Source organism: Lipophrys pholis, assembly GCF_963383615.2.
Source record: "Lipophrys pholis genome assembly, chromosome: 10".
Taxonomy (NCBI): Eukaryota; Metazoa; Chordata; class Actinopteri; order Blenniiformes; family Blenniidae; genus Lipophrys; species Lipophrys pholis.
Window position 1 is genome coordinate 13068854 of NC_137640.1, and position 281032 is coordinate 13349885.

General features: G+C 41.1%; 13 protein-coding genes across 21 annotated transcripts; 8 read left to right on the forward strand and 5 right to left on the reverse strand.

The window, feature by feature from the left end:
* Positions 1-21529: 21529 nt before the first annotated feature.
* On the forward strand, positions 21530-78157 carry sac3d1 (SAC3 domain containing 1). 4 transcript variants are annotated; one of them, XM_080472664.1, is made up of 4 exons: positions 21530-21631; positions 75854-76268; positions 76705-76987; positions 77241-78157. In XM_080472664.1, the coding sequence occupies exons 2-4, from the start codon at positions 75903-75905 to the stop codon at positions 77705-77707; spliced, it is 1116 nt and encodes a 371-aa protein (XP_080328790.1). In that variant the 5' UTR covers positions 21530-21631; positions 75854-75902; the 3' UTR covers positions 77708-78157. The 4 variants fall into 4 exon arrangements, with proteins under 4 accessions (XP_080328790.1, XP_080328788.1, XP_080328789.1 ...); XM_080472662.1 differs by lacking the exon at positions 21530-21631 and adding an exon at positions 74720-74789 and having other exon boundaries at positions 75854-76211; XM_080472663.1 differs by lacking the exon at positions 21530-21631 and adding an exon at positions 74732-74818.
* Positions 55632-57130, reverse strand: foxd2 (forkhead box D2; the record flags this gene model as incomplete). Its single annotated transcript, XM_080472783.1, has 1 exon — positions 55632-57130. The coding sequence occupies exon 1, from the start codon at positions 56733-56735 to the stop codon at positions 55632-55634; it is 1104 nt and encodes a 367-aa protein (XP_080328909.1). The 5' UTR covers positions 56736-57130.
* On the reverse strand, positions 62015-63265 carry foxe3 (forkhead box E3; the record flags this gene model as incomplete). The annotated part of the gene is made up of 1 exon (XM_080472625.1): positions 62015-63265. The coding sequence occupies one exon, from the start codon at positions 63263-63265 to the stop codon at positions 62015-62017; it is 1251 nt and encodes a 416-aa protein (XP_080328751.1).
* Positions 69871-73535, forward strand: haus8 (HAUS augmin like complex subunit 8). 2 transcript variants are annotated; one of them, XM_080473197.1, is made up of 10 exons: positions 69871-70035; positions 70342-70403; positions 70884-70939; positions 71132-71179; positions 71341-71410; positions 71835-71893; positions 72081-72239; positions 72584-72725; positions 72973-73114; positions 73290-73535. In XM_080473197.1, exons 1-10 carry the CDS (start codon positions 69971-69973, stop codon positions 73414-73416), a joined length of 930 nt encoding a protein of 309 aa, XP_080329323.1. In that variant the 5' UTR covers positions 69871-69970; the 3' UTR covers positions 73417-73535. The 2 variants fall into 2 exon arrangements, with proteins under 2 accessions (XP_080329323.1, XP_080329324.1); XM_080473198.1 differs by having other exon boundaries at positions 69912-70035; positions 71138-71179.
* Positions 78158-82017: 3860 nt separating the features above from the next.
* On the forward strand, positions 82018-122525 carry cpamd8 (C3 and PZP like alpha-2-macroglobulin domain containing 8). 2 transcript variants are annotated; one of them, XM_080473923.1, is made up of 44 exons: positions 82018-82224; positions 84073-84224; positions 84729-84751; positions 85406-85571; positions 85942-85994; positions 86681-86698; positions 87254-87308; positions 87583-87696; positions 87980-88064; positions 88473-88581; positions 88704-88931; positions 89096-89266; positions 89354-89482; positions 89616-89814; positions 90094-90269; positions 91464-91613; positions 91803-91964; positions 92048-92190; positions 93654-93716; positions 95314-95545; positions 97202-97355; positions 98532-98662; positions 98769-98820; positions 98980-99278; positions 100033-100101; positions 100187-100343; positions 100498-100674; positions 101826-101907; positions 105745-105901; positions 106407-106481; positions 108132-108297; positions 108810-108896; positions 109068-109204; positions 109611-109766; positions 110597-110659; positions 113272-113537; positions 113627-113714; positions 116803-116877; positions 117065-117170; positions 117369-117479; positions 117565-117777; positions 118513-118584; positions 121102-121303; positions 121427-122525. In XM_080473923.1, coding segments are annotated over exons 1-44 (5607 nt in total). In that variant the 5' UTR covers positions 82018-82141; the 3' UTR covers positions 121428-122525. The 2 variants fall into 2 exon arrangements, with proteins under 2 accessions (XP_080330049.1, XP_080330050.1); XM_080473924.1 differs by having other exon boundaries at positions 121189-121303; positions 121427-122008.
* Positions 122526-124586: 2061 nt separating this feature from the next.
* Positions 124587-127328, forward strand: cimap1d (CIMAP1 family member D; the record flags this gene model as incomplete). The annotated part of the gene is made up of 4 exons (XM_080472836.1): positions 124587-124626; positions 125068-125178; positions 125577-125690; positions 126841-127328. The coding sequence occupies 4 exons, from the start codon at positions 124587-124589 to the stop codon at positions 127326-127328; spliced, it is 753 nt and encodes a 250-aa protein (XP_080328962.1).
* Positions 127329-127665: 337 nt separating this feature from the next.
* On the reverse strand, positions 127666-131169 carry cks2 (CDC28 protein kinase regulatory subunit 2). Its single transcript, XM_080474224.1, has 3 exons — positions 130932-131169; positions 130016-130143; positions 127666-128233 (listed from the first exon to the last, which is right to left on the reverse strand). The coding sequence occupies exons 1-3, from the start codon at positions 130988-130990 to the stop codon at positions 128190-128192; spliced, it is 231 nt and encodes a 76-aa protein (XP_080330350.1). The 5' UTR covers positions 130991-131169; the 3' UTR covers positions 127666-128189.
* A 5038-nt stretch (positions 131170-136207) lies between these two features.
* On the forward strand, positions 136208-151597 carry shc2 (SHC (Src homology 2 domain containing) transforming protein 2). Its single transcript, XM_080472817.1, has 13 exons — positions 136208-137195; positions 141346-141416; positions 143559-143619; positions 143783-143902; positions 144244-144297; positions 144473-144524; positions 144634-144760; positions 145954-146134; positions 147369-147462; positions 148426-148605; positions 148733-149067; positions 149207-149358; positions 149627-151597. Exons 1-12 carry the CDS (start codon positions 136443-136445, stop codon positions 149333-149335), a joined length of 2157 nt encoding a protein of 718 aa, XP_080328943.1. The 5' UTR covers positions 136208-136442; the 3' UTR covers positions 149336-149358; positions 149627-151597.
* Positions 151598-151699: 102 nt separating this feature from the next.
* ankrd24 (ankyrin repeat domain 24) lies at positions 151700-164975 on the reverse strand (the record flags this gene model as incomplete). Its single annotated transcript, XM_080473810.1, has 22 exons — positions 151700-152128; positions 152852-152917; positions 153075-153233; positions 153309-153485; positions 154252-154485; positions 154632-154948; positions 155033-155805; positions 156118-156281; positions 157493-157671; positions 157833-157962; positions 158083-158202; positions 158324-158407; positions 158980-159072; positions 159330-159352; positions 159893-160065; positions 160637-160743; positions 160925-160995; positions 161245-161302; positions 161464-161528; positions 161626-161714; positions 162964-163094; positions 164940-164975. 22 exons carry the CDS (start codon positions 164973-164975, stop codon positions 152060-152062), a joined length of 3318 nt encoding a protein of 1105 aa, XP_080329936.1. The 3' UTR covers positions 151700-152059.
* A 4595-nt stretch (positions 164976-169570) lies between these two features.
* On the forward strand, positions 169571-191857 carry shdb (Src homology 2 domain containing transforming protein D, b). Of its 3 annotated transcripts, none has more exons than XM_080472679.1 (8): positions 169571-169838; positions 170554-170932; positions 172718-172868; positions 175588-175809; positions 183842-183919; positions 184811-184985; positions 188131-188250; positions 190817-191856. In XM_080472679.1, the coding sequence occupies exons 2-8, from the start codon at positions 170603-170605 to the stop codon at positions 191001-191003; spliced, it is 1263 nt and encodes a 420-aa protein (XP_080328805.1). In that variant the 5' UTR covers positions 169571-169838; positions 170554-170602; the 3' UTR covers positions 191004-191856. The 3 variants fall into 3 exon arrangements, 2 of the variants coding, with proteins under 2 accessions (XP_080328805.1, XP_080328806.1); XR_013935674.1 differs by having other exon boundaries at positions 169612-169838; positions 188131-188709; positions 190817-191849; XM_080472680.1 differs by lacking the exon at positions 183842-183919 and having other exon boundaries at positions 169614-169838; positions 190817-191857.
* Positions 191858-200026: 8169 nt separating this feature from the next.
* Positions 200027-203675, reverse strand: s1pr3a (sphingosine-1-phosphate receptor 3a). The gene is made up of 2 exons (XM_080472612.1): positions 203384-203675; positions 200027-202654 (listed from the first exon to the last, which is right to left on the reverse strand). Exon 2 carries the CDS (start codon positions 202546-202548, stop codon positions 201340-201342), a length of 1209 nt encoding a protein of 402 aa, XP_080328738.1. The 5' UTR covers positions 202549-202654; positions 203384-203675; the 3' UTR covers positions 200027-201339.
* A 21073-nt stretch (positions 203676-224748) lies between these two features.
* Positions 224749-241569, forward strand: mier2 (mesoderm induction early response 1, family member 2; the record flags this gene model as incomplete). The annotated part of the gene is made up of 12 exons (XM_080474188.1): positions 224749-224786; positions 226858-227025; positions 232903-233016; positions 233230-233350; positions 233892-233971; positions 235274-235343; positions 235453-235598; positions 236993-237074; positions 237646-237740; positions 237845-237975; positions 239470-239612; positions 241127-241569. The coding sequence occupies exons 2-12, from the start codon at positions 226999-227001 to the stop codon at positions 241567-241569; spliced, it is 1452 nt and encodes a 483-aa protein (XP_080330314.1). The 5' UTR covers positions 224749-224786; positions 226858-226998.
* Positions 241570-247520: 5951 nt separating this feature from the next.
* On the forward strand, positions 247521-264201 carry plpp2b (phospholipid phosphatase 2b). 2 transcript variants are annotated; one of them, XM_080473193.1, is made up of 7 exons: positions 247521-247801; positions 247906-247984; positions 260002-260153; positions 260444-260706; positions 260923-260980; positions 261738-261914; positions 262915-264201. In XM_080473193.1, exons 2-7 carry the CDS (start codon positions 247909-247911, stop codon positions 263071-263073), a joined length of 885 nt encoding a protein of 294 aa, XP_080329319.1. In that variant the 5' UTR covers positions 247521-247801; positions 247906-247908; the 3' UTR covers positions 263074-264201. The 2 variants fall into 2 exon arrangements, with proteins under 2 accessions (XP_080329319.1, XP_080329318.1); XM_080473192.1 differs by having other exon boundaries at positions 247789-247984; positions 262915-263210.
* Positions 264202-281032: the final 16831 nt, after the last annotated feature.

The window sequence follows — 281032 nt, forward strand, 5'->3', positions numbered from 1 at the left end:
ATACATACATACATACATACATACAAACAACACTCTTTATATTTATCCCAGCTACTTTCCACCTCATTTCAATATTTTAGAAAAAAAATAAATTGTTTCTTCATTTGTCAATTGTACATTTTATGTAGTCATACTGAGTAAGTCATTGCTCCCTTTTTGAAATGTGGCAATCTGATCTGATTTATCATAGTATACAAATTCTAGTCCAATGCACCTCTATTTAAAAAAAAAAAAAAAAAAAATTATTAAGCACAGTAATTATTAACCAACATCACTTGGTTGAAGAGTTTGAAACAAGGTTGCTGGTCTATGCTAAGCCACAATATACTGTCTACTTCCAAAGTAACCAATACCTCTCCAATTATCTTTTCAGCTTAAGAAGTCTGACTCTGGACAAACTAAATATCTCCTCCTTTATCTCCATCTATGGAAAAGAAATATCTGAATTCTGAAACAAGACACAAGACAACTTGACTGAAAATACTACCAGTCTTTGTAATCAGTTTACTTTGAGCTGATCTTGGCCATAGAAATAATATTGAGCTATATTGGTTCTTTCTTATCACAAACGTACTTGACCAATAAGATTCTGAATTCTATCACAAACCTTGAACAAACAGTTAAAATTTGGATTCAAATTTGGAAAAAGTTACTTCTTTTATTATCTTGTGAAAATACCTGAATCACTTGTCAATTGTGAAAAAAAAAAAGAAACAAAAATGGAGCCTAACATTTCTTATATTTGTCGTATGCAGGTAAAGTATGTGATATTATTACTACTATAAAATTATATTCCAGAGTCTATCACACAATTTACTAGTTACTTATTTAAATATTTAATTCAAGGATTTTATTTTTGGTCATCATTTTGCTCATGGTAAAAAAACTAACTTAATGCAAGATCCAAGAGCCAGACACAACCAGTAAAAGGACATCAGTGGCATATTAAGATTTTCCTCAGTATCATTTATTAAGTTTCCTAATATTGATATATTGTTTCTTATTATAATTCAATAAAGTATTTTAATTAAACCAATTTTACAAGTAATTAATTTTCATAAATAAATTGGACCGCAATTGACACTAAAACATACAACTAAAACAAAATAGTCATCCTCATGAGGGATGTTTCTATGTCAGTGCAAAAATGTTGCACTAAAACAAATATGCTCCCCATACACAATAAAACTTACCCTTCACAATAAGACTCAGTAAGTTGTAAACAAGAAATACATTTAAATGAAATTTTCTAAACAGTAATTTTATTTTATTTAATTTAAAATACATTTTTTGAAAAGAAATAAAAGTACAAGACGTTTGTGTTTTACTTTCAAGTGTTGTGGTTGAAATGCAACAACTGTCAGCATCAATAAAACATCGAAAGAACAAAGGCTTGAAGAACAGCATAAAAGATATGCAGTTTATCAGAATGCGTTTGATCACTTTGTCATTTCTTTATGGATATTCAATGTTATTGCAATCATTCTATCACTCACTATCAATTTTATTTATGATGTATGTAATATATTGCATAAAACAGTGTGCATTGACCATGCTGGTGTAAAAAAGTGAATCAGAGTGGACATATTGTTATTCATCTCAAGGTGTCAAATGTAAACGGGCCTCTACAGAAGGCATTATCCTGGAGTGAGTATAACTAAACAATCCAACACACTTCAGTCCAATTTCCATGGGTTTTAGGTTAGAATGCCACTGAAGTACACGTTGAACAGGGGGGCACAGTGCCTGCTCCACTCTGCCCTGTCTGTTTGGAGCTGAGTGTTGGATTGGTTTAATTGATTTAATGGGAGAGCATGGAGTCATAGTGGGAGATGTGAAACATGGGATGCTTTAGAAAAGTCAAGTGTGTTGCACTACCTCAACTCGATCTTAGACTACCTGTGTCATCTGGCAGAAACAGTTGATGGAGATGATACATGGCAGTAAACAGAACACACAAATAGAAAGAGCCACACACATACCTTTTTTTTTCCTCCCACATATAAACACACAGAAATTCATACACACTTGTGCCCAGACTGGAACACCATGCTCCCTGCTAATGGTTTGAATAACACCCAGAGTGGTCTGATAATGCCTTAGTGAGACGTGTTTGTGTGTGTGCGAATGCTGTGTGGTTGTATTCACAAAGAGTGCAAAGGAACACCGTGGCAGCAGTCCGTGCTAATGCCACCCTGAATGGTGTGTCTAATTACTTGGCCAACAGATAGCTTTTAGCTAAATCACTCCTCCTCCTGAAGAGCCTGTATCAACAGTGACAAGGGCCTGGACAATTACATTAGCCCTCTCCCCATCCGCCAGGTCCAGCACTAACAATCAGTGTGATTTGCAGCCGCTTCATTGTTGTCATCTTTCTCTTTATGACAATGATGTTTTGGCTGCTGGAGAGACAGAGAGAGAAGTATAGGGAGTCCGAGAGGATCCAAGAGATTGTAAAAAGGGAAAAGGCAAAAATAGATGGCCAAAAACAGGGCAATATGAAAAAAAGAAGAAGAGAGAAATGGAGAGGAGAGTTGTCAATAGAGGGCTTACTCATGTTAATGTTTTTGATGCTGGCGGCAGCAGGCAGCCAGGTAAGCCTGGATGACAGCCGTAAGTGGAGTTAGCTGGTGAGCGTAATTGATTCTGGCTGGATTGCTCTGCAGCACACCGTGCCAAATACCATAGCTCCACACACACACACACACACACACACACACACACACACACACACACACACACACACACACACACACACACACACACACACACACACACACACACACACACACACACACATAGGATGTACCTACAGCCAAAACAGAAATTTCATTCAGCTCTACTCATATTTGACAAGTAAACTGAAACTGAAGTCAGATGCAAAAATGTTTCTAAGGTGGCTTTTTGTGAATTATTATTATTTCAGACTGCTGTACATTCTGCCCCTTTTGCTCTGCTATTCTCATGTAGCATATAAATCTATTGACAAACAGAAATATAGAGAGGTGCAGCAGCCAATGTATCTGAACAAAAGTCTCACAGGACGAAGATGTTGAATAGGTCACAAGACAATCTTTGAATTTCGAGCTTTGTCAAAAGTACAGTATTTAAAGCCATGAGGAGTGCGATATAGTTATTACCACAATTCATCTGAAAGATCCTAAAAGGCAGCAGTAACTGTGATAAGAAGAAAGAAAAAAACAAAACAAAAAAAATAAATAAAACTTTAGGCTTTGGTGCAGCTATAACTGGTGCAATATATTTTTCTTTTGATGACTTTAGACTGCCTGTCTGAAATAAAATAATAAAGAAAATTATAATAATGAATTAAAATCAGCATAGATAAACAGAAAATGTCATGCGTGTTGAACTATGAACTGAGCAGAGGTAAAATAGCCTGCATGGTAAGATTATCAATTAACACACAAGTAGTTACAAATGTGGCTCAGTGTGAGGTAACAATATGCTTTAGGGCCACTATCAATTAAGTGACATGTATATTTCGTTTCTATTGTATAGTTTGAATTGACCTTCTCAAGAGAACTATGATGTTAAACAGTATTTTAACCAGTTGTGGTTGTTTTGGTTGTTGAATTGGCACTTGTGAAAAGTAGAGATTCACTCGCATTTTTCAATACATAGTGTTTCCTGAGTTTTTCATATTAAAACTACAAGCTGGACATCCATTGTGTTGAATGTTAATAGATCAGTGACAAATTAGTAATATACATCAACAGGAAAGTTGATTTAAGGCAGTGGGACAACGAGCTCACCGAGCAGTATAGCTATTATCACTTGAAGGAGATTTGGGTAACAATTTGAAGATCTGTAATAGCTTTCATTTCCATGTTTGTTCATTAAAAAAAACAAAAAACAATGAAACACAATAACAACTACTCTAAATATACAGTAAATATGTGTTTATTTTATTGCTGTAAAACAATAGTTCCATTTGAAAATGACAGCAATACAGCTTTAGACGTTGACCCAACTGAGAGCATGGACTGATGGGAGCTTGCTGAAAAACAAAGACGCTTCAAAAAGGTAATGAGAGGTGGTCTAATGATCCCTTCCTAATTAAACTTCTTGCATGAAATTGAAGGTGAAATAAGAAGCAGCGTCAGCAGGGCTACAAAAACCCTGAACCGAAAGATACGGACATTATGGGGAGCAGAGTGGTGCCAAGTGGGGTTGGATCACTCAACAGCAGCCTGTCTCACCTTATTAGCCTCCGAGCCTCCCCCCAACCCCATCACTATGCCGCCATGCTCTGTGAGGTCACACCACCAGTCGCACTACAATGACACCATCATTGGCTCTTGCTGGGTGAATGAAGAGAGAGGCAGAGACAGAGAGGGAGAGGGGGAAAGGGTGCTCTTGACGTGGAGGGCCTCGCAATCATTGCACATATTTTATGGGTGCAAAGTGTCATTTTAACAAACTTGTGTGGGTGTCTGCCACTAATAGGATTATGGTTTGATGCAAACGTTGAGGCAACATATCCTATATAATATGTATTGTCCTGCATGTCTTACATTGTATCTCCACTATCTATAAATGCATTGAATCAATGTTTATCGAAAGACATAAAAACTAAACATACATATCTCAAAAAATTATCCGCATATATTTCATAGTCACACATTTTTTGAATGTGAGCCACAATGCAGGATCCCCCCCCCCAAAAAAAAGAAGTAATAATTGTTTGGATGACAACCTATATAAACGCTGTTGCAATTTGGGGAGACTGAGCCTAAGATAAAGCACCAGTTTATAATATAAATCAGATGATGTGAAGATTTGATTGAAAAATGTCCTAAAAGAAAGAGAATTCAGAAAGAAACAACAATTTTGTATTGATATTGCATACCGACAATATGGATGCAATATAAACATGCAGCATTTTTGAGTGTCATTGGTAAAAATGTCATTGTCTATTTTAAAATACAGTAGATGCCACAGGGTTGTTGGTCATAATCAGAAACGAAATCCATTTTTGGCACACACTTTCACATTCTGAATATCCCCAACCATTCTGTCACTAATGGCCTTGGGAGATAGAATTGCAAACCCAACAATATGAAATGAAAAATTAAGATTTCAACAAAGAAGTAGGGAAAATCCAAATAATGTTGGCAATAACAGACAAATGAGACTATATCACCAAATACCTCCTAAGAAGTAATAAAAAAAGAATAAAAGTAGTTGATACAGTTCGAGAGGGGTCCCAACCTGTGAGTGGGGATGGGTGGACAGAGATGATGGATGGACTTAAGAGGAGTTAAAAGTAGAGCGCTACTGGAAGCACCCGGGATCTCCTGATGTTAAGGAGATGCTCCCAGAGGTCCAACACAATAGTTCCAGTCAACAACAGGAGCTACAGGAGCTAGCCCCTCTCTCTCTCTCTCTCTCTCTCTCTCTCTCTCTCTCTCTCTCTCTCTCTCTCTCTCTCTCTCTCTGCGAGACACAAAAGCCTGTTGGGGGGATAGTCGGGTAGCTGGGTCGAGAGAGCGGCATGGTATTTTAATGGTGGTGGAGAGAGTGAGAGAGGAGTGGAGGTGGTGGGGTTGGATGAGGGTAAAAACAGGGGACCCCCCCGTCCACACACACACACACACACACACACACACACACACACACACACACACACACACACACACACACAGAGCGATGCTGCATCATAGGGGGCTTTTTATCTGAATGATTGCCCTCAATTAGATCCCTGCTCAGAGTAGGTGAGAACAGACAGCTATCTGAAGAGGGCAGGGCTGGGGGTTCAAATCATTGGAAGACAAGAAGAGAGAGAGAGAGAGAGAGAGAGAGAGATAGAGATGGGAAATCAAACAGTGAGGAGAGCTGTGTATGCTCATGGTGAGTATGGGGGGGGGGGGGGGGGGGCTGCACTCTTTCTGGCAGTTTGACTGTAGAGTAACACAGTTTGACCAAGAGATATACAAAACCTTTCTGATATACAAAGAGCCTAGAATAACCACAAGCTGTCAGTACCACGATGGAGAGTAAAACAAATTCGTCTTTCCGTAATACAGGATTTGAAACTGAATATAAACGTGAATGCAAGTAAGGTAATATATTTATCAACCACACACTAATTAATAAATGTAGATATGTTATGCTGCAACCCAGTAAGTGTGACAAGGGAACGTAGAATATATGAAAGCTTAACATAGTTAAGACTTTCAAAGTAATTATCACTGATAAGCATCCGTCAAAAAAATAAATGCCATTTAATGCATTTGGATCCAGTTTTAATGTTAAGATAATTAAAGTTCAGCATGGAATTCATTTTTCTTTCTTTCAGTTTGCTTGTCAACTAGAGTTAATCAGTAAGTGTAGATGACACATTTTATACCCCCACTCATGATTATAATATGAATCAGACTATGGAGGGATGTAAGCGAGAATCCCCTTTTGAAAAATCACACTCTTGTAATTATTGAGGGGACAGAAAATCAAAAAAACCTACATTCCCACCTAAGCAATTCAGGGCCACCATTTAACCTGACATGCATGTTTTTGGTCTGTGGGAGTACCCTGAAGGAAACACGAGCAGACACGGAGAGGACACGCAAACTCCACTCAGAAAGGCTCGGCCAGTATTTGAACCCATGACTTTCTCGCTGTGAGACGAGAGCACTAACCACTGCTGCTGCCTGGATTGCAAACAAAACTATATATTCAGATATGACACTTTGATAGGTTTTTTAATCCTGAAAAAGATACAAAAAAAAAATATTATCCATCCAATTATAAAAAGAGATTACTGCAATTTGAATAACTTGTCTAGAAAAAAAATTAGAATAATGTACCACTTGTAGCAGGTCTTAAGCAGACTGTACTGAGTTGGACTGTCTTTACATGAGCAAATAAATTCAGAATACACAACACAAAGGGCAAATTAGATGCATTGATTGCCGGTGTCAATGCTGTTTTCACTGCAGGCCGACAGCAGCAGCACACCATCACAAACACAGGATACAGAACATCCAGCCATTCCCACTGCTGCCCACTAAAGCCCAGTGTTTACTCTGTTTTGTTTTTAATCACAGCAAGCCTAAACTCCAGATGTAATTTTCCACTCTGCATACACCTAAACACAAACACAGACACATAGAAAGATACACATACACATTCACACACACATACACACCAACGCATACAGTACGGTAAACTCAGCTCCACAATTACCCTTCAATTAGAGATAATAACATGACCACTTCCTGACCAATCACCTGCAGCCTTGCTATGACTCACACAGCGCTAAACTCTCCAGCTCTCCCTCCCTTAGACACACACACACACACACACACACACACACACACACACACACACACACACACACACACACACACACACACACACACACACACACACTCATCAGATAAAGTTGTTGGTGGCTGTAGAAACCATGGGTTAGTCTGTCTGACCGCTGTACTTGTGATTTTCCCTGTGTCAGGCAGGTGGGGCAAAACCTTTCCATCATTTCACGGAGATAAATGTTAGCTTTCTGTGGTTTCCTGTGTATGCTGACTGCTGTCGTGACACACAGAGACACAGGCACAGACACACACTGCAGCCCCACATTTCCTGGCAAAACTGAGATATGGTTTCAGTGTTTCAATGTCTCTCATGGATGAGTGGCGAGACACAGTCTTTTCCTGCTCTACAGCAGCGGCAGCAGGTCTCACATGCACTTCAGTCCTTTCCCTGCTTTCTTTTCAGATTTTCCAGTCTTGGTAAACTACGATGAATTTGGATAGTAAGCATTCAGTTTATTTTCCCAATAGTACAACAGTGGTGTGCAGTCAGTGGCATAAAAGTTTGTGACTGTATAGGAGCACACAGCAGTGGAAATGTTCTGTGTGTGCCGGTTGCACAGCTTTCACTTGTACAGTAAAAAGTCACTTGGACCCATTCTTGAATTAAATTTATCCCTATGGATCAGCCATTTACAACAATATCTTTTATTGTAAAAATGAAAAACGTTTGGCATTCAACCAAAGCTTCCCGTTTAGATTGAGGTAACGTGTGTGAAGCGTGAGTTAAGATTATTACACTATGCTACTTGCATCATAAACTGTACATCATCTGTGTACACCTCTTGTGCCTTCAGAAAATAAGAGAATGACACGAACCAAGTATCAAAAACATATTTAGTTGCACTTATGTACAGAGAACCAGCTTAGTATAAACGTATGATGAAGAACGTGGATATGGTCCAGCATTTTACCTCCTTGGGAATCTGCAAACTATTGTTTTGGTGTTTTGCTGGTGCTGCTTTGATCATTGTGCCGTTTTCTGCTGCACTGCGAGTGTTAGAAGCCACAGCTCATAAAAGCAATCACACTGTGTGTTGTGGAAAGAAATTTCTGACACCGTCAGAAAATATGATCTTAGTTTCGCTGCGTTCACATGACATCCATTAACCCCTTTCAGTGGAGGACGTGAAACCTCCGGTGGTTTTAAACTAAAATATTGCCATGATATTAATGATCTTGCCACTATTATCTGTCTTCCTTCAAAAATGCAGTGTGTGGGGACAACGTTACTCGTCTGAGTCATTTCATATGTTTGTCTTGGTCGTTTGTAAAGAGGCTTCGATCACTATGAGGGCAAAAAAGATTTTATTATTTAGCAACAAAAATCATTCAGAAAGTGACTTTGTTGCACACTAAAAAGCACGTCTGTAAACAGCAGTTAAACATGGATTATCTTTTTATTTTTTTGTAATTTGTAGTAAAGTATTGAAGTTGCTCGATGAATATTTTGTTTGTCTTGTAATTTAAATGACTACGAGTCCAAAACCAAAGTTAACCCAGTGAGCTTTGCCTGCCATGCAATTGTTACTAGGCCTTTCACATGTTCACAGCCTGTTTTCTAAAAGGCTGTCATATTAATGTGTGATTACTACATCATAGGCTGCTAATCTGCTCATCTATTGCAATGGTTAGCGAGATAAACAATCTGTTTGATGACGTCTGGACCTTTAACAACTTTAGAAGATGCAGTTTAGAAAATGTAAAATCCATATAACATAAAAGTCATTTTAAAGAAATAGACATGCACACGTTATATACAAGGAATATTGTATGGGTATAGTTTGAGTAAGTATGCTGCTAGTAAACTGGAGTGCAGACACACACACACACACACACACACACACACACACACACACACACACACACACACACACACACACACACAATACTGCAGAAAGCAAACAGATATAAATGCCTGCATGTGACATGTTATTGAGACAAATCCTCAAAGAGCTCTCCCCCTCGTGCTCATAGTATCACACGGATGACGATACAAAACATTAGCGGATTGACACTATCACACCGGCTATCCGGCAGAGCCCCTTTCACACATAATTACAGGCTCTCATTTCCCCTGCTGTGGGAACAGGTGCAGGGGGAGAGGGTAGAATAGCTCAGGCCCACTGTCTCCTTGGGCTTAAGGCCTTTTTCCTGGCTCTGAGAGGCCAGTATTGACAGAGACAGAGGGGGGACGCCAGCACCAATAAATCACTGCAAACGTGTAAATGCCACTGCACCACATTCCACGAAAGAACGGGAGGCCAAATGGCTACAAGTTCCTTTCTCTTTCTGTTTCTGTTTCTGTTGTTTTAAGACGCCCCCACCTCACCTCATCCCCTTCACCCACACCCAGATATATCTATGGCTGCTTCTCTCTCTCTCTTTCTCTCTCTCTCTCTCTCTCTCTCTCTCTCTCTCTCTCTCTCTCTCTCTCTCTGTCTCTCTACTCCCCAAAGCAACTAATAGCATCATTTGAGGAAGAATGTTCCTGGAGTTTCCTGTGAATTCTGCCATTAGTCATCCCAATGACCTCTCTGTTCCTCCCCTTTCCCTTCCGTGTCACACACAGAGCACTGCTTTGGAGCAATGGCTGCCTGGGGAGGAGTGAAGCAAATAGGAACCAGAGGTAAACTATGCGTGCGTGCGTGCGTGTGTGCATGCATAATTGCACTGTTTTTGGTCTTGGTGTCACTGTGTATATTTTGGCATGTCATCATCTGTTGCTCCATGAGGGAGCTTGTTTGTATGTGTATGAAAATCAGCGTATGATTGCATTTATCTATGTTGTGGACACTCCCACACTCGGCGGGGTGCAGTCCTTACCCCCTGACCCTCTGGCAGTGTACTGAGAAAAGCAGACGAGTTGGGCAGGTTTGGGGTGGGTGGAAAATTTGTATGTATGCATCTATCTCGGTGGGTGGAGGAAGAGATGCACAGTGGGAGGGAAGGCAACCAAGAAGGTTTGTGTCACCAACACCACCATTACTACTACCACCATGATCGCTGAAATGATTTGTTTATGCTGCTTTCAGCTCTAATAACCAGGGCAATTACTTGCTTTCACAGCACAGTTACTACTTTCGCTCTGTGTCTATATAAGATTTATTTGGACTGATTAGACGACATGACAGAGAGAGAAAGAGGCTGTTATGCTGTGCAGTTACGTAAATTACACACACATAAACATCATTGTCTGGGATAAGTTGGCCTTTGCTGTGGGGAGTCTGCAATTAGCCTTGGGGGAGTGAAAGCAAGGGTAGTATTCAAAAAGCAAACAGACGCTGACAAATTTAACTCCAGATGATGCAACGTTTGGTGGATCTGGAAATAGATTTGGGAATCTGAAACCAATTATTTACAAGAAGGAGATTTGGAGCGATTGAGCGTTAGCTTTACAACAGATGTTTTTGTAACTTATGATTGACTCTGGAAAGGATTATTATTATTAGCGGCTCTGCTCAGGTTTTTCCAACATAATCCTCAATGGAACAGGTAATTGGCAAAGCTTGTTCCATTTGTTTTAAAATCATCGGATCACTGGCTTAATTACGGACCAGAATCTATAAAACATGTTGGTGTCAACACAGCACAGTGAGTGGAAATATATAAGTGTCCTTAACACAATGCATATCAGTTAAAAATCTCAACATATCAGTACTGTTCAGCTCACAACTCCTCAGTGGTACAACATCAGGTCTTTACCTATCTATACACGCCTCCTGTCCTCCATCCTCACACTCTGAGCCTCTGCTGCACCTCCATGCTCCATCACCACCCCTCGACCAACCCCACCCCCCCACATCAAAGGCCATCAATCTCCCACAGTACAGGGGGAAAGGCAAATATTTAGAGAAGGACTGAGCCCCCATAAATCTGTAGTAGGAGAGAGAGCAAGAACATGATACCCACCCTGCTCCTCCGAACCTAAACCCCCACCACCATCACCCAAGTCCCTCAGCAGTCCTACGTCTTAATGGCTAGAGGAAGCCCTGGGAGGTCACAGGAACCAGAGAGGAAGACAGAAGGAGGTCTGTGGCAACACCAGCAAGGAAGACGACAGAGATTAAAAAATAAGAAAGAAAGAAAAAAACGGAAATCCAAAACACCCTCCCACGCTTAGTGAGGACATGCACACTCTGAGATAGTTGAAGAAAAACACATAGTAGTTCTGAAAAATGGAGCGCAGACACATATACTTTAAAACATACACAGTGCATACATGGACACTGTGGTGGGACTCCTTTTCTTGGTTTTGATTTACTACAACTCTTGGTTTCACTCGACTGAGAGTCTACAATATTAGCGAGTATTTATGTCCTTTTTCATTGGAAAACAATATGGCTTTCAGCAATAAAGAAAGGAACGCTGCAATGATAGGTTAGGGTTGGGAGGTCACTGGGAGAGAAAATTGGGGGCAGATGAGATCCTGAACACAGTGAGGAAAGCTCCTACAAAAACTGCCTGTGTGGAGAATGGAGGCTGCCACTATCTGAAGGGAGTGTACAGACAAACAAAGCCATTGGTCTACTGCCTGAGAGCTGGGGATTTCATGGAGGAATTGGGATGGCCCTACTGGACAATCAAATAACAAAAAACAAGGTCAAGTAGTTGAAGCACTTATCTATTTTCCACTTGCCTTTGGTTGTCTAAAATAATGCTTTCCTAACCAGTTTCGATTGGGAAAGTGGGCAAAAGGACAAACTCATCCCCAAAAATGTGCACGCAAGCACGCACCCACCCACACACACACGCACGCACGCACGCACGCACGCACGCACGCACGCACACACACACACACACACACACAACCTATAACACGTATTCAAAAGAAAACTAGACATTTTTGTTAACAAAAGGCCAAATCAATATCTTCACCCTTATACAGGCAGACAAAAACTTACATTTAAGAAACATCCCCAGCAGGCACCTGTCAGAGCAGAACTGGGGATTTAAGGAGCTTTGCAATGCCCCTACTGACTAAGCAAGCATCCCAAGGGTGAAAGGGATTGATCTTTGGGCAGAATATGCATCCTGCTCCCCTGACAGACATGTTGATTGACATTTCAGCCCCACTGGGAAGTGAAAACAGCACCTAAATGTCTTAATGATTTGATATAATCACACATGCACTGGTACATAAATGAGGTCATACCTTTTTTGTGAGCTGAAAGATATTTTCACATTAGCAAGCAACACACAATTGCATAAAGTATATGCATGCAACTCACACACATCCACACCTTTAATGCTGTCACCACCCTAGCTGCCATATTCATGAGTGGGATCTGCACTGAGCTGCATTATCATGGCCCTGCTACTGCCTTTGTTCTGGCCTTTGTTGGCTTTCCTGCCTCAGTCAAATGTCACGTCTCTGCAGACTCTGTTTTGAGCATCAGTGTCAATAATCAGACCTACAACGTAACTCCTTGACACCAGGTACATTGATGCACCTTTTTTTTTATGTGGTTTGGTGCTTTGCTTCAAACTGCCTTCATTTATATTTGACAAGATCTTTTCTATTTAAAAAACATGTCTACATTCATTGAGCTGCTTCTTTAGCTGAAATCTTCTTTATCTCCTTTTGTTTCTTGACATCTTGAGTCATTTTATTTACTTGCTTATGTTCATAGTTTATATAGCCAGATATGCAATCATCAGTGAGTAATGAAAGGTGTTTCCAACATAATGACCACCAGACTTACTTAAAAGAGACAGGCGTATTATAAGAAACATCTCTCACTATAATGCTGTGTAACGTAATAGGCAGTTTGTCGCAAAGCTTATTGCATTGAATCACATCAGATTGTGCAAATAACCAAATGAAATTGGTTAGTGTAGGGTGAGAGTTAGACACACAAGTGGTTCTAAAGGCCCCTGCCTTTTCTCAAAAGAAATGAAACCATTGTATTACAGTAGAGCAATGTGCTGTCTATTGTCACAATGCTGAAACACGTCCACTGATCTCAAACTGGTTTCAAACTAGTAGTTACTCATGGCTCCTGGCTGCACTCTAGCAGTGGCTTTCCTACTTCCTTACTCTTCATTCTTCAAACACATACACATATGCAAACACACACACACACTAGATTTGCCTGGGGGAGGACAAAAGTTTGGGATGTGCTGGCAATGGGCACCTAATTGCTTCTTACTGATCCAAATAGTACATCAGAGGCAACAGCACTTCAGTGAACCTCCAATGAGATCTGCTATGTTGGGCCTGTTCATTACCCTGCTGACCCCCCAGCTCGACCCCTCATATGCACGCATATTACACACACACCTCCATCCCTTCGCCTACCCCAGCTCATTGTCTCTGGGGTTTAATTGGGGCGATGTTTTCCATTGTGAGCAGGCTCAATGGCTGTGGAGGGCTCTATTGTGGGGCTGAATGAGGGCAGGAGTGTTCATTAGGTGAGTCTCTGAATACAGCCTGCTGGAGGTAGGGTAGTGAGAGCAGGGGGCTACCAGGGACCTTCAGGGTGGGTGAAACTGCATACTCTTCCCCTCTCTTCACCTCTCCTCTCTTCTTTCTTCTTATCCCATCTCTTTTCCTCTCTATCCTCACTGCTACCCTGCTCCTCTCCTGTTGTCTCCTTTCCTCAATACTCTGACGCTTGGCCCTGAAAGGCAGCGGCTGCGTTTGTTGGAAGGACAGTCTTTGTCTGCGCCAGGAGAATGAATCGCAAGAGAAGAAGAGAGACGGGGATCAAAGACAGACTACAGAAAAAGCAAGGACCCCCTCCTCAGAAGGAGGAAGAAAGAGAACCAATGAGGCTTGGCCAGTGAGGAGTTTCATCATTCCTCACCCCGCATTTGGACCTCACTCCTCACTGGTGGTCCTTAACCAAATACTTATGAAACACTACTGTAAAAGTGATACTTCATTGATGCCCCTGGGGAATATACTTTACACTTGCACACAGCCAGGGAGGTCAGAGTACCGGTTCAGCGTAAGAGCAACGCTTTGTGGGATGATGTGTTCTCTACAACGCATTAAGTTCCAACCGCTAGGCCACCTGACAAATAATGCTAATGTTATACAAGTGGACGACTGCTGCAGAGGCTGAGGTCCTGGAAAAGAATTGTGGCAGCACAGACAAATGATTGAATGTCTGCCCTTAAATAGAGGTCACATTTCCAAGAATTGATAGCCATGCAAAACGAGCACTCATCACAGTAGCATATAATATGAATGAATATAAAACTGGAGACAAGGAAACAGGTGGGCATTTCTGAACACTGCCTCACTGCTGGAATTGGCAGCATTCACACTGAGCTGGCACACAGCCAGATGCAGGCAGCCGATTCACAGACAAAAATGCAGAGTAGATTGCTGGAATTCACGACTTACTGTTTATCTTTTGTTTCTATTTCTGAATGGGGTTATTTAAAATTAAACTGAAATGTACTTAAAAGAGAACATTCCAATTCACTTTCTAATTGACCATGAAATGCTCAATTTGCCATAGAAAAGTATACACCATTTACTTTCAATATGGCCATGAGATTGAGATGGAAACCTTTTAATGTAGAAATTCAATGCCAACATTTGCTGTGACTGTTACTCCTTTGAGTCCAGCCCGAAGTACTGAAATATTAAAGCTGCCAGGGAGCTGACAGCTTTTGGCAGACCACCGTCAGCCAGCCCTCAAGCCTCTGCCAGTTGCTGAGTGCTGTGTTGTGAGCGTGGCTTGCAGTCCAACGATGTCTGCGCGACAGACCTGACTTTCACACTGACCAGAACCCCTTCATCCGCTCCCTGCCCAGCCGCTGATGTCATCATCCTGCCACCGCACACATATGCATACACACAAACCCAGGCATGGAACGTCTCTGCTCTTCCACTCTCCCTTAGCCACTACCTTCCGCTGTTTACATTTCTCTTACTACCCAAAAAACAATACCAGACATTTTGTTCACCGCGCTGAATCCACACACACACACACACACACACACACACACACACACACACACACACACACACACACACACACACACACACACACACACACACACACACACACACACACACACACACACACACACACACACTTTGCACATATGTAAACACAGGCCCGAGCTCATGCTTAATGCTAATCTGACATCATCACAGAAGTGTGTACACTGGCTTATGTGTACACACCGAGCCAAGTCTTGGGGCTGTGTTATTGCTGCCACACACAAACACATAATACTGCTCTTTAACAAGGGTGCGTTCAGGTTTCTGAAACACGATGATTCATCTGTCTCTCTGTTCCACTCTTCATCCCTCTGACTTCAAACATATTCGCTTTCCTCTTCTCTCCTTCACTGACAGTATTTATTTTTCTGTCTGAATAGCTCACATACGGTTATGCATGGAAATTGTATTGTTTGCTTTCTACCGGGACTGCCGAAGATTTTATGAGCAACCATCAATTCCCAAAAATGAACACCGATTTAATATTGCAGGTGCAAAACACATAATTAACTCACAGCAGGGTATGGGTGGACACAATTACCACCTACCGCACTCTGGCTTGCATGTGGTCCCTAACAGATGTTTGTGTTTCAGTCATGTTTGTGATATTCCTTCAAATGACCAATGACAAAGCTGATACACTTTGAAAAAGGCACATGGAATAGGTATGCTTTTCAGTCCCAAGTGACGGTCTCCTGTCCCTTCCTGTTTAGCCTGGGCGTCTGCCACACATAAACAATCTGGGGCCTGGTCTACTCCAGGATGTATGGACATGAATGTGAGCTGCAGCAGTCATGGTTCCAATCCTACTGGAAAGCCACCTCAGAGAGAGTCAGTGTCCAGACAGACTGGATTGGGGACAGGTTGGGCAATTGTGGGGCTATGATCTCCAATCTAAACTCACTACAACAACTAAACATGCCTTTTCCTGCTTGAAAATACCCAATGAAACTTTCTTATAATTAAAACAGACTAGGTTTATAATCAGCATTTGGCACACAAATATATTATGTGTGACCATAAAATGCAAATAACTGAACTAATAAGTCTATATTTTTTTCATCGTAGAATCTAATAAAATCTACACTAATTTGCTTTTGTTTTGTTTTTGTTTTTGTTTTTTGCTTGTCATTTTAGACTTCACTGGCATCCTACCATGAACTACAAATAATGTGCTCAAAGACACAGTATATAAGCTAAAGAGTACTGAGAGAACCCCAAATACTGTTTTCTGAGGACAGGTCAAATTTCCTTAAAACCTCATTATAAGTGGTATCTTAATATCCTTTGGTTTTTGCAAAGAACAAAGCTTTGAAATGATTCTGAAAATATTCTTCCTAACCAATTATTTAATTAAAAAATAAATAAATAAATAAATTAAATAAACTTTATCACAGAGAAAATCATTGGTGTTGAATTTAACAACAGTTGTGATCTGCAGCTCAATTTATGATTTACTTCATTTGTTTCCTGAAGGCAACAAAGATGGCAAATGGAATAATGTTATTATCCTGTTATTCCCAAGTTTAGGAAATCTGCTTCACAAGTTCTAACAATAAAAACTCTCCAGTCTGTTGAGACATTAATTTACACTTAAGCGGTATTGGCACAAACTTGCCACTTCATCTACATCTATAGTTGTTCAGCTGCAAAAATGTTTAAAAGAGTCAAAACAGCTAAATAAAATAGCAATTAATAATGTAAGACATCTTAGGCCCCATTTACATCATAATGTTTTCAAGTGAAAACACAAAACGTTCATTGTGTTTTAGGTATCTGTTTATTTGAAAAGCGTGCTCGGAGCCACTGAAAATGCAATGTTTTGTTTATGTACTAGCCATTGATGATGTTTATAATGTATTGTTCTATGTGTGTGTGGTTTCATTACAACAACAACCAACAGCACCCACATGTGGCCCTACATTCTAACTACATCGTTTTCAGCATTTCTGCTGTTTTCATGTAAATGGGCATCGGTTTTGAAACGTGCATTTTCACTTGAAATACCACTGTGTAAATAGAGCCTAAAATTGTTGAACTAACTGAAACAGCTTAAAAAACTACAACAGGGGAGGGTTGCGTGCGAAAAATAGCAACAAATGCTAAAACAGTTGTATGAAACTTAAATAGTGCAATCTGAGGCACAGTTTTTGGTATGTAATTATATACTATAACTTCATGAGATGTGTTTTCCTCATTTTAAAGGCTAAACATGTTTTGTGGCTCCACACATATTTTTTGGGTGACAGAAATGCCTCCTTTGCTCATAACAGTTGCAGAACCATGTACAAGAGCATATTTTCTTTATACAGACAGCAATTCGATGACCTCTGTTGTCAGGAATTATTTCTGATAGAGAAGGTTAAAAACAAAAGGCACTTCCTGCATAGACAGGGTCTGTTAATATGTGTACATTCATAAGGGCACCACAGTTGGAGCATTACAAGATGAACAGGAAGAGCCGCTTCCCTGTCTTCTTCCACTACCATTCTGACTGCTGTGATCACAGGGACGGATTTGGTCAGCGATAATGAATTCAAGAGCACAAACGCTGTGTTGCCGCACCCAACTCCCTCACATCTCTGACATGGAGGAGAACCACTGTGACACCATGTGTGGGGGGCCAGAGAGGGACCACACAGCAGGAGCTCAGTCATTCATCAGTGTGAACATCTAGTTATGGTGTGGGAATGATAAGATGTTATAGTAAATGCACACTACGAGCTGTCTGTTCCCACTGCGATTACGGTAATAGTCCCGATCTTGCTGCACGTACTCCTGCTAAAAGGAAATGCATTAAAAGTGTATTGTTGGCCATCTCATCAAAGTTTGATTAAAACCTCAAAATCATTACATCTCTCAATACAGTGTTTTCTGTCTAGCGCCTTCCTATTATTTACTGAAAGAGAAACAGATGGAAATCTGTGTTTTTTAGTACAAGGCAAAGTCATGGATGAAAAGAAATTACTTTATTCAAATTTTGTCATGAGCAAGTGACACATGTAGAAATATACTTTATATCTGTGTTGTCTATGTGCAAACTCCTGCATATGCATTTGCTTTCATTTCGGCACACTTCTATGTCTACTTAGTTGAATCACAGCTGAGGGGATTCTTGTCCCCTGTATAGCTGTGAGAACGTTTTGCAGGCTGTTGCATAAAATTCTCCAGTTTGTTTGTTTGCTCTGCTTTGGTGCCATAAAATCTCAGGGACGGGCAATTGGCACCGCCCTGTTTACTGTACATACCGAGGCAGCAATTTCAAATAGATGAAGCAGAGGTCTGGAGAACAAATGTTTCCCCACACTGACTCACCACAGAGGGGCACTGATTAGGGCAGCCATGGGGAGTCTGACGTGTAAACGACGGCACTAACAGTTCGACTTGAGAGGGGTAACAATGGGATTGTAGAAATTAGTCATGGTCAGCTGTATGATGAGACAAGTTCATCCTCCATTGTTACTCCCCCTCTGCACATCTAAGCTTCAGTTACTTCACCAAGCTCACCATGCAGGAAGTCAATTGCCCTGAATTGCTATGATAAGACAAATAGAAGGGAGAAAAGGATTCAGATGAAATGGACAAGAGAGGAAAAAAACAACAAAGGAAAAGGCAGAGTCAAAGATTAACACATTCCGTGGCAGTGGATATCCTGCCTAAAGGAGTGCCATCTGTGGCGGAATATCGAAGGATAGGGACAAGAGAAGAGAGTCAGGGTCCGCAGGAGAGAGAAGGTGGGAGTCCAGCTGGGTCCCATTAGGCTTGGACCACATGTGTTCATGGGGTTGGGGGGCGAACCATGGGGGCAGGAGGGAGCAGAGAGGGCAGCGGGGAGGAAGTGCTGAGAGCGATGGGCCTAGACCCTGTGAAGCTTTATTAGGCTTGTCGTCTGCTCTTCTCAACTGGGCCGCTTACACCCCCTTGCAACACCCAGCACCTTACCTCACCCCCCTCTATACCCGACGTCCCCCTGCCCTCGGGCAACGCCAGGACAGAACAGTATAAAACTATTAGACGGAGGGAGACGGGACGAGACCACCCAGAGACACACACACACGCACGCACACACACACACACACACACACACACACACACACACACACAAACACTGCCATAATGGCTACCAGGAGTCCCCAGCATGAAAGCTGTAGTTGGAAGAGGAGAGGGACAGTCACAAACACACATATGCGCACAAGTACGAGAATGACAAAGCTACACACACTGAAGTGGGGTGCGTGTGCAGGCAAAGTGTTACAGGGTGGTTCAGTCTTTCATTCAAATGTCAGACACATATGTGTCAGTTTATTTCCTTAATTTCACATGTTCTTTTTCAAGGTGCTCTTTTCTGAATTCAGAAGGACACCACTATGACATTAGCATTTATGTTAATGTTTGTAAGAAAATGTGTGTCTGTCATGACCACCTGTGGCTGTCTGTGGCGTAGGTGTAAGGCAAAATATTCACAGCTGAGTGTGTGGGGACGGACAGAAAGAAACATTTGACTGTCTCTAACATGGATGTTAGAAACAGTCAGAGATTATATGCTAACATGTTAATGTTTATTTTTATTTATTTTTTTATTACCTGGATAACCTTTGAGACGTAACATCTCATTTGTGAGGGGAGTCCTACAGTCCAGTTAATGTATCAGTGAGAGTTTTTTGGAGGACTGATACTGTAGTTGCACATTAAATGTGAATATTGTGTCGGATAATATTTTCTATGGTCCAAAAAGTGGTACTAAACATGCCTAAATGTGGCAGTTGCTAAAACAATAGTAGATGATACACATAAGGGCATTAGTCTGCGACTGTTATGACTAAGAGAGTCCTTTTTGGACAGTTTCCATCAAATAAAATTCATTTGAGAGTACAAACATAAAAGATATCACACTTTATAAACTAAAACATATTGTTTTGATCTTTTTACCAAAATGCAGCATATCTGGAATTTATGAAACATAAGAACTGATGTTTTATTGTATATTGTATATTTTTAACCGTTTATTCATCCAAGCAGTTTTTGCCATTTTAAATGTTTGTTGTTGTTTTTTTTTTTTTGCAATTTTTGTTAATTTTGCCCTAGTTAGCCACTTTTCAATTTTCCGTAAGCTTTTTACGCATTCCTGCTCTTCCAGCCATTTCATCTATTTTACAATTCTTTTCATGTTTTACTAAATTTTTAAACCCATTTTGTTAATGCTGAGCATTTTCATCATAGTATTTTAGTGTTCCACCTATCAAACATACAGGTAAACCTGCCTGCTTGGTTGGCCATACAAGCAAATGAGTTTCACTATCTAGTTGATCTAATCAATTTGTCATCTCAAGTTATGAAATAGTAGTCAATTTAAAAGATTGTGTATATATATACACACACACACACAATCTTTTAAATATTTATTTATTTATTAAACATTAAGAACAAATTCCTTCCATTTAATCACATGACTGACATTTTATTTCATCTTTATCAAATCTGAAACTAGGAATCATGAGAAACTCTTGATTGTGGAGCCAACTGTTCAATTTTATTGTGCTGACATCCCTATCAGAGCATATCTGACATGCCACTGAGCTGACCTTCCTGCTGCCTTATTATCATTATATCTGGCTGTCCCTTCACCCCTCTGCCGTCCTTTCAGCGGGGTTTGGTCAGGATTGTGAGAAAAGCATGTTTGGAATCTGAGTCCTTGCTGAAATCCTGAGCAGGCAGCACAATAAATGGTGTCACTTTGTTCAAGCAATAGTGGCAAGAATTATTCAGAGAAAGAAGTATACATTGAGTGTTATGTCGGGGAGTTGTCATGTCATTATCCAGAACATGACCTGCTCCGGAGCAAGTTAGCAGTTCAGCACAAGTTTCCATGGTGCTCTACCCCAGTAAGAAGTGAACCAGCATCACAGTCCAGAAAACCCAGGCTTAATCCCTGAAGTTACCTTGATAAGAGAAAATTCTGCTTTGTAATACAGGCCTTCAATCTCAAACCTGGGACGTACTTGATATCAGGAAAATGCAAATAGCGAGAGCACCCCAATAATATTATCCCAGATAAAGGTTCTACTAAAGAGTTTGTCACGGATTGTAGTGAATCTAAACGCAGACTCCGACTCAGATCAGCCAGTTCACAGAGTTTATTAAACATCAGGGCGTACAAAACCAGAAGCGCAATCCAGAGGCGAGTAGTCATCAACCAGGCAGAAGTCCAAACACGAGAAAATCAATGGAGCTCACAAGGAAAGAGCTGGAGTCACGAGACAAGCTTCAAATGACGACCGAGCAACGAATCGAGAGGAAAAGGAGCTTAAATACACAAGGGGAAGGGAAGATACAGGTGAGACGCATCAACACCAATCAGACACATAGAAGGAGGGTGAACAGGAAAGACAAGTGTGTGAAGACACAGACAAGACAGGTGACTTCAACATAAAACAGGAAAAGACAAACATGTAAGAGACGCAGACTTTACAAAGACACAAAAGGAACGCTTACAGAGTTAAAAACAAAAAGGCTTTTACCGTTTGGTCAGTTTGTGGATGTTGGAGAATGTTGGTCAGAAGTACTCATTATACTTCAATTTAATGATTAGGTCATCTAATCATATGACTAAGATGCAATGATTATTCTGTCATAACTGAGCTCTCACTCCAACAATAGCCTCTGTGTGTGTGTGTGTGTGTGTGTGTGTGTGTGTGTGTGTGTGTGTGTGTGTGTGTGTGTGTGTGTGTGTGTGTGTGTGTGTGTGTGTGTGTGTGTGTGTGTGTGTCTGTGTTTGTGTCAACCCAGGTCAGACAGTAGAACAGCTCAGGTTTAATACTTCAGCCATTCAATCATTAAGGTGTTTTATGCAGTCTGTCCCAAGACCTCTCTCGCTCATAAAAAAAATAATATTTGTCTTTCCAACTGCACTGTGGACCACAAAGTCCTCGTGTTTTACAACTGCCAACCTACTTCCACCGCAAACTGTTGTTCTTGTTCTGTAACTCTACAAGTGTGTGCATGAGCGAATGTCCATGTGTGTGTGGCCACAAGGGAAAGCATTGAAACCCAAGGTAGAGGTCAAGGTGGATTTTAAAGATATTGAGAATCTGAAGATTTTTTTGAAAGATGTTTGTTTTCAATTTCCCAAAAATGTCCGAAGCAGAACCACTGAGATCATGCACCTCACATTTAAATGCAAGACAGCTATAATTTACCAATTGTCTTTATCCTTTTTTCCACCAAAACATATATTTAACGATCTAATCAGTGGGATGGGAAACTTGGACGGCATCATCGGAGATTGTGGCCATGTTGCTAGTGAGGGAATTTACAGGGGAAAAAAATGTGTAGAAGGTATGAAAATTTTTTTTCTGAAAACTCATGAAGTGTGGCTTATGGCAAAGATTTTAACAGTTTTGTAGAGACCAACATAAGTTATACCCACAAACTTCTCCAAGTACATTAATGTGGCCAGTGTGCTGAGTAAATGGTAAATGGATTTCACTTATAGAGCACTTTTCCAACCACTTGAGCAGTCCCCCAAACGTTTTACACTTTTAATCACATTTACCCATTCACACACATTCACACACCCACTAACACACCAATGGCGGCCGCCGCCATGCAAGGCGCTCAGTCCGTCCATTTGGGATCAATTTGGGGTTCAGAGTCTTGCTCAAGGACACTTCAGCATGTGGACAGGCGAAGATGGGGAATCAAACCTGTAACCTTCCCATTGAGAGATTACCACTCTACGAACCGAGCCAAAGTAACCATGTTTAGCAAATTCGTATAGTGTTTTTCCACAATTCTTATACATTTTCTATCCACATTACTCGAGTTAATCTGCTTGAATGAAAGTATGAACGATGACTGTGACTGTAGTAACTTTGTCATATTTATGTTATACATATTCTTTTTTGTGAGATAAGATATTTGTAAGATTTCTGATGTTAAGGTAAGAAGCAAGTTAATCCGGTCGATTGGACTTGGTCTTATGTCTTGGAAGATGTTTTTTTCCTTATCCAAGAGGCTTCATCAGTTTAAGTAAATTTTCCAAGACATATGACCAAGTCCAGTTGATCTGATTTGGATGCAATGAAATTGATCTCTTTTATACGGTATAATGTCCCAAAAGTTCCCTTTAAATGTCATCATTCTGCTTATCATCCTTCAGTTATTGTAGTTTTTTTCCCCATTAAGATATTATTATTATTGCTAAGGCTGAAGAAAGAATCATATGAACTGTAGTTTCTGAATTGAATCCAGTTTAAGAGGTACATAGAAAGATTGCACTTTTCTGTGAACTCAGTGCACATCCATACGTAACATAAGGGTCATTGAAGGAGCAGTGAAGTATAATAGTGTAGAGCAGGAAGCTTGACTTGCTCTCCAATGATCTCAAAGCTGAGACTGACACTGCGATAGCCAGAAAGGGAACTTCTATCAGTGAGTTAAATGGCCTCTTCATTGTAAGCCTTGCAATTTCTTTTATCACGCATACAAAACCCTGTGACGACTGTGTATAAGGCAGCTTAATATGACAATTTGCTTTTCTGGGAAGTACAATAACAGGTTATTCACAGATGTGATGGCCAATTATGTCACAAATATGGATTGTCTTGGGAAATTCCATTGAACATTTCATTTTGCTATCCCCAAGTGACTTTTTTTAATCATTTAAACATAAATTCTATGTGCTGAATGGCTTGTCCTCACCCTGCCTCTGAGTGTTTATACATGACATGAATCATTAGCCACAAGAGCATGTACAACGGCACCTTATTAGCTAATCGAACGAGAGCCTCAGACGTGTGAGGAAAAGATGTCTCATTAAGCACAAGAGGAGGCGATGAGATGAGAGAAGGGCCATCTTGGGGATTATCTTAAGATAGTGAGCAGTTATGGCTTCCTCTCCATGTCACAACACAAACTCAGGCTTGATAAGTGATCAGGATCCTCATTTAGAAAAGTCCCTCGTGTGTGGATTTGCGCAAGGTCAAAGTTCTGATTTCTAAGTGATTTACTGAAGCACTAATGTATAAACCAGTGGTTTGGATTTTCATTTCTACACTTACCACACGGAAAGCTGTTGACCTTGTTTCAAATATATTTTTGCTACAGGGCAAGCAAACGGAAAACTCTTGGCGATAATACCATGTATTTGTATGGGCATTTATATATTCTGATCAAATGAGTAACAAAATGTATGGAAACAGCTCATCTTTACATAAATCTGTGAATCTGTAAAAATGCAAAGTGTGGGTGGTTAATGAAAGGACGCTGTGAGCGAGCTTTGTGCAGGATATGCATTTGAGAGGGTTAGTGCACGTAATGCCTCATGTTTTAGCCACTTGTGTGCTAATGCAAAACGGTACATTCGGAGAATGTAAGACCTCGAGTATTTGTGTAGAATGTTTGATATTACATGTGTACAACAGGTTTGTTGTTTTGTTTTTGTTTTTGTTTTTGCTGAGAGAGCTAAAGCAGCTGAGCAACAGAATAAAAGAGGCACTCTAGAGATACAACCCAAAGTATTGATTGTTTAGAGTCTAATAAACCAAGACAGACGGAGTTACTAGTGCTTGTGATAAAAGTAGATGTTAGGCAGGATGTTTTTTCTGCATAACGCAGTTTTATTGTCAGCAGACTTTGCAATGATGGGGCAATATATATAAAAGTGTACTTTGAGTATTTTGATTAAACATTAACTCATGCCATAGCCCTATGCTTTCACAGCACTGCTTGAAAAGCAGTGAAGTTCTTGGAAGTGCTTGTCTCTCGTCAGTGATTTCCTCATATCCACCCTCGTACTGCTGCATACTGCCCCACTTGCTTGATATCACTTAAACTCCAAACTGTTCATCTATCTGTCCTTTTTTTCCAGTCATCCATGTGTTGGCTCACAAAGCTGGTGCTCATATAGAGAGAAACACACACACACACACACACACACACACACACACACACACACACACACACACACACACACACACACACACACACACACACACACACACACACACACACACACACACACACACACACACGCGCACACACACACGCGCACAAACAAACATAGTTGTGACATGAGGTGTTGTATTTCACACCTTATCAGTTTTCGATACCAATAGAACAGCAATTCGCAGCTACTGCAGAATAAAATGCCAAGCCAGGCTGCCCTTATCAACTGTTTACAGTACCAGTAAACATAAATCCTTGCCACCAGTTGTACCTGGACAACCACCATCACTGTCAGGCATCAGAAACCATGATTTCGTCCACAGTTATGCAGGTGATGCCTGGAATCGGGCAGAGACAGGACCTTGCCCACTGCAGCTGGTTGGGATGTCCAGTCCTCCTCAGTGCCCCCCACATTGACGGTTTTGTTTCGACTCTCTTCCCTGCACTCTACAGTCACCCAAGAGTGTATTTACAACGAAATGCATAGTGTCAGTCACCTCACTGACGATATGCATCTCTTTTCCCTGTCAGTTAGCACAATTTTGTATGGGATAGATATCATGAAATGATGACTCCCAGGTCATCATTGTCTTTCCGTTTACATTGGAATATGTCTTTCACCAGTCCGTCTCATTATTTTTGTATTAAACAATGACTTAGTCCAATTAGTGAGGCCATTGGGAACAGAAATTACGCTGGGTGGCTTGACTAACTCACAGAAACTTAGCCAACATTCAAAGTGCTTTTTTTCCAAGTGAAAATATTATTTCACTTTTACGATTTGATGATGCACAGTTATACAGCTTTTGTGTAGCTTTACGATGGAACAGTGACGCACGGTATGAACTTACAGCAACTAGGAAGAGACAAATGTCCATGGAAGGTAATAAAACACCCGAAGAAATAATTTCATGTGAATCATGTCTAAATCCAAGAAATATTTAGAGGACAAAGGAATGCAGTTCAAGACAAAGATCGACAGGTAGAAAAAGACAAACATTTACAAGAGGGAGGAGGAGGTTATGTTTGTGAAGGGGAACATGAAGTGGCAGACTGAGTATTCAGTGTCAGATCTAGGTTAGGTTTCCAGCTTCAGCGTTGTCAACACCCTCACTCCTAACCCTGGCTATGTGGCCCACCATGTGCTGGGCAGGACGGGGTTCACTCTCAGAACAGGAGCCGGCGTCACCACCCGTGCCAAAACCACTCTGACTTTACAACACATGGAACCTGTGAACATGACACCGGCGCTCAGTAGAAAACAGCATGCAGGACCAATTCTGTCACAGGCCGGGCCATCTGAAATGAATGTTCTCACCCCACATCGCTTGATCTTGTTGATCCATCCCCTCACTCCTGCCAGGTTCAGATTTCTCTTCTTCCAAACACAGTTTGTCACACATGAACCCTCTGGATCAAAGCCTAATAAATTTGCATTGCCTCACTTCTGATGTTTAACTTATGTACACTGCTTATCATGTGTGCATTCAACTGAAAGGGGCGCTTCAGAGGCAACATGTGAAACAAAAGAATCAGGAGATCAAAGGAGGGTGTGGATGACTTGAGAGACAAAAGCCGAGTGAGATGATATGAAAAAATCTTTCTGACAGTAATACCAAAAGGAGCAAAAACATGTGTGCTTGTTTAATGCTGGTGTGGGAAGCCGATAGGTCTGTAGAAACAGAGTAAGAGGAAAGACGGCTTGTGGTTGCTAGTGTTTAGGTTTAGTAGTGTTTGATGACAGCTAGCTGTTCTTCAATGAGGCTTTAAGTTCTGCACACTGTTGCAATAGCCGTGGAAAACATCAAGGACAAGAGACTTCAGGAAAAACTGTATTTTGCAACATGTCAGACAACAGACAGGCCACATCGAGGGAAGAGAAATTATCTTGTTTGATGGGGCGCTCAAGTAACTTGTGCCCAGACGTTCCTGATTTTTTTTGCAGAGTCCCAGATTTGGGAGACCTGTCGACCGTTAAAGCCGTTCCTAAGAATTTGCCCGATCTAAATATCAAAAAGAGGAAAACAAATGTCTTGCTCAAACTCCGATTCTTACAGTAGCTATTTAAAGTAACTTGCTGACGTTGTCATCAGAAAGCAGTTGATGTCGCAGTGTATGCGCAGCACCCAGCAACCTGGCACACTTGTACTACTTGGTACATTACATGAACATCGTGATACGAAGGCCAAATTCATGAAAGACCAGGTGATGAAAAGGTGATGAATCATTTTGATAGTTACAGAGTAACTACAGCTCAGCAATTTTTGGGTACCGGATGAATAAAGTTGCAATTAAATTGACATAAAAGGTAATAAACAATTACGTTTCAAGTATATTTAAAAACATTTAAACTCATTCATTCATTCATTCATTCATTCATTCATTAACGCTGACAGTAAAAAATGCAAATCTGCTTGTTTATGAAAATGTCACATTAAAGGTGTTCTTTGAAGGATTTATTGAGCCCAGAAATATTTACTGGTCATTCTTGCAAGTTAAATGTTTTAAACGTTTATATACTGGCTACTGCGTTAATAAGGGATGCTGTTCTAAACATTGTTAGTACTTAAATATAATTATCGCATTACATATAATATGATCACATTGAATTATTAGATACATTTCACTGCTCTGGATCCATTTCTATGTGTTATTGGAGTAGATTTGTTTCAAGTTTTTTAGTTTGATCCCTCTCAAAAACTGTTCTTGAGAAATGTTTTTATTTATTGTCCCTCCTACAATTTAAACAGATTTCTGCCCTTATTATGTGGCTCTTATTCTACCCAGGCTGTAGAATTATACGTAACCACAGGGATGTTCACCACTTCTTTAATGACTGAAAGTATTGAAACATAAACTTTGGTTCTTTTCAATGGCCTTGTGTTGTTGTTGTTGCTGTTGTTGTTGCTGTTGCTGTTGCTGTTGCTGTTGATGTTGATTTCCATTCTATAATTCTAGTCACCAAATTTTTAGGTCAAATTCACATGACAACATAGAAAACAACCCAGAAGAGACATTCAACTTTTTCCAATAGAAGGGAACATTGCTTATGCGATAAATATTATATGCATGTCTGCTGATGCCAGCCAGTAGTGAAACTGCATTGGGGAATTGACTGTTTTTATTCAGAGAATGATTGTATTCGTGATGATGCAGCAAGCACATTAATGGGTTAAAAATCAGGAAAGCCAGCATGGTTATTTAAAAATTAATCAACACAAAAAGAAATATAGCTGAATTCCTCTTCATTTAAGCCTTTAATGGCTTTCAATGATTTTAAATTGGATTATCTATACATATTTTATTTTAAGTTAATAACTGCAAAGCCCTTTCTGCTGGTATCAGGTATGCTTTTATCCTTTTAACAATTAAAAAAACCCACATTGCTGCCATGTGGACTCACTTCATTGGCTCTACTTCATTATTGGCTTAATTTAAAGATTACTGATGTCTACCTATAAATAATTAACTATCCTTGTCCAATTCGTCCCCATCATCTTCTGCGACCTCCCATCTCATCATCTTGTCTTTGTTTCTAAACTTAAACAAGGTGGTTTCTTGTGCTTCTGTAAGAGTAAGCCTTAAACTTGGGGACAAATGGCTTGTCATCCCTCATCCCTGACCTAAATGTCATCCAAAGATGCATTTCTGTTGATGGAACTTGAAAGTATTAGTGTTCTTTAGTTTCTTAACTGTAATACTTCACTGTATTTATTTCTATTGTTGAAGTTTTGACACTGCAACACATTAGTCAATTCTTGAATGTGTTGTATAAAATGTGGATTGGTTGTCTGAAGTCACAATGAGAGTTTTTTGGTTATTTTTTAGATATCAAGTAAATCAACGATATCAATTTTGCATTAACTAATTATTATGTCAATTTTATTAACAAAGTATTATTTCCTATTTCTAACACATTTAACCACAATGTAGTAAAACTATGGATTCTATGATATTATATATATATCTGTAAAAGTAGATATTGTAATAAAGGTTGTGTATCTGAAATCTTAATATAGCAAAACTATTGTCCCTTTCCCTGATTTATTTTGATGTGAAATTGATGTAATTTTCTAAACGCAGCAGAATGTTCCATTTTTTGTGATAATGTAAATAAAAGATTTAGCTCAGTCATGCATGAATGATTATGCAAAATCTTTGCAAAAACACCAACTGTCATCCTAGAATACTGATGAACATACAGGTCTTTGATTGGAAATAGGACTTTTTTTTAATCTGGAGTGTATCAGCTTGTTCTTTGGAAGCCTACATATACAATTGAAGGACCTAAATCAGATTGTTGTGCACAGACATACTTGTTTTGACTTGTGGTTACAAAAGTCTATTGGATGGAAATCCTACCACAATACAAGTGAGTTAATCCAATGAGCTATATTTATTTGCAACCCTCCTCAGTTCTACATTATTTCCCTTTTTTAGTTTCAAGGAAAGTCTTAATGGAAGGATCCCATTTGAATACAAAATGTAATCATGTCAAGTTTGGTTAAAAAAATATTAAAGTTATGCAGCTATTGAATCTGACTATACTTGTTTTTAAAATGACATTCTATGAGCAACTCTTAGTGAGCATTTAGAGTAGCGGTTAAGCACTGCCAGCCTGCTTCTTTTTTTCAGTCCTTAAGCTGTTGGCTCTAATTTCAAACCACGCAAACATGACGGTGATATTGTTCAGGTCATTTGAGTGTCAGCAAGAGACTACAGTTGTGTATTTCCCACTTGAAAACCTCCTAAAGTGAAAATAGCTCTTGTTTTCAGTGTTTTTCTTCAAAATAGTCTATATGAAGTGACAGGCTTTGGCTTCACTTCATATAGTGAACTTCAACACTTTTGTTTGATTCCTTTTTCATTTTTTTTTTTTTTTATTAAGTCTGGATATTTTCCATGGTCCAGAGGTATGACTTATTTTGGCTTAACACAGTCTGTTGTTTTAGGACTCGTGTGGCCACTCGATTAGTGCAGTCGTTTTGGTCTACACCTCATTCTGCAGGCCATAAAGAGTAAAACCTCAGAAAATGTGCATGTCTAAGCTTTGTATGGAATAAGAATGACACAAGAATAGTAGCAGTACGCCGAGAGAATGAAAACTGATTGAAAGACATGAAAAGAGAAAAGGATAAAACAACCTTGAGTGTAATATGAGATGATTTTTCATTATTCCCACGGCTGAATACTTAGCATACGGAACTCCTTTCACAGTCTGACTTTCTTATATGCACACACAGCCATTAACACACACATAAACACACACGCGGGTCGGCAATCTTGCTGACCACCCAGCCAGTGCCCCCTGGGCCCCACCTCTCACCCTGCTCAGAGGCAGTATAGCTGAGAAAAACTACACCATTCACTTCCTTTCCCTCCTTACCTAGTTCCCCACTCCTGCCCTCCCTCCCTCTCTCAGTGCTCCTATTCATGTTGCAACAACTCGTAAAGGAAAGAGACTTTGACCTCCACAGTAAAAAGCTCCTGATTGCATACGTTCATCTGCAGGAGCGGGCTGTGCGAGCTCACACGACTCTGATGGCTGTCATTTGGATCACAGTCCCCTAGTAAATATGCAAGCTACTAAAAGGATTTTCTTAAATAAACTGCGGACTTGTATTCTAAGCCTTCACACTCGCTGCGGACTTGATATGAATTTCATGACAGAGCCTTTTGAAGCAAAAAACAAAAACACAACCACATGTACTGTAAGGTTGAAAAAACAAGAGGACTATAAAGAAAACCACAATTTTTACAAACCAAAATCATCACATGGTAATCATTACTGCAAAATTAACATCTGGAAAGCAATACCACAGCAGAACTGCTGTGACACAACTTTATGATATACTCATGTACACGTGGTGTTCATAATTGGTTACATTAGGTTTCTGAATAACAATATTAAACTTGAAAGCATTCATTCATGTAATTATTCTAACCTAACCTGAAAGATACACTCATAAAACCATTTCAACCTTTCAGATCGGCATATACCACATTAAGCCTGCGTAACTTTGCCATGAGACAGAAAGAAACTAATGAATACTAGAATTTGCTTAAGTTCAAACATAATGGAGAACGCATTGTCCTGTACAGTGTAGACACCATACAGTCCGATTCAACAATTTTTCTATATGGTTTCTACTGGTTGAGGCAATCTGGATCTTAAACCTTATTGTTTTTTGTGCTGTGCTTAAAATATATGATTTCTCTGCTTAGCTAACAGTGAAACCAGAGTACATGAAGTCGCTGCACTGAATCGTGCATGAAGATCTCATAGTGCAGAAACAAATTCAGATTTAGGCCAGGTTTATTCATAGACAGGCATTACAAAAACAGACATTTCATTCTTTACATTTTCAAAAATACAATTGTTCCTTGGCAAAATAAGAGCATTTGTGATCGCGAATACTGTACAAACAAGCCAAAAGTGTTTGCACAAACACAAACACAAAAACAAGCACTTTTAGCAGCATCCATTCTCATCACACCAGCTAAACTGTAAACACTGGTCACACACATATGAGGCTGATGACGCTTCTGTCACATACTGTCACGCTAAACGCTCATTCTTGTCGTTGTTTTTGCTTCGTGTAACCCGGTCCTTAACTTGCCTTTAAATTCTTCCTTACAAGGTCTGTAATGTTCAGCAGGACTCACACTTTCTATATTCAAGTGCACAAATGAATATAAAGCAGTTCTCAACTTATCTAAGGTACACTTGCACAAATATGTGCATTGCTGTAATTGCAAAATGTTAACTCATTCTTTGATTGAGATGTGTCACCTAAAAAGTCCTGCAGATGGACTTGCAAAAAGGGAAACAGTCTTACCTAGCCTAGAGTGTCTGTTACATCTCTTGTCTCACCATCACAAGCAGAGATGTCTCATACTGAAATAGACAACCTTCCAATCATAGCTCGACTATGAACAGTTGATTTGGGTCCTCAATATCTTTGCATGTCTGCACAGAAAAAACAGCATTTTCTTTTAATCGCGTCCTCTTAAGCATCAACTTGTGTAGTATTTTATAGATATTTCTGTTGGTTGTTTGATTTTTTGATTTACCACATCGTTTTCCTTCACTCTGTTACTCTTAAAATTGTGTTACTGACAATTTTCTGTGGAATTAAAAAAAAACATATAAAAGTTGATAATTCAGTATGATATTTAATCTTCAATTAAAAAAGAAACAACAACAACAAACTTACAATTTTAAGGAAATTTACATATTTTTTTGCAATTATAAATGGAACCGCTTGGCAGCAATTTCCCCCAGAATATCTGTACAGTCCCATAGTCATAGTCAGCCTATCAGCATACTGTTGATCTTGCATTTCTAATGGATACAAACAAAAATTGTTACTTTTTTCAGTTGCTTTAGTTATTGCTTCTCTTTCAGCTGTGCCTCTGCACATTCTGATTTATAGACTTCTACTCAATTTTGTCTGTCTGTCTGTCCATCTGTCCGTCTGTCTGTTTGTTTGTTTGTTTTACCCTAACTTTACAAATACACAGCAGCCAGACACACTGGATGTTGTGTTGCCATCCGCAGGCTTTGGTCAGATAAATAAAATCAAGAGTGGTGCAGAAGCAGAAATGTTGCTGTTTAGTGGTCAACTCTATCATGTTTTTAAATCACATCTTAAAACACGCATGTTCTCTTTGGCTTTTAACCAGTGTTGAAGTTGACTTTTACTGCTCAAAGTGTATTCTGTGCTGCCACTGTATTGTTGTATTTATAATTGTATTTTTATATTGTTGTACAGCACTTTGGTCAACTGAGTTGTTTTTAATAGTGCTTTATAAATACATTGGATTGGATTGGATTGGATAATGGAACACATTTGTACCCAGACAATGAGCAACTGCATTTCTGTTTGCAATTCAAAAAGCATTCAATTGAAGTTGCTTTTCTTACAACCCAGCAGGTAGGCTTGCCATAGACTGGTGTAAATCTTGCATATTTGTGACACTACACTCCATGACGGTGTTGTGTGGAAATTCCTTCGAGAACAATTGTATTTGTTAACCCAATGTCTTTTAGTTCAGGAGTAACACAGTGTTAGTGCTATGGCCAAGGACAGGGTTCTGCTTTTTTGTGCCTGCATGCTTTTATCAGGTACTGAAACTTCTTTGCAGAATCCAAAAATCTGCTGCTTCTTGGATAAATTAGTGGGTCTAAATGTGTGATGTAGCCTGATCATGTAGTACTACAGTGTGTATTATGTACAGACTGCGGGACAGAGAAAAACAGACGTGCGAACAGAGTCCGGCAGACTCGGCAAGTCAAGCAATCGTTTAGTAAAGGCAGTCAGACACATATGTTGGAGCAGTAGCAAGGATAACTAAACAGAGGTCAGGGGTCAGGTGGGATTTGGATTTCCTGCTTCTCCACCCCAGAGGAGCTCAAACACGTCTCTTCCACCTCAGAAACCCATCATCCTCCCTGCCTGATCTGCTCTGCATCCTCCCTCTAAGATGCCTGTGTCCTCTGTTTTACTTAAATGTGGACCAGTGCTTCTACTTCATAGTAAAATTCTTTAAAGAGGGAATGTCTGGATAGAGGTTAATTATGATAATGCTGATCCACTGAGGTTGTGATAGTTTCCATAGTTTTGACTTTTTTTTTTTTTTATCTATTTTCTCATGCTTGATGAACATTAAACATGTATAAAAAAAAAAGTGACATTTTACACAGCTTGCAAAATAAAGTTGCATTGTACAGACAGTCACAAAGATGAGCATCTCACATATGTTCAAACATATGTGTATTTTCCATACATGCTATTGTTCGCATCGAGCATGTCTGGATGCACACATGTGTTCACGCATGTGTTTATGGGCCACTGCTGCCCTCTTTATAAACACATCAGTTGGGCTGACAGTCCACAGCAGGAGGCGGAGAGTGCCTTGAGACAGCCTGGGACAGAGGCCTCATAAAAAATCACTTCTAATTTATTTCCCTCCAAATTGGAAAGTGCACGCTCACACCTGACTAAATCATCACGCGTCAACTGGAGACGGCCCCCCACTGCATGCTGACGAAACTTGATCCCAGTTTTGCTGCGCAGGCCCAAGCCAGGCCTGGCAAAAGAAACACAGTGTCACGCCGCATACATACACACTCCATAATGGCTTTTGCAGATGTTTTGCTCCCGATAGCCCCTCTAAAGCCATACCCCTACTGCTCCCTACCTCTCACCAGCACACTTGATCTGGCCCACACCAACCATCGGGGCTTATCAAATCTTACATTTCACTCTGGTTTTTTTTTGTGGTTGCATGGCCTTTAGATGCCCTGTTGTTCCTTCCCACCCAGTCATTCGCTTCAGAATACTGCTACACTTAAAGTGTTTTAATTATTTCACTTGCACTTCTTCACCTTTTCCTCTGCACTTCACGGCCATTTATTTTTATATACCTCCCCATCTTTCCGCTGTTCCCCAACGTGGAACCCCCATGTTCTAATGTGAAAGACATATGTTATTACAGAACATTAGACCTGGCAACCATAAACTTGACAAACACTATACAAACAGCAGGGGTGCCCAGTAGGACTAGTAGAGGTCAACAAAAGGCATGTGTGTGTGTGTCTGTGAGACATAAAAAGTGTTTCTACATAAAGCTAGTATCTACTGTTTCTACTCGCACACAGCACTGAATGACGGCAGGTCTACAGAGTGAAGTAACCCCAACCCTTGATTCCATAAAATATGAGATATGCAGTAACATTCTTCACCCTCGCTGCAGCAAACCAACACACACACACACACACACACACACACACACACACACACACACACACACACACACACACACACACACACACACACACACACACACACACACTCACGCGCACACACACACACGTGCATGCATACACACACATCTGTTCTTTAATCCAACAACAACAACGTGCTCATGAAATTAGAGAAGCCATTTTTTTGTGTTCACAAAAATGAAAGAAGACAAAACAGTTACCAACAAAACCTAGATATTACGTTATGTGTGGATTAATCATTCGAAAAGGATGTAACATTAACATGGAAAGACACAAACATTGCAACCAAACAGTCCTCTGAAATGCCAAGAGTTTGGACCGAAAACATTTAGGGCTATCACTATTAAATATTAAATTGTTCAATCAGTTTTACAAATTAAATTACTCAATGTTATATTGTTATTATTGAGTGTTGGAGCGTTGGTGTCTGCAGGGATGTCGGAGTGTAAGTGTGTTTTGAGGTTCCAAAAAGAAAACTTTAAAGGATCAATTAAGATCTATTCTGTTCTAAATATCAAACGATATCCTAAATAGAATTTGGGTAGTTTATATTTTAATGACTTATATTCTAAAATTACAATAAATACAACAAAGTGTCGTAAAATATCTTAATTTTCTTTTGTAATTAGCAAATAATTATGGATGTTCCAGTGTTTGAATAAGATGCTATATTATGTTCTAGATTTTGAGATGCACGTGGTTTTCACTAAATGTATATACTGTGTAAAACTGCTAACAGATATAGCGCCTCAGATTTTAATTAGAAAACAGCGTTTCATTCACATGATTACTCAATAAAAAAAATTTTAATTAAGAAATTATTCTTCTCTCATTGTTTTATGTGTAGATGACATATCTCCATTTCATATATTTGTAAATATATTTAGAAACGTCAAACTAATCATGATGAAAACACAAATCAACAAATAGCCTCCATACGATTAGCGAAAAAGAAGAAACTGTTAAATGATAAAATGGGGGCGGTTGGTAGAGCGGTTGTCTCCCAATCAGAAGATCAAGTCCCATCTCTGCCTGTCCGCATATCGACGTGTCCTTGAGCAAGACACTGAACCCCAAATTGGTCCCAATTGATGGATTAGGCACCTTGCATGGCGAATGCCTCCACTGATTGTGTGAATGGGTGTGAATGGGTGAATGTGACTGACGATGTGCTTTGGGACTGCTCAAACATTTGAAAAATACTATAAAAGTGAAATCCATTTACCATTTAAAATTACAGGTGTACACAGGAAGTGGACTTAGCCACAAAAAAGGATACAATCTTCTTCAAATGCAGTACTTGTTAAGTTTGATTTTGTCAAGTCTCTATACTGTTTTCTTCATTAAGCAGACCCAATTTTCTCTGTGGTTGTCATATTACAACTGACACATGGGATAATGTATCACCTCGCGCCTGCCAACTGTACCTCGGCACATAAACAGTTCTGTGGTTCGAGTTAAATGCTAAAGTACCGCTAGTTCTGATTTCTGACTTGTAGGGTGCAAATACAATACACAAATCTATTGAGATGAGTTATAATGTTTACATCAGCACATTCATCCAGCAGCCAGCAACTACTTCTGTACTCAGTTCATTGTTTTGTTTTCTATTTGGCCTCCTCCTTCAGTGGCATGGGATTTATAGAAGGCTGGAGTTAGTATTTTCTATGCATATCTGTTTAGTTGATCAGCGTGATATTTAGATTTCGTGGTTCCATTTCTTTTGCTCATGCTGAAACCAGGCACCTTCGGGTCTATAGCACCGTCTATCACTTTATCTATCTAATTATTCCACGACCTGCGGGTGATCCCAGCTGCCTATAGATGACTGTGGGTCATCCTGGAAAGGCCACCGGCCCGTCACTGGTCAAACATAGAGACACATAGACAGCAAGAGACACAGAGACACATTTACTGGCATTTTTACAGTCACCAATTGATAGATAACACATGTTTGTAAGATATATGGGGAAGCTGGAGAAAACTCTGTACATATTTTAGGGAGATTTTCATGGTGAAGTGAGAGTGCTAACCATCACACCACCAACAGTCATCCAATAACACCTAAAGGTTTTTCCATTTGACTCTCATTCACAAGGCATCAAGCTTTCTCTCAAAATGCTGTGTTACTGTGGAAATTATGTGTGAAAGGCCTCGCTCTATTGATTGGCTCAGATATAATATAAGATGTGATTACAAAAATCAACTTCTTCGTGCGCCTATTTACATGGAGGCTTTTAATCTGATGTAATTACATAGCTTATTGTTTGTACTGAAATAATATTTTTTTAGATTCGCCGAACTATTTAGCACAATTAGTTTTGGTTTTTGTTTTGTTTTAAAGAAAGGGCCAGGAACAATGCAGGGTATCTTTGACTGACAATGTCATCATTGCTTCTTTTATCTTTAATGATAAGCAAGTATTCTGTAAACACTACTGACTGGATACCCTTTCTATAAATAACAGCAAATTAGGATTTTTAACTGTGCTGTGTTTTCACTGAAGAAATGTTGTTTTTATTTTGAAGCCGGCTCGAGCTGCTGAACATTTTGTCATTTTCAGGTCAAATCAGGTAATAATCTTTTCTATATGATGTTTCCGGCATAACTTTCACTGATAGTGGTAGGGTGAGACACTTTCATTGACAGCAAATTTCTGTCACAGCATTGGAGTTTGTCACTGATTTGAGCTCAATGCAACAATGCACATGACACAGATAGTCACTATGAAAAATGCCTATTATAGCACTACATCTTTACATGGACAGTGAGTAACACATAGTAATTAATGCAGCACCTGCCAATGTATTCTTTATTTAAGTGTTGGATCAGTGACTGAAGATTAGAGTTAACAATGAGGTCGTTCTTGCTTTTCCACCTCAAATACCGTTCTTTCACTATACAATACAATGAAGGCTGTGACCATGGAGTCACAAACCAAACAAAATAACAAACCCCAGCATGCCATGTAAAAACGCAAAAAAAGTAGATTGAGAGGCTGACTGAATGACGTAGAAAACAAACATTGAACGTGTCATATACAGCAGCTCATGCAGAGCAAGTACTTGCTTGTGTACCCTCAAAGACAAATAGGCCTACCGAGGAAGAACTAACAGATCTCCACACAACATAAACTCAACATAAAAAAAAAAAGAGGAAGGAGGAAGAGAGGAAGGCAATTGAACAGTTTGATAGCATATTCTGTGTTTGGAAGAGAGTTTTCTCTGTGCAAACCACCAGGCCTATTTGATGGTTGGCTGGACTCCTCTGTGGCAGAGTTTTGCTGCAGATATTAGTCGAAGCAGTCAGATGTTGAGGTCAATGGAAAACAGTTTACAAACTCACCCATGGGACTTGGAAGTCGGGACCAAAGGGCATCAAGGTGCCAGGAGGAACGGAGAGAAACATACTCTTGTTATTTTTACAACTTCCTCATGTTATCCTTGTACCTTGTTTTCATATCTATTATTTTTCTTTCTCTTTTTCACCTGTTTAATTTGCTGTAAGATTTTCCTAGAACAGTAGCATGACCGACAGTTGTTTTTGTAGATTGTGTCCTTATCAGCTATAGGTCATGTCATTTTGACATTTGAAGCAAAAAAAAAAAAAAGGTTTTCTTTGTTGTTGTTTGATCTCAACATCATCATCATGAGCATGTCATGTGTCATTCAAATCAAACAGTTGCGACCCAATGTCATAACCATTACAAAATATTGTAATAAAAAAAACAGGAACTTGCACCATTGACCAAGTCTTTAAAGAGTTTAAAATGAGCCAGTTAGACCCACATAAACCTATCACTGAAGTCATCTTTCTCACAATATGGCACAGCTGACATATTTCCTCTTTGCTCAGAGAAATATTTGGCTGCTTGACCTGCGGGATGTTCGAATGCTGAGTCTCAGTGGGACTGACAATACTAGAAGCCTTTCGACTATTTGACGTCCTTTTTGGCCCATGAATAATTTTTCTGCTTCGTAAGCTCTGTCTCTCTGTGTCTAGCTCTCTCCTAACACTCCTCTCCTCTCTTGCTGTCAAAGATGAGTAACTCTATCTATGCTGGGTATGTGACCAGATGTTCAACTCTGCATAACCCATGGATAGATAATCCAGGCAGATCATAGCTTGAGTCCCACCTCAACTCTTACTGACAACACTGATGTTATCACCATCACTTTAACATTACTTGGAAATTGGGTTGTTCACTTGTCAGAACCTCCTGATGCATCACCGAGTTGTATACTATATTAGCACTTTATTTAATAGTACATTAGTGGAAGTGTTTTCACATCAACCAATAGCTGTGTGCTTGTAGATATAATGAAAGGCAGCGGTGGATTATCCTCAGATACCTGCACAGTTCTAGGCAGAGTAAACTTTTAGCTTTGAGCTGGTAAAGAGAAATATCATTCACACTATTTTTGGGAAAATATCCATGCAAGGCCAAAATTATTGTTTTTTTGTCACGTCATTAACAATATTGGTAAAACACATCATTAAGAGCAGAGACTTCCAATCTGGGGTATCAGACACAATTGGTGGCGTGAAAAAGAGCCGGTCTCATGGATTCTGATGCTTTAACTGCTATGAGATTGTTAAATGTTGATTTACACATGTAAAAGAAAAAAACTCATGCAACAGTTTCTAGATTATTGAGCAGACCTCCACCTCCTGACGTGACATCTTTGGGGAATCTTCGGGGCTGCAAGAAAAAAAAGTTGTCATGCAATAATTGGAAGTATACAGCAGACCACAGAAAAGACTTTAATGATAATTATCAGGAGAATGAGCTGGTGGTGCATATAAGATTTAAATGTACATTCCTGTATTGTGCACATGAGCAAACCCCTCCTTATATTCACCCCAAAGTGAGGTAAATTTCTTGAATAGTGACCGAACAACCTACAAAACCAATTCCCTGTCCTCTCATATTCTTTTGTGTGCACAGAGGCCACTGCCCCAGCCAGGGCAGTCAAACCTCTGAACTCCATTACATAATGACAGAGGAAGTCATTCATCAGCGCAGTGAAGTGGGATGGAACCCAACTCTGTCCCCTTTTTTCTTTCTCACTATCTGAGGAAGCTGTAGCTTCCAGTGTTGTGGGGTGACAGCACAAGGAGTCTGAATTGTTTTTGTAAGCCTAAATCAGTTTGTGAAAGACTCGGGAGGCCATCCAGAGGGCTCTAAACTGCATATGTGTGTGTCTCTATCTAATGATTTATTGCGACAAATGATCAGCCGTAGGCAAACAACAACCAAGCCACCCGCCTGTCCACAAAAACTAACAAACAAACAAATAGAGGGCAGAGATAAACAGGCTGTCACGCAGAGTGATAGCTCAGTTTAAGGTAATCAATCACAGTTCGACAGGCCGAGATCAGTGTGAGTCCAGTTAGTTGTGATCAACGACTCAGACTGCATCCCAGAGTGTGTCGATATTCCGGCAAGTATCAGCACTTTCATGCATGCCTGCACACCAACCCGCATTCATGGGAGTGTGAACACATGTTTTTGGCATGAGTTTATAGTGTTGTTGCCAGTCTGCCTGTCATGATTGTGTGTTCCACAGAGAGCAAGTGTGTGGGATGTAACCCAAGCTGGAGCAGCACAACACAGCAGCCTGTTCAAAGGCCTGTTTGTATTATTACAGCTTGTCCAGCTGCTCAGGACAGACAAACAAGACTTAGAGCTCTGAGCTACAAAACACAGACCTCCCACCCCATTGTAGAAACCCCTGTGGTCCAGCCCAGCCCAACACTGTGGACTGGAAATGGACAAACAGACGCCCACAAATAGACAAACTGCCACCCATGAGGGGAAGTTTTATCCAAAAAGAATGAAGAACACATGCAAATTCAACTTAACAACATAGGGAAAGGGCTCAGTTGTCCTTTGTACTTTTAGTAAAAAAAAGAAATAGAGAAAAAATTGGACCATCAGTATAATTTCTGCTGAATTTCAACAAAATTTGGCTTCTTGTTTCACAATGAGCCTCCCTTATTCGTAACACTTCATTATTCTTGTTAGATAGGCTTTTCCATAATGTTGTTTTGTTTCCAAATTGTTCATGTTTATTTGCAAAGAGGAGATATGGTGTACGTAGGTCAACATTTGTACAGCAAGAGCCCATTGAACCTCACAGCTCCATTCTTTCTCTGTGACTCGTATGGAAAGAGCTTATACATTTCTACCGTACAGTGTGATGTGTAATGTAACCTCCTGTCAAAATATTGGATCTCCATTCCACATTTGCTTCTCAAATCTCGCATACTACTTTGAGCAATCACCCTAAAAACAAAATATTGCTTTATATACACAGCGATTGACTTAGAAAGCCGAGGGAAAATTAATGCTTGTGTTTTTAGTGCAGGCTTTTTGCTGGCAATATTTCTTCTCGGTGTGTACACAGTGTGCACTCTGTTGCCCTCCAAACAGCTCTCTCCTCTGGAGAGCTCCCCAAATGGATCTGATTGTGGTGATTAAGATCAAAGTAAGATAACACCGTCACACCCTCACACCTTTTGCTCTTTCGCCTTCTCTACTCCAGCGTTCTTGTGCCCGTCTTATGCCCGGCATCATCCTCTGAAACCTTTTTATCTCTTGTCTTCCATCCTCTTCATTGCTCCATTCCTCATCCATTCCGCTCTCCTCCCCTCTCCTCGTGCTCCTGATCGTTTTCTGACTCAGAGTCCCTGTGTGCCTGTATGTAACATCAGTAAAGCTGTCAGGCAGCCAGGCCAAGGTAAACAGCCCAGTGCCGGGTTCAGGGGTGACGGGGGCTGAGATGTTTTTCCTCAGGAACCCAGGGACCCCTGAAGGCTTCTGGCTGGGTCCTGGGAGGGGCTGGGGGTTGAGGAAAGATGATCAGTTGCCCCCCAAAAGAATACACAAAGACTAGTCTCTCGTTTTTCTCTCTTGATCTCTACATACTCATCTTTTTTTTTTCTCCCCATCACTCTCTTTTTGTGGATTTTCCTCTCTGCGTATGCCGTGTATATGGCTCCTCAACGCAATTTCCTTCACACATAAACAATAATTTATCAGTACTGTCACATACTTCTACATTCAAAGTTTTGTACCTAAATTAGTCCTGTGTTGCTACTAAAGAAACACATACATCTTTGCCTTTATATAAATAGATATATATTCAATATACTCACTTTGCGGTATGTATAAGACTTTGAAATCAGAATACTTTTTTTTATTTCTGTGAGGATATACGATAGCATTTTTAAACTTAGATGTCGGGTTTTGGCTCCATGTGCTTCGAAAGGTCTTCAGCAAATACATAATTTTACTTGAAAAGGTAGAAAAAGTGTAAGAGGAGGACCAAGTGGAGCAGTTTTCTTAACTGGAGGAAAGGAGAAGTAGAGAAATATATATGGAAAACAAGGAGTTAAAGGGTGAATAACAAAAGGATACATGGAGAAAGATGTGAGGTGATATTCCTCACCCTGGCGTGACCTGTCTCAGCCCCAGTGAGCTGCTCCCTCTGAGGGAGGCAGACGGCACAAAGGGTGAGAGCAAGATGGGGAACATCCAGAGGTTGCAAATCAGAAGCAGCATTGAAAGTATTACATTTGGGACCAAGGGAGACAGTAAGCTGGGAATGAAAAGAGATAGAACATCTTCCAAGGTAGGAAAACCTGGGAGAAGAGGTGACACTGTTGGTGTACAAAACAAGAGGAAATAGGTGTTTAGAGCAATTGAGGAAGTAAGAGAAGAAATGCAACAAGTAGAGAGAAAAATTGTTGAATGAAGAGGGATGATGGCGAAGCCAAGAAAAGCATGTTGAATTGAATTAGAAGAGGGAGAGCCAGCAAGCAAACCAAGAGGAGAGGAAAGCAAGGGCGCAAGAGGAAGAGGGGGACCATTACCCTTCCTACATCAGCCATTACATCCCTCGGTGGCCATTAGGGGGTTGGGGTGCGGGGGGGCATCACAGAGTGGACGGGAAGATAAGAGTAATCAGTGAGTATATTGATTAAAATATTTAAAAATATATAGATGCATCCACTGATTCTATTCTAATCTTTTCCCGAATGTATGTCAGAAAATATTTTCATCGCCAATCTTATATTTTGAAACAGTAGCAATAAATAAAGCAGGCAAATGTTTCACTTAGATGCAATTATTTAGTTGATTTAAAATAAAATAAAATTCTTTCACAATATAGAAAAGTAACCATTCACATTCTTTAGCGTATATAATGTTTACAATGTCCTGTAGATGCAAATGTCTGAAGGTTAATACGAACATAAATCTCAGCTCTTTCAGTTTTGTCATTCACCCACCGTCTCAATCTGACTTCTGTTTGGTGTCGTTCTCTACAAGAACTCGTGCCTCTACCTGCAGCATTGAGTTCTCTTCCCCCTCACCTTCCGCTTCTCATATATTCTTCCTGCTGCTGTTTCCCAGCAGCCCCCTGTCTTCCTGTTGCTGCTCCTCATCAATCCCACGCCGCCACAATGGCCTGTGACAGCACACTGACAGGCCTGCCAGCCCGACAGCTTGACTCAACCTGCCAGTCTACAATATAGAAGAGGACAAACAGACATGAACATGTACCACTCCCCTTCCCTCCTCCCCAAACCTTGTTGGCGCCTGGCCGTGTCCTGTCTCTCGCAATCAGAGCCGGCTGGCCCATTCGGCAAAAGAGGCAAATGCTAAAGGCGCCGTGGCCTCCAGGGGACGCTTCAAAATCTGTATAATTATATTAAAACAAATTATTACTAGTAACTTGTAAAATCGAAAAGTTGACATTGATTCATATGTATAGCAATGGCCAATTAAAATGACTACAAATGATATAACCAATAAGTTGTTTTGTATATTTTATTTAGCGTTCCTATATAGCTATTGCATAGTGCAAATGTAGATTATTTAGGAGTTATTATCTAAATTGCTTTTGACTATAATGTATTATTATTTGTTCACTTATTTACAGGATTTTTATTTTTTGATCTTTATATTGTATTTCAGAGGAGGGGCTTTCTATCTATTTGTAATTTGTTAAGCATGTAGATTAGGTGCATGCCATCATTTAGATTAAAAACAATGGTTAAAAACAATACTGCTCCATTTATTTTTTTAGAGCAGATGTAAATTGCAGATGGAAGAGGGCGCTGTATAAAATCTGGCCTAGTGCACCGCGTTGGTTAGGGCCAGCTCTGCTTGCGATCCACACTTGTTTCTCTGAGGCGAGGCCACTATACCGCCTCACTTGCCTAATGGATCCAACCCAGTTTATTTTGCTCTGCAAATGTTATGGTGCTGCTTGATATATGAAACGATTGGTCTGGAGGACTGTTCAACACATTTGCCAAGACTGAACAGTTAAATTGACTGCTATTACAATTTATTTAGATGTTTATGACCCCAAAGCGCTTCAATGTATTACTCTGTTCAGCTGAAACCTTTTGTTGTGCTTTTATGAAGACATATTTTTTTGACATTTAAACATCATTCAGAAAAATCAAATGTTACTTCTTAAATTCATAAAGAACACACTAAACATTGTAAATGTTACATCTGTGCAGGCTGTCGTGTCCAAACTGTCTGTATGTACAGGGCAGAATATCAGTGTAGTGGTAAACACTCTTTCCTCACAGTTTAATATCAAGTTCAGAGTCTTTCTTTGTTGGGTTTTCATGTTCATCCTTTGTTTTCTCTATAGGCACTCAGCTTTCTCCCAAAATCCAGAGTTATGTGTCTTCAGTTAATATATTCACAGTTGTCTATAATTATTGGGTTTTTTTTGTGTTGGCCCTAAAAAGGACTGGTGATCCGTTCTTCCTTCAAACCCATTGGAATAAATTCAGTACAGAAGTTGGATGGACGATGTTTAGAAGTGTAGAGATACACAGTCTAAGCTTAACTGTCTTACAATAGTATGATATTTATTTTTATATTGTAATGGTCTCATGCAACAGCATGTTTTCATTATACACTGCCACTTTCATGATGTTGCATTGTTTCAATATGCTGTACAAGCTGAGTAGTAAATGACTGAGGCTGTTTTATCTTTTTTTTGTGGTGTTGAGTAATGTCTAATGTCGTCTCCATCTCAAACAACTTAGTTTCACAAACGATGCCAAGCAATTTTCTTGTAGTTTCTGTGTTTTGTTTTTTTTTTTAAAGTGATGTTTCTTATTTTCAAGCCAAGCCACAAACCGTCCATAAAGTTGTTATTCTAAATACTATGTGGATCTTGAATTTAAGTTTATGGTTTGTCACTGATAATTAGTTTTTTCCATCGGAAAACAACTTTTTTAAGCATTAAAATACGGAATTAAAACAAAATCCAACTTAGAAATGTTTCAGGCAAATTAGGCTGCGTTCATCAAATCATCGAAGTTATAGTCAGTTTACTGACTTGGGATCACCCCAATGATCCAAACATTGATGTGAGCGGGAACTCCTAAATTATTTTCCACTTGGTGTTTGCCACTTTGTTGATCAAGTTCAATGAGATAAACAGAATTAATTTAAAGATTACATGGTTTGAGAACATCAGCCATGTTTGGATTGTTCCGTGAACATGCAGGGAGAACATGCAAACGCTACACAATCAGAGGCTTCTCATTGTAAGTCAAAAGTGCTCGCTCCTGCACTGCATTGCCACTAGTAAACAATATAATGCAAAATTATTTCAAGGAAAACACTAGATTTAGGATAAACGCTCAGTGCCTAGCCCTACAAACATGGTGTCGACACACATGAAGCTCTAGTTCGCCCTGAAAACTGTCTTCATGTTCGTTGGTGTCAGGTTGATTGAAGTGGTCATAAAGAATAGCACCTCCATGGATTTTGGAATACGCACCCTTAAAGTGTTGTCAAGTTGTCATAGGTAACTAAATTTGCGAAATATTGGACTGTGGAGTTAAGCATATCTTGACTACGACTTGTTTAGATTCAGACAGCTGTCACAAATGTAAGCATGTGTAGGTGGCACTCTCTGAAACATAGCTTCACCAATCTGTCTAACTCTGCTTTTGCTCCCTCTCTCTCTCTGTCTCTCTCACATACACTCTCACATACCCACTCTTGATCTACTTAGATCTGCAACATCTAACTGCCACTTAACCTCACTTTCTCTACTTACCCATCTGCTCGCCCCTTCAGCTTCCAATCCATCATCCAGCCGCGCCTCTAGCCCTGTGAAATGACTCTACTAGTCATGAACAACATTAACCTTCCCCCATTCAAATGCACACACACACACACACACACACACACACACACACACACACACACACACACACACACACACACACACACACACACACACACACACAGAGCATGTGATCAGATGCCCCTTTACCTCTACTTAGAGTGCAATCTCAAGCTACTTCACCCCTACATCAGCCTCTCACTGTGGAGGCTGTTGTTTCTCTTCTCTACTTTCCCTTCTTTATGTGTGATGTTTCTGCTCTGTAAGGGGCCTCAGAGTGGCCTTATCATCTTTGGTTTTTTCATTTGGCTCGCCTTTGAACCTGGGTTTTCTGTTAACTTGTTTGCAAACACGCACAGACACACTCTTTCACGCACGGTTATACACTCGCAGATGTAAAAATACACTCCATTTATGGTGCATCAGTGCTAATTGAATTTTGGCATTCAAGCCCTGGTGCAGAGAACAAAACACACACACACACACACACACACACACACACACACACACACACACACACATGCATTTATTTAGAATCAAACACAACGTGTCACATCTGTTCTATTTAAATGACTCATCGTTAATGCAAAAGGATAAAACAGCATATATTGGAATTTTTCCCATGCCTGTTTACTTTTCAGAGTCAGTTTGATACATACGATGCTTTTCAACACATGTTTATGTTCTGAAGAGCAGTTTTAGTAAAGGAACATATACTGGAATGTTTTCTAGCTGATAATGAATGCTTACATTTAACTACAAATAAGTGAGGAAATTGAGCAGTCGGTCAAAACTGTAAATCTGATTTACAGACTTTAAGACTGTCTCAACATACTCGAGGGGAGAACGTGTTTACACAATATTGTCTTGTGTTTTTGAGCGTTATTTCAGTGTTTTCATCTCACTGAAATTTAACACCATGACCTTCACCACTGGCTTTCTTTTCAGTCAAATACAATGAATGTCCTTTAAAGCCGAACCATCATTTAAAAGGAGGGGAAAAAAAAAAAAAAAGAATATCAAAAGGTAATTTTTGAATGGAAGTCTTTCTTTTCTCTGTTCCTCTTAATCCATATCTCTCAGTCTCTTGATGTTTTCTTTCCTCCGTCAAGGGGCTGCTCAGAGGCTGTGTTGCTCCTGACTGTAACTGATGTTGTGGCTTCTCAGGGCTCTTATGTCCTGAACATTCATATAGGCCTATATTGTGTGCACTTCCAAAGGCAACTGTTGTGTCAGTCGCGCACAAAACAAGGCATTCTCAGTTTCTTTCTTTTCAGTCACTCTCCGCTGTAAATAACAACAATGACAAGAAAAAGAAAAAAAGATAATGACAAGTAAAGCTCTAATTGTTTTGCTTTTATGCAGTTTCTTGTGGTTTTGTGTCGGACATCAAAACCACAGTTAAACTGGTGTGAATTGAAAAATGCTCTGCAAACGTTTTAAGGAACTTCACAGCAGATGGTAAAACATCCGCACCTGGCAGCTCAACATTACTGGATTGCTTGAAGTCACAGATCAAATGGAGACAGGACAGTATTGACCTGTGGCACATATTATTGTTTGTGATAATAGTCAAATAACTATTTGATTTCAACATATTGAATTTACCTGTAATGTTCAAAACGTTTTGCAGGTGCATTGTTGCAGGTGCATTCTATATGAAATCCGAACCACACCGCGCTTGTAATTTCTAATAATTGTTAAAAAAACAAACAAACAAACAAACTTTTCGAGTAGCTTATATTTAAAGTCATCTAAACTACGTCATTTGTAAACCAAAACTTTGTTGTAACAAAAGAAAACGATGTGTTTTATGCGCACTGAAACGATAGAGCTGCCCGAGAGGCTGACACTGTCACCTGACAGATGGTCCCGTGTCCACATGCGGTTTCCTCTGTGTATGCACGCGCTGTACTGCGGGTGTGCTCACAGTGCTCATGTTCACGGTCTGCAGAGCTCCCTGCACAGCGATCCTGCCCAGTGCGAGTATCAGATCGACGTTGGTGGCTTGAGTGAGAAGCTGCGCTCAGGAGGCGAGAGTTTGGAAGTTGAGGGACTCCGCTCGGGGAGGAGGAGGAGGAGGAGGAGGAGGAGGGAGACCGGGCCGGGTGGGGTGGTGGTGTGGAAGGGGGTCAGCGAGGAGAGATGGTAAAGATAGAAATGGACAGCTTGGACACAATGTCTGATGGCAGTTCCAGCTGAGAAAACAAAAAATACCCAAGGAACACTAAAACCTGAGTGGGGGAAATATGTCGGTCTGGCGTGAGGTCAGGTTCCCCACCATATCTAATTCAATTTTACAAACTGTAAGAAAACACGCTGCTGCTGCTGCTCTCCCAACACTGCTGCAAATATATCAATTTTTACACTTCGTAACCAAATTATTTTCCTTTTGCAATCATTCAAGCCGGTGGATGAGATAATACGTCATTATTATTATTATTATTATTATTATTATTATTATTATTATTATTATTATTATTATTATTATTATTATTATTATTATTATTATTGTTAAGGCTTTTGTCCTTTTTCTGAAATAAGTGAGCTTGTATTCTATATAATTAAAAATAAATGCATGGCCTATATTCTGTCGATAATTAGGATTAAAATAAAATTAATAAATAAAGCAGCTTGGAGCTTTCAAGTTATATCAACAAACTATTCGAACAAGGTTCAATTCACATTTTCAGGAAAGTGTGATATGCAGGGGTTGATTTTGTTCTTTTCACTCTCTGATATTAAGCCTGGAGTTGAGCCGATGGGACTTATTCTTGCACTGTATCTTGCACTGAATGCAGTCCTTTATGAAAAGGCCACAAGAGGCTGCATGCCGTACAGAGCTGCATGCACTCGTGCTGGTGGTCTGGTCAGGCCTGGTAAAGACATTAGTGCAGCATTCTGGGAGAACGGGGAGTCCCATAGACAGCGCTCACTTCTCTAAATAAACATTAGTCTTAAAAAGTTTGGCCCCGCGACCTCAGCGTGATCACATTTCACTCTGGATAGTAAACTTCAATTTTATCACGAGGCACCCCCACACACACTTTTTGAAAACACACTTTCACGCTGAAAAAGATTATATGTCAGCTTAAACAAAGTTTCATTTTCACCCTTCTTAAAGGACACAGGAGGCTGCGGTGTCCTTGGTAAAAAAAAAAAAAAAAAGAGAGAAAGAAAGAAAAGAAAAGAAAAAAACCTTCACACCAGACCTGATTTTTGTTTAACTTTACCAATTTCGATCTACGTTTGAAGTATAATCATTATGCTCTTATAAACCATTAGGCTTAAATCAATGAGGATATCAAATGAAACACTTAAATCGTCTCGGTGAGAGCATGTGTGCAATATTTGAGTGGGTTTTAATCGTTAAGTCAATTAAGTTCAATATTCTTAATGTGGAAAAAAATAACCCAATGACTTTAATTTATTGTTTATGCAAGCATGTTTCTCTTGTTATTGTATTTTCTTTTATTGACTTTTAACAAGCATTGATGTCCAGTGAATAAAAACGAAAGTTCAAAACTTCACTGGGGATTTTCGCCTCAAACAATTAAACATCGCCACTGAGCCTATGACTTATTTATTTCACCAACAGCTAACCTTTTCTGTTCCTTTTTTGAAGAAGGAAATGCAGTACGGTTGCTCTCTTCGGAGCATAGGCGCCTGACGCACGCAAACACATTCAAGTCCCACAAATCAACAATTATAAGGTTTAATAAACAGGCCAGAAGAGCTGCCGTTAATCGCAGTGAATCATCTGTGTGAGTCTAACATGCTGGCATCAAAGGTCAAATGGAAGACGCCAGTAAAAGCGCCCACATGACACTGCTGACAGTGTGTGAGAGCCACCAGCAGCAGCTGCGCTTCTCTATCAAAGCGGGAAAGAAAGGTGCTGCAGGCTCTTCTTTTATCCAAAATGACAGAAGAGACTTGAATGTGACCAGGTCGGGCTACCAGTGAAATCTCACAGGCACGATTTCTGTTCCAAAATAGCGTAAATGTGTTGTTACATGATTTTGTTTACTTTTATTTCACCTCACATAATGTTAAATATTGATAAACCTCAAATCCAACACAAATATTGCGAGTTAGAATAGTGGGACCACATAGATCAGTTTGATCTCAACAAATACAATGAGGAATAAAAAGAAGAAAGACGTTTCGTCATTTGCCAGGTTACATAGGAACCAATCCATATAAAAGAAAGGGAAAATAACCTATTTTTCTCATGTGAAGTGTATTTTCTGTATGATGTGTGACTGAAGGGATGTTTATTGTTTGTGATGTCATTGATGTGCGCAACATCATATGTGATATTATAATGAGGCGCTTTGTAGCATGCTGTGCACAGTGTTTCATTTGTGTGTTCCTGTGTAATTTTGTGTCAGATCAGATGACGTTCAACTTGTGTGAACAATCACAAGGAGGCGTGCATGCGATTGGACGCTTCCATTCACATGCAAAGCAGATCCAGCTGTAACGCACGATTATAGCAGGTTCAAATCTGACGCAAAAAACAAAATTGACTTATTAGCATATGTCACTGAGGTAAGGTTAAATCTTCTAGAAGTGTGCACCAGTGTGTTGATCAAAGAAACCATAGATCCCCCCCACCCCGACCCACCCACCCACGCACACACACACACACACACAGATTTTTATTTAATTATTTTTTTTGCGAAATTCATCTTAAAGGCAAGCTGACATAGTTAGAACAATATTTTTATAACGCAACACCAGTTGACTTACAATTAACACACATTATGAGCGCAGAGTTCTGATGTTCTATTTTTTTTTGGGGGGGGGGGGGGTTAAAATAGGCAGTCAGTAAAACCCTGATAAGTGCGTGCGCGTGTGTGCGAGTCTACGCACGCGCGACTCTCCATCCCTCCTCTTTCTTTTCTGCAGCAGGTGCTAGTTTAGCGTGTCAGAGACAGAGGGGGAAAGTTCTTCCAAAGTTAATATTGTGTTTCCAGAGATGATGGGGAGTTCACTGTCCTCGCTTTATTTACCCATTCTAAATTAATTAAGCGGAGGATTCCTCTGTCTGTTGCAAAAACACAGAGGCTGCAGGGAGACCGGGAGCAGCGAGGGGAGGCTGTGATTTATAGCGGCGGTGCAGATATTGGGCCGCGGCTCGCCTCTCCTCCAGGCTGGGGAGCCCCGGACCCAGCCAACATTCCTTTGCTGGGCCGGGGAGGAAGGGTTGTCTGCCGCGTGCACGCGCGTGCACGTACACCTGGGGAGGTTACAGGGGTGTTTGGGTGGTGATAAAGATGTTAAAAATTGGAGACTGATAGGGATTGAAGGTTTTTTTTATATATATATATATATATATATATATATATATATATATATATATATATATATATATATATATATATATATATATATATATATATATATATATATATATATATATATAAAACTTACCGAGGTGTGTGTGTGTGTGTGTGTGTGTGTGTGTGTGTGTGTGTGTGTGTGTGTGTGTGTGTGTGTCCTCCACAAGAGTAAAATGAGAATGGTTTGTTTTCATTATACTCCAGAGTTTATCCAAAATGTGCGGTAGCAGTTTTTATAATTGTGTAGTAAGACCTCAAGGTCTCTGAGGCTTTTCGTTTCAGCCCCGTTATCCTCGAGGTAACGACTAAGAGGTTGTATTTTAATGCTGTATTGAATGTAATGAATGTAATGAAACTACTAAAATATGTTAAGAAGAAAAAGTTAATTGTCTCTTTAAAAAACGGAAAGAAATGAAATTCTGAGTATATTTTAAATATGCTATCAGCTTAGAAACTATTCAGCTTTTTCTGAAAGTTATATATTTACGTTATATTTCATTCAATCTATAGCCTTAACCATTTTATTGTGCAAACTTATATTATATTATATTATATTATATTATATTATATTATATTATATTATATTATATTATATTATATTATATTATATTATATTATATTATTTTTATTTTACTGTGTTGATGTGACTGATTAAACAGTTTGAACTGACCATCGTGACCTTGAAGACGTGGTCGCCTGACATCTTCATTCCCTCCCACACACTCTCGATTTCCTCGTGCTGTCAGCACCCCATCTGTCCTCGTGTCCTTCAAGGTGCAGCAGTGAAAGGTGCATCGATCAGAGACGCACCCTTATTGGCAAGTCAGTGAAAGATTTAAGCAAAAGGATTTGAATTAATCTTCTGCTGTCGTGATTTGTTTACGGTAAAAACATCATCATCATCATTATCATCATCATCATCAACAACGACAATAATATTATTAATTAATCAATCAATAACAACAACAACAACAACAATAATAATAATAATAATAATAATAATAATAATAGAAAACCAAACAAGTGCGAAATAAAAATCATGACAGATAAATGTATACCCATTTTGACACGTGAAGCCTGTGAGTAAACTCAAGAGGAACATACTGTATTAAGGGTTTAAGGCTGCTTACGCCCAAACAAGGCATATGGAAGTGGTTTAGAAGAGACGTTGATTGTCTTGAAATTTATGAATCTTTTTTATGGTAACTGTTGAGTCATTTGGCTGTCACTTCACATATCGCTCATTTCTTTCTTCGTTTCATAAAACGTCACGAAAGATGACAAACGCAGTTCTGGTGCATATGAAAAGGCGCACTTTGAAACTGTGGGTGGTCTTCAAATGAAACTAACTTAAACTTAAATCTTTATTTAAAAAAAAAAAATGATATTCAGTTTTAAAATGCTTAGTAGCTATGTTGTCCCATTTTGTGTGTTTGTATTTAGAAAAGAAGGCGAGTGTTCTTAAAGATGACACGTTGAATAAACCCGGATATCCGATCTGATGTGTGCGCTCTGTGTGTTGCTTCGAGGAAGAGAAGCAGAGTCCAGGTCTATTCTGGTTACAGGCCTGTAATCTTGCAGCAGGGACGGTCGGTGTTCGGTGCGCATGTGAGCTGAAAATCCATACAAATGAGTTTGGTCTCAAATCTTCCGTTTTCAAAGCCTGTTGCCTCGATCTGAACCTCCCCGGGGCGGATGTGCCGCATGAGTATGCGTTATGCCATGTGTCTGGTGATTTTTATTGGCTCCGTTTTCGTTCCTGTCGTTATTTAAATGTTTTTTTAATCACCTCAGCTAACGCTTGATGTGGATTTTAATGGTCTGATGCGGTACATAATGACTCCCTGACAGGGTGGCTGTGCGGAGCAAACTTCAATAGTTTGCAAATGTTTTTTTCCGCCTCATTTACTTTGTAAAATATATATAGAGGATATCAATTAAGGGGTTGGATTTAGGACGAGATGCGCTGATCAAATTAAATCGCCAAAGTCTTACTCGAATGTTATCGGCTGTCCAATTTCCACTGTCAAAGAAGAGGGTGAAAATAATGGAAATAAAGGCTGGACCGGGATAAAGAAAGTAGTCATGTGTTGGTTTTCGTTTCAAAGATTTTCAGTGAGCTGTGCAGAGGGGAAAACAGAGGAGTCAGCCCTCCCACCCTTCATCCTTAATAATCATCTGTCAAAACACCCACAAACCAATTTAACCATTTGCACACAGATCTGGTACATAAAGGAAGCTTTACACCCCCTTCTGTCTGGAAACATGTGCTCCAACAACTCTAAAAAAGACCAATAGCCTGTTTTCTGTAGCCGGACTAGTCCCACTGCTTCTTTTATATGCACCCCGAGACAACACAGATGACATGAAAGCAGAGCAAACCGAGGGCCTTTTGAGAAGATTGCTTTTCAGGGGCTAAATGTGTGTGGCTGGTCTCACAGGGGACCGCTTGCTGCGCGCACATTCACTCCCCAGGGCCAGGGGTCCACACTGACAACATCAACAAACGGCCAAAAAGCCGCATTATGGTGGATTAGGAACCCGATGAAAAATGCTGCTACAAATTAGCAACGAAAGCCCAAAAGACCGTGGGTATATCCTTGTTCACTTTCAATTACAGACCGCCGAGGCCTGCTAACGTCCCCCCCATTCATTTAGGGCCTTTGTAACTTGTCAGAAAACGGTCTTTTACGAGCGAGCGAGAGCCACACAAGAGGAATGCTTGCTCACTGTTGCGTGATATTCATGAATGTTATTGGCCATATACATCTGGTTGTGTTTGAAACATTTAAAACATTTCGGTGCGTTTCTAACACCCCAGAATAACCCGAATTTACAACGTGCTAAAAACTCTTCCATTGCCAAGGTCCACACATGAATTAGGGTATTTACTTTTAGAGGATCTGCGAGTGGAGCAAACAAGGTTAATATGTTGGGTGGTTACGGTGGATAGAACTTAGTCCTTGAGGTGCAAAGAGATGACAAACATTTTTCTGTGCAACATTTAAAACGAAAACCGGCTACATTTTGCAAGATGACCTTTCCAAGATGTATTAAAATTGGAAGAAAACGCAACATTTGACGTGATTTAATTTATTTCATCTCCTGCTGTTCAACTTATTTATCAGTCTCTATATTCCACTTTTAAAAAAACAAAACAAAACGTAAAACATATATAAATTTTGATTCCACAAACATTTATTATTCTTGTTTTTACAACAGAAAATGACCTATGAACATTTAAGTGTTTATCTATTGGCAACACATGACACACTGTAGGTTTCACATATTAAACTGTGAATAGGACGAACAATTAAAAGGTTGAGAGAGGTATTGCGCTCTTTGATACCAAAAATCACACATAACTTACTTGTCCACCGACAACATAAAATGATATTGTCACAAGTTTACCATGGAGAGAAAATTCAGGTATATATATATATATATATATATATATATATATATATATATATATATATATATATATATATATACATACATACACCTGTTTCTCAGTGTGCTTTCTAATTAAAAACCTGAGTATGCCGTTTTATGTCAGCCTATGTCAACAGTGCCACTTTCTCACGACGCTCAAAATAAAAACCAATATGAATCATAATAAAATTCTCAATTTATACCTATTTAAAACATCGAAAATAATCCCCACAGCAATTGGTGACAGCTTTAATTTATGTTAAAATAGCAGAATTCTTCTTTTGTCGTCCTTCGCTGACATATGAAGGCCTCACGTCAGATTTCAAGCTATCGTTGTTTAAAAAGATTATTCTCTTGTGTGTGTCTCTCATTTGTACACATATTTACAACCCATAAATAAACACGTCTCTCCTCTTGAATTGTCAGGAAACCAGGAGAGCTTCAAAACACTCTTACTTCACCAGAAATACCTTTACCCTCGCATCACATAGATGCCACAAATGGCGTTTTATATAAGATTTACAGATGGCACTCTTGCTGAATTTTTCATATCGCTTTCCTTTTTTCTGTTTTGTTGCTTTTTTTTTAAATAGTTTTTTTTTTTTTTTTTTTTTTTTTTGGTTCGTTTGTTTTGCTTTTTTTTTTTTAGAAAGGACACGTGTTTATATTCTGAGTTTTGCTGGGAAAGGTCTGATTTTGTGGCCCTGGTTGTAATATGCTCTCCTGTGATAAGTTCAAATGACTGGACGCTGAGGCCAGTGCTGGGGTCAACATGGCCAGGATCTGAGCCTGGCTGCTAGGCTGGGCGCTGTATGAAGAAGATGTGGAGTTGGCTGCACCTATGATGTTGTCGATGGAAAACGAAGGCCGACTCTGGGTCCCGGAGTCCGTCTTGATAGGCTGCAGAGAGGGGCTTAATTGAGGGTAAAAAGGCTTTCTTAAATCGGCCCCTAAAAGAGCGGGCAGGTGATGCGGCGCGGGGAATATGGAGGCTGATGAGGGCAAGGTGCAGGGGGCGTTCGGGAAGGGGAATGAACCACCTGTGTGGTGTGGGTGATAAGGGCTGTGAGCTGCATGGAAGTTCTGCAGCTGCAGTCCATAGTTGTATCCATACGGGCCGTATCCAAATCCTGGAAGAAAGCCCCCGGACTCCCTGAGGATTTCATTGCTTTGGTGTCTCTTGAAGCGCTTCCTCCTGCGTAAGAAGCTCCCATTGTCAAACATGTCTGCGGAATCCGGGTCGAGGGTCCAGTAGTTGCCCTTTCCGGGGTTGCCGGGCTCCCGTGGGATTTTCACGAAGCAGTCATTCAGGGAGAGATTGTGGCGTATCGAGTTTTGCCACGCCGGGAATTTTTCTCGATAGTAGGGAAACCTATTACTGATAAACTCACAGATCTCACTGAGAGTTAGGCGTTTCTTGGGGCTCTGCAGGATGGCCATGGTGATTAGGGCGATGTAAGAGTACGGCGGTTTCACAAGTGCACTCTTTCTTGGTTTGTCCCCAATCATGGTCCCGTTGTCTGCTGCGGACCCCAGCTGGTCTGAAGGACACTCGGAGCTGCTGAGTCCGGGAGACGAGCTCCTTTCAGCTGCGCTCTGGGTGTAATTATCGTCCGAGTCATTCTCCAGGTTGAAGTCGTGGTGAATGTATTTTCCGTCTTTTCCAACGGATATGTCACCTCCGACAACGTCAATGTCCACGTCTTCGGACAATGCAGAGCTGTCGGACATATCCGTACCTAAAGTCATCTTTGGAGACGCCGCTTGTCTTCTCCCTCTCCCCCAGATTCCCTCCCTCTCTCTGGTCCAACCAGGCTGCTGAGCGAGAGCGCAGGCACACTCTTCCGGACGATATCACACGCCTTTTAGTGCAGCTTTATCTCCAACTCAATGCGCGCATCGTAATAGAAAGAGATGGACAACTTTTTGACCTGTGATTCTGGCGAGTCCTTGGCATCCGACGCTGGTCAAGCACAGCCGCGCGGGGTTCCGCTGGAAAACTTGTGATTTGCAGGCGTAAAAACACAGTTAATGATCAGCGATCTTGCCCCGATGTGAACTTGCGATTTCTTCAAATGCGCTGTTTACCGCCCGAAACTTCCCTATACTGTTGGTCATTTAAAACGCTACTTTTGGATATCCAAATGTCGTTCCAAAATAGCTTTTACGCACGGGATTGGGTAGGTATCCAGCCAGACTGTCACACTATCTTCCTTCGCTCTCAAAAGGTATTTATAGGACCTCACAGGTCACGTGGTCTTTGAGTCACTGTTACCAGGAACAGGGCTAAATTATCCCATGGTGGGTGATAGTTGGGTTTATCTTTTGAAGACTTAATATACTTAAAATCAAGTCAGATCTTTGATTTGGGTTACGTTCTTATTTATAGTTAATTTTAACTGCCTTTTTTTTATAGAAAACTAAAAAATGAATAAGTAAAATGCGAAAAACGTGCATTCAAATAACGCTTTGCCAGAATTCACTCATCACATTCTCAATAAAGGGTGCTCAATTTGTGATCAGGAATATTTGACTATTGCAGATTTTTCTTGGGTTTGAGAGGTGACCAAGGTGCAAGATGTATAGCTCTGAAGGTGACTGACCATGAAACAGCCTGTAAAATACAAGAATAGAAAGGAAAACGCATTTATATTTGAAGAAAAGCGACTGCACAGACTCAAGCCTATCATATAATTATTGAAAGAGCAACGTAAATACATTTAGTACCGATATTCGGCGTTGAAGGTATAATAACAATAATAATAATAATAATAATAATAATAATAATTACCAATATTAACAATTAAAAAATCCAGTGCATATGATAATAATTTTTTTTCTATTTAAAACTTAATTTTGGTTTAGATTTCAGAACTTCTAATCGAATAATTTTCTTTTTCTATGAGAGCCAAAGTACTTAGTGAATTACAAACGGGGCTTTTTTCTGTTTCGACTCTGTATGAACGGATTGTATTGAACCTAATGGATCGTTTCTTCTCCAACCATTTGTCCTCCATAACTTCTCGTGGGGTTTGATTTCTTTGTGAACAAGTCCTAACATTGTACGTCTGCATTTTCTGCATTCACGAGGGTATAGGCGGCTGCAACCTGCTCCAATTCGTCTTCGTCAGGAGTGAAAGGCCAGTAGATGAATATGTGTCTGTCATGTGTGCGGGCTTATTTAGAGCGGGCGGGCATCCCAGTTCAATAAGCTGCACAAACACCGAGTTGTTTTAATGAGTTCACAGCAGCAATCCATTAATCATGCAGGTCAAATAACACCCAGACATTCAGATGATGAGAGTTTTTGATTCACTTTCTTTTTAAAACATTGTTGTCGTTTCAGCAGTAATTGCTAGGTTTTAATTTGCTCCTGTTTTTGCTTGTTCAAATTGTGATGCAGTTTGTTTTTTAAAATTCATAGATAAAATCCATAAATAAATAAAAAACCAAGTTCAACTCTTAACATGCAACACCTCGAAAAACGTCTCGACTGATCCTCGTACCCTGCTCCCTGACCTGCCTGTCACGAGCCTTTTAAAACCTCTGAAATAGACACACGGGCACTTGTGTGACAGCTGCTCCAGATAGCCGACGCAGTACTTTCTCCATGCAGGACTCATACCTTATTGGTTATTTAGTTAAAGTAATTGTTGTAATGTATCCTGCGCCAATGCCACACATGTAATGCACAACTTTGTTGAATTTGATTAATTGTGCTATATGTGAGAACCACGACGAAAACTACACGGAACACAATTATAGTTCTCCTAATAAATTACAATATAAAATACCATGTTTTAACAAAGGAATAATCACCAGTCTTTTAAATTAGCTGTTTTCATTTACAAGTTTTTTTTTTAAATCTTTCGAAGTGGTCGCCAGGCATCCAAAAAAGGTAATGGCAATACCTGTGCCTTAAATATTTGACTTTTTAATAACTTCCTCACATAAGACATCAGAGATTCCTCCACTGTCAGTAATTAATAATAGAAATAATTTTTCTAAATGGACATGGAGTTCCGTGGCGGCAGTTTATGGTGTTAAGGCGCCCCCTATTGGTACCACTGGAGCATTAAATCGAAGCGCTTAAAACCCAACCCTTACAAATCTTTCACAGTCACCAACACTGACACTGAAGTGGATAACAGAGCACTTTCTGCTGAGCCACTTTCTGCTGAGCCACAAACTGAGGAAGTCGACTTGAAATGGAGGGATCTGTTCTCCAGCTGTCTGATGGAGGCAGTTTTCACTGTTAATTTACTGCAGAAATACACATCTGTGTGATCCCAGCGTTTCCTACAAGACACAACTTGATCTCCAAGTAGTTTTCACTTCTGATGCAAGTGAGTACCAGGATGTTTTCACTGGGTGTTTTCTCAAAACGTTGATAAAGGTAAATTACATTGAACTTTTCATACAGATTAAGTATGGGCATAACAAACATGTGTGGTGGCATTTTAATTTCGTTAAGCCGCCAAAAAACGGTGATTTTTGTTATTGTCCCAGTGGCAAACAAAAATGAAAATGCAGGAAAGTCCATTTCACAATGTCTTCTCGCTCTCTCTCTCTCTCGCTCTCGCTCTCGCTCTCCCTCTTTCTCTCCCTCTCTCTCTCTCTCCCACACACACACACACACACACACACACACACACACACACACACACACACACACACACACACACACACACAATTACAGAATAAACGTATAGCAAAACAAATAGCAATAAAAACCTTGCCACCAAGATAACGCTAATATAATGGCCTCCTGTTGGCTGAACAGCGTGCCTTACTGCTGCCATCTAGTGGCAGAGCGCGTAAGGATCAATTAATGCAACTCCGGCAATGAAGGACTAGTTATTAGTCCCTTAAGCCATTCGTTCATGCTGAACAAGCTGATTTTATGTTTCACTGGATTAAATTTTGTTAAGGGCACAGCGTGCATGACGACCAGCTGCATCACTAAATATGTCAAACCAAATAGCCTAATTACTTTTCCTTTGTCAACTGCATGAGCTGCTGAGACCCTTTGCATGATTGCTTTGACCCTCTCTGGTGACCACAGGCCTATGATCATAAAATGATAGGCCTTTGCTTGTGTATTTTTAATTTTGCAACCATGTCTATTATCTGCATGTTGTCTGATTTGTATAATTTCTTTATGTCTAACTGTGTTTTATTTTAAATAATTATAAATGTGTTTGCTTGATTGATTGCCATGCTTTTTTATGCTTAATAACATTTTGTTAATTGTCAAGATAATTAGGTAGTTCATGTAATTAAAAAAATTACTTGTCTCGTTACCTGCAAAGTGAATTGTTTTAAACAAGAATGCATCCTATTGAACGTTAATTGAAACGAAGAGCTTTAGTTTCCCAAGTTTTGAAGGGAAGAGCTTTATTGCTGTTCTTTAACCGTTTGTGACATGGCCTCTTGAGCCCCTTTAGATTTGTTATGATTTAAGTCAATAGGTTTGATAAAAGCAATCTTATTTTCAATGCTTAAAATCTTTCTAACTCTTTATTGATATTCAGTTGATAAAACAGTCTTCAAACTTTGTCATTAAAATTAAATCAGTGCTCTAATGTTCCACTATAATGTAGGTTTTGAGGATAGAAAAACTCTTGTTAAATTGTAATTCTCATCGACCTGATTGTTGAAATTGTCTCAAAACAAATTTCCCTGTACAAACACCAAACAAAATATACTTTTTGTAGGAAAATAACATCATCCACAAGTAGCACTGCTAGTGTAAAGATGACGACAAATTTACTAAAAGGAGTGAAAGCGAAATATGTGCGGAAAAGAGTGGAAAAAGTACTGATTCTGAAACGCACTTCAATTTAAAAAAAAAAAAACGTAGAATGTTTTATCGTGATGATGTGCGCCGTGGTGGATCTGAATCAATGCATGCAAAAATGCACGTTATAAAACTATGTTTGCCACTTTGTCGTCTTCAGTTCTGAGTAAAGATATTTTATTTTAGAACCGAGAGTTCCCAATAATGCATAGTGTGATAAATGCAATTAAGAGGTCAAAACTTTAAAATATAATTCAACGTGAAACCGTAGAGTGCAACAGGTAAAGTAATCTCAATAGGGAAATTGGATCCACTTTAAATAAATATATTTTATTATTTTGAAGGAGGAAGTTCAATCATCATTGTAGAGGTTGAAACAGGCAACGAACTGGTTTTGAGGACGTAACGAGTAGAAAGTAAAGATACAGGCCTATTTGTGTTCTTGTAAAAATAAAAAGTCGGTAAAATGTAATTACTCAACTAATGCCTGGATACACATAAAATAATCTATTTAAATAGGCTGTGCGTGAAGTAACAAAGTAACGTCGTTCCTTAAAACCCCTGCAATCTAGGAACACTGTTGATGTCTAAATTACCATGTTTCATAAAGAAATTAGAGTATATGTGAGATGGTGACGTCATTAATCGTCTACTAATCAGTGCATTCAATTTCAGATCTGGAGGAATATAATAAGCTCAGCTGATGCACCGGCCGCTTTCATAAAAACTCGATTCAGACTGCTTTCGTTACACTGTAGAAATTATTTTATTATAATCGACAATTCTATTTACATTTATAAACTTTTTTATATTCACATAAACAAATAAAAGTTGAAAGATATAAAAACATGTAAGCACATTCTAAAAAAAAAACAAACACATAGGTTATATGAACCACTGTGGAACAGTATAAAACACATTTAGTAACTCCATGTGTCAAACCTATCAAAATGGCTCTGTACCTGATAAGTAGGAATGCTTTATAAAGAGGCTCGGTCATATTGTAACACGTCTTTTCTGAACTTGACAACTAATAAATTGCTAAAATGACTGCATGAACTCAACTTGACAGGTATTGGTAACAGCATCCTGACTATTTTCTCCGGCAATAGTTATTTTCATTGATGGCACATTGCTGTGATGTACAAGTCTTTCATCCGACAATTACTTTGGGTTTAGGTTCTGTTGTTGTTGTTGTTGTTGTTTGTTCATGTCAGCCAACAACTGCTCACATGTAACGCTCTAGTCCTGAAGCAAAGTTGGCTTGTCTCATGTAGGTGTTGTTGTAGGAGTTCATGGGGCTGGAAAGGCCCAGCAGCTGCTCCGTGTGCTCCGCGCAGGAGCTGGGGCGCAGAGCGGGCAGGGAGAGCCGATTGCCCGAGCAGTACACCTGAGAGCTCCCCGGGGAGAACCCGGACTGGCTCATGGTGGCGAGGTTCGGAGGGGAGCCGGGAGAAGAGTAGGGGTACCCTGCAGTCAGGTTGGATGAGAGGCTGCCGGCGTTTCTGCTCAGCATGTTCGCCGAGGGGTTCACAGTCTGGGTCTGGAAGCAGGTCGACGGGTCAGTGACCGCCACCGAGCAGCTGGACATGGATGCCAGGTCTCCCCCGCCCAGCCCCAGAGCCTGCGAGCCGAGGTCTCCTCCCGGTCCGCCCTGGACCACCGACTGCTGACTGATGATGTTGTCGATGCTGAACATGCGCGGCTGTCCCTGGCCGACTCCGGTGGAGGTTTGGTAATGGTGCAGCATGGCCGGATGGGGGGACGCGGTCGCCAGCTGTGAGCCATAGCCGGACCCGATGCCGGCGTACAGGGTGTTGGGGTACGACGGCCGTCCCATTGGTGTTGGGGTGAACGCGCTGGAGCTCTGCATGTACCCGGGATATGTGCTCACATCTGTGCGTTTGAATCGCTTCCGCCTTCTCAAAAAGCTCCCATTGTCAAACATGTCCTCGGCTGCGGGGTCTAATGTCCAGTAGTTACCTTTGCCGGGTCTCCCGGGCTCTCTGGGGATCTTCACGAAGCAGTCGTTGAGGGTCAGGTTGTGGCGGATTGAGTTCTGCCATTTCTTGGAGTTCTCTCTGTAGAAAGGAAAGCGCTCCATGATGAACTTATAAATCCCCCCCAGGGTGAGCTTCCTCTCCGGGGAGTTGGCGATGGCCATGGCGATCAGGGCAATGTAGCTGTAGGGAGGTTTCCCCCTCTGGACCGGCCTCTTCCTCCTGCGACTCCCGGTGGGCAGGTGGTCCTCTGTCTGGACCAGCGCGGCTCCATCCTCCGTGCCGGGGCTGCTCCCCCGGGGCTCCGACTTGATCAAGACGTTGTCCTTCGACCGAGCCTGCAGCACCAGAGGCGGCGGAGGCAGAGGAGAGTCCAGGCTCAGGTTTGGAGACATGACCCCAGGACTCGCCTCGGCAGGCGAGTGCTCTGCGGTCATGTTGCACATGCCAGAGAAGTAAGAATAACTTGCTAGATTCATAAAAAAAAAGAAAAAAAAAAGCAATCTCTCACTCCTCTTGTAACGGTAAGGAATTTCCCGGGAAACAGAAACCCGTGTAAAATTAGTAAATACGTATTTTACCTCTTACTTTTTTATATGAGTAAAAAAAATTGAAGAAGAAGAAGCACGCGTTGACATTTGGGCTGGTGCGTGTCTGTCCAGGTGAGAGAAAGGCTTTGACAGTTTTATAGGACAGGGTGGGAATGACGACACAGGGTCGCCTGTGACGGTGGAGCCACCCACTCTCCCAACATCTATCAGTATTTCTCCAACCACGCACAATGTAGCCTGTAGTCACGACTGGATCAATATGATATCAATAGTTATACTATCTTTTTACCAAAACGATGTAGGATTAACTTCCATCACCCAATCTGAGAGAGAAGGCATTGTACATTACCCGAACAACCGAAAGCATAGTCAGACATTATCACTGATTCAATACATTGAGAGATGTAATGTTTGAAACACAAGAGATATCCTGGTGATCCCTACTCTGTCTCTGTATCTCTGCTGTTCTTTCATCGCTTTCACTGCAAGCTGTGTGTATATCCAAGGCAGAAACAACACTCACAGAGCTCCTCCATATACTCCAAACCCAACAGCCAAGCCACCAATTGAAAAATAATAACAAGCCACTGAAAACAAGCAATTGAGTTATCAAAGCTTTTGGGGCTGAAAAGTAAATATCCCCTGATTTGATTTTTATTTTTGGAGAGTGATAATCAAACAGTTCCCTTACTAGAGAGGAGAAGTGTTATCTTATGGATTCTGAAGTAAAAACACCGTTGTGCACACAGCGGACAACACCCTTTGAACACCAAGGTGCATCGTGCTTCAAATGGAATATTTAGGAAAAACAAACGAGTCGGAGGTAATTACAAAAGGTAAAATTCACAGTGACCTACTGCCATCACGCTGAACAACAATGACAGACATACGGTGAATGCGTCTGTGTGTGACCTGACCCAGCGGGTCAGCTGCATATTGAAGTCTGGACATTTGCAGAACTGATGCACGAGGGAAACATTTTTAAAAGAAAACCCAGAATTATTGAGTCGGACAACACATGCAGATGAATTGGCCCCATACGATTTGTTTTTCTAAATGCGGTACAGACATAATTCGTTTTTGGAGCAATTGATCTTGAAACACCACATTTAATAAAAAAAAAAACATAAGAATTGTTTGGGAAATTACAAATCTGCTAAAACCTCAATAAAGCACCATTAAACATATTGAGATTATCTTTTAGAATCCGATTCACTTTCATTCATTTGTTCACTCTCTATTTGTTAAAAAAAAAAAAAGACTAAATAGATAATGAAAGAAGGTTTTCGATGATCTTCAAATAACTTTGCATGATGATTTTCTTTTTCTTTCATCAAGAGCATAATATAGATATCCTAACCCAGGGTCTTGATCATCGCCATCCATTGTTAGAGGCCTGTTTCTCCTGTCTCCACCAACACATAGTCCACCAACACCCCCCTCCCGCCCCAAACAGATGACTGGACCTCTTCCCACCCAGCCACAGCTCAGACAATACTAAGCCCAAGCTAGCTACTCACAGCCAGTGGCTAACAGCTTCAGACAGGCGTGGGAGCGTTGATGTATCCGAGCAGGATCTGCCCCCAGAGCTGCCAGGTCAGGCAGGACAAACAGGGGCTCAGGCCAGGAAACGAGGCCCTCTGCCTGGGGGCCTACGGCCTCTTGTTAATCCCATCCCACTCCATCCCATTACCACTCAGAGAATGCACCTTTGCCGTACTGATGCCTTGGTTTCATAGTATGGACAGTCTGGGTATGTGTGTCTTTGGTCACTTGCCAAACTCCTCCGTAAGATACATAACTGTGCACAAGGATTTATATTTTTTTAATCTACACTAAATGTGCGGTCTCATATTTCATTGTAATCATATTCATATGGCCCTACGTCTTTTATATAAGGTAATAATCTGAATAATCACCGAGCATCAAGACGTAGCCTAATATTAAAGCAATATAATCACTCATCCACCCATCTTCATTTTATTTCCAAGTCAAGGTAAGTCTTTATCTAAGATATCAACAATTGTCAGGCTTCCCTGTTTCCTGGTAGAGCATAATCTGTAATATCACAAATTAAGCTTACTGTGACATTTGTCGTGACTGCAACCTGTAAAAATGTCACTTTTGTGTGCATCAATCTCTGTTTGCCTTTTTCTGATATCATCTCTAAATGAAAACTTTATATAATTTGTCATGAAAGCTGAATGTGCATTCGGGTAAACAAGACACCAATTGAATGCAATGCAGTGGCGGCACAACAGAATGCTGCATCCTTACAGCGAACAGGAGGAGCGGGTATTTGAGGCAGAGGGGCAAAGATTTCTTATCATTTACAGTAAATGTAGTCGTTGTATAGAAAACAAAACCTTTGCTGAAATCTCATGCAATCTATTTATCTGCTTGCGTCATTGAAGGTGACTTATTTTCAGGTGAAAGTTACAACATTCACTTTATTCAGCATTAATGTTTTCAGGGTTTCCTGGGGTGAAAGTTTTTTTTTTTCTTTATATCTGGATTTCAGTATTTTCCCAGTTCTTCTCGAGTTGTGTGTCTCAAGACTTTGTAGCGGTGTAAAATAAAAGTGATAGACTGAGAAAGGAAGCCTTTCCCATTTTTTGATGACATTTGGAGAAGCATAGAGGGTCGAGAGAGACAGACGAAGTTGCTGAGCAAACACTTGGAATCCATTCATTCGCAAAGTGGCTCCAGGGAATGGTGCAGAGGGGGGCATGAGAAAAAAAAGGGGGGAATGAAAGAGTGAGAGAGAAACACACGAGAGAGCGCAACCTTTTTCTTGCCCAAGCTCATCAAGTACGGGCCAGGGCTCCTGAAAACGCAGGGATTACCAGGGTACTCGGGCTGTACTGGCCCGGCAGCCTCTGCTCACTCCTGCACTGCACGCTACACTGCGCTGCTAAAGCACGGCATATGGTTCTCACACACACACACACACACACACACACACACACACACACACACACACACACACACACACACACACACACACACACACACACACACACACACACACACACACACACACGCACACAGAACCAGTCATGCTTGCTGATATGGTACTCATAACTCATTGGCAAACTATTCACACGGGGGTGTAACATATAGATACGTTAAAAACGGTGTAATGACCAAGTGCATAGAAATACTGCTATGCATTGAATCAATACGTTTATTTGGGTCAAAGTGTTATATTTAAGGTGGCAACCTAAGAAAAAGACTCGTTCCACAGAAAACACATATAATTCTGTAGTTCTTTCACAGAAGAGCATGAACCTCTGACCTATGGCATGAGATAAAGTCATGTTTCTGAACTTTCTTCACCCCCCCACCCCCACCCCCATCCCCCGTCCTAAAGACACCCAGGAAATCCTTCAGCCTCCAGCACTGCAGCCATTGATGAAGCAAAATTCAGCGAACACCACGGTGAGGTCAAATCCTGTTAAGATAAGTGCAATAGTTGAACAATTAAGCAGCATGTGACATGTGCATTAGGTGGAAAACAAATCAATTAAGCTCACATGCATGTTTTTGAACCATTGGAGGAAACTCAGAGTACCTGGACAAAACCCACACACACATAGGGAGAACATACAAACTCATCAAAGTCCCCGACCAGTATTTGAACCGAGGACTTTAGGCTGTGAGTACTAGCCACTGTTCCATCCTGTTCCACAATATATCTTCATATACAATGATACGTTCATATTTTTATGGGTTGGGGACTGGAATGGACCGCGTTCAGTAAACAGTAAAGCCATCCTTGCCTGCTTTATATTATAGGAGACCCCGTCTTTCCACAGCAAAAACCACTGATGTAAGGACGGAGGAAATCATGTTCACATCTATTCAACTGAGCTTTAGGTAACTAAATTACCTAAATCTAAAAAAGCCCCCAAAAACTATACATTAAATAACCAACATATACATTTTGTCAACCTTATTGATAGTGTTTAATGAAGACATGCACACACAAAGTAAAGTATAAAGCAAGTGCTATATTGGGTTGGAGCAAGTAGTGTAAGATATTGTAACGTATGATACAGTTCAGTTCAGATTTGAGACCAAATGCTGCAAATAACACTTGTATGCTTAACTGTATGAGGCACTGTGTATTTGCAGCATTCCTGGAAGGCTATGTGGACCAGACTGGCAGACTCGGTGATGAGTAACAGCTTACCGCAAAGGGATGAGGTGCATTTCTGGGTTGTGTGTGTGTGTGTGTTCACCGTGAGTGTGCGTCTATAACCATGTGTGCGCACATGTGCTCGAAATGCAGAGACAAATTTTCTTTTCATTTTCAGAGCATAGAACAACCCTGTTTCATCCCGAATTTTTATCACCCTAAATTGTCCCTGAGTGGCAGAGCGGAGTATCAGTGAGGTCACAGTGACATAGGTAAATCCTTCATCAGACGTCAGAGTTTCGGAGCAGAGAGAAAGGTAAGCAGGGTGGGCTCCAGACACAGACAAGGACTCTCATTCACCGGGCCCATGTCTCCTTTTAACGCTGTCTTTCAGCATGCTCTTCTCACTCTTGTACTTCAACTCTTTGGGCTAAAGCTAGATTTTGTATTTCACTCCATATCCCAAACGAAACGTGAATGTCATGTCATGTAATCACAAGACTTACTGAACTGAAATAAAAACGTAGTCTGTACTTGTGTTATGTCACCACTGTCAAGAGCATTTGTTCATCTCAAAGCCCCCATTGGTCTGGGCATTGCTTGGTGGTGAGAGATGGATCGCAAACATGCAGACACTCAGCAGCCAGGCTGCGGTCTTTATTACAGTGAAGGAAAGAGCTAAGAACCACGTTATGACCAAGCCCCCGCAATGACTGATAACATAAATTCTCTCTCTGGTAATAGCCTAAGTCCATGAATGAACCAGTTTAATTAAAAAAAAATAAAAAAAGGTGCTCTAAACATAACGTATTAGAAAGTAAGTCTTTCTGTTTTAAACATTTTTCATTGTCGTTTCATTTGAAGTTTCGAGTGTCCACCTATGAGCCACCAGTTTCAGTTTTTGCTCTGCGTCCGTGATCTGTGTCTGTGGATATACCTTAGGATAGGAGATACTAACCTGTATTTACCCTTCATTACCACACGCCCTTACTTCCAGTTGCCCTTCCCATTGTCTGAGACCAGCTTAGATAGGTGGGATAATCCTTTGGAAAGACCAGTGCACACAAACCAACAGTGAACCACAAATAAAAACGAGCTTGCATTAGACACTCGCATATGGGCTGAAGGTGTACACATGCAGGCACATCCATCCTCTTATACTGAGCACCTTGCATGGCAGCCCGCACCATTGGTGTGTGAGTGTGTATGTGAGTTTGTGAATGTGATGGACTAACATCACGAGGCGCTTTGAGTACTGTTCAGTCACTTCAAAAGCGCTACATAACTGAAATACATTTACCAACAATGTACATGGTTTTATACTGTCCATATTCTCTATAGTCACGCAAGCAATGTAGACATAGTTTTAATCTGAAAAGACCTGCACGTTTGCTCGAATTGAAAATGCAGAACTTTACACCCATCTAGTGGTTTCTAGACTAACTGTAGTTATTGATGTTCATCCTGATAGCAAACGTTTGATGACACGCAAGGCAACGTATTTGGCTGGTTGCTAGTTCATCTCAGGCTTAGTGTTTTTCAAAGGAAAACTAATCTGCAGCGGTAAAGAGCAAATTTTCCCAAGTCTTGATAAGTATCATCATCTGACCTTTCTGGAGATTAGAATCCATGATAGTCTAGGGCGCTGACCACTGGCTTGAAAGATGGTATTAGATTTAGTGGTGAAGTACCCAGTACATGCATGTATACAAGACATTTGACTTAAATTTTCAAGCTTCAGGCACAGAAAACATGGGACAAAATTACAATCAAAATGGCCTTGAACAAATATCTACAATAATCAAAAGTGATTAAATATCCAATTCTTTTCATCCAAATCTTTACCAGTAAATTCTTTGATAACTTTAATAACTCTTCATAGCTGGGTTATGTCACCAGATAGTTGTTGCAGACAGTCTTTTTCTTGATCTGCTGTATGAAACGTCACTTGATGGTTGTAGCTCTGAATACATTAGTTACATTATGTACTGTACAGTATTAATTGATTCCAGTTTATTTCATACTGAGACTTTCAGACAATCTATATAATTTTAAGTTGTTGTATATAGTCCTCTTTACAATCAGTTTTGGTGGTGTGCCTCTTGCGTCACCTATTTACAGCGAATGTGCTATTTCATGTGCTCAGTTGTGATGTTTCTTCCACACTGGGCACTACTGTTACAGTCAACTGCTTTGTGTGTAATAATAAGTAATGAACAAATAAGACAATCAAACTATTGGAAAATGATTTGCCATGGTCAGAATCCAAGGCCGATATACGGTATATCATATACCCATGTCTATGGATATACGAGTTGCCGTTCACTGACTGCTAATACGCAGTCAGCGCCAGAAGATGGCAGTAGCGTCACGTTACGGACCCTTCATACCACCGAAGAGGACAACAAGGCGGACGTACATGCGGAACCAAATCGCTGCTTCTAGTTTCTCTCGGTTTTTCCAGACGGTTGTACAATTTGATTCAAGGCGGTATGGCGTCGATAAAGAAAAAGAGACCGCAAAGACAAAGTTTTTCATTCGCCACCGAGGATAACAGGTACTTTTGAGCAGTTCTCTACATTTGTATATGTTGTTCTTAAAATAACTTAAGTGTTGTCGGCCAGTTGGTATATATCTGGAGTAAGTTAAAGAGGGAAATCGTGCACCCTCAGCCGTGACGCCTTCAACCAATTAACACAGCTCCATATTCCTGTCAACAACAATTTAACTTGATGATATCTATATTACTTTTCCGCCATTCGGTGTGTTTTTGTTTTTGTCGTTGATAATGGTCAGCCATGCTCTCACTAGAAACCGTTTCCGTTATTAATCCAGACATTGTTTTTGCTCGCATGTCCACAAGTGGCTGTGCCAAAGAAACCTCCAGCAACACTGCAGCTCAGAAGATTCCAACCCCAGCTAAATGTGAGTATTCACTTGGATTCACTGGCAACCTGTAAATATTAGATGACGCTCGCTCTCTCTCTCTCTCTCTCTCTCCCCCCCCCCCCCCCCCCCCCCCCCCCACACACACACACACACAGGATGATTAAGTAATGTGATTATTAAATATTATAGAATGGATGGGATAAAAGGATTACTTCTTCCTTCCCCTTTTCCCACACATGTTAAACTAAACGTGTTCTATGCAAATACTAAGAAACCTTTAAGGGCTTATGTTTAGTGCTAATCCATATTCATAAATTCCCTTCAACACTATTTCCAATTTCTGTGAACTGTTATTGTATTCATGGGTTTGTCACGCCACAGGAAACTCGCTTATGTACAAAGACACTAACTTTGACATTCTCTACTATTTGTTTGCCTTACGGGAGCAGCAGCAATAATTAACCAAGCTTGTCCAATGTCTGTCTTGTTTTTCTTTCTTATGTCTTCATTATTTAGCCACTGGGACAAACATTCAGTGTCATAATCTTCAGTCTGCTGACAACAAAGCTAGGGTAAGGGGAATGCTCTTTTATTTCTTATTTTCTTGCAGCATGTTTTTCTCTTCTTGATACAATATACAATGAATACTTCTAATGGCTTTGTGAATTCTTGAATGGATTTAAACTGCTCACATTGGTGAAAATGTTCTATAACGTATATATCAGCTGATAATGTATTGTGTATTCTGTTGTATCCCTGCAAAGAAACAGACACGGAGACAATCTTTACCATCGGCAGGTGTCACTCGAAAGGTATTGAACCAAAATGAAATCTTGGGAAAATGTTGTGTAGCAGGCATATCAGCTCTGGTATTTTAATTCCATTATCTTTTGTTAATTGATGTCACATAATGCTTTCCTCTTAGTCTTTCTCTATGAATAGTTCTTCACTGACTGATAAGTACTCTTCATAGGAAACAGATGTCATACCAGAAGTGGGCGCAGCACGAGAGCGCTTCAGCACTCAAAAAGCTTGCCCAGTGTGTGAGTACTTTCTAAAGCCAAGCCTGGACTGTGCATATATGTCAGAAACTGTTTTTCATTTTGACCCCATGACTTAAATTGATTAATTAATTGTAATGTACTACAATTGTGTAAACTGCTGTTGTATGTGGTCTTTATTTAGTACGATGATGAGTCTTATTAAAGTCTCCCTGTGTGGATAAGAGAAAACTATCTAAATGTTTATCTCTTGCTCCCATTTCTTGTTTTTGTATTTTGAAGCTCGACTTAAAACCTTTTTAAACTCCAACAGCACAAAATGCAAATTCTTGCAATTTTGTAACGGGTCTTAAGATTTTAATCAGGAGTGTATTTTCTTTTCTTTTTTTTTTCTTGCTCCGAACGGAAAGTTTGAGATTCAACGAATAATATATTTATCTTTCTCTGTTGCATAAAACGGCTAAAGCTGATGAGAAGATGAAATGGGAGACGAATACGATTCTACTGACTTACCTCACAGCGAAGGTTAGTTGGTTCAACATATAAATATCTTTTATACTTAAACTGTCTCCAGTGTATAAACCTCAATTTACTTTATACATTTGTAAGTGAAATCCACTTGTTAATGTGATTATTTCATCAGTGGATCTTTTCTTTTGTTGCCTGTTATATTTACCCAAATGATTTGATTGTAGCTTTTCGTTTTATTTAGCTGGAGAGCATTAATGCAAATCTCAGGGCGAGGGCAGAGGAACGTGTCCTGCTGAACGAGAGGCAATTGGACATCCTCTATAAAATGCTCCACGAGAAGAAGCGCCAAGCCTACCTTGCCGCGAAGGAAAGGGAAATGAAACAGGCGCTGGATTTGCAGGTGTGGAATATTTTGACTTTGTCCTGAAAAATGCGCTTTTTTAGTTTAAGCCATTTAAATATAGAACTTGGTTAAGCAAACAAAAAGTTCCTTTAATCCTACAAAAAAGTGCAGAATATTCATATCTAATATGTTACATACATTCACAGTATCTTTTTTTGGATGTTGAAATAGCAGAATAAAAAGCATACGTAGCACTTTCTATTCCACATGTAATGATAAAAGCTGATAATTTGCAAGTTTAAAATTTTTCCTGTGTATTTAGAAAATAAACACATGGAACCTATCTACCTCACTGACTACAAGATGTTTCGCCTCCTGATACTTTCCCCCTCTCCCATCAGATTGCTACTCTGACTCCCGTGGCAAAAGTTGCCAATCAGTTCACAAACTACTACAGTTCTTTAGCAACCGACCTTGTCAACATCCAACACGAGCTATGCGTCAACAAATTCTACATCGGCGGGAACAAAATGGAATTTCTAGGTTAGTCCCATTTATATAACTTTGTTAAAGTCACACAAAGTGTCTGGTAATTTGGAATGTTTTTTTTATTTTTTTTATTAGCATTTCACTAATATCATCATTTTGTTGTGTGGGTTTGACCACGTTAAATAAATGCACAGAAATGTATCTGATTTGTTAGTCTGTGATACTTGTGTATTGTTTAATGTACCTTAGAAGAAGAGATGATGCAGGATCACAATAATCTATTTTAATCTACATTTTCCAGATGAAGCTGAACATTTCCTCAAGAAGAGTGAGGATTTGCTAGTGGAGTTCGAGGGGGTGGATAAAAGGGAGACTGATACATCTCTGGAGTGCCTCAAACAGATAAAGACGACATCCAGGAAGGTCAATCAGCAGCTTGCAAGGTAGGCCGCATATATCGAGGAGGCAGCATTTTGATATTGATTTCTCTTTTGGCCCATTTCCTGAATATTTCACAATGATTTATAGTCGTTTTCTCCCCCAAAAATTGTGTATTGATTTGGAATATTAAACTTATATAGAGATGTTTGCAGACCTTATTTTTTTTCCCTTTTCCAGTGCATTTTCAGTGCTGCTGGACTTGTACTCACTGGCCTGCCGCCATTCAATGAATGTCCAGCTGGCCAAAGAAGAAGAGCAACTTGGTGTTCCAAGGACCCGTGAGCTTTTCTGCACCAAGCAGTGACTCCTACTCCACAGTGTGGAATTACGTAGCTCATGCACTTTCTATTATAATAAATTGTTCAAATGATTTCATACTGTTCTGTTTATTTGAAAATGTTTAATAAAGACAACAGAAACACACTCGGTTTGAAAAGTGATCATTTGTATTGTGATGTAAACACTCAAAAGGCGTTAGAATAGAAGTGGGTTTATAAACGGAGGCTCAGAACGGTTTCACTGAAGCCTCAATGAATAAATACACGCAGCAAGTGTTTACACAAATGGTCCCAATTCAGTTAAAATCAGAATGGAATGACTTAGAATCCCGAACCCATATTTTATTCCCAATACAATGTGACATTAAAATCGGATTTTGAAAATTACTTTTTACCTTTAGTGGAAAATGTTTTTTTAATTGATGGCAGCCATGCATTGCCAAAAAATTAGAACAGGCAGACAAAGGGTGCATTGGTACAAAATCAAAGACAACCGCAGAAGAGAGTTCATTTTATATAGAACTAGCACAGCCAAGAGTAACTGCTACCTCGGTGTGAGCAGAGCGAAACTGGAAATAAGTTGCCTTGACACTCCCACCATATATATTCATGAAAAAAAGTAACGTACATGGGCACAGGAATACTACCAGAGATCTCCACAAATGTGGGGTAAAGCTGAATCGAGCAGTTACGCATCAATACAAAGCTTCTGTGGACCAAAATTTCTTTCAAAGGGAAACGTGTCTATTGTGAAACCTCTTTGTGATGTGAAACTAATATTTATACACATGTATGGTTTTGTTTATTGTGAAATGAATACATATGTATGCAAATTATCTTTTGCATGAATGACAATGTAGTACATTACACATTATTGACTTGTTTTTACCTTATTTCAATGACTGACACTATATATATATGATGGAAGATGTGTGGGTATCATTAATACTCAAGTTTATCTTATAAAAATAACCCAATACATTTTTTTTTTTTTGAAGAACATCTCCTTTAATGAGATTTTCCTTCGGACCTATATATATTTCAGCTCTTTTTGATTGTCATAAAGTCCATAAATGTGTTTGTGCAGTACCATATTGTTTTAAATAGCAGTTAAATTGACAACAACGAATGAGAGGTGCGAATCCCAATTGCACTTCACACCTTTAACCTGAGATTATAGCTCAATTTCTGAATAAATGAGCTGTCAAGAGTCAGATGGGTTGTAAAGACAGATGCCAAAAACTCATTCAAAAACCCATATGCAAAAACTGGTGACTCTTGTCGCAAGTATGACGTCAGAAACATGAGCAGGTTTGATTGGATGCTTGCAAAGCGTCACGCGCTGTTTTCGCCGTAGTTTACTACAGTCAATGAACCGCCGGAGAGCTCCTCGTCGCACGTGAGTTAATCATCGAGTTTATTTGACTGGTAAATGATTAAAACATTGATTTATGTCGGAGTGTGGTGTTTTACCGAGGGTGGCCAGCTCGTCCCGTGACGCGTGAACATTACTGGAGGAAAACAAACACGTCTCGTCTGCCGCTTGCTAGCTCGCGAGCTAGCTGTGGTTCCTCTGTAGAAAGCAGTTTGTTGTAAAAAAGTACTAATTGTTTTGTTCCGGTATGTTTTATTCCATCTGCGACAAGTGGCGTCGACTCGCTGCTATAAGCGCGGACCAGACAGCCGAAACCAACACCGATCAGATCAATGACCTCGGTGATATTGGAGTTTCTTACGACATTGGCTGTGTTTACACACACGACCGTATCCTGGTTGCTGTGCAGAGTTGCTCATTGTGGCTTCTCAAACCTGGATTATCTAAATTTCTGAAAACCGGGTACATGTCAACATCTCGGTAATACAAGATTTTAGGTAGAACTTTCCACATTATAATAGGTCAAAATACAATGAGCATGAAAAGAAAAACCTGCAAACAAGAGTGTTATTATCTGTGCTTTCATTGTTTGCGGCATATTACATTTGCTTTACATGTATTACAACAAACAAGTAGAATTATCATCACAAGAAACATCCAGTAATAATCAGACACCTTTTCTCAAAGTCTTTACATCCTCGGAATCTAGTTTCATTGTTTGACTCATCTCATACGAAATCTTGAACGTCTATCAGCTCAGATCTACACTGATACCATGAAATGTTTGTGTACGTGTGTTTCTTGAACATATAACGGTATTGATTTTGAGCTTTGATTCTGTAATCACAATCGGTGAAATTCTGGAAACACACAGAAGTCACGTTTCTATCAAAAAAAAAAATTCAATCAACACACCTTCTTCATACTTTAAAGAATGAAACGTTTGAATCACCATTTCACTGGATAAGGACATTGTTTTCTTTTGTAGAAGATCTCATATTGTGGCCAAGAATTTCAGATTTTCTACATGATTTAACTTAAATCACTTTATTATTAAAACTAATCCGCTTGTTTCTTCTCTCAAAAAGCTCTCACTCGCAGAGGAGCGGCGCTTCATCAAACACACAATGGTTGCAAATGAACAAACAGCAATGCCGAGAGAAAGAGAAAGCACACAGGAAAGAGGTTGAAGATGAGGAGCAGAGACTCCTGGGAAAGGAGTCGGTGCCCGTTGGGACTTGCCAGACCATGTGCCCTGCGCAGGAGCTACTGGACCGTGAGGCCAAGCGCCGCCTGCATCATTTTGAGGTGTTACGGGCCACAGAAAGAGATCGAAAGCCAAAGGGAGACCTGATGCGTGCCGTCAAGGAGTATTCCAGACCGGCAGCTGGGAAAGACTTGACAAACCCCAGCGTCTTGCGGCCGCCTGCGGTGTTGCTGAACACGGTCCGTTACCTTATTGATGACATTGCAACTTCCCCAAGTCTGCATCCGTGGACTGAGGCAAGTTATTTTTCAAACATTTGGTCGAGTTTTACAACTTAAGCTTCTGTCAAAATAATGTCCCATGTCAAATTTGATTCCAAGTGTTTAGATGTTGCTAATAAACATTTAAAACATGCCTACGGTTGTCCTCCATGAAGGCCTGAAAGATCACTGCCATCCAAAATTGACTTTCACCTTTGTTCCTTGTGGGGAGAGTTTTTTTTTTTGATTCCATCCTTTACTGTCAATAGTTGGTTCTTGTAAGCATTTACAAATTCTAATCCTTTTTGCAAAGAAATCCTTAATCAGTAAACTTGATTCCAGCTGACACTGACGAGAAAATGCCTCAACTTTTATGGTCTTTTTTTGTTGTGGAACACCTGGTAGTTGTTGCCTCTATGGCTTCATCTGTGCTCAGTGTTTGTGCAGAGATTGACTGTATTCTTGTCTTTAGGTGTACAGCTTTGTCTTCGATCGGCTGCGTGGTGTGAAGCAGGACATGATCATCCAGCGGGTGTCCGGTAAAGACTGTGTGGCCATATTGGAGCCGACGGTGCGTTTTCTCATCTACGCCTCTTTTCGGCTCTGCGGCCAGCCTCTGCGGCTCTACGACCCCCTCATCAACGATACACACCTACAAGAAAACCTCAGTTGGCTTTTGGATTGCTACTCGACAGAAACAGGACCACATCCGAACCAGGAGGAATTCCAGTCTGTTGGTTTGCTGTACAATCTAGGTTGGTTACCATGTTTGATAATTGCAGCTTTGGTGTATTGAGAAAATATGATTTATTGTAAAAAAAAAATCTAATGTTTAATTTGTTCCAGTTTGTTGTTGCATTAATGTGTTGGTGATGCGGAGGTCTGGTCTTTATCTATTGAGTCATCTGAACACAAACTGTGTAGTTTCTGCTTGTGTCCATACAAAGAAATCATTTAGAAGATTTTACCTTCTATTAGAATTCCTTACTCTGTCTTTGTGTTCTCCAGGTTCCTATCGTGCCGCGCAGCACATCATTGAACTCCCAGAGCCGCTCCGCAGCAGTCCCTCCATCAGACTGGCTTTGTCCATCAATCAAGCGTTCCTCGAGAGGAATCCTGTTCGTTTGCTCCGGCTGGCTGACAGGCTGAGCTTCCTGCAGGCTTGCGCCCTGCATCGTCACCTCTCGACGTGCTGTAGAGATCTTTTGCTGATTTACAGCCACGGATATAGCAGTCGCAACTGTCGCTTCCCTCTAGACAGATTGGCCCAGCTCTTGACCCTGGACACGTCGCTTACCGCTAAATTCTGCAGGACGTTTGGAGTGGACGTGAAGCAGGACGACCAAGTGGTTTTTTCCAAAGCTGCTTTCTCTGAGCCAGAACAAGGACAAATGTGTTGTAGTCTGTGTCACAGTATTGTGTCCGACAAACAGAAAGATCTGACACTAGGGAACATCATTCATGGCTGTGCCTGAGGCCGTTAGGAAGTAAAATACAGGTATAAGTAATGTTTTAGTATTCAAAAGGAATCTCTTTGTTTGGTCTGATTTTATTCTCACAAATATTCCAGGGAACCGTGTTTCCTTTAAAACTTTATATGTTGAAGGGACCCTTTTTATCTTGAGTCATGCGTGTGATTCTCTGCATTTGTCCTTCAGTTACTGAGGGTCGTAGTGTTTCTTCACTCTGTTCAATAATTTGGTAAGGATGGGCAGTGCTCGATTCAGGTTGTTTAGGTTACAGTATACTGGACCCAACTTGTTGGGATGAAGTTACAAACATTTAACAGAGAAATATGTTGTTCCTATTCATTGTTGACACTGTCTAAATGTTTTGTAGTATTTGTTATTTTGTGAATGAAAATGCTGGAGATATGTTTGGTTGTGCGACATTTCAATAAATGATACCTTTTAGTACTTAAGTGTGACGCAAGTCAGGGATTCTCTTTATTACAGTTTATTAGTTATTTCTTATGCCGTTAATTTGGTACTTCGGTTCCTTTGAAAAGTCAAAAAACGTTACTTCTTTTTTTTTTTTTTTTTTTTTTTTTTTTTTCGCCCTTGTCCTGTTCGGCAGCTTGGGCCAACAATATGATGTGATTGAGAGCCTTCAGAGTCAGAACAGTTTTTGGTCTTGCAACAGGGAGAGACCTGGAGTCTCCTCCTGTTGCCTTCTCCGTCAGAAGTTGGCATGGCTGCCGTACACGACCGGGGGGGAACGCACAAAGAGAGAGAGAAGAGAAGAGAGAGAAGAAAGTCGAGGGGGGAGGGGTGAGGGGGGAGGGGGGAGGGGGGAAGGGGATAACATACAATGTCCTTGTTGTGCTACATATATTATTTGCAATAATCACACTCATCCAAATACTTTCCAACTGTTATTAGATTGAACCAGCCTGAGCAGCTCTATCTAGACAGTAACGTGAAGCAGGAACATGAAATAACAAAGAGGCAACAACAAAAGAGGAACATGATTTTTAAAGTTTGAGCAAATGATGACAGACAACAAGCAACTTCAGAAGCACCTTTCGTGAGGAGTGAAAGTGTGTGTGTGTGTGTGTATGTGTGTGTGAGTGTGTGTGGCTTGTCCACTGGGTGTGGCCGGAACTGTTGTGGGGGGACCCGTGGTGACACCCCGGGGTCCGAGGCCACCGCGCCCGGACACCGCCACCCCGGCAGACAGAAGCCCCCCAGGCCCGGGGAGACCCCAGCGAACCACCCCAGAGAGCCCCGCCCCCGCCCAAAAAGCACCCGACGGAGAATGCAGAGAGGAATCCCCCCCAGGCAAGAGGGGCCCACAAGAGAAGGACAAAGGGCACAGGGCCCCAGGCCCCGACCCAAGCCGCCAAGCCGAGAAAAGGCCGGAGCAGGGCCCCCGGGCCGAGCGGGCCGAGAGCCCCCCCAACCCCGGCGGCGAGTCCCACCGCACCCCCGGGAACAGGCCCACCCACCGCCCCCCCCAACCCGGCAAGGCAGAGATGGCCCCAGCCGCCGCGCCCCGGACCAGCCCCGCCCCCAGACCCAGGAAAGCGAAGTCCGGCGCAGGCCCCGGTCGGAGAACAGTCAACTCTACACCCCCAGGAGCCTCATATTCCACCCGCCCCATAACCCCTCCCCCCGGGTCTTGATTGGGAAACCCAACCCATGACCCACCCCGCACACACACACACACACACACACACACACACACACACACGGAACGGGGGGGGAGTGATGACTCTCGCACCCTCAGGCCGCCGGCCGGGCCCCCTCCCGGCCACCGCGGTATCCCAACCTCCACCAATCCAACAGCAAGTGGAGAAGGAGCACCGCACCCCAGCCCCCCCACAAGCGCCACGCCCGAGGGAGCGCGCCCCCCGCACTCCGGCCGCACTCACCCCGGGCCGGGGCGGGACCCCAGCGGGAGGTGCTGGGGGGAGCCACGTCTCCCGCCCTTCCCCTGCCCTATATGTGTGTTGGATGTATGTAAGGGTGTGTTTTTGTGTTTTGAAAAGGTGGATGCGATGTGTGTGTCTATGGTGCGGTTTAAAATTGGGGGGTAGCGGGGCCCGGGCGTTCTACCGCTGACAAGCGGCAGAACCCCGAAAGCGGCTTACCCCCTCAAGACCCTGCATGACTAAGTGTGGTTAAAATTGTGGGTGGTGCAAAGTCGGGGGAGGACCCAGACCGCAATTAAGTAGCCTGGACCCCCCACCTAGGCACCGCCCCACTGTTCCCTATTGTGGGGTAATATAAGGTGAGGTAAGGCAGGGAGGGTTCTGAGGGAGGGGGTCCCCCCGTCGCTAGGACCTTGGCCCAGCTGGACCCCCCGCGCTGCCCCACCCCACCCCCCGAGCGGCCGGCCTAGGACCCGGGGGGCCACACCCCCCCAAACAAGGCGCCGCAAGGGGACCCGGGCAGGGAGCCCCCACCCCACCCAACGGCCAGACAGCAGAGTCCGAGACCCGCAGGGCCCAGTGCGAGCCCAGCCGGAGGCCAGTGGCCAGGGCACCCCCCCTCATTCGCCCACTCCACACAGCCCCACACCCCAACCCACACACCCCAACCCACACACCCCAACCCACACACACACGCACACGCACACCCCTATCAGGCCCTTGAAAAACGTTACTTCTAAATGTGACTTCCATTACTCTTGATTGTGCTTCTTAATTAACTCATTATTTGTACAATTCGCAAACTTGAAATTGACATAAGAAAACTAGTTTGATGCACAGAAACAGCCCCCAACCTGCTTGTTAAGAAGCGAGTTGGGGTGTAATTCATTTTAACCAGGAAATAATTACCGGGGATAATGATGATTGAGGGAAATCTGCATTGAAATGATTCTGAATCATTTTAATCTGGTGTGGGTGGACTACAATTTAACATTTGACAAATCATCTGCTCTGACAGTGAGAGCACTCGTTTGGATTTCCCCCTCATATAAGCTGTGTGTGTGTAAATGAAGGATGCTTGATTTGTGTAACAGCCCCTTGCTTTTGGTGCTAACTTCACACGTGTTAACAAAACTCAAAAGAAAAGAGGTCAGCTTCTTCACTAAACCACATCAGATCAAACAAACATTTTAATAATACAGGAAAAACTCAGTAACAGAGAACTGACAAGGACATGGCGTTCTCAAATGTACTTTAAGAAATAAAGCGGGAATAAATTTGAGTCAAAAGAAATGAGCTCCTTCACTGAATCACATCCTGTTTCCCCTTGTGCCTTTTTTTTTTTATGTCTTAGAGTGCACCATGACCCTGAACAGGATAAAGCGATATAGACGATGGATGCATGGATGGATAACATAAACTCAGTTTTAATTTATGTGTAAACAAAGACATTTTCATTCACTTTTTTTTAAAGTCATGGTTTATTCAGATACGATTTTATGAAACCTGAACAAGTTAAAATATTTTCTAAAAAAAATTTGAACCCGCTCTCCTTTAAACCAGCAGTTTACATTTATAGAAAAATCAAAGTTAAGGTTTATATTTTTTTGGTTAATTTTTTTCTAAACTTGACCCGGTATTTCCACGACCCACAGTGGCCTGAACAGACCCGCGGGCCTCATGTTTGACCCGCCTGACGTTTCAAAACTAGTCTTGTCTTTTTTTCAGTTTAAAGAATAAAGGTGTGACTCAATTTACCACTGGAGGGCAGCAGCAATCTGTACAGGGCTTTTACGCACTCCAAAAACCGAAGTGGAGTTGGTCCTACCTCTACTCTTTGCAATGCGCTTTCTAAACTGCCTCTTCGCCGCAGCTCCTTTGTGTTTCACTTCAGGTCAGAGTCGCTTTGAGTCGGTTGACACTTGGGTTTGTCGGCCGAACTATGAGCCTCTGCAGCGTGCAGGTAGTGTGCCGTTGCCTCCGTCCACTGGCCGTGCCCCAGCGGCGCAGGAGTGAGAGGAGGCGTTAAAGTGAATGGAGCCCGACGCCGATCGCCTCCAGACTCGCCGCGGCCGCTGCAGGAGAGGAAAGACAAGCTGACGGACCGGGAGATCGCCGCAGTAGCTCGAGTTTCCCTCGTCTAACTTCACTTTATAGGGAGCTTTTCTGCGCGCCGAAGTGGGAGGACACCTACAAAGTGTAATGCTGAAATATGAGAGAACGGAACCCGGGTGGGTGAAGGCACATGGGAGAGAACCGTTCGTGTCCTCTGGGCTCTGAAACAGATTGGAAACACGATTATCGCGGAGCTGGACTTTTTGGCGACAAGGGATGATTACAAGAAGTTTGATCTCTGGTCCCGGACAAACCTCGGCACACCTCTCACTCCAAACTACCCCAATGGATATCTAGACTCAGGGTGGGGGGGCTGCAGATACGCACTGTTACATCTAAAGTACCACCAGATTTTGACAAAGCCGAGCTCATTTAGAGGAGAGAACCCAAATCAAGAGGAACCCCGCATCCAGAAGCCAAAATGCTGCGGTTGTCTTTGACAGCTTTAAGTCTCTCCTGGACTTTGTTCTTATGTATGAACAGAAGTTGTGCGCAAGAACGACAGTAAGTATCATGTGGTGCGCGTGTTGTGTATGAGGTGCAGTGCTGTGGGCTACTACACGTATTTACAATCGTCTCGGTATGAAGCACAAAGTTAAAGCCTATTGTTGTATTTTGAAGTGACCTCTAAGTTTCAGTCCTGAGTTTATAGCATTAAACTAAGTGTCACTTGTTGTGCAATGCAGTGTCAAGAGTGTCACATGTACGTGTGTGTATACGAGAAGGTAAATTCATAACATTTGTGTACCTTGTCATCTCTGTTCTGTCGGGCTCTTTACACTGTGTCACACGGTGATACTACTCTGTTGTTGCAGTGGTGATAGCCAATCTGAGTTGGCTATATAGACTACTGTGAAAGTGACACTTGTAATTGTAAATATTTCCAGCTTTCTCGGTACCAATTTAATCTCCTGTCACTGTTCCATTCATGCCATCAACCAGCTGCTTCTGAGGTCAGTTCTGACCTTGAGAGTAAATAGTGAGATGTATGTAAGGGGCAACTGATTACAAGTTTTGAAAAAGTAGGCCGAATGCATAAAAAAAAAAAGAACCCTCATTTCCCCTAATGTCACATAAACCTGAGGCAGAAGCTTGAGCACACCACAGAAAGCTGAGAACATAAAACCATGTGACTGTTGAAAGCTTCACCTACTAAGGAGAACACAAATCCTTCTCTGGCACTGAACGGCTTTTAGGTATCGGAGGACAGAATTTGGGCAAAAACAATGAGAACATAAGTACACTGAGCCATGTGACTAAAAAGAAAAAGAAAAAAAGAAGTGTGGTCTCCACCAGCTGATCCGGGCTCATCTAAGAGCTGGTTAAACTCACTGTAGATCAAACACACAGAGTCAATTTCCTCATATTATATTCCTCCTCCCGAAGCCTTGGTTTCCAGGGGATTTTCTCATGACTTTCGCTCTCTTCAGATCTGAATTTGACTCTGGCCTTAAGGCTGTGGTGCCATAATGCCAACCACCTGACCCACCTTTCATGCACGCAGTTGGGTTTTTGCTCAAGGCTTTGCTCACTCTTAATTTGTGTGATTTTCAGTTTTTATCGAATGAAAAATCCCCCCCCCAAAAAAAACTATTTGGAAAGAGAGTGAATTGATTCCATTCTAACCAAGATGTTAAACACTTTTGTATATTTGTGTGTTGTTGTTTTTTTTTAAATCAAAACATCTTTTGGGTAATACAGGGTACAAACACAGAACAAATATAAATTCAGTGAGATAACTGACAGGTCTTTAGACTCTGCATTCTGAAATCAAGAAACATTTTTTACCTCAACTTTTGCAAGTTTTTTATTTTTATTTCTATAAATGGTTGTGAGGATTAAAATGACCTCCTGTAATCAAACATTTGCCAAGCAAACAAGTCATTTATTTCATTTCAAGATGCAAAATTGAAAAATAAGTTCCACTAAAGGGTTCTACTGAAATGTCAGCGCTCTCTAAGTCTAGTATCAATTATTTAATCCTTGTTGTGTTTATACCCAGAGTTTCCCTCTGTGTTGGTTGTTTGTTTGCTGTTTGATATCAGTCCTACTATAAAGGTGTCATCAGCAAATGTGACGGTGGAGTTGTTAGGGTGCATGGTTAGCAAGCCATAGGAAAAGAGGGATTAAAATCGTACACATAATTCAACTGGTTGTGTACATTTCACGTCAGTAAAACGAAGAAAAGTCGTAGCACAATTCAAATGTATCAAGTGTTTCTTTCCTTCCTCTTTTAACAGGTTTTTTTTTTTTCTGTTTTAATTCTTTTGCTTCCTGCCACCACCTGTGTCCTTCTCTCCATCTGCCTCCTCTTCCATCTCTTACTTCAATACCCTGTTGCTCTTTTCTCAGGGGTTACTTGGTTGCTGCGCCCTCTGTGTTTCGTGCAGGCGTTGAAGAGACTGTAAGCGTGTCCATCTTCAATGTGAAGGCAGAGACACGCGTCCTGTTGCAGCTGTCAGTGAAGGGACAAACAGTTGCCCACGGCCACGGCTCAGTGCTCGGTAAGAACAACCCTTTTAGCTTAGGTAACGTGGGTACATTGCATCACCTTCCGGAAGAAAAACTCTGAATAGTTATGATATGAGATGATTTGTTCCTTGGATAGCGAGACCACTCTGGAGTACAAAAACCTACACATAGAGTTTAAGCTCAACTAACTTTTTATCACAACTTCTGGTTTTCAGCGACGTTACTTTTGACTAGAGGCATCAATTTGAGCTATCCCCCAGCCACTCAGTGTATACAGTGAGGGATTTGTTTGACAGCTCCATTAACAGATGGTGCTTTGCGCCTGCTCTGCCGAGAGTGGCACAAAGACAGGTTACAGCTGGATCTCCTGTTAACATAGGATGAACTCCAGACAAGCTCAACCAGTCTGGGCTCTCATAATCACTGCATATTAGAAGCATTACACGGATCATTATGCACTTTTGCAAACTGTACAAGCATATAACAAGGATATGTACAATATGTCACTTTTATATCTCTGCTTCCTTCTGTTTCAGAGAAAGGAACCATCAAACTGAAGGTGAGTCTCACTGTGACAGTATATATATGTGCTGCTTTCGGGGCTTGATTAAAATGAATGCCACGGCTCCATGGTGACAGCTGCACAGTAGTGAGAGAGCCCCACATCCGAAGTGTGCACATTCCTGAGGCAACATGCAAATCAACACCAACATTATTTGTAATGCAACATCTGTCTCTGCTCATTCATTGGGAATAAGGTAACAGCCTCAATATAATATGCAACAGCTGTTGACGTGCATGTATGGTCCGCCGCCCCTGAAGGCTGGAATAGATCAATCTAGTATGCACGACTCTCTGTCTTTCTTTGTCTCTCTGTCTCTCTGTATCTGTTTTTGTCCCTCTCTCTCTCTCTCTCTCTCTCTCTCTCTGTCTCTCTCTCTCTCTGTCTCTCTCTCTCTGTCTCCCACTTCCTTTCTCCTTTTCACTGTCCCACTCCATCCCTGCAATCTTCTTTCATTCTCATTAGATATCATCATATGTAGTGTCCTGCGTTGTAGCCTGGCATCTTCCTTTGCCCTTATATATCATTGTGTATCATAAAAGTGGTGATGAGACATTTTGAACCCCCAGAACACATTTGAACAGATCTTAAACCTTTCATGCCTTTTTTTGTTTTCAGTCTAATCCAGATTCCTGTTTCTTTCCTGTCCAGGTTCCTCCTGGGCTAAGAGGCCAGGCTCATCTGAAAGTCTGGGGAAACCGTCACCTCACAGAGGGAGGTTACATTTTCCACAACTTCACCACCGTTACAGTGGAGAGCAAGGGCACAGCTGTCTTCATACAGACTGACAAACCCATCTACAAACCCAAACATAAAGGTTCCGTCATAGTGCACCTGGTAGTTAATCAGTTAATCACACAGAAATGCAGAGAGCTGTGGCACTTTAATTAGTGGTTGTTTTAATTTTGCCTGAGCTATTTAAGAAGACTGTGTAGATAGTGCCATGCTGAAGTTTCAACTGGAATACAGATGGAGTGTGCTCCATTCTGACAATATTTTTGCTGTATTATGATTGAAATCAAAACCCTTGTCAAATTGTTAATCTGGGAATTGAATCAAGTAAGAGTACTACTTTGTTTACCTATTTATTTGCAAAGATTGGTAAAGATTCTAAAGAAGCATGCCTATTGTGTGTGTGTGTGCGTGCGTGTTTTAACGGGACACTCTTTTTTGTTTTTTGTCCTCAGTGCTCATCAATGTTTACACAGTCACCCCTGACATGAGGCCAGTGAATGATAAGGTAAGTCTGCCTAAAGTCTGTCCTGTAATACCAACGCAAATAGCAGAATTGATCTTTATTCAAGACTTTAGTCAAGAATGTGACTCATAAAAGTTACATTCTTGACTTTTATCAAAGCATGTTATTGCAAATACAGTTCAATCACGATCAAAATTCAAACTTTGAATGTCCAAATTTTAGTATATCAGTTAGTTGATATGTGAACATTTTTACTTCCGTGCCACTTTTGGCAATAACGTAACATACTTTACCGCCTTTAATCGGTGGAATTAAAAGAAGAAAGCTTCCTCTGGCCCAAGTGCCGAGAAATGTACAGTCACCTATTTACAGAAGCCAAGCTAAAGTGATTTCTCTTGGAATGTCAGCCGTGGCTCCAAATATGCTGCGCAACTGTAAAGACAGATGGTTTATTGATGTTTGCAGCTATAAAAGTCTGTTGCAGGTAAAGGGCCGTACTCACTTTCACAGATGGGTGATTGTTCAAGTAGAAGGAATGAATGAATGAGGTGAAGTGTTAGATGAAGCGTAGGGTACTCTTTAGGTTTCATGGGTTTTATCCACTTTGTGTCATAATGTATTTCTCTCTCTCTCTCTCTCTCTCTCTCTCTCTCTCTCTCTCTCTCTCTCTCTCTCTCTCTCTCTCTCTCTCTCTCTCTCTCTCTCTCTTTTTTTTTAATTTTTTGCAGATTGAAGCATATGTTTTGGTGAGTGGAGGCTGAAAGGACCACCCAGGGTTGGCAGAACCACGTCCGGGAGGGGACAGTGGCAATTTTAGTTCTCAGCCTGGTTGTAGATTACAGAGCAGAAGTCAGGGCAGCTCACCTAGATAACAGGGTGCTTTCTGGAGCCGTGCAAGGATAAACAACATGAAAGAGGCCTCTTCTCTTCCCTTCTCTTCTCTTCTCTTCTCTTCTCTTCTCCTCTCATACTGCCTGACCTCACTCATTGTCTCTCCTCCCAGATTTTCTCAAGTCTTGATTTGTTAGGAACACATCTGTCAAGTTTAAGGAAATTTGTATAGTAACATAACAGCTTTTGACAACAACTATTGTTATATAAAGGTATTTTATCTGTGCTAAAGAGCCAGGACTTTGGATCAATTTCATTCAGTTTGAGGATAATTTCCCAATCACAATACATGAACTTATAAGTATAGTGACAACGTACAATACACAGGTAATATATGTCAAGATTTTTTGTTGTTAATTCGAGAGAGAGGGTCTTATTACAGAGTTGTGAAATTCTAATGTGGCTTCCAGGATCCAAGAGGATCCAGGATGGTCCAGTGGAAAGGCTTAAAATCCGTCTGCTGTGGTGAGCACCTTTTCAGCACTATATTTAAAATGCGGCAGTGTCACATGAATATTGTAAAGGAATTGCAATGTTCTCAGTTAATTAAGTGAGCTATGTAAAGAAAGCGTATCTCCCTTTGGCCGACATGGGAACAAAGATGGTGGTAAACTGGTCCATTTCGGTCTGCTTCATTTTCCCTGTTTATTTTTTATATATTAAACATTATATATTGAATGAGCTGGATTACCATTATCAAAAGGCTCCGACGTGTTAATCAGAGTTGTCTCTCTTGCAGGAGTTGTGAACATGAGCTTGCCTCTATCCGACCAGCCTCTGTTTGGAGAGTGGTTCATTTTTGTGGAGGTGCAGGGCCACACCTACAACAAGTCGTTTGAAGTGCAGAAATATGGTGAGGATCCACACAAACAGAGAGATAGTTTCTTACACTGCATATAATAGCACGGGAAACCATTCCAGCCTCTTTGAACTGTTAAGCATTTGACTTCATCTATATTTTGTGTTTGTTTTGTTCATTTATATACATCATTCATAGTTGAAATTATATAATGTTGCTTTAAAAAAATAGATGTTTTTTTTTTAAAGAAGACCCTCTACTGCAATTAGCACAGTTATACAATGTATGATGTCAAACTAATACAATAAAACATAAAACAAAAACATTCTGTTTGCAGTGATGCCCAAGTTTGAATTGGTGATTGATCCTCCCAGCTATATCCGGGATCTGAACTCATGCGAGCAGGCCACCGTTAGAGCGAGGTAAGTCACCAACAAAATAACAGGTCACAAAGTATTTTTTTTGGGCTCATCATTCATAGGAATTTAATACCCAACATTTCTGTCAGAACTCAAAATGACCACTTGAGCATTCTCAACAGACATCTCTTACTTATGAATATAATGTTGGTTATGGTTGCCATGAAAGGTTTTCATACAACTTTGGGAGCAATTTGGGGTTCAGCGTGTCGTTCAGGGACACTTTGACGTAAGGACAGGGCAAGGCAAGATGTTACATCGAATAAACAACCTTGCAATTGGAAGCCAACTTGCTCAACACACTCAGTATACATCTTATGTAAATGCTGACTTGGAGTAAATCTTCATGATATCTGAAATGAAAACAATTTAATTTTCCATGTTAATCTATGATATGTCTTTGCTGTGCAGGTATACATTTGGGAAGCCGGTGACGGGGAAGATGACAGTCAATATGACGGTGAATGGAGTTGGCTACTATCGGCATGAGATGGGCCATCCTGTAATTAAAACCATGGAGGTGAGTGTATTTTATTAATCCCTTGTGATCTTGATTCTGTATTTGAGAGTGTTGCATATTCATGCTAATATGTGGGGTTAAAAAAAAAGTAATAGACATCATGACATCTTCTCTGTACTTAGATCAGAGGCTCTGCAAATTTCAGCATTTGTGTCAAGGACATGATGCCTCTGGATGTGGCTGATCACTTCAGAGGCACGGTTAGCATTTTGGTGTCAGTGACCAGCATCGATGGAAGCAGGCAAACCACATTTGATGATTCCACGCCGGTCCATAAGCAGCTCATTGATATCAAGTACTCCAAGGACACTCGCAAACAGTTCAAACCTGGCCTGCCGTACAAAGGAAAGGTGAGATCGTCCTTGAAACGGAGGACAAAGTAACTTACACTAATTCATATTAAAGAAAACGTGATGAACTTTGATAGTCAGTTGTTTGTTAAAGGCAGATTAGGCCACCGTTAACATTATGCTTGGACTCGGGTATTTATCATGCTATTATCCTACCCCTGTAGATTGAGGTCACTTTTCCTGATGGAAGTCCAGCTGATGGGGTGCGGGTACGCGTTAAGGCAGAGCTGACACCCAAGGACAATGTCTACACCAGTGAACTGATCTCCAAGAATGGCCAGGCCACCTTTGAGATCCCCTCCATTCCTATTGCTGCCCAATATGTCTGGCTTGAGGTTAGTGACTGTACAAGCTATATTTGTTTTGGCTATGGAATTGAAATAGGATTTCAATAAAGAATCTTTTGTTTTTGCTTGGCACAGACCAAAGTGACTTCCATTGATGGCAAGACAGTGGGAGACCAGTACCTGCCCAGCTATTTGTCCATCAGTAGTTGGTATTCTCCAAGCAGGTGTCATATTCAAATCCAGAGCCTCAGCAGTCCACTCAAGGCAAGTCTTTATTCATTTAAGAATGCTGCATTGAGTTTACAATACCACCATGGTTATTTGACAAAAAACAAACATATACATATTATTTGCTGTTATTCTGATCTTAAATACATGTTCCTCTTGGATTGTATAGGTTGGCCAAGAGGCAGAACTGGCTCTCAAATCCACATGTCCCTGTAACTTCACGCTGCACTATGAAGTGGCATCCAGGGGGAACATCGTTCTATCAGGCCAACAGCCAGCAAATTTGACGGCTGCACACCGAGGAAAAAGGGCAACAGTCACATTTGACAAGAACATACACACCACTCACCTGCCTCCTTCTGCCTCCGGTAAGACATAAGGTCAATTTTTCACATTTAGTCAATGAAAAATGACCTCCAGTAGATTTTAAGATTTAGAAAATCACAGACTACCATTTGATGAACTGTTTAGTTTTGTTGTACTCAGTTAACCAGTATCTTCTTAAATCAAAGGGGCCAAGGTCATATGATGTGATAACTTTTCTGAATGAGTTTAGAAACTTCCTCCAGTGTTCTTTGACATTAGGTACATCTTATTTTTATGAGGTATGTCACCGCGGTCATCTTATTTTGCTGCCAATCTGCCAGGTGCGGCAGGCCCTTCCTCCCAGGCCGAGATGGACAGCTGTGTTTCGTATCTACGTTTCCCTGTTAGTCACAGCATGGCACCGCTCAGCCGCTTGCTGGTCTACTATGTGAGAGAAAATGGTGAGGGTGTCACGGACAGCCTGCAAATCCCTATCCAGCCTGAATTTGAAAACCAGGTTTGTAAACACTGTCTTTGCGATAACTTCAGTTTTAATGAAATAAAAATACCGTTGTTACTGTAGTGCAAGATTGTTTTCAAACATCTTTATTTACAATAAGTCAAGCTTTCTCTATCAGGGAAACTGTTTACTGAAACCCAGAGTAAAGGGTGCATTTTCTGTATACATTTTGGAGCTTAGCCTAAGTATCAATGCACCAGCCATTACACCACAGTGTAATGTCTGTAAACAAACAGCTGTGTTGGCCTGTGAGAGCTCCCCAGTTCCTGCCTGCATTAGGTGGAGTTAACTCCCTGAAGTATTTACAGCTCTCTGGTATGCCCTTACGACACTGTGTGTGTGTGTGTGTGTGTGTGTGTGTGTGTGTGTGTGTGTGTGTGTGTGTGTGTGTGTGTGTGTGTGTGTGTGTGTGTGTGTGTGTGTGTGTGTGTGTGTGTGTGTGTGTGTGTGTGTGTGTGTGTGTGTGTGTGTGTGTGTGTGTGTGTGTGTGTGTGTGTGTGTGTGTGTGTGTGTGTGTGTGTGTGTGTGTGTGTGTGTGTGTGTGTGTGTGTGTGTGTGTGTGCGTGTGTGTTAGAGTGCTGTGAGTGGGGGATTGTGAGGGCAGTATGAGCCGTACAAATAAGTGGGTTTGTGGCAGAAGGGGATGACAGCTTACATAATGGTGGAAGGAGGGTAGTCCAACTGATTAACGAGGCTAATTTGTGACTGTTAAAAAAAATTTGGGGGAGTGTGAAAGTTTACAGCTCGCCATTCCTCCTTGTTCGAGGATTCTAGTTTTTCCACTTTCTGTCGTTTTCCACCACATTGTTGTTCTGAAAACCACAATTAATTGTTAAAATTGACACCAGTATTTCCACTGAAGATTTATTGTGTGCTGTTGCAAAGGGATAGCTTTAAAAGTTCAAGTGATTGAGAGTATGAATAATTATCATATTTGATAGTTCTGTAGGTTAGTGGACCTGAAATCCATGCATCGGCTCATTGATGTTTCTTTGTTTGGATATCTAAATAGATTAAATGAGTAATGAGTCTGTAAAGTTTTTCGAGACGTTATCACTGACTTATATGAAATTGTCTCATGGATCCAAAACTGAATACAAGACTGACATCTTGGGGTTTTTTTTAAACATTTTTGTTGTCTGGTTTTAAAAAATATTTTTTTTTCCGTATCTGATCTTTACTGAATTGCAGGTATCCGTTTCTATGTCAACAAATGAGTCCATGCCGGGAGAGCCAGTGACCCTCCGTGTCCGGGGTGAGAGAGGCTCCTGCGTTTGTGTGGCCACAGTGGATAAGAGTCTTTACCTGTTAAAGCCTGACTTCCAACTGAGTCCTGACAAGGTCCATCATATTTAAAATTCAAAGTGCAGTTCCAATATGATAAAGTTTCATAAAGCGTTTGTTTTTTGTAACTTCAAGAAATGATTCGTACTCATATATTCTTTGTTTTGAGAGCGTTATCTGACTTGATTGTTTGTGTCTCAAAGATTTTGACTTTGTGTTTCCATGAATGTGTCTCATGCGTAACAGGTGTTTAAGGAGCTGGCAGATTTCGATGTGTCAGATGCTTTTGGTGTCCCGAAAGATGACGGACACTTCTGGTGGCCTGGACTTACGTCAAAGCGACGCAGGCGGTCCTCTGTGTTTCCCTGGCACTGGGACATCACTAAGGATGCACGCTTTGCGTTCACAGTGAGAACACACACTGAGTTAATGAGCCCACCTTCAAAATACAGGAAATAAGTCAAAACATTTTATATGTATTTTTCCTACAGGAAACAGGTCTTGTCGTGATGACAGATATGGTAAGTTTGAACCACCGGCAGAGCGGAGGCATGTATACAGACGAGGCTGTTCCTGCCTTTCAGCCGCACACCTCCACCCTAGTAGCTGCCATGCACTCCCGCTCCACAACCAGGTAAAGGACTGAAAGTTTGTAGGTATCATTTAAGCAATTGGCACTGTATAGCTAACTGTATTTTAGTTAAATGTATTAAGTAATGTGCATTTCTATATTCAAAGGTGCTCTTAAACTCATACATTTACATTACTTACTATCCTTCAACCAAATATTGTTTTGAAGAAGAAAAAAAAGTGATTATGAAGATGGAAAATCTGTGGTGATTTCTTTTTCTTTTTTTTTTTTACTGGACCACACACAGTAAAATGGGTGTGTGCTTCACAGAAAACAATGACCATGAAACAAGCCCAAAGGAGAGCAATAATTACTTGACAACCCCCCCCCCCCCCCCCAAATTTATGTCATAGTAATATACTTTAGCTGGCTCCCGCTGCTGCGGCCCGCGCTCTCTCACACTGTGTGAGCAATGCACCGCTCCCACATGCTAACCTTCACAGGTGGTGGGCCCACGGAGGCCTCCCACATAGCTTGTTCTGGCTGTGCCTGACTGGGACATGTGGGCAACCAGGCCACCAACCCCTGGCCCCGGCTCCAGGGGCGGGTCCAACTGACCCATGTCCAGGCAAGGTACACAATTTTTTTGTGTTCCTCTTGCACGGGGTACTTTTGAGGTTGTCTGTGTTGGTATTCACACCAGACCTGTACGCTTTGGGTGGCCCTACCAGGAACACATTGCTCTAAACAGCATAGCTCTGACCACTGGTCCACTTAAGTTCCTGTGCAACGACAAGCTCATGATCCAGGAAGAAGCTGCACATTCAGACAGGTGACTGTGGTGATGTGTGTGTGTACTGGACTGTTGCAGTGAAAACGGGAGCTGAGCTGTTTACCGACAAACTCACCCTTGCCTATGGTCATAAACTGTAGGTCATGACCGAAAGAATGAAATTGTGGATACAAGCAGCTGAAAAGAGTTTTCGCTGCAGGGTGGTTGAGTTCAGCCATCTGGGAGAGACTCAAAGTCGAGTAGCTCCTCCACATTGAGAGGAGCCAGTTGAGGTGGTTCAGACATCTGATTAGGATGCTCCCTGGTCACCTCACACTAGGTTTACCATGTACATCCGACTGGGAGGTGGCCCTTAAGTCAGTCGTGGAAGAAAGACTATATCTGGTTTGGACTCCAGCTTGGGGTCCCCCAGAAGGAAGTTGAAGGGAACCGAGATGCCTGGTCATCTTTGGTCTCTATACCCACACTGGGTAGTATACTTAAAAAAATGTGTCCTGTTTTGGTTGACTAAAGTCTGTGAAATAAGTTGAGGACAAACATACAAAAATATAAGAATTGGCTGTTGCACCATTTTATAGGTCTACACTTGTGTCAGTGTCACCAAGCCTTCTTTGAACACATGGTCACATATTCTGTGTGTAATTATTAAATGTATTTATGTTCACTTATGGAGTTGTTTTTTTTAGACCAGCTGAAGTATTTTACTGATGTCAACTTTTGTTTTGGTTTGTAGAACTGAGAAGTGGAGACGCACATTTTTCCCAGAGACTTGGGCGTGGCACTGCCTCAATGTGAGGTACTTAAATAAATCTCAAGATGAATATTTCAATTTTCATGCTTTTTCAGTATTGTCTGTGTGTGTTGGTGTTTGTGGACTTTTACTCATCTCAAGGAGGGGCTCAAAAAAATGAGAGCAGGCTACACCTTTTGTGGACTAAAATGCTGGGCCATATTTTGCACATTTAAAGATTAAGTTGAGGTTGTATTTCTCATTTTGTTAGGCACACAAACTAAGCAGGCTACTGTTACCAGAATGCTCTGTCCTAATAAAAATGTGAGTTTATGTTAAGGTAAGGGATGTGGCTTTAGTTCATGGTTACAGTTGTGTCTGGGTCAAAGTCATGGTTATTGTTAGGCACGCCAGTGCTTATGGTAGTTAAGGTTAGGATAAGAGGTTTGGGGGGGGGTTGGGTAATCCTGGTCCGAGAGGGCTGCATTCCTGCACCGTTTCAATGTACCCTCACTTCAACACACCTGATAGTAATAATTAACTCATAAGACCTTCTGCAGCGCTTCATCATGATGCACTCATTACCTTCAGGTGTGTTGGAGCAGGGAACATTGAAAACATGCAGGACTGCCGCCCTCCAGGACCAGGAATCCTCAGCCTTATTGCTCCAACAAGAAGTCCCCACACAGCTGCACGTTTGTGTCTTTGAGAACGTACTCGTATTATTATCTTCAGCTCGATCTGCTGCAGGTTCTCCTTTCATGCGATTTAAACACAATCGAGCACTTAAGAGAACAGAGAAATAGAGAGCTGAAAAAGCAAATAGTGAACGAATGCAGGAGATGAGAGCGAGACCCAGCACCAAGAGAAAAGTTAAGCAGATGAATGTTTAAGGAATGGATAGAAGAAAATTTAATTTAGGATGGATACCATAAAGGAAGGAAAGAGCACTGGACAAGGAAAAAGTTCAGATTCAAACACAAATTTCTGGGAGATGTTCGGGACATAAGACATGTGAGGTTACGCTGCATGTGAGAGGGGTTTTGTTCCATCATGTTCAGCATCCATCATTTCTCCCTTTCGGTGTGAAGGTGGCTCTTTTAGTCTCGGAACATAGCCTTACTTTCTTAAGCGCTCCTACCATTCATTTTCAGCCAGTGTAAATACTTTTGCCCATAGATGTCCATATGTTGATTTCTTTGGATGTGACTTCAGCTCCCCCTTACTTCCTGAGAGGTCTGAAGCTCTGATTTTCATTTAAAAGTCTATTAAACTGAATTTTGGGCAACTTTGATCAAAAAGAGGGGCGTACATGCAGGTTTTCCAGTTTATTATATCCTGTGACTGTTAGCCAAGACCAACATTGAATATGTGCTGCCAATAATGACCTCAGCTTATTTCATTGAGAAAAACAGATTGGGTCAACATCTGACTGTCTCTCATATATCCACTTCAGAGTGTTTGCTGTAGTTACGATGGTGCAGGTGTTTGTGTTGACACAGGTGTTGCCGACATTAAAGTAATCCACAGTGTTTCATCAAGCCGAACTTGGGAGTCACTGCCTTTTAATTCCTTGTGTTGAATGAAGTTCTGGTCAGGTCTTTTTATTTCACTGTCCAATATGGTTTTCCTCTCAAGTTGTGTCTCAACATGTCTTTGACAGCTCTGAAACCGGGGAAGCTGAGCTCCAGCTGGAGGTGCCAGATTCAATCACCACATGGGTGGCAGAAGCTGTTGGGCTGTCTGAAGAGAGAGGACTGGGTTTAGCAAAGAGAGCTGAAATCCGGTCTTTCAAGCCCTTCTTTGTGGACTTCACGCTGCCCTATAGCCTCATCAGAGGGGAGCAGACCAAAGTGCCCTTAACTGTCTACAACTACCTGTCTACATGTGCTGAGGTAAGATGACGGACGAGAGGGCAGCTGGGCAATAAAAAAACAAGATGCTTTTCATTAGTAAGTGTGCAAGACGTCTTATGAGTAGGAGCATTCACATGCAAACAAACAAATACATTTCTGAACATTTAAAGAATACTAGTAGTTTATGAGATGCAGTTCAAAGACCCAGGTTTGTCGCCACAATTCATTTTATCGTGCAATTGAAACTTGAACATTTTCTGAATGATAAGCTGTTTGTGAACCACCATGGTAAGTTACATGTAATCATGTAAAACAATATGATGTCTTGACAACTGTTTGTGTAGCAGCTTTGTCAATCAGAAAACATTTTGACCTCCAGAGAGAAGGTCAGAGTTCCTGGTAATCCTGGTATCCTCACTTTGGCTTTGGTGCAAGATAGTTTACGTAGAGTGAATTCTTGTTTGCTTCTCTACTCTCACACCGCCCAGAAGTCCATCAAAAACATCTCGCAAAACATGGCACGTGTCACAAAAATGGATGTTTGCAGCAGTATAATCAAATATGTACATGACAGAACATTTTCTCAGCAGGAATTATGCAGGTGTAGGTGACATCTTCAATGGAACATCTGTAAAACTCGCTGTCTATAGCAATGTTGATTGAAGCCAAAAATCTGGAGAATCGCTGTCAAGTTAACAAAAGATAAATAAGGTTAAAAGAGGGAAATAATTGTTTCTACTTAAGCATTCCGTGGCTTTAGTTTTGAATTAGGACAATCTTTATCATCCGACTTTAGACTTGCTTTTGAAGTTTCAAGTCTGGAAACTACATACTACTGGTGACTAGATGACTCGCTTCTTTGAGAACCAAGAGACGTGAATTGTCCCGTTCAAGGACATAACCCAGATAATGTCATGGCCACAGTGGGTCTCAATCTAACGGCCTGGTAGTTCACAGGCTGTTAAGAGTTTGAATTATGAGCCCAAAATAAGATATTGATTGAATCAAACTAACCAAAACACACCTAGGGATAAAGCTCTTTAAGCATTCACTAATAGAATCACTAAAGTCAGGTAAAGACCAGGGTCAAATATAAGCAAAGGTTTGTGAGTTGAGGAAGTGCAATTAGTCTAGAAGTAGGTTTTTGTTTGCTCTTTGAAGAGCCTCTAAGTCTTGCCATGGCCTTAAATGGGTCCATCCTGCACTCTGTAGCGATGACGACATGATGTTTGCAGATGAGTCTGTTAAATGGCCTGTGCGTGTTCTGCCCTGATGTCATATTAGGTGAATATGTAAACCAGAATAGCCCTTCTTTTGATGTCCACCCCTGAAACATGTGATTCTTATATTTTCTGCTCAGTTATTTATGACTAGTGGCATGCAGATAAAGGGCAGTTAAAAGATCCCCCTGCATTACAGAGCCCTGCGAAAATTGGACTATGAGTGGAACTTAAGCCTTCAGGGAGCTGGAGAAGCATGAGTCAGTCAGCATGGAAAATTCACAATGTGATTTAAAAAATTCTCCTTTGCTTTTAGGGCTTTGAGGAAACACGCAATATGAGGGAGGGGCGTGCCGGGCAGATATGATGTCATTGTGAGCTGTCGGGAGATCAACTGCCTCTGATTTGTCTATTCCCTCTCCTCTCCTCTCCTCTCCTCTCCTCTCCTCTCCTCTCCTCTCCTCTCCTCACCCAGGTTCATGTAAAAGTGTCAGTGCCAAAGGGCATCAAGTTTGTCGGCCATCCTGGAAAGCACCATCTTACCAGAAAGAAGTGTGTTTCTCCTGGAGAAGCTACTCCTACATCCATTGTGTTGTCTTTTACTGAACTTGGATCTGTCAACATCACAGGTACATAAACACCAAAGACTTACTGACTTTAAAAAAAAAAAAAAGTATAATGTTCTTTAACTTTTGATTCTGATATTAAAAAAAAAAAATCTTTAGTGCTGTGACTAGAAAATTGGAGTCATGGATCAAAATTAGATTTGTTGTCCAGGCTAAACTGTAGATGTTCAATTATAGTCAGTAATAAATGGGTCACACAACCAGGTTAGTGTAAAACATGACAAACTAAGTAAGGTTAAATCGATAAGCTAAGTTCTTCAGCTCTTGCCACATGTTTTTATAAAGAAGGAAGAGCAACAGCATTTCTGGTGAAGATCCGATACAGAACTTTCATGTTTATGTAAACAATAAAGATTGGATTATGAATGGAAAAAAACATTATTTGGATTCTAAAGCAGTTAAAAAACCTCTTGCGGTCTTTTCACCGTGACTTCAGTCCCTTTAGTGTGATGCTTTCCAAAAAGGCAAGCCCTTGACTTGGGAGAGCTTTGTTGGCGAAGATGTTGGACTGTGTGTGATCTGGTCACCCGGCCAGGTTACAAATAGTCCCCTCCAGAGCGCATGTGAAAACAAAGCAGACCAGCAGTGGGGGAGTAATCAGAGCTGCACTGTGACACTCAGTGGCATGTTGATGAGCTTGCAGGTCACTGACGGTCAATGGGCCCCCCATGGCCCCACTCCTAGTCCTCTGGCCCCTTGTGTTTCCTTCTCACTACACACACACAAAGAGCAGACACTGGCACAGGGCCACATTTCCAATGGGCTCCCCAGCAAGAGAACGGGGAGTCCTTTTAGGGACATATTTCTTCTGTGTAATGTATGTTGATGTCCACAAATGACATTAGTAATGTGGCCCTATTAGTGATTTTTGACTTCATTATCAATTTTGACGCGGTTCCTCAATAACTTGACAATTTGCCAAGTTCATCATTTAGAAGACAATACTTATTAAAAGTTACCGAAACAGGTTAAGTTTTGATTTCTAGATCTATAAAGGTGATCACAATATAATCCAGTTATATGCAAATCCTTCTTTTTTATGATGACTTTTGACTTCTTAAGCACGTGAGCCTTATACATATTAACATATATGATATTTAGATGATTTTACCCTGATTGTTTCAAAAGTCAGCTGAACTGATAAAGAAAATCTGATAGTGTTGTATGTTTTCTCGATAGCCCGTGCTATTGCATACAGTGAACCAAGCTGCTGTTCGGATGGCTTTCCATCAACAAAAGTGGGGAATGATGCTGAAGAAAGAAGAATCCCGACTGGACATGACTTTGTCCGTAGGACTGTCCTTGTGGAGGTGATAATCACAACTCTCAATAAAGACATATTTTATTGCTACCTTATATTTGAGATATAAGACATTCTTCTTTTTTTTTTTTATCTCCCTCTGATCCGGTTTTCAGCCAGAAGGCCTGCCCAGAGAATACACCTACAGTGTCTTCTTCTGCCCAAATGGTCAGTGTGAATGTATTTGTCATTGTCATACGCTGAAGGGCTTTCAAAAAGAACTACTTGACTATTGTTCCTCCATCCCAATCATAATTGCATTTGTTGAATGTATTCATGCCTTAAACTGAAGTAATTCCTGAGTGTATTGTGTATTTAAATTCCCAGAGCGGATCCACATTTCCACTCCTAATAAATATGAATATCAGTATGTGAAAAAGCCGGCCAGGATGAACCAGTTCCAGGTGGCAGTGAAGACCCACAACGATGCCCATTTCGCCCTCTCTGCCAGTCCCCACGACAGCGCAGAGATGCTAGAGATCGTACTCGGGGGCAGGCAGAACACTCGCTCCTGGATTTCAGTGGGCAAGATGGGCGATCCACTGGTCAGTGCCTCGACACCAGGCATCCTGTCGTGGGATGAATTCCGCAGCTTCTGGATCAGCTGGAAGGGCAACATGATACAGGTGAGAAGATGAAGAAGTCACGTGTTTGCTTAAGGCTGAACCGACAAGAGTAAAGTATTTGTTCTTCAAGTGTATGTGCCTACAAAAGAAGTGCAAGAAAAGTACTCAGCGGGCCATGAGGTTTGTGTGTTAGGAGAACTGGCGCCACTTTTACTGGTGTGTCTTCCTATAAGGTCACGCTTAATAGGCTGATGTCAGTGAGGACGCTCTGTGATCCATGGCCCGGTGCTTGCATGGCAGTCAGTGGCTGGCACACCGTTCCCCAGCCCTAGCCTCGGCATTAGACTCGCATCATTTACCAAAGGCAGTAATTAAAAGCCCGCGTATAACAACCCAAAGCATTTCATTTATTTTCTTAGGGGGACTGTGGTATTTTAGGCTGACTCTGGGGGCCCGGCCTTGCATGGTCTTTGGTTTAATATGATTGGAAAATTAAACTCTTTAACCAGAGAAGGAAGTGTGCTCTACATGGGTCTTTTCAAATATTTGTTTTTGTGATTGTGTGTGGGAGGTGCATGAATCACACTGGCATCACCAACTGTTGGCAGGAGGGCCAGCTGCAAGGGAGCAGTACTACTTTCCTATTGCCTATTAATGTTCTCTGAGTGACAATTGCCTGTTGTGCACCACATGGGGTGTTCTACAAACAAATCAAGAAACGATCCAACAAAGAATGATTTAATGGACAATTAATTACATATTTGTTCTTTCTGAGATTTACTTGGAATCAACTTGTTTTCATTTTTCTTTTCAGGTGGGCCACGGCTTACATCCGTCCAACGAATCGGTGATCCTCCAGTGGGCTGGCCAGTTTCAAGGACAGGTTTGAGCAACTTGTGATTTCTGAACTCTGTGTACGAGTTGTATTTTGTAGTGCTTCACTTCATATCTGTTTCTCCATTCTCCAGGTGCGACACATTGGGTTTTCAACAGGCTGGGGCTCAGTTGGGGAGTTTAAAATATGGAGGAAAGAAGACTCCGATGACAACCACAACGAGGCCTTCACACTGGGGGTGCCACACAACATGGTGCCTGGATCTGAAAGGGCCACTGCATTCATGATTGGTAGATTTTTATTTGGTTGAATGCATATGCATGAGACTTTATGATTTAAGCGATTTTATCATGTACTTTTAAAAGAACTGTCCTACACAAGGCTGTTCTTTGAGCTAAGGTGAGGTTAGCAGCTTGAATAACTTGTGCGTTCACCTGTTTTAAGGGGATGTCATGGGGCCAACACTAAATAACCTGGACAAGCTGCTCAGGCTGCCCTTTGGATGTGGTGAGCAGAACATGATTCACTTTGCCCCCAACGTCTTTGTCCTGAAGTACCTGCAGAAGACCAGGCAGCTCAGCCCCGAGGTCGAGAATGAAGCCACTGACTACCTGCTTCAAGGTAAACAAACTGAACTCAAAACTGTAAGTTACATCCTTTGCAATGCTCCTTTTTTTTCCCCTGGAGGGTTGAATGTACTTTCAGTTAGCTTGAAGGGCTTTAAGATGAAGAAATGAGAAAACTAGTTAAGCTGCATATGAGTCAACAAATCAAATCCCTTCTGCCCGAAAGTACCCAAAGTGGCTTTCTACTGAGAGGAAGGAATGTTGTCTAATTGTTGGCAAGTTGTATTCTGTTGTTGGATTTTCTGGAAACCATTAGAGTGAAGTTTACATCAGATAATGGATTTTGTTGGTGGAAGCGTGAAATTGTTGATGGAGGAAGCATGACCTGGTTAGCACTAAATACTGGGGATCCTGGACTTTTGTTATTCTGGGATACCCTCTCTGTCTCTCTTTTTATTCAATTTCACTTATTTCTAAGGTCCCCTACTGTTTCCTAAAACTTCATGTTCAATGACAATCACGACACCTTTTCCATTGGCCTGTATTTCAAACCTTACTGATTGCTGGAACCAACTTTTAACAATCAGAAATATTTAAGTTATGTTCTTGTAACTGATTTGGACCATGACTGTAATTTACTAATTATGGAGCAAAAAAGAATTTAGCCACACATCTGTATCAACTGCATCTATACACGATACATTTTTCCACACTGTGGCCTCCCTTGAATATACTGTTTTCGATCAAGATGGAAAATACCTGAAGATCTTTACACGTGTCACTGGGTTTTTAAGTACAACAATATCTCTGAGTACTTTTGGTATGTTTCTCTTGTATCAAAACACTGAAAAACAACAAACGACTGGTCAAAACAGCATAATGTGTACAGGAAATACATTTTGTCTTTTTTATTCTTTGGTCTTTGCACCACCTCTAACATAACCTTTAGAGTCCAGTGTCAGCTTGCTTGGTCTGGTTCCCTCTGATGAATAATAAGATTAATGATAATTAATAAAACCACCTAACATAAGACTGTGTCCTTACTTCTTTGACAGTTTGCTCACATCTTTACTGATCATCATTTTTAGCAGATGGAGAGGACTGTGCTGAGGTTTCAGACCCAATCTGAAAATGTTATTCTGATCATGTCTGACCCCTCTTAGTTTAAATATTCTCTGAATACCTCTTTCGCCTGTTTTTGTGCAGGATATCAAAGACAGTTGACCTACAAACGGCAGGATGGCTCTTACAGTGCATTTGGTGAAAGGGACTCATCTGGCAGTATGTGGTAAGTTTTAAAGTTTAACCAACTTATACTATCCAAGGTTTTCTGTAGCCATAATCTTCATCTTTAACTAACATGTTGTAGGCCAAAGCAATCAAATTCTTAAATGAAAATTGCAGTACATTGTGCTCATTAGTCTTTTGCTACATCTTAATCACTGGTAAGTCTCCCTTAGTGTTTATTTCTTGATTACACACCCTGGGGGAAGGCAAACAGGCATACAGTGTTGATACTGAAATTATTTCTCCCAATGGTGGGGCTCCACTGTGTTTATTTTGAGGCACAATGTGAAAACTTCAGACTGATTTATGACCTGAAGTGGGTATTATGATCTTCATGAGAGCTAACGCTGTGAAACAGCAGGTTACACTAAAGACAGCGAAACATAAACAAATGGAATAATTGGATCCCTGAGGTAGGCAAAGTTGTCAAGATTTACTTGCAGTCAGTCAGGTTTCATATTTGTGCCGCTTTCTTGGTGGACCCATGCAGCTTTGGCCCCCCAAGCCAGCTTTTAATACCACTATTGAGGGACAGTGTTATAGGTTTTCTGGAGCCCCTTTGCCAAGAGGCTCATTACCTTTTTTTTTTCTTCAACGTAGCCCAGAAAGTAGATGTAGTGCATGCTTCTTCATGACTCGCTTCCTGGTTGTAATTGGTAACATTAGACTGCTACGGAAAAGCCCGAACTTTTGCCCTGATGACTGTGAGAGGATATGAGGATGTAACAAGCAGTGGTTTGAGTTTTCTTTGGCACTCAGGGCAGAAAGTGAGGGTTGTGGGCACAACACAGATGGTGGACCTTCAATAAACCTACATTAGACACTTAATGAATCTATCAACAACACGTTTGCATCCAAAGCAAATGCAGCTTTCTTTTTTTTTTCTTCTTCTTCTTCTTTTTTTTTTTTTAATTTCCAGAGTTCATGTGCAGAGCCTTACTTTTACTGGCTGCAAAAAAATCAATAAACAACACGGTTTTACTGTATCTCAGTAAGTGAAAGTGTATCTGAGTGGAAGTGACAGCTTCTAATTAAAAGTCTGAACATGGAGTTGGCAGGAATAATTTGGTGTGTGGTGTTAGTCATCTATGATGTCAGGGCTGTCACGACATAGAGTGAGCTCAAGTTCACTCACCTAATGCTGCTCAGAAGCACTCAAGACACTGACAATGAATTATAATGTATGCTTTCTAACCTGACTCATTTTAATGTTGAGATGAACTATGATATTTTGCTTCTTCAAAATTACCGAATAATGTGCTCTTTAAGTTACTTGGTACAGGAAAGAATACATTTTTGCTGAAAATAAACTGTTAAGTATTTATTTGTTTAAATAAGTTTTTTCTTTCTCTCTGTCAATAGCGTGCAGGTAGTCGTAGTGTTGCTGTAACACGTTGAGCTGTCAGCGCTTTTAATGACTGAATCATTAAGTTAGGCTTAAATATTTATATAAACTAATGACATCGAGAAGACATATAGATAGCAGTAAATATCTTATTATAAAAGAAAGCTCATTTTATTTAAGCCCTCAAATGCCTGACTGGTACTATGGATAGAGCCAGTCAGGTAAAGTCAGACATATTTTATGTTGTCGCGTGAAGCGAGTTGGTTCAGGATTAATAGACCCTGAAGACAACTTCTTCAGTTCATGTTAACAGTTAGAGGGTGAACAGACAGAAGCTCTGCAGTTTTCCTTTTTTTTTTTTTTTTTTGCTAGGACAAAAGACAAGAATGCAGCTAAACCTAAAACTGGGTTTCAACATACTTGCGAAAGGTTGTCTTCCTAATATAAAGATCCTTTAAGAGTGGGGAAGTGCCTTTTTTCATTTTGTCAGACGGTCTTCATTTTTGGGTCTGCTGCATGTTGAGGCTGGCATGGCATGTGTGTTTGCCCAATGACTGATCTGACAGCATTCAGTGGGTTTAGGGGGATGAATGCCACAGATTGAATTCCCTGATCTCTGCTGCTGTATTAATCCAATATCTATTTCCACTCCTGTGCCAAACATGCAAACCAGCCAGGGTTTATTTATTTCTTTTGACCTTAAATTGATGTAAAGTCGTTAAAAACAAAAAAAAACAAAACATGAAAAGTTTATAAAGATTAAAGAAGAAAAACTAAACATGAATACTTATACAAAAAGTCCTGGTTAATGAGAGAGTAATGGACCACAAAAGTTGGAAAAATCAGTTTGACTTTGAAAGTTGATGTCTTACAAATCTTGTAAATTACCAGCTGTATAAAGGCCATGTTAATATTGTATTCACACTAATAATAGTGTGAAGCATTGAAAATTACTAGACAAAGGCAGCCAAGAGCTGTAATATTAGAAAAATAGTGCCGCTTTGAGTACTTTTTTCATTAAGTTTGTTTAAAAAAAAAAAAAAAAAAGAGACTATACTTGCGTGCTGATTGTTACACAGAACGTCAATTAAAATACAATCCTTACAACTGGTTTCACTTTCTTAATGCCTAGCGCATTGCTTTTCTTTGAATTTATCCGTCTGTCTTTTATAATGGAGCACATTAGTTTATTTTCTTTAAAAAATAAAATTCTCATCTTCCCTTTGAAGTGTGGAGCAGGATAAGATTAGCTCGGAGATGGGAGTTGAAAGTAAGAGAAAACAGGAAAAACACCAAAGGGGTGGGGGTGAGACTCATGTGAGGGTGACCCCTGTTAAGGGCTAAGTGGTGGAAGTGAGCTTTTCTAGTGCTTCCTTCCTTCCCTAAGCTAAATCTTATTTACACTTTCCAATACCTTTCCCTGAGGCACGGCATTGACACAATATTACTCAACATTATAGATTCCAGCAGGCCTGTGGCTTCGTCCCAAGTTTTTGATCTACATGGAGGTTCCTGCCAGGGACAAGTTTGTCTTCTGGTTTATGGCACCAAGGTTGTTTTTTCAACCAGCCCCCTCAACACACACACACACACACACCCCTCCTGGAGCGCTTTTTCTTGGATTGTGATCTCAAATTGCGAGCTGTATTGATAAACTACGGTGAGGCCTGTTTGTTTATCCCTTCGTTTTCCTCTTGTGCTTCTCTCTTTTCATGGTAAACAACTTGCCTCATCTTCCAAGTCACGCGTGGTCAGGCCTGGTGTAATGAAATATTGCGCTGTCAATGAGCAGTTGTTAGCCAAAGACTACAACTTTCAACAACTACCGGGAGGTCTGTTGTTTATGGATGAGTGTATGTTTATTAGCTCAGCCGCGTCCCCCGGGGATGACCTTGGCCTCTCTTCGTCACTCCTTCGGTTTCTCTTCAGCATAGCCCACTAAAAACCGTGGCCCATAAACTTTCAGTCGCTCTCCCAGGACAGCCGGATTCATAACCTTCATCCCTGGGATCTGTGTTTGTATAAGTTGTGGAATGCTTTTGGGGAATCTTCAACTCGCAACGAGAAACATACTTGATTGGCCCGTGTGCGATTTCACATTCTCAAGAGCACAGCTGCCACATCCTGCAGCACTGATCAAACCCTGCCGCTCCCATCTGCTCCCCTCCTCACTTCCTTTCTTTTTTTCCATTTCATCAGATCATCTATACATACCAGCCCTCTTGGACAAAAACATCCCTCCATCTATGCTCTTCTCTATCAGCCCTCCCTCCCCCCTCTGCTGAAAGACCGAAAGAGTGTGACTTGTTGAAAAACTTCTCATTCCTCTGAAATGGTGATTGCCTTTCAAAGTCTTGTGAAGTGTGATAAGCATTTTCAGGGTTTTGCCAGCACATGTTGGAAAGGATCTTTGATATATCCCTCCCCCCCCCCCCCCCACTTGTCTTTTTTCCATCTTACCCTCTTCACCTCATCTGTCCTTCGTCTATCTAGGTTAACGGCATTTGTTCTCAAGTCCTTTGCTCAGTCTCGGGGTTTCATCTTCATTGACCCTGAGGAGCTTCGTGCAGCCAAGTCTTGGCTCATCAAACATCAGCGAGAGGAGGGTTCCTTCCCTGCCATGGGGCGCATTCTCAACAAAGACCTGCAGGTAGGCCTGTGTCTGGGAGGGATGGGTGAGTTGAAAGTGGGACAGTTTTCTGTGCTTACAACGCAGGAACATATTCATCCAGCCTCTCATATTCTATACCAAATGTATTTTTCTGGAGTCGGATAATCACACACACTCTCAAATTCAATGTCGTCCCTTTGGAGTCACTAAGTAATACTCAAATGCTTTTTTTTTTACTGTTAGACGAGACCAGAGAACCAAAGCAAACTCATAGACACGCACAGGGAACATGAACAATGTGGAGAGGACTGATGACTTAACTGAATCGGGCTGGGTTTATGGAAAGTCTGCAAATTCTATAAATTCCCTTTATTGTTCTACTTTTCTTGGTATGATTATTCTGAAGCACATGGCAGCATCAAATGTACAGAGTGTATGGAAGATTTACGGAACAATATTCATGCTGGGAAGACGTGAGGGCCGAGGGGTTCGTGAGGAGATTTTTGAAATTAGCTGAAATCGAAATGTTTTCCCTCGTTCACAGGGAGGGATCCACGGGAAGATTTCACTCACGGCTTACGTGGTAGCAGCTCTGCTGGAAACGGGGATAACCACAGAGGTAAGCAATCCAACAACATTTTAAATTAATTACAGATTACTTTGCGTGAAAGAGAATCATTCGATTTTACCAATATAGTTTAATCTTACAGTACTGTTTATTTTTTTTCCTCATAAAGATTCTGGCTAACATATACTTTGTCTGGTTCGGAAAGTATGCAAGGGCAGTTGTGTGAATTTGATTCATGACTGAACTGAGTTTCAGGGACCAAGGTTTATAATCATGAAGTGCAGCCCCTCCTGCTTTAACTGTCCCACTTAAGCAACTTACCCTTTTTTAGCACATCTTACCAGCCTGGGTCGTGTGTGAACATATCACCGCATTCCTAATAGCTGCGAAGATGGATGTGCTGGCAGTCAGCCTACTCAAATTTGTTATGCCCCGGTGCTGTTAATGTAATGTCTTATCATGTTTGGAGCGCTTCAAAGGATCCGTTCTGAGGTGTAGAGACAGTTGAAACCTTCTGTCTGCCCTCTATCTTTTGTCACACTATTTTTGCCCTTTTTTCTTTTTTTTCAATTTTTCTTTAAAAATAACCTTAAATAGTTGAACATCTATTCATTATAAAGTACGGGTGAATAGTTTGCTATGATTTCCCTCAGAATGTGCTGTAAATCTTAGAAAGATTAAAACCTCTAAAGTGTTCAGTGTCTCCAATCGTATACATAGTTGACTCTTTCATTTAACATTTCCTCCCCTTGGATCTTCTCCATTCATCTGCCCCTCACCCCCGTTACCATTGCAAGCGATCCCAAATGTTTTTCTTCAGAGAATGTGTCCTTTTACTACTGATAAAAACTGAAACGGTATCCTTCACTTCAAAGCCGCTACCCCCAACTCCTTCCAATTTCACTTAATTAAAAGATGACTACTGCAATTACAATGAGTGCTTTTGGAAGCCTATCATCTCGGGGATGATAGGGAAGGTCACATATGCATGAAATGAAAGACTTTTAATGGCCAAAATGAATGTTTATGTAGTAACTGCATCTGCAGAGCGGAGACAGTTGTGCACATGCACAGGGGAAGCCTCCATCCAGCTTTACACTGAGATAATGATTGTGCATGTAAACTCTATCTTATGATCTAGGAAGAGGGAAAAAAAAAGACAAACTATGTTTCCTTCAGAAGAGAATCAATCATAGTAGATTCCAATGTACTGGAACAACCTGTTGACTTTGTTTTGGTGTTGTTAGTGCATGCACTGATGGGGCATGGCTGACTGCAGAATATCCATCTTTTGTACCAGTTTTACCACAGGGTGTCTGAATCTGAGCTAACAATAAGCGAAAGGCATTGTAACCCCTGTACAGGTTTCCTGTCCATCACATGGCACACATATAGAGACAGGCAACCACAAAGTCTGAAAAACTGAAGGCATTAATTTACCCAATAGGCATCTCTGTGGTGTGAAACCTTAGAACTCAAACATCTGCGTCCATGCCCAGGTTGAACATGCAAACCGCACAGAAAAGCCCAGACATCCACAAATGAACCATTATCACTGTGCAGCATCAATTTGTCTTCACCAGATTTCCTCAAATACACTAAAAAATAGAATAAGCACAATTGTTGAAAGGCGTGTCTCCACCCCGCAATGCACATCATTAAATGTTAACATTATCTTTGGGGCTTTCCTGTCTGGTCCAGGAGGAGAAGGTGTCGGTGGCCAAAGCTAAGGATTTTCTGGAGAGCAACGCATACTCTGCCGATGATCCTTACACTACCGCCCTGTCTGCATACGCCTTGGCTCTGCTCCGGAGCCCTTACGCCCCCCTGGCTTTGCGCCGCCTCAACCACATGGCCATCACTCAAGGTACTTCTGCAAATCTCTGCGGGCCAGATCTCCGTGTTCATGACCTTTTAATTCAGTCAATTCTGTTTTTAGGTATAGGTGACTAGTATGGAGAAAATTAATTAAAAAAAAAAAACTAATGCACTGGAACTAAAAGTCATAGTGAAAGAAAGTACAAATATTTTAACAGCTGAAAACTTTGTAGCAATATAATAGTTTCACATTTACATATACAACTCCCTAATTCAAAAGCGCTCACGTTTTGAACAAACACAGAAACATTTTGACAGTAGCTGCTGGAGCTCTCAACAGCAATTGAATTCATTCCTTCCTGTTTCCTTCTGTTTCTTATCGTGCGCCTGGTTTCCTTTGGCCATTTCCTTCTGTTCCTTTTGACTAAAACTTTTTTGGCAGATCTGTTGCAGTTGAGGAGGGAAAAGAAAAATGCTGATCAGAATAGTTTAATTGTCTGAGTATGATAAAACCCAGATAGTTTACCCATCTGTCTTTATTTCACCCCGGTGATTTTGTAGATGGACTCACACACTGGAGCCTGACTGGCAGCACAATGAGTGATGAAGACACCTTCATGGGTTTCAGTGATGGCCTCTCACAATCAGGTACATTTAACAACAACAATAACATTGTAATACATGGGAGATAGCAATATCACATTTTAAGGGTTTTTATAAACCACACAGATAGACTCATTAATTCCTCTCACCATTTCTCTGATATAAAGCTCAGAATCCAAATACAGCTCATTGACAACAGTTTTTGTTTGTTTCTAGTTGTGTCTGCGGAGGTGGAGATGACAGCCTATGGTCTTTTGACCTACACTTTGCTGGGGGACGTAGCTTCTGCCCTGCCTGTGGTCAAATGGCTTTCACAGCAGAGGAATGCATTGGGGGGCTTCTCCTCGACACAGGTAACACCCCCCCCCCCCCCCCCCCTCCGCCCATCTATCTATCTATCTATCTATCTGTCTGTCTATCTGTCTGTCTGTCTGTCTGTCTGTCTGTCTGTCTGTCTGTCTGTCTGTCTGTCTGTCTATGGGAAGTAAAAAAAAAAAAAATGAGACAGAGGAGTCGAGTTGACTCTGACATCTGCAGCACACACACCCGGTGCTTTCTTCCTACTTCCTTATTTACCCCTCGACATCACCCAACTCCGCCCCTTTACTTCCATTCTGATGTGACTTAAATCGTGTGTGTGTATAGATAGATAGATGGATAGATACATAGATAATAAAAATAGGTGTATAGGTATTAATGATTGATACCATAATAATACTCACATGTTGTCTTTTATTAAATCTTTAACGTCTGTGGCAGGACACGTGTGTGGCTCTGCACGCCCTGTCCGAGTACGCCATCCTGTCTTATGTAGGCGGGGTAAACCTCACCATCTCGTTGGCCTCCACCAACCTCGACTTCCAGGAGACCTTTGAACTCAACAGGGACAACAAAAAACTCCTCCAGAGTGCCAAGGTGAACTGAAAACTAGAAATAGTTTGATGTTTTATTATTTATCTTATTTCAAGGCTCCTCATTATTTCCCATGCTGCTGCTGCTGCTTGTGGGACTTTGGTTTAAGTGGACAGCACTTAGTCAAAATGCATAGCCAAGACCGCTTATCGTCAAAAGTACTGCAAGAGGGGAAACTTAAGAGAAATCGCTGCACTCTAATGCAATTTTAAAATAATTTCTTGTGGCTACTCTGATTGATGAGAAGCTCGCCACTCTGACATTAAACTACAATATCTGTGTCTCTGTGTTCAGCTGCTTAGGAATAAAAAATGTAGTGACATGACCAAACCAAGCTTAACTAGGCTGAATTATCCAAGTGCCCTGTGTTGGCAGGTTGATTTAAAAACCGTGTTTTACTGGCCTGTTTACCCATAAGTTACATGCTTGACAGTGTGGGCATAAATGACCTTCTTCTTTTTTTTTTTTTTTTTTTTTTTTTTGTTTTGCTTTTTTTTGCTTTTTTTCGCACAAAAAAAAAAAAAGCAAAAAAAAATAAAATAAAATAAAAAATAAATGACCTTCTTCTGTGGCAATGCGGTGTCAGGTCAGCATGGTTGGAGTGGTTCAGGTGAGAGTGCAGTAGTTTCTCTTTGCATGTTTCTGCACCATGATTAGTGGTGTCAGCTTAATTAGAGGCAATTAAGGCCTCCTGGTTAGTAGCCAAGGGAACCACTAGTGGCCGTGCAGCAGCCTACAGCATTCATTCTCTTGATAAATGACTCATTCACCTCTCCCTGCCCCCTCTGGCTCTCTTTGTTTCTCCTCTTTCTTCTGTCTCTCACTTCTTTCAGATCCCAAGTATCCCCACAGGCCTTTTCGTCAGTGCTAAAGGAGAGGGCTGCTGCCTCATGCAGGTAATGTAGTACTGTTGCCACAAGCTTGTAGAAACACACATTTCCAGTCTTGAAACTTGCCCATCATGGAGCTTTAATGCAGGGATTACTTCAGTGACTCCCAGCAAGAATGAGCCGGCAGGAAGGAGTTAGTTCCTGCAGTCCCGTGATGCTGAAAATTCCTGCATGAAGTTTGTTGTAATCTGGTAGAAATTAGCCCTTTGCTTTGAAGTGTGTTTAGTCCCGTTGTCTCTCTCTACCTTGTCACAAACAAAGCCCTTTACATAAACAACAGTTATTTCAGTCTTCTTATCATTCATGTTTCAACATTTGTCTGCTTTGAGACCAAACAAGTTATAAATGAAAAAGCATGTGTGATCAAAGATGTTTGCAGCCCTTTTATTTATTTTCTTTTTTTTGGGGGGGGAAACTTCGATGTGAAATATGGCTTGACAAGAGTGGGGCAGAGCCAGCCGCAGCAGAGGATGTTGTGGCCGGCTGTGCAGTTCCGAAGTTCTCTTCCAACTCCCTCGGCTACGTGTCTCAAAGACAGCATTTTTTTCTTCACGTCTCTTTTTCTCTCTGCTTTTCTACTATCCACACCTCTTTGTGCATCAACACACCCCTTTGACAGCCCCCGAGGCCTCGCAGCACCTGGGCTCTAATGAAACACAAGAGCGGCGCAATCAAAGGGCCCGCATATGTGTTTGTCAGCACACTGTGTGCCGCGAGTAAATGTCCTGCACTCGTTCATACGTCCCATCATTTAATGGGTTTTCTAAAGAGGATTTATTCAGGATGTGTACTCTTCTGGTAATATTATTCTCCTGTGACATAAAAGAGCCATAACTTTACCCTCAGGCTTTCCAATGAATGCATGCTATGTGTCCAGAGAAGATGATTTGTGGTTTATATATTTTTTTTATCAGGTCAAAGAAAGCTACCTTTGCTACTTCATAAAAAAAAAAAAAAAAAATGTTGACTATAAACAGCCGTAAATGTACACCAAATATTTGAATTAGAACTTAAAGCATGCCGTTGGTGCACTTTTTCGAAAAGTGTCTTCATTTCCATCTTAAACACATTTTTTGGGCTTTCTATTGTTCATTCTTTAAATGAAGATGTAAAATATAAAAGAATACTGCAACAAGATCTACTTAGTACCTCGAGCCATATATACCGCTTCATCCAACTTACCAATCCCAGCCAACTGTGGGCGACCAGTCCATGACAACCCAGACACAGAAACTCATAAAACCAATTTAAAACATATAATGCCCGTTGTTGAACACCATATGGAACTGTACTTACACCTAATGGACCTAATCGTACAAGTGCACATTGACAACATTAGACTCGGCACAGATGAGTGCAGCGCTCGACACAAAGTACAGCTGAAGATGTTGTGAATCGCAGTACTTTTTAGGTATTTGATGACTCACAAGCAAATGTAATCGACAGGATCGTCAAAACAAACAACTTAAGAGAGCTCCAAAGAGTGAAAATAAAAGGTTTACTAGTGATATTGAATCCATTCTGAAGGTAGAACATAAAAATTCAAGTCAGACTTGGGGGTAGATACTTGGGTCTCTAGAAACACAAAGGGGCCTGAAATCTTTGTGTTTATGATAAACAAAATTGCAAACAAATGTCATATTGTGCACCAAAACATGTGGAAGATGATCTCGGTGCACAGAGGATTGCGTCCAGCAGATGTGCAATATAGCACGTGCTATCAATTTAGTGTGTTTGTGTTAATTACAGTGCAATGTCGGGTGTGTCTATCAGAACGAAAATTCTGGGAATACTGCACACTAATAGCTTAATCTATCATTTGCAATGTGATCTGCAATGCCGGAAAGCTGTTGTGTCATATGTGATTGTGTATTTAATATGCTTAGAAGGAATGTGCAAATCAATTATGGCTTCATTATAGTGAGAGCCACTTCCTCTGCTGGGCTATCACCAGCTTTATTTGTGAATAATTCATTGCTTCTTTAGTCTTAGTGTTGTGTTTTTTTTGTTTTGGTTTTTTTTTCACAGCTTCACCGATAAATTTCAGTATTACATTTTTAATACATTTTGTTTATATATTTATTTTATGTAGCGGTCCAATATGTTTGTTAGCTTTCTCTACCAACTTGTCCAACTCCATTTTCTTATCACGTCTCACATTATTTTACACAAATGATTCTTGTAAGATGCAATGCACACACACAGACACGAAACCTTCTTTTCAGAACTGCTTTTTCAATGTAATGTCAAAAATTCTAAATTCATCACCCACAAGATGTATGCAAACTGGAAGTGCAAACCGTTTGCGTCGGCACACAAATCAGCACTCTTTATTTGGACTCTTAACGACATCAGTCCTCCAGCGTCTAATTCAATTTATGGGCCAATCTTTCAATTTTGCTGTTGGGGCACAACAGTGTCCTCCCTACAGCGATATTTATTATCTCAGCAATTTTTAAGCACCACATCGTGCCCGAAAACCAAACCATGAGGGCTATGACCACCGTCTATCATAAAAACTGCGGTATCTTTATTGATTTTCTTTCTGATAAGCGTTGCTCTCTTTGACAGTTGAAAATAATATTTTGATGGCAGTCTTTTTTTCTGCTTCTCTGTAGATTGACGTTTCCTACAATGTACCTGACCCAGTATCCAAACCAGCCTTCCAGCTCAAAGTGGTTCTGAAGGAGCCTTTTCAGGATCGATACCTGCAGCCCTCCTCTTCATCATCATCATCATCCCGTCAGCCAAACTCGCGCCCCCGTAGCCGAGCCGACAACCGCTCTGAGCTCATCAGAAAGCGTCGGGCACCAATTGACGACGATGATCCTGCAGCTCATCAGGACAAAATGGACTTTCACATCTCTTTAGAAGTTTGCGCCAGGTAAACGTTCATCTCAAGCTTGTTCAAATAACTGTCTCATGGAAAGTTCTCAATTCATGCTTATTCTCTTTTGTTTTGTTTTTTTCTAGGTGGCTCCATTCAGGTTCGTCTAACATGGCCGTTATTGAAGTTCCCATGATTTCCGGTTTCCGAGCAGATGTTGAAAGTCTGGAAAGGGTAGGTAATTGCGCGACACACAAAATCTGCAGTATACATGTTCCAAGTTTTGCAAAGACTCTGAGACATTTCATTGGTTGTAGTGACTGACTGGACTGGTCGAACAGGTCCTCACACATAAGTTTATATTAAATGATAAAAAAACAGCAAAGCAAGTCGGTCCCTGCATTTATCATTCATGACTACACCATGAGAGCAACAAGACATAACTTTAGAACCCAAGCTTCAACAGCAACAGATGCATCTGCATCTGGATTACACTTAAGAGAAAACGGTGCTCACTCACGACCTAACAAGCATTCCTAAACCTATTCAAATAGATACACCAGTTTGGATGCAGACTTTAATGTGGACTAGCAATGGAAAGTGTTGTCAGGTTAAAATGAAGCGAGGCAGGTAAATATTTACCAGTTTTCCTCTGGTAATGGTTTGAAATGTGTTTATGTAGGTATGATCAAGATAGACCAACTAATCCATGAATTACACAGTTTAGGAGTTAGATGACATCAGGCTTCTCTGGGCCTACAAGACAGAACACATATTATGTGCTCTATTGGGCTTAATTAAGTTCCAAAAATATATTGTTCAGATATAAGAGACATAGAATAGTAAAGACGGATATAGCTCTGTAAAAAAGAAAATAAAAGAAACTGGATTAACCTGACAAAAATATTCAAGGTAGGTTGAAATGCTGTATTCAGGTCAGATCCCCAGCCACCCATCAGAGGCTTGTTACTCATTACTCTGCAGTAATAGAGTCTTAGTCAGCAGGCATCCACGTCTAAAAGAGCAACCTCTCTGGCTACCTGGGGGGATGTCACACATACACCCACTCGCATACATGTGCTGCTGTGAGTATATTAGTGGAAGCTGACCTGAGTTCTAGTGGCTAACAAGCTCAGTTTATACCCCCGCTGGTCTCCCTTGGAGTTTTACTGCAGCCTGCCTGACTGGCAGTGGCATTCCTCAATTTAGAGTAGCGAGCTTGGCTTCCACAGTCACGTCTTGTTGCTTTCATGGATGCTGTAGTCATGAATGATTAGTGCAGGGACCGACTTGGAGCCACCACAGGAGTGACCTCATAATAGGCCTTGTTTAACAACCCAGTATAACATTTGAGCTATGGGACTTCATTGGCAAAATTTTGTTACTATATAGAAAAACAATGCTTTCGTAAACAGAGACCAGTTGTGCATGCGCATGTCTCTGTGGCGCCAGCTCAGACTGAGCACCTCATAAACCCCTGCGGTCCAAAGGCTCCCACCTTTGACAGAATGAAAAATCCCCCAGTGGGGATACTTAAGTGTGTTCTCTCTATGCACACACTCTTTTTCTTGGTAAACTTTGTCCTTGTTGCTCATTCATACAGTCATTTATTAGACAGAGTTATAGATGTCTGCAGCACATTTTACAACAAAAAAACAAAACAGGAAATCACTGAGTATGAAACATTGTTCATGCTGTTCTAGAGCAACAGTTATGATCCCTTGTTGATTCCAGTTACTTTGAGCTTGACTCAGTCAATGATTGGTGAATTGTAAACTTCCTACCTTGGCCATCATTTCATGGTGGACTTCATATGGTTTGCATTTTAGTTGTTGCCCACCGAGAATACTGAAACGCAGACCATGTGAACTCTGACAGATGCGTGTTAGGGACACTGAACTATTCAAATGTTTTGAATATGCTTCTATGATTGTCTTTGCAAGCAGAAAATAGGACTGCACCAGTTCAAGTCTAATATATTGAGGTTCAAGTATGTGTGACATCAGATGAGGATCATGTTAAAATGGCTTACGAGGACACTCTGATGTGTTCACTGAGAACTTATTAAAACGCGCCATGGTTTCCTGTATATTTTTAAAACATATTGTTTAATTGTTTTGGAATATTGAACTGTAGTAAACGTAAGGTGGAGCTGTCCACTCCTCTGTGGTGCTGATTGCTGTTATTTTTCCTGTCAATGCCTTCTATGTATACTCAATTACAACAGCAGTGTTCAAATGTGTGGCTTCCGACTCTAAGTTATATCGGGTCTGTTCGTGAACTTCTAGCTGCTTTATTTTCCCAGCATCAGTTCTGTTTATTCCTCAGTAGTTGATGGAAATGATGGACTGTTTCTTGGGGGGGGGTTAATGGAAATTGTGAGTCTATTACATAATTTGTGAGCTGGTTACCATGGTTGCGACAAATAAGCACTATAAAGTGTTAGTCTAAATATATAAAAAAATAGCTCACACCAAAAGAATAAAAGTTAAAATCACAAAGTTTGATTTGTTGCAAGTTTGCCATGTTCATTCATTCATTCATTCATTCATTCATTCATTCATTCATTCATTCATTCATTCTTTCAATAGTTGTGTTTGGGATAGACCTTCTCTGTAGCTCACATATTAACTGGTTACATTTTGAGGTCCAGAGGGCAAAGGTCAAGGTCCCCAGGCTCATGTTTGACCTCTTTTCTTTTTCCTTTTTTTTTTGTAAAATATGTGAGGAAGGCTAATCACTCCTACTGTTTATTGTATTTCTCCACTGCATTATGCAGTGCAGGCAGACATTAGTGTCTGGTAGTTGTGTACCACAATGTCGCATTTGTAGTTTATACTAACCAGTCGTAACAATATGACCACTGACACATAAAGTGAAAACCACTAATAAGTATATCATGGCACCTGTTACAGGGGGAAATATATTAGGCAGCAAGTGAATAGTTCAGCCTCATGGCTTATCTTTCAAACACAGGAAACGTGAGCAACAGAGGATTTGAGTGAGTTTGACAAGAGCCACATTGTGAAGGCTAATTATGATAACTGGGTCAGAGCATCTCTAAAACTGCAACTCTTGTGGAGTGTTCCTAATCATCAGTGTTCAACATTTATCAAGATTAGTCAAAGGAACGGGAAACAGTGAACTGGTGACAGGGTCATGCAGGGCCAAGGCTCATTGATGCACATGGTTAGATGGAGGCCTTGTGGTCTAGTGAAGCCCATGGCTTCATCCGTGTTTTACCACTCGTACTGGTTTCACCTCATACGTACATGCTGAGATTTGACTATTGACTTATCTTACATGATGTCATCCTTACCAGCTCCTGATGGACAAGAGAGTCGGTCTGAAGAGATATGAGGTGAACGGAAGAAAAGTGTTGTTCTACTTTGATGAGGTGAGTTAAATCAATTTGACAGTTTGAGAGTTTGCTGTTACACTGAAGGAACCATAGGAGATGAAAACCCTTTTCATTACTGCTTCTGCAGGATCATGTTGAAATCTTATAGCTGCGTATAAGTATGTATCTGTATTCTTGTGTATGTGAGATTCTGGTTATTTTTCTGTTTGTTGCCATTTCTTAGATTCCCAGCCAGTGTATGACGTGTGTGGCCTTCCAAGCTGTCAGGGAGTACATAGTGGGCAAGACGGCGCCTGTTCCAGTCAAGATCTATGACTACTACGAACCAGGTGTGCATCTGATTAACATTTTAAAAAGTCTTTACAATATACGAGACAAGAAAAACCAATTAAATCCCCATAATTCATCAGGTGCCTTCCTTTATAATGAAATTCGATTTTTCAAAGTTTATGACATAATCACAGCGAGTTTTCTCTCTGTTTGCGTGTATGCTTGTGTGTCGACGTGGGTCCCTTCATGTAACGCAGCTTTTGAGGCCACCCGGTTCTACAACGTCAGTGAGAGCAGTCCCCTTGCACGGGAGCTGTGTGATGGACCGACATGCAACGAGGTGGAGAGTTCAACCAGCCAGTGGACAGGTGAGATATCGAATTGCTCTGATCCTGTTGGGTTTTCCATTTGCTTCTCTTCCATCAGGCTCCTAAAGAGATGATGTTTCTGCAGGTTTTGTACAGGCAAACCAGTGCAACAATGTGTTTGGCTGTCTGGAGGAGGAGCAGTTTGAGCGTTGCACGTGCTACAGGGACTGTGGTTACGACGGGGAGCCTGTTTGTGGGTCAGATGGACAACTGTACCAGAACCAGTGTCAGATGGAGGTCTTTGCTTGTCGTAATGGGACACGGATCAAGCAAGTCCCACTGTCCCAGTGTCCACACAGTAAGTGCTCCTCCGTCACACGTTACAGTGTCGTTTTGCAGCAATCGCGCACTACATCTGCGCTCTAGGAAACAGCTGTTCAGGTGTTAAACTGATTACTGGATGACTTTTTCTGGAAAAAAGGAAAACCAAAACTACCCATTGCCCTGCCACCCCTATCCTCGCTCACTCTCTGCTGTATTACAGGGCTCTCTCAAAATGACAGAGTGCTTTTGTCCAGCCTTTGAAACCCTTGTCACATTCCTTTCCGACGCACAGCCCAACAACAAAGGAGCCTTCATGTTGTGGAGCAGATTGGGAAAAGGCATAGACAAAACTTTGATGGGGAAAAAAAACCTTAGTTTGCGCCAAGTGGTTCATGCTGTAGATTATCAGCAGGATTGTATATTTGTTTCGAGCTTCATGATCTTGTTTGTTTATGTATTGGTATGTGGAGGAGGTTCATGTCACCATTTTCCCAGTTCTGAAAACGGTAAAGGACACCGTTTACCACCACACTCTGCCTCCTCGCCAAAGGCATGGCGAGGAGGCACGCCATGTTTTGGTAGATAGATTTTATTGAGGTTTTAAATCACTGTTAAACTAAGCAATGTTGCTCCGTGAAGTATTCAACGCTTCGGGGCAGTAGTTACATGATATAACCCTCAGATCTGTTTGTATTCATTACTAGTTTTTTGGGTGCGGTGAAGACACATATATTTGACTGATTGGAACTGTTTGTGTTTGTATTTCCAGTGGCGACCACAGAAAAAATACAACCAGTCGTAAGCCAGGAAACTGAGCAGCCCTCTGTGCCTGTTCACACAGGTAACTTCATTTACTTTCACCTTTACCCGCAGACACTGCACACAGCTTTGCATTCTAAGACCTGCCCTATAATCTTTTCTTTCTTTATTTTTTTTCATATTATCTTTATCTTGCTCTTCAGCTTCTGCTCATTTTCCTGCCAAACAGGAATGATTATTGTCTTTTCTCCCACAGTGGCTTTTATTTCTACTGACCTCTGTCCTCAATACTCCTTTTTTTTTTTTTTCTTCATTCTATTTTTGAACTTGCTTTCTAATATGTTTCTGCATCAATTGAAGATCATCCTATGAAGCAGTACAGAGTGAAAACAGTGATCATAGCTTTTTTTATTCCAGTAGAAACTACAGCTTTTGAAGATTTTTCATGTAGGAGGAACCAATAATAATACATTTTTGTCGACCGATTCAGCATATGGTACCGATATATTCTTTTGTTGCCTAGAGGTTGAAGAGGCAGATTTGAGATCGGAGGTTTGCAGGTTTGATCCCCGCAGCAGACATGTGGCTTCCTGAGCATGACCCCTTGACCCCCACGAGCTCCCTCGAGCGTCGTTATGTGGCCATCCACCGATGGGTCAATGCAGAAAAAAGGAATTTCCCCAAGGGGAATAATAATGTATGACTAGTTTGTTAGTTTAGTTTCTTTTTATCAAATAAGTCCAAAGATTGTCAAATAGCCGCTGCGCTGAATCTTTCAGTCATGTCCGCACAAGCTTATTTAATCTGACGTAGTCACTTTTGATAAGTGGATTTATTAGGGGGTTGAAGTAGGCAACGAAGTTCAGAACAAAAATTGGGGTCAGAAGGGAGACAATGATATTAAGAGAGTAGATATGTAGGGGGCGCGTGAGGTACCTCATTCCCCTGCCACCACATCATGTCTGCGTGATAAATTTGTGATAGCTTGCACACTGCAGGGATGATAGTTTCTTTGCAAGGAGTGTGGATCAGCTGCCACTTCCACAGAGGCAGCCAAAGAATGCCTGATAGGAAGTGTGGCTGTGTGTCAGCGGAGGAAGTAGCTGTGTTACATTTGGCAGTAAAACATGAGAAGGCACTGCAATCATTCACTCGCTGCAGACGAGCTCAAACCATTTGGGCCGCTGCATTTACACATTGTCTTACGTGAGCTGTTATGCATATAACATCAAACCCTGCTTCAGTGAGTGTGTGACTTATAGACGTGTGTGTGTGTGTGTGTGTGTGTGTGTGTGTGTGTGTGTGTGTGTGTGTGTGTGTGTGTGTGTGTGTGTGTGTGTGTGTGTGTGTGTGTGTGTGTGTGTGTGTGTGTGTGTGTGTGTGTGTGTGTGTGTGTGTGTGTGTGTGTGTGTGTGTGTGTGTGTGTGTGTGTGTGTGTGTGTGTGTGTGTGTGTGTGTGTGTGTGTGTGTGTGTGTGTGTGTGTGTGTGTGTGTGTGTGTGTGTGTGTGTGTGTGTGTGTGTGTGTGTGTGTGTGTGTGTGTGTGTGTGTGTGTGTGTGTGTGTGTGTGTGTGTGATGTGGCGCAGCCTGCACTGACTTGTTTTCCTGCTTGCAACTCCCAGTAGCTGCTGCTCACCAAGCTGCTCTCACTCAGAGGCCTTTCTAGTACAAAGGCTAACGCTTCACCCTCACCACAGGAATCCTGTTATGCTCTTTTACACACACACACGTGCACATTTATATATGCAAACACGTATATAGTCACTGCATGCCCACACAGGCAAATATATGCCCACATTTACACAAGCAGACACGCATTGAGCTACGATAAGGTGGCGCAGGGGTGATTAGAGTGAATAAGTACTGTAAAAACACTGTCATTGTAAACCATTAGAATGTTGACGACATGCCCGCTAAGTGCACCAAGAGTGTAATAAGCGAACGAGAGTTGTGCCAAGGAGCTGACAGCTTGTACTGGAACAGCAGAGGAAGCTGAAGCTCAGGAATTAGCGTCCCTGTGCAGACTTGTCTTATTAGTGAACTTGGACCAGAGTGCAACATCCAGAAAAATACATACCCTGACTTGCATGCAATCACATCAGCACTATTTTTGTTTACTGTATTTATGTTTGATGATGAGTCCACTTTCAAATGAACCACTTCGTTAATTAAATGTGTACTAGTTGTTATTGTGTGTGGTTAAAGTCTCAAAGTGGAATGGGTGCCACGAACTTGAAAAACATAGGAACAACATTTGACCTCGAGGGGATTGTAATAATAAGCCGCTTATAATAAAGCTATACCTTTACAGAAGAGTGATTTGACAAGTTGCTTTGGACGTGAGTATAGAATGTTTTGGGCCGGGTGGGACCCCTACTGTCTAACATGTGACATTGCTACTCAGAAAGATAAAACATACAGGGTCTAAATTTCCTGTCATAATAATCTATGTTTACATATTTACCTCAATCAACTTGTTCTTCATCAAACCTCGAATGCTGTGATCAACAATTATTTGTCTTGCTTGTCATGTCTTCGTCTCTGTTGGCGCTCACTAGTTAAAATGTGTGCTCTGTCATGCCAACCCTGATTTATCCAGGTGAAGAGGAGCAGGGCTCCATTGCAGAGGTTTCCTACTACTCCTATGAATATGACCCAGATTCTGATCCTTTCCTCGCTGATGCAGACGGGGGGGATAATTTTGACATTCCTGATAGTGGTGGGGACGTAGAGCATAAGGTGCTCCTACCGGCGGATACCCAACTTCCCACACTGGACACAAAAAACACCCCGGAGCGATGGTATGTGTATCAAGTTGTTTTCTTTCTTTATAGTCTGTTCACAGACTATGATTTAAAAAAAAAAATTGATCTTTCATTAGTTCTTACATTAAAAGTGTGTCCTGTTTTCTTGTCGTCCCACAGAAATGCTCACAGAGTGAAGCCATACTCTCCTCTTCAATTGTACATTGTTTGTGAATATGATAGTGAATGGAATGAGAAGAGAAACTTTTGGACTTGGTCAGCTCCAGAAGAAGAAGAGGAGTTGGTGGGGGGTCTGGAGATTGAGTGTGTGAGTTTGCGGATTACATGTGGACGCTTCGACCTGTTTGTGTGCAGCTGAATGTGACGTTGTGATTGTCATTATGTTAGTATCCTCCAGACTTTTATATTTCTTCCAGTAGACTCTTAGTCACCAATAGGCACCATAGCGTCTTCGTTATCTACTGTACTGCCTTTGTAATCATTAGAGGAAATAATCAAGTATTTATGTTTGTAATTACACCTGAGGGTAAACAAAATATTTTGTTATATTTTCTATCTGTGGTATTTATTTGTAGCTAGAGGTCATATCATTTGTATTTTTGATTCGTCCTCTGCCCAGTTTACTTTTTGACCTGACTGTTCTTTGAAACGTGCTATCTAAGGTATTTTTCCTTTCATAGCAAGCTTTAACCCAATTATTGAACTGTTTGACAAAATTCTTGTACCGGTATCCTGCTGGAGAAAAAAAAAAAAAAAAGACATATGTCAGCCATATGCTTTACAGAAACATAAGCTGAAGTGTTTTTCATTTTTAAGCTTTTTTTTTTTTTTTTTTGGGTGGGGGGGGGGCGGGGGGAGCTGTTTGTCTTCATTAGACAGTACAGTGTAGACTGACAGGAAACATAAGAAGGAAAGGAAGGAGGCCCACACACAACAAAGGCCTCTGGTCGAGTCAAGCCAAGGATTTAGTACAGAGGACATGAGCCGCTCGACCGCTGGTCATCCTGAGCGATCCTGAAACGTACTCAGCCAAGATACCAACATCATCTACTCTCACCGTTCACCTTAACTTCTTTGAGATTTGATTGTACAGTTCATAAGCTATTTTGTGTTTGTTCAATTTTGATTCATGAAGCAGTCAAGTTAAACGTAAAGAATGAAGTTATGAATTTCTGTAAATTCGCCAAATTTGAAAATGTAATCCCAGTACATATCAAACCTTGTGATTTTTAAACAAAATTAAAATTTATATACAATCCAGAGTTTTGGAATTTGTTGCATCAAGTGAGCAGAAATAAGCCGAGGACACCGTTGGTCCTGTTTTAATGTCGATGTTTGTATTGTTCTGTTGGATAAATACCTTTGGCCCTACAGGGGCAGCAATGAATTTAGCAAAATAAGCAGATGAAACATATTTTTCAAAGTTGTTCTGAAAGGACGCATTGCGTTTGTTAAAATCTCTAGTTTGTGCTCTTGTTAGTTTCGTATAAAAAAAAAAAAGAAAAGGTCTGGATGTGGCTGAAAATCTTGAATTATGGAGCCATAATTCAGTAAAGAAAAAACAAAGCTTGTTAGAGTGCTTACTAAATGGTTTTTATTTTGAAGGCTATGACATAGAGAATAACATGGGTGAAGTTAGGAGATGAATAGGACTCCTGCTATACAAAAAAGAAAAAAAACACTGTCTGCACAAAAAGTCCCCCAAACCGAAGCTCTTTTTCACCAAGAGAAAATCTTTTTGTTTTTTAGGTTATGTAAGCTGTGGAACTGAATTTGCTTTAAAAAAACAAAACAAAAAACTCTATTCAAGTATGGATATAATTTCCTGTCATTAGTGACAGATGCCCCCCTCCTATCATAAGCAACCTTCAGTTGTGTCGAATGCCCCCTTTTGTTACAGGCTCACGGTATGTGTGTTAGTTTTGTACTTCATACATAACTGAAGTTTGGATGTGCACCATATGTGTTTGTGTATCTGTGGACAACAGACATAGGGTCACCAAAGCAGCCGCCTGGAGAGAGTTGGACCCTGTTAAATTTTAATGTTTGTTTGCTGCACATGTCACTTGTCGACCCTCTCGGTTACTGTGGCCCAAAGCCGCTGGCAGCTCGGGTCTTCAAACGAGCCCTTCAGAATCTTCTCCCGTGTTAGAAGGGTGTAAAACGTGCCTCACAGCGACCTGTCTGCCTTTAAGTTAGAGCTGATACACAAAGCGACTTCCTGTTTCTTTATTCTTTAGTTTCCAGCAGTGTCTTCCCAGTGGTGTGTTTGCAATTCTCAGCGAGGTTTCGAGAGAGCCTGCACAATGTCTCGGTTGCTGCTCCACATCTGTGGCGCTTTACTTGAAATATCTAAATAACATTGTGCATATTTGTCTGGCCTATGCTGATTTTATTACATGTGTCTCTGGATTGATTTCTAGCAATAAAAGACTGCGGAAAGCCTTTCCACATGACACACACAGCTCTTCCTGTGGTGCAGTGTTGTTTAGGTGTGGGGGGGAGTATTTGCAATGTTTTGCATATAGTGAAAATCTTGAAAGAAAAAGAATTAACTATTATTATTATTATTATTGTTATTATAGAATTCCTAGTTGCAGGAGGCCCCGTTGCGCCACCGTGGCCACAGTTTGCCGTCTCCTCGGAAACGACATGCATGGCTGAAGAGTGATGCTGCGTCGCCACACTTTGATGAGCAGAAAGAGTGAAAAGAGAGAGGCGGGAGAGAGGGATCCTGGTTTCATGGTTTGTTGGGGAGCTAGTGTTACATGAGAGTGAATCGGGGCGATGACATTGTTTCCAAGTAGCAGCTGAGTGCACCTATACATCCTGCTCTGTGGGGAAGGGGCTGGTCACCTGTCCCAGCCACCGCAGAGGTCTGGACAAAAGGGCAGAGCGGGGCGGACAGATAACACCACTGTCCGGGGGAAGCGCCGACTCTCTTGTTGACACAGTTATGTATCGCCGGTCTCGGGTTTCCCGATAGCTTCAGAGGAAATTAGGGATTGATTGTGGATCCGACTGGGTTTCCCGAGTTTCACTCCGAAGTGGTGCTGCTGCTAAAACCAGAGGAACTGCTGGGATATGTCAAGCCAGGCCACAAGATGGACAAGGAGGTGAATTCCGATATTCATGAACTTCATGTTTGACTGAAAAGGACCTGAGAACACCTGTGAGGTGAGGAAAGAAAAAAACCTTTAATATTGCAATGATAAGATTTATTCATGAAATAAGTGAATGCTTCACTGTATGACTTTCTATGCAGCTCTGCTGCAACTGTAGGATTCCCGAGGCATCGACTGCTTCTACAAATTGTCAAATGGAGAAAAAATACCCTGTCATTGCAGGAAGACAGAGAGGTGAGTCTGCCAGGACATGAAAACAAACAAACAAACAAAAAAACCGGCATGAAAATTAAAACTTTGCACTCACACTGTAAAATGTATAATTATTTGATTTCATTACCATGCTGTACATGTTGGTCATTTGTGGTCATTTTGTTTCCCAGGACACAGTTTGAAGCAAACTGAGGATTACTCCTTTCTTCATTCTGCAAACTATACTCCTGCTTGTCCTGCTTGTGCTCATGCTGTTGGACGCTTGTTTGCTGATCTGTTCCATGTTTTGTCCGGTCTTGTTGTTGGCCAGACAAAACAAGGTGGATGTTGATCTGTTTTGATATTCTGACAGAAAAAACCCAAAAAAGAAAGATGAGCTGCCAGAGATGATTTGCTTTAATTCCCATGTTGTTAAAATGAACATGCACTCTTCTTCTTTGTGACGTCATGCCTCCTCTGTAGGACCAGGGCCTGGGCGCTATGGACTTCCTCCCACCATTGGATTTATTGGCCACGACTTCACAAAGCCAACCAGCCCTGCCTACACTTTCCATGGCAGGATGAGTGATAATAGTGAGCCTGTGTCTCTCGCTTACTTTTCTTTGAGATAAGTCACATTTGGAGATTTTTATGATGTAAAATGAAGCTCTTTTTGTGAGAAATCTGACTTCAAACTAAATTGTTATCATCAAATGTCCTATAAGACACACAGCATTTCATTTTTTATGATAATTTGTATACAGTAGATTATAAAAAAACACTCGGTTTATCTATTTAGAAATACATATTTCTTCTGAAAGATGTCACAACAGCTTATTCTATTTGGGATTTCTGTGTGACGTAACATCTAGCGAGGACCACTAGAGGGCGAGCGGATGCAATTATTCTTAGAAACGAATAATATGGTCAAACTAAATTCAGATTTAAATACATATTAATATATAAAAAACAAATATGTGCTTTTATTTCAGTGTATTATGTTGACTCCAGTCCAGGGCCTAAATATCACATAGATGCAAACATCACTCGCTTTGGAAAAGATGGCACACCTGCACATTCAATGCTGGGGAGAGTAAAAGCTCAGAGTAAGTTTATTTCCCTCACTGTCACTGTATGAGCAATGTTCATCGAGAAGTCTCATTTCCATCAACTGTTTTGTTTTTAAGAAACATTCTTGTGTTGTTAACTTTTCGTGTACCACAGCCATGTAAAATATTTTTAAAGAATTGTTACTTTCCATGTGACAAATGTTGGTTGGATTTTTTTTTAAATCAGGATTAGATTTGATATTTCCTTTACCCTAAATGAGGAAAAAAAAATAGCTATAACGACAGTACAGATTTTTATTTTAATCTTAAATCTTTCAATTAACTTGATTACAACTATTAAAAATTTGACAATTGTCAGTATTTTAACTCCTGCAAATGCCAGTTTGATTACAATATGCTTGTATTTTTGTGGAAAACACTCATGCATATTAATTATTTTTCAAATAATTGTTTAGTTTTATTTATTAGTCTTGGATTGTCAAAGATTAGAAAGAAAAGAATATTTGCTATGATGCATCAATACTTTTTATGTGGTATCGTCAAACATTGATAACACCATTTTCTATCCTTAATGACTCGATTTGAAGTTTCAAGTTACAATATTCGGCCCATTGTTGACATCTACACCCACCCTACATTTGTGATATAGAATATAATGGGTTTGTTTTTTTTTGTGAAGTTATCAAACTGGCAGTTAAATTGTTAAAGTCGTCAAAATTATTGCATGTTTGGGTAATTTTCATAAAAAAAAAAAACTAAAAAAAACATTCACTTTTGAACTGTTCGACATATTAAGATTTGAATTCCAAACTTTTTCAAAAGACGGACTATATTACAAAAAATAATGAAGTAAAATAAAATAACACGTGCAAAATGATTGTCACATTAAGAGTTAAAAAAAAAAAAAAAAAGTGACCTTCATGATGCATGAATGTTCTGTGATTTGTTCCCAAAAACATTTGCTCCTGACACGTTTTGAAATCCAGTGTCAGCTGTTGGAACGACACTCTTTTCTCTCTCTCTCTCTCTCTCTCTCTCTCTCTCTCTCTCTCTCTCTCTCTCTCTCTCTCTCTCTCTCTCTCTCTCTCTCTCTCTCTCTCTCTCTCTCTCTCTCTCTCTCTCTCTCTCTCTCTCCAATGTGGTGATGAAGTGTCAGTTGACTATTCGACCGTTTTCTCTTCACTAGAGGACCTGTTCCACACACCTGGACCTGGCGCTTACAGCCCAGAGAAAGCCGTACCGTGCAGCCTGCAGCGCAGACCCCCGTCCTACACGATGGGCGCTCGCACTCACTACCGCAGCGTGGACTCGGTCCCCGCGCCAAACAAGTACTGTCTCCCGCCACTCTTGGGTCCTCAAGTCCCCAACAAGTCAGCCAGCGCAAGCTACACAATGTCAGGCAGACTGAGGACCGGGGGGCCGTCTGTGGATTTGGCCAAAACGCCCGGGCCTTGCAGCTACAACCGTACAGACCCCAGTGTTTATCTTCCCCGGCAGCCGGCGTTTTCCATGCTGGGGCGACACGGTTTACCCAGAGACGGTTCCAAGAAACCCGGACCAGGAGCCTATAATCCTGAGAAAGTCACAGTCCACAAGTCTCGCGCTCCTGCTTTCTCCCTGGGAATTAGACACTCCGAATTTGTCACGCCGCTCGTTCTTAGTGTTTCCGACTGAATTCCTCCAAGAACACAGAGAACACATGCTTCTAAAGCGGGATTTTTCCGGAATAACTTTAACATTTAAACTTTCATATCATTCAAACCAGTTGTGTTTTTGATTTTTTATCACATCAGCTAACAAGTCTTGACAAATCATCACTATGGTATTTATTAGGATAGGCTATTTTTACAGAAGCCATTATATTTCACAATTGTAACTTCACTTGAGTTTCTATGTTATGAGTGTATGAATGAATTCCCAAACAATTATCCTTTCACTGGTATCGTCATTGTTTTAGATGGAAGTCATGTCAAATAAGAATAAAATTTAAAAAAAAAATAACCAAAGAAACGACATGAAAGAAGAAGACTTTATTTCAACCTTGAGCAACACAGATCAATCAAGGTTACAACTGAGGGAAAATTCATATCATCGTGAAAGAACATATGTACAAAACACATAAAGTTTACAAAACAAGAAACATTCAAAGTAAAAGTTGTTTTTCGAAAAAAAAAATCAGGGATTCTAGAAAATACAAAACTCTCAGTAAATAAAATCAGTTTTTAACAAAGTTACACCATAAGATAAAAAAATTTAAGTTAAAAATAAGTAAAAAGTTCAACGTAAAACAAAACCAAGACTAATGTTTACCTTAACAAAGATCATAAGGCTTTCATTCACAGTAAAATAGAACACGTCGTCTCTCATTGCCTCTAAAAACTGAGGGAGTGTGAAAGAACAGCAGCAAAAACAGAAGCACTACACAACAAAAAGTACACTAAAAAATACATTAGAACACATGTAGGAAGGATGCACGGTCAAAAGATGGTAGAAATCGGCAAAAGGCTGCAGCAGTTGTTTTCCAGATGGTTCCATTTAGTCCTTGGGAAGAGGCCTCCTGAAGAGCAGAATGTGCGGCTCTGCCAAGCCAAGAAACAAAGGTCAGTTTCATCTGGTCGAAACAATAAAATGTGAAACAACCGACGCCACTGACAAGAGAAGTTCAGGAGGATTTTTGTTAATGCAGCACCGGTAGGGTGCTGAACGTTGCAATCATCTTCTTCTTCTATGCGTGCCACTCCAAAAATGTTTCAAAATAAAGTGTAAGCGCAAATGAAAAAAAAGTAGAATTTTGTCAGAAGCTTGTCTGAACTTCACACCAGTGGCAAGGAGTTGTCGACTTTCTCAAAGAAAGAGTATTGAAGCCACGAGAACAGTCTTCAATGTTGTGAAACTGATCGTTTTTCCAGTGCGAAGCGAGATGGAGGGTTCAAACGGGATCTTGTGCGCACGTTGCTTCGGGAAAGTTCGGGAGTTTCTGTGACCGTAAGATGTCAACAAACCCGGGGTATGTTCCGAGAAATGTAAATGTTGGCTATATGTGTTTGAAGGAGTTTAATGTCTAATTTCCTTCAGAACGATATTGACAACGGATTAGAGATGTACGTCAGCAACTAAAACTGAGTCCTACATTTTTCATTTTTGGAGTGTGCATTCTGGTAGACCAGCATCTGCCCCCCCCCTCATCAACGAGCCTTGGTTGCCATGGCAACGCCCACTTTTTAATAGACACCAAGCACTTCAGACTGAAAACCCCACAAGAGTTACAGCTTTACAGAAGCAGAGTTGTTTGTCTAAGCATTACAATTTGACCCTGATTAAACTCACTCTCATTGTCATGCTCATGCATTTTTATGCTTCTAATGCATCAACAAAATTCACCTGCTGCCTATATTTCACTCCCAAACAGAAGTCGTGACAAAGACATAAAGGGGGGGGGTTTCGACTCCTTCAGCCGCTGGACACAACGTGAAGGCTGATCTGTGCATTTTGTGCTTAGGACAGCTCAAACAATGACAACATCAACTTTAGGACTACTTCCGATAATATGAGGTAACTTTTGAGTAACTTGCATGCAATCCTGTTTGAACAACATTAAATGTATTACCGTCTCTAGACTATATGAAGAAAAGGTGAGATGGGGTGAAACTGTCAACAGAGAAACACTCGAAGGCGACAAGTGATCAAACAGAGGTACAATATCTTTTAAAACCTGGCCTTGGTGTATTTATGCAAGTATAACTGAAGTCATTAGCCATAGGTACTACAGTTTTCATCTTTTTACTAAGAACACAGTTGTTTAATTGAATAAGGGTTTAAGGGTGTAACATGACGTTGTGGTTAGTGCTCTTGCCTCATAGTAGGAAGGGCATCAGTTTGAATCTGGTTATTTGTGTGTGGAGTTTGCATGTTCCTCCCACAGTCCCAAAACGTGCATAAGAGGTCAACTGATTCCCCTACATTGTTCACAGGCGTGGCTGGTTTTCTGTCTCTCTATGTTTGCTCTGTGATGTACGGGTGACCTGTCCAGGATGTACTCTGATTTCTTTTTAGCACTTAGAGTTAGCTGGAATTGGCTCCAGTGCCCCACAGCCCTGAGCTGAATAAAGCAGCACAGAAGTTGGATGGATGTCTCCTTTTATTTATCCAAAGAAAAATCTGTGGGTACTTCAAGGGATTTTGATAGAATACAAGCTGTTTATTATTGAGTTACTACAAGTAGTTGAACAATCATCTCATCACTTTAAATGTTTAAAATTGAAATGTCTCCTGAACAAAGATTGGTTATCAATTGAGGTTGTTTTTTTTTTCAAATCTGTTTTACTTCAAACTCCATACATTGGATTCGCAAGTGTACTGACCTGGTTTGTGGATCATGTAGTGAATCCAGCCCTGACTCTGCTGGACCCCCAGTCCCCTCCATTCGTCCTCGGTCATCAGGTTGGAGGTGGGCACCAGCTTGGACAGCTGCTTCGGAAGCACCACATGTCTGTGGGAGAAGCACATTGAAATGTCACCAACAACCTATTCCAGGTCACACAACACAGTTACGTGACGCAAGACACCTTGTCTTAGAAGGCCTTGATTTCAAGCAATTGATGGATGCCATGACGATGCTGCAATATCCTGAGGTGAACAAAGTACTGATAATTTGTATGCAAGTATTGCAGTGCTGTTGTTTAACATACTTCAGTACAAGGTAGTGCAATGACAATCTATTCAGGTGCCTCCTCCTTTACGGTGGTCACCACAGCTAAATAAGTGTTCAGAAAGACTTCCAGTGTAAACAAATAGCCAGAATTATAGTACAAGTTGAAAGGTAGCTTTATAGACCATCAACTCTCTCACTACTTTGAAGAGTACTTTTAAATAAGTATGGACTACTTTGCAGATCAATGGGTCGGAATACTAATTCAGAGATCACTCAGGACTTTAATAGTAGCATAGTAATTCGCATAACGTAAACTATACTTCAAAAATACGCTTACAAGTACAATCATCCAAAACTGGTACTTATAGAGTATTTGTAATCTGTTACTCTTGTTACATAATTTCTCCGCGTGACACTGCGTGGCTACAAGTTGTTGTTTTTGTTGTTGTTTCCCATTACAAGCTGTTATACACATTGCAAAATGACATTAACTCAAAGTGTACGCACTCACAGTAGTTTTTCCATTAAACCAACCGAGTGGTTACAGGTGGAAATAAAACCGTGGAGCCAAAAAGCGACACGAAACGTATAAGATAACGTTTGAGGACGTTAGTATGCGTCAGCACCTGTACTCGAAGTCGTCGTCGTTGTATTTGTCAGAGTAGAAAATCTTCATCTTCGACATTCTTGACTCGGTGTGATAGTAGTCAAAACGGACTGTGGCGAGATTTCTTCGGTTACCAAGAAGTGTTTTGGCTGAAGAAGACGCGTCTGACTCGGCTGCGAGCTGCTGTCATCTGCCGCTGTTTTCTAACGGGGATTCAAACGTCAACGGCCCCGCGCGCGCTCGCGGTTGGTTAGAGCGAGCAGAGGGCGGGCTGCACCGCATCGTCTCTGCTCGTCGAGATGAGGCACTCCGTTTCAAAATCACAACTCTTCAATTGATAAGCACAGTTTGCAAGGCAGAGCGAACTTTGAAATATTAACTGTTGTGTTTCGATTTTGAGCCCCAATCAAAAACAAAAAACAACGAAAAAAGAAAGAAAACACATTAACAAAATAGGTTTGACGCTTGAGAAAATGTTGCTGCTATTTCTATTCAGTTTCCTTTGAAATAGGTACGGAGGGAGACCTCTTTATTGTTTGCTCTCTCGAAGTTGGACTATAAACAAGTTTGAGGAGGCCGATGGACCCATTGACATTTTGATTTCATTATGAATGTTTTGTTATTATATACCTATTTTGTCATCACGTAGTATTTGGTTAAAACTATGAAACAACTCTGACGACGATATCCACCTCTATGTCTCCCAGAGGTCAAAGAGAGGTGTCTTCAGGGGTTCTATCTATCTATCTATCTATCTATCTATCTATCTATCTATCTATCTATCTATCTATCTATCTATCTATCTATCTATCTATCTATCTATCTATCTATCTATCTATCTATCTATCTATCATCCACCCATCATTATATTTGGCAATCTCCTTTGAAATATATCACGAGAGACAAAAAAAAATAAATCCCAGAAAAAAAGGTGTAGCTATATATGCAAAGATGAATATACAAAATGCTATTTTACTACAGTCCGATTTTGTTTTAATCATTTATTTATTTTTTGAGATTGAGGGGGTTCAGTCAAAATACACAGAGGAGGCACTTGTTATATTTTTTATAAAGTTTACATCGCAATCTTTCTTTTTTCTGTTAATGTTTTATTAGTTCAAACTCTCTGTAGTTTCCAACCACCGCATACACTTACAAGCTTGCTGCAGATTTCCTGCTGTAGGTTGTAATCACCGTTGTCAAGGTAATGGCTACTAATGAGTGGTGATGTATTCATAGCATGAATTGTTCCACTTGTATATGCAAAGTATCAAAGCCAGGAGGTAAATTTGTTAACTCTTCACATACAGAGTAATAGAGTAAGATTAAAATCACATTACTGCTTCTGGTGTATTCTAGTAATCACATGTATTAAAGCATAGTACCAGCTCCTTTACTTAATGTGCTTCATCCTAAAATAAAGAAATTCAATTGCAGTATTCATTATGCTGTTGTATGTGGTGCCAGTGCAATTATCTATCAAAAGAAAAAGGGACAGAACATACTGACAGAGGCCAGGACCTGGTGCATCTGTCAACATGCATTGATCACATCTGGTTTATCAGTTACCCTTTACACCGACAAACACAAAGTCATTGGCTGTCCAGAGAAAGGTGGGGTGGTAGTGGTGATCTGGCAGCAGTTCTGAACGTTGTTGGATTTTGTCCATCCGTAGATTACATAACTGTATGCTCTTTTTGCTGCTAATTAACTATTTTAACAGAACCATACAATATATATCCTACTTTTTCTGATAGGTCACAAGAAGTCACTGTTTTTTCCTTCTTCCTTTTAACAACCTCATATCAAAGGTAAGAGTCTTTTTTTCCTGAAGATCTTATTGACTTTAAGTTTGTAAATGACTCACTAACTTGTATGTACGATTATGTTAAAACCTTAATAATACGTCTGATTTTGACTTGTGTAAGGACTATTTTCCAAATATGTTATGGCTCCTATGTTGTATTTAGTTGGGCGAACCTAACTGATTTCTTTGTTAGTACTGTATATTGTCCACGTTGTCAGTGAACAAACTGATGTGTTAATTCATAATTTGACATGTTTGGTGGTGCATGTCTTTGACAAAAAACAGGAATATTATAAGGTGTTGTTTTACTCACCCTGTGTTTCACATTGATACCTTGTGCTACCTTTGTGTGAACATTATGACATTATGAGAGAGAGCAAAGAGAGCGACTATGGATTGACAGGGAGTGAGGATTAGTCATCAGGGAGGGTGAAACTGAGAAGCTAAAAGTACCATATTATGCTGAGATGTCTGATTGTTGGGAAGGCTGCTGGGAGGCTACATTGGAAGACAATTCAAACAGATAGGATAGGGTGGATGTTTATAGACTTGGATTCCGTATGAGCAGTGGCATTTCTATATTTCAATACTTAGTGCGGCAGGATTTATTTCAGCCGAGTTCATCCATCCATTCATCTTCTTTACCCGTCGCCAGTCTATCACACACACTCGCATTCACACCTAGCATTTGTCCCACAGTGGCCTTGAGTTCAAATACAGCCCAGGGCCTTTCTGTGTGGAGTTTGCATGTTGTTCCCGTGTATGAGCGTGTGCTTACTCCAGGTACTCCAGTTTCCTCCCACTGTCCAAAAACATGCACGTGAGGTTAATTGGTGACGCTAAATTGCCCCAAGGTGTGAATGTGAGTGTGTGTGGTTGTCTGTCTCTGTTTGCCCTCTGATGGACTGGAGACCTGTCGGGGGTGTTTCCCGCCAGGATAAGTGGTATCAAAGATACGTAGATGGTGGGTGGATGGATGTAAAATACACAACATTGTGTCATGAATCAAACTGCAGCCTCTCGTGTGAAAGGCGAGAACTTCACCACAAGAATACCCGCAAATTCATATGAAACGGGGATTCTTACAAGGGTTTTGTCACTGCGTCACTCAGTTTAACTGCAGTTTCTCTTCTGTCAAGCAGTGCCGACATCAGCGCCAGCCAATCAGCTAGGATTGGAGCACCATTTTTGTGGTATCTGGTCTTTTGATATACTCTGTGGTTATTATACAGCATATGCCTTGCTATATTGATCCTTGCTTGTTATTACATACTGTTGAGTCAATATGCTGGTATAAAACAAAACAAAAACAATGCAATTTAGATTACTTTGAAATATATTTTTGAATCATTTATACACTGTTTGTGTACAAACTGAAAAAAAATAGTATGTCATTTGGATAAGAAGATTTGGGAAACATTTGGTCTATCTGTTGGAAAGAAACAAAGACTGCCCCTTTCTGACCTCTCAATACTTTTTCAATGAAAGAAATAGCGGATGAACATCAATGAAAATACTATATTTCTTGTGCCTGCCTCAGTGGCAAGGTGTGAAGATTACCATACTATCCGAGGCAAGATTTTCTTCCCCGCTTTCAGCACGTAACTGGTCCCACACCGTTGGGAGCATGGACACAAAAAGCATATTAGTGCGGAAATCCCTACAGTTATATTACAATTTAGTCCTGCATAGTGACAACTCTATATGTAAATACTTGGTGGGGCAAGATTTTATTTCAGGTTTAATGACAGCAGTGGCATTTAGTGACATAACTGAATGCCAAAATAAAGTGGGTGCACAACTTTTTTGACACTACATTATGACAACCATATAGGCACCGATCCTGTGAAAAGGTTGAGCACTGAAGATAGCTTAAAAAAAAAAAAAAAAAAAAACTTCTGCCAGGAATGAAATCCAGGTCTACTGCGTGCTAGGCAGGATTACAACCGCCAACCTATCAGCAAGTTGATTGTTCATAAGCAATTTATTGTACATATAACCCTCCTCCAATTGTTTAGTCACCACGTTACTCAGTTTACCACCAGTTACCTCCAGTTTCTAGCTGCATAATCTGGCATTTGCACCAGCACCAGAGCTTGATGCTCTGGTGCTATCAAGCAGCAGTTCCTAAACTGGCTCCAGCCAATCAGCTCTGAGCTTCCAAATTACTTTGTTAGTGGGGCTTCGGGCTGGAAGCCCCACGAGGCATAAAAATCTTGTGATCTGAATGAATGTAGCCACAGTCTGAGCATGCACACCTACATTTTACTGCATGCAATACACACTGCACTATGAGAGCGGGGATAGCCCCGCTCATGAAACCATCGCTGTAAATCAGGAGAAAACACAGCCTGAAGCGGCAAGAGGAGACCAATAACCAGGAAGTAAAATCCTCAAACACATATATTTTTATATGCAATTAAGAAGGAAGCTTTTTTCACAGACAAGAAAATATTGTGGATATTCTTAAAGAATTAATAACTTATGTTGCATGCAGTTCTTTCTGGTGATACCATGGGGCTCATTGTTTTCTTTGCTTTGTTTTTGTCACTCACCAGTGCAAACATACGTATTGACCCATAAAATTCCTTTTTAGCTAATTGGATATTTCATTCCAGCATACATATGCACTTACAATCAATTCCTTAGTTGAATTTCAAGATTGGCTTTTGACCTAGTGTTTCCTTTTGCATGATGTTTATCATTCTTGTGCACATTCTTGTTCTTTGCATGTATTTAATGTTTCTACAAATGCTAATTAGGAACAATGCTTATTGTGAATTAAAGAAAATGTTGCAACAGTAAAAGAAGCATGCAGAGATTAAAATGCAAACAAAACAGATTAATAAATGACTTGGTAGTTCCACTTTTTATAATCAGATTCCTTTTTGGGTGAAACTAAGAAATTGTGTGTGAACAAAACAAAAAAGAATTACCTTAAGTTTGATACAAACACCAGAAATTAGAAGAAAGGAACACTTTCTTAATAGTGTTTCATTAGGAGCACAGAGTCTGTGTCAACAAACTATAAACATAATGTCACCCCATCTGATCCCTTCTGTTAAATGCCACTTTGTTTGATTTGGCTATTCTGAGTGGTTGGAAATACAAGTTTCATTTAAAAGTACAACAATAAAATAACTCTGATACAGTCAATGAATTTCTGAATGTTCTTTATGCAGAAACAGGTGCTCTGCTGTGTGTGTGTGTGTGTGTGTGTGTGTGTGTGTGTGTGTGTGTGTGTGTGTGTGTGTGTGTGTGTGTGTGTGTGTGTGTGTGTGTGTGTGTGTGTGTGTGTGTGTGTGTGTGTGTGTGTGTGTGGGAGCAGAGTGGTTCAGCAGGCAGATGTGTTTTAGCTAATACAGTCTGAGAGCAGCTGGGCAGGGCAGGGCTAATAGACCAATGACATCATCCAGAGAGAGAAAGAGAGAGAGACAGACTGAGAGCAGACGAGCAAGCTTGCCTCAGGCAGTAAAAGGAGGCAGACCAGCGCAGACAGAGAGGAGAGCGGCAGGACAGCATGTGTACGTGCGTGTTAATGGGAGAGGACCAGACATTATACAGTTTACTCTGACAAGGATTTAGGACTCGGGCCAGAAGATTCTCTGTATAGTTTTTTCTTCCTCCATTTCACCCCCCTCCCCATCCCCTTTTCCTTTTCCCCATCCGTCCTCTGGCAGTTATCCCCCCTTTTAGCTCCTGCTTCAGGCGGCTCCACCGGGCATGCTCCTTAAGCCAAAGTATGGCCGCTTTCGCAATGAGTCTGTGACCTCCTCCGACGACCTGATGCAGAGCTTAGCCATGAGCGGCAAAGTTGTGGCCACACCGGTGGTCTCCTCCTCCACCCAAAGTCTTCATCTGCCTCCTCTGCCTCCTCTGCCTCCTCTGCCTCCTTTGGACCCAAGTGCCAGGTCCTCCTCCTCTGCTGGAGCAGCAGCCTTGGCCGACTCCCCTTGCCTGGATGGGGAACAGGATGCCACTACAACCTTTTGCATGCTCATCCCAAAGATGCCCCAGTGGAAATTCTCCAACTCACTGCTCAGCCGGAGCCCATCCAACTCCAGTTCCAGCTCCAGCTCTAGCAAGGATTCGGGCAAGGCAGCAACTGCTTCCTCCCAGTCTTCTGTCTCGTCTTCATCACATGGCGGAGTTACTGCAGCCAGCGGTCCAGTGGCCAGCCTTGCAGCAGTGCTTAACTCCTGTGACCCTGTCTGCATCACCCCATGTTCTCTACAGGCCATAAGGGGGCAGCGAGCGGTTACTGGGGGGCATGGATTTGGGACCACAGAGGTTACGATGAGCCCTGGGGGCTCGAGCAGCTCCAGATCAGGAATGAATCGTAGGACAAGGGTGGAGGGCATGTGGCCAGGGGGAGAGGACCTCAACCAGAAGGGCAGCTTTATCCACAAACCCTCTCAAGGCTGGTTGCACCCAGACAAGAAGATTGCAGGACAAGGGGCTTCTTATATTGTCAGGGTAAGTTGGTGGACCTTTTTTTTTTTTTTTTTTTTCAAAAGATATGCACTATATCTCTGTTGAAGGAAGTTAAATATAAACTGAATTCAATATTTCTTTTACAAACAGGAACAATTGGCATCTGTCCGTGTGCTCCTTGAACTGTCACAGAATATTGATAGCCACCTTAAAGGTGTTCTATCAGGGTAGGAAACAAAAGGACACACCACTACTAGGCAGTTTGTTATGCAGCTCATGCTGCAAGGACTGGGGTATACATAATTTAATCCAGATAGATGTCTTGGTGTGGCTGCTGGGGGACTGTGCCAGGATAGCACAGTGCCTTCAGGGTGGAGAATGATAAACCAAGATACAATAAGCACAAACTGGAATCAGGCCTCTCGCCAAGATGCAACACACTTTACTAAAATAAAGAATAATTTGTCATTTTACTGTATGATACTTCTGTGTGATTATCTACTCCTACAGTAAGGAGAAATGCGCTTTGTGTGGTTTCAGGATTGTTTACTTTCATGGTTGCAAGACATTAGTCGGATTTGATCCCTTTTGAATGTCAAAGTTTATCACTAATTTAATCATCTCACTGTGCTCAAAGCTTTAAAATGTTTTATAAACGTCAGTCGTTAAACCAAAGAAATATGATAATGGCATATAAAGGAATTTAGGTGTGGCTGCCCAGAAATTATTTTAGATTAAATTGATCATTTTATGTTTACAATAAATGTTTTCATCTGTGTGCACATAGTGATCTGTGCTTACAAAAGGTTTCCATTTGAAGCAGACATCTTGACGTCAATTTCAATGATCCCCTCTTAACAATCCCCCATGACCGTTCACCTCTGGCCCTGGGCTCTCTTGTCCTCCTCAAAGTAATGACATGTCTCTTGATTAGCCTAGTCTGGGGCTCAAGCACACCGTCTAATGGCATCATACAGGCACCATTCATTCCTATATTTAATTACGTTTGGTCATAGTTATTTGCATCATGTGATGTGAGAGGGGATCAGTCAGGAAGATGTCTGAATGTTGAGTAGGTACAACCTCCATGCCTGTTGTTGTGCCTACTGAAGCAGTACTTTGTATGCATTTCATTGTTAAATCTATGCAGGGAGGAGTATGTTCTGCATAGATTAGTGTCACAGTGACAATAGATTTCTGCTGAGCTGGGCCATTTCTGAGCAGCATTGCTCCCATAGTGGGCAATGCAGTGCCTCTCTCTCTCTCTCTCTCTCTATCTCTCAGGCTCAGTGTCAGACTTCTATCAGCCATCACTGATAGGCCAAACTCTACGGCGACCATCAAACATGGTGCTGCAGTTGCCAAAGCTTTTAGCAGCATTTCATACAACATTAAAAATCATGCTGCAATCATCATGTACTCTTCCCTTATAGTTTTGTATGAAGCATTTGGAAGATAAGTCATTCGTGTCTCCAATAATATGACTGATATGAGTTATGATCGAGGTTCCAGAATTAAATCATCATCAAAATCCTCTGTGATGACTTCTCACAATATAGGAACAAGAGGCTAGTGTACTAACTGAACCGAAAAAAAGGGACAACAAAGTAATCATTTACTGACAGTTACTTTCATCTGGTCACCCTACTGTGACACAACACACAAGGTTGCTGTTCTGTATTTGCCTTCCGGCTAAGATTATAGCATACTAGATCATAAACCGAAGCTCAACACATTTTCTGTAGTGATATGCTGTGAAACAGCAATGAGTAATGTCAAAGAAAGCTGCCATGACAAAACAGAGTTTGAAACAGGATGCCACTTTCATTGCATTTCAGAGGAATGTTTCTTGGAAAGCAGGATCCCTGTAGTCATACCAACAGTGTGCCAAAGCAACCAGAGTGCAGATAGGATTATAAAGGAAGGGATGTGCTGGATCATTAGATGAGTGTCTCACAAAGGCTGCATTGGTTATAAGCACGATAGGAAAAAAAAAAAAAAAAAAAGGGGACAATTTTCCTGATGGAAGACTTCCCTCATCTCTAAATCTTATTAAGCTCATTAAGCTCTGAGGCGCAAAGGTTGTCCTCTCCCTCTTTCTCATTCTGTGTATGTGGTTGTTTACGACTGTTGTGGAGAAAAAACAAACTGATGATAAGCTGAAGTGCAGAATAGTTAGATACAATGCAGATGTTGTACATGTGAATGTTTATTAAAGCCAATATGAGCTTGGAGAAGTATTATCCTGTACATAATCTAACATGCCTCTCCAAGTCTGAGAAATGTACTGTTGACTACAAGGCAGGGGCCAATTACTATAGGTGAATACTCAGAGTTATTATACTGCCTTTTTTCAGTCACCATGTAACAAATCCTTCTTTAACTAGAGATTTTGTTGTGAATCAAATTTTTTCACAAACATGTTGACTCAGAAGTGAAATTGAGTCAAATAAGTTTCATATGTGGGTCAGATTTTAGAAACTGCTGCATCCCAAATAAAACATGTAACATGGGCCTATGTAAGGGCAGAGGTTTTGGTTTGACAAGTTTTCCCAAGATCCATTAATCCAACTTGACAATTGCAAGAACTAACCTTGGCATGCATGCCAATGAGTTGTGATTATCTCTTTTGCACATGTTATGTATAATCTACAGTTGTTGGGTATGCCTCTACTCCTTGGATACACAGAGCAATACTGTTCTTGGTGAAAGGGGTGAGTGATCAGTAAGCCTGTTAGTGAGAGACAGTTGTCAGTCACCAACAAAACATTTTACAAAAAAAAAGCGTCTCATAGTATAGCTCCAAATGTACTGCAGATAGTGAATAACTGGAATAACTACCATGTGGGTATTGCGAGATCTCAGTGCTGCATTTGACAGAGTTGATCATAACATACTGCTCGACAGCCTGGAGCAGTAGCTGGGATTTACTGGCACTGTACTCGATTGGTTCAAATCTTACTTACAAGATAAGGACTACGTTCTACTACTTTATATTTCAGTGTCATCACATAACTGCAGTCCATTACTTTCATTGAGTATGTGTTTTTATCAAATCAATGTGTGGATGTGCCAGAAGTTTCTCCAGCGCAATCCAGACAAAACAAAAGTGATCGATTTTGGCCCCAAAAATGAAAGATCAAAGATCAGCGCACCTTTTAACTACGAAGTTAAAATGGATCCATGTTATTAAAAGCTAAAAAAATCAAGCTAGAAATCTTAGTGTATTTATTGACTCAGACCTTAATTTCAATGACCACTTCAGAGCTATTACTAGAGCTGCCTATTACCCCCTGAAAAACACCCAAACAGAAACACTGCAGCATGTCATGATTTTAATATATTACTCATTTTAATCATTGTAATTTCACACTATTCTAAATGCATTGTTTTAGCTTCATTTCAATGCTTTACACGTTTGCTTTCAAAATAATCTTTTATTTCCTTAATATCTTGTTTTATTACTATGATTTTAATGTAATTTTATGTATTTCTTTGACTTTGAATTGCCTCCTTGTCTTTAACAGGATAGGTATGTATACTGTACAGTGTGATTATGACAGATGGTTTGTTTACATTCGCTGCCCTGTGGATATCTACATATTTTTTCATTGTGACATTTTTTTTCAGACCTTCAATAATAGGACATTAACTTCTGAAGTAATTCATGATGTGATCTCACATGCTTCGATAGCGTACCAAAAGACACTCACACGCTCTGGATACTCAGAGAGCTCAGAAGCAGCAGTTTATCCCTGATTTTGAGCTCTTGTTGCTAATAATCTAGTTAAAACGCCATTAGCACTCCACCTGTTATCCACTGGGAAGCTGCTCATGTGGTAGATTTTCACTGGTTTGCTCTTCAGTGATCTGTCAGGGGAGTCGATTTTGCATATCGGAAATAGTCACAATAATAATGGATTCTTAATAATGTGTTATGCTTTGCTCTTCAAATGAAAGCAATCCATCATTGTTGACGTTTTATGAGCATTTTTTATTTGGGACATTTTTGAAAGTTATTATCATTTTTTTTTTTTATTATGAAAATCAATAATGGTTGTGTATTTGAAAACGAGATGTGGGATCATTTGTTCAACCTGAAATCAAACTGCAGCCACTATCGTAAATCTACTTACAACCCTTTTGTCTCTTTTTGCGTTATTTCTTATTTCTTGGTTATTTCTCTTCATAGTACATGGGCTGCATTGAGGTGCTGAAGTCAATGCGCTCCCTGGACTTTAACACTCGGACTCAGGTTACAAGGTAAGCGAAATTCATACTAAACTGCTGCTAATGGGTTTTTACTATTGGTTGACAGTTGTAATCATGCTATAAAAATCCGATGCTGTCGATGTCACACATCCTTATTGAATAGAATGACACCTGTAGCTTTTAATTAAAACACATACCTTTTGAGGATCGTATGAGCTTTACTCACTCTTTTAATTGACAGCCCAGATTTCTTGATATCTATTTATATGCGCTCAGTGGGGAAAATCTAGTTTAGTAACAACAACAATGAAAGTATAAGGAGCAAAAATCAATGCAAAAGTCTCAAGTTCAACATGACTTTGGTATATGTCCTGGTTAGGAGATAAAAGAAAAAGTAAATGACTGCTGTATTTGTGTTCGCTGCTATGATATGCCATTGTATGTTTATGTGTGAAACTATACCTCAGGGTCTCAGTGTGTCTGTTGCTTTGTGCTTTATGGCCGACATGTGATGTTATTGTTATGAAAGCAAGGCTTCTTGGCAATCTTCATTCTCATGGGAGAAGCATATTCACCCATCGTTCTCTCTTGCTCTGGCCCATCCTCGCTCTGTCCCACCCTCCTCCTCCCTCTCACAATCGATTGGCTGTAATCTGAGCCCACCATGCATCCATGGCTTAAGTGCAGGGGGGAGGAGGCAGGCGAGATGGAGTGATAGAAAGGGAGATGTATTATTGATGATGTTCGCTAATGACTGTGGAAAGCTGCAGTGGTCCCCACCAAAGCACCCTGCTGGATGTTGTCTGCGGCTGTAACTTCTTGAGGAGGGGGAGGTTGGAGAGATGCTCAAAACAAAACAAAACAAAACAATAGCAAAGAGAGATAGTGAGCACCAAATGAGCACCTCGACTTCTGGTTTTGTTGGAATGCGATTGATTGCATGGCACCTGTTTGGACATGGATATTGTCTGATGAGAAAGCTGTTTTGGGTTTGCATCTTTGTATTTGTTGACTTGATTGTCAGCTTTCATCATGTTTACACTCACAGTCTAAATTACTATGGCCTTTTGTAGAGAGTCCCTGCTCGACGCAGATTGAACTGGGTTTAGGCGTCTAAATTCTGCATCACACTGGAACAATAGTTCTGTGTTTTGACTGTTTAATGGTTCAGATTATTTACTATTCTGATGGATACGATCCAAAAGTTACATGTAAAAGCAATTGTATGTCCAACTCGTCCTCAGCTTTCTAATTGATGCACGAGGAAATAAATTCCATACGGACTACAACAAAACATAAAGTTAATTTCAGAATTACAAAAATGTATGTCGGTCCTTGGACTGGAAGAGGGTTCTCTCTACCAACAGTGCTCTCTGTGTCGTGCCGTGTAACAGAAATGCTGGTGATAATGAGGCCCGGCATTTTGTTGCAGGAGACATACTAAGACTGCTGACAGATAAAACAACAGCTCTTCTTTACTGCTCTACCTCTCTCTGCCGGCTCATCAGCATGAGTCATTTGAACATTGTGGTGTTTTTCACAAATCCCCGAGAAGACCTTTACTCGAGACGGGGCATGGGACAGTGCTTTTTAAATATTTACGAGCTACTTGATAGGGGCAGCTGGCTTCTCGATTGCTGTCCCCGCTGTCCCCTGGCAGAGAGCGCGTGAGCTCCAGCCTGAAATCCATGTTATGCCTCACTCCCACTACCAGACACATACACAGGACAAACAACTCAAATAGTCATCATACAGCCATATCCAGGAGTTGAGCAGCTTCATCCCAAAGTTGCACTAAGACAACAGAGAAAACCACTGTAAAAAAAAGAAATTACGTGAATTATCATATAACATTTCACTTAGCTTCATAGTAATGTCTTCTAAGTTGACTAAAAAATCACAAGTTTTTATATTTTTCTCGACACTTGATTTGTTTGTCTGATATGTGAACTGACTCCTGCATGCTGTACTGTGATGAATCTGTGATCTTATGACCTCAAATGAAGGAAGGCAATGCACCACTTTGGTGCAGGATTAACAAAATGAAGGTTTTTCATTATCATAATGTAGTAGTTTTATGGTTGTCCTGGACTCATGTGGTTGAGGATGTTAACTTATGATTTCAAGTGCATTGACATAGTTTCTCCTTGAACTATGAACTTTAAAATGTCTTTTTTTTTTTTTTTTAATCAGGGAATCCATTAACAGGTTGTGCGATGCTGTGCCAGGAGGAAAGGGGGCTTGGAGGAAGAAGGTAGTACATTACTCATCCTGCCTTGCATGTTTTATCTCACACTAGGTAAATGAAATCTATCAGATCAGTTTTTCAACCTGTGGGAAAATATGCCGGCACCAAACATCCATATATGTACAGCTAAAACTATATTATGGTCGTTTCTACTTTTCGTTCTTTGCAGGCCCTGAACAAAGCTCTCCAGTCAATCATGGGAAAGAGTAATCTGCGATTTGCAGGGATGAGCATTGCAGTCAATATTTCTATCGATGGCCTTGGTCTTCTTATCCCTACCACTCGTCAGGTCAGATCATATTTAATCACCATAAGCTTGTTCACTGGTTATACTGGAACCAATTGTATTTTTGTGATAGTATTGTCTAATAACAATTAGAATAACGGTGTTGTGGTGGCATAGAGGTCTTTCTTTCTTTCTTTCTTACTGCTGGTGCAAATATTGTTCAGGGATGTCACACCTAACCTGAGTTTTTGACGTGTTTCTGCAGTGACAAATTAAATAGGAGGGAAAGTACTGAATCAACTTGTATTTACAGTCTGATTCTTGCATGTAACCTTTTACAGTTGCAGGAATTCTTTCAAACCTGTGTCGAAAAGTGAACTTTTACTTTGTTGGATTTGTTTCAGGTGATAGCACACCATCCGATGCAGTCCATCTCGTTTGCATCTGGAGGAGACACTGTGAGTGCAGCAATTCACTCCTCACTCTACATGCAAGTTTAAAAAAAATAAAAAAAGTAGTCTGTGTATATTTTACTCATTGCACTTGATTGATTTCCATTATGATGGTGGGCCTTAGCTGTATATGTTCAATTTATGCATTTCCTAATTGAAGTGTTCCTTCTGTGTGTTGCAGGACACACCTGATTATGTTGCCTATGTAGCCAAGGACCCTGTGAATCAGAGAGGTACACCCTGCAAAGAATCTGCCTCTGCCTCACAGCTCATTTCATAATGTAACAACACAGGATTTGTTTCACTGTTTATTAAACATGGAGCAATGTGTCTATTCTTCAGCTTGCCACATCCTGGAGTGCGCCGATGGTTTAGCGCAAAGTGTGATCAGCACCATCGGCCAGGCTTTTGAGCTGCAGTTCAAACAGTATCTTCACAGTCCTCCTAAAACCATGGCATCCGTCGAAAGGTAAAGAAAAATACTTTCAAAGATCAAAATAACAACACGTTTTTTTAAGAAAATCTAAAAAGGATTAATTGACTTTTTGTTTCTGTTCTCAAAATCAGTGACTTTTCTGAAGTAGTGGCAAAATAGTAAGTCACAGATTTCATGGATGCTTGTTAATCAAAAGACAGTTTTGTGTAAAATCTTTCTAGCATAACCTTTTTAAAAAAAAAAAAAAGAGCATATACCTTGTATAAAAATAATTAATATCTCAACAAAACAACCTCCTTGCTGTGAAGGACAATAAAAACACTGATTACTTCTCAGGAAAGTGAGATGAGTGAAGGTGGATGAAGTTTCCTAATGAGTCTTTCTTACACTAAAGACAGTACGGGCAAGGCTTCGTGAATGAAAGCTTTGTCGCCACAATAACCTGATTTAGTATACAGCTCTTTTATTTTTTGATATTTATTACAAAAAGATTTGGTCATTGTACTTGTATTACTTCACATGTATTTTGTAACATTGTAAACACATATCTTGTTGCGCTGTGACCAAGCAGCATGTGTATTCACAGTGATGATACATATATTTTTCTGGTTTCAAATGAACATCTACCTCCCGTTTGGTGGCAATCCTCAAGCTGATTTGTATAGATCATTGTGGCAGTCATGTTTGCCACCATCGGGTTCTCCCACAGAGGCACGGAGACGGATGTTCCAAAAACACTACTTTATTAAATTAAATCAAAACTAACTCAAAACCGCACACAAACACACAGCCTCTTTCAGGCTCTCCATCAGTGTCTGTGTGCTCCACCTGTCACTCGCTGTCTCTGGGAGGCTTCTCCTTTATGAGGAGAGAGGTGATTATCCCCCCCCCCCTCCATCCCCTCCCTTCCCACACCTCCACTGCTGCTGCCCACCTGATCTGGGCCGTCTCCGCCCACCTGGTCTGGGCGGCTCCTCCTTTATGGGCAGAGAGGTGATTAAGCAGCACCTTATGTGAATCAGGTGTGCTGCCTTGCCTCGCTGCCACGATCATATTTGGATGTGAAGATGTCGTTTCATAAGTAATTTGAGACTCCCTGTCTCTTTTTGTAAATACTGAAAACAATGTAGAAGTTGTTTTCTTGCCATTCTACAATTTTTACTGTCCTTACTTAGGTCTGCATATAAATATGCTGTTTATTCTACATTCAGTATTTCCTTTTTCAGGTCAGTCAGGGCCGAGGAGCCTCTGTGGGGGGACGAGGAAGACTTATCTGAGCATGACTACTACAACAGTATCCCAGGAAAGGAGCCTCCTGTTGGGGGGGTTGTGGATTCCAGACTGAGGCACAGTGGAGCCCTCCTGGGTCACATCCACACACAACCACAGAGTAAGACAGCAGCACAGGTGAGTGTAACTGCATGGTTGTGGAAGCTCTGTTGACTCAGATTGTCTTAAACGCAAACACAGTTTCAAGGTAGCACATTTCTTTTTGGTAACACGCCAAAACAAATCTCACAAAAAGGCGGAGAAAACAAAACCAAAGTAAAAAGAAGTCAAAGTAATGGCCTGGGATCCAGGCTGAATTGACAAAAAGGGGAAAAAAATAACAGATTGACAAGACAGGAGGTTAGGCAGACTTATACTGCTCAGTCATAACATTATGACCTAATATTGTATGGAACCTCCTTATTATGTCAAAACAGCCTGTTGAGGCACACCAACTCAAACGTCTGAAGATGTGCTGCAGATTTATGAAGTTCTGGAACTTGCAAGGTATTTCCTTCGTGGGACAAATGGCACCGATGAGCTTTGACTGAAACTGACTGTCATTTGGTTCAACAACACTTTTCCTTCTTTGGACAAAGTTTGATAGATACTGATCACCAGGAATACTCCAACAATGCTAAAACCTAAAACCCTTTGATCAACTCATCAAGTTAAACATCCAGTTTTCCATTGTTGTTGTTTTTTAACACACTGAAGAGCAAAATATTCACCTACTGCCTAATACGCCCCATGCCATGACAAGAAAATTATCACCAATATTAAGGACTAGGACACTAAAAGCAAAACACACTGGGAACAAGATGGGAATACAAACACTGGGAAGACAAAATACCAGGAAAACCCCTCCACCACAAGTGTTGTTTGCTTAAATCCTAATTACCACTGGTTTTTGCCACATTATCAAATGAGCCAGATGCACAATCTTAATTTCAAATCATCTCATATGATACATCTCATCATCGAGTGCTGTGTGTGTAATTGCAGGGTATTACTGGACGCTCAGGATACATTTTTGTCTCATAAATGTAATGACTGATTCGCTGCTCCGTCCTCATTCTGTGCATTGAAACATGGCAGCATGGGCAAAATACTATTACTGCCCCACTGATGGATCTGCACCGTAATTGCAATGGGCAGATATGACGATATAAATATATTAAGCCACTCTGCTGCCTATCAGGTGAAAAAACCCATTACCCTCTGCTCTCTGCAACATGGCTTCACAATGTGGTGACGTGTGAGCTGATGTTTCACATATAGTGCTTTACAACAACATTAAGCAGGGATGACAGAAATCTGTCTTTTATTCAGACGAAAAAGTACAAAGTACACTATGTGTGTGTATTAGCAGATGGGCTCACCAGCAAGGAGAGAACAAGCATCTTACCCGCCTGGTCAGCTGTGTTATGAACTTCACTGGGACACTGAGACCACCTTCAACTCAGGTGAGACACCGTGTGGCAGACAGAGGATATAACAGCCTGGGGGAAATGACAGGGTGGTTCACATGAAGAAAATTACGTTTTTGGATCTTTCTAGCCAATCCACATCAAAGAATTGCCCACATGACTGCTTCGTCTATCATTATGGTTCTGAAGAAAGTCTGTATTGTTAAGAAACTCTCATTTTGATTCTTAAAGAGTGAATACTTAACTAAAGAGAACTATTTCAACCACACTAAAAATGACAACTGTCATGTTTGATGTGAAGGCAAACCTTGGACTTTTTCTTGTCTAAACTGGAAAAAAAAAGACACTTAAACATATCACAAATATTTAAAATAATTTATTGATAGTACTAAATTAGTCAGTCAGTTATTTACATAATCATTCGGTCAAATTAGAGCAATTTAATACACTGAAAGTAGACTGATTATCAATGCCACATATCTGAGAACGAAAAACATCTGACAGACCATGAGGGAACAAGAGTGGTAAAGTGTCTTCCTCAAGGACCAAACAAAAACAGTTTCATAACTATATTCAAGCCTTAACTTTCATCCATCCATCCATCTTAGAAACTGCTTTATTCACTTCAGGACTGCAGCTGGAGCTGATTAAAGCTGAATATTGACAAGGACAGGGCACATCCTGGACAGGTCGTAAGTCCCTAACAGGACTAACTCAGACACTCGCATTCACACCTACTGGAAAACTGGTGACAATTGGTTAGTTGGTGAACCCAATTTTAAACTGAGAGGAGACCAGAGTACATGCAAACACCACACAGACCAGCTTGGCCTGGATTTAAACTCGCAACCGTCTCGTAGCCCTGACTTGAAAACACTTTTTTTTTTGGTCTGTCTGGATGGATGGTTGTCAAAATGTGATTTCCACTGAAATGCAACAAATATCGGTAATTACATGCTAATAAGACAGTTGCTTTATGAGTGTATCTGTGTTTTTCAGGTGTGACATCAGATGGTTACCTGTGTGCTGATGGTCAGCCACCAAGCAGTAAGGACTATGAGGAGCATCAGTATGTAAACACCCAGAGTCTGGAAAATCTGGAATCATATACGCAGGGCCATGAAAGATATAGAGGGGCAAGAGCACCCGATAGTCCCCAAAAAGACCTCTTTGACATGAGTGAGTCTGAAATTTTAGTATGATATATTCACATAGCATGATTGGTTTAAAAAAATATATAAAATTCACATTCTAATCTGGAAAATACTGGAAAGACTGTATTTATGAAATGTTGTGGTCTTTGTAGGGCCTTTTGAGGATGCTCTAAAGCTCCACGAGGCCTATGAAGGAGCTGCTGGATCTGGTGCTCAGGCTGGAGGAAGAGGAGGAGGCATTCGTGTATTAGAGGATCAATGGCCCAGCCCACCACGACGTAGAGCTCCTGTCGCCCCAAATGAGGAGCAGCTTCGCAGGGAGACGTGGTACCACAGCCGGATGAGCCGACGAGACGCGGAGAAACTCCTGGTACGAGATGGAGATTTCCTCGTTCGTGAAAGCACTACAAACCCAGGGCAGTATGTGCTGACCGGCATGCACTGTGGCCTTCCTAAACACCTGCTCTTGGTGGACCCTGAGGGAGTGGTGAGTCTTCCAGCAAGTAGCTTTCAATAAAATCTCCATCGAAGATGTTTTTGATTAAAGCAAAAACTAGTTTGAAGTCAGACTTTTAAAGATCAATGTGATCACTTGCACTGATGAACTTTTGTTTTTCTTCATAAAGGTGCGGACCAAAGACATGCTATTTGAAAGTATAAGTCACCTTATCTCGTACCATCTGAAGAATGAGCTGCCTATTGTCGCTGCAGAAAGTGAGCTCCATCTTAAGCAAGTGGTCAGGAGGAAACTGTGAGAATCCTGGTCCTGCACGGGATGGTAAGCTTGCAACATGTACTCTGGGAACATGAGGGGGAAAAACTTCATTTTGACTTGACGTCTTCTTTTTATTTAATAAAATCGGGTCAAATAAACGTATTTTAATAGAACTAAAGCTGACAGTGATATATTGACATATTTACTAAAAGAACATTGAAAGTTCCTTTTAATAGTCATTGAGCTGAGCATCAATTTTCAGAAGGTAATACTGGACATGTTGCTTACTGTCTCAAACTGTGTTATCTTTTTTTTCTGCCTCATTCCGTAGCTGAATCCAAGTGTGCCCATGAACCATAATAAAACTGACCATGGAAACAATTTCGATGGGACGATAATTCATTCTGACAAGAAGATTCTCCTGATACTTTTTTCCAAGGACAATCCTGCTATGGCGCATGAGGTATCTGACACCACTCTGTACTTTCTCTGCCTGTCAGCCACCTGGAAAAAACCAAAATACTCCTCATCTGACCAATACTCATGAGCATGCAGCTACAAACATAAACCAACCAGATGTCACAGTTTGACCTATGCCAGGCCTGGATAACCACCCAAAGTCAAAAAAATGAACTGGCAACTATTTGTGGAGGACTCAACCTCAGGAACTCATGAGATGACTTGATGCACAGTGAAGAAATGTCCTGCAAAGCCTGTAATCATGAATCCTTCCAGTAAACCATGACTCACAGGACTGCCCAGTCACAGGCCATTCTTTCTGCCAACAATGGACTGCGCCATAACAAAACTATCACAGGTTTGTTGGAGCAGAAATGGAAAGATAAAAAAAAATCTTGTTCGTTTCCGGGATGAACGCAAGAAATTTTAACTCAGTGACTTTGTATTATGCAGAAATGCCTCATTGGAATGTAGAGAAGGCACAAAGGATGCACGGTGAACATGAGTCAGTGCTGAATTTATACAAGAGCCACATTTTATTAATCTGCTTTAATTTATATGTTCAGCGTCAAATTCCATGAAGAAATATGCAGTCATAATATATATATCGTTCCCTGGAAATGCATACATTGTCTATAGAAGGTGTCTCATAACATTCGTCTTGATCAGTCTGTTTGTGCGGTTGATTTATAACTTGGTGAGTTTGTGTGCTAAGCAAGCCTGTAATGATTATTGATCACACTGTACACTGTAGGGAATACTATAACCTGGGTTGACAGCCAAGTCCTTAGCAAACTCCATGTATATCTATTTCCACCCAACTTTAGTGCCTTAATGTCTACACTGACAAGCATCTGTGTCAGAGTGTATATAATGTGCATTTATGCTCCTACTGCAAAAGGCTACTTTTCTTGCCATGCCAATGAATAAATGAACAAACTTCGGGATGATGAAGCTCTTATTCTCGTGAACAGTAATCTAAGCTGCTTTTAGTTTGGGGCGAATAATGATTAGTATTGTCTTTGTTGTGGTCTTGATTGTCTTCCTCTGTGCATCTGTTGCAGTATTCCTGTTGAAGATATTTTCTTAGAAGTGGGACTGGGTGATACCATAATGATGCTGGGATAACTTAGACAATCCGCATGACGAATCAAGATGTCGACATTGTCAAACTTTTCCCTCTAGTTCAAGATCTGGCATAAACATTCAAAATCAAATCTGTATCAAACATTTTAATTGCTGATGACTATAGTGACAGTGTGAAAAGGCCAATAATCTTTAAAATGGCTAAACTGATATCATTTCACAACTTTGTGATGTCCACATTTGTATTTTGCCTCAAATCTTGAGGTTGCCCTAATCGATATCCAGCCCTGCTTGAACGTCAGCTATAAGTGACACACCTGTACAGTGATTTTAAGGAAAAAAATTGGACTTGGAATTCAATCCTTTTTTTTGTCCCGACTCAGGGAAATGCAATTTTACTGATTGTTCTCCTTCCATGTCTTGACATTTCAATGACTGGCTTGTGTGTTTGTGCTCCTTTGGGTTCTTGTGCTGCAAGTTTTTTAACCTGTTTCTTTGCCAATGGTATACTTGTAAATCCAACTTGTTAGACTGTTTGCATTTCTGTCTTTTCTCAACATGTATTCTTTCATTGTCTCAGCAGCCTCATAAATGCACAGAGAGATGAGGTAAACTGCAAGGCTCTTGGTAAGATCAAGGTGATCGATGCATTTTATTTTTCTTCCAAATCTTCTGTTTAGCTTCCTCAGGAATTTCTTGGAGCTTTTCTTTTGTGATTAACTAGAATAGCTTTTTCTTTTGTCAATAAAATTAATGCAAAATAGGAGAGTATGAAATGCCTCCTTTTTTCTTACTCGCACTATCCTTAATGTAGGAACACTATGCTTTAAGTAGGGCAAATAAACAAACCAGGAACAATCAAGATTTTCTTCTTTTTTATTAAAACCAAATACATTTTTTTTTTCTAAAAAAAAATCAGTTTGCCACAAGCAATGTACCCGATTCTATCGCCTAAATAACCACTCCATTTTCAAATTCAAGGTTCTGCTATCCTAAACCCCTGACATAGAATAAAGGCACTCCACATTCAAGTTTTCACATAGTAGTTTCTGTTGTTGCAATTACATCATTAACATGCAGCGATTACTGACCACAGATCAGTTGTATTTGGCTGTGTGGACATGGCCTTCACAATATCAGTCACGTAGGATGCTGTATTGGAACTGCTATACTATATCTTATCTAGGAGGAGGAGAGAGATCTGTAGGTTTTGTAAAGTTTAGTGTCCCTGCTGTGTCATACTTAAAATCTGGAGAAGCAAACGTTGCACCTCTTCATCCATGCGACCCTGGTAGGAAAAAAGACATAATTAACCTCTAACCAGCAGTCAAGTTTAAGTGCTGCAAACAGAACATTTTGCAGTATTTCAATTCACTACTACTTTATATTTGTACCACAGCATTTCAGGTGCACTACGAGGAAGGGTACTTTATACAATCTGTAGGAGAATACAAAAACCTTAACTTGCAATCCATTACCCAACCACTTCCTCCACACATCTATCTCCTCACCCTTTATATCACCAGAGAAGTTACTTGAAATTAAATGATCTCTATTACAATTGAGGCCTGTCTAAACTTATATTAATCCCATTAATGAAGATGCAAACAAACAAAATGAATCGCAATTTTTTGTCCCCTACAGATATTTACAATGTCCTTTTGTAATTTATTGTACTGCTGATCAAATTCCTAACTTCCAAAAGAATTGATTATAATGTACTGTAATCTGAGTAAAGTGTGATAGTGGTTTTCATGCTGGGCTGTAACATTATTTAGTGCTGTCTCCATATTTGAACGATGCCATGTCATTTCATGGGGAGACATATGAATAGAGCGCTGTTTGCGAAGAACGTCTGCTAGTAATTGTTTATTTAATTGGACGCAGGTCTTTTTAAAGGAAACATCAAATCAAAGGTGTTCACATCACATTCACCTTAAAAGGGCAGCATATTAGCATGTTAGGGTTGTTCCAGGTTAACTTGTGTGTATAAATGTTCAAATCAACTGACCTGCACAGCGGCCAGTAAATGCGAGCGGTAAACAGTCACCACCTGTTTGTGTTTCCTCTCCCAGTCCTGCCAGGGAGAAAATAATGCTACTGTTTGAACAGCAAGTGACAATCACCATGTTCAGCCCTTTTTGAAAGTGAGTATGATGAAGAGTGATGCAAAAAGAAAAAGAAAAACTTTAGCATATGGTTTTCATAGCACAAACTGTCAAGTCTTTACTCACCTGAAGCTGTTGGGTTAGTATGGCAATCCTGTTCTGCAATGCCATTTGCTGTCCAGGGTTACCATGATGGCTGGAGGAGGAGGTGCTGATGCCAAGAGGAGGCGAAAGAGCTCCAAGAGCCTCTTTTAACCGAAATACCTCCTTGGAAAGCTCTGTTATCTAAAAGAAAACCAAGCCATTTACCTGTCTCACTCCTCAAGAGAAACTCTTTGACTTAACCTTCCGGTCTTTCACCTTACGGTCCTTCTCCTTGACCAGGCCCTGGGATTCCTGGACATCCTTGTGGAGCTCCTGGACGTGGCTTGATTGGGCCTTGAGTTCAGAAAGATGCTGCTGCACTGTGGCCAGCTGGGACTCTGCGGCTTGCCGTTCACTCTTGTTAAAGAGCGCCTCCCTCTGCACCTGGAACACCTATATCAGTAAAACCACGATTTGCTTTCTGTCACTTTACAAAGGCTGCCTTCATTTAGTGCATTCTACACCTAAAATATTTTTATTTTGTGTATAAAGTAAGTGAGGCATAATCGAGAGTGTAGAGTTCCACCATAGAGTTGCAAAAATGAATAGAAATGGACAAATTTAACAAAATGACATACAAAAAGCATTGTTTGGAACACATTGCTTATTCAATGGTTTACTGGATTAAAAACAAAAAAACATCCTAACAGTAAAACTGCATTTATTTTTGTAGATGAGGGTTTTTTGTCTGTTACCCACAAATTAATCCTTAATCCAAAAGTCATAAAATTTGATTTTATAACAGTATTAGCCTAGATGTGCAATCAAAAAGTTCCGTTTGTTTCCCTATCTAGCCCCGTCTATAAATCGAGGTGTACCTGAGCAAAGCACAGCAAAAAATTGCTCCAATAAAAAAAATTGAGCACCTTGCTTGCAGCCACTGCCATTGAGGTGTGTGTGTAATTGGGTGAATGTGAATCTCTTTATAAGTGAAGTTATGAACATGAGTCGTCAACTCAGAGTAAATTTAACCATTGGGTTCCACAGAGTTCTAGTCAGGACCCATACTTTTCACAATATATATGGTATACGTAGTATAGATGCAGGAGACAGTCCTTTATGGTACACGGCTCATTTAAAGGCAAACACAATAACTTATGTGGATTTACAAAGGATTAGAAAGGACTTAAGTCATCTGTGACTACACACACAGACACACCTCAGTGCAGGTCTTCTCATGTTTACGAGTGAGGTCATTGAAGCGAGCTGTGATGGCGTTGATATCCGCCTGCAGTGAGAGCCGCAGAGCCTCATGGTCCTCCTTAGAGATCAGACCCTGTTCTGAGGCCTTCTGGGATTTCAGCTCTCTCAACTCGGTCTCCTTCTCACTGAGAGCGTCCTGAGCTGCAGCGGCACTGCTTTCACTGGTCTGCAGAGAATGCTCCAGCTCTGCCTGTTCGACAAGAAGGTTAACCAAAATGTACAAGTCTAACCAGATTAAGCAAAGTTTCCTAATATTTCTTCCAGTGGGAGCGTTAACTTTATGGCAGCCCCCCCCCCCCCCCCTACTGCAAAAACAAACAAATAACTAATACAAACCTTGACTTTCTCATGCTCCTCTTTGGGTATTGCACCCTGCATGACTTCCAGTTTGGCCTCTAGTTTAGCAGCCAGCTCTTCGGCTTGACCCCGAAGGGTTTTCTCCTCTTGGAGTTCCTGCAGCATCTGAGCAAACTGCTCAGACACTCTAGAGAGGGCCTCTTTATGTTTCGACAGAGGCACAGCATCTTTCAGTTGCAGGGCGTCCTGTGCGCGGCCCTCCCTCTCTGCACAGAGACAGTCCAGTGCCTGGGCCGCTTCCTGTCTGGCAACCTCAAGTTCTTCTCTCACTGCTGCCAGTGAGCGTCTGGACCGGCCTGAAGCAGTAGAGACATGAGCATTCACCAAATGAAATGTGCAGAATGGTAAACTGAATACAAAGAAAACAATATACTACACACCTGATATCACCGAGGGCTCCGAGCTCTCCGAATGCTCTTCCTCTTCCTCATCATCCTCTTCATCATCACCACGTGATGGAGGTCTGAGTCTCTCCAGTTCTAGGAGGGCTTCATTGAGCCTTTTGGCCACCTCCGACCTTTCTCTTGCCAGCTGCTCACACTGAAGCCCCAGGGTCACTTGCACCTCCTCCAGCTCTGAGCGAGGCACACACTTTCTCAGTTCCCCCTCCAGCTCACCTAAACGCTCCTGCAAGCGACGGACCTGGTCTCCATCCCCTGCCACTCTTCCCTCTTTCCCTGATGTTCTACTATCTGCCAGGGCTGCTTCCAACTCTGTAACTTTGTCACGTAGACACTTCACAGTGTCCGCCTCTTCGGTTCTGTCTCCTTCCTCTTTCGTAGAGTCTCTCTGAGCCAGAGCATGCTGCAGTTCCTTTACTTTCTCTGTCAGCTGTTTGATTGTGTCACTTTCCAGGCTGCTCTGACTTCCAGCCTCGCCCTGTCTTTTAGCAAGCTCCTCCTCTAACTCTGTCACCCTAGCTCTCAGCTGCTGTGCCTCTAGGCCAGGACCCTCTTCTGCAGCCCCAGCACCTGCTGCTGCAATATCTCCTTCTCCACACTCCACAGAAAGCACCCCGAGGCGCATCTGCTCCTTCAGCTCCTCCAACTCCGACTGGGAAGAGGCCAACTGCTCCTCCATCTCACGTAGTTTCACCCTCAGACCTTCTGTACTTTCTACATCCACACTGCCTTCATGAGACTTATCACTGGCACTGAAAAACAAAAAGAATTATATGATAATTTCAGTGTGTTTTCCAAGTTCATCAAGTCAAATGACCTATAAATAATAAACAAAGCCACAGTATAACCCATATTGTACACAAGTCTTATTATAAACCTTCATTGTCCTGCAAAGGTGCCCACTTTCTTTAAAAGGGACCCTGATAGAGGCACAAAAACAAACTGATAAGGTTGTAGGACTGTTATTAGGAAGCCAGCTCACAAGAAACACTTGTACTAAACCTATGTACTGTGATCGCTGATCCAGTTAACTTAAGGTCAATAATAAAAGTATAATTTCTTACCGTTCTCCTGCCACACTGGAGGATGCATCTGAGCCGTGGACCTGAGAAAAGTGCTCTTGAAGGGCCTCAAACTCTTTCCTCAATGTCTCATACTGAACTATTGGGACAAAGTCTGAACTGGAGGCCTGCATGTCTGTGTCATCCTTCTCAAACATCTCCAGCATCTGGCCACCATAGGAAGAAATGATAACAGGTCATAAAGGGTAACACCTTTCAATTCAAAGAATTGTATTGTCAGTCAATAATCTCTTCAGGCTGTCACAATAACAGTGTAGTATAGAATATGTACGATTTAATAGGAGTATTCATAAATATACTATACTACTACTACTACTACTACTGATAGTAGAATTAATAATAATCATCATCATCATTTCATTCTATAGAATTATAATATAAATAACAGGATATGTAAAACGATTTTAAAGGATGTGAAATTAAGAAAAAAATTGGATTATAATTAGTATTTTTGGTTTATTACGGTCATATTACTGTTTATTACTGTCTCACCCCCCATTGTAAAACACAGCATGGGATTAGGTTGGCATTTGTCCTCGTTCATCTTTTCTTTGCAGTCATATCTGATCACATGTCTTTATAGTTTCCCTGCTCCATACATTTTCACATGGAGGGGAAGATGCAAACATTTTTGGCTGGAGTTTCTGTTAGTCATGTTTCCAGTGGTAAATAAGCATCCATATCACCACAGAATACGTCAAACAAAGTTTTTAACACTAAAGAGCTATGTTTACTTCAACCACCATCACCCAGTTTGTGAAGAATGTCCACAAACACCCTCCATGTCTGTATCTGATGATGATCTGTTCTATTTATACCTGTATGAACACACAGCCTGGGTGCATTAGCCAGAGTGCAGTGTTCAAAAGTAGTTCTGACTAATGGTTTCATAAAATACATTTAGCAAATCATTGTGTATTGCCACAGGACGGCACAATAGTGAATGCTCTCGCTTTACAGCGAGAAGGTCTGGGTTCAAATACTGGCCGGGGCCTTTCGGTGTGGAGTTTGCATGTTCTCCCCGTGTGTGTGTGTGTGTGGGGGGGGGGGGTTCTCCCACAGCCCAAAAAGCAAGTGAAGTTAATTGGTGAACCTAGAATTGCCCGTAGCTGAGACTGTGAGTGTGTATGATTGTCTGTCTTTCTGTGTTTGAACTATGATGGACTGGTGACCTGTCCAGAGTGTAACCTGCCCTCATCCATAGTGAGCTGGGATTGGCTCCAGCGCCCTGCGACTCTGAACAGGATAAGCAGTATAGAAAATGGATGGAATGTTTGTATTCAATCACAGTTTAGGGTGCATTTTCGCATGCATACTTGTGGTTGTTCATACATCAGATAATGCTGCTTAGCCTTACTTGCACTTTCAGAATGAGCTCAGCGTTTTGGGAGGTGAGGCTCTGTATTTCTTTTTGGAGCTCAGCTAATGTCCCCGCATCTCCTGGGGCTGGGAAGGGGCTGGCTGAGTCTCTCTCCGTTTCAGAAGTGGTCTCATCATTAGCAATAGAGGCTCTGGAGCGCTTGGAGAGCAACTTTTCTAGAGAGAAGGATCAAGAGAAGCCACAATAAATATAAATCTGTGTATACCATGTGCAATATGAACACAAGAAGTCCCAAGTGGCAGGGCAGGCACGCATACTTGGAAGTACATGCATGCTCTGTTTGAGAGTCATCCAAGTTTACAAAGATACTGCATACCAGGGAAGTCCAGCATTTCATCCATGTCCTCCGAGTCACTGGCCCCAATGCCGTGCCCTCCCTTCAGCTCCTCGAGCAACTTGTCCCTCTCTGCTTCAGCCTCCTCAAGACGCTGCTTTAGTTTAGACATCTAACGTACAGAAGTAGGCAATACTAGTGACTAGATTTAGTTTCAAAATTCACTCATACAAAAAGTATATATGTGAAGACAACAGTGAGAGAGAAATGGTTACAGCTTTATGTTCAGTACCTCCTCCAAAGCAGAGAGGGCGGTCTGTTGCTGCTGTTCCAAGGATTTGATTTTCTGGAGCAGACGGCCTCTCTCCAGACGCAGTCGCCGGATCTCTTCAAACACCTCCTCATCTTCCGACTAATACATCGCGGCAGAATATATGACAACTAATAGTGTAGCATTGCACATTTCATGTGTGATGAAAATGAAAATATGTTTGAACTATAACTTTACAGAAATTCAGACTTGTTGTGCCAACCTGGGGGGATTGCTGGTTCTCTGGAGGCTGTGGAGACTTGGCTGAAGGGGCTGAACTCCGGGGCTGTGGGGAAGGTGGTAATTCCTGGATCAAGAGACACAAACCCCGGAAAAATGTTAAACTTAAACTAAATAAAAAATTTAAAAATCAAGCAAATGAATTAAGATGACAGCATTAAGGAATTTGTGTAGCCAACATCGCCAAAGACCATCGTAGAGCAGGGGTCCCCAACACGTAGCTCATGAGCTCCCAGGTGTGCAATATGTTTTTTGCCAGAGTTGTGAATGAAAAAACCCAACTTTTATTCATCATTTGGTAAACCAGTGTGAATTTCATTCCAATCAAAATTAGTTGTCCCTCCCCACCCAGGATAAAAGGATTGTTTGTCTACTAGCTGTCAAACAAACATTTGTGCTGCGCTGTGAACAATAATATTAAGGATTAATATGACCACAAATGTGCATTTTCACATTTTAAATACAGTACTGTTTCATTTCACAATTTTCATAATACTCAAAATATTCAAGAACTTTACATATAAAACTTTACAGCTCAGACATGTGTTGACATCACATGCTTGTTATAATGGAAATGTTGATGGTGGAGGTGGTGATTCAAACATTTTCCCCATCTGCTTAAATGTTTCTTCACTGTACCTGAAGAGTAGAGCGAGGTGGTGGAGGAGCTTTCCGTTTACGTGGGGTAGTCCCCCCCTGCACTGATGAGGTGCCTGAGGGGATTTGAGCAGGCTGCGTGGGTGTGAGAAGTGGGAGGGGGGGGGGGTCAAAGACAAACTGAGGTCAAGCTCAACATAAAAAAAGGAAAATAGAGGAAACGAAGATAAGGAAAATGGTCAGCAGCAAAGGGGAGAGAAGGCCAACAAAAAGAAAGCAGCACACAAAAACAATGACATCATATTGGAAAACATGCACAATATGATTGCCCAAAGTCAGCCATGAGCTCACTGATGGAGGGAGTGATGCAGCACAATGCTATGCATTATTACCTCCTCGCCTGCCGTCTCAGATGCTACGAATATGTTGGGAAAGAGACACAGAAAAGCTCTCAAACATCTTCAGCAACACGGTTTAGCAAACAGACGTAAAATGTGGACGACAATAAGTGTGTGTACTCCAGTCACGTTTTAATAAGCTTAAACAGCTGTTCTTTGTGTTCCTGTGAAGCAGTGAGACGCTCGAAATATCAAATTATCATTGCATCATATGCACATTAAATCCTTCCTCGTCATCTCTTCGGACCCACCGCACATATGATTTTTATGTGTTTGCAAAGTTTTTGTTTGGAGATAAAAGTTGTCTTTCAAGTGGGTGGGGGTTCAAAACCCACATTACAATCACGCCCAGCTGTCCTCCTGGTCCACCCCCTCCTGTTACAGTCGCGATCCCGAGCAGCACAGTTACAAACAGAGCTGAACACATTGGGCATGATTTCAAAGTCACTCTGAATAAACTGACAGCAAAACATTTTAGAATGTTAAATTACTGAGAAAAGTAGATGACAACCTCCAGCACCAGAAAATGAAAATGGACTAAGGCCCCTATACTCTACCTGGAGGTACTCCATCCTGCAACATCTGAATGATGCGCTGGTTGCCAGTGGTTTCGCCGTAGTCAGCAGTTTTGTGTCCAAGAGCGTCCACCAGTTGGGTGTCGGCCCCGCCTCTCAGCAGCACCGCCACTGTCTCAACACTGTCACTCTCACATGCCAACATCAATGCAGACCTGTAACACCAGACATAACATCAAAGCACAAATTAGAGTACAACAATCTCCAAATAATCACAATGAGAGAACAAGTACCATCACTTATGATTAAAATTACAAAGTACAGGATGTTGACATACAACATTGAGTATTTTAAAGTGAGGACATGTCATCATTACAAGCATGAAATATATTAGAATTCTAATAAATGCGATAAAGTAATGTTAAATTTACTCTCAAGGAATTCACATATAGAGCTAGTTTTAGAATAGACATTACTTACTATACACTCTAATAATTCTCTCCAAAAGGCTGCCTAAGGCCAAACTGAAAGCTGTTGCTCAGCAGCAGGAAGCACTGACCTGCATCTGACCAAGTATTTCCAACGACTCAAGTCATTTTCTATGTGAACCCATCCTGTATCCTAACCCAGACTGCTGTGACAGTAATCCTGAAGACATTTTTCTATTTCTTGTCTTAACTGTGTTATGCACTTTTCGGGCTCCACGCGTATGACCTCACTTCCTCAATAAACCTTTCAAAGGGAAAGTAGAGCGTCTCGAGAAGATTATCAGTAACAGTTCAGTACCTCCCTTGGCTGTCCTGCAGGTTTGCATTGGCACCTCGACCCAACAGAAAGACACACAGCTCCACTCTGCTCATCTGAGCCGCTAAGATCAGAGGAGTCGCTCCATCCTGGCAAAGATGCACAATCATACAATCATAGCAGAGCTATAAAAGATAGTTTACCTACTAATTTTATTGAAAATACTTGAACTAAACCAAATATAACAAACAACAAAAAACAAGGTAACCACTTATTAACAAAAATGCCAAATCAAACATCCCTTACTGTCGCTTCAATCCACAAACTTACGCTGTCTTGAATGTCCAGATCAGCCTTGAAGTCCCAGAGGGTCTCAGTGCAGGACAAGCAGCCACTCACAGCTGTGGTGTATAATTCCCATTATACAGTTATCAAATATGAAATTTTAGCCCGCGAGTTGAACGAACTTGATGAAAATATAAACGCTAACTTTTGAGATAAAATATCAGTAAGGTCTGATTCAAGCTTCTTTTACACAAGCTACCATTAAAACTTAAATTAGGTTGAAAAACATTCATAATAACAATGTGCTGAATGCAGACCATCATGTGAGGAAATAGAGCGCTGTCATATTTTTTTATTTTATTTACCTGAATGATGAAGTGGTGTCCTACCAATACTGTCAGTGCAATCTACAGACAGCCTCTCCTGACAGAGAAAACAAATTTAAAAAAATTTAAAAAGCAAAAATGGGAACAAATACATCTTGTCTGTAATGACAGAAATATAAAATAAATTTGATTGAATGTTATTTACAAAAATGCTATTGATAAAACTCATTGCTACGGTATCATGTGACTGTGTTTTACCTGTAAAAGCCTCTTTAAACACTCTGACTGGCCATTTTTGGCTGCAAGGTGAAGAGCACTGAGGCCTGGTGTCAGTCAATTACAAGCAGACATTTGCAAACAGCTGATGAAAAGTGATTTTCAGTTTACAGGATTCATTTTTCCGTGAATAAAATACCTTACCAGCACCATCAGTTGCATTGATGTCTGCTCCATGAGAAATGATTACCTCCAGACAGTTCAGTCGGCCTCGGCATACAGACAGGTGAAAGCTGCCGGAAGGAACAAGACAACACCTGTGTCCTTAATGATCCCACATAACAACAAAACCCCAAAACAAAACACTAATTCCCGAAAATTTTAATTGTTCATAAAAAATTTAAACAAATAGATGTTCATTTTACTGATCCATTAGTCTGCATTTATTCACAATAGAATAAACATGTCTGAGGTTAAAAGGTAGATATGTTACAATTTCCTTAAGGAAAGAAAATATTTTATATATGTTTATTTATGGAGTTATTTATTTTGTAATGAAGTATATAAACAAATGTACACTATATTATGTTTAGTCTTGGATGGAATTACTTCTTCATAACTAATTAATGATGATGGTGATGGGGAGATAATGAATGCACAATACATTTATTTTCACTTCACCAAGAGCCACCACACGATGTATTGAATTAATTATTAATTCAATAGAATAGAAAATCAATTTTCTTAGTTAAGCTGCTATACTGTAGGTCTAAACTGCTGGGAGACCTTCTTTTTACAATCCACTATAACCGTGTGGGAAAACATTTCATTAGGCAAAATACTGTAAAACAGTAAAATATGCATTAACCCCACCATGTAGGAATTGTGTAATGTAAATAATGCACCCTTTAAAATCATGTGACACACATCTTAAATCTTTCTTTTACTTTTCTTCAATATTTTTGCACCATTGCACTTTGCAATATTCTGCCCTATTGTTTTTCTAAAAAAAAGTTATCTGAAATGTTGTATCATTGAATATGTATCACTCCTCCTTTAACTTATTGCATGTCGGTGCTGTTATATGCTTCTCTCCCGTAGTCTGTGGTCCCTTGTCTTGGTGTTCTCAGTATCGCCCTGCAGGTTTTCTGATAGTGGAGCTAAAAGTTTGTTTATCTGAGCTTCCTACGTCCGTAATATCTGCAGTGTGGATTAGCTTGCTGTCTGACGTCAACTTCTTTGCTGTTCTCTGTCTGTGTCCTATTCTTTCCTCCCTTCCAATCCCCAAACCTCAATCAGTGCAGGCAGAAAGCTGCCACCTCTGTGTCTTGATCTGTTGGCTGTTTGTTTCTGTTAAAAGGTTAAAGGAAAGTTTATTTTCCTTTCCATTGTTTTGTTTGATGATGAAATGCTGTGAATCTGCTTTCTATCTTGTAATTAATGGTATTTAAATATGAATCACTGATTTGAAAATGAAACAATTATTGCTACAAACAGATCAATTCACTGAACTATAAGGTGAAAGTCAAGTTCTTAACTTACGCTGATTTGCCCTCAGCATCCAGCTTGGTTGGACACAGACCTTTTTTGACAATGAGGGCAGAGACTTTGTCAGGTTCATTCTGCTCAACTGCCTGCAGAAGTCTCTCATCACTCTTACTCCAATCCTGACTCTGAGGAGGTAAAGTCAGAGAACAGGTCAGCACACGCCGCTGCAACAATGAAAACTCATCGCATTCAAAATAGTAAATGACTCACAAATATCGTGCAACACCATTGTACAACTATAAGTGATGAGAATGTCAGTGTACTTTTTTTCTTCTTGCATATCAATTTTACAACTTGCAGAAAACAACTCGTATTACAGACAAATAGTTAGTTTGAAAAAAAAAAATACGTAATGATCTTTTTCCTGGGTAGAGAGAGAAGGTACCTACTGGCAGTGGGAGCAGGCTGAAACAAGGACAGAACCGCTTCATCAGGCTAAAAACAGGCTGCTGAGGATCCATGCTGCTAGCCAGTGGTCACATACAACAGCTACAAAGTATGAAGTGACGACATCTTATCCTGCCTGACAAAACAAAACTGCACCCCGACTACATGACAATAAACTCCTCCATTGATAGTGAGTTTCTGCAGATATCCTTCAGAGGTCAAAACACAACCGAGCTGGACATACCACAGAGTACAAAGCTAACCTGAAATCATACCTGCAGTGAAACTGACAAGCTTTCCACACATGAACAGTCACACACACACACATACACACACACACACACACACACATACAGAATATATACAAAGCTAAACAGCTATTCTCTGTCCTCACGTCGCCCCAGTGCAGCACCTCCTCTACCCTCTCCGCATTCAGAACTGCAGCCTTTCGTCCTGCTCCAGCTGCTAGCAGGGATGTTGTTCTCCACTGCACCTCACACACACACATCACACACACACACACACACACAAACTACTTTCCTTTCCCACCTCCTTTCACTGTCCTCCTTTCTCTAACCTACTAATCTATGTGACGCTTTCTTCTCTTCATCCAGCTCCCTCCTCTCCTCCATTAGTTTGCATCAGGTCCTGTACTGTACCTCCCCGGCGGTGAACGGCGGATCTCTTCTTCTGCAGCTACACAACGGGCCCGTGTGATGCGAGGACTCAGCAGAAAGAGGAGAAAAATCTGCACTCTGCTCTGCTGGTTTGATACCTCATTTAAAGGACAGAGTGGATACACTGACACAAGCCCTTTCATAAAATTCTCTATCTATCTATCTATCTATCTATCTATCTATCTATCTATCTATCTATCTATCTATCTATCTATCTATCTATCTATCTATCTATCTATCTATCTATCTATCCTTTTTTTTGGGGTGATCTGCCAACCTTGACATGCCAATCACTAAATGTGCAGGTAAACATGTCAATAGGGTAAAGTATCCACTTAAGACAGCAACAGGCCCAAATTATACTAAAAGCATCCAGTTACTAAATGTTCAGGCCACATAATGGAACCAATGGTCAAGTCAGAGGGAACTTCCAAAAGTTGAAAAGTGACTAGTTTCTCAGTTTGTATTAGTGCCAAATACCAAAAAAGTCATAGCCAGGTGGGATCCCAGTCAAATTGTTCTGTCTTGATCCTTATATATAAAAAAGGCCATACAGCCCTTCATAAAAGCAAGCGGATGACAGCAGGAAAGTAAGAATTCTTTGTGTGTACATGTGAATAATTGAAGGCCACCTGAGCTCTCTGGTTATAGCTGCAGTCTGGAGACAGGCCTGCTCTCCTGCTGCTTCTCAGTGACACTGTATCCCATTGCCCCAACCTGCCCCAACCCTCCCCAATATCCCCCACACAGAGGGCAGCCTGTGACTTATATAAGTGGCTCATTGATACAGATTAATGCATTAATATTAAGTCAGATATATGTAGGCAACACAGCAGGCGTGACTGTTTCTCCAGAATAGTCTCACCTGTACAGCTTAGCATTTTGCACTACACCAGTGACTCTTACCTCGTTCTTTTTAAACTTTGCTTTGAGACTTTTCATTGCAGTATGATGAAACTCTGTCACAACAGGAGCGCTGCAAGAACAAATACGATAATGAACAACCAAGCAAACAAAATGTGTTTCATTTTACGTTTTTCCCCCAGTGAGCCATACATTGATTATAACTGGTTGATGGAGACTGAATAGTTAATAGTCTGAGCATTGACCTGCTAATGTACCAACATGTTAACACAATGAAAGGGTTTACAGACTTTGGGCTAAGATAAACACCAATGAACTAAATACTAGGAACATACCTGCAGGTGAAACATGCAGCCTACCTGTAGAGGGCCGTCCTGTCCTGGTTGGGGTTTCCTCTGTCCCATCAGTCGCTCACAGCTCAACACTGAAGTCACTGCTGCCGGGCGGACAGCTGGAAGGTCCCGCCCTCATCACCAAGGAACCAATCAGCGAGGAGCATATCGCCGGATCAGCGTGTCATTGGCTACGATGGATGGCAGAGTGGAACCGTCTCACTGTGGATGCGCAAGTATATAATAAACTTCTTTCTTTTTTTTTTTTTTAATTGAAGAAAAGTGCAGAATATATACATATAACAAGGCACTTGAATGTCATATACAATGAACAATATAACAATAGTTAGGATACAATATCAAAGTCAAAACCACAAGATCAATCTTTATACAGAAGAACAAAATGGACACAAGAGCAACAACACACAAAATAGGAAAAATATAGAATAAAAAAAATAATACATAAGACTTGTTAAACATGATTGAAGAATTTATACTGACAGAAAAACTATACCCCTCTTTTAAATCTGTACTCTACCATTGCTTTTTCCACTTTAAAAGCCCCTATGATATATATAATAAACTGTATTTATTGTTTTTATTCTGAGTCAGCAGGATAATGTAACAGTCAGGTGTCCGACTAAAACTCCTCATTTTTGTAAGTTTAGATTTTCAAAACATCTGTTTAGCCCACATTTTAACTCCAGGGGTGGTGACAAAGTTTGTCGATGCACAATTTCAAAAAACAATTTGTGTACTTTTAACTATGTTATCCGTATTTAGCAAGCCTTTTTTTGTTTGTTTGTTTGTTTGTTTGTTTGTTTGCCTTCTTTAGCTGTTTTTAGCAGAGAGATTACGTAGTTTTTGGAAAAACTGTGTTTTATTCACATGACATAAAATGAAAGTAAAACGTGTATTCACATAGAATTTTCTCAAAACTTCACCGAGTCACTGCAGTGCCTGAAGAGCCACATGTGGCTCCAGAGTTGTAAACCCCTGCTCTATAGTTTACGAGAATAATGGTGCCAATACACATTTTAAATTCTCAGTAGGGAATAATCAATATATCAAAATCAATCAATTTGGGGTTTTTTTCCCCCTCAAAGATTTTGCTACGTTAGAGGTATAGTTAAGTTTATGTGAGAATTTCTGCAGGACACACGCAGTAAATATAAGCTGCCGATTGGGGGCAGTACAAGCAAGGCTGACACAGCTGTGAACCTTGATCGTTTTTAGAGATCTGTGATTCCTTTATTCAGCCCAGATGTTTATAATACAACAAATGTATGTTTTTGAAAGATTACCTTGCTTCAATTCATCAAAATTGCCCACAGTGCAGTCTAATAGATCTCAAAGTTCATATAGAAGGAGCAACATTATTGTGAAGTCTGAACTTCAGAGAAAGTGATACATCCATATTTAGCATTTTCTAATGAGGAAGTCTTATTAATTCTGTGGCACCAAAAATCCACAGCCCCTTCTTGTTTTCATTATTTAATTAACAACTCTGACTTCCATGCAAATGTGTCTGATTTGCATGAAAAAAAAATCCCCACTGTGTCTATATAAACCTGTCAGAATCTGTTTCATTGTCTTTCAGTGAGACATCCTGGTTTTTCTTTTAGATTGTTTTCTTTTGTGTGCTCTCTGTGTGTCTTACCATCACTCACTCTGACAGCTGTTATTCTTTTAAGATCCGGCTCTCATCTGGCGAAGATGGAAACCTAGGTAGATGCTCAATATGGTTCTCCATAGCAGCGGTGGGTGGATTCGGCAGGCGTAATATTGCAATTTGCAACTACGCAGTGAAAGAAATTAAATCTGACCACAGGTAGACATGCATAGGTGGGAATAAATGGCCAAGATATACCGTAAAGCAGAGAGAAGCTGGGGAGAGTAGAGGAGACTTACAAAATAGATAATGATGAAATAATGTGTTCGTTTTAAGAAGTAGAAAAAATATTTCATTGATCATGCATCCACTAAAATATTGTGCAAATAAGTAGACACGTAGTATTCAGATGGATATGTGCAATCAAGATTTTTGTCAACCTAATGAATAAACTGACCAAATTGGCTTAAGATAAGACCTTTAACAAGTAATATCTCAATTGCCCATGTGCTGGTTAATGGTCTCACTTCATAGAGAAAATGTCCCTTATTTGATTCTGGGTGCTTTTGTTCTTTCTATGAGGTCTTTACATGTTGACTCATTGCATGTGGGAGTATCCTAGGTTGCACCCATAGTCCAAAAACCATGCATTTAAGGTTAGAGGATCAGCTTCATCCCTCAACAGAAGTGAGCCCAAAAGAAGTGGCACAGAATATGAATGAATTTATGCATTTTCATTGGTCTACCAAAAATCTCCTTTCATGTTAACAAATCTGAACTAAGAAAGGGAAATAATTAGCCTTGGTGGTGGCAATCAATCTCTATTGTCTTTAACGCCCTGGATTCTGAGCATCACATTGTTCACTGATAGACCCAACTGTTGCATGGACGTTTCACTGTTGAAAGACGGGGACAGATAGTGTTCAGTATGATATTATGATAGGATGTAAATAGATAGATAAATAAATAAATAAATAAATAAATAAATAAATAAATAAATAAATAAATAAATAAATAAATAAATAAATAAATAAATAAATAAATAAAGCATTTAGTTTATTAAAGCAAAACAGGATTGGAAGTCACAAGCAAAATACAGATATTTGGACTTAAACGTGATGTTTTGGTTTTTGGCAAAATGTTTTGGGAAGATCTGACTTTGAGATAAAACAACCACACTTATGACATGCTGTCATTGTTTAATAACACTGACTTTCCATCTTCTTCCTATGCCAAAGAGGCGGTACAGAAATTCAGTAGTCATATTATTAGTAGTACTATGGCCAAGAAGACCAGGGCTATAGATTTTTGCAATGGGTGGCTTCACAGTCTGGTGTTTGCAATTTTTCCCTTTGCCAAAGTGAGTTTTCTATAGTTTCTTCCTTGTGATGTTGTTAGTTTAATAGATGTTTGTGTGTGACTTTATCACTGTGTGGCTGAGTCTCTGAATTAGTTCTGTGATGGACCAACATCATCAACATTCCACAAACAGAATATAACAATGGATGGGCTCAAACAGGAATAATGTCCTGTACGTTAATTATTTATCACCATCCAGAGTCCAACTTGCCCTTTGAAGTAATGTCGTGGCACTATCTCACTTTGTTATAATCAACACGGTCACTTAAAGTTACAATAAATCACACATGGGTCATTTGTGCACTTTGAAAATTTTATGACATCCAATTGAGGCTCAAATAAAAGAGGCACACCAGTCCAGGGGTTTGCGGCTGTGCTGAACATCTTATGTAGAGATGAAAAGTGCCTTTGTTGATTGATGAAATCGATCCTACTTTCAAACATACTGCTTTGCCACTATAATTGATTTAGGTTGGACTACAGGGGCTTGGGACTTTTGCAGTGACACATTTATTTCACAAACACTTGCGCTTTTGATGTCCATGACCTTCCTGTGGGCCTTGATCCGGCGCTGGGTGAGCAGGATGGAGAGGATGTGATAATGTGTGGACGGTGACAGTGGTGGGGGTGAATTGTAGCTGCATGACCTCATCCAGCCTCCTGCCCCTGGGAGAAAGTGAGCTCAGGACTGACATGAAGAAGCATTTACGACCTTTTAGCAGACTTAGAAAGCCCTTACCAACGGTAGCACATGATTCAATTTACCTGCCTGGATACGGGATAAAAGGAAATCTCTAAAAGGATGAAATACAATTGGAGAGAGATAAGGGCTTCAAACAAAGGGGATAAGACTCACAACATGATTTACTTTCGCCATAGAGAAGGTCGTCTTGCCTGTGTGACAAGGATTTGTTGTGTCTATTAACATTTTTCAAAACGTTTCGGCCCAGAATATGATCAACAAAGAATTGTGGAATTTTACTATTTCTCCAAGACCTCTCATAAAAGAGCCACATAATACTTATGTTCGCCCTCCAGGCTCTTGGAGCCCCCCCCCCCCCCCCCCCCCCCCCCCATTCAAGGACAAAATAATTTAAATATCCTCGACGAAAGCTGGAACATGGAAATGCTCTACTGATGTCATGCGAATAAATAATGTAGGAATATCTCCGGAGCGCATCCGCGCAGGCTGATGTTTCATCTCTCTCTGATTCCGCTCTTCATTTGTTCTTCCCGTTGCATTTCTTGAGAAAGGATGCGCCTCTTGTTGCAGCCCGTGTGATATACTGATATTTCAATGAATGAACGGTCGGCTGACTGCGAATAGAAACAGGAGGATATTCCCCCGGGAGTGAAGCGCCTCCCCTTTAATCGCTCGGTTGAGTTTTTCTCGGAGCTGGAGTCGCTCTCTTCACTCGCACATTTGCTGTCATTCGTTGGAGCAACTCCGCTGGATCTCACTGCTCGTCTGTGTTGTGGCGCACAGGGTGCCGTTTCCTCTTGTTTCGGGGGCTTTTGTGGAGCAGGAATCGTCCCAAGTTGAAGGTTTTTGTCTCCTCTCGGTGTCGCCTCATTGCCACCGACATGAAGAAACGTGGAATAAAGCATCCAAAGTGGCCAAAGGACTAAAGTGGCTCGGTAAGTGGCTGAGCTCTGGAGCGCAGCGCTCTCTGCTACTATTTAAATCCCACAGTCTGGTCTGGTCACTGTTTCGAAATGTTTAGGGGGAGTTTTTTGTTTGTTTTTTTGCGAGCAAACTATGCCGCGACACTTTCACTTGTTGTATTTCACGTTCGACGAGTCTCAGCAGAAAAGTCAATAAGCAGCTTCAATTTAATACAACTGGCGTTTCTTTGAGTCCACGTGGATTTTGAGTATTCTATATCTCTTTCTGTCTTTGTCTTTACTTTTATATCGCCAGGATAAAGTCGCACTTTATTGTCGGGTGTGAAATGTAATTGCAGCCTTTGGGCAAAGTCCAGATGCCAGACGTTATTGCTCCCTGCGTAAAACAAAAGGAGTGCGTAAAGCCCAGCTGTCGCTGTAGTTTATTGTCACATGAGTGCATGTAAAGCACAGGAATTGTCTGGTTGTGGCTCTGTGCTTAGAGCAGCAAGTCTTGTACAGAGCAGATAGTCTTTTTTAAAAGTGGATTTTCTGACCTGTGGGTTAATATTTTGACATCGTCCAGTATTAGAATATAATTTAAGCTAGAACTTAATCTTTAGACTGTTTTATTATGATGTAAACCGTCTCTAAAGACCTCTGAGCAAATCCAATATACAGCTCATACAATCTCATGAAAAAATAAGGTCAAGCAATAACTCTGTTTGTGGCTGTTTTCTCCCTGCAGACTTCTGCTGTCAGTTCATCACACACCAGCACCTGGAAGCTGCGTTGCCATGGCCAAGTGGCTGAAAGACTACCTGAGCTTTGGCAGGAAGGTCCCTCCACAGCCTCCCACTCCGGACTACTCTGAGAGCGAAATCCTCAAAGCCTACCGGCTCCAGAGAGACCTTGATTTTGAAGATCCCTATGAGGACTCTGAAAACCGGTCCAGGGGGGAATCTGGCACCTCTGACCCCGCCACGCCAGTGTTTGGGTCTCCCATGAAGTCATCCAATGTGGACGTGAAGTCGCCCAAACACAGGCTAATTAAAGTGGACTCTCAGGAGTTGGGTCGCACCAAGATTCTCCTCAGTGCCATCTCTCTCGAGGACCAGCAAGAGCCTGTAAGACCCTCATCCTCTGCACACTTTTATAGGCACTCTAAGATAGAACTAGGCAGCGAGGAACAAATATCTTTTATAGGGTCTCTTTCTCATAAAGCAGAAATGAAGCGAAAGCAAGTGAAGAAAAAAAAACCCAACCCTGACTCTCCTCCACTTGTCTTTCCCATCCCATTTCCGTCAACATGACAGCTTTATTGATCAGACTCCATAAGCAAGTGACTGGTAATGTTTGTCACGAATATGCATAGTTTACATAAATCACATCACATCCCACGTGCCACATAAATTCAGGACTATAGATGAAAGAAAGGATTATTGATGGCTTGAGCGGACCATTGAATCTGAGAGGGTCACAGTCCCCTGAGTTTATGTCCTTACATAAATAATAAATAGGGTTTAGTTTTGCAAGCTGAGAGAGAGTCCCCCACACCAGCACATGTCAGGGGCCATCTACAGTGTGTTGTGTGGTGATGTGTCAAGGGCCACGGGGAGCTATAGCTTATGCTCTGGCGCTGTTCGTATCATCAGGACCCCGGTGCTTTTCTGGCTCTCCGTTTAGCATGTGCCGTAGACAACGCAGCCACTGAGACCAGCTAAAGCAGATGTTGAGCGAATAACTGGAGCAGAAGTGAAGGTTTTACAATGAAATGGTCAACACATTAGGTCGACTCACATATGCTGAGTAAGTTAAGGAGTATTTCAAGGTTTTCATCACTCCAGTTAAATCCATGACTCCTCTCGTGGAAAATGCTACAAGTGCGAAAGTCTTGAGGTGGATTAAAGTAATAGTCTTAACTGGAGTCAAAAGCTCCCCTCTCAGCCTCACGCTCCCTGTGCTCTCATTAATTTCCCATGGTCTGTGGGAACATCCGCACTCTAATTAACATTGCAGATTCCTGTGCATCAATAGATAACCTGTTACCGAATCAACATGGGATTAGAATGTAATTTTGTGAGGGCGTGTGTGCATTCAGCGGGACTTTGGGAAGTGAGCGTTGCTACAGTGATTTCCTTTGTCAGAGCGAGTGAGACACAAAGGATATACTTGTTTCTTGGTTTGTGTATATAAGTGTGTGTGGTTTTCATGCTTGTATAGGAGTGTATGTGTGTGTGGGAGGGATTGTGTGCGTAATACCATATGGTTGCTCATGTTCCTGTCACTGTGCCAGATGAGTATGGTTTCTCTCCTGAGCTTGCATAAATGAACAAATGGCCTGATATCCCCCTCTTTAATCCCAGTCCTCTCTTCCTGTGGTCAAAAAAAAAAACTGTTCGCCTCAGAACCCTGGTGATGATTTATTGCTACATTCTGCCGCCATGTAATAATAGCAGAGGGTGTTTATCTTTTTTTTTTTTTTTTGCGTTTTAAAAAGGATCTTCAATGTGCCACAGTTTCTCTAGTTCGGATGTGATAATAGTATGTGACTCAGTAACCGTCGTGTGAGTTTTCATCTTGAAGTGATGAGTCTCCAAAGTGTTTTGTCTGTAATCAAACATTGAGCAGCTGATTGCTTCTTTTGTGCTGCTACCTTCATCTGGAGTGTTGATGAGATATTGTTTGTGCAGCAATGTTTTTAGCATTCACATTTGTATTGGGTCTGTAGGTGTGCATCCTTGGATACTTAAGGTCAAGTGTTTCATTCAAGAGCTTGATGAGAAGCACTTTGAATTTTGGATCGAAGCCCAAAATAACTGCAGCATTTTTTATCCATCATATCAAGTCGGAGATCAAGGTTAGAAAAGGTTCTTTTTTTTTTTTTAGTAAGTGAGAACTTTGTCTTATAGGTGGTTCCCTCGGCTCCATTGGCAGGGGACACCGATTATTCTGATCCGTTTGATGCTCGATTGGACCATCGACCAGAACGAGAGCTTGGACCTGTTCCCTGTGAGAATAATGGATATATGGAACCATATGAGGCCCAGAGGGTCATCACAGGTCAGTTTCACTGTTTCTTTTCTATGTAAAGTATTGTACGTAGTTTTTAATTCTTTGTTATTTTTTGCTCAGATCAACACCTGATATTCTATATTATTCCCAGTTATTCCTTTTGGCTGGATATAATGAGTCAATGAGTATACATTTGTAGAAGGCTATCATTGTAAAGACCCATGACCAATGAAAATTATTGTGCCCTGCAGTAATACATGTGAGGAATAGCCAAGCAATGTGAAATCCAGTGCAAAAGGGAGAAACATATATATGAGGCATAGTCATAAAATGCCAATTTTGCTTCATATCAGTTTTTCTCCTTATATATTCACAATGGTCAGTTGAAGGTGCCATCATCATTAGGCAGAAAGTGGACATTTCAAAGGGGTGAATTAAGTCTACTTGTCTGAAAAGGGATTGCTGTGCTTTTTGGCACATTCAAGCATGAATAACATGATGCTGCTATGCTTCCAAATAAAGTTCACATCGATCCATAGAAGACTGTCAATTTTAACATGAAGAGGTTCAAATCCAGTGTAATATTTCAGATTTTTTCTTCTTCTTACTAATATTTGAGCCAATTTGGCAGAGCCTATTGTTGAATGTACAGCTGCTGTGTGAGTCTCTTTTAATTGCCACATTTGTTAGAGGGCATTTCATCATTAAGAGTGTTCTTACAGCCCACTTCAGTGTGTTTTAGCCCATCGCTGCTGAGCCAGTTCTCAGCCTCATCAAATGTCGTTCTAAAGAGTCTATTCACTCTCCACTCTCGAACCCCTCGCGTCCCTTGTGATTTTCTCCCGCAATGTCTATCTCACATCTATCCTTTTCCATTTGTCTCTCCTCATATAACATCTCTGTCTGCCCCCTTCCCCTTGCTCTCTCTCTGGTCTGTCCCAGTCATTTAGTGTAAAAGCCTGCCCCCTCTGCGTTCTCCCATTTCTCTATCTCCCCTCATCTCGAGGGCTCCTGTTGGCCCAGAGGGGAGTCTTTGGCTGTCATTCTAATATGTCCTTTGGTAAATTGTATGCTTTGTCCTCTCCCTGTTGTCACTGGTGCTGCTCTTTTTGCTCTTCCTATGAAGTCCATAATATCAGGCATAAATGATTGGAGCATCCCTTACTCTTCCCAAAGTGAGAAACCTGGAATAAAATCCTTTGTTGCTGCAGCTGGATAGAGCCATTGGAGAGATTAGATTCACAGTGGTGATGGCAGAGCTTTTGCCAAAGCATTACCACAGTTCTTTCAATGACGCTGAATTCAGCCTGTCACTCCTGGGCTGTCTGTCAGCCTGCTTTTGTCTGTCTGTTTCAGTGTGTTGTTGCTCATTAAAAAAACCGTGAAGCATCAAAGACAGATGTGAGATTGAAACTGTATTTTTTTTCTCACAAAGGACTCCCTAAAGATGTACCTTTGTTCTATTCTGACTCTACTTTTAGGAGGTAAATCTACTTCAAGACCTCAATCTCTCAAGGTTATCTCTTTCAACCCTACCCTGATTCTTGAGTTTGGTTCATAAGGGTAAAATATTGGTCTCCCGGGTGGCACACATCTGCATGCCTCAACACTTCGCAGACCTCCCTTCTTGTCATTCTTCTCAAGCTTCAATATCTGTCACTCTGTCAGATTGCTTTTTTGCCCTCTGTCCCTACTCCCTGCTTATGTTCCCTGTGAATTTTCCATTTTACTTTTTTTCCTGCGTCTGTTTTTTATCTCCCAACTTTCATCTTCTCCCACTCCCGGCTGCTGCGACACCACGGGCTCCCAGCGCAGGTAGAGCAACATCCAGCCCCGCTGAGCTTCTGTCTCAGTGGCTTAACGTCAAATCGTGACAGCCACCCTGCCTCCTTCCTCTGTCCTCGCACATCGCCCTTCTCCTCCCCTTGCTTCCTCATTGCTTCCATTTCCTTTTCCCTTTCCCTCTGCTGCTCATCACTCTCTCTGCCCCCCCCCCCCCCCCCCCCCCCCCCCCCCCTCTTTGCCTTGCTCCTCCTCTCTCCATTCCCCTCCACCTTTTTCTTCGGAGGGTCTTTCCTCAGGGCCTGTGCTTGGTCACCATGGTGATCACAGGGTGGCCTAATAGCTGTGTCTTGTTGTATGAAGGCTGAAGTTTTTCTGTTCCTTTCACCAGCAAACCCTTCTATTAGAACCCTTTCCCTTCTCAAATGAATATATCTGCCTCTTTGTAAGACTGCCAGGTGTAGACACAAAAGATGCTTACCCTATCATTTTCTCCGTCGTCTGTACCACCTGCTTTGTTGGAGGGTACATTTTTGAGGTCAATATATCAATTGCCATCGCTGATGTTTCCCGCTACAGCTTGCAGGCTCTAATTGATGCATTTAGAAATCATACTTCATCTTCTTTATTGCATCTGTAATCTCAAAGCCTTTTAGCTCAGGTTCTGGGAAGCATTTGATTGGATCCTGCTGAGAAAGTGATGAAAATGTTAACAAGGGATTTTGAATGCTGTTGTGAGACATGCTCTGCTGCGGCTGGGATTCAGGTTGGACAAGAGGAGGGGTTGTCTACTTTGTTGGTAACTCAGCACCTCGCTCATATGACTTTCTGAGGCCAAGGCAAGCTGTGTAAACAGAACATATAATGTAGCTCATCACTTATCTCACTCCTTTAGTTCTTGTCATGTTAGAGCTCAACGGGGCCTTTTGTTACAGTCAAATGTTTGCATGTATAAATTTGTGCCATTCTTAATGTGCATTGACAGAGTTGCAGCGTGGCTCTGGAGGAGGAAGGGTACGTGGAGGGGTGCAGCTCTATGACACTCCCTATGAAGATGAACGGGGCCAGTGCCTGGGTTTTGTGTATGGAGAGTCTCAAGAGGAGGGAAAAGAGAGCAGCAGGCTGCCACAAGATGACGAGAGACCGGCCGATGAGTACGACCAGCCCTGGGAATGGAAAAAAGACCACATCTCCAAAGCCTTCGCAGGTAAGCAGAACAAGTATTTTAGTGCACTGACAGTTTAATCAAGGCAAACAAGGTCAAGCGCAGACAGGCAAGCCAGATAATCAATAAGCTGCATGATTTGGTGACTGCTTCATAAACTGGATTGTCAATTGTCTTTGCTTTTCAACAGGAAAACCATAGCAGTATATAAAAGTTGAATAAAGGTATTTAACAAACTAAAATGGCTCGATTAGGCCACAGTTTTTGTATTTGAATCAACAGTGTTTTACTGCATTATCCAAACAGTTAATCATAGTCAATTATACTTTTGGTAAGTGTTGTTTCTTCTGCATTCAAGCTGCCAGGTTTAATCAGTACTCTCAGTTGTGCAGAATACAGTTGTAGATTGTTTTGAAAGGTCTTAAATTAAAATAAAAAAATAAAAAAATAAAAAATCCCAACCAACAGCAGACCAGTGTTACTAGAGCTCCGGGTGGAATCTGAACAATGATTATCTTTAAAGATATTTCCTTAAAGGGACTCATTTAGTAGAATTAGTGAAGATGATTAAAGCTAGACTCGAAAGAGGCTTTTCAAAAGGTTAAAGCTTTCCGTAGAGCACACAGCGATCCCTGCAGTTGATACTACATGATAAAATAATCATCTAACTGTCTTGACCTTTAATTTAGTGCTGGACCCCCTGTCAGTGCATCTCTAAAGTCTTCTTTAACCCGGGGGGTGGGGGGGTGCTGTGACTTTCACAGTCTCTGTGCAAATGGCACATATCTCCCTTTTTACATTCAAACACCTTCTGCTCACTATTGATTTTCTTTTTTGGTTGCACGTGTGTGGGTGACCACAACCTCCAAGAGGATCGTTAATGCTGACAAAGGTCTCTTGTGTGTCTCAATGGGTAAGAAAGGAATAGCTGCTGTCAAAAAAGAAAAAAAGGTTTCCATTAGAGGAACACGACGGCTGCGTCCATTACCTTTAACAATGATCCTATTGAAAGTATTTTCCAAATTATTTGGCTCATTATTAGTTTTGTTTTTTAAAGTTCCCCTGGCAGGATGAACCACACCATTCATTTCTATTGGATATAAATAAAAAAGGAGAGCGAAGTGGAAATTAGAAAGCTGGGAAGATAAAGAGAGGCAGAATATAACGGATGGATCTTTTAGAAGTGGATCAGTGCAAGTTATGCTGGGCCAAGTTGGCTTAATTGAGCTGCATTTTCGAGTCAGCAAGGTCAAGGTGAAGGGATAATAAATCAACCTTGCCTCCTCCTCACTCCCCTTCATTCCTGCTCGCCTCCTCTTTCTGAGCTGTGCTCCTCATTCTCTCGCCTCAGTTAATTACATGCCTACATGTGCATGACTGATCCATTGCTAATAAGAGTCACGGCCAGTACACCATTGTCTAAATACACGTACATCTACACACAGAGATGTATGCACTCATTATGTGTTCATGCTGAAGTAGCACTGAGCAGAGAATCACTAAGGAGACAAAACGATTTATTTAAGAGTGACGATTATTTGAAAAGACGGCACACAGCTGTTGATTTACAAAGCCAGTGTTACCCATCACCACTTCACACTCACCCCTGGTTTATCTGGGATTTTCTTTCTTCCTTCCTTTCTGCCATTTTTTTCTTCTTTGTGCCAAAGACACTATGCACTCCAGCTGAGGAGCGCTTACAGCACCATTAAAGAAGGCAGTGGAGGAAAACGCTTGTGCAGCTCCAGTTGTCTGACCCCTTGTTTTTTCCATTTGGAGTCAGCACTCTGAGTTGGCATGCTGTCTGTCTGAGCAGACCAGAGCAGTGAAGTGTAAACATACAAACAGTATTTTCTATTCTCACATTTGATCCATATTCCCAGACCCTCTCACGTTGCCAGGCACTGCCTCCATCTGCGGACAGAGAGAGAGGAGAGGACGGTGATGAAATAAAAAAAAAAAGAAGGAAAAAAGACGGGAAAGGATGAATTGCACTTTAAAAGATAGGAAGAGGGGAAAATGAATTATGAGGATGCTGGCGAGAAACAGAAAGGGACATCCAAGGTTATAGTATGTTTAGTGGCAGCTTCTAGGATGTTTGTTGAGGCACAATGCCTCCTGCGGGGAGCAGTGGTGAGCAGTATTAATGGTCGTGGTCTGTGTCGGGGTGAGTCGAATGAAGAAGAGGGGGAGTCAGGGCCATTGTGGCAGGGTGCAATCAGTCATCCGCTAACACAGGCACAGGCTCTCACACATATACACACACCAACACAGCAGCGGTGACAGACCTGTCCCCTCAGCCCTCCCTCCCTGTGGATGTGACACACTCATTCAGATAACCTGCTGCAGGGGGCGAAAAGGGGCATCGTGATCTGCCAGAAGACCCCCATCATCACCTACTCACAAAACATGCACACACATGAACACGCATGGGTTTTTGTCATCAGCTCTGATTATCACCAGGCACCTAATTCAAGGGTGAGAAGAGACTGTATGCAGTATGCGTGTTTGGCACAAATGAGTGTGTGGGTGTGGGGCAGTGGGGAGGGTCGCTGGCACACATGGCATGTGGATTTGCATGCACTGCATTTGCACAGGAGCTCTTTGATTATGATTTTCACAGCTTATCAGTGCTTAAATGTAATTGCCTGGGTGGTTATTGAAAACTGCAGCTGTTTGATTTCAAAAAACCGGCTTGTCTCCAAAACATCTGCTTATTTTCCATCAAACTCCACTTCATACACCTCTCTCAGGGCACCTCATGAGTTGGACATAACAGGCCTCCTTCAGTCCAGTGGGTTTTAATTACATTACAAACCTGTAACTAGTTACCACGATCCAACTGAAAATTACAGCCGTCATTAATCCCTGGAAGTTAATACACCGTCCAGCAGTAAGTGATAAACCCTATGGCCATTTGACATTATTAGTGAGCTAATCAAAAGCAACATCTTATTAGATCTCTGATGGCCACACCTAATGAACAGAGGAGTGCAAGTTTTAAGTATTTCATGTTTTGATGTTTTACAGTCTGCATCAGTAGCTTTTAAGCCGTTTGTTGCCAGCCCATGGCTGAGGAGGGTAAAAGAAAGTTGACCCATGATGAGCGTACTACAAATCAGCTGGAAAAAACAGGATTGGAAAGGTGTATGAATAACATTGCCACCCCTTGCAATTACTGTTATGGTGCCATTGAGCAAAGCACTTATCTTCCACTTGTTCTTGTGCAGCTGCTCATTAGGCAAAAGCAAAGCACTGAGGCTGCACACTGGAACTTCCTACTTTGAAGGCATTAGCCGTAAAGGCAAAGTGAAGGGAATTGTTTTCTTGTTGGATCCGGGCTCAGGTGAACCCTTAAAACACAAAATGAAAAGTCTGTGATTCCATGTACTGTATATTCGTTCGGTGTATTTAATATTCACATCACTGTGTTTGTTTTATGGCATCGGATATCATATCATCCTAATGTGACTTTTAAGTTTTTTGTCATACAAGAAACAGTTTGCATAGAAATTTGATTTAGACGTTGGAAGTAAAACCCACGGGAGAACATGCAAACTCTGTGACTTTTTTCTTTTTTTTACAGTTCAAAGTGATGAAACTGAGGTTACTTTGAATCTCTAAATTGCCTGTAGGTGTGTATTAGCGTGTGTTTCCCTTGTACTTATGATCTGTCCAGGCTGTATCCTGCCTTTCACCCACTCGAAACTGGGATTGGCTAGAAGCCCCCCCTGAACAAAGTAATTTAGAATAGAATAGAATATCTTTATTTATGTAGCACCTTTCACAGACATGAGTCAGAAGGAGCTCTACAGCACTAAAAAATGAAAAAATAAAACCGAGATGAGATCATTAAAAAATATAGAGGCAAGAAAAACATACATAGTTATCCAAAAAAGTCAAAATGAAAAAGTCAAATTGAACAGCGACAGGTCAAAGGCCTGCCTGAATAATTTTCTTTAAACTGCTTCATGAAAGTACCACAGGAGTCAACAGATCTCAGCTGAAGTGGAAGAGCATTCCACAGCTTTGGTGCAAGAGCTTCAAATGCACAATCACAACGGGGTTTGAGCTTGGTGTGTGGGACCGTAAGCAGCATTTGTTGGCCAGACCTGAGCGCTCTATTTGGGGCATACGGTTGAAGGAGTATAGGGTGAGGATTTAGAAGATATTTAGATGAATGGTGACTATTAAAACGAGTTCATGGTACACTTCTCGCAGTAAGCATGTTGCTGATGCTTAAGCATCAACTTTTAGCTTGGGAAACAGGCTGTGCATAAGAAGAAACTGTGACGCTTTGTTCAACATAGTCGGGCAGGGAGTAATTACACAGCGTTTATATGTGTTCATGTGCGTGCAAGCACACACATCCAAACCTGCAGGTGAGATCACTCACAAAGGAAAAGAAAATGGGATTTCCGTTGCTGATTAATTCTACTCTCTGTGGCTTTAAACAGACCTTTGGGACATCTGACAAGCCTTTGTCACTTTACTGGCACATTAGCTGGACTTTTTTCTGTCTTTCACTTGGGCCCTCTTTATCTTTGCCACATTTGCTTCCTCCTGCCCGCTCCTCTTTTTCTGTCACTTTATGATTTCCCTTTGTCTTTCAGCTTAGACCTTCAGTGACATCAATGAAAAACCAGTGCAGGTCTCTGTGTGTATCATCCTCTTTGACCATTATGAGAGATGGAGGAGAAATGATAGAAGTAGAGTAGGTCAAGTGAGGAGAGGAGCAGGGGAATATGGAAAGAGAAATAATGATGGTACCTAGAGGAGAATGGGTTAAGGAGTAGTGAAGACAAGGTATACACTATAAATCCACCGAGGCGTGGGCATAATGTAGATTTCGAAATTGTTAAAATGTTTGGCTCCATATCATAAAAGGGGAATCTGTATGCATGGGATTGTCCTCTCTTTAGGCATAATGTGGTAATTGTCAGTGCTTGTGGTATGCATTTTTTTTTTTAGCCCAGCAGAAGGTCTTTGTGAGCAGAGAGAAGATCGGATGCCAGGACTGTTTGAGAAACAGATGCCTCCATTAATAGACCTAATGAAGCTCGTCTATTGTCTTTGTCTGCTCCTACTTAATTATGACAACACAGAAAACAGCTGGTGTGCTTGAAAAGTCAGTCATATGTCACCCAAGGCGACGAGTCCTCTGTGCACCACAGAAAGAGAAGCTTAGCCTGGTCATTTGCTCCCCCCAGGGAAAATCGCACTAATCCGTAGCAGGTAGTTGATGTACCTGGCACATAAAACCGAGGCAAACTATTAATGGCTATCATCTGTTTCACTATCAGTGTGTGGATTGAGACATAAAAACACAGTTTCACTCATGGATACATTTTTAAATATTATGAAGAATCGCAGCTGTAGGTATATGGAGTCGGGGTGCTTATGTCTGTAAAACACTGACCACATTGTTTTCTATTCAAGAAAACATCTTTTGGTGAATGATGGATCCACAGGCTCCCATCAAAAGTGAATAGAAGCCAGATGTTCCCTGATCACTAATGACTGATCTTATAGGGTGTGTATTTAAATAGTTGTGCATGATTTCTTTTTTATTATTCATTCAGGTTACTAGGAGGTAAATAATTTATTTTTTGTTCTGAATCAATTTATATGAAAATCATATAGTGACGTCGCTTTACTAAATTCTGATTGAAAAGTCTTTTTGCACAGAGTTAAGGATTTAAAGGTTATTATCTCTGTTTAGCTGCGGATGTGCTGCATGAAAATCAGCATATCATAGTAGTCTTGATATGTTCGATGTTTCAATACTGTCTGCTGTTTTTGCTGCATAGTCGTACACAGAAATGCAAAAATATGTGGGAGGCGTTGACAGGCGTCTGTGTGCGTGCGTGCGCGCGTGTGTGTATACATGTGAATACCTTCATTGAAATAATTGAATATTTAGGAACGGTAAAGATTGAAAGCTGAACCTGTGGACACAAAGCTCATATAACCACGTTTGGCCACAAAATCCAGTTTGGTCAAATATCTAATCAGTTCACAATATATCTGAAGAGATCTCATTCAGTTGGTTAAATTCATATCATACATTGTTGCTGATGGTGCTCCATCAGGTCCTCTTACATCATTAGTAGTTTGCCACAGGGCCCTATTCTTGGTTCATTACTGCTCACATTTTACATAAGTAGTAATATACACCCTACTCAGCACTTCAGGGTCCATATTTTTTTTTTCCGAAACAATTTTTCCTTCTCTCGGTTCAATCCAGCTCAAGGCTGGACTTCAAGTGACCAAGTAATTGACCAATTAATTGATTAAACAAGTCGGTGTGCTTAGTGATCAACAGTAAACAGTACAGTTTAAGGCAAATCTAGTTGTTGTATGTTCTTTATTTCAAGCTTTTCCAAGCTGATCAAGAGAATATTTTTATGATAAAAAGCAAGTACCTTTTTTTTTTTTTTTTTTTTATCTATCATCCACTCTGGAAAAAAATGTTCCTTCGAAATGATACAAAATTGGGTATTAAAAGAAGTTTAAAACTATTGAGTTTACTTCATCAAATGTCAGAGATGTTCTTCCAAGCTAACTTCCAAATATAAGAAATGCTTTCATTTATTAGCCGTCTATTAGAAAAATTAGTCAGACATTCACAAAGACAAGATAAACTGACTTGTAAAAAGGTGATCACAGCCATCTAAGCATTGAAGAATTGTCATGAAATTTCCTCTATCTTAGGTACCCAACTCTCTGAGTTTATCTCCACCTAAGAAGAGTGAGCACATTTATAATCTGTAATGAATGGTCTTCATTTTCATTGTCCACAAAGTGCTTTTGTTTGCCTCTCAGTTAAACTCCTCTCTTTCCGCGCATCTATTTCAATTTTGCTTGAGAATTAGAGGTGTGAAATGTGATGTGGTGGTGAGCTGTCAGGCAGCGGAGTGTGGCCTCGTGTTGTTTCAGTGTGTCAGGTGTCTGTTTGTGTGTATAGACCTGTGTGTTTGCGTGCGTGTCTCCCATTGAGAAGTGCCAGGCCACACTTTAATCCTGGCTTCAGCGGAGGTGCGGCCCGCTCCAGATGGGGCCATTGTACTGCGCCATGCATCAATAATTCACGGAGAGCCAGAGAAAGTGGCTGAGTGTGTCTGCCTGCTCAATAATTAACCGAGGAGGGAGAGAGGCATGTATGTACAGCCCGGGTCGCTCTCCAAACGCCCATTCAAATGGCCTTTGATGTCGCAGGCCTGGGGGGTCTTTGGATTTGGCGGCTCATTAAGATGTTACTCCTCTTTTCCTTTTATTTGTTTTGTAATCCGTTTTTGGAGGGAACTGAGCTGAGTATTCGGTGTGAAACTGGCAAATTGCAGTGTGTGTGTCTGTGTGCGTCGGTGTGCGTGCGTGCATACAGTACATTGTGACCTGCCATAGTATATAATGAGCTATTTTCAGTTCTGTCTCACAACAACACACCTTCTGTCACGCTCCTACTGTAGGTAGGACAGTGAATTGAACATTATTTCGCTTCCACAAGCTTCATCTCTTTTGTCACACTGTGCTGCACTCCTTATGAAGTCATTTTTGTTTTCATCGTATCGACTGCTAAGGGAAATTTCTTAAAGTGTGCTGCTCAGATGCCTAAAAATAACTGGGCCCCTGACTTCTGCTCCTCTTGCAGTTTTATCTCCTCAGCATTCTTTCCTTTTATCTCCCAGGATAATTTGAAGTAAATACAGTCTTTCAAGCCCAAAGGTTGTGTTTTTCACATGGGTGATAAAGCAATGAGAGGTGAACTGGAGGATATTACCTGTCATGACAGGCGGTGGAGTTAACGTTATCCCTGCCACCTCCCCCTACTTCTTCTCCCACTCTTGCCAGTGCTTTCCTTCCTGCCACCCTTTCCACATCACACTTCTTTGTCACTCTCCCTGCCTCCCCCCTTAAAGTCTTGCATATGAGATCAGTCTTGCCTTCTTAACCATCACTACATTCTCTCACCTTTCTTCCTTTGAGTTGACTTTGCTCTAAGCCATCTGCTGTTTTTTTTTTTTTTTCTTCCTGCCTTTTCTCTCGCCTCCTCCCCACTCTCCGCCTCTTTTAGAAATGAGGGAGTTGTCCGAGTTGCCCTGGCCTGCCCCGGTGGGTCAGCTGGAAGAGGAGCCCCCCATCAGAGAGCTAGGTGACCTCTCACCCTGAACACCACTGCTACCAACCCCCACTTCCCATGCTTTCTTTTAGCAACTTAAACACACACATATCCAGTTGCCACGACCTGCGTGAACCATGTTGTTGTCCTACAACTGCACTACCTCCACCCTGAACCCACAGTGGGCTGCAACCACAGCACCTGCATTTGTGTCTGCCTGTTGCTATTCCTGGTGGTAGGTTTGGAGTGTTTGTACGCTCACTCCGTGCTGGTTTCTTCTGTTTTTGTTGTTCTATTAACCATGCATGCAGAGCTTCCAAGAGATGAGGATATCTACTGTCTTCATGTCAGGGTAGTTAGTAGTGCCGTGGCACACTTAATGGTTAATTATAAGTTCCCCAGATTGAATTTCTAGAAAGGAGGCACTATTGTGGTAAATAACACTTCATGTGTAATTGTATGTGTAGTTTTCTCTCAAACAGTGTTGGTATGGTCTACATTAAGGATTCTTGCAAAGCCAAATGCAAATTGTCACTGCCCTAGGATTTATTTGCGTTAGTCGGCTCATTAAGGTGCCACACCTTTTGTGTCTGCATGTCAACGGTGCAGTTTAAAATAAGTCCCTGACATAGACACACATGACACAAACCTTCTGTCTCTATCTGCCCTCTTGGACTCATAAACACATTGATGATGATAGTATGACAATCATGCTGACAGTGTTGTTGTTGTCAGCCCTGGACCTGCTGTCCAGGACTGTGACACATCCATCAGAGGTCTCCGTGCTTTATGTTGCATGTTGTAGTTTTCCAATAGCTGGATGTCCTGTGTTTCCCCTGGTCTGACTGAGAGGTTTAATCCCTCATCATCTTATTGCTGTGTGAATATCATGAGTCACTTTTTTCTGTCCTTGCCTGTCAACAGTGCAGTTTGATGGTGCGGAGTGGGATCGGTCCTCATCACCTACGGAGCGGTTACGTCCTTCCGGGCCCAGGTCCAGCCCTCTGGCAGGAGGTGGGATGAAGTTTCGAATGCCTCATGACGGTCCTACAATGGTCGGGGAGAAAGTGGACCCTACCCTACCTCTGGAGAAACAAGTGTATGTACTCATGTTAAAGCCATAAAAACACTTGACCTATTGGCCATGCCTGCTTTGGTATTGAGAAGTATCTGAAAGTGAATTACAACATTGACTGTAATTTTTGCCATTATTGTACTGTATTACACAAGATGGAAATAATGCAGAAATTCTCAGTTCATGATGGGACACATGAAAAATAAACAATTTGGTGTATTCTCCAGTATGGTTAGGTTGATGTAGGATTACACCGGACAATGTCTCTACTGTACATCCTTGCCTTGTAGCATTCAAATATATCACACTAATAATCAAAAAAGCTTTTTTTCCCCCCATCTATTCAATTTGCATAGTTTAAAGGTATGCCTTTCAAGCCTTTCACGGATATTCACCCAACATTGTCATTATAGTGGTTTTCAATATTGTACATTTCTCCAAATAGCAAAACCCAGTTTAATTCCACCACTTTGATCCTTTAATGACTTGGACATATTAGAATTAAGCGCTTATGTGTTCCAGCTAAGCAGCACTTATCAGAGCTCACAGAAGAGCAAAAGGTTAGAATAAGAACTAATTAAGTCAGACCATTAAAAACACACATTTACTTTGCTCTTAATTTCAGACATCATTGGTGTAATTTATGTGCCGTTTCTGCACACATAAAGTGCCGTTTTACTAATGAAATCCGAACACAAGACACCCCTTAAGCACAGATACACATTCGCACGTACACACATGACACATGCTGTTTTGCTTTCACAAACACATACGTGTACAAAAATTCACTTGGGAATGTTATTTGATTCTTATGCTCCATTACTCCCTGATGATCTCCTAAGGACTGGTATGAGCCTTGCAGTTTTCTTCAGCTCTGTTTGAAGGTACAATATGTGAGATTTAAATGCTGCTGTGCACATCGGGTGGTGGTCATGAGTCTTTGTGGCATCCAGTCTAACTCTCAGGTTCTCAGCAGATCAGTTAGACTTTTTTTTTGTTGTAGCAGTTTTGTCATGCTGTTAGCAAATTGCGGTTTGTTCACTCCAGTCAGCAACAGCCTGAGGCATTATGTGCTCTGCTTGCGAGCCTGTACATCCAACTTACAGCTAAGTATCTCCAGAAAGCCTTGGCTTAATTTGTTAAAATGCTGCATAGGTGTTTGTTTCCACTAACAGATAGACTGAAAAGATGTTCTATGTCAAATATGCAGCTGGCAGTGGTTCGACCTCTCGCCTTATAGTGAACCGGTCATGCATTAAAATATGGAGTTTGCATGTTCTCCCCGTGTGCATGTGGGTTTCCTCCAGGTACTGCTGTTTCCTCCTTCAGTCCAAAAACATACATGTTTGGTTAATTGGTGAACCGAAATTTCTAGGTGTGAATGTGTGTGTGTGTGTTGTCTGTCTCTTTGTGTTTGCTCTGTGTTGGATTGTGACCTGTCCAGGTTGTACCCTGCACTCGCCCATCCTCAGCTGGGATTAGTGCAGCCTGCTGCGATCTTGAATTCTAAAAGGCATTATGATTTTGTGTGGCCCATCTTCCTGCCAGCACAAACAACACATACATATGTCTGATTCTTAATGCAGTGTTTTTACATGGACTTGAATATCCAAATAATCATTCAGCACAGGTTTGTGTTTGAGCATGTACCTATCATATCTTGAATTGAGAGGCCTTGGTATGGTCTTCTATTGCCTTTGAGGATTCCGATTTTGCAATTTGGAATACTTCTGAATGATCCAAATTACACTTGCTTATACATGAAATTGCTTAGCATCTAAGTCTCTAACTCATAGAGATAATTTCAAACCAATAAATAACCCAACGCTGCTGTAACTTCTATGTATACAATATTACTTAGCCCAGACGTGATAAACACTATGGTATCATTTTCTCTTGATAATTGAGAAATAATGATTTCTGAACTGGCTACACAATGGTGTAGTGGTTTGCACTGTGGTCACTGGTCCATGTGCAGGTAAGGCTTTGGGGCTCCTAAGCATGGAATCTGCATTTTCTCTCTCGTCGTGCATGGCTTTTTTTCCCAGGTGCTCCAGTTCTCTCCCACAGTCCAACAATTTGTGTTTGCAGATAAATATTATTGGGGTTTTTCAAATAATAATTATATTTGTTTGGTCTGGCGACGTGTCAAGGGTGCAACCTGCCTGCAAAGTCAGCTGGGTTCGCCACCAGTCCAACTTGGTAAGAAGTCTCAAACCCAGATCCTGCAGGGCTGCAGCCCTGTATGTTTTCCATGTCTCCCTCCCCTGAATGTCCTGATGGTTCATCACCACATTCAGCACAAAGCCAGACAACGAGCTGCTCATTGCAATCAGCTGTGTTGAAGCAAGGAGACATGGAAAACATGCAGGGCTGCGGTCTCCAGGATCTGGTTTTGAGACCCCTGCAGTAAAACTTTTATTACATTTCCAAACATACAATGTGAAGGTCTCGGCGACCTTAATGTGAACTGCAACTTTTCTGATTGGCTGACACGTACAACCATGATGCAGTAATTCTAGCTGTGAGTGCATCTCTTAATAATCCTCCACTTTATATATTTTATTACATTCTGGAACAGTCTTCACTACATATATTATATGAGTCTAGACAGACATTAATGCTTCTTTGGTGATTTGCGGAGGCACACAACCACAAGATGGTGATTTCAGTTTTATAACTGATGACTGTGTAGGTAGATGAGATGGCCCTGATGCTACCCGGGAGAGGGCGAGAGTATAATGACTTTGGTGATCCCCTCATCTTGGTGTTAGTGTGTGTTTCTGAGTTTAGGACCTAAGCTATTGGTTGGATTGACAATAAATTTTCTTCAGGCATTCATGCCCCCTTCGGATTAATTGTAATAGTTCTGATAGTCATTTTACCTGCGAGCAGCACCTCTCATAACTGCATGCTAAGTGGTTTATTGCTTGTTTGAAATTATATTGTTGGTCAAACAAAATGTCAAACATTCACTGTTGGTATTGTAGCATTATTGTACTAAGTCTCATTGTTAGAACTGTCTTTCTCTCTGAATCATTTGTGTTATTGCATCATTAATGTCGAACTTCATGTTTTAGCCTGTTAACGTCTCTCCGTGAAAAATCGGTTTGTTATTAACAATCACCACTTGCCATATCTAATCCTGTCTTCATTTGTGCTCAATCAGGTGGTACCATGGCTCATTGTCACGTTCGGAGGCTGAGTCGCTGCTAACACTGTGTAAAGAGTGTAGCTACCTGGTGAGGAACAGTCAGACAAACCGCTCTGACTACTCCCTGTCCCTACGGTGAGATACAAGCACACACAAGTAGTCCTGGAACACCTGCCCACCTTTAATGTTATTCTCAGATGAACAGCATTGCAATTTAATGGCACATTTCTCTCTTTTTTTTCTGCTTTGCGACTGAGTAGTGCAAGCAAAGTGTGTGTGAAGCCACCTGAGCTCTGGTTCTCATGTTGTAGTCTCCCACACCTCTCCCCATCTGTTTCTCCCTCCTCGCTTTCTCTTTTTCCCCTCCACCATCACCTTCACTTAAGATCACTGCCACACTGATTCCTCTCCCGATACTCATTTGCGGTGCACAATACTGCTTATCTGGTCAAATCTCTCCCTTATAATTACTCCCATGATCCATTGTCCTGGCTTCACACCCTTCTTCCATCATCACTCTGTTCTTGCGCCATCCTTGGATCCTCGCTGTGGCCTTCCTCCTTGTACCCAGTGGGCCCTCTAAGTGGTAATCAGGCAGGTAGAGCACACTTCAGTGCACACATCATCCTCCACATAATCACTAATGAATATGAATTACCTTCTGTGGGACACACAAGAAGGGAATTAAGCAAGGGAGAAGGAGAGGGAGTGAGGGGAGGGGGAGACACTGAGTGTCACCGTGTTCTGCCGACATATAAACAAGCTCATGCATTACTCATTTACATGAGTGGAGTGAATCTGACACACACACACACACACACACACACACACACACACACACACACACACACACACACACACACACACACACACACACACACACACACACACACACTTGCCCAAGCAACAAGGTCAGTACCACTACTACTTCCCCAGCTAGGACATGCAATGTAGGAAAGAGGTTATCTATCTGTCTGTCAATAAAACAGGATGATCCGAAACAAGCTGCCATGGTTTAATGCAGTCTCACCACTAGTATAAAAAGGTTCTAGTCAAAAGGGTTGCTGAGATTTTAGAACTTGACTTCCAATACAAAGAAGTGAGATCGGACAAGAAATAGAAGCTAGGTGTATTTGGAAGTGAAAATGAAGGTGAATTACAGAAGAATAAGATTTAAACCTTTAAAAAGACATCACATTTTGTAATACAACTTCCATCCATCCATCTTTCATGCTGCTTATCCTATTTAAGGTAGCGGGGCGCTGGAGCCGATCCCAGCCTGCGATGGAGGAGGGCAGGATGCACCTGGACAGGTCTCCAGTCTGTCACAGGGCAAACACACAGAGATAAACAACCTCACATTCACACCTAGGGACAATTTAGGGATACCAATTAATGTCACATGTAATACAACTTTACTTTTCTTAATCGATGGATTCCTCAGATGCTTTAGGGTTTCCGAAAAAAGTGTCCGTATGAGTAATGCGTTTCTACGTGCAGCCCTTCAAACAATTAGAAAGTTTTTCGACCTCAAGATGTAGCGTCTTCTTTTTTTTTTTTTTTGCAACCTTTTGCATTTGTGATCAATATGTTAAGTAATCCTGATCTGCTTTGCCCCATCATAGATTGAAAAAGATGCCTTTACTAATGAAAGAAAGTTTTGGTGGTAGAAACAATACAATTCTTCCCACTCTGGATTGAAAAGTATCCACAGCCTTTATCTGGGTGTTTTGGCTGGTCGGTGAAAAGCCCCAGATGCTCTTGTAGCCTTCAGAAAGGACTCTTTGAAATAACGACATACCACCTTGACACCGTGGTGGGAATGGAGCACCTGCATGTTTTGAGTGTCGTCTTTCCCTTGAAAATGTGAATCACATTTCCAATATGCCCAGATAAAGCAGAAACGTGATTAATCAAACGCATGACTCAGAAAGGTTGTTTAGAATGTGTAACCACCACAAAGTGAGTCAACACTGAAACGAGTTACCAGATTCAAACTAGCATGTATTATGGATGAGGACTTGCAGATTTTCATTTACCATTGGATACAAACTCCCCAAACAACGTCACTGGATGAAAGCACTCGATGAACTCTGAACAGTGACATCATGCAGCGCCTGACTGTCAGGCCAGTGGGACGATAACACACTGCTGGTTGTTGCCCTGTTTGTAGCCACAGTGAGTGTTTTTGGTCTCACTGCTCTTCAAATTTTAATTTAGTTCACTAGAACAATCATAATTATGGTGGCCGGCTTCAGTCCTTGTCTTTCCCTGTGCTTCTATAATTAGACGGGCATCATGACAGGCTCGCTGGCTCTTAAAGGGACAGTTCTGTTGTGGCTGCCTAGAATTTGAATAGGAGGTTTAGTTCACTCAGCAAATCCACTTTCACAGTCCAGAGCATTTGTCTTCTGTTCTTCTGACTCCACTCATCCATCCATTACAAGTTCTTTCCTTCCTAATTGATGACATGGTGGTAAATGTGGTGAGACTCACATTCTCAATGTTAATAATAAGGAAATAGATATAAATCCACACTGTTACATAAAGAGTCATCATGTGACAAAACTCGTGGAAGAATGTTTGAGGTTTTATTAGTCCATCCTTTATTCTTCTGTGTTTTTATTTTTTATGGAGAAATGTATTACCTCCCCTCCTCTTGCCCTTTTCTCAATCTCAATTTTTTTCTTTTGTCTCACAGGAGCTGCCAGGGTTTCATGCACATGAAGTTCACCCAGTTTAAAGATGGCAAGTATGTGCTGGGGCAGAACAGCCCACCCTTTGACACCATCCCAGAGGTCATCCACTTTTACACCACACACAAACTGCCGATCCGAGGTGCCGAGCATCTCTCCCTGCTGTTCCCAGTACTGGTGCAGACACTCTGACTGACCTTGATGCTACACTCGGACCTCCAGGATTTCAGTGTGATGAGACACTTCAATTACGAATGTTTGGCGGGACTTTCCCCGCAGAGTGACGTCTCTTTCTCCTCCTGATCGACTGGACAACTTGTGATTATTCAGCAGAATTCTGTTGTAACAGGTGTCGGTAACAACCATAGGTGATCAATTCACATGGAACGCAATACATCCCAGAAGACATCTCAATCCACTTCCTTACATTTTTTTTCACAGCTGTTAGAAACACAGTTTGTGTTAACAGAGCTGGAGCTGGGGGAAAAAAAATCTGAATGTACCGAGGTCCTACTTAAGAGAGCACCAATAATAAGTTTATGCTGTTTCACACAAACACTTCAGTGCAGTGGTGAAAATATTGCTGTTGTTACGGAAAAACCTTGCAAGTCATTTTGTGCAGATTTTTCATGTTTATACCCGAATCAATAGATTAAATTGTGCTGTAAAGAATGAGAAGCATTTTACACAGGCAGAGAAATTGCTGTTTTCTTTTATAAATGCTGTAAAATTAATGTTTGAAAACAATAGTATTCATGATACCAAAAAGATCTATTTTGAGGGAAAGAAGGTTTTTACCCGCAGCAGTTATATTTGAAAGGATTTTCTACACAAAGCCACACCTGTTCATGTCCATCCAGTCTGTTGTGTGTTCTTTGCTTAAGATTTGCTTGACACATCTCTCTGTTATTGTTGATTGTTCATGATAGGCAACGGAGAAGCTGTGCTGTATTCGTACTTGTGTTGACCTTTCTGACCTTTATCTGTTGTTGCTTGCCTATGTTGCTCTTGGTAAACAATGCTGGGCTTGTTTGAAGCAACCTGTTACTGTTGTTGTGTCTTGACTGGCTTAAAGATAAGCTAAACTAGGAGTTGCAGGCGACATACAAAGCAAAGAAGACAGAAGAAGACTCAAACAAACCTGGAAACTGAATATTGGCGACATTGTCTTTTATTTTACGATACAGATTTGAGTTGGTCAGATTTTCAGCTGGCCAACTCGTCACATGCTGGTGAGTACATTGTATTGAGGGGCAGTGGTGGCCTCGAGGTTAGAGAAGCAGACCTGGGATCAGGAAGTTCACAGGTTGGAATCCCACAGCTGACGGGTCGCCACTGTCTTTCCTTGGGCATTACCCTTGACCCCCATCAGCCCCCCGGAGCGACCCGCCCCTGGCTACACCGCCACATTCTAGAAATCGGATTGATCAATGCTGGAAAAAAAAAAAAAAAAGATTTCCCCAATTGGATTAACTAAAGTATGATTGGTTTAGTTTAGAATATGCCATCTGGGGTATGGTTCTACTGTTTACTGGCGGCTGCAGCCAGTAATATATGGAAATGAAAATCGATGCTATTGTCAGTGGTTTGCAACTTATCAATGCACAATCTGTTGATTGAAAAAAGTCGCAGATTGATATTCTAGGTGAAAATATCTTGTCTTTATTTCATGGAGAAAAAATGGCCAAAATAGCCTGATGAAGAATATCGTTGATCAGATTTTAGACTCCTTACAGCCTAGAGAGGAGCAAAAGAGGCACAAAGGACTTGGCAAGATTGCGTGCTTCACATACTCAAACGCACACACATTTGCTTTTCTTCATCCATTAACAGCAGGGTTGGGAGGGAGAGGGTGAGGACTGGGGGGGGGGGGGGGTGAGGTGTGGCTGAGGAGGGGTGAGGCAGCCCTCATTATTTGGCTGCGCTGCAGTGAAAAGCACTGGGATTGCTTTCATTACTGAACCAAATGAAATCGCAGAGGCTGATTACCCGCGTGACGGAGAGAGGAGACGGGCTGGATCACTCTCTATTGGGGGGAAAAAAAAAAAAAGAGTGAAGGAAGAAGAAAAAAAACAAGAGAGAAGAGGAAAGGGAGGAGGAGCTGGAGGGATGGGAGGCAGACACCGCCTGCTTGCACTTCCTCAACAAGATTCCAAACAAGTGTGTGTGTGTGTGTGGGGGGGGGGGGGGGGGGGGGTTGAAAGAGTGAGACGGTGACATGGAGGAGGCTGCCACAGTCCCATTTTTCAAACATGCTTCCCTGGGGAGGAATATGAATAATAACGACAGAAGCAATACAACATTAAAAAAATCTAACAAATATCATGCTCATATCTGCAGGCTTTTGTCTGGCACTGCTTTTGAGTTTGTTAGGTTTTTTATATCAGACTGAAAAATGCCCAGTATGAGGTTTTTTATTTATTTATTTTTATTTTTATTTTTATGAGCACACTGATTAGATTGGAACAAATAGCACCACCCTCTCAGCATCATGCAATTAATCTCTCCGTGTGTAGGTGTTGCGTTGTATGTTTGCACCATTCTGTGTATGTGTATGTGTACATGCATGTGTGTAGTTCATACTTGCAACAGAATGTGCATAAACTCAGATCTGGTCCGTGTCGCTAATTATAGTGTGACGGCAGCTGTTAATGCATCGGATAAGCTCAGGAATGAACACCTGTGATCGCCTGTGATGGTTATTGAGCTACATTCTGAAGAACCACATGACATGTACATGGACAACTGACGAGTACATGCTTATCAGTGTTTTTAATTCCCCAAACTTTTTTCACAAGTATGCGTTTTGAAATCTCAAAGAAGGAAACACCTCAGTGTAAAAAAAAAAAGAAATTATTGGACAATGATGTTAAAGTTCATGTTATTTTATTACACAGGCTGGTGCACTTTAATAGTATTCCCAACTAAAGTGTCTGCTACTAAAAATAGCCTTCAATAAAGTGGTCCAGTGAAAGAAACGGTATCACAAAAAGGTTTCGAAATATGTTAACATACATTTGAGACTGGGAAGAGATCACCAACTATATTAGAACAAGAAACATGGACTGTGGGCAGCAGGCATGTTGTGAGTGTATTAATACCAACACCGATCTCTGGACCTCCAGGATTTTCACTGTGAATAACGTCCAGTGACCGTCCCAGCGAGCGACTGCAGTTTCTTTTTTTCTTTTTTCCCTCCATCCATCTATTGACCTCGTATTCAGTGACTGCCAAGTGGAACAATGTGCTGCAGGCATTCAACAAACAAGGGAAGACTAACACAAACCGCTGGAAGCAACGGGAACAAGGTAAGCGCTTTGTATTGTTCAGGTTAAACTTTCAAGTATGACATGCAGACAGTGTGTAGGCTGAACATTTTGTTTTGTTTTGATTAACAGAGCAATATCTTCACTGCCTTGGTATTTCAATGCCCCTGACCAGACCTGAAATACCCAAGTAAGTAGAGATACGGATGGACATATATGTCAACTATTTCTGGGTGTTTGAACAGATATAATGAAAACTGCATTCATGTGAAACTCGACAGTATTCGTAGAATAACTTGAACCTTTCCTCTGAAAGTATTGGAGGGTGATTTTTCAGTTAATGACTCAAACAATTATAAAGTGTGTTTTCCGTAAATATTCATTTTGTACTGCAAATATCAAGAAAACGATAACAACGCAAACCCCCATGCCTAGTCATTTGTAGGTATTTATGTTGTATGAACACTTTTAGGGAACACTTTTAGATCAGTCAGGAACGTTTCCACTTTCGGATGCTCTTTCACACAACAAAAGTACAACTCTCCTGGCGGTTTGCATGCGCAGAGGCAGCGAGTCAGCCAGCTGTGTACACACTCTCAATGCCACAAGTGAGAAACGGGACACGCATGCCAGACTAAGAGGCCACCATCCTCCCTCTCACTTATCCCCTATCCCAGACATGCTAATCCCTCCAGTGGTGGCGGGCAGGCGTGGAAGAGATAGATTGGAGGTCAGTGTGAGCAGGTGTGCGCATACCATCAGGCCCTGCCAGAGGATCTGCAATCAGAGAAGGTTTGGAGAGGGGAGCAGCTGCTATTTACCGGGGAGTATTCCACAGGGAACGAATATGGAAGCGACTGCTTATCCACTCCTGCCACCTATCTGTTATGTTAAACTGATGTTCAACATTTGGCAGCCTTGGCTGTTGCTGAAACTGCTGAGAAAGCAAGCTGGTGTGTAAAAGGTGCATAAACTTCCCTGCACCAGACCAGGTACAGTACACAGTCTCTCCAGAAATCATTGTCTATTATCTTTTTTCGGCTTCTCGGTTTTTTTGAGTCGCCATGCACTATGTGCTTCTTTGGTTATTAGGCCAGATGTCCGTCCTGCCACAACGGCTTGAACCCAGCTCCCACACACCTATGGTCAAGACTAAACCAGTGGACCTCCAGAAGGGACCAATTTCAATGAGAACTAATTTTGACCTTTGAACGTCCTCGGTGTCGTCCTCGCTCAGAACTTATCGTACAATGGCGGACAATATCTGTCAACATTGCTTTTCTTCAAAATGTCACAGTAGACCAGAATGATTGTACTAAATTACAATGTCATGTGTAACATTTCACACATATCTAGTTTATATTAAATTATGAAATAGATTCAGGTCTAAGATATTGATAGAAATCTTACAACACTCTGTGGTCTCTGTAGAAGGAGACATACCACTGTCAGAAATCAGCCTTGAAGCTAAATTCATTCAGCACCACTTACACATTGTAAAGACTTGAACGTGAGCCTTTTAAAGTTTCAGATTATGGTCTGGTGAAGCGATGTGTTAAATTTGAAGAGATACGATCCAGGTTTAATGGGAGGCATTTACAGCCTGCACATAAATTAGATGTAAAGTTCTCTTTTTGTTGTTAAAACCAGCCTACAGATGTCCAAGATGGTGGGATGTTTTTGCTGTTGCTAAGAAACAAGACATAAAATAGGAAGAATGGCTTTGCTTAGAAGATAAAATGACTGTCAAATCAACATATTCTGTTTTCACTCTGCTTATCTACACAATCTCCTCCAACCAGGAGATTAATGGCAGTGGGGCATGAAGGGGAATGCTGGGAGGAGTACCCACCAATCTAAATCTCAGCCAGCTCCATGGAATATACTCCGACGAAATGACCTATGCCTCGGCTCTCCCAGCTTCTTCCCAGCTGCTCCTTGGATAAAGCCCTCTGATCCTGGGGAGCTTATCAACAAAGTCTGCCTGGGTCTTTGGCTTCTTTGTTCCACATATAATTACTATCTACTGAATTGGGGTGCAGTGGAGGTGAAGGTAGGGAATGAGAGTCATCGCACCCCAGATGAGTGTCTCTGTCTTCTTTGGAGAGAGTGGTACAACTCAGCCGAGGACGACAAAATGGTTTCAGCGCAGGGGGCGCCCAGCGTGAGCGGCCGGCCCAAATGGGACCCCATGCTATTCCCAGTCTGGCCCCCATCCACCTTCGAGCGCCATCAAAAAGGGACTTGAGAATGACAGAAGTGTTTCATACTGGCACATTCAGTGGCTCAGACCAGATGGAGTCTTTGTTCTGTCTCTCAAACGCACACTGCGCAAACACGTGTGCACAAAAATGTGGCACGCAAACACACACACACACACACACACACACACACACACACACACACACACACACACACACACACACACACACACACACACAGTGGTATAAAGCCAGGATTGTGATGATGGGAGGGGGTGTGATTCTCTTGTCCTCTGTCGTGTTCACATTAGTCATATGCAAATAAGCATTGTGCACAGAGAATAACACAAATCCACCATGTCTAAATCCTCAAAGAACACTGGTGACGGTTATTTAGTTAACATGATTTATTAAGGTATTTGACCCAGTTAGCAGCAAGGCTATTTAGGGATTTTTTTTGGTGGTAATGGTGGTGGTGGTGGCAGGTGGGGGGTGGCGGATGTCTATTTATTTTCGAAAAATATTCAAATACCATTTCAGTTAGGTAGGGGTGGACCTCAAAACATTAAAAACATTAAGCCTGATGTTGAAGAGTGCTATATACAGTCTAACCTTTGAGTAGAACCAGATGATAACATTACATTGTAAGATTATAGAGATGAATGGAGATGCATGCATCCGTCCGTCCGTCCGTCCGTCCATCTATCCATCCATCTTTTACACAACTTTATCCAACACAGTAAAGTTACGCCCTGGACAGGTATAGAAAAAAAAATCCTCTGCGTGAAATTACATGGACATAAAAATCCCACACGTCCTAAAAAAAAAAAAACATTCTAGACAGAGTTTTAATTCCTTTTTCAAATAAAATGATTGATTTTAACCTCACTCAATGATTGACATCTCTTATAAGCAATTGCAATTTGAATAAATTGCAGGAGAAATAGAAACGCTGCATTGAAGTTTAAGAAATAACATTGTTTTTCTTTGTCTAATCACATATCAAGTACTTTATGCACCTTGAATATCTAGTCTTCTGTAACCCCCAACGTGCATTTTATTTAAATCAAATATTCTCTTTGGTATTTGGTCTTCAGTAATTATTTTCAGTACAAGAAAACCAAAAGTACATCTTAGTAGACCTGTGAGATTTTAGAACATGCAGATAGGCATCCATCCATCTTTTTTACTTTTTACTGCTTTATCCAATTTAGGGTTGTGGGATAGATTCTAGCAGCAGTTCATTACAGAGAAAACATGGACAATCACACTAAAGAGGCAAGACAGAGTCAACAATAAGGTCTTTGTGACGATAACAGTAACAACATTTGCCCCATGAGGCCCACTTGGAAATAATATAAGAGATTTTATCATTTTTGTGGCATGAAGTTTGGAATAAATGAGATTATGCAATTTCATGGGAAAAATCATATTTTTTTATAGTCTGGCCGAGTCATTTCAGCCGTTGTTTCCTATTATTGTTCTATTTCAGCAGCTTGTGTATTTCCATGTTTCCTAGAGTAAGTTTCCATGTTGCGCCTCCCGTCCCTTTCAACAGCTGCAGCCAGTCATTCATCAACGCGTGTGAAGAGGTCAGAGGAGCACTCACTGAAAGACCGATGGGACACTCCAGGAAGAGGTCCACATGTGTGTCTTCAGCTTCGTCTGCTTGTGCATCAGAGCCACAGATTCCAGCCACAGATTCCTTTGTCTTTTCTGTTTGTGTGGAGTAGGAATCCTGTGTCTGCCAGTGTTTGCTTTCAGTGGTTACAGTGAAGCTTGTTTCATTTCATCTCAATTTGAAAAACTTTAAAACTCTTTTCTTGTACATGCTTTGCCAGAGTTAATTCTTATTGTCACTACGCTCACACACTGTTAAATTGCGACTGATCATTGATTTGAAATGCACAAAACTGCAAGCAGAGGTCTATATACCAGAAAAAAACCCACAACAACCGTACTTTTGTTTCTTTTCAACAAAGTTTCTAACAATATCTTTCTTTGAATTTTGTCTATTTCCTTTTTGCAACAGTTTATATTTCTTCATGTTCTTTTATTTTTCAAACCTGTTTTCAGAGTAAAATTGATATAAATGAAATAACACTTTGAATCAAGATGGCAGTGACGGTTTGAGAAATGAAGACATGCGAGCTGGTGACAGTGAATTCATGACAAATTGTACCTCAAGATTGTCAAATGTTCCACATTGCAAGAGGGCACAGTCATCCCTGACTAATTCAGGAAAGAGAGAGTTCAGTATATCTGACTGGAAACAGACAGTGACCTTTAAGCTGGAAATACTTGGCTGGAATCACGTCATCACTGTCTTTTATCATCAAAACTTGAGGTGCAGAGCAGATATGCTTCCTGTCGCTGAGGTGAGTATTAAATGCCAGTCTGTCAGCTCCTGTTTGGTCTTTGCTGTGATAAGGTTGTCTGAAATACAATCCCTGATATGATATGCTCAGTGCAGCTGTTATACGTGGAATTTTCGATATTCAATTTTTTTAGTTTTGACAAAACACAAAAAAAGATCAGAAATGTTATTGGATTGATTAATAAACAAATTAATTCTCCCACCTCCATGCTCACCTCATACAAATGTGCCTAAAGAAAGCGAACGGTGGCAGCCAGTAGCCACCATGCATAAGCATAAATACAATTATTAAAATAATAAACTTGCTATGGTTGCTTTCATGTCTATATAATGCAATTACTCTAGCAAGTTTCTACGAGCTCGAGCTTTGTTGTATGCCTCACCTGTGGTGGGAAATTCAGTTGATAGAGAATATTATGATGAACATATCTGAATCAAGCATAAGGTGACTAGCATAAGGTGACTAACAGAAGCCGACAAGCTATTTTCAGTACCTCAATATTTTTTTTTGGGGGAGGGTATTTAAATCCCGCATTCCTAATTTCATCAGCATCTTAGAAATATCTGATAATTTCTCAGGATTTATCACATTGTGACTGTTCCCAATCCATAGCAGCAAGTCTCACTGATACATACATCAAGAAAATTAGTACCTAAGAATATACTGTTCATTCATGCAAAAATCCTTTTTCATGACGGATATGAACCCTCTGAAAAACAAGTCCTTTCTCAAAATGAATATCAAGAATATGTTTGCATTATTCATCACTGTCTGACCCGTGTCTGCCTATGGAGGGGAATAAGAGTGCATCAATCAGCTTCCCATTAGGATATTACATGAGTGCAGTAGGTTAAAGCTGATGCATTTCTCTTCTCCTGTCTGAGAAGCAATTAATTAACAAGGAAATTGGAATTAATGTGAGTGTGTAATGTAGGGCTTAAATGTTTCTCTGAACCTTGAAGGTAACCGATGTGAATCTCTGTTTGTATATCCAGAAATTACATTATGAATACATGTTCATGGGTTCCTGTGTCTGTATCTTCACCATTTTCAGTATTTCTATTTGTACAAATGATGCTGGCTGAGCACCAGAGAGCCACTGCAAAATGTCGACGCCTTACTATCTCCCTATATTTATTTTATGATCACACTATTATATCGCTCTTCATATAAGACAAAACTGACTGACAAGGATTTCTGCTAGTTGTTTGTAAACCTTCTTTAAACTGGGAAGTTTTACATGGCTTTGATTACATAGTTTAAGAAAAAATCTATACAAGCAGAAACCTATTAACATAGAACTGTTTCTTTCACTCTTTTTGGAATATTGTCCCACAGTGCAATTTTATACAAAAATGACAGACATGTGAAACTAAAGGGAATAGTTTTTATTGGCTATACAAAGGTATCTGGCACTACATCACCCGAAATGCCATCAACATTAAATAATTCACATCCAACATCGTTTTTTTCCCCCCTCTAGTGGTTAGGTTAATGTGTGAGTGGTTTCTATTCTGTTGATGAGAAGTGAATATGTTGAGTGTAAATTATATCCATGCAAATTCATATCACAATGTAGGTTACACATGTTCGGACAATAGCTGTGGAAATGAAAAGCTGAGCCTAAACACAGTTGTGCGGAACATGGACCACACAGCTTCAGGTTGAAGCCTCAATCTTCCACAAACTAAACCGCTGGTCTTTAACGACAGTCCTGCTCAGCCACTGCTTTGCATATCTTAGATAAGTAGACATACCAAACGTTTTGCAGCCCCACAGCTAAGAACAGGTGTGGGAATATCTGATCGTGAATGTTAATAAGCATCGCAGCTTGATGTAGCTGCTGGTCAGGCAATAAATGTTCTATTTCACAGTGCATCAAAACTATTCAATAATAAAGTCTTATCATTAGTACCATGAGGGCCTTTATGCACACAAAGAAAACATGCTTTTTTTTATATATAGAAACAGCATTAAGATGGCAAATGTTTTCACAGAAAATAATCTACCAAAAGGAGTCGTGATGGAAAACGCAGGAGTTATAAGAACCCCGGCATACATGCAATAATAAAAGTGCCATTATTTGATTGTTTCTGATGAAAAATCATATATTAAAATAAACCTACAGAGAAACAACACTGGTAATGTTAATTATACTCTTGAAGCATCGTCAAAACCGTCACATACATTGTTTAGGCCGATAAATGTTTTTCTCTATTGTACAATGTATCTCTCTGTTGTACAACACAAGTCTTAAATAATCTCTCTGGGGTCTGCTGGGATTGACATAACATTTCTCAATCTAGTGTGAAAAAATATGAGTTTCTGTAAGTCAGGGGAGGGGAACCCTGGTGCTCCTGCACCTTTTCAACCTGTCCTCACAGCAACACAGCTGACAGCAATTATTGGCTCGTTATCAAGCTTTCTGCAGCGTCTCATCATGATAACTCAGGTGTGTTTTTCGCAGGGAGACGTGGAAAACATGCAGGACTGCGGCCCTCGAGGACCAGGGTTCCCCACCTCGGCTGTAAGTAGTGGCAAAACATGATCTGTATGGTACTCTGGTCTACAGTGAGGATTTATCTGGTCTCAGCTGAACGTCAGAGCTTGTTGATGCTACCCCGAAGCCACAGTGCACAAAGAAAGAGTTTCTGAGCTGGACTATCTACTCATTTAGTTGCTCTTAGAACTTGCCGAGGGGCGGCAGCGCCCCCGCCTTCACCAGCACAGCTGAGAGGAGGTCTGCAGGCCCAGTGGGATGCGGCACGGTGATGGCAGAGGGATCTCCATGCTTGTTGTCAGAGTTCACAGGTGTGGGAACTTTCCCTCTGCTCAGTGTAGACTTTCCACACACACTGCCTCCTCCGCCTCCTCCTCCACCATAGCTTGTCTTGCTGTTTTCTGCGGTGGGGATGATTGTTCCCAGGTGTGGGTTGCCCGCCACAGGAGTCCCTGTTGCCTCCATGCTGGTCTGACAGCAGCACAGCAGTCGGAAAAATGCTGCTCTCATCTCCCTGCTGGAGAGTGTGTATATCAGAGGATTCAGGGCTGAATTGAGCACAGCGAGGGCGATGAACCAGTCCACCTGGTAGAGAACGGGGCACTTCTCTGGGCTACAACCAACATCCAGCAGGAGCAGGAGGAACAAAGGAGCCCAGCACATGACAAACACGCCAAGAACAATAACCACAGTCCGCAGCAGAGCCAGGGAGCGCTCTGAAGGTCGACTGCTCACCCTGCGGCCACTGGAGGTCACAAGGCGGTAGATTCTGATGTAGAGGATGATGATGGCCACTAACAGTGCACTGAACACGCTGATGCAGAAGGCTATGTAACTTTTAGCATAGAGCGGCAGCACTGTGGAGCAAGACGCCAGATTGTTCAGGCAGTTCCAGCCCAGGCTGGGAAGGGCACTGAGCAGTACTGACACAAACCAGCAAGCTGCCAATAGTGCCAGAAGTCTGCCTCGCCCTGAGGTCTCACAGGGACGCAGACGCACCATCGTCATGTGCCTCTCTATCCCTATAGCCAGAAGGCTGAAGGTGGACGCACTGAGGGCCACAAACATGCTGCCTTCTCTGGCCAGCCACTGCACCGGTGTCAGGAAAAAGGTATAAGTTCCAGAGGTGAAGATGTTGACCACATAAGCCACACCAGCCAGCAGGTCTGACAGTGCCAGGTTCCCAATGAGGAAATACATGCGGCTGTGGAAGCGCTTGTTCCTCCAGAGAGCGAGCAGAACGGTGACGTTCTCCAAAACGATCAGCACGCAGATGAAGAGCAGTAAGGCCGTCTTACAGGCCCCACCGCTGCGGGGCCGGTCCCACTTCCCGGACTGGTTGTAGTGTCTCACGATGACAGTGTTCATCCCTTCCTCAAGGATGTTCCCCATATTGCCTCCCCTTCGATGACCTTCCTCGGCCACACAGCAGAGGGCGCCACAGCACTGGACACAGAGTGGAGGTCACCCAGTCACATCTTAGAGTCCACTTATTTACCTGCAGACCAAAACAAGTTTAAAGGTTAGATTTTTCTCAAAAAACACATCTTGGTTTATTCCTGATAAACACATGCGAGACTAAAGCAGTTGTCTGTAGACCAGGTACAGAATTTAAATAAACGTTTCTGGACAAACACCAAAGAAACCATATTGAAGAAAGTGAGATATTCTTGAATAGTATGTTACTAACGCTTCGGTGGGATTAGAACATGTGTTACTCAAGTTTCTTAACTGAAACTACAGATAACATAACATCCATCAAAACACTGATTTATAAGGAAATAAAATAATACAACAAAAAATTTAAACTTGATATAATTAAGAACCCCCCCTCCCAATTCTAATTTGAATAAATACCCTGTCAGTTATAAGGATAAGCCATGCCCGAAATGCTATTAATAATACAATCTTCTAGTTAATTGTGCAGTAAAAGAAAAACTAAGAACAGTCGGTCACCTCTGATCAGGCTTAATTTTATGCCCGAATTTTACAATTCAAAAAAGAAAAGCAAAGAAAATAGCTTTCGTCCTTTAAGAAAAACGTTTGCAACTTTGAGCCACTTTGATAAACAAACCCCCCCAAAATGCATCTATTCATTAACAATACTCCTTTGAAAAGTTTCGCAAACTTGAAACTTTCATCGGGATAAATAACAAAGTGGAGGGTCGTGCTCTATTAAAAGTTGTACAGTATAAATTCGTGGTTTGACTTCATAACGCTGTCGTACCTTTTGGAGCGAGTGGATTCATCTGAACATCCCGGCGTTGAGGTGAGACGCGCAGATTTTGGAATGTTTTTTTTTCTCTCCTGCGTAAAGATGCCCTGAGACTTAACAGGAGCTGAAGAAAGGGATTGGGGGTCTCCAACGTAAGGTTAAAAATCCAAACTGATCGCTTGCCAGTGAAAAACAAAACAAAAAAAATAAGAAAAACTCTCGTGCGCTATTATCCAAGCAGAGCCACAAAGTCATGTCCCAAACTTTTTGCGTCCTTTCCGCACCGTGACTCCGGCCTTCAGTCCCTCCTCCCAGCCGGCGGGGCGGGATCACCTCTCCTTTTGGTTTCCTCTCAAAAATTATGAGCTGGTATAGACCCTGGAACCTCTGGTGCTCACGTGTTGAATATATGCGTCGTTTAATATCATCTTTGCTAAATAAGCCTCCAGACAGAGTTTGATCTTAGTTTCTGTCTGTCTGTCTGATTGTTGTGGTCGGAGAACAGCTGACGGTTCCAGGTCCAGGAAGAGCTTTCATCTGCCCTCCAATGTGTCATAAAATTGCAGCACTTGTCCCAACACATGTTGCCCCACAGGCTTTATGTGCTTCGTGGAGTCACACTCTTAAATGGCATTACACACCTAATTTGTCTTACTAAGCCTTGATGTCTGAGGTTAATGTTTTCCATCTCAATTTTAGAGCACATTCTCAGATTGATAATCGTGAAATGTTCTTTAAAGAGCAATAAGCCAATGATTAAATACAATATTATGTCATCTAGTCAAAGTTCAAATCTGTTTCAAACACAGTCTTTTGGTTTATTTATCTTTCTGTGGAATAATCTCCTCCAATCATAGGCCAATTTGCAATTCATTTCATATCTATGATTTGATGAGTCATTGTTGTTGGAGTGGCTGGGTCCCCTCAGTCCTCCAGAGTGTGAGATAGGTCAGATCTCCTTTGGAGCTAACGGGAATGGATGGGAATGTAAGAATTGTACTTTTCCCCCCCCTCTTTGTGCAGCCTTGTATGGCTTTGGCTCAGTTGGTAGAGCAGGTTGACTATCAGTCAGGAGGTTGCTGGTTTGATCCCCACCCCCTCTATATGTTGAAGAGTCCATGTTTAAGACACTAAACCCCCATCTGCTTCCAATGGATGGATTGAACACCTTGTTTGGTGGCTGCCGCTATTGGTGTATGTGAACATTGTATATGAAGCTCAGTGAGGTCTGCTGAATCAGTGGAGAAGAATAGAACAGAAAATACGTATTAATCTCAGAGAGAAATCTTTTACAACATTGGTCCACACAGAATATAATATTAATAGGATTCAGAAATTTTAAAAGAAAACTATTTAAATAAGTAAATATGAATATGTTCCAGGCATAGCATTAAATAGATATAATACAATATAAACATGGAGAAGCCTTGACAGCAAAATCAACACAAAGACTTATAATCTGGTGGCCACACGAAGGAAGGATTTCCTGTGACTGTGCTGAATTCGAGACGAGACTATGAGTCTATTGATGAAGATGCTTCTGCTGCTGACCAGGACATCATGGAGGGTGAGAGACATTGTTCAGGGTGGACCTCAGAGAGAGTGCAGGGTGGATCATTAGTTCATCATTAATATGCAGAATCATTCATATGAGTGGTGATGGAGCATCGTGAGAGCTTAAGTCAGTGGAGCATTTCAGCGCACAACCAGGAGAAAAAAAAAACTTTCACAAATTCAACAATATCAAGGTGATCATGGTCCACACTTTATCAGCAGTTGTGCTCCCGTGTCGATCTGAGAGACAATGTCTCTCGGTTTGAAGAAAAACAAGCAACTGGTGAAAACAGCAGGTGGGCCTAATCATTACTGCATTTACCCCATATCTTTTCCCCTCAGCTTCCTGCAATTCTGTCATAAAAATACAATTTTTAACTGCTTTTTTACCCCAATAAAAAGAGATATATGGTTGTTGTTTTTTTAAATCAAGAGGACTAACTGATAAAATTCCTATATCTTCAACAGAAATATTAACCTTAACCTTTAATGTAGCTCACTAAAATTAATTGAAATTCTAATTTTTCACCAAAACAGTGTCATTAAAAGACAAATCTTTTTTTTCTTTCTCACTTTGGGGACTTCACTGGAAATGCAGCCATGGTGTGCAAGGTGCCAGAATCAAATATTTTGGTGAGTGTAAAACTGACCAAAAACACGCAATTTACATTTTTTAGCTTCAGAATGTCTAAAAAGAAATATATTTTTGTCATTTGAGTAGATTCAGTCTTCACATTATTGAAAGGTGAAATGCTTTGCAGAAGCGAGGTAGGAAAACCCAGCAGTGTTTATGCTTTCATAGAAACATTAAGGAAACCACCTTTGTGTTTAGGATGTATCATGTGACTGTTGTGACCCTACCATCCTCGGTTAATAGGAAAAAAGGGAAAAAACAGAACTTACCAAATATGGTCATTTTCCATTTGAACGGCGAGGATGGTTCCATCTTGAGAAAATGATGAAGAGAGTTTAGACACACATGTGCAACACATGACCTTTTTTTTTCTTCACAACAACAGATGGTGATATTGCTATTATGTTATATGCAGTGATTTCAATGTGGTTGAACGGGGTGCTACTTTGTGTTTTTCCTCTTTTTTCTTTGCTGATGGCTCACTCTCCAAAGTGTCCATCAAGTCTGTTTTTTGTTTCTACCTCCTTTGTTTTAACTGGATTCAAGGGGCAAGAGTAACACCAGACAGGCCTGAAACTGAGACTATGATGGATGACAGTGGCTAAAAGACAGACAGCATAACAAATATTGATAAAAAGAAGAAGAGATGGAGAGAGACGAGAAGAGGCAAGCGCTTGAGGTGTGACAGAGCAGGCCGCTTGTCTTTCTCTTCCAGTCCCTGCGGTATCACTGATTGTGAGAGGTTCCTGGGAGGCTGGCTCTCTTACAAATGTCAGCCTCGGCACTGTAGATTAATGAATGACCCCGAGAGCTGTTGACTTTACCCTGAGCACCAAGAGATGTGCAGACGGCCCGACAAGCCATTTATAACCGTATGAAAACATGCTGAAGGCCGTGGCTCTGTGTTGTTGTCGTTAGCTGAAAACTGACTTCCTGGATATTTGTTGCCAGGTTGGAAAGAGGAAAAAGCTGTTGGTCACCAGAACATTAAAACCTAACCTTGTGGTGAATTCTCCGACAGCTCTTATGTAACACCTCCTGTTTCAACGTGTGTGTGTGTGTGTGTGTGTGTGTGTGTGTGTGTGTGTGTGTGTGTGTGTGTGTGTGTGTGTGTGTGTGTGTGTGTGTGTGTGTGTGTGTGTGTGTGTGTGTGTGTGTGTGTGTGTGTGTGTGTGTGTGTGTGTGTGTGTGTGTGTGTGTGTGTGTGTGTGTGTGTGTGTGTGTGAGTCAGGGCACACTGACGCAGTCTTTGGTGGTGATTTGGATGTTTGGGAATGCAAAGTGTAGTGGGAACGAAGGAGGAGCAGCAGCGGTGGAAAAGGATGGCCTCTTAGACCATCACCCCTCTGCCCTTCACTCTCCTTATTCACCCAGACCGACTGAAAAAACCTTTACAGTGCAACAATACCACTTATAAAGTATTTATGCAGAACATGGCTTGATCGCTTTGGCAACTCTTTTTTTTTTTATTTTAAGTTTTTTCCTAAAAGGAATTTAATGTAGATCAAATAACAATATATTGCACAACTTACAACATTAAATAACAAAGTAACGCAATAAAAAAAAAACTAAAGCAAAAAACCCTCACATGTGAGCAAAAGCAATGGGAGGAAAACAATCCCTTTCAAAGAGTAAACTTCAAGCTGACTAAGACTCAAACAATTGGGTTGAGGGGAAAGTAGAAAGAGAAATAAATATAGGATAGGGAACAATGGTCCCGAAATAATGGTGCCTGGTAATAGGACCAAGAAGTTCAGATAAGCAACTGACTAGTCAATCAGGACTGTTAAAACAACAGATACACCTCATGCTCTTGTAGTTTTTAACCTACTTTCCATTACCAGGCAACATTCTCAGAGTCTTGTAACATTATGAATTATGTAAATGATATTTCAGACACCAGTTTTTAGCGCTGCCATAAATTGTATGGCGAAGGAAGTAACATATATGAGAGTGAAAACTAAATATTTCCCAAAATGCTCTAAATCCATGTGTCTGACTGAAAAACGTGTCACTGAATAAACAGACTATCTTCATTCAAAGAGATCAAAACTTTCCTTTTATGCATTCACGCACAAAAAAAATACTGCTTCAACTAATGTATTATCGTAACTCACCATAACTACATCAGGTGTCACTACATTCCTTAAATTGATAGAATGAGTACCTGAGGGCTCACAGAGACTCAACTCTGCTTACAGCACATCCTCACTACCAAATCCGATCACACCCCAGAATATTACATGGACTGCACTGGCAAGAAGTTGCATAAATAAAAAACATCATCGTTTGCAGGAGTGAAAAGCTTTTTACTTAGCAAATCTCAGGTCGATTTAAAAAAAACAAAAAAACAATGCAGTCCTGCTAATCTCAAATCATTGCAGCCTTATCTGTATCTACACTACCATCACATACATTCTTGCATGGAAGACGTTACTTTATTGTCGGATGTTGTGCTGATAGTTTATCTGGACTAATGGTGCTGTCTTGGAGCTATCAGTTGAGGTCTGAATCTTGTAAGGGCACAAGGTGACTGTTGGACTGAGCCTTGCTGCTTCTTTTAGATAACGGCTTTTATCTGCATTCGGCTCTAAATAGCAGCTCCGAAGATGCACAGATGGGGGGAAAAAAAAGAAAAAAAAGAAAGTAGAACAGATGGACTTGCATTGTAATTTCATGGTAAATTGGCCACCTTGTTAACAGCACAGAAAAATGAAGTTCATGACTTTCAATTCCCTCCTGAACTGCAAAATTAGGCAAAAGTGGCTGTAGAAACATACGGAGCACAGGAAGTGGAAGAGATGAGATCTGATAAAGGTTTTATAGTTGTTGCGAGCAGTTGAAAGGAGGAAGGAAAACAAGATAAATTATGAGGAACTGGCCCTATAGTCTGGATCTGTCAGATATCCTATATTATGTGTGATTGAATAGAATATCATATACGGCCCGCCAATGCAGCCCCGCCCCCTTCCACCCTAACCAATCCCAATACACTCGGATGTTAATAAGCTAATGAGTTTCAGACGTCATAATTTCTACAATAGTTCTCATTATACGATCACTCTTGAATGTCGTGGAAAGGACAGTCTGGACCTAAGAACTGAAAATGCACCACATTACATCTGAACTCCAATGTAAATTGCCACCATCTCTGTTCTCAAACAATCCGCCTGGAACTTCACATCTTTATGGCTCTCTTTATTTTCTTTGCTATAATCCAACTCTCGAGCACTAAGGAGACATCAAGCGATTGCTTTGCCAAAATATGTTAAAAATAACTTGGCCCTCAGTCATGTAAACATTCATGCCCGATTTTCTCAGAACTGCTTTCTTGATGTCTGGGAAATAAATGTGCACGTGCGTGTGTGCTTGTGCTTGTGTGACACAATCCAGTAAACAGTTCATGTGGTCTTTACATGCAGGAATTATGCATCCTATTATGGGAAGTTTGTATATTTTGGCTCACTATATTCTTTCTGTATGTTGTTCAGCATAATGAGGTCAAAGGCCCATTTCCCCAGACGCGGAGGTTTAAGGGCCACACATTCCAGCGTTTGGTGCTCAACACATGTTCCACTAACCCGAATCACGCACCATCCAGCATCCCCAACACCTACCAAAACGATTTTACAAAGTCCTGAGAAACCTTACCCTCAATTCCACAGCACTTAAAATAAAATGCAGGAGGAGCCTGAGAAAGAATCAGCCCACGGACAGAAACAGACCAGCTTCCATTCCTGAAGATTAATCGGTCTGCATTTAGCATCACTGCAGTCACTTTTCAAAGACAGGCACATTTTGTTTTTCTTTCTTCATCAGCAGAATTTTATGGCCGTTGGTTGGACATTTCCTGAAGTGAATACATCATAAACGTTCACTGTAAATACAATTACATGTGTTATAGCCCAAACCGATGCATACATTTCCTCTCACATACTGAGCACTGTTCGCAGAATGCACAAGGGTTTCTTTCTGTGTTTATTTCGTATATTGAAAGACCAATTTGCTACTTCAGACCGATGGATGGTTCCACTTCCATGTCCCTCAAGCACTTGAGCCAAGCAACAATTTACAAAGATATTGTGAGCAAAAGTTGTTGTTTTGTCTTAGTGCTAAGCAAAGCTAATGTAGTGCACTAGATAGGTAATGGCTATGTGTCGTGGAGATTATACAGTTTTTACAGTACATGTTGACAAATGAACATAATTGCACACTGACACTTGCATGGCACCAGAGTTTTGTTAATATCACTCGATAGTGACTTTTATCTTTGTTATTGCCAGAGTCTAAAATCATCTTATATTCTGCTGAGTGGGTTAATCATTGGCCGAGATGTCATTGGACAAGTGTTATCATTTACTGTCCACTATGAAACACATCAAATGAAATACACAACATGGATAGAGGAAGGCAGGAGAAACTACTGAAAACACAATTTTTACAAATTTGTCTCAAAACAAAATCATTAATTTGACATATATTACATTAACATGATGCATTTTGTTGTAATCATATAGATTTATCTTTCTGAACTAAGAAGTACTATTAATGTAACCAGGAGCAACTGTTAATGTGGTATTTCCATTCAGAAAAACAATTGACTGATCCCAATTTACAACTGGAAGGAATCAAACTTGTATCTTTCCAAAAACTATTTGAATTAATCTGAAACAGATGTTATTCTTACAATTGTTTCAGTAGTCAGTATCTTATGAGATATACCTTATGTGTCTGATTCCAGAGACATTTCCATCCTGGGCTCTTGAAAATGCCACATTATTGTTTCAGTGACCATGAGACACTTCATTAATATACAGTATTATATTTGCTAACCCTTTGTCTTCTTACTGAGAAATCAAAGGCAATAAAAAATAATTCAACAAAATAAACACAATGAAACTTTCTCTTTGTTGACCCAAGTAAGTGTTTTATGTGCGCATGTGAAGTTCAGAGGTATTTTCCCCCACATGTGACCTCTCCATAGTGGCTGTTTGACATGAAGAGAGCATGTTTGTGAATGAATTACTGTGTGAATGGCAATCAGCCGGACGGCCAGCCTCTCACTGACAGTGGGCTCTGTGGTCCGTGTGACACAACAGTGCTACAGATAAAAGAAAGGCTTGATAGAGATCTGCAGAGGTAGCAAACGCTGCCGTGGTGACCACTCAACCAGCAACGACAATAAGACAGGCGGGTCATCGGGCAGGGCCATCCTAAAGCTCCCTGGCTCCAGAGACCTGCTGGACAAAATAAAAGCAAAAAACACACACTTCACATCCCATTAGACGGGGCCACACTGACTGCTGACTGAGGGCCAGAAGACAGGTCACCTACAGCTTGTAAACCCGACACTGTTTAATTTTGGATTACTACTTTAAATAGGTAACCAAACCTCTGTTTAGTGCATTGCCATCACTTTCCCATGCTTTAACGTAAACCAACTACACCTCCATCTTTATCATGTATCATCCTAATTGTACTTTGGATTTGTGATATCTCACAGACAATTTCTTGATATTTATTTAAATGTCTTTATGTTCCTGATTGAAGTTAAGCTGGAAAAAAAAATGCTCAAAATCCAGAGACACAACAGATATCAGGCTGTATAGCATGTAGTATAGTAGATATTGTAGTGACTTTTATTTTTTTTACTTCTGTTCAACATAATGCAATGGATAATCATTTGATCACAGAATATATTATGATCAACTACCTTGCTTTTAATGAATTAAGCAATTAAAACGGTAATTTTAAACAGCAATCTTACTTTTAGCTGAACCTGCATTCAGAACATGTAAATGCTGTTTACATTTTGATCTGATGATGCCTGTAACTAATTATCATATTTATAATAGCCATCGCACAACATTATATCAAATGATGTCAGACTTTTCTACAAGCTACAAAACTGTTGTCACTGCTGTGCAAGTTAGTTAAAGGAAACTGTTGACTTTTAATAGTCACATATTTAAAAAGGAATAATCACTTCTTATACTAAGGTGAATTTATATTAGTGAATTATAGGCACATGCTGTCAGGTCTCCTTCTGTGTCTTTGTAAAGTCACAGAATTTATTGCTTTCCTGTTTTATTTTCACAATCACCATTGATGCACACTTGTCCTTCCTGTCTGTCTTCCCTCCTGTATTCTACTTCCTCAATGTATCTAAAGCTCATTATCTCATGTGTCTGTTGCCAGATCGTCATCCTACTTTCATTTTTTGACATCCCGCAACTTCTTTGTATTTCCTAGTGTTTGCTCGTGTTTTGGACTTTTCATGTTTCTGGACTTTTGCTCATGTTTTGGACTTCAGTTAGGATTGCCATATAGAGATCATACTTTTGCACTCAGGTCTTCAACAAACTCTTTGAACTATGTTCCTTGTATGAGTCTGCTTTTGGGTTCTGCCTTGAACTGTGATAGTATGATCTTGCCCCTCATGAACCCAGAGGACTGGGATCCAGTTTGGGTATCTCTAGCTATTCAGGGATTCCGCCTTGCTGAACTGGAGGCAGTCCCCCGGGAAATCCATGGTGTGGCATAAAGACATGAGACTGACAGACAGCAGTGGGAAATCGGGTGGATTAGGTGCATTGATATATCGCCAACCCTCCAGCTGCTAGCACTGCGCCTGCTCCCAAAAACAAGTTATGCCTGCTGCTCCACAGATTGTTCTGGTTCTCAGTTTAACGCACCTGACTCAGCCGGCCAAGGCTCTGGGAACTGCAGGTCTTTCCTGATTTAGTGTGAACTGCATTTTTAATTACAGGTGGCGTTGTTCCCCACCGATTTCTCTTGCATCACCCATATCATCTCCAATCTGTCCCGACAAACGGAGGTGTGAGCTACTGCAGAATTGAACCACCACTCTTCTGTGTGTGAAACCTTACTAAGCTTCACAAAGAATCTCCTGCAGATCTTCCAGCATGTCTCTCCTGGCAGAGAGGCCGCCCAGGCTCTAGTTAACCTCCGGCAAGGGACTTGGCACAGAGCAAACTATGCCATTGGTTTCCGGACTCTGGCTGAGGTTAGCAGTTGGAACCCGGAGGCTCTCAGCGATGCTTTCCTGAACAGACGTATGGATTCCGTCATGGACATAACCCGGTACTGCAGCCAACCGGGAAATCAACACGCAATGTGCCCTGTCAAGGACTTTCAAATGAAACACACCGAGTTGGCCAGTTCCCTCTCTCTCATTGTGCCCAGAGTCGCCCTATCCTCTGTGCATTATTCTCTCTAGAAGGTGGCGCTCGTTGACTCTGGGGCTGATGCTGACCTTATGGACCAGTCTCTGGTGAAACTGCTCAAAGTCTGGATTACTCAGCTGGAGAAGCCACTCCAGGCCACAAGTGTCAATGGTCGACTCCTCTAGCAGGTGACACAAAGCACCAAACACCTCTAGTCCTAACCTTTCCTGATGGGCACAGCTTTGTCGTGACCACTTCATCCTCACAACTACTCATCTTAGGAAGCCTGTAGTTGCAGGCCCCACTACCCCTATATTGACTGGTCCACCGACATCATCAAGTTCTGGAGCAAGCCATCCAAGTTGAGCTGTTCCTATTATCTGTTCACTACACCCCTGCCATTAAGCCTGTCAGCACCTCTTGTGTCTAACATCACCATCAAGAACACCTCCCCTATTCCATTTATCTCTTCCACCCTCGAATTCCTTAGTGTTCTCTTGTGTTTTGGGCTTTTCGTGGGTCTAGACTTTTGCTTGTTTTGGACTTCATTTAGGATTTCCCATGTAGATACGTTTGTTGTCAAATCTTCAATAAGCTCTTTGAACTACATTCCTCGTATAAGTCTGCTTTTGGATTGTACCTTGAACTGCTACAAGGGTTCTATAGCATTGGGGTTGGCTCCTCTAATGGAATCAGACTTATACCTTACTGACATTAAAAAGGAGCATCATCAAAACAGCGTAAATAAACTACCAACATGCAAACAGCAACAGACGACGCAAAAAAAACCAAAACAGCACCACAGGTTAGGTACTGCAGATACAAGCTGATAATGTGACCCAAGTTGGACATGTTCCATGATGCTGTGAAGAGGACTTTTCCTCCTGGAAACAAAAGTTTGGTGAAATTGTAACAAATGGCTCGTCGCTGGAGACAACAACTTTGAAAAATGCCAATGATATATATAATTTTCTTGGTGTTTGTGAGGACTCAAGCAACGGCATTTGAATTCATCTGCAGGTGTCTGGCAGATATTTTTACGAAAACCAGTAAAGATAGTGTTACAAAAGTCACATTCAGGGGATAATAAACTGTTTTTATGGCTGGGCAGATTCAGGTCATGATCACATGAAAATGTTTGGCTTTGCCCCTGCTTTTTAATCTTGCCGACTAAAGGAATGATACTAGTAGTGGTAGTAGTAACAATTATATACACAATGACACTGAAACATAGGTTTAGAGGCCGATTATAATTTTCAAGTAGAATAGTCGGCTGCAAAACAGCTCAGAGTTATGATTAACAATGTTTTCAGCCACAGCTCAGTCCTTATGCTCCTGACGCTCATAGCATCTGCAGGCCATATGTGGCTGCATTTTCATCGAGAGACTCGTACTTATTCTCAGAAGGCCACATGGAGGCCCAGACCCGCTGTGCAACAGTACACCTGTGTTTATGAACCTAACATGATCGTCCAAGACATTTCTGAGATCACAGCAGTCCCCTCCGCCTCCAACCACCCAGTCATGAAACATCTGTGCTTCCATCGCTGCAAGTGTGCTGTGAGAGCTCCAGTTGTGCCCGAGAGGCTCCAACTGCGGCATGCTTCAGCGACGGATGAGAAAGGCTGGCTGTGATGGTCATGGTGTGTTTATTCTTAGAGAGTGAAGGGAACAAGGAAGATGAGAGGGGGTGGAAGAGGTGGACAGGAGTTGTACAAGGGCAGTGTGGTGTGAAAATAAATGAAGCAGGCTGCAGAGGTTAGAGCCAATAATGCTGTGTTAGATCCAGGTATGTGCAAAGTTCATATGCCTTCTGTATAAACAGTGGAGTATTGTCGGCCATGTGAGATCATCCTTTCCAAGATGTGTGCCACTGCTTCGGCCTACCACAAAACCAATATCTCTACAGCATCTCTCTAAAGTAAATGAGAAATTTTCAGACACACTCGCACGCACACATACACACACACGCACGCACTGCCAGTCATGTCTCTGGACTTCTGAACAATTTTCCCTAGAGTCCAAACCAAAACAATCAAACCACTAACACAGGAAAGTGAAAATATGTCTTCTCCAGCACAGTCACCACCTTTACCAGCCAGCATATTGAAACACATACAAACATTTTTAAAGCTCAGTTTTCATATAGCCTTTTATTAACTTGTGCGTGTAGTTTTAGACGTTTGTCTATAGCTGTTCGGTTGTGCACCTCTTCATCAGACTGATGCCTAGAGATGAATGTAATCAGTCTTATCAGGATGAAATGATCCAAAACACACTAAAAACTCACATTCCCAAAGCCTTTAGGGCTTGTTAGACCTTGTGCTTTCTCTGTAGCTCTTACTCTGATTGACTGTTTTTAGTGGCCCAAGACCAAAAGATAAAGCTATGACCTTTCAGTGGACTGCCAGTTCTGGGAGACGGTCACCACAAAGGCACTCGCTCACTTGACATTCTTGCTGTCGTGAAACATCGCAGTTCATTTATAGTGCAAGAGCATTGAAAGAAGTACAGCATGCAATAAAAAAACTACCAAATAATTGTGGAAGGCACATCATCTTGTCCTTCACAGTAGTGGTCACATTTATTTATTTTTTTTATTTGTGGTTGAAACTTAGTTGATGGAACTGTCCAAACTGTACTAAATGCTTTGGCCTCATATGAACACATCCTGCCTCGTGTTGGAATTCCGCTGAACTACATATGCATGTTCAAGATTCAAGTGCCACGGTCATATGATTTATGCAAGTTGAGAGCGTTGAAAATGAGTGACCGTTGGCCAGTGATGTAATATTTCAAACAGCCTGTATCCACTCTCAGCTCGTATGATTGTGTGGAAGTAAAAGAGGGCTGGTTATGATCGCGGATTGACCGTGGATTTGAACAGAGGGCCGGTTGTGTGCTGTATCTATGGCACATGTGTGTACACACACCAGTGAGTCTTCAGTGTGAAAGGACTATGTGTCTGGGCATCACTGACTTAATGACACCACTTTACTGGTCTAATTCACACTCAGGTTTTTGTGCATATTTAAAAAAAACAAAAAATAAAACACGCAAGGAAATCCTCCCAACAGAGAATCAGTTGTGGCAGTCAGGTTAAAGGTGTACACTGTTAGAGCTCTTGTTTGACCACTTTTGATCTTTTCTCTGGGTTCAGAGGAATTCTGTTTATCGCTGAGTGGAATGCACATCGTTTAGTGTAGTTGCACATCTGCTACTTCAAGAGTGACATCTTTCAAGTAACACAAAGTCTTCCAAACCAGCGCAGCTTCTGAGCTACTTATGAGGGGAATTAGGGCCAAAAATGGTAAATGTAAGAAAATGAGTGGTTTGTGTAGAGTTATAAAGAGGGGAGGGTGATTTAAGAGTTGGAGGGTGGAGTGGGATGGAAACAGGACAGGCGTGTGCGTGCATGCATGCTTACACACACGCACACACGTACACACACACACACACACACACACACACACACACACACACACACACACACACACACTTTCCGCATGTTTTTATTTGAGCCTGTTGCATCTCACAGGAAGTGCCCTCCACTGTTTCCACAAAAATGTCTACTTCTACGGTAAAAGTCATGAATACTATTAATAAAACAAGAGTAGACTATGAGGAGGAATCTGAGGAGATTAGTGCGACTATTTTCCGCGGCTGCTTTCGTCCGGCAGAAGTCATTAAAATCAAATGTTAAGTTTTCAGAGCTGGGGAAAAAAAACGGAGAATAAATTATGCTCCACTTCATCTTGTGAATGTAAATGTTGTTCCTCCAGTAAGTTGTGCTTTGATAACTCACAGTGAACCGACATTGTTTTGCCATGAAACATATTGTACTCATGATTCAGATCCTGTGCTACACTGCCTGGCCAGGCTTCTAATATTAACTGCAGTGTGTTCACACGCACGGTAGTACAATACACGGAAACCCAAGTCTCCTGAGTCTAATGATATCACCTTAGAAAGTGTCGTAATTCCACTAAATTCCTGAGCACCATACTTGCAGGTTCCCAACTGACAATCAGCACTCGAACATATTGGTTATTGTGCTCTTCAGATAGGAGGAGGTACACTCAGACGTCTGTGGCAATTTCCTCTTCAGAGTCACACATTGTTTTACTCGCCACCACAACAAAGACCCTGCTTGTGTGTGATACTTGTGAAGCGATGCTTCCACCATCGGTGAGCAGTGGCTGAGAGCATGCATAGTGCTGGCTGGCTGACCTCCTGTGTTTTGTTGTCTCTCACAGAGTGTTGGTTTAGAAGGGAATTCAAATGGAAGCTCTAAATCCCAGTTAATCTGTCACATCACTGGGAGAGCAGGGCACTCCACAGCCACGCTATCTGGTCATCAGCTTTCCACTGGTCCGCTGCTGGCTGCCCTGCTGAGACACAAACATCCTGTGTGTGTGTGTGTGTGTGTGTGTGTGTGTGTGTGTGTGTGTGTGTGTGTGTGTGTGTGTGTGTGTGTGTGTGTGTGTGTGTGTGTGTGTGTGTGTGTGTGTGTGTGTGTGTGTGTGTGTGTGTGTGTGTGTGTGTGTGTGAGAAGTGGGGCAGTGTATAAACCAATAAGAGCGGGAATTTATTCAAAAGTATAATGACAGTTTTAGTACCGACTCAAGTTCGACACCTACCACTTCTGTATTTATTGCAGAAGTGGCAGGCATAGAACTTCTGTCGGGACTAAAACACAGAAACATAGTTTCTCACCTGCTGATGATTACCTGAATTACGATTCTAATAATCTGCTGCTGTCTCGTCCGGGCCATTAAACAAATGAGCTGACTTACTGTCATTAGTTTCAGTAACTTCCTCTGTGATGTTGGGAAGCAGTTAAACAAGCTTCTCGTTGAGGTTTTTTCTGTCCACGTGTCATAACATGCACGGGACAGCATTGCCCCCTTGTGGAATGGTAGTTACAGACTTATCACACAAAGGCGCTTGTGCTTAAATCACTGTGATACTAATTTATGTGAGTCGCCTATGTATTTTTTAAATTATCTATATTTCAGCAATTCATTAGTTTTGTTTAAAAAAACAAAAAAACAACTGAGAGGTTAAACCATAACCTTCCAAGAAAAAGTTCACCGCAAAATGTTTTATACCAAATGCCCGTTTGGATCTGTTCTCCTCCTGATGGGTTTTCTTTGATTGTTTCTTCACAGCTACAGATCCATAAAGTTGTAATCATAAAGGCCATGTCTTATGATTATATCATCTACACAATAAGCTGTGGTTCAGAAACCATGTGCTGATGCGTGACATTCGATGCACATGAACTGAATGACTTCAGTCTCAACCACAGAAGCTTCCTGCTCACCAAATGAACCACCAGCCTCTGTATTTACGTTGTCTTACACTTTTACATTTTGAACACGACAGACAGCTTCTGTTGTCAAATGTGACGCATGCTCTGTGCACGTACATTTATAGTTGGAAATGTAATCATGTGTGGGTTGTGGTAGGCAGTCGGCTGACGATCATGTTGTTGTGTGATGAAATAAAAGAGAATAGTTGGGCACTAAAAATGCAGAGTCATTCCCAGGAAGTAACTCAATGCAAAAGGGGGGGGAAAAAAACTTCCTTTTATCATCTTCCCATTAGAAGCAGTAGGTAATACTTTATGTTAAATTGAATAAATATGTGGAAATTTCAAAGGTTTTGACCAACTTATATTAAATTGTGCTGCGCTGCATCTCATCATAACGCATTAAAATGTATTTTATACTTTCAATTAAAAGAACAAAACTACTTGATTTTAAAAGGGAAAAGCTGTATACCATTTTTATCATGTTGAAAGTGTTGAAAACTGAAAATCAGGACAAAACCATTTAGTTTTTTATATTGTAATTATATGAAAAAAAAACTAGTTTGACTATGAATGTTAGATTATTTATTTTTACACAAGAATATAACATTGTGCTGATTTCATACTCTTGGGAAAGTCACAACTTAGGAAAGACTTCTTCCCGATTTTCGCACTTTGCATTTATACATTTGGAGTTAGTGCAATGTTTTGGAGCTGGTAAACTATACGGGCTAAGCTGACAACATCTATTTTCAATCCAACGGGAAATGGTTTGCAGCAGAGTTGGTCCTTGTGCATTTGGTTCAAGAATAAAATGAACTGATGCCGACTGCAAAACAGTCTGACCAGTTCTGACTGTAAAAGTGTATGTGAACAGGTCAGCGCAACTGAAATTAAACAAAAGCTACTTATTTAAAGAAGTGAAAGTGAATTTGTTCTTTCTTGTATGTGTCCCGTTGGACTATATTAGGACTAAGAGGACTAAGACAACATATTTCTAAGTCGTTTACTAACTTCTCTTTTGTTGTTTTGTATACTTTATTTGTAGCTCTTGGGGAAACTATTTATGTGCATTTAAACCATCCTAAATCTGAGATTGCTCATGGGGCCATAGCGGTGACCCGTCAGCTGTGGGATTCAAACCTGCAAACCTCTGATCCCAAGGCCACTTCTTGAACCTTCAGGTCGCCACTTCTCTGGCGTCTCATTATGAACTTCTGCTGCTCTATTTTTCCACCATTTTGTCAACACACAAGATGCTGACTGATCAATGACGCATCATTAATGTGTCTTTGTATGTTCTTACCACGACGGCAACTCAAGAACATTTCATAACCTATACGTCTGCTAACAGACACAACTAGTAGACAATTATTAATCTTTACATATCAGATGGCAATTTCTGGACTTTTATATTTCATGTAGTTTTTATGTGACTTTGACCAATTTTAGCTCATTGTATTGTTATTTTCAGTGTTTGTGTGGCTTTTGATTATTTCAGAAAAGCTAAAACACGTCACTTAAACTGTTGCACTGTGTCATCATAATATTGTTGTAGTAGAAATTCAAGTGCTTTTTTCGTTTAATATTTTATCTAATACACCTATTAAACATGTGTCACCTGATGTCATGTGTGGGTCTCATGACATGAGATGCTGTTACACATAACTAACTTCCCGTTTTGTGTCCACCTCTCATGACGCCTCACTGGTTTCCATGGTAACTCGAGCGCACAAATTCGCAGGACTTTGGATGTCAGTGAAGGACAGATCCAGGAAAAGGTCAACCACCAGCTGGTTCCCACTGAGCATGGAAGGAAGCACGATGAGGTATCTGCTTTTATTGGTACTGGCAGTTGAACAAACAAAAGGACATGAAATGTATTGTTATTTATCTTCAGGCTGAGTTTATGCAACTACTCGCCCTCATGCAGCCGCCAAAACTAATAATGAACTAACGACCAGTTTTAGAAACCTTTTTTATTCCTGAATAATTGCTTTGTGAATTTCTCTGTTGCTTTGAAGGGACTGGACGTCGGTATAACTCTTACCTCTTTTCCAAGACAGGGCAGGGTGCATTTGGTCCTGGATATTCTTTGGACTTTGAATGTAAACATTTGTTCAGGAGAAGCTTAATCTTCAGAAATAGGTCAGAAGAAAATGGTTAAAAGTATCATATTTGATAGTAATGTAAATAGACAACAGCGGAGTCCAGGACCCAGATTAACAGGCATCAGAGATTAAGGGGGAGCCTGAGATTTTTGCCTGCAGTGTTGTTTGTTTGTTTGTTTGTTTGTAAGTGAGATGTGAAGACATCAAAGAATCTCAAGCTTTCCTGAGCAATGGTTCTTTGTCTTGATTTAGAAGGCTCCTGCTTTTGTTTGACAGTGACAGCCCGCCCTTGTTTGCTTTCACTGTAAATTTTTGGGTGAAAAACAGAGGTCTGTCAGAGATCGCAATGCTATGGGGAATCCATTCCTTTACAATAACTACACTCAAATCATTTAGAAAATATTCATGTGTTTTATGTTCGATACCATCAAGACAGAGACAAAATGTGTAAACCCTGTCATGTGGACCTGGACAGGTATAATGCCCCGGGTACAGCAGGTTGGTCATGGGTCATGGCTGAGTGCCCTCTTCCCTGTGCTGCACAGCGGATTCTGATTTATAATCGCCACATGCTCACCATGATCACACCTTTTCGACCTTTGGACTAAAACCCTTCACTATATTCACCACCTTCTGCTGCCAGATGGGACTGGAAAATGGTGCAAATGTTGTTTTAAAAAGAGGCACTAATAATAATAATACACCCGAAACACAGATGTGTAAAGTAAAGCAATTGTTTTTGGTTTTGTTTTTTTTGTTTTTTTTGTTTTGTTTTTGTTAGACTGGATAAGATCCAAAGAAGAAAGATTAAAGGTCAGGACTCATCTTGACTCTATGTCACTCAAGACCAAAAATCAAGCCAGAAATCTCTGTGGGATTATAAACTCAAACCTGAAATTCACATCAAGACAATCACAAAATCAGCTTACCACCGTCTCAGAAAATATAATTGATTTCTGGCCAAACAAGATTCAGGGAAACTTGTTCATACATTGAATTTCACCAGACTGGATCATTGTGACAATGTGTTTACAGCGCTCAGTAAAACTGGTGTTAAACAGCTCCAGCTCATTCAGAACACTGCAGCCAGAGTCGTCACCAACACAAGAAGGGCGGGACACGTTACACCTGAGCTTCAACCGCTGCACTGGCTGCCTGCACGTGTGTCAATGGAACCGCTTCATAATAGGACTCCCTGTCGATAAAGTTTTGAATGATAACTGGCCTGAATACATCTCAGATTTACTTGTAGAATATGAAACAGTCAGATCCCTACAGTCCTTAGGAGGAGCTTTACTAAGTGTTCCCAGAGTCAGAAGAAACAAGGTGAAGCAGCTTTTAGTTCCTATGCTCCTCACCTGTGGAACAACTTCCTTAACAACTGGGGATTGTTGACTTTTAAATCAGGCCTGAAAACACAATTATTTGTTGAAGATTTACAATAAACCACAGAATCAGAATTTAGACTTATTAATTCTATTTTAATTTATTACCTAATTAAAAAAATATATATATATTGTTATCCTCTATGTATTTTCTAATTCAAATCTTATTGTTTTAATGCAATTCTCTTATATTTTTATTGCATTACTGTATACATTGTAAAGCATTGTGAATTGCCTTGTTTCTGAATGGTGCTATATGAATAATCTTGTCTTGTTTTGCCTTGCAACAGACTCATTGTTATTACATCACAGGATATGTGTAATCCTGCAATGATTATCATGGAATGTGTAAACTGAAAGTTACCACTTTGTAAATGTTTGAATATACTCGCTATGTTTCATGTGTTTTGTGCATTTCACTTCACTTTGTACATTCTAGTTTGCAACTTTTCCCAGAAGTTTCACAAACTATCTTCTTCTTATCAGTGACCGAAGTTCCTACGTTCTGACATAATTTCAGTTTTTTACAGACAATTTCACCAGATGTGGTCATTGTCTAGATTAATCAGTGTTTAATGGACATTTTTGGTTTCCCAGTTAAAGCTGAAATACCTACAAATACACACCACAGGAAATTGGGGCCGATGTTTTCATTAATTTGCTACACTATTCTCCCCTATTTGGGTGCTCCTATAAAAAATTTTTATTGGCTTTGTTGATTTGTCAAATAGATTCTTTCATCTGACAAATATGTGAATGTTCAAAATATTAAGAAATCTTACTTGTACTTCCACAATTAACTGAACAAAGCTGTCAAAAACATTAATTAGCTCTTTTTGTGGACTTCCTTCCCCTCACTACACAAAGCACATCTCGACAAATGAAGAGCAGTATGTGTAGAAAAACAAAAAGCAAGCATACGTTTGTTTCTATTTACAAACTCAAAACTTGTAAACTACTATTGAATTACTACTAACGTTTAATATATAAAACTACTGAAAAAAAAATCCCATTCACAAAATATTTCTCTTTGAGTTGTCACAAAACAATTTTATTGCATATATATATATGACAAATACCAAACCAGGTGCAAACAACAACTCTTAGAGAATGCAGTTAAACTCCTTATACATACAACATGCTTTGGTTGATTCATATGTGTGATTTGATCTTTAGTTATTGACAAACTTTTTCTCTTTCATACCGAACCCCTCAGGTGGACTTCAACCTCCTGAGCTGCGGTGGTCAGTAACCTGCCTCACAGCGAGCACGCCTCCAGTTTGAGCGTGGGTTTCTGTGAGGGCTCTGCATGTTCTCCATGTGTAAGGCTCTCTGTCCACAAATCTTCAATATATATGGAAGTATTAAGTGTGAATAAAAGCTATGGATAATAAGAAAAAGAAAAAGGAATGAAAAAAAATATGTTAATGATAAATAAAAGAAATACTGCGTAGGATTATTTCATAGTGGGACTTTGCATGTTTGAGCTGATTCCTCATATTGTAATAGAAGATACAGACTTACATCAGTCACTATATGACAGAGGAGTCCTATCAACAGTGTGTGGTTGTGTGTAAGAGTCTAATAGTCGCTGGGCAGAATCCGTTTCATAAACCTGGTCATGTTTCTGTGCAGCCTGCTGGATATTTCACCTTAGAGCGGTAAGGGAAACAGGTGATGGCCGGTGTGAAACGATTCTTCCATGATACTGGTTGCTTTGGCTGGAAAACACTTTTGGACCAAGTCCTGGCTGGATGGATGGTAATGTGATCCAAATGACCTTTTCAGCTGTCTGGATCATTTTCCTTGGCATCTTTTTGTCGGTGCTTGTGGAGTTCTCATACCACTGAGAGAGGCTACGGTTCAACACTCTCTGTGCCTCACCTGGAGAAAGTGGTGAGGATGTTAGTGTTGAAGCTTCTTTAGTCACTGGGAAAAGGTGTATCTGCCGGTGAATGAGGAGAGGTTGTTGCCTACATGAACAGATAGGATTAAGATGCCAACAGAATAAAAAAAATATTGGAGATTGCATCTTCTTCCTGTGTGTGGGGGGGTGTCCTCCACTTGCACTGGTTTCCTCCCACAGTAAGACTCTCGGCCCCCAACTGCTCCCCCCAAGTGCTACTCTGTGTGGCTGCCTACTGATGGGTCATTCAGAATTTGCCCCAAAGGAATTAAGACAGCATGGTAAAATGGAAATAAAATAAATAAAATGTCAATTGGTTACCCTAAATGATCCCTAAGTGTAAATGTGAGTGTGTACGTCATCTCCCTGTTTGCCCTGTGATGGACCCATCCCTGCCCTCGCTCATCGGAAGCTGGGATTGGCTCCAGCGTTTGGGACACTGAAAGCAAAGTGGTATAGAAGATGGGTGGATTAATTACAAATGAGTCGCCTCTTGAAAATGTACCAATCCACACAAACGAAATGTGAGCTAATTACTAAGCAACCTGTTGAAGAAACCATCTCCTCAATTTCTGTAATATTCCTTCCTTTCAAAACAAATGTTTCATTAATTGCTCCTTTTTGGCTCTCCGCCTGTTGATCTCTCAGTGGAGCTGCAGCAGGAGACAGAGTCAAATGAATCACAGTCATACTGCCTGTGTTCGAGGCTGAATGAAGGTATGTGGGGTCGAGAGGAAATCTTGCCTATATCCTATCTCCTGGGAGCAGCAGGCAGTCATTGGCTCAGCTCGAGATATATAGGTCATCTTTATCTTCTTGGGACACTTCTGGTCCCCTCCTTCTCTTCGTGTAATCGGCACGAGCCCTATAGCCTCGTGCTTCAACGTAATGCAGCCACATGGGAGTTTTTGGCAATGACATACATATTCATTCAACTTTAACAACCTGACGTTTAAACCTAACACTTGCGGAATGTCAAGGCTGTCTGTCTATATTTCAGAATGAAATATAACCACTACAAATTAAAAAAAAAAAATTTGAAATACATTAGAGTCATAGTTTGTTTTTTTATGTTTATTGCATTAAAAAAGTGAGTGTTCGGTGTGCAAATTAAAGTAATTGTCGGGCAAACGTTTTTTGCATTAAACATATTCCAAATTTCAGACAAAGGTATTTTTAAAGAGTGGTTAAAAGTGTGTCTAAACGCTGAAAAGCTGCGAGCAGCCGGCGCTGCTGCCGCTGCGGTAATAAACGGAGCAGCACAGAGCAGCAGACCCACAACATCCGGGCAATAGTAAGCTTGCGCAGAAACAGAATGGCGGAGGTAAGTGAGCGAAACAAGGAATGTAATGACCCAAATGATTGAAAAACAGCGCCGAAATGATGACCCGTGTCACGCCGGAACATTCACAGGACTGTCCAGCGACTCTTCGGCGGGCGAGCGACGCGTAAATGTGCGCTGCGAGGGCATTTTAGCCAGGAAGCGCGGACGGAGAAATGGAGATCCTCCACAGCGTATCGACTCTCTCCGCGTTCCTGGCTTTAAAGAGCCATTCCCCTGCCTTCATAGTAAAGCCGTAGAAAACAATAGAGGAGCCCGGCGGCGTCTATCGCCGTGGTGCTGAACTATTCCAGGTGCGCCCCACCGACCGGGGGCGAAGCAGCCCAAAAAAGTTTGGAGCCGTGTCATGAGTCTGCGGCGGCAAAACTCCGACCGTCTCCCTCGGAAATATTGAAAACTAGTCATTTCCTACTTCGTCTTCGTAGCCGACGAGAGGGAGACACGTTCAGCACCAAAGTGGCAGGAGAGCGCCGGACGGGCTGCGAGAGACACGCCAACATTCCGGGTGTCAGTAAAGTAGCAGATACTTTTAATGTTCGAACTTTATGTGATCTGCGTCTGCTGGATCCCCGAGTTGCTTTTCTTTAATTTATTATTAGAAAGAAAAAAATAAATCACTTTAGGAACTCAATATGTGGCTCTCTACATCAAGACTTCATGTATGTGTGAACTGTTGTTCCCAACTTGTTTTAAAAGCCTGAATGTAGTTTGTGTTCACGAAACACATCAACGTGAGATATAGTGTAAAAAGGTAAAAAGCATTTACGTTCAGTCTACAATCAAAACTATGCTTTGTGTTTTCCTTAATAGATCAGCATTGACTACAAACTCATACAAAACAAGCTAAGTTACATTTCAGTAAATATTTATCTGTATATATTGGAATAATTAAATTAGGGATACTTAACTTTTTCTTCCCACCGATAACTGATGCTGGTACCGATCACATTTTTTCATAGTTTATATACACCTGGGGTTAAGAAAGGCGAAGATGTAGGCTGGATGTGTGAAAACTGGTCAATTTTATTCCCTCTCAGCACTTTGCCTGAACATTTATTACATTCTGTATTTGCGTTTTCTTGTTCAGGAACCATAAAGGATGCCCACACCAGTGATGGTGGCACCACGTTTACAGTTGTGGTGGCACATCAATATGACATAATGCGCGTGACAACGCCAGGCAGCAGCATCACAGGGCAAACAAACACACTGAAAATGAGTGAAACCAAGGCAATGTTGGCTATTTATAGCTGGATCTAGTTATCAGCAAAAAATGTCATGATTGTCTGTGTGATGTCATTTTTTACAACATCAGGCGGATAATCATCAGTACCAACAGTTATAGTGCATCCCATAATTAAATCATTATTGAATTGGTTATCGCTTAGCAGCAACAAGGGTTAATTTTCATGTTTTTAAAAAGAGGTACAAACACTTTAGTATGGCTTACATTTTCCACAAAATAGTTTTTTTGCATAATTTCAACAATAGTTTATTAAAACACATGTCAGTTAAATATATATATATATATATGCATTTGTGAGGTGTGGATTTTTCAATATAGATATACATACACGTCATGTTGTTATATTTTATTCATGCAACTATCAAATGTCTTGTTCAAAATTACTCAAAAATCATTTCAAATGGCAGGATGTTACATATTAGAACCAACCTAATTCATGCACATAGTACAAATTAAAAAGATCTTTTTTTATTCGTGCCAGATTTGTCAATATTCCACAGAAAATTCACATTAAAATGGTGCATTTATACTTCCAAATGCAAACAATCCTACCGCCTCCTCGCAGAAATCATTACTAGCAGGTCTCATCACTTGAAAAAGGGCGGTTTGAAGGTCTGCAGTCAGGTGATTTTTTAATGGGATGAACCAGGATCAGTGTGTGATCCCATGTTGCTTCAGTGTGCATGTGCACGGTATGCTGCAGATGCACACACATTTGTGCTGCACCATTATATCATGTGCTTGTGCTTTTAGTAAATTACACCTAATATACATATAAAATATACCTTTTATGGTTTTTTTCTGCAGGAGGGTGAAAAGCATCCGAGTGTAAGAGTGGAGTTCGCGGCCTAGTGGAGAGCGGACACGGTACAGCAATGAAGGCCCAGAGTTGGAGAAGGGGAAGTCTGAACAGTCCTTAGAAGACGAGGAGCAGAGTGGCCTCGCTCCATGAAGATGGCAGCACAGTCCCACACAGTACAGTACACTTTTACCTTCTTTTTATATAAGTCAGATCTCTTTTTAGCTAAACATAGTCACTTGACAATAGAAACTTTAATTATACAGACTAACTCTGCGCCAGTTGTAGTCTCTGCTCTTGGACCAATATGCAGTCAATGTCCATCCATCCAGACAACTTAGGCTTTGCTCACACTGCAGGGAAATGCGACCCAATCCCGATTTTTTTTTTTTTACAGCAAAACCCAGGCCTCGTTTCTATGTGGTACCAATTCTGACATTTTTCTACATGTGACCGCTTCATCATTGACGTGTGACTGACATCACGGATAAGATCCGGAGGAAGCGGCTCCGGCAAAATGTTAAAAGCTGTGCTCATTCTCCTTATTCTGTCCCTCTGCATTTTGTCTAGATTTTGTCCACTGGTATTTAATAATCACTTGAAAATGGAACTACACACTGACCAGTATTGCCAGATGTGGCGGGTATCTACCAATTGGGAAGCCAAACTCTCTTTCCTTTTAACTTTGCTTATTTTGTGCATTTCTGTGTGTTTATGGCATTTTCTTTATTACAGATATAGTTTTACGGTTTAAGCATGATTTCTACACAGACTGAGATTTGGGCTGGTTTTTATTAAGGTTTTTATTGAGGTGTGTTACTTCCAATCAACGGCGTCTTCTGCGCATGCGCTCTGGGGCCCGGCTGCATTGGGTCCGATCACGTTCGGACGGCAGTCTGATAGAGGTTATGTGAATGATCACGCAAAAAAATTGTATCCCAGCAAGAAATCCTAAATGAGCATCAAGACCTGCAGTGTGAACGTAGCCTTACACTCTGACCAAGTCATCAGTCCATGACAGAGTAATCTAGGCTTTAAATGATTAAACCTGAGGCGTCCTGTCCAGGTCACTCATCTGCAAAATGCAGGCTGTTCGCCCTTTAGGTAACTAATTTATCAATATGTAAAAGTTACTTTTTAAACCCTCTAACCCTGTATTGCTTTGAGGATCTGTTGTTGAAGCAATATTAATCACCACAGTTTTGCATAATATTGTTTGCTGATTAAAATTACTCTTAACCCGATGTCACTGAAAGCAGTGGCATTATTTGGAATTAAATCTATAAAATAATGTAAACACAAACCGTGGCATTGTTTCCATGTTAAGCTCAGGCCATTATATGGAGATGAGTAAATTCAAAGGGTTTATAACCCTCTGCCTTTTAAAACTTCTATTAATAAGACATTTTTAAAATAATGAAGGAGGGCTGAGTTAAAGCTGCTAGTGGGACCAGTTGCAGAAGCCGCACTCAAATCTCCACTTCAGAGAATTCCAGCTTCCAATGGCACAAAGGGGGGAAAAAAGGCTTTGACCTCACTGCAAAAGAAAACAACCATAACCATCGTGCCACTAAACAAAAGAAGGTGCACTGTGAGGCTGAAAGCAGAATAACAACAACTATCCATCAACTCGCCCCCTATACACCTACAGTTCATGTTTTTAAAAGCACGCTCAAGGCCGCCCTGTTAACTGATGTCCTGTTTTACCTGCGGAAGAATTTTAGAATTTTTATTTTGATATGATGAGCGTTTGAGCAGATCTCAGCTCACTATGGAACAGGATGCCAGACCATCACAGGGAAAACCCAAAGAGAGAGACAGACACACTTTTGCTATTTAACATTCACACGTACAAACACATCCGAGTCACATATTAACCTCAACGCACGAGGAGGAGCACCCGAGTCTCATCTGAACTCAAACCAGGGACGTTCTCACCATGAGTTTTGAAAATCGGCAACAATCTAATGAGCTCAATGAAAAACAGTAATAACAGCAATTTCCAAAAATATATTATTAAAAAAAAAAACATGTAAGTGAGCGGAATAATAATAATAATAAGAAGAAGAAGAAGTGAGGACCAATATAGAATGAAAATAAGCACCGTTTAACCGCTAAATTGCAATAAGATATCTGAACGATGCCGCGTTAATGCAGTTTAATTAGCAACCAAAAACGGCAATAACAAAACGGCAACAATCAAAATCAAATACATTGGGGGGAAATTAAGAACGAGAATAGACATATCAAAAAAGTTAAGTAGAACCCATAAGATATGAAATGTTAAGTAGTGTAGACGAACAAAACAAATTGCATAAGATACCATCACAACATCACATGAATGCTAATCTATCAGTGTGTCTTAAAGGGGACATATCATGCTAAATCCACTTTTTTAGCCCTTAAATGCATTTTGTTGTATATTTAGAGTGTTTAGAAGTACAGAAAAGTTCAAAGTAGTCTCTTCAGGTGCTCCGTTGATATCTTTATATTCTGTTTTGGTCATATTTTGCGATCGGTTTCAATTTTTCTATTCTCTATTACGTTTTTTGAACAATGACGTCACAGTATTCTCAGCGGAACTGCCAAATTAGGACATCGACATTTCGAGCAATCCGCCATTTTTGTTTCTCGCTGCGATTTTGTAGTCCAACCGAAGTTATGAGAGGATAAGTCGAAATGTTCGGTTGTTGGATGTAGTAACCCACAAGCTTCGTTACACCGTCTCCCAGCATCAGAACCTTTTCGAAGTGCCTGGTTGAGTTTTATTTTTCACAGAAATGTACCCACATCTGTGGGTAAGGTCATTTTTGTGTGCGCGAAGCACTTTAAGGATGACTGCTTCAGCAACCTCCGCCAGTATAAAGAAGGATTTGCCGAAAGACTTGGTCTGATTGAGCGGTCAGTTCCTTCTATCTATGGAGACGACGAACAGAGCACTTCGGTAAGCTGTATATAACGCTAAAAAGTGTGATGATAAGACGTCCCTGTCATTGTTTTGTTAGCATTAGCAGTTGCACCGTCTTCATATGTTAGCGCTGTGTGCTCGTTTTAGATTATAATGTAACTTCTGTGTTAAATAGTCGTTGTAATACAGGCAGTATTGTAGTAGTGGGCATGGATGGAGAAGTTAGTGTAAATATAGTAACACACCATTGCGTTACATCCATATGAAGACGTTGTTCTGTAGGTGCATCATCGTCATTTTCATCTCGCTCCGCCGGGTCCGACTCTGGCTCCAACATGTATGGCTGGATGGACAAATCTTCCCTTGTTGACATTTTGTAAATAATGTGTGAATATAAAGTTTCTGCGCCGCTAGATAATTGTATCTGTTCTATCAAACTACAAAGATGGCCGAACAGGGTGTAGTTGAACCGAGTGTCACCTCTGCAACCTGGAGAGGAGGCGGGGTATGAAGTGTCTCATTTGCATTTGAAGAGACCGCCCCAAAACGAGTTGCTCTCAGAAGCACATCAGAAAAGGGGTTGAAAAGGGGCCTGTGGAGCTCTAATAATGAGGAATTCAGACCCAAGCATTGCAGTTCCGCTTTATATAGACCACAACTGTATGATTTATATGTAAAAAGGAAGGATTTAAAAGCATGATATGTCTCCTTTAAGTAAACATTTCACCGACTGTGACGCCTTTAGTTTGCAGTCTCGACTTTCGAGCAACCAGAAGGGTCGCACTCGAGAAACTAAGGCTGTTAAGTTTTCAGCATTTCTGAAATGTACGGTGGTGCTGAACCCTGGTAAGCTTGAAATGTGCGATTTTCTTTTTTTAAAATGCATCAAAGGAAGCTAAAATAGAGACGTTTGACATTGTTGAAACCATTTAGAGCCGAGCTGCTTTAGTCTGCACCAGCAGGAAACAGGAAAGGTTTGTGCCTGACAAAAAGGTGTTCAAATAAAGATAAGAGTATTTATTGGGATTCAAGAATTGATGAAAAAATGTCAGAGACAAAAAACAAACGCTTTTTGTTTAAACACCGACAAAAAATCTAAGTCTAGAAATCGGTTTGACATTCTATAAATGAGATGGGTTAAGATTAGGTTTTTGCGTTGTGTTTCAAAGAAGAGGAGCCCAACTGTGTCAATAACATCTTCTAACTAGACCGGGCACTCGGTACAGTGCTTACCTTCGCCAACACATTTGTCACCCTGGAAACCAGTGGATTACTTGTTTATTGGATCCACTACGACACTCCTTCCATCATCTGTCATGGTCGTTTGAATTGCTTCATGTTTTCCCTGTTTGACAGAAATGTACACGGGCTTTACAATTTCCGTTGTGAGCTGCCACTAGCAGGCGCTGACGGCTCACGGACCTTGAGAGAAACACAAGTTTTCTTTGCGGGACCGAGTCAGCATTTCCAGCATGTTGGCTGTTTGCTCATATCGATGGGGACTCGTCTGTCGGGGAGCAACGTCACTGTGTGAAACACTGAGCGGGAGAAAAATGATTGACCATCAGTTTCACAACTTTTGTGGCTTCAATACTCTTTCTTTGAGAAAGTTTGCTTTTTTGGGATGGTGTTGTAGGACATCTTGTCCACAGACAGCACCCTCAGAGGACAACTCGTCCATGGATGAGATTTCAGAATTTTCTTTTGAGAAAATAAATCCTGTACAATGTACTTTTACATATTATTTCTAATTGATATTTTATGTATTTTTCATATATCTAGTATATGTCCATATATATTTAGTATAGTATTATATGGCTTGAGTGGTCTCGCCCAGGGCAGAAAACCAGCCGGGTCCACCACTGATCACATGGACGAGTTGTCTGGACTTACAGTTTTGTGGACGAGTTGTCCGTCCACCCTATTTTTTTCGGGTTAAATCGGTCAAATGTTTATATATGTTTGCTTGAGCTGCCGCGACGCCATCTTTGATATCCCAGAAACCTTTGCAGCAGATTTCCGAAGAAGACGTCTGTTCGCGAAACATGAACACGGTTTGGTGGCTACAACTTCCGGTTTGTTTGTAAACATGTCGACTTTGGTGTGATCGATTAGGGCAACTGCGGGTTGGAAATGAGTGGTCGTGATTTTGTTTTTGTGTATTGGTTTATTCTCTGTACAGAAGTGATGCCTTTTAGTATTTTTTTTCTGGGAGACTAACTTTAAACTTTCTGCTTAAAGCAGAAGATCCATTCATTTAAGGAAGGCAATGGTCAAATTTTGGCCAGAGAAACTCAATGCCCCCCCCACCCCACAATAAAACCTGGGAGACGTGTGAAAGACACTTTCCATAACAAACTGGAATCACCGTCTTTGAATAAAGGAGAGGCCTACCATTCCAACTATACTCCGTTGAATATGCAGCCATTTGTTCTCTCCCAAGACGAATCCACACCCATTCATAGCAGTCAGGTGACTCTCACCCAGCCACACGGTCAACAGCACAGGAGCAACCTTTTAACTGACCGGAGGCGTCGACTATACAAATCGATACGAAGGCTTGAACCACCCCTCCCAAGAACTAATGATTCCACAGTTTAGATGGAGGTCTCCCAGACCAGTCAGCCAGAAAATAATGAAATTCCTCAGGTGGTCGACGCTTCGCGCCTCTAAAACTTTAAACAAATACAGCTGCTATTACAGACAAGAATCAAGTACTCCACTATTGGGTAATACCCGTCTCTTTTTATCACTTTAACTCCGGAAAACAAACAATTCATGAAGATATTTGCAATCAGATAAATTGGTTATATTTTCAACAAGTTGAATTCGATTGAATGCTGTTTTTTTTTTGCTTAGCTCTACATTTATTTCAGTCGAGGTGTTCTTGATGTTGCACGGCACATGTCCTGTCCATTTATACATTTCCCCTGTTTAGTGAGTGTTTTAGCCCAATTCACTCTGTAAATGTGATGACTTGCTCGAAAAGAAAGATAGAAAAAAACTGTTCCTAACTTCAGTGAGCGGAACATGTTTAAAGGATGTGATTTCCCAAGAAATATGGAAGTAATCATCGCACGTTTCTTCTTTTGGTGAAATCAATTTCCTCCTCTTGTCGTTGTCTCCCTCTGAATTGTCTTTGCAGGCCGGTGAGCTTCCCTTGGAGGAGCTGCTGGCCTTGTACGGCTACACGGTGTCAGAACCAGAGAAGACGACCTGTCAAATGGCTGCCAGGCTGCCAGACAAGACACTGGACAAGGTGAGAAACAAAATAGGACGGTACTAGTATTCACATGTCCGTCTGGTTATCTCTATACATATCGGGGCCTTCTCAGCGACAAGCTTATTGATCACAACTGGTGGCGCTCGCCACTAAATGTAGTGATTTTTCAGATGGGAGTGTTGTCCTCTCTTCAGGTGGCCTCTTGACTTCCCTGTACTGAATCTCATTGTCTTTGTGTCTTGTGGCCAGGATCGGATAACTGAGGATCTCTTTCATGGGGAGGAGGAGGAGGAGGAGGAAGAATCCTCAGCGGACGACCTCACACCATCTGTCACCTCGAACACCTCAGATTTACTGCGCCGCCTCCAAGGTAACACACTAAGAGATGTGCATTCACATATGTGCAAATGATGTTTGACTTTATTACAGGTAACAGAAAATCGGTTATTTCTACAGTTCTTGTTGCAATTTAAAAGGGAATTGCAAACCCATTTGTCCTGATGGTCTGTGTTCAGTTGTTCTGAAAAGAAAGGACACGCTACAATTTTTGGATTTTGGTGAAAAAAGATCATTAAAGCAGTCTTTTGTGGGGGAGTGATACTTTCATGATATAGGGTATTTGTCTGTGCCGAGTTCATGGAATATACAAATAAGAATGATGGTCGATATTCTGCTTTTGTATCCCTTTACCTCAAATACTACGTTGCTTTAGAAGAAAGAGTGCCATTATGATTGAATGACAGCCAATCTGCAGTGATGCTTCAAATGTCCTTCTTTCAGTTGGATGTTCTGAATTCATCAGCAGAGACAGAGGACTTTAAGATCGCCTGACAGAATCCTGATATAAAGTACCACAACACTTTTTGAAATGGTTGATTGTTCTTTTTTTTCCTCTGTTTTGTTCCTTCAAGGTGGAGACAAAGACACGTCAGTCAGCTCATCAGATGAGGACACTGATGATGCTTCTACTCCCTCCAATGAAGAGCACAAGGTACTCCACTCACTGCAATATTCTTATGTCGTCTTGGATCTCTTTGACATGTGTTGTACTGTATATAATAGTTTGCATTTGTTATATGTGTATTTATTGGATGTGTTATTCAGCCGAGGATACTCAGTGGAACATATGAAAATGGCTCCTCATGTTATACCACAAAATAGAAAATAAGTGATTGATTGATCAAACTTGTGCACAAGATTTCCAGCTTAAACTGTATCTTGTTTAGTTTCTTGGATACTGAGGCATGTCATCAGCAAGAAACCAAGTGTCTTAAAAATCTAACTCAAATTCTTTCTGTTAAAGTGCATGGCATTGCACTGCTGTGCTTAGCACCGTTGCTTATGGAAAGAAAGTTTCAAGTTATCTTACTTATTATGCTTGTTCACTTTTGCATTATGTAGTTTAATCCCAGGTACCTGTATGTCCTCTTTGTAATGAGAAAGTAGCGTTAGTGCTGGTCACAAGACAGGCTAAATAGACAAGTCAGTATCAGGAAGGGCATGAAATGTAAACAATTAAAATACGCTTACAACACGTGTGATACTCGCACTAACTCAATCACGGCCTGGGTTAATATATGTCAGACTTTTGAGACGCAATCATGCGTTCATTGAGAGTGAGTATGTCGGCCAGGTTGGGCTTCACTGTAAAGTGTCGCTAAATTAAAGATGGAGGGTTTCAGCGGCTTTTTGTTGAGGCGGTCTTGGGTGTCCCATAGTCTAAAGTAGATTCTCAACTCTGTCTGTGTGTGTGTGTGGGTTAGCTATTGCTTGTCTTTGTTAATAGGCCTGAAATAGACAGGTGACCCTGGATGTCCACACTGTATCAAGCCCAGATAACTGGGACGGGCGCCAACTCCCCCATCATCCTGTTTCTCAACTTTAAGCTGCTAAATGCTTAAAATGTCTCGACGTTATTCTATTAGATAGAAAAAATCAGTTATCCTCAATGTACAGACTTGCTGAAAATTGTTTAAACAATCAGCTCATACTGACTGGTACTGATTGTATCATGTATTTGCAATTTTGCTATAAATACTCAAGTTGTAGCATTTTAATGAACTATTTCTGAGAAATGAGGCAGTAAGATGACCAGGAATTGAAGTGTTGATTGCTCACGCTGCAGAAGAGAGCCTCAGAATCATCAGAATACATTGGTAATATCAGGGGAAACATTTGAGATGCTCGAATTATGAAGTTAGTTCCGCAGATCTACACAAAGAATTTGAACCAATTCAGTTTTAGTTTGTACAAGTTTCCACATTCCGAGTCTCTCTTGTCTGCTTTTCTTTAGGAAATCATGGTTGGCTCCATGTATCAGGCCAAAATCCCCCCAATCTGCCCATATACTTACCAGGAGTCAGGTAAGCAACTGGAAAGATTAAATCCATGATGTCAAAGAGAAACAACATTTTCCAATATCCTCAATAATTATTTACTGCCCTTCCTCCCTCGCTTTCTTTTCTCTACCAGCCCTCAGCAGTGTGGACCAGTTGTTGTGGACGCCCGAGGTTCTGCCGGTGCAGGATGTGGAGGAGTTTTTGTTGAATGCACAGAAATCTGGTGGCCAAGAGGGGGCAGCGTGTGCACAGCGGGTCACCGTCCAAGACAACGAACAGGTACAGCCTCACGGCCCTGTCAGCTACGTGGTGTTGCATTACATACTGCAGTCCTGCAGTTTCCCCCCAAAAAACTACTTAAAAGCAGCTTCTGCGTGTTCGTTTTAAACTCTGGGAACAGAAAATACATTTGATTTAGATGACCTGAGAGGTCTTCGGGATTGTTTCTAATATGACTGGTCTGACTCTGTTCAGAGTCCATGATCGCACCAAGATTTCTGACTTTGTCACCTCAGAGACCGAGGAAGAGCATTTAACAATCAATCTCTCCTCTTGAGCTCCAAAAACCTCTACTACACATTTTCCTTTTGTTAAGCCGAAGAAAATTTTGGGACATCGCAGGGTTGACCTGCTCAATACACCCACATTTTCTTTATTGGACTGTGATACATAGAAATGTGCTTTATATATTGTTATACTTTGACTGTCAAATAGTCGTTACTCATTAGGATGTGAATTAAAGTTCTCAGCTTTTTTATTATTGTTGTAGACGATTGAGACTCGTCCAACTAAACACAAGCTAGTCATTGTTTTCTTCTGCTTTTGTATGCCGCTACTGTTTTAGTGACTCTATTAGTAAATATGAGAGGTTGGTTTATATAAGTTCTTTGAATTTCTTCCTGCTCCTTCTGAGCGCAATTGTCTTGATTTGTTCTTCTGTAAAAAAGTTTGTACTACTTTGCTGCTCAAATGAATAAATAAATTGAATGAATGAAAATATGGACGTATCGTATACCAACTATATGTACAGCATCTCAAATTAACTTTTGTCTAAAGGCAACTGTACTCTGCAATTTTGGCTTTCTCATATAAAAGACTGACAATTGTGGCAAAATTATATATATATATTTTTTTAACCTTTCTTGAAAATATGTAGTTTTGTGTTGTTGAGTGAACCGTGTCTGCACACTGCAGGTTCAAGGTGACCCGAGAAAGTCTGAGATCATTTTCTAACATACAGAGTTACGTTTTTAATGATTGGTACCTCTGATTCAGTGTAGAACATGCAGTAAAACTCGCTGTCATACCAAAGTGTATGACATCCACGTCACACTGTGGAGCAGGTTTTTGAACCGCTCATGTCAAACTGTTTGTACTCTCCCTGTGAGGCTCTTAATACCTTTCTGTAAAAGTCCACGTTACATTAAGTAAGTAAAGCTTTATGCTTAATTGGCTGATCAAAATATAAGCGATTCACACGATAACTGTGTCTTCCCCCAAAGGTTAACAGCAGCGCCATCGCTGTCTGTCATTGGCAGAGTTTTCTTTCTAAACAAGGAGCGCGCTCTCGCCCTCTCTTGGACAGAATTAAACACCATTACAGCCCCGACACACAAAACTATATTTTGTGTATTGTTACTAACACACCCTTTTCACTTTCTCTTGAATTGCAGGCGCTGTATGAATTAGTGAAATGCAACTTTAATGCCGAAGAGGCGCTGAGGCGACTACGTTTCAATGTGAAGGTTTTCAGTGGTAAGAACTGTTTCGTGCCATCGCAACAATTTGTGAATTAGTCCAATTATTCTGACAGTGATCATTTCTAATATCAATCTACATATTAAATATAAACAACCATATCGTATATACCCAACCTGTGTTGTTTCTGTGGTTTGGACTACTGCTGGTGTTGGGAGGGAACATTGGGGATCAACACTTGGGGTATTACCAAGGCTCCAGTCATCCCAAAATTATTATCTTGAACTTAGTGATGGTTTTACTTCACTCAAACATTCTCTGCTGTCGGCACATTCATCAGAGCTCTTTTGTGGTGAAGCACGGGATTCACAGCATGAATGTGCCGTTTGCAAATCTGCAGCAAATGTGTGAATATAAATGTTGACTAAAAATCAATGAGGGGCGTTTTCTGCATTGCGTTGAAATGTTGATTTGATGGATGAAGGCAGTTTTACATTAAAAACTGTGATCGGATGCAGTACTACAGACGAGTATCTGTAACTTCTGACCCGTACGTGTATGTAGAAATGTAGATATGACATACAGGCCCATGACCTTCCTGTTGCCGTCCACTTTTCTTTGCTTTTAGAAGAGCTTTGCTCCTGGAGTGAGGAAGAGTGTAGGAACTTTGAGCACGGCTATCGAGTTTATGGAAAAAACTTTCACCTCATTCAGGCCAATAAGGTGAGTCTGCTGGAGACCAAGAATTCATCATGTGATATGAGGGTGTACTCAACTGAGCATTGTTTAATTAAAATGTAAAACCACTTTTTTTTTTTTGTCCCTAGGTACGAACGCGCTCTGTGGGCGAGTGTGTGGAATACTACTACATGTGGAAGAACTCCGACCGTCACATGTACTTCACTCAACAGGCCACTAGGCTGAGCCGCAGGAAGTACAGCCTGCTTTCAGGGAGCATGTAAGTTCTGCGGAAACACCAACATAAAATCTTATAACTAGAAAATGTGCACACAACTGAAGCGATATTGGATTGTGTGAGTTATTTCTACTGTCATAACATACGAACCAAATAGTTTAGATTCTTTTTTTGGGGGGGGGGGGGCAATAAAGATAGTTGAAAAAAAATACATGAAATTGTATTTTAAGATAGTGGTTTTTTTTTCATGACTTTGAAGGAGAAATGATCAAACACAAAATGACGAGAAAGAAAGAGATATTTCATATTGTCCTGATCTGATTGGTGGATATCGGATGAAGGCCGATATTAGCGATTTTTGATTGGCTGCCATCCACAGAAACCCTTTTGCGACCTGGTCCAAACTTACAAATAGTAACCACGCCACAAGCAGCTTTAGGAATCCAGTGGCTAGCATGTCAGCAGTCTGGAAGTATTTTAAATAGACTACACAACATTAAAGTTACTCTAGCAGAATCCACACAGAAAAAAATAAAAAATGTAGGATCCAGTTTTAGTTGTAGATAAACATCTCTAATATGTTGTCAATATCTTTCTGAAGGAAATTCATCATTACACTCAAAACAAACACGTATTTCTTGCGTTTAAATGTTTTTATTGTGACTGGACAAAGTTGAAATAAGTTCTTCCATAATTCTTAAGAGAATTTTGATTCTTTAAATGAGTTTTTTCTAGCGAAGCCAAGCTTCTTCCAATGGAGTGTTTCGCCTAAGACAACTTAGTTGCTACTCTAATAAACTATAAGTATATTCGCAATATAACAATAGCAATGTAAGTTTGGGATCGGGAAAGTATCGGTATCGGCCGATACTTAAATCTGAGAAATCGCATTGGTATCGGGGTCAAAACCTGTGATCAGGACATCCCGACTCTGTTTGGCCGGCATGATGCTGAGTAGGATCATAAAAAGGGAACCAAGGAACATTTTTAGGTTGTGAGCCATCAAAGACTTATTATAGCTCTCTTTGTATTTAATTATCCATCTTCAGGCCCACAATGCTTCTGTTCTATTTGCACCTGCAGTGAAAATTTCCTGTTTGCGCATTCTCAACTTCTCATTAAATCTATTCTGGGAACCTCTTTCAGTACCATGACGCCTTTTCAGCTTGTTTATTTTTTCACACCCATGAGTTGTAACTTCACCAAACAGCAGCGAGCGCACCAAGAATTCAGTGTGACTGTTGTCATTAACAGAAATCCGTTTCAGTCATGGCACTGCCGAATGATTCTGGGTTATTTTCACGTTAATGTATCGCCTCTGAACTTGAATTTATATGTGTCCATGTGCAATTGTTCCACTATCTTTGAAGGGGATGACTTGTCAAAACGATGAAATGATTATTTTTGCCTAGTTGTGCCGGGGGGGGGGGGGGGGGGGGGGGAAGCACCGTGTCTGATGAATTACAGTGACTATAGTAGAATTTATACTGGGGTCAGAGATACTAATGCGTGCTTGCTGTATTTTGTGCGTTGCAGGGAGGATGGAGACCAGGATGGGGAGGTCGGCGAGCTGGAGGAAAGCAACAGTTCCTCGGGGTCGTTGTCTCACAGCTCGGTGAGCACTGGGCAGCTGGAGTCTCCAATACCTCCGCAGATGAGCACAGACCTGGACAAACAAGGTACAATATAGCCTTCATGGGTGAGCACCACAGTGGCTCAGGTTCATTCTCCTCTGCTTTAAAAAGGTCTTGCAGTAAATTCTTGGTTTGTCAATATAATGTCATAATTTCAACTAATATGACCGAAGTGTTTTCCTACCTCGTGTGGAAATCAATTGGGACATAAGAATATAGAAAGTAACAAATAAGAGAAGGTCCAGCTTCTTAGTTTCCCTTGAACTGAAAGAAGCTCATTCATGAAGTAGTCTCAGCCTCTTGTAACTATAATCTCATTCTTTCAGCATTAACCACAGTTCATGACCATAGGTGAAGCTGGGGATGTAAAGAAAGAGCTTTGCCTTGTAACCCAGCTTCTTTTTCACCACAACAGTCCAGTACAGTGACTTCATTACTGCAGCACAGGCTAAGCAGGAAAGAAGATGGATGGATGTTTATATGTTACAATCATGCGCTCCGTGCAAATCCATATACTTTATTTTGTACAGTTTTTTGAAATATTTTGATTTATATAGTTTGGGGTTGTTGTTTTTTTCACATCACATGTTCGTTATCTTTTTCTTTTGACACGTTTTCATCTGCCCCTCATTCGTTTTTCTTCATTTATCTTTTTTTCCCCATCTGTTTTGTGTTGTTGTGTTTGTTCGTACACGTATGCATGTGTGTGTGTGTGTGTCTGCGTGTGCGTGGGCGCTGTGCATGTTGGCATGGTGCTCCAGAAGAGGAGGGCCGTCCACGTCGCAGACGAACTCCCCGCTTTCTCTTAAAGCGTTGACTTCGGTGCAGCAGGCCACAGAAAGCAGGCAGGGCCTGCAGGTAAAGCACAAAAACAAGAAGAAACTGAGTCACTGGGACAAAAGATAGTTAACTTGTCAGTCGTGCCAAAAATCAACCTGCAGGAGAAACTGAAATTTTGTTTCTTCTCATTATGTGATATTTCTTGAATCAGAAATGTGCCACTTTTGTATGTGAAATGTTTGAATCCAGTGTATGGTACCGGTTATTTACACATCACATCAGTGACAAATGTATATCTAAAAAAATACATACACATTCATTGTAGTGAATCATTTTAACCGTTGTTCACACAGACATTTGTTAAGAAGAGTTTATTAAGATTATTTTTATTTACAAGGGTTGACAGGTTCATTTGTTCTAAGATTTTCACAGTTTGCACACAGGAAATAGTAGCAGAAATGCACAGTGCCAATCCTAAAAATAAAATGTGCATCCATACATGTTTCCTATGACTGGTTTGCAAGGCAAGAAAAAGCCATTGAGAATATCTAATGCAAAGTCCTGACATCTCACTTTTGATTTAAAAAGGACTTTGATTGGACTGAGATTACACATCGTCTAGTTACAGTTTTTGTTTAATTCTGAATTCAGTGTGGTGAAAAGTAATGAACGGGTACTTGATACACATGCATTTCATACACGTGTATACTTTAAATAAACAACTAAATTGAATGACTGTTACCTGAAATGAATCTGGTGAATTTCTTCCGTTTGTCCAGATGGTCAGCTGGTGGTGGAGCTGTGTGGTGACCAATGTCCTCAGCAGCTGTTCGGCTGTCCCTCATCTCTCCCGCCCATGAACGACCTGCAAGATCCCACCTCGGACAGCCGTTGTCCGCCAGCTTCGGTCCAGCCCCAGTCTCCGGCCTCTGCTCAGAGCTCCCCGTGGGCCTTTGGGGGCTCCCCCTCCCACCGTGATGACCACAGCCTTCGAAACTCCTGCTTCTACCAGCTACACATGCAGGGAGGATCTTTTGTTCCCACGGGCTCTGATTGTGGCACGGGAGGCGGCAGGGCTGGTGCCTCCCACCGGCTGCAGGTGGAATTCAGTCTGCCATCCTCATCACCTTCCTCATCTGCTGCCCTCCCGTCGCACTTCCAGGCGTTTGGCAGCCTTCTGCATCCTCCACCCGTCCAGCATCCCCGCTTTCTCACACAGTGAGGAGACTTGGAGGTATCTAAACCGAGGAGTACTTTGATGGGTATATACAAAAAACTTAAAGAAACCTGGTTGAAAAGTGCATTTACACACATTCTAAGAAGGATGGGCCTACTACCTGTGTTCGGAGCCGCTCATCTATTTGATCCCTTTTTTTTTTTTCTTTTTTTTTTTAAACTGAGACACTTGAATCTTTTGTCCATTGTGAAAACATGAGTGTGACGCTCACTACTTTCAGGCATTGATTGTGTGTATGATAACAGTTAATCACTACTGCCTGCACCTGGGTTGATCACATACATTGAGAAAGCAGTGCTCAGGTGAAGACAGCTGCTGTCCACGACTTTGAAACCGATCAGACAGCATCAACCACTGCTGCTTTGTTTTGTTTATCAGGACAACCGCTTAAACTCTTCTTACCACATAAGAGGGTGACCCATTTCATCCTTTCTTTGAATGATTGTTTGGCCCTTCCATGGCACATTTCATCCAACCCAGCTTTATACATTGAAATGGTTGCCTACAAGGGGAATCTGTCCCCTCAAACAATGTAGACTGGGTTCTTCAAAGGTTATTGTTGAGTTGATCTTGTACTTATGTAACAACCTCCTCTATTCTGTTCAGACATATCTAAATTCTGCAGTTTACCCATCTGTTGATTTTCTGAAGCAAATGCAATCTTTCTCAAGACATTGATAAAAGAAACATTCGAAATAATGATTGGAGCAACAGAAAAGGTAATATTTATTCTTTCTCTCCAGATTGTTTTAATTCTTTTTCTTTCCTGAAAGCACATAAAACAGGTGTCATATCATCCCTTCTGATTTCTCTTCCCGCTCTGTTGAATTTGTAGCGTCATAAAAAGGCTGTTTTTATAGGTAAAACATGCTTAAGATTAAATTTGTCTAAGTGAAAAATGCTGATAGGCACTGGATGCAAATAGTTTCTCAGGTTGTGTGGGTTGGATTATTCTACATTTACATTTATTAATAAATGACAAGAATCGGTGTCATGAACAGCCGTCAGAAGCACCGTCTCTGGGAGAGTTGGGACGTCTGTAGATGGCAATAAAATCAATCTATGAGTTGTTTATCCTCTTTAACTTTTTTTTTTTAATGACTAAAGTACAATATTTGTTTTTTTTTTTTTTTTCCTTTATTAATTTATTTAGCTAATTTTGAATTTCATAAACTGGGTAAAATTCATGCCATTGTCTGTGTGACTTCAGTTTCTCTTTTAAATGCACCTTTGTCCTTTGACTGCAGCAGGAGTTGTTGCAGCTTTGCAAGTAAAATATTTAGCCCATTTGTTTGTTTTTTTTAATTCATCCAGTGCTTCAACTCGGTTTATTCATCCTTTTTTCCATAAGAGACAGCGGTGGACTCTGAAGGCTAAACTACAATTGTTACATCCAGTGAAAACAGTTTTTAATGTTACAACTTGTTGCTGGGTGATTTGATCCAAAATATTGTGTTCACATGGAAGTTTCTGAAGCTTCCAGCAAAAGTCCCACATCGGAGCAAAAGACCTTCAGCTGCAGCTGAGTAAAGCTGCACTACCTGTGCAGAGCATTGGTTTGCTTTGGAAAGCAGGAGTGGCCTTGTTTTTTTCAGAGAAACTCCTGGAAAGCTTTTTGTCACGTCGGAGCAGTGAAGTGACATTTTTTAAAGGAACGGCGACAAACAGTAGGGCAAAGAAGCTGCTTCGTAATAGCGACCACTAAGTGAAGACTGAAGTAAAACACACTTTCTCTGTCATGTTTTTAGTCTCAGAGTGAGACAGTTAAGGTGAGTAAATAACCAATTGGTGGATGAGTTTCTAGATGTATCTTATTTCAACAATAATTTACATATTGGGTCACTTCTCAAATCCATGTATTTTTCTTCAATGTGAATTTTTAACAGTTTATAAAGACATAAAATGTTCTAAAAAAAAACAAACAGTTTAGCCTTGCTTTATTCCTTCCATTTTCCGTGTCTGTTCCTTGTTTGTCTTTTCACTGTACAAGCTCTTCCTGGAAAATGTTTTTGATCAAGTCTGTTTCAATGTTTGTCTTTGGTTTGACTGTTTACAAGCTCATGACAGGACGCTGAAGGCATAGAAATGAATGTATTACTACCTTTTGGTAATCCTTTTATTTTTAACAATTTTTTATTTTGTTCTGCCTCTGTTATGTTTGCTTCCAATTATTTTTATTTTGTGACAAAATAAATGAACCTGTGGAGAAACCTTTAAAACAATGAGCAGAACTATGACACTGTCAGAAGGTAGATCAGAGAATATACCTCTGCTTCTTTTTTTTCTTCTCTTCTGTGCACAGCGCGGCCTGCAGGACACGCGTGGGCCTTCGGCTGCGCCTGAATCACTGTCAAATTCTGATTCACGTATGCAATACAATTGCTTTGCACTCGTTTTGAATATATCAGCTGTATGCCTCCACTGAACATCATTTCAAACTGAGAACCGTTTGTCTTTATTAGCTCGTCCCACCTTCGCTGCTCTCTGTGCCCCTCTAGTGGACAAAGGCTGCAGCTGACAGAACAGAGCAACAGTGCCTCACGTGGGGGGGGGGGGGGGGGGGGAGCCTCTGCCTATTAGAAAACAGTATAGATTTGTTGGAATTGAAAAGGGTAAGTTGAAAAACACACAGACTATACAATACCGTACTCACAGTCTCTAGTTTCTATATACAGCAGCTTCCTATAATAGTATGCAATATATATCCTCTTTGTAGTCTAAAGACTTTCAATAGCTACATTCATGTGTGTGGGTCTTGTAATGCATTATGTTTTAGAGCAGGGAGTGTTCACACACTGTCTGATGAGAGGCTTCAACTGGAATCTATCAGATCTGCAGGACAGTTTCAGGGAGCAGAGACACCTGATGACCCGCCTCTATCAATCACTGCTGGGGGGTCGAAGTGTGTGTGTGTGTGTGTGTGTGTGTGTGTGTGTGTGTGTGTGTGTGTGTGTGTGTGTGTGTGTGTGTGTGTGTGTGTGTGTGTGTGTGTGTGTGTGTGAGAGAGTATTACATTAACTGTTCATCAATCTTTATACTTTGTTTACATTGAACTCGTGGGTTGATTTCACAGTGCCGATCCACTCTGTTTGAGGAAACCAGTGTCCTTAATGTGAACTCGGCTCCACACATAACTATAGAACATAAAGAGAGAGAAAAAAAATATGTTTGAATTTGTTGTTGTTGAATGTGGGTAATCCAGTATTGACTACATTCTGCTCTTTCTGAATGAGTACTAGTCATATGAGAAACACAGGGAGTCCAGGACTGCAGGAGAAGCCTTCATGTGACACAGTTAACAGATGGTTTATCTCATCAGGCCGCCTGCTCTACACAACAGGTTCCCCTGACTGATTAGAAGTTACACTGTCAGCAGGGTTATTGTTGTGAGCTTTCTTTTTTTTCTTTTTCTTCTAACGTTACCTTTACCCTCGGTCTCAAAGTATGAGCAACTCAGAATATCTGTTATTGATTTGTCTTTGACTCCAAATCAACACATGGACAGTGTAACATTCGACCACTGTGAAGCTATAGGAAAAGGGGTCACAGCTGAGATTTTTCATGGTACAGGGTGGTTATAACGGCAAAGCCGCATCAGTCTCTAAATTGACAATGTGCAGTATATGTGAACAACTTCTTCTGTGTTTGCTTTAGATGGATGTGTGACTCATCCATGGTTGACCCTCTCTTTGGTCAGACGTCAGCGATGATAAGACTCAACACGATAACATGGATAGTCTGAATAAAACAGTGAGAGAAATTTTAGGGACTGTTTGAAAACGTCAAAGCAATATTTCTGACGACTCACAAAAAAAAAAGATTTGATACTGTTGGTGTATACTCTGTATATCTGCAGTTTGTCAGCAGTGTTTAAAAATCGTGTCATTTTAGAATAACAACATTCCTCCTTTTGTTTTGTTTTTTAAGAAAATCATGTCTGAATGTTTCCCTACTACTAAGGGGATCATTTCTCTTCCTAAAGTTGACACAGATCATGGAGTGAGACTTGCACATGCTGGATATATTTAGTATTTGTAATGTTGTATCAGTACAACAAATAAGCTCGTGAGCGGTGCTGAAAACGGCCGGACGATTAGAAAGTTCACACTTCTCACACTTCATTTTATGACATTGTTGGAACTCAAATGAACATAGCATTAAAAATAGTGACAACTGAATAGGGTTTATGTCATATTTAGTGCAAAAATCTCAAATGGTTTCTTTTGTCACATAATTTCCAGCTGCTACCGGCAATGAGCACGATTGCCGCCACTTTCTCTAAACTGGATCAGTGATCTTCAAATTCATGGGTCAGTTCATTCTCTTCCTGTTAGTGAACATGTTCAGGACAATGGGACGCGAAGACACACTGATCGGCTAAAAGGCATCATTTAAGCAAGGACTCTACAATACATGTAGACAGGCCTTGCTGTCTAAACAAATGGGAATTTATTTAATCATTAATCAACATTGAGTGGTCTTTGGAAAGACCTTTCAAATCGAACTCTAGAGAGGTTGTGACAACTACGACCAGGAAAGCGATGTAAATTAGATAGTGCTTCATTTAAGTTGTGAGCTCTTTTCCTTGGTATGTCTGAGGGAATCGGGTTGACGTGAAAACCTTTAAACCGTTTGAACTCGATAACTCTGAATTGTGTGAGGATTGTGATCTGGTAAGTTGCAGGAGGATTTTTGGGGGGGGTTACTTAAATGAAGCCGCAGAGTGTTTTAACAACCAAAAGGGGGCAGACAAGTCTCAGCTTTAAATTCGACCTTTCAGTCGGAGCCAAAAAGGTCATCCAATACCGTTTCCTTTTCACTGGGCCATCCCTCTGTCTGCTGTGGTTTAATTTGCATGCAGCAACACACTGGTACATAGACGCTGATGCTTTCACTTGTAAATTTGCAGCAGCTACATAAATTCACAGTTCGTCTTGTGTATATATGTAAGATTATGGACTAAATGCAAACATATTCAATTAAGGTACGGGGGGAGTAAAGACTGTGTTTTGTCATGCAAACAGAGTTAACTGTTGATTTTCACCCTTGATAGAGTGTTTTCTCCTCATAGCTGGAAACAGTCAGCAAGAGGTGGCCATGGAATGACTACTGCTGAGGAAATATCCTGACTTCCTGGGATGAAAAGCGCCAGAGCTTGGAGTCATGCTGGTGTTAAGTCATGCTAATTTTACTTCATCCCCGCCAGTGCTTGCAAAAGCAGCCTGCTTTTCTTTCGGATTGTAATGTATTCCCTTTTTTTTTAATGTATAAATACACACCTGGTGCGCCTGGAGTTCACCTTTCTAATGACATAAAGGCATGTTTTAACATTATTCAGACTGTGTTTGCGTTGAGACAGCCCCAGCACAAATGTTTCCCGTGTGTATTCAGGGAAAACAACTGGGCAATTACTCTGTTATGTCGGGATTTGACGTGAAATTCATCATGTCATCTTTTTTTTTTTTAGGACCTATTGAGTTTAGAAATGGGAAGAATGACTAGTTAAAGCCACAACATCTTGTTTTCCCTTTAAAACTCAACGAGTGTGGCGTAGTGGTCGTGTCCAGATTATTTCTGGTGATGATGTCAAGTGTAATGAGATAATAAACTGTGTAATGAGATGTTTGAAGATAGAGCTTCTCTCTTTAGAATTCTTCAGGAGGAGGTGAACGCTGTCAGGGAAAACCCACAGTTCTTACATCCCTACAGATTCAACAGATAAAAAAAATATTTATTTGAAATAGACAATCACAAAAAAAAGAAAAAGACAAAAAGACAAAAAAAAGAATCAAGCCCACCGCTGAGAGTGACTCTTGCTCATTGCACGCCTGTGCGTAGAGAGCGCAGCGCCTGGCGACGCTCCTGCGGCCGCAGAGAGGAGCCAGACGAGGGAGGAAGTCGGGAGGAGGGACCAGAGGCTGTGGTGTGTATGGAGAGGAGTTTCTGCAGGGCGACTCAACACAGTCAAACTAAGGATAATACTCTCCTCCTCCTCGTCCTCCCTTTTCTTGAGGTTTCTTTTTTTCTTTTCTCTCATTTTTGTACCCGAGGCATTGATGTGCGCAAAAAGTCGCAGGTCGTGAGGAGACGCTGTCGGTCCGCTGAGAGGGAACCCTGTCACACTGTCGTCTTAAGAAAGCCGCACACCTCTGCTGTCAATGTCAGCACAGGTAGTGAGGAAGAGGATCCCGGAAGAACTTGTTGTGCAGGTTACCAGGTTGTTTGTATAGCCTGTACTTTTATTTTAAAGCGCCGATGGACTTCCTCCAGAAGTTGTAACTTTCCGTCAAAGTCACTGATTTTTATTTTTATTTTTTTAAGTAAATGGTCGGAAAGAAAATGAAGGATCAGAGGAAGAAGGTGCTCTACGTGGTGATGGATGTGCTGTGCGTTTTTGTCGGTAAGTTATGGACACGAAGTACTGAACTGTGCGTCAGCACAATCTGCTACTGGAACACTTGCGTGCTGTCAGCTCGAAATGTTGTGGCGACTGCAGTTTCTTGTTCGTTGCTCAGTAGTTCTGTGTTTTCTGTTCTTTACAGCAACGAAAGGAACTCGCATGACAAATCCCAGAGATTGTTTTTGTCACGAAAAGTGATTTGCGAGCTGCCTCGGCTCACTTTGTCTCCAAGTGGCAAACAGATTACGCTTCCATACTTTTGGTCAATTCATGAAGAAGAACTTGTGTTTCTTGCGCTTGCTTGTGCAAATCTTCACGCACAGATTGCGTCCAAACGTGACATAAAACTGAACCATCCCCGAAAACAATCAAACACGAGCGTCAAAGTTAAAGCTCAGTCTGTTTCTTTACCGGCTGCATGCTTCAGCCTCTCGCACCAAAAACTTTGCAAGACTTTACAGAGCCTCAGGAAGCGCAGTGTTTGTTTATGGAAATGTGATATGCATGTGTGCCCCCGTATTATCCCTCATTTTCCCCCAATATTTTGTCTGCCAGGAATCCCCTGAAGAATGTCCCCACTTCCTACTTACAGTACATTTCTCACACATGACATGCACGGATGGTTGATAGGCAAGTTATTTATTTACCCTAAAATTAGTACACAAACAAAATGACATCATTACTGCTCTTGTCCCCTCAATCATTTGGCTATTAGGGAGATGATGACGTGTTGGAAAATGAGTCATTACTTAATGTGGTAACAGTTGTCAAGATGTGTTCTCTATCATGCATCTTTGATCAAGACTGAATAGAGGTAAATATTATGGTCTGCAGATTTTGGGGATTCCTGGGTGGTAATCCAACATTACTCATTGAGCTAAAGTAAAAAAAAATGCTAATGTTCAAGAGTAGTATATTTAATACATAAGTAAATTAGATAAGTGCGTCATGCATATATGAACTTTAGTGCTCCACAGACACTTTCTAATAATACATGTTATCTCATGCTGTAGTTCCAAATGCAAGTCTAAAAAGGCCTCATCACATGCCTGGAAGAAGCTGTGTTCAGAAGCAGTCACAGTGATCATCTGTACAGTATGTGTTGAATGTGTCACCGCTGTGATACATTGGGGTTTTTTTGTGTTCATGCCACAAGGTCTTGACAGACAGACAACGTGCTCTGTTGTGTAATGGTGTGCCGTTTGGCTGCACGTCCATCTCCTGCTGCTAATGACTGGAGATGAAGATGTTCATGGACATACTGTCTTTCAGCAGACTGCCCCTCGATTATGCCGCTGTCCCTAGCTGTCCAATAACATAAGGGGGGGGGTGGTTTTTTTTTCCCCCTCCATCTGTGGAAACATCGACAAACTGCTGAACTTGATAAGCCTCACCCTTTCGCTGTCACAAGTCTGGGATTAAAGTCTGGGTTGGGTTGGCTGGTCAGCTCTGCTTGGCTGCAAACCCACCATTTGTGCCTCTCCCTTCCCTATTGCCACCCACGTCACTCACCCAAATAATCATCAAGTTAACCAAAAGCTTATCTGGGGTTGCCCCAGCCATGTAATAACTACATGACAGAGCTTGTAATTAGGCTGACCATTAGCCTGTAGGAAAACGGTTTTCATTTAAGATCTGTCTGCATTTTGTGACTGTTTGGGACAATGATTGTTGTCACCCTAATAGATCAACAATTTAGATTCTATTTCTAACCATATATCTTACTGTTTAAGTGGAGCTATTTCTCAATTTCCTCTTTGTTCATAAGACTTTCCAACTCTCCTGGCTTTCAAGCCTTTGTCCACATATCTTCTAATCTTTTTTTTTTAAAGAAATTAAAAACCAGTAACATATGAACGGACATGCATTACTTCATTTTAACAGTTCAGAATACAGATATTGAACAGCTTATTATATAAATAGTGCTTCTCTATTCAGTGGTTTTGCAGACACTTATATGTCTGGTTTACATTGAAAGTCCTGGAAAGTTTGTTGCCGATAACCGTGTCGTGATTTAGAATTGAATTTGCTGTTCATTGGAAGCTGTTTGCCTTCTTTTTTTTTATTTTTTTATGCTCCATTCCTTCTCCAATCCGTCCCTCTTTCCCTCCCCATTGGCCTCCCCTGCCTGGAAGAGTGCTCCCAGCACAAATAGAAGGTGGGTGTTGGCTCAGTGCATAGAGAGGAAAGACCAGGATCACCTTTCCCCGTCCACAGCTCATGTTCACAGGTGCAGCACTGCAGGTGTAATGGGTTTGTGAGGGAGTTGTCAGAGAGTTGCAGCTCACTCTGATGCATGTCTTGGGTGCCACCACAGGCTAAAAGAATAGCAATTAACTATAAGATATGAGTAATGTGCGAGCTACTCCAAGTAATACAAGCACTATGAGACCAAAATGGCCTAAAGGCAAAGGCATTGGTGTCACATTTCCTCACGCACTCTGTTGTTTTTCCATGTGTACTCGCTTTGTTGTGCTGCTTTGTATGGAGAGACAAACCTGTTTTGTGAAGCATCTATTATGGCGGTGATTTCTGACACACACACACGAGCTCACTACAGCGTGTGGATGGAGCAGGGCAAATGTCCATTTCCTTCCCATTTGCAGACACAACTAATTTAGAGATGAGACATATTATTGTACTATATCAAAGTGTGTTCTGTCACATTTGTGACGTGTTCAATGTGAGGATTTTGAGTGTGGAGATAATCGAAGCCACAGGCTCCCTGGATTTCTCCATTTCTTTCTCCAACTTCACACTTAAACAACAAAAGAGTCGCGTTTCCGAGTTATCTTGTTCCCGGTTTCTCTCATGTATCTGACTGATGCATTTTGCTCCCAACTGAGCAGAAATACTATTACACAGTTGCCACTTATTTTCTTTGCCCTTTTTATTGTTTTCATCTTGTTAGTATGCGATATTCATATTCTTTCCCCCTTGTACTGCTCCGTGCCCTCAATGGTTATTGGTGAGAGTTTGCAGGGTAAGCGGTGCTGCAGTGTCTCTAGGGGGCTGGGCCTCTCGTGTGGTTTTTGTTGGGAAGACTGATTGTCCTGAGTTCTCAGAGAAATGCAGTGAAGATGCTTGATGGGAATAGTTTTCCTCCGGAGAACACTGTCATGGGAAGCAGAGCCCTTTTACAAAGCCAACGCTTTCTTTGTTCCTCTGAGAAATATTCAACCTGAGACCGGTTTGTGTTGTTTTTATAAAAACTTCTAGTTCAGCATTTTATTTGGATTTGAATATTAGAAGTCAAAAGCAGGTTTGTAGCAAATACTACATTGTGACATGTGTGTTAAACTGAAGTATCATTATGATTATACTCTCCTAAATAGTGGGGTGCAGTGATGGCCGCAGGTTTGGATCTCACTAAATACACAATATCTCTGATGGTCAATGTGTAAGACCACCAGCAGGTCCCGGAGTGATCCACGGTACCAGCCCTCCACTCCTGGGGTATGTAGTCCAATCCAATCCAATCCAATGTATTTATAAAGCACTATTAAAAACAACTCAGTTGACCAAAGTGCTGTACAACAATATAAAAATACAATTATAAATACAACAATACAGTGGCAGCACAGAATACACTTTGAGCAGTAAAAGTCAACTTCAACACTGGTTAAAAGCCAAAGAGAACATGCGTGTTTTAAGATGTGATTTAAAAACATGAAGGGAGTCAGCCTGTCTAATGAACAGAGGAAGCTCATTCCACAGTTTGGGACCAACCACAGAAAACGCTCGGTCTCCTCTGAGTTTGCGATGCGTCTGGGGGACCGAAAGCAACGCTTGATCAGCTGACCTGAGTGAACGTGCTGGGGAGTACGACACGAGCAGGTCGGACAGGTAACGAGGGGCAAGGTCATTAAGACATTTAAAAACAAATAACAGAATTTTAAAATCAATTCTAAATTGCACTGGGAGCCAGTGCAGAGAAGAGAGGACGGGTGAAATATGATCATATTTTTGTGAGCCAGTCAAGAGGCGCGCTGCAGCGTTCTGAACCAGCTGCAGGCGGGTCAGTAAGGACTGGCTGATGCCGGTGTACAGGGCGTTGCAATAGTCCAGCCGGGTTGTGACAAAAGCATGAATCAGTATTTCAAAATGATGTTTTGAAAGTGAGGATTTTATCTTTGCGAGTTGCCTCAGGTGGAAAAAACTCGCCTTCACCACAGCACTGATCTGTTTGTCAAATTTAAAATGTTGATCCATCTTTACCCCCAGATTAGAAACAGTTGGTTTGACAAACTGTGTCAGCGATCCTAGGTTCACTGGGGCGGCAGTACCAGAAGTGCTCGGCCCCACTAGGAGGACTTCAGTCTTTCTGTCATTAAAATGTAAAAAGTTAGCAGACATCCAGGATTTGATTGCTTCAATACACTCCAAAAGTTGAGTGGCACTGAAAGCATTCTCACGCTTCAGGGGCACATAGATTTGGCTGTCATCAGCATACAAGTGAAATGACACCCCAAATCTACGGAGAACAGATCCTAGCGGGAGCAGGTACAGTGAAAACAGGAGAGGACCAAGGATGGACCCTTGCGGTACTCCATACGACAGGGGGGCTGTGGAGGAAACACAATCCCCAACTTTAACACAGAAACTCCTCCCTGTTAAATAGGATCTGAACCATTTTAAGGCACATCCCCGAATGCCAACCAGATTTTCAAGGCGATACAGGAGGATTTCATGGTCGACTGTATCGAACGCAGTAGTCAAACTTAACTACCCTACAACACTACAACAGGATGGGCTAAACGCAGAGAAATCATTTCTATATATGGATCAATAAAGGATCTAAATGATCCCAGAACAAAGTTGAATCCTTGAATCATGCACAGCGGGGGGATATTTAAAATGAGCTGGAACTGTGCGAAGCTCAATAAGAGCGAAGTTCCTCTGTGACAAAGATATGACTGAGGGAAATAGTCCTTACATCGGATGGAAGGACAGACCGCTGGAAATGGAGAGTTAGACTGACAGATAGCAAAAATAATGATCTGGACATAAGACAGGTACACAGACAGAGAGACAGACATGGACAGAAACAGAAACACAGACTGACACAAACCACAGTTAACAGATCAATGGAGAGATAATTGGACCTTTTTTTGTTGCTTGTGTCAAAACAGTATATAACTAAATACTTTGCAAACACTATACGAAAATAATAATTTTAATGAAATGTGAGAACGTGGTTGCAATTGTTCAGCAATATTTGGAGAATGTTAAAATTCAAATGATTGAACACTCACAGATACAGTCCCTAACACGTGCAAGCCTCTTGATTATTTAAGAAGGAAAGTATATTCAGGGAAGGTTCAGGAATTAAAGTAATTGTACCTCGAAATTAAACGTTTTCACAGAATCACCGTTTAACTCACGACTTCAATAAACTTTGTCTCATCATCGTTCTCTAATTTACTGGAGTCGACCGTTAAACTTTATTACTCTTTATTTTCCAGGAACAAAACAAGCTGATTCACTGAAAAAAAAAAACCAGCAACTTCAAATGAGCCCGTGTTGAACAGAAATAACTTCTTTTTTTTTTTTTTCCATCCGTTATGAAAATTCTTAGAATAACACAAAATACAGTGTAATACTTTTGGTAAACTAGTAAAGAATTCACTGTAGTCCCACAGACTTCTTATTTGGTTTAGGTTGGAACCTGTGTGGCCCGCCTCTTTGATCCCCGCCAAAGCCAGACTCCCCGGGTTGCCAACCCAGATTTAGCTTCTCTCCCACCACTCGCACTCAGTTGCTTGCAGCCGTGTCACCTTCCGCTCTGTTTGCAGCTAAGCATGCGTAAATGATGGACGGCGTGAAACAGTGAGATTATAAATAAAGAATGGGCCATAGGAGCGGGAGGATTTGGTGTGACTGGCGAAGTTGGGCGTTCCTCGTGTGAATTAGAATTCCAGAGGCCAACGCCGGCAGAGGTTGTAGGCTCAGCACATACCTTCCACATTAGTCAGGGCAGCTTGGGGTGAGACAGTCAGAAAGAGGGAGCGCTCAGTTGTTGTGTTTTTTTTTCTTTTCTTAATTGCAAGCCATCTTCTGGAAACTCTGCAACATCCCCTGTGTTGATGTAGCGCACGAAGCATGTTTGAGTTGAAGCTTAAAAACAAAAGAAGGGAAGGAAACAAGGTCATGACGAACTGCAGCCTGAAGAGCATGCTCGTGCCTCGGTCCTCATGTGTGCTGGAAGAAATGAGAGATGAAGCAAATGACTGAAGCGCAGATGGAAGTAAAGAAGCAATTTGAGGTGAAACGAGAGCTGTCGGCAGAAAGAAAAGACGTGTAAAAGACGGACTAATAGAAAAAAGGAGAGACTCGCCAAACGACCTTCAAAGTGAAAAGGCAGGAAATGAGAGTGGCAGAAATTAGATGAAGGAGCAATCTGTCCAGCTGTGACCCTGAAGGAAAGTTTTACTCCAAGTAGTCCAGGCCAAGGGCATGAGAACACCCCTCACTCACACTAAGACTTTGCCCACACGAACTATGCATAATGAAACCCCAGACCGTGTGCTTTTTAAATTGAGGAACATCATTTTGCGTGCACATGGCGTCTGCAGGTGCAACGCCGTCGTGTCGGAGGACGCGGGGTCGAGTAGGTGTGATCTCCTCTAGAACTATTAGAACCAACTTCCAGATGACTGTGGCGATTTCACCCGAGGTGTCTGCATTCCTACAATCAGAAAATAGAGAATAATTGGTAAATACACAAGAGAATTGATCGGAAATGGCAGCAAAACATTACGAACCAACGGCAAGACAAACCCAGGATGTGACAGGCCGCAGATCTGAACCCCAGAGTGCGATTTTGGTCCAAGTGGTCCTGCATAATTGCACCTCTGCCAGCTAAATAAAGCGTCTATCCATTGAGGCCTCTATATTTACAACAGAAGGAGAAGTATGTGGGAGGATATTGCGATCAAGAGAGAGATGGACAGAATGATGAAGCTCCGGAGAGAAAGAATGAATGTCTGTGAATGGAAGAGAGAAAAAACAAAACAGGAAGGAGGATATGATTCAGCAGTCATTGGAAGACCACAAGGAAAGCACACAAATAGCTTTGTACATTTTAAACGACGGTTGTAAGAGCGGGATAAATGTTCAAAAAAAATTCCATGATTTTCTTCCGACTGTATTTTTATTAATTTTTTTCCTGTTTGGAGCCACTCGTTCCAACTTTAAACTGTCACTCATTATTTTTCCCTTTCTGTTAATCCATCGTTCCTTCTTTCAGCAGGACAATACACAAGCATGAAACTATGGATGGATCCACATTTCTAGCCCGCTTAAAAAGAAGCCTTCACCTCCACAAAAAGTCCAGAAAGTTAGATTAGTTTGAGATCGGAATGATGCATCCTCGGATTTAAAACAGCCCAGATTAGGACATCTCTGACTTTCAGCACCTCCAAACTCATTCTTCTCCCTCAATACACCAAAGCAGGTGTCCAAAACTCCCCGCTCTGTCTATAGGCGCTCGATAGCGTTTGTATGTATTCCACTAAACCCTCTGCCGTGGAGTTCAGCTGGAGTCGGACTGCCTGCTGGAGGCGACTCTGGAGCAATGTCAGTTTGGGATGTGGGATTGTCTCGTGGTTTGCTGGAGGCCTGTTCTGTGGTGCCAATGGGTCTATTTTAGTCAGCGAGCTGTGTATCTGTACGTCTGCTTTTCTAGAGACTGGATTGTTTGTTTCTTGCAGAATATTATCCGCCGGGGCGTCGCTCATCAGACACACTCCCAAAAACACACTTTGAGCTCTGCACACTATTTGGTTTTCTTTTCAACATGCCTGCAGTCCAGACGCTTTACATCATTTTATTTCAGCCTTTTTTTTTTTTTTTTCATATAAACTTGTTATTTACGACTTAGGAGTGAAAGGTGTTAGTTGAGTAAATGCTTCATGTGTGAATGCAGTAATGAAAAAATTAAAACATCTTTACAAGCCAAGTGGGGGTTGTTAGTGTCCAGGTGCCCTGACTTCACTCCCTCCATAAACTGTGTGGCAAACTCCAGGATTGTTTTAGGGGGATTTACTAAACACCCCCCCCCCCCCCCCCCCCGAAACTCAAAAACCATTAATACACAAGTCCAGCCAAACAGATAGTCGGTAGTTTGCTGTCGATGACTGGCATGTGAAAACATTTGAGCGTTTCGTGAGCTTGTTAGTTGAAGGAAAAGTGGGCGACCACATAGTGTGAGCTGCTGGCGCTTCTCTTTGAACTTTTTCCTTCGGGGTTTTTTTTTTGGTTTTTTTTCTCCTCCTCCTCGCTCTCTGTGATTAATGCCTCGGCTCAGGCAAGTGTTAAAAGCTTCATAAAACAGTTTGAAGAGCTAACATGCAACTCTCGTCTCGAAATAGTGTCACTTTGTTTTTGTAAAATGACATTCACCATGCTGCATAAGGTAAATAAATAAACACGGCCCTTGATTTCGTTTGGCCAACCTAAAAGACGTTTTTTTTACAACTTGTTACGTCATTGTAGTGGGGGTCAGGATGTCTCTCTTTTACTTTTGCTTGCAGTTTAAGTTGGACACCGCACAAATGTCCACGATGCATAAAAAGTTGGTATCCACATATGCTAAAAAATAATATTTCAAAAGGAATCAAGCACCTTGTTGACTGCTCCGTCCTCTCTTTGGGTTTTCAGAGAGATTTTAAATGTTTTTGCATTTATAGTTTTGCTTGTTTGTTTGTTTGTTCATCATAATAATAGCCACTCTAATATTCCCTGTTATGACTCCACTCTTGCTTGATAGGATGTTAATCCAGCAGTTTTTCTTCACTGACTTAAAGTAAATCAGCAATTGGACAGTTTCTTTCTTGTCTTGGCAGCTGGAAACAGGATGCAGGGTACAGATGCCGAAGCTGCCACCTTAAAGCCACCTCAGTAGTAAATCTGTGTCGGGGGTTCCTCTGACAGGATGTCAGTTGAACGCAAAAAAAAACAAAAAAAACTCTGTATTTTCTAATCGTTCATCTGGACATGTTTGAAAGGTGCTCACTGGGATAATGTTTCAGCTTGATTATTGGTGGGAACCGGCAAAGAAGGGCCAGGTGTCATTCAGCTGCTGCTTGCAAACACTTTCCCAGAGACGTGAGCGTGTAAAATGGCATTACTTCACACTCGGTAACTTGTTAAATGAACTCGTGGCATTAACATAAGTTCATTTGTTAGTGTTTATGAATGATAATTCTACATCTTGGAAAATGTTATGTTTTGATTTTCTGCTTTATAGTTATATGAGATGAGATACATTTTTACCTCTACTCTAAGTTTTAAATCAGATTGAACTTGGTTTAGATGAGAAATAGTAGGTTTTTTTTTCCCCCTGGTGATTAACTTTTGTGAGTCTAAACACAGATTTTTGGAAATTTGAATTTGTTGTGCTGTGTAGAAGTAGTAAATCCTGTCTGCTGTCCACATCCTAAAAACTGAATTTTATAGCTGTTTGAGTAAAAATGCTTGAAATACCTGAGAGCTGAAGCTCGTAAAGGCCCCTTATTTGGTTAGAAATCATCCAAAAGGTTAAATATTTGTGCTTGAGATTCGCACAGAGCTATAGTGGTTGGCACTTTCACCTCATAGCAAGAGTGTCCCCAGTTTGTGTCTCGGTTGGGCCGCGGGACCCTTTTTGTGGGGCGTTTACATGTTCCCCCTGTGCATATGTCGGTTTTCATAATTTAACCTAGTTTCCTCCCACCGTCCTTAACATGCTTTTGAGGGTAACTAGTCATTTTAAAAGGACGGACCTTTCCATAGGCATCATTTATATGGTTATAGTGTTCTAAAACACAGTTGGATGGAGGGTTTATCGTTTGAATAGGTGGAAGTTAAATGGTATCTCGCAATCTGCTTTCCTGTCTCGTCACAAATCCCAGTCAAACAAGGCCATGTTTCCAGGAGTTGTAGTTATTGAATGTGTACTCTCTAAGTCATCGCGTCTTTGTTACAACTAGTGGCTTTATTCTAGTGGGCTAACAATGCTGTTTGTCTTAAATGGTGTCTGTGATATACGTACATGTGTTCAGCTGACATGCCACTGAACAATGCCCCTGCTTATCCAATGTTACAAAGCATCACAATGGACATTATTGTATGCTTGTTAGTGTGTTTGGTTATATGAGCTGATTTCCTCTGGTATTTAGAGTTTTGTTAAAACTTGCTTGAGTATTTTCAAGTCACTGGATTCTGACTGCAGGGGTTAGCCGTTTAAAAATATATATTTTAGTGTCACAGGAGCCTTTATTTTTTGCTTTCTTTACTGTGGATTGTTGTTCCGACTCAATCAAGCCAGATGGAAATTTGACCCTTTTTTTAATGTAAAGTTCAACCGACTTAATCCGGATTCACCTCCCAGTTGAATGTTTTATTTTAGTCTCAGTCTTCATTTTCTATCATCCGTCAGTCTCGCTGGAAGTTCACCAGGAATTATGTCAGCTGCAGACTTTTTTTTTTTCCTTTTTTCTATTTTTTTTCTATTTCAAAGAAAGGGAGGGGTACACTCTGCTCATTTACACAGAAATATAATACTATTGGTGAGTGCACTGTTCAAGTTTTTCTTGCCATTTAGTATGCAGCTGCCCGGCATTTCAAATCGCGGCCCCAAGACTGTCTGTCTTCTATGGATCATGGCCGTTGATATGCTGGAGAACACATTCCTCACCAGGGCTGAGGCCCACAATTTTCTTCTAGGATTTAATTATTTGCTCTGACTGCCATGATTAACATTCGGGAATAAGAACTTGCAACTCTTCAGAAATAAGGATTTATGGGGACTTTCCTTGTAAAAGTGACTAAAGCCTAACATTTGCAAAGTTAAATCCAGTAACCCTTTCATATATTTTTACCTTCAAACCAAAGCGAGCCACATGCCCACTAAATAATTGGTTAATTTATTGTTCCTACCGCCAAAGTGTTCAAGGCTGGAAGAATCGCGGCTGGCTTTGCAGTGGATGAGGTCTTCCTCCCACACACTCCGTATCTCCCTGCGTTCATACGTCACCACTCCCTCATCTTGCCCTGAAAAGGGACCAACCAAAAGTAGTCGGCAGTAAAATATATATCGGTTGCTTTAGTTGCAATATTGAGAAGAAGAAAAGAAGTATCAAAAACATGTCTAAACCTCAAATGCAATGCTGTACTTTTCTGCTGTTACACGAGTAACTCAAAAGCTTTTGCAATTTTTTATTTTTTTTAAATCATTTTATGTATTTGGTAAATACAGGCTTTAGATTTTATGGAAATGGAAAACTGTGTTGCAGTATTATTTACTTATCTACTCCATTCGTGCACTTTTCATATAAGTGTGTATGTTAAAGTGAGAGGGAGAGCTGAAGTCTTTCGTGCATTTCAGGGATATAATTTGAGCTTTCGGGGACTTTCAAGCAGCTATTTTTAGTCCTATTTTTGTATACAGCCGCCACATTCAAAAGTTTTTTGCACTCGTGTGTGTTGTGTCTGTTGAACTTTGTGTATCGTCCTTCAGCTGTTTATGCACTCAAGGGCATATTTGAGTGTGTGATGTGAGACTTTACACATGCCTGTGTATACAAAACCTATTTTCCAATGTTTATTTTTGTAATTCCTTGCTGTGCATTTCTACACCGGCATTTTGCTAGCAAATGTTTTTTTTTTTTTGTTTTTTTTACTCCAAGTTGGTTGTTTTCGTCATTTTGATTTTTAGGACCCAAAGTCCCCAGGGACGGGTAGAGAAAACAATTTGGTTATCCTTAGAGAAACATTTTTGTACCCAGCATAGGAAGTGATGTAACGTCTGAAATGTAACATCTGTCGGTGGGAAAAACAAATATTTAATCCCTCGACATTATTTCTTGAATATAGAAGTTTGTTACCTTGTATAAACCTGGAACTGCACCCAACTCATGATTGCAGTCAAACAGTCACTTGCAGTCAGACCAGCACATTCTTCTCGGTTCCTCCAAACATAGTGAGTGGTCTGTTCTCATCAGGCTGTGCTTCTTGTCTGTTTTTTCCCCTTCCAGCGGCACTGCCCACCATAATTATGACCATTGTGTACAAGCCATATCTGAGGGGGATTTACTGCGATGACGAGAGCATCATGTATCCCCTGAAACCAGACACCATCACCCACGGCATGCTGGCGGCCGTCACCATCTCCTGCACAGTCGTCATTGTAGGTTTTCGCGATTTTAAAGGCTGCCTCGGCTGGAGCGTCCTCTTGCCGGACCTTTTACGTTCCTTCTTATCTCAAGTCGCCTTTGATGTGGTTCAAAACCAAATCTTTAAAAGGTTTATGTGACCTTGTTCATTTAACAACATCCACTGCTGTTTAGTCTATTGTCAAACACTCTTCAGGAAGTTTGCAAAGATGTTGATGTTTAATGTTCAAATTTTTTTGCAAAACATGTGTGAAAGAAGTAAAACAAAGGGGGGGAAAATGTGTTTTTTTTGTTTTTCTTTCAGATCTCTTCCGGTGAGGCTTATCTGGTGTACAGCGAGAGGATTTACTCTAATTCAGACTTCAACCAATATATAGCTGCCCTATACAAAGTAGTAGGCACTTTTCTGTTTGGAGGAGCAGTGAGCCAGTCATTGACCGACCTCGCTAAGTACACCATCGGCCGCCCAAGGCCAAACTTCATGTCCGTATGTGCCCCAAAGGTGTGCACGGGGTATATGCAGGTCATCAACTGCACTGGCAGGCCTCTGGATGTCACCGAATCCAGGTGAGGGGAAAATAATTCTCAATCATATATAATTTTTGTAGAGGGTCAAATGAATTCCGTTGCTAATTATGCTGATTGTTCTTCACTGGAAGGTGAAAGAAACAAAATTGTTGTTGGAGAGATGGATTTCTTTACTGATAGCAATGCCGTGTAAGTATCTCAAGTATGCCGTGTCAATTAATTTGCCTTTTTTTTTTTTTTTTTTTTTAACTCTAGATTGTCCTTCTACTCTGGTCACTCTTCTTTTGGGATGTACTGCATGCTCTTCTTAGCAGTAAGTATGATGAGCCTTGTGACATGCGTAAACACACTGTACACTGTCAAATTGCAAAAAAATCTGTCTGAGGTTGTTGTGTTAAAAGTACCAGTACCAGTTCTAGTCATTGAGCTTCCAGCAATGCAGCATTTTTCAGCTCGGAGAAAAAGAGCGACTCGCTTCAACTCGTGAATTAGCAGTTTGACCTCAAGTCCCTGTTTTGCTCTGAAATGCGAAAAAAAAAAGAGCCAAGCTGGAACTGCGTCCTGTTGGACTCCTGTAAATGGAATCACTCCAGGGTGAAGGTCCGTGGCAGGGCGACGTGCAGCACAATGCCAACCTTTACACCTTAAACAGCAGCCGAGCAAAAGCCATGTGAGGTTTGTTCTGACGCCAAAATTTCAAATTTCCTGGTGTCTGTCACTTTCCAGTTTAAAAAAAAAAAAAGGTTTTCACTTCATAGGGCATATAAAATAAATTACTGCTGCTCAGCATCTTCTTACAGTCAAATTTAATTGGAGAAATATCAGCCACTAATTTTGCACAAGAAATGCCAACTTGCTCTCTCCTCTCGTTGTCTTTTGCGTTTCATATCTTTGAACTTAAACTGTGTTAATGTAGTTAATGTTGTATCTCTTAAGGCTAATCTAGAAATAAGAAAGACTGATCGCCAAGTCACCAAAATGAATTACTTCCGCTCCATTTCATTTGATAATTATTTGGGTTCCCAAATCATGAACACTGTATTTTGTTTTCATTGCCTTTCCAACCTCAGCTTTATGTGCAAGCGAGACTCGGGGCTAAGTGGGCCAGACTTCTTCGACCCACCATCCAGTTCTTCCTCGTGGCCTTCGCGGTGTATGTGGGCTACACCCGAGTGTCTGATTACAAGCACCATTGGAGTGACGTGCTGACGGGGCTGCTGCAGGGAGCCCTTGTTGCTGTATTCATTGTAAGTATCCAAGACAACCTCATTCAGGAAAACACTGCGTTCTTACATCGCGCCATAGGACATCCATACCTTAAACAAATGACACACAGAAACATTTATGATCTTACGTGAGGTCCCAACTTGCTTCATAGACATTGAATTAACAAAGTTCAATGTCTGTAGGAGCTTTGACTTTTGCGTGGGAGGATATTAACTTTGTCAGCTTTGAGAAATATTGCCATATTATGGAGCTTTAAGGATATTTTTTTTGTGCCTGATGACATGAGAACTTTGTATCTTACCCTTGTGGTGTCCAAAACCAAACATGGGTGGAACAGGCCGTCAAAAAAATTTACTTTTTTTTTTAAAAATTACCATGAAGTGCAACTTCCTTCAAACCTGAGCAATGAAGTCATATTTCAGGTTCATTCCATTTTCATAGTTAAATTCGATATCAACAGGAAGAATGAGAAGAGTAACAGCAGCAAACTGTGCCTCGATACAAACTCTCACAACTGGCAGGTTCTCAGGTAATAGGTCCAGCTGGGCTTCTTTATTGTTTGGCCACTTCCCTGTTTTGATTGAACCAGTGTCAGCAGTGCCTTGTGGAAATTCTGAAGTGGCAGGTGGTGCGTGCAGGCATAAGCACATGCGTGTACGTGCGTTTGAATGCACGCACGTCCAAATGAGTAATAGGGATGTCAGCATATAACTTTTGGCCTTCGCAGCGCTACGCACAATTAGAGACCCTCCCGGGCAGAGTATTTTACGGCCTACAAGGGTTGTGCCTGCCTCTCTGTGTGTTCCTCTCAGATTTGAGTTTGTGACTGTTAGTGTGTCATTTAACAGCGGTGCGCAGACCTCTCCAGACATGTGTAATCACAGTTTCCAGCCCTGCCCTTACCTCCTCTATATCCTTACAGTTTTACACTCTATTCTCTACAAGAAAGAAAAAAAAAAACATCCTCAGTGATGTGTTCTCCCTCTTCCTTCCTCTCTCATCTCTTTCTCCCCTCTGCAGGTGCGTTTTGTGTCCGATTTCTTTAAGAAGCGTCCCCCACGTTGCACAAGGCCTCACACCTCTGATAGTGAGGAGCCAGAGAGGAAACCCAGTCTGCAGATTGCGGATTCTGAGAACAGCAACCATTACAACTATCACCACAACCCTGGCCCTGTGTGATAGTGGATTGACACTTGAGAACAATGGCTGCAGCCTGCAGACCACAGACCTACGCGTTTGGTTTGGTTGGAATATCAAGAGCATCAACCTTGATTGTGCAGTCAACAGTGTTCAAGGAATAAGCTGAGTAATCAGCCCCCCCCCCACCCCCCCCCCCCCCCCCCCCCCCCCCGACTCTGCAGGCTGCCCGCCCGGGACTGTATCAAATGTTATTGTTATAGTGAGTTTTGCGGTCAGCTTTTTTTGTATCACTGCTTGAAAGGAGGACAGCTTGGGCTCTGATCGCTAACCCTCCAAGCGCCATGCTCCTCCCTATTTGTGTCAACCACTCACAACTCGCCTGCTTCACTGGACTGACTGAGGGGATTCCGTCCCATTGCAAAGTGCCCGAACCCCCTCTGAAAGACTCTACGATGACCTCCGCTTCTCCTGTATGAGAGAAAGGACCGAGACATTTTTGAACTCATCTTTATTGTTGTTGAAGCTGCCTTAAGCAAAAGACTCCGAACCTACTGCAACAAAGCCAGAATACATCACTGCCTTTTTAAATAGGCGTTCGAGAAGTATTTCAAACAACTTGCATTTCTGACTTTTTGTCATCTAATGTCATTGAAGTATAGGTTTGATATAAACTATTGGGACAAAAATCTCTCTTTTTCTTTTTTTTCCTTATTACATGTTTGATACGTAAACATTCATTCAATTTCTCAGGCTGTATATCGCAGTTGTATATTATGGACATGGCCGGAATGGTTGAAATTTGCCTATATGGAGTGATGACTACAAAAAACTAAAAGGAAACAAAACCGCTGATATCAGAGTTATGAAAGTAGCTGTGCCATTTCCACATACTTCCTTTTTTAATAATGGGTTCACAGTGTATCACTTAATGGGGCATTTTATTTTATTTTATTTTATTTGGGGGTTTTTTTGTTTTGTTTTTGAGCTTAAATCGTTCATTTCAAGAGAAGGTCAGTTCACAACAATGTTTATAGATGAATGTGAGAACACAGTTTCGAGATTATAATACATTTAGCACAGCTTAAGCTATTTTCTATCACTCTAATGTAATCAACGCAGACAAGAGTCTACAATAGTTTTCCCAGAACATTCTGTGCTCATTTGGAGAGAAAAAAAGAAAAAGAATATAATACTTTAACAAGCATGTCAAAGAGTTACAGTACATTTTAGCAGCCATAAAAACAGGCTTGTGTTTGTGGGGGAAAAAAGCAATGCAGTGTTTCTAAAGTGAACTTACAGCTGTTTTGTACTTTGTGACTCACTTATTTGATTAAATCTGATATCAGCTGATTTCAGCTCTCTCAGCTTGTGATAATAGTTACCACCACTGTTGAGTTACATCACTATTTCACTAATGTCCTACCGTTTAAATTCCAGTTTTATGTCCCGACAACTACAATCATGCTCTTCTGAGATGAATGAATTGTGGAGTTTAGAAACTATAGTTCCCCTGTGTGAAATGGACTGCATCTGGTAGAAAGAATTGATACAAATTGCTTTGATTTAGCTGGACTATATGTTTTGTACCACTACTATATTGCATTGGAGACACGTTTGGCTTCCGTCTTGTTTTCTCTTTCAATATATTGTTTTATTTTACACATACTAATCACAGAAGGATGAGACAACCATTTTGAAAATGGTTTATAATTTATTTTAAATAGCACAAAGTTCTTTTATTAGTTTTTCAATGATGGAAGTGCCAACTCTTTTAGGGTTGTTGTGCAATCACCCCTGCTTGCCACTATGAGCCACAAAAACTGTTTTTACTAATGCTGAGACATGATTTGTGAAGGATGTTGTGCCGGTACGTAGACATGTGTATGTTTTCATTTCACATGTAGGTTTCACTTGTACAATATGTTACCTGTACAATGTGCTTTTGCTTTTGCCTCCTTCGTTGGATGCTTGTTGGAGTCGCCACACAAATGGATCCAATTCCAGGTCCAAACATAAGCCAGATGCTCTGGCGGGGCTTTTAAAGGGACTCTTGTAATGATGAAGAGTTACATAGCAAACTGTGTTTTTGAAGTTAGTAACACTGTCCTGTTACCACTTCAAAGATTGGCCTGTGTTCCTTTTCCTTTTCCTGTGACGATAGATGGGTTAATTTGTGTATAAGGTCTCCTGCACAGTTCTGGTGGAGCATGCAGACCGCTCGACGACTTACAATAGATCAGACGGACCACAGACTGGTAGGCTGCGGGACAGGGGCAGGCAGGAAGACGGCGTCTCACCTGGTAGTGATTGTGAGGCCCTGTAGCAGAGCTGAGACCAGAGTGAGGCGGGAGGCTTATAGGGGTGGGATATGGGGTATCTCATGGTGAACCCTGGTCCCGGGGGTCTTCTGCACATTGGAAACATTTGCAAGAAACGGCTGGAAGTGGTTGCAGTGAAATGTGGCACAAGCTGTCGATCCTGCTCCTTACATCTCAATTCATTGGTGCATTACACAGCCAAGTTAATGACAGGTGCAGCTGTGCGATTAATCAGAATCATAGAATGCCCTCCATCTTTCTTCAAGTCAACATTATGTTTTTTTTCCTCTATTGGTTTGGTACCCAGAAATGGAGTATTTATATATCCGTATGTGGCTGTGGTTTATGTTTTGTTGGCTTTTTGTGCAGCATATAGATTATGACTATTGTGTACAAACAGAGATTTTAAAATAAAGATGTACTCCACATTCAAGTGACTTCTTTATGTGTTTCTGCTTAACATGGCTGTTAAATTACACAAATAATATAAAAGGGACCAGGAAAGAATTGTAAATCTGCGCTTGGGTTTTACCATATACACACACACACACATACACACACAAGGAGAACATGCAACTTCCAGACAGAAGTATCCCTGTATTAACTGTACTAGGGTGAGCACACTGTAACACTGAGGCACAAAGGTAGATTTACCTGTCCAGTGTGTTGTGGTTTGACGCATCCTGTGAACATGTAATGTAAAATGTAAAGAATCGCACTTTTGCCATCTGGAGACGTTCTGCCTCGTCCCTGATTCATGACGTGATTTCCTTGCACATTGAATACGTTTTTACAATGAGAAGAATCAAAACCAAGAGCAGGGTGTTCAGGGAGATCCTCATGTTCCATCAGTGTAGCTGGAGAATGAAAACCACCACAAAAATAAACATATATTTATAACGAAATAAACACTGGACCTGTGAGAACATTTGCATGAGTGTGACTGCCAGCCTCTGTCATCATATGTTTTGTTTTTGTTTGTTTTTTTCACCTTGATTTCAAAACAAGGTTACACACAAAGATCTATGCATTTCAACACAACTATTTAGCCAATAATGTTTTGCTTCTTCTTCACAGTGATTTCCAATTTGTATATTTACAATGATGCCATTCATTTCTGAAAAGAAAAATATTATCGCTAAAGTTGAATGTCCGATCCTCAAATCCTCGTGAAAAAAATGCCTTAAGGATATACAACACATGTTGCAACATCATATGGTAACCAGGACGCTTATGCAATAGCTAAACAGAGCCCCTGCTCATAAATAAGTAAGAGACTGTCTGAAAATCATTAACAAACACGTCTGTGAGCCTGAGGGGTAATGAGGCTGATAAAACATGTACTCACAGATGGATGTTTGTTTGGTGTCGAGAATAAACTCAAAATATAGTGTGCAAGTTACCAGTTACCTTTTCAGAGGCACTGTGATTTTTGAGTTACTGATAATATAAAATAATTTGATCAGTTGGAAAATAGCACTTTTTTTTTTCTTTTTCAGCTTGCTCTGTGGAATCAATCATTGTGCACATATAGCTGCGTTTCTGGAGCGAGGACGCATTACTTGAGCTGTCAGTCTTGTGTGGGTCAATGTAATGACTGACTTTATTAAGTTCAGATGAAGTTGGAACAGTAAGACTCGAAAAATGCTTTATCCTTTTTTTTTTTCTTTTTTTTTTCCTTTGGTTCATGAAGGAAACCAGTAAAAGAACTGATGACGAAAAGTGGCAGTTAATCAACATCTTTTAATGAGGTGGACTGGAGATGTATTAAAGGGAGTATGGATACTATGTCCCTGCCTCGTCAAGAGGTGAAGCACAAAGACGACTATCCTTTGACGCCTGTTTTTAAAAAAATTCTTATTATTTTTCCTTTGCCCGGTTTGGGAGCCATCAGAAAAGCTCCTTAAAACAAAGTGGTAACCAAATGTCCCATACAAAGCGAATGGTATTTGGGGGAAAATGATACTTTCTACACAAGGCAAACACAAAACTTTTACTAATATATAGTCTTATATATTAAAACAATAGGATTGAGTTGATTCAGAAATAATAAGTTGCTCCCCCTTCACAACACATGCAAATGCAAATTGAATCAAGTCCACTCGACTTGTCCAGATGTCTTAGAAGATGTTTCATTGCTTCCCCAAGTGGCTGGCTAATCTAATAAACAGCATGATCTGCTGAAGCCACTTGAATTAGGAGCAAAACTTCTCCCAAGACATATGACCAAATCCAATTGACCTCTTTTAATCTCCATTGCTTCCTACTTGAACAAACAAGAATATGCAGGGACACATGTACATTATCACGTACATTATTTCAGTCTCAAAACAACTGCAAAGACAATAGTTTTTGGCTAAAGCTACCAATTTGTTCAAAGAAAGAGAGAGAGGGAGAGAGAGGCGCATAGCTTAAGTGGCTTAATGGTGTTCCTTTATAACGTCTAGGTTCACACAGTCAACGCAATGCATCTTATTTATCCTATATATACTTGTGAAAGTTGTGTAACGTTGTAAATCCATCAGCACATTTTTGCTGAATCGCTTGAAAGTAAAAGGAAATACCCAGGAAATCCAACACATCCCTGATCTGCACTTGAGATTTGTACCATATTTGCGTCAATTACGTCTCAAATGTCGCATTTTTCCAAACCAATATGTAAATAAGTTGAGGTTATTTGTTTTCAATCCTGTGCTGAACATCTAATACACAGACTAGTGTGAAGACATAAACACCCCAAAATATTCCTCAGAAACCATCGCAAACCATGAATGGCTGGGTCCAACAGGGGGAAATAAATCTGTGCATGACCGAGAGCCTGACGAAAAGTAGCTCTTGAGATGAACGGCTTTGGGAAAACCTCAGTGCTGGAAGCAGTAAAGCATGACAGAAACGGTTTGGTTTGCCAGTATTTTCATGGTCCTGTGGACAACGCTAGATGTTATATACTCGCCCGTCCAGCCCACCTTGGTTAAAGGCCTTGTGGACGACAGCCAGATGGCCTCGTGCTGGAATGTCATGAACAGCAACAGAAGTGGTGGACGAATGTGAGGACGGGGCACTGCTCGAAATGCTGTGATCATGGATATGTCACTCTGTGAAATCCTGAAACGTCCTTATTCAAATTCCAGTGTGTTCTATCATTTACACCACCGTGCCGTCTCTTTAAACGGGACAGGGGATATCTTAATTTGCTCTTGGCCTCACTTCAGTAAAATCTAACGAATCCAAGAGTTTCTGCAAGAAAATATCCGTCTGTGTTTATGGAAATGGACGGGAAGTCAAATGGAATATGGAAGTGAAAGAAGAAGAAAGGGAATCAGGATAGGAGGCTGCAGTGATGTTGGGAAATAGATGAAATGGAGACATGAAAAACTCTTGCTCTGTGTTAAACTTCAGAGTTTTGTTGTTCCCACTGAGCCACAAATGTTTGTATCAGATTGTTCACACTGGAAAAGGCAGAATTGCATCTTGGAAGATCACGTTGTGCTGAAAATCTTGTGCCAACGCTGATAAAAGTGGTCGGTGCTGCAGATGTTCCATTTAAACTCACTAAAAACAGATAAACGAGATTGAAATTGTTATCCGATTGTATAGCAATGTACTTTCACTGATTTGATTGAATCAACAAGGTGCAAGAGAAGAATTTGAAAAAATAACATTCAGTAAACTGAAAGTAGATAAAAGCAAACATAAAGACTCTGACAAACACAACCTTGTATTTCAGAGTATTCTTCACATTATCATTCATCTGCAGCAGTAATTTGAAAGAGTTATGAGGAAGCAGCTCCTCTTATTCTCTCATGCTGGAAGACTATGGAGACGTCTTTAGCTTGGCGCTCGACTCTTGCAATTAAAATAACTCCAAAAGTGAGCAGCTCGTCTGTTGTTTTTCACTTTCTGTTACTCACAGAAGCTGGCCTTCCTGCACCGCGGCCAAAAGTAGGACTTTCTCAAAGGCATACATGTTATCGAACCTGTTTCTGTTCCTCACACAAACATAGAAACCCATGCACTTCTATATAATGTAGTATGCAGGTTTATTGGGTTTAGCAAGACCAAAGCATGTTCTTTGCTAGTTTATCTCATTTAGAACCACGGAGGGCTTGGAGCTAATCCCAGCTGACGGGGTGAGAGCAGGATACACCCGAGACAACATCCACACAGAAAGGCTCCGGAGCCCCAAACTCAAAGAGAATAGTCTCGCTGTTAACCGATAGTCTTGAACTTGGATGAATCTTTTATATAGTTGAATGTGGAACGGTCATATTCCTCCCTGTTTATTCATAAGAATATAAAAATATAAACATTCTAATATATTTGCACGGCACTCTTTTGAATTAGGTATTAATATGTTTTATTATTCCGATCATTTGTTCCACTTTCACATCGTTCAAGTTTAGTTTAGAAAGTTTACTCTGTTTTTTTTAAATTCCTCACTTTAATGATCTCCATATGATTGTCATTCCAAAATGTCTGAGGTTTGTTATGCTTATTTTCATCTGACGCCATCAATAATTAGCAGTTTCCACTTTTTGAGAATCCTCAGGAGGATCAACTTTAAAAGGAAGTTGCTGACTGTTTTGTATCTGTTGCTCCAATGAGAGTGTTTTTTTTTTATCGTACTGCATCTCTGTGTGGTTCTCAAGCTGCACTTTGGCACCAGGAGGGATCATTATCACCGCCCAAAGAAATCATTGGTCACCCTCTCCTCTCCCTGAAGTGGGGATAAAACCTGCAAACTTTCAATCCCAAGTCTGCCTCTCCAACCTCCAGGCCACCACTGCCCTCCGAGCGCCAAAGTATGACTGTGCAATGACAATAAAGATTGATCTTATCTTGTCTAACCTTATCTTACTTTATACGTTATTGGATAACAGCAAATATGACGACCATGTTAAAAAAAGGATAAAGAGTCACAGACTGCAGTGCTCTGTCAACAAGTTTGTGCTTTCAGGTCTTTCTGTGCAGTTTGCATGATTTTCCTGTGTCAATGTAGGTTTAATCCCACAGACCACAAACAATGCAAAATGTTGCATTGTATATGTCTATACAAACTATACATATAATGTAAACAGGAAACAAAAATAAACCAGCATAATCTTGAAACCTTGAATAGCTCAAAGGAGTTGCTGTGCCACAGAGACCATATAGAATGGAACCAGCACCCACTGGCAAAGATAACCCACCTATGGAAGAGTTAGCTTTAACTGTAGATTGTTGTTGTTGTTGTTGTTGTTGTTGTTGTTGTTGTTGTTGTTGTTGTTGTTGTTGTTGTTGTTGTTGTTGTTGTTGTTGTTGTTGTTGTTGTTGTTGTTGTTGTTGTTGTGACAACCTCAGCTCAGAAACTTATCTTGCAGCATCTTTCAGATCTCTACTGAGTGATGTGAACTTTAAAAGATACTGTCTACCCAAAGGCTATTTCTTTGTGGTTTTCTCTCTCTTCAGTTTTTCAAACGAGGGTTTGATCTTAACGAAAAGTAATTGCAGTCAAACATCAGTAGCTACAAGTTACAAAAGCCTCGAGTTGGTAGTTTCAGGCACTACACACGTGACTGCAGAAAAAAAGTGAAATAAATGTACCGTGTAATCTCTAAATCTGTACAATTTTGTCAGTCACACACACACACACACACACACACACACACACACACACACACACACACACACACACACACACACACACACACACACACACACACACACACACAAACACGCGCACACATTGTTTGTATACTTGAATTTTATTGGTTTACGTTGACTTTGTGAGCCTCAGCCACCATAACTACTACACACAAAGATGCACTGATACACAACCAGACTTGACATGATCAAATGATCACATTTGTTTACTCGGGTCAACAAAGGGATCTGAACAAAAGGAAGTCTGATGTTGTTTATCTGCTGCCTGAGAACTGTTGAGAGAGTTAAAACCAAACAAACAAACAATTATACTCAAATGGATATAAAACACGAAATTGTATGAGGATTTTCAGTGATGCAAAGTGAAAACATGAACATTACTAGACTTTGGAGTCAATTGTCCTCTTTGGAATGTCTAATAAGAGAAGAAAGTATTGCCTTTTTGTAGAACCATAAAGTTGGAGCTAATTATGACCTTATTCTTGTCTGTGGCAGTAACAGGGCAGCAGAAGGAAACAGATTTTTCTTTTGTTTGAGGATTTGAAAAAGCACTCTGTTTGCCACGTATGTATTTCATTGACACATGCAATGAGGTCTTCTGGAACGAAAGAAACAGCCAAGAAGAGGTCGCAGAAGCGTCCGTCCATTCTGAAGGTGGCTGTAAAACGTCTGACTCGGTATGTAAAATACTCTCACATCCAACTCGCAGTCTCCAGCCTCTTGGCATTTGCATGTTGTCTTGGACAGTAGCTCTGTGCTCGGGGGCCTGGCTCTAAGAGCCTCACTGGATAATGGCACATTTCTTTCAGTCAACCCAGGGAGAGAGAGCCGAAGTAGCTCGTCTGGCTGCTCGCCATCCTCACCTCTACCACCAGTGACCCTGACGAGGGATTTATATATTTATATATTTGCACACAGACACCATTGCTCTCGCCTCGGCCAGGGGCTTCATGTCGTTCCCCCTCAATCCCACAAGTCATGCAAAGTCTTTATGGATTTATGTTTGAGAGGAAAACGTGTCCCGCTGTGGAATAGTAGTGACACGGAGAGGTAAACAAACATCAGATACGGCGCTAGGTGCCATGTGTAACAGGGCCTCAGTTGGGAAACAGTCCAAGGTCCTGTTTCAGGCTGGAATGATGTCATCGTTAAGAGAAGTGCACCGTGTAGTCGAGGCCACGTGCATAGGGTTCAGTTTGTAGTTGTTAGCACACAAGAATGACAATCAGGAAAAGTACAGTTTTGTTACTGTGTCCAACATTCGGTGATATACTGTGAAGCACTGAGGCGTGACCTCATGCAGAGACCACCCATCTCATCAACCAAGAGTGATATGTCTCTGTTTGATATTGTTGTTATGCTGTGTTTGGCTTTCCAGAATTAGATTGTGGAAAGTTACGTATTATCTTGTGCTGACTGAGCGCAAACTTGATATGTGTGTATGGATTTGACCCCCTTGGTGGGACGAACACACACAGTCTCACCACCCTAACAGAGCATTTGCACAGCACAGGGTCCGTTACACATAAACACCAGCATATTTCTCACATGGCACTTTAACTACATTTTTACGGAGTCCAAACTAAATTATCTGACTGGTTACTAAATCAGAGACACTGAGTACACACTCAGTAACCCCAGTGAGGTCAGAGGGTGCTGTATATCTCTCCAAATATGTCATTTAACACTCTTGTTTATGCTGTTACTCCCCATGTGGTGAATCGTTGCCAAAACATGATTTTATGGTTATAATAATCTTCACATCTGTGAAAGAAGTTGTTTGAATTTTGTATCTTTTTGTCTTCCTTCAGACTAGATCTTCTACATTTACATTTCTACTTATGCAGCGAGGCCAGAAGCAGAATGAGGATGCTCGCCGTCTATTCAAGCATCAGACATCTAACTCAGATCTTTTCTTCCACAGAGAACCCTTCAGATGAGATTCTCACCCGCTCTACAGACAGTCAGTGGTCTGGTTTGTTACTTTCTCTCTTCTTCGTGTTTATTGTCCAAGCTGCTGCAGCAGTGAGAAAAGGATCACAAGGGGAAGTGGGGGGCCTGGGTCGGCACACCAGTCAGCTGGTCTCTACTGGAAAATGCAAGCTGCCTTTCTGTGCCAGAAATCTGCAGAGCGAGAAGAAAGTGAATGAAACAAGGGAAAATGTTAGTGTAGATGCTGCTGGCCAAGAAGGAGAAGGGGAAAGATGGTTTATATTTCGAAGATTCAACAATCTACAGAGGAGTACTGCCAAGCAGCAACGAGGCAGGGGAAAATACAGAAAGAAACTTAAAAACACTTCAATGACAGGAAGGTAAAAAGGTCAAGGAGAGACTTGAAGTCTGCAGCAGAGACATTCAGCATGGGGTTACTTTACAATTGTACATAAAGTATATGGAGCTTGTAGTTGAACTTTTTGAACGGCAATGAGGTGGATGCCCCATTTTTTTTTTAATAGGTAATCATCTGTTATGTCACAGAATCTAAAAAATTTACATTTTCCAAAATAACAACTTCTCAACACCAGCAAGTATTACATTATTGAAGAATTGTAGACCTCATTAAATATTGGATTTTTTCAATGTAATGCATATCCAATTATATACTATTTAATACGTGTGTGTGTGTGTGTGTGTGTGTGTGTGTGTGTGTGTGTGTGTGTGTGTGTGTGTGTGTGTGTGTGTGTGTGTGTGTGTGTGTGTGTGTGTGTGTGTGTACAGTAGCTCCCAACAGTGAATATTGGTCGTTAACAGTCACAGCAGGATACATCCTGCTGTTAGCGCCTTAGCAGGTCGAATTCAATTGACAGAGTTCTCATTAGGGTTATCTATTATTATATCTCAATGTTATTAAATCATTTACTTAATCTAATCTTGTGAAATGTTGTAGTTAGTTTTAATGGTGACATTGCCAACCATTTGTGGAAAGAAAGACGGATACTGAATCATATTCTGATACATGACAGTGTATATCTGCTGTAAACACAGCTGCATCTGGGTAATGTCAAAACCTGCATGTACTTCTCGCGGCTTTATAGGGATCAAAAGAGCATAGCTGTTTTAAAGATTGAGGACTTAAGTGGAGATGACTCGAGTGGTGGCTCATCATTTTACACTGTATTGGCGACGCCATGTGGGGCAGAGGGTTTATTGCAGCAAGTACAAGCAAGTTGCGCTCGAATAGCTTTTATCCAAACTGAAGGTAAAAATGACTTTACATGTGAGTGGTTTCTGCAGACTGCACCCTCAGTCAGGGTGATCTTTCTTCCAATTGTTGAATAACTTTAAGAGCAGGTAAGTGCAAATATCCTCCTAAAAACAAGTTGTATCCATCACCCCCGCGGAACATCTGGTAAAGCTACTAGTATAGGGAGGTGTATTAGATTGTATAATCACCCCATCGATTAGGTGTCTAAAACATTTTATAATATCCAACTTTAATCAGCGCTGCTTGTATTACATTTATTGGACAGTAGATGGCAGCATAACGCAGTTAACGCAGTGAAAACAGACACGAATTCCTGCATGTTCAAGATTTGATAACAAGTCATTGGAATATTTATAGTAAGATTTTAGCACGTGATTATTGTCCATTAAAAACATCAGACTTGCCTTGTCTTTTAACAGTCCTTTTGTAAGAAGCAGTTGAACACTGATGTGTTGAATGTAAAATAATATGATGAATGGAAAAAACTTATTTATTCTAAATATCACCTGGCACAGCTAATTCAGCCATGAAATGCATCAACTGCAATATGCGTCTTCCATGGTTTGGAGAAGATCAATACTTTGAAATATCTCTCTTGTTTTCCATTTTTCTTTGTGTTTGTTATGCTGTTATTTTCTAGCACCCACGTTCATGAGGCCAGTTTCCTGTTCAGGAGACAGAAACTTCCCGACCAGCTCGTGTAGGTATATCTTTCAGTTCTGCAATGCAAATAGCAAAATACTGTAAATACTGTGTAGGAATAGAAAACAGAAATACATTTCTCCACACGAAACATCTTGCCACCTGCATCGATATGCAGTACTGCAATGTGGTGAGAGTAGATTCCTTCTCATTTTGGAAAGTCCGGATGATGGATGCTCTAGTGTACCTGCTCAGATTCGGCTGTACTCTTTGCCCAGCCCCCCCTCACTGTTAGACCACGGTAAATCACATGGTCAAACAAAGTGGCTCAGATCCCATCAGAGAGTACGGTCCATGGTCGTCCTCGTCCTCGTCCTCGTCCTCCCTGTCCTCTTCCTCTCACTCCTCTGGCTCTGCCTCCGTTTCCAATGCTGGCATCCATCGCTCCAAAACAGAAGAACTCACCTGTTGCCCTTTTGTGCTGAAGCCCTCATGACTGATCGTAAAACCGTGTGAAGGGTGTTTACCATGTGATGAGCCAGTGCGTATCGTAGGGCCATTAACTTCTCCTCGGGAAAACAAACGATTATCTTCATGAAAATTGTGTCAAACGTGTGTAGAATTGTGTGCAGTGTTTAAAAAAAAAAAAAGTGTTTTAGAACAGAAATTTGGGTGTAAAGCAGGAACTGCGCTTGTAGTCTAACAGAATGGTTTCGGGGAGTTGGTACATGAGTTACATGTTGTGATCACTGTGTCTCAGGTACCAGTAATTGTGTGTAAACAATAGAGAAAAAAACTGTATTTGAAAGGATGAACATCCATAAATATGCAAACTGCTGTTCCTACAATTATAAGAGGAATCTGCTTTTTATATATAAGGGCAATTGTGCAGGTTGTGTAAAAAAAAAAAAAAAAAGAAGAAGACTTTCCTAAGCTCTCTCTTTTGTCCTAATTTTGCGTGCAAAAGGTTTATATATTCTGCTTCCGAAGCTGAGTGCATAAATGCACAAATTAACACCTGCCTTGCACTCAATAGCTTGGCAGCACTCGGGTGAAGTGGAAACCTGTGGCAGTGACTGCTACTTCTCGCAGCAGAGCATCTCTCCACCTGCGAGATGAGTGACAGCACACACGGGGAGCTGTCAGTAGCATTTGCAAGTCAATGCTCAAATTTAACCTCTTCACTCTCTCTTCGGTGTGGATGAACTGCACCCATTCAAAATGAGCCTCATCAAAGAAAATTCTTCACTCATCCCACTTTTTTTTCAAAAAAGCAACAAAAAATTTTTAAACATGAGACATCCCATTTTACATTTTGCTGGAACATTTGTAATAAGTCAACATGAGAAAAAAAAACTCTTTTCTAACAAGTATTTTCAGTTCATGGTTACCTTTGTTTGCCAACACTGCAGTTTGGGTATCTTATGGTCAAATTATGGAAGATTTTACACTGAGAGACATTCAGGAAGTCACAAGGGGGATCTCACTCACTCACTTCATTACACAAGGTCATGCCATTGTTCTACTTTGCACAAAAGAAAAAGGTGTTCTGTCCAACTGCCAGCAGAGCAGGATGCGCCGAGACCACTGTCCTGTTTACAAACTGAAAGAACTCCTTAGCAAATGTCACAGAAACACTGCTTGCTATTGATCCCTTCAGTGCTGTGTTATGTGGTCCGAAGGAGTCGACTTTTGAGTGAGGAAACATTGTTTGCAGCCGAGCGCAGGAATTCCTGAGTTCCCAGATACACATGCCTGTGGGCGTGAATGTGTCAGCGCCTGCTTTATGTGTGCATACGTGTGTGTATGTGTGTCACAGAGGGTATTTATTTGTATCCGCCTGCTGCAAGGAGGATGTGTGTGTGTGTGTGTGTGTGCGTGTGTGTGTGTGTGTGTGTGCGTGTGTGTGTGTGCGTGTGTGTGTGTGTGTGTGTGTGTGTGAACATAGCTGCTGCTGATGTGGGTCATTACCCCCTCGTTTCCCCAGGGGCCATGCAGCAGGGGAGGACAGAAGGGGAGGGGGTGGATAGAGGGTTGGGGGCAGAGGGGCGGCGGGGGGGATGGGAAAAAAATGGAGTAGGGTGGAGGCAGTAAAGGGGGGGTGGGGGGGTGGAGGGGGTCGAGATTGTGTGGATATGTGTGTAGTAGAGGTGGGTGAAGCGGCGGGGTGAGTCCCAGAGGAGAGGAGACCAATAAATCACTGTGCCGTCTCTGCGCTGACACCCAGCTTGTCTGATGAGGGACTGCATGGGGATAGGTGGGGGGTGGTCGGGGGGATGAGGAAGAGGAGAGGTACCCTCATGACAACACTGTGGCCTTGTCTTCCTGTCACTCAACCCCATGTGGCGTAGGAGCCATTCTCAACTCCAACCAAGAAGCTTGGGAGAGGTAGTGGGGTTTTCAAAGGTGGGATACCACAAAGCCACCAGAGTATGACTCAGAGCAGAGCAGGTACCTTCATCAGCCTCCCTGAGAAGAGGATGTCATCTAAGAGACTGAATTTCTTTATTGAAGCTTGAGTCTTAAAATATCAACTATTTTTCGTCATTTGGGAGATTGTAAGTGCATTCTATTTTGTTAAGAGGAGATTTTTGACTTTTAAGAGTGTAAAGATCAAGGACGGCCAAACATTGAAGTAATACTACTGTCTCTGAGTGCTTTACTCCATAGTAGGCTGGGAAATGGGCACCAGTGCCCCATGTCCCTGTGCTGAATACAGTTGTGTTTCAGATGATTGAATGAAGACTAATCTCATGTGTTAAAATAGCAAGACGGAATAAAACTAGTTTATTGTAAAGACAAAGGCTTGGTTCTGGTTCGTCAAGCCTTTCAGTTTTCTGTGTGTAGGCCTCCTTCCCCTGCTCAACTTTTATCTGGACTCTGGTTCTCTCACCACACATTGGTGGTTAACGGAGAGAAAATCCCCAGGTTGAGGGGTCGTTTTCCTGCAAACTGTGAAAATTCTCCTCGATGGGAATTCTCCAGGTACTTTCCTCTCACAGTCCAGAAATATGCATTTGGCAGAATACAACGAGAATTTTCACACCTTCATTTGGTTCAGGTGGCGTTCACATTCCCCTTTTGAGACCGGATCAAACCACCTGGAAAATGTCACGCAATTGCAACAGCTGCTGGTTTGGGGGCGCTGTCGCCTGAAACAAACACTGACCAGAGAGAAAGTGAAGACCCCCCCCCCCCCCCCCCTGCTAGAAAACGTCATTACAAACGAATCGAGACCAAGCATTGCAAGGGGGCCAGAGAAGGTCCATGGTAAAGAGGAAAGCACTGATCAGGTGAAGTTATCGATCTGAGGAAAACACAATAAGAACTCTCATTACGCCACCAGTCAGTAAACAAACAAATAAATACATGTTTTAAAATGAACAACTGCAGTTGGTCCAGTAGACTTTGACGCTTGTTGTTTACTAATAATGTTGGTCCCAGTTTGACACTGCTGTCGCTGCTGGATGCTACAAAGGAATGAGTTATCGTTGACATTTTGAAGGATGTTTAATTGTTTTCATGACCGCATTTAAAAGCCTCTCCCACCTCAGGACTTGCTGCATGGTGATTATTTTGCCTGCTGCAATGGATAACTAGTGTCTTCTTAACTGCCTTGGGCAGTGGCGTTCCCTCAGACACTATCCACTGTTTGGCCCTTTGATACAGACGTGTGTGGATTAGTATGTGTTTGCTAATACATGTGTTTGACAGAACTGCTTCTTTAACAGCCTCACAGGACTGAACTAAAACCAATAGGTCCTGTAGCGGTACGTCCAGTATGTCCTCTCCCATTGTGGGGCCACTTTGATGTCCCACTGCTCTTAGCTGCTGAGGAGGGAGAGGAGGGCACTGTGGATTTAGTGTATTTAATCGCTGGAGCTCAGCCAACACACACACACACACACACACACACACACGCACACAAACACGCACACACTCACGCACACACACACACACACACACATACACACACACAAACACACACACAAACACACACACACACACACACACACACACACACACACACACACACACACACACACACACACACACACACACACACACACCTAGGGCACTCCTTCATCTGACCTGCCAATAGCAATAATATGTGTCCTTCACTTATCATTTTCTATCATTTATTATGCCCCCGCCTTCACCCCCCCAGCATAAGTCAGGCTCATACATCCTGTGAACTGTCTCAACACCCCCCCCCCCCCCCCCAACACACACACACACACACACACACACACACACACACACACACACACACACACACACACACACACACACACACACACACACACACACATACACACACACACACGCACGCACACACCAACCATGAAACTTCTCCCCATGCAGCGGCAGTAGACTGCAAAGCACTGCATTCCTTATGACTTTTTTTTTTTTTTTTTTCTAATAAATGTGATCCCAGAATCGGGGAGGGAGACCGGTGCTGTGCATTAAAATTCATTGGAAAAAATGGCAATAAAATCTCTCTTTCTCTCTCTCTCTTCCTCTCTTTCTCTGCTCTCCTTTCCGCTCTCGCTCCCCTTCGCCCTTCTCTCTTTTTCATTCCCTCACTTCGCTGTCTGCTCCACACACACACACACACACACACACACACACACACACACACACACACACACACACACACACACACACACACACACACACACACACACACACACACACACACACACATTTTTTCTTCACTCATGCTCACTCACTCTCTCTCGTTCAATCTCCTAACCCTCCTACTGGCTCGTCTTTCTCAGCATCCCCCCTGCCGTCCTTCATCCTTTATTCTCTTCCTCCTCTCTCCCTCCCTTCGTCCCTCCCCCCTCTGCCTTTTCTCTCTCACTGTCTCTTTCTGTCTCTCTTGCACACACACACACACACACACACACACACACACACACACACACACACACACACACACACACACACACACACACACACACACACACACACACACACACACACACACACAGCCATGTATATTTTCCAAGTCCACCTCTGGCAGGTTGTGATTTCCACTGTCAGAAATTGCTTTTTCAATATCTCTCTCTCTCTAATTATGAGCCCAGCTAAAGGGGTCGTGCCACCAGAATACCAATTTTTCCCACTATTTCTCCCTTCTTCACCAAAATAATTCTCACTTTCCAGGTAAGAATATTATGCACATGCAATATAAATCCATGCAAGTGTTGCAGCAGCATTGCTATTGTTCGTCGGTGGATTCTCAAGCCTCACCGGGCTCGAGATGTGTTTTTTTATATTTGCTCATTTCCTTGTGGTTATGACAAATTTCTCACATCTACCAATGAGAAGGATGATGCAGATACTGGTGCAAAAGTCTATTTATGACTACATATAGGAAATGTAGGAATTATTTCAATGCAACGCCGGGTTTGTGCAGGAAGAAAAAAAAAGGAAAACCACTGAATCTTGATACAGCAACCACACATCTCCTCGCATTCGCAATCACCCCGAGCACCCAGGAAAGGGTTAAGCTTACAGCACAGTCGTAGCCCTTTTGATTGACGTGCGGAGCCTTGTGCTACCTTTACTCTCCAATCAGCAGACGGTAGCTGCGCCCCACGTGGGTGTTCCCGATGCCCATTGGTCCATTTTACCAGTGTTTACTGTGCCGAAACCGAGCCCCACGTGGAGATTTCATTCAATCTCCTAACAATTCACGTGAACCTCTTATAAAGATTTCGCGACTTTGTTGTTCTGTTTTTTTCTCTCGCCCTAAATAAAATTAATATTCTCTTAGTTGTGGGGCCACCTTTTAAATCGCATGGCTATATGTGGATTGGGCTAATTATAATGACACACTAACAAGGGAAGAAAACTTAGCTCAGCTTAAGTTTCTTTTCAAATATCATCAGGCTATTTGCGGAGCAGTATTGTGTAAATGCTCCCGATTGCTTGGTATTTATAATTTAGATGAGACTTAAAAAAAAAAATTCTGTTAAAGAATAATATCAAACATATACAAGGTTTATGCATCCCAATAAAACAATGTGTGTGTGTGTGTGTGTGTGTGTGTGTGTGTGTGTGTGTGAGGGTGTGTGTGTGTGTGTTTGCGGGGGGGGGGGGGGGGGGGGGGGGGGGGTAAGCAAATCGACCCCCCACCCCCCCCCCTCACCACCGCCCCCCTTAAAGAAAGCTACTCATA

Coding starts and splice junctions, on each gene's coding strand:
- cks2 (XM_080474224.1), bottom strand. CDS start 130,990: ATGTCGAAGATGAAGATTTTCTACTCTGACAAATACAACGACGACGAC. Junction 130,144..130,931: donor GACGACGACTTCGAGTACAG/GTGCTGACGCAT, acceptor CTTCTCCCACAG/ACATGTGGTGCTTCCGAAGC. Junction 128,234..130,015: donor CTACATGATCCACAAACCAG/GTCAGTACACTT, acceptor TTGGCTTGGCAG/AGCCGCACATTCTGCTCTTC.
- shdb (XM_080472679.1), top strand. CDS start 170,603: ATGGCCAAGTGGCTGAAAGACTACCTGAGCTTTGGCAGGAAGGTCCCT. Junction 170,933..172,717: donor TCGAGGACCAGCAAGAGCCT/GTAAGACCCTCA, acceptor TTTGTCTTATAG/GTGGTTCCCTCGGCTCCATT. Junction 184,986..188,130: donor CTACCTCTGGAGAAACAAGT/GTATGTACTCAT, acceptor GTGCTCAATCAG/GTGGTACCATGGCTCATTGT.
- haus8 (XM_080473197.1), top strand. CDS start 69,971: ATGGCGTCGATAAAGAAAAAGAGACCGCAAAGACAAAGTTTTTCATTC. Junction 70,940..71,131: donor CTGCTGACAACAAAGCTAGG/GTAAGGGGAATG, acceptor ATCCCTGCAAAG/AAACAGACACGGAGACAATC. Junction 71,411..71,834: donor TCAAAAAGCTTGCCCAGTGT/GTGAGTACTTTC, acceptor AAACGGCTAAAG/CTGATGAGAAGATGAAATGG.
- sac3d1 (XM_080472661.1), top strand. CDS start 74,761: ATGAACCGCCGGAGAGCTCCTCGTCGCAC. Junction 74,790..75,853: donor CGGAGAGCTCCTCGTCGCAC/GTGAGTTAATCA, acceptor TCTCTCAAAAAG/CTCTCACTCGCAGAGGAGCG. Junction 76,988..77,240: donor TGGTTTGCTGTACAATCTAG/GTTGGTTACCAT, acceptor TGTGTTCTCCAG/GTTCCTATCGTGCCGCGCAG.
- plpp2b (XM_080473193.1), top strand. CDS start 247,909: ATGGTCGGAAAGAAAATGAAGGATCAGAGGAAGAAGGTGCTCTACGTG. Junction 260,981..261,737: donor ACTGCATGCTCTTCTTAGCA/GTAAGTATGATG, acceptor TTCCAACCTCAG/CTTTATGTGCAAGCGAGACT. Junction 261,915..262,914: donor CCCTTGTTGCTGTATTCATT/GTAAGTATCCAA, acceptor TCCCCTCTGCAG/GTGCGTTTTGTGTCCGATTT.
- shc2 (XM_080472817.1), top strand. CDS start 136,443: ATGCTCCTTAAGCCAAAGTATGGCCGCTTTCGCAATGAGTCTGTGACC. Junction 146,135..147,368: donor AGAGTAAGACAGCAGCACAG/GTGAGTGTAACT, acceptor GTGTATTAGCAG/ATGGGCTCACCAGCAAGGAG. Junction 148,606..148,732: donor AAAAGACCTCTTTGACATGA/GTGAGTCTGAAA, acceptor TGGTCTTTGTAG/GGCCTTTTGAGGATGCTCTA.
- cpamd8 (XM_080473923.1), top strand. CDS start 82,142: ATGCTGCGGTTGTCTTTGACAGCTTTAAGTCTCTCCTGGACTTTGTTC. Junction 98,663..98,768: donor GTAGGACTGTCCTTGTGGAG/GTGATAATCACA, acceptor TCCGGTTTTCAG/CCAGAAGGCCTGCCCAGAGA. Junction 108,897..109,067: donor TGATGGCCTCTCACAATCAG/GTACATTTAACA, acceptor GTTTGTTTCTAG/TTGTGTCTGCGGAGGTGGAG.
- s1pr3a (XM_080472612.1), bottom strand. CDS start 202,548: ATGGGGAACATCCTTGAGGAAGGGATGAACACTGTCATCGTGAGACAC.